Raw genomic sequence first — 288,358 nt, forward strand, 5'->3', positions numbered from 1 at the left:
AAAGTGGTAAGATTTTGTGACAAATAACCTGCTTTATCTGCCTATTGTTAGCATTTTATAGCAGTGGGGAATATGCCAGCAGAGAGAGTCTGCAGTAATAATTTATGTGGCAGCATATCGCCACAGGAAGTAAAATAATATTCTGCTCTTTCACAGGAGCCAGATAAAAGGAAAACAAATAAAAGCATTTTTGTCAGATGTTTATCCAATAGAATTCCCCACAGAAACTCCAAGGAGAGATCTGAATGGCTCACTGTGCTTTCCATTTCCTTACCACTCAACACTCCAGACGAAAAATAGGGAAAGATTACTTCATTCTCTTAATAATTCTTAGCCTTTATGGAAGGACACAGCTGATGAGAAACAGCCATCAAAATATAAATACAGACTATGCATTACATTCCAAGATTTTTTTCACAGCATTAATTCTTAAATTCTTCCTTCCCCACAAGCATCCACTCAGGAAAAACACAAGGATCATCTGTAGCAATTGACATCACTATCGTATAACAAGTAATTAATACGTAAATGCCCACTTTTGAACTGGATCCTCCCAGTGAAAGATACAAAAAACTTCAATAGCCCTTGCAGACTGGCAGAGAAACTTAAATAGCATACAGACAAGAGTTAGGAGCGTATCTGTGTGCCTGAATTTGCAGAGAGACAGGGTCGCAGAGCTATGGCCAGCCGCGGGTCCCACTGCCACAGGGTTCTGTGCCTGCAGGGTGCCCGCGGCCACCGCGGCAGCACGATGGGGACACGGCCCTGCCCTGGCACCTCAGGGCAGCCAGGTGGTAGATGAGCTCAGCTGTGCGACGACTACCTGCGGCACGAGATCCACCATGCAGACAGTAAAATCTGTTAGTCGGCTGTTGCCTATCTTTGCAAGTTAGATGAATTTCTATTATTATGGTTTCCTAAAGCACTCTGGTAGGTATTCCGGCTCAACACTTAACTTGGCCTTCTTTTTGTTTTGCCGGGTTCATGACACCCAGTTAAAAACTCTGCAGAATTAAGCAGCTAGACCTCTACCCCCCAAATAAGTGAGCAGATACTGCTATTGCTTCATCTAATCGTACAGTGGTAGCAGAGTACTGATACAGCTTGGGCTAAGGAAATATCCCCTTGCCTCCATATAGGTTTTCCCATTTTTTGTTTTGGAGCAGTTTGTAGCTTTGGCACAGAATCACACGCGAAGTGCGGCCGGGGCAGTGACGCTGACACCAAGTGATGTGGGAATGGGGTAAGAAACGCGGCTCACACTCCGGGCAGCTGGCTGGGTGCTTTCAGCGGCCAGGCTGAGCTTGGCTGCCAGCGCCCGCGTTTACCGACTCCCCAGGATTTCTACCGGGCGGGCGGTGCCGGGTAGCACTTAAGCACAGCGCAAAGCCCCGCGCGTTGCCTGCGGCGTAAGGGCCGGTGAGTGCCCCCGCTCCGCCGCGCCCCGCCAGCCAGGCGAGCGGGCAGCGGGGCCGGGGCCGGCCGCGGGCATGCGCAGCCCGGGCCCCCCGGTGCCGGCCGCGGGAGGCGCTGCCGAGCCCCGCGGCGGCTGCGCGGTGCCGGTCCCGGCCCCGGCCGTCCCTCTGCCGGGCACCGCGGGGCGGCGGCAGCGGCGCGCCGGAAGGAGCCGTCCCCTGCGACATGGCGGCAGGTGGGGGCCGGGGGGAGGCGGCGCCGGGCTCCGGTCCCCGCAGCCAGGCCCGGCGCGCAGCGGGGCGGCTCGGGCGGGCTGCGCTGGCGCTCCCCGAGCGGGGGCGGCGGGCGCTGGGCCGGGGCCGGGGCTGGGGCCCGGAGCTCAGGCTCTGTCTGCCGAGCGGCGCCCGGCGCTGGCGCTGCCCCTGCCCCGGCTGCTCTGCGCCGCGGGTCGGGGGGAGCCGGCCGGGGGGCGCTTTGCAGCGGGCGTGGGTGCGGCGGGTGCCCTGGCAAGGGGCAGGGTGGCAGGCTGCGCTAGGCTTTGTAGGAGTTCGCAGAACTTCATAACTGAAGTGGTAAAGGTTGCCTGCTCAACGTGAAGCGTTTTCAGCCTGTGCATTTATGGTTCTGTTCAGGAGCAAGCAGATAATGGAAAAGCTAGCTTCGTCTCCCGAGGTGGCAATGCCGACACGGGAAATGGCATCAGCAGTTTTTACAAAAGGGGTATTAAGGGTATGTGAAGCTGGTGAGATGTGTGTGTGGGTGTTGTTAACTACGTCGTTGATACGATGTGTGATGGCTTGTGTGTGTGATCTAAGCTTGTCACCTCAGTTACTAAGCACCTGTTTGTTTTCAGATCTGTTGTTCATCAGTGTTTCACATGCACTTTACAAAATGGCAAGTTTTGTAGAGTATAGGGAAATAAATGTCCTCTTTATTTTTCTGTTTATAAGAGATAATTCATTTGTTTGTCCCTTCGGACAGGGAGAGAGTTCAGCCTTGGACATTAGGTAATGAGGATGATTTCAGGTTTTTATATATATTTTTTTCTGTGAAAGAATAAAGAGCACCAAAGATAGGAGGCATTAACAGCCCTGTTAGTGGAGGCATATAAAAGGAGCTGCATTTTCTTCAGGAAGGGCAGATACTCCTCATAAAAAATGTGGGGGACAAACCCTTGATCATATATTTGGTAATTGTGTCAGTTTCTGAGAAAACTCAGAGATTCCTATGAAGAATAAGGTTCCTTAAAATGGTGAAATTGAGCACACATGGCCTTTATATTTCTTGAAGACCTTGACTTAGCATTGTAAGTCTGTGCATTCATGGTAACGTGGTGGGGATTTTTAGGGGGTGGTCATGGTGGTGGTGTTTTTAACACAGGCTAATTAGTAGCTCTTCCCAAAATATGCAGTGTCTGCCAGTGAGCTGCTAGCAGTTACATATTTGATAATTCTTTGGAGCATTATAAAAGAGAGCATTGTTGCATTGCAACTTTATTGGACAGTGCCATCTCATTGTTATCCTCTAAAATATTGCTGGAGCAATGTTCAGACAGTGTCAGGATGTCACTAAAAGCTGTCTGTGTCTGGTTTTAGGTTGGATACCATGGTGCGCAACTTGCTGTCTTATTGGAGCATGCTGGAGTTTGCATGCTCACGTCTTGCCTGATTTCTTCTCAGAAACTATGTCATGAGCTTATCTTGCTGAGCAAACTGTTACTTGATGTCTGTTAATAGAAGAGTATCAAACAATTTTGTGACAGCACTGCATAGGGGACTGGTTGGGTACCTTAAATTCCTCTCACCAGCACATCATGGTAGATGTGACAGAGGAGGAGATGGATAACCCCACATTTAAAAGCGACACTGTACTTTCTGATGTTCACTTACACTGTCCAAACAAGAGACGTCTCATGGTGCGATTGAATGCAGTTGGACAACCAGGTAATGTATGTTTAGACTGATGGAGCTGTATTTTTAAGTGTGTTTATATCTTTGTAATGTGTGAATGCTGCTTTAAATGGTTGATCTAATCATTATATATTTTATTCCCATTAGAAGCAGAATTACTTCCTACTCAGTCCGTAGGAAGTGGCCTAGCTGGGTTCTCCTCATGAAATTAACTACAGAAATGAAAACTATTAATGTAGAATTTGTAGACAGCCTATCTTAAAAAAAGAAAATTTAAATTACTTTCTCAGAAGAAATAACCAAAGTAACTAACTTGCTTGCAGGTTTAATTTTATTTATTTATTAGTTCATTTAGCTATAATCTCAATAGAGCACTTTGGGAATCATGTTAAAAAGTTGGGATGTTTCTTGCATGCACACAAAAGGTGAGAAGCCAGGGGCTTTAAATTGTGTAACTTAAGTTTAAAATAAAAATAATTCATAATTAATTTATGGGTTTTTTTTAAATAAAATCTTTATGTGATGATATACCATCTCTTCCAAAGGAGCCTAACAGCTTTGTTTGGGTTTTGGTTTGTTGGGGTTTTTTTTATTTGTTGTATTTTTAAAAAATTGTCAACAAGAAAGCTCAAAATAGCAATGTTTTTTAACTGGCGTATAATTTAAGACTCAAGGCTGTAGTGGAAATGAACTGGCAAACGCCTCTGACTGATTGCCAGCTTGTAGATTTCTATAAAGTTGTCAAGGAAACTGACCTTGAAGTTTCTGGTAAAATGTTCTGTAGAAAAGTACTGTTCTTGCTGTGACAGAAGCATTAATTGTTTGGGTTTTTTTTCAAACCCAGTTGTGATATGAAAAGAACAACTTTTGCAGCTGTTCTAGCATATGACAATGTAAAAAAATTATAAACTAGGCTTGCGAAAGAAGCATATAATAATTTGGACCCTGATCGGGTCAAACCCAGGTAATTAATGTTATGATGTGTCTTCATGCTGTTCAGCATGTTTACTGTGATCTTGCTTGATTCAAAGAACATTTCAACAGGATGAAATGGCAGCATGTGCTACCTACTCTGAATGTACTTCGTCTAGGAAATTGCTTTATTTATTAAGACAATCTTAAAGCTTGAAGTTGCTTGAATTCCTAAAGACATTTAAAACAGTAAAAAAATAAAAATCCTACTTTTTACTAAACATGTTTGTTTCTTGTAAGACAGAAATTAAATTTTAACCTAAAGAAACAAATTATAATTTGTACTAATTCTTCTTTCAACTTGGTTTGACCTTGTCTCAACAGAAGATCTTTTGGGGGGTGTAAGAAACCATCCCTTCTGGCAATTGTTAAAGTAAGTGTTACTAAATCAGATGAAAATGTGCATTGTGACCGCATTGGTGCAGAGTCAGCCGGTAGACTGTGAAAGTGCTTCATTTATTTCTACTCACAGAGCTTAATAACAGAAATATTTCTTCATAGCAAATTGAACTATGTTTCAAGTTATCAGTATAATTTTGTATCCTCTAGATTTTTAATATGTGAAATGCATACCAAAATTCCATTAATGTGGAAGTTGCGCATAGATTCTGTTCTTACTTGATTTTTTTAACTTTTTTCCCTGCTCCGCATTCTTACAGTGTTCCTGTCATATTTCAAACTCCTTTGGAACACAGAAGGTTTAGCATCTGAGAAATGTGTGAGAGAATCTACAACAGAAAGAGAATACCAGTACAGAAGTGGAGATGAACTGGGTGATAAGGGCAGAAAAAAACTAAGAAAAGAAAAGGAATTAAATAGTGAAGGAGTAGAAGCTCTGCTAGACGATGATGGAGACTTGGAAGTAGTCAGAAGACCTCGAAGTGCCTCTGATGTAGAAGCAGAGGATCTTTTGAGGGATAGAGTGCATCCTGTAATTCTCATGAAAGGGAGAGAAGATGCTTTTGAAGATGAGCAAGAATGCACTTGCAGTGATATTGTTAAAATAGGTAAGTAGTAGGCTTGTAGTCAAGGAGAAATGGAATAAATGTGTTTGTGTAAACCAAAAGAAAAGTAGGTTTTCTTTAGAAATGAAACATCTGTTGTTAAATGAAAGGAGATAATAAAAAATAATACGATGATATTGTAATATTTCAAAAACTTACCATGTTTCTCCAGAAGTGATTTGGGCTATAGTACACGTTGGGAAACAGTGCTCCTTAGTTAGAGTGGGGGTTTTGGCATTATCTAGCATTATTATATAGAATTAAGAATGTTTAGTTCTATATTTGAAAGGGAAGCAGGACTTGATTTTCAGATTTGCTACTATGGAACATGGTCTGAACAATGTTTTGAGATAATTATTTCTGTTTACTTTCATTTTCACAGAACATACTATGGCAACTCCCTTAGAAGATGTCGGTAAACAAGTATGTATTCTGCCTTGTAGTATCTTGCTGTTCATCGATTGTGCTTCAGAATTTATTGTTTTGACTGCTGCTCTTATCCACAGGTCTGGCGTGCAGCCTTTCTTCTTGCTGATTACATTTTGTTCAAACGGGACACATTCAGGTGTTGCTCGGTGCTAGAGCTTGGAGGTGGCACTGGAATTACAAGCATTATCATGGGAATGGTTGCCAAGAGAGTTTATTGTACAGGTAAGGCAGTTAACGTTCAGTTAAATATTTTCATGAAACTTCATGAAGCAATGCTTTCATCCTGGCATTTTCATCCTCCTCTGTTCAGTTTTAGTTAATAACTTTTTATTAATGTGTATAAAGTTGTGTTGAAAAATAGGAAGAACTTTCTAAACAGAATGAAAAAGCCATGCTACTTGTAAGTGTAAGAGTTTAAAAGCAAGATACATTGCTGTGAAGTCAAGATAGTGTGCCTAGATTAAAATAGGTAGTGTGGGGATCTAACTGGTTTCTTCAAGAATGGTTCAGAGCTTAGTACTGAAAGATAAAAGCAAGAAGGATACTAGGGAAGCAATCATCCATGGACAGAATTGCTCTGAATTTCCTTAATCTCATCGGTTTGAGACACTTAGAGTATTAGTCTGAGAGGTCAGGGGCATGTGTGGCCCATGCAAAATATTCTAGTTTTGAATATAATTATCTCTTTTTTCCAGATGTTGGTGAAGATCTTCTGGCCATGTGTGAGCAAAATGTTGTATTAAACAAACACCTGATGGAGCTGGGAAGTAAGTGCTGTACATTGTTGATGCAATTGCCTATATATCAACTACTCTGGGATTAAACAGCACAGTCATTGACTACCGAGCATATTCATAAGTAAAAAAAAAAATAGTCTTGGTTAAAAGTGACTCATGTAAAAAGAAAGATGCAAGATAGCTGTATGTGGTCCATAATGGGACAGCTTCCTTTTCAGAAGAGCAAAATACTTACTCTTTCTCTGGTCATCATTGAAGACCAGCTGTAGTTTCTGCACAGTCATTGTGTGAGTTTCACTGAGGTACTTGGGAGGATCAGAGATAGCCAGGTGCCAGGGTCACGTAAACAGAGTGTAAATGACAGAGGTAGAACTCTGAAAAGGAAAAGTATTTTGCAAGTGAGATGTAAAAAAGAACATAGTTTGTCTTTCTGACCCTTAAGTTCATCGTGTTCTCTTGTGAGTAACTGGTTTTGTACAGTAAATTATTTGATGTTCAACTTTGTTTCATGTCTCCTTGTAATAGATCTTCATCGCTTGTTTCAGAACAGATTTTTACTCTACTTTTGCTTAGGTACTGTCTGAAAGGCCATTTGTGACTGATGCGATCTTTCTTCACCCACAGGGGGAGAAGTTAAAGTAAAAAAACTGGACTGGCTGAAAGAAGAATTCTGCACTGGTAGGTGGTTATAATGGGTCCTTTTAAATATGGTTTGGTGTTTTGATGTGAGGGTTTTTTTTTCCCTCCAGAATCATCAAGAAAAGCTTATTCTGTTGTTTATGAAGTAAAATCCTCCAGCACATACGCCTCTGGAAAAATAGTTGAAAGTACACAATTGTCTTTGGGTGCATTGTTGCCATGTGAATGAGTAAGGAAGGCTTTACTCATAGGTTGAGAATAAACAAGTGGTGTCTATCCTTTACTTAGGTCAAAATCCAAGAGGTACAAATGAGATGTGTCTGTTATGTGGTGATAATGGAATCCAGGCACAGTGACATGGATTTGGGTTACTGTAATCCAGATTTTGATATGATGGTATTGTGTGGCTTATGACTGCATGAATACAAAACTATAGAAGGTGGTGGGGAGGGTAGGTGATGATTTGAAAATGTATAAATATTTGTTCCAAATGTAGTGGTGAATTTGTTATATTTTAAATATCTGCTAAGGGAATGTGTTCTGCTGCTTTTAGCAAAAGAGAGGGAACTAACTTGAGTAACATTTAAAGTGCAACTAATGATAGTAAAGCAGATCACAAAAACTTTCTAGTGGTTGCAAGGTCAACACAAAGTGGTAGCACTAGATTATGTGAAGCCTACTTAACAGTTTATTTTTTGTATCAGTTGGATTTGAGGTAATGCTTCTAAGAAATGGAATGACTATTTAAACAAGTGGAAACATCCTTCACACATTCAAAAACCTCTCTTGGACCTCAGAACATTCTGGTTAATGAAAATATTTGATACTGCCAGTTGAAAAGGCTTTATGTTTTTTCAACTTCCAGAGAAAGTTTCTGTATTTCAACAGAGTCTAAATTTTTTAAAAGCATGAAGAAGTAGGAAGCTTAATAAAAACTTACACAAAGATGCATTTCTTTTTTTTTATTTAAAGGAGTATTTATTTTAAAGTAGTTAAATCTGCGATTTCACTACAAGATGGTAGTTGGTTGTAAATTCTAAAGTGAAAGAAAACTTGCCAGTGAGCCTTGGGAGGGCTGGACATAATGCAGAGGAAGCAAGGGACTGCAGGAAACTTCAGAGCATGAATAGAGAGAGGTTTTGGGTTACCTTCAATGGGGTGCTCCATTTATGGAGTAGCAGATGACCACAGGAGTTATGAAATTTCTTTTTTCCAGCTGTCAGTCATTTCAGACATTTAATCATGTGTACCAAAGCCATATTCTTTGTTACAGATCCTGAAGCTCTTTATAGCTGGTCTGAAGAAGAGATTGCTGATTTACATGAGCACTGTACTGTAATAATGGCAGCTGACGGTAGGAAAATATAAACACTTAAGCATTATGAGTAATAATTTAAACATACCTGGTTTGATTGTTAAAATCTAATAGGTCAGATCCTTACGTAATTTGTCAGAGCTTTCCCTTAAGTGTTCCTGCCTGTGTTTGTGGGGTTTTTTTTGGTTTTGGTGTTTTTTTTCAAAGAATTGTATTTACATTCTGAGTTAGCAATAGGAGAACTACTATATTTTATTTCCCTTTGGTGTGGTAATTACTTGTGACTAAATAAATTACTCAAAGAACATAATCACAAGTAAGTGATGAATTTGACTTTCAGAAGAGCTTTGTCATCTTCGTTATCCTACCTTTGTTTTGCATCAGATAATGTCTATGCAAATAATGGTAGATATGTGGTTAGACTAATATTCTGTAATTTGAAGAGCAGTTTCGGATGCTGTGCTTGCCCATGGAGTCTATGCCTTTGGATATCTGTGTGGGGTTTTTTTCTACTCTTTTTTTTTTTTTTTTCTTTTTTTTTCTTTTCTTGCTTAAGTGAAGGAATGAAAAATGATAGGCTAGCTTATCTGTATAGGAAACACATTGTTTCAATGTATAAATAAAGGAGGTGTGGTTTTAGTTATGATATTGGAATATGTTGCAAGGCTGCTTTCTAAGGAGATATGGTTATAATGGTATGCAAATTAGTTATTGCCTTTTTTGTATTTTTGTAAAAAGGGAGGCCCTACACATTGTGATATTCTGTCTGTCTTAGTTTTGCAGTAAGATATTTCCAGACTGATAGAAATCTTGTTAAAGTATTGTAAGTTGTCTGACAGAAGTGATTCCCATTGATACACAAGAAATCTAAAGAAAGCCTGACATAAATAGCAGCAGCAGATATTATTACGGGGTCAGTTGTTGCTATTTAACTAAATCCCAAAGTATATTTTTTATGTATAGTGACTTGATTGATTAGAATAATCAGACTTGGGCCTGTTGTTTCATACCTAAGACATAAGTAAATAATACATTTAAGTATACATACTTTATACTCTTAATCTTTTTTTTTATAGTATTCTATGATGATGGCCTGACAGATGCCTTGTTCAGAACTCTGTATAGAATCACACACAACTTGAGAAATTCTTGCACAGTTTACCTAGCATTAGAAAAGAGGTAAGTATAATCAAGAACTTCAAATAAAAAGCATTAAAAACTTCATGTGCGTCATTTATCGGGAAGAGATGTCTGATCTGATTGAAGGTCAGCTTCTGATTTTCATCGCAGATTGCAGGCTGCAGTATATTCTCAGGACATGCATTTTTTTTGTGTGTGCTTAATTTTTATCAGTTCAGAATCTGACTTCCACAAGAATTCAGGTTTTGTTGTCCTACCTGTTGTCCTACTTATCTTGCATCGTATAACCTCTGCGCAAGTAAGGATAAGTAGTCTGATGTATTTTACAATGCCTGACAATATTTGCTATATATTTTTGGGGTCACAGGGCAGAATGAAGGGGCACAGAGATAGGATAAATGTTTCCCAGCTCAAGACCACTATAACAATTTCTTTTGTGTTTTCTTTCATGGAACTGTTGAATGTTTTTAAGTAGTCTTGTGTTGCAGTCCATTCATAAACTAATATATAAGTAGGCTTTGCTTAAATCTGTGGAGATAAGCAATAGCTATTCATATGATTTGTTGCCAGTGTTTGTCCAGGAAGCCAAGCCAATGATTCTGTTGCAGCAGGTGCTTTAAAATCAATTGAAAAGATTCATCCAAGAGTTACTGTGTGTTGATGTTAACATAAGTCTTGTCTACTTTTCAAGAATAGCAGGGCAGAGGGGTTACTTTTGTTTGGCTATCAAAGTTAATCACGCTGAGAAGACCCACATTTTCTATTAGCTGAGGAAAGTTATATAGCTATTTAAGATGCCTGTATAGGAAAGACATTTTAAATTAAGTATTTTCTTCCCAGGCTGAACTTCACTTTAAGACATATGGATGTTACATGTGAAGCCTACAGTCATTTCAGAAATACTCTGAATGATTTGGAGAACCTCCAAGACAGAAAAATTAAATATACTGTAGAGCCCATTAAGGCTGATTTTTGCCAGTTTCTCATCTATGAACGAATTGAGCAGTTGGTAAGTGGCATTCATTAGAATAAATGTAATGTGTTGGGCTAACCATCTCAAATTAGTTTTCAGCTGTTTACTTAACATGAAGTATGAACAGGAGAATAAACATTACCTTTTCATTTATTTCCATTTAGCTTTTTGTCATTTTAAAATGATTCTTGTTTGTGCGTGCTTACATAATCTGTACTAGATTGACATAACGTAGCCATTTCTATCCCCAGCAGTAGAGTGGCTTAGATTCCACTCATTTCCTCAAAGGTTAAGAAACAGTCTCCATTACTTTGTAAAATACAATTTTTGCTATTGACTAGGAAATTGGACCAGTACCTCTTCTCATATATTTGCTTGTAGAAGAGCTTTAATTTCATAGTTTTAGTACTTCAAGGTTCAGGATATAATGTTGTAATACCTATGGAGAAGGCAATTAGCTGTAACCTTCTGTTACTCATAAACATGTCAAATATAATATTTGTAGTTATATAATTACCTCCCAAGCACTTACAGTTCTCTTTCTTTTTTTTCACTCCCCACCCCCCTCCAATCAACTGCTCTTTTGAATATTGTGCGGGGTGGCTAATAGCTTGCTAGCTTCTAGAACAATACAATCTAACAGATCTTTTTAGAGAACTTGCAAATCTTGCACTAGGTTGCAAGTCTGTTACCAAGAAATGATGTTCCTGTAGCCAACATACTGTTGTCGTGTCTTCTGCAGTATGTATGCTTGGTAAGGTTATGGGGGCCACAGTTACTTCATGCCATTGATTTATTTTACTTAATGCTGATACCTTCAGGCATAAAACATGCATGCAAAACTTCAAAATAATTTGTAGAAGTACATAAATATAACCTGGATTATGCCTAAATGTATAAACTCATTCCCTACCTTTTTGCAGAAAGCTATTGCTCTTTTAAATACATGCATTTTTAAAATGCCTAAGTGTTTTATCATGAAGTATATTGCCACAATTCAAGGTGTCATGGTGAAGAGCATGTTGTAGTTTGCTTAATAATCTTCTGTATAGCAGACAAAGCATATGCTAATTTATTCTTCAGAAATAAAATGGCCCATTCTTAATCTTCATTGTCAAACACATTGAGAAGGGGTGTGTGTGTTTAAGACAATCAAGGTCTCACAAATGCTTCCTCAGTAAAATGAGTATTTTTTTTCAGTTGTATTTTTACAAGCATTATTGAAAGCGTCTGTCAACACAGGCTAAAAAAAGAGCAAAATTGAGTCAAATTACTGCAGGATGTCATGCAGACCAATGATATTATTTTAAAACAAATTATTTGAATCATACTAATTATTTTATTCTAAAAGTCATGCTACAAGAATGAAGAAATCTATTCTTTTGCTCTGTCTTAAATACAATTCTGTGGTTGTTCTAGAAATTACATAGATGGACACTGTCTATAGATGGATGTATTGGGTGTCTCTTGTCTTCAAGTGGGCATGTTGAACTTCTTCATAATTGCAGCCTACTGATCTAAGAAAATACCTGTATGTTTGGTTTTTTTCCACTGCTACAGGAATTGTGGAAGATCATTGCTGAACAGCTAACATGACAGGGACATGAGAAAATAGAAGATATTTTATTTAAGGATAAAGGCTTTTTGGATGTTTTATTAAAAAAGGATATTCATCCCAAGAAAAGCATTTTCCTGGTGGAACTGTGTTCTCGGAAAATATTGCTATGCAGATTTGCTTCAGTAAGTTTTGGGTTTGGCACTTAGGACATATGGGATTTTTGATATTTCTTTTACAAAACTGAGTAATGTTAATCTTCAGAGTACGTGCTAGATGCCAAACAGTGGCATGACAAGGTGACTTGCTCTTTGGGATTGGTGACGTAGGTTTTAGAGTCTAACAAAGAGGTATTTAACCTTTTCCATGTAGCTGGTTTGAGGGTGTCGTGCATTCTCCTTTTTTGTTTTCTGAATATGGACACTGTTCTTGGTCTCATCCCAATTCCACGTTGCTTGTATTTATGGACATTTGTGAAACAGTTCTGAGCAAAACCTGTTTATCTTCCGTGAACTTCTCTTTAAACAATGTGTTCCTGAAACTTAGTCCTTAATTTTCAGTTTGTGCTTTCTAAATCATTCTAGTTTAGGGCTGCTGTCTGAACTGAAAGGAGACAAGATGCATTTTGTTTCAGCCTATAAAAGTACTCCATAGAGGTCTTGAAGCTGTGTTGTCCTGCTGGAATTTTAAGCATTTCTGTCCTTGCCAGGTTGAGGGTGGGAAGGTAACCATGTAAATTGATATGCCACTGCTCTCTTATAATGTTTGGAATTCTACCCTTAACGCATGTATACATGTGAGGCTGAGGAGAAGGAGGTGACCAAGAATGTCTTGCCCATACAGAACGAGGCCTTCAGTGTTTTAGCTTTTGGATTAAAGTACAACATACTGATCACATCTCTTCTGTGTTGTTAATGAAACCAAAATCTATTTGTACTTTTTATAACTTCTCTGTGTACTGTTATGTTTATATCACTTGCCATATGTACGCTGTCAAGAAGTTCTTGTGCCTGCTGGATTCTTTAGCATTATGAGAGTATTGGTGATGAAGCTGCTCCTGCCTGTGACTCGTGGGAGGCTGCATACATTACATTAGACGCATCTGGTTGACTTCTTGAAAGTCTGTTTTACGTTTGGTTTAGTTCAATTGTTTTAAGTTGGTTATTTTATAACCTGCTTATGTGTATGAAGACTTATATTTGTGTGGTCTTTAATGAGATGAAAGGTTATTAGATGATGGTGGCCTTTTCCTGTGAGCATAGTCAAAGTAAATATGTTGTGTTAGCATACATCTGCCTAGGTTAATACAGAACTTCTCTCTCAGAACCTTCATTTGAACTTCAAAGATACAAAACTGTATTTGAATCCAAAGATTCCCAGATGGTGTCCTTTTGGTTGGTTGCTTGGATTGTAACGTTGTTAATTTTGGTAGATTAGCTGATAACAACTGGGTTTGCATGTAGCTGTTTTTTAAGTAGTAATTTTATGAAGGCTGTAGTATGAAATTAATTTGAACTGATGTGAAATAGTGTGTGCAGTTAGAGATTTTTACTTGTGCAGAACTTCTGAAAGTCTTTGCAATTATCAACAGAAACTCATCCGAGTAGAGAGATGCTGTAGATCCTTGTAATATAATTCAGCCATTTTACCACAGCTGGCTTAGATTAACATCTGAAAAATATTTTTATGCTTGAATCTTTGGTTGAGAAAATACAAACATCATGGCTGCTTGGGAAGCAAGCTGAAGTAGAATTTCCTTCTAAAGAAACAAAGTTAATCTTTCTTTTGAAGGGAAACAATGACTTAAGGGTTCAGTGACTGAGGTCTAAAGGCCAAATTGCAAATTTGTGTATGACCCTTTTCACTGATGATAAGGGATAGTCAGCAAGAGGCAGCAATTCTAAGAACACAATGACAAAGGTCTTACAATGCCTCAGCTCTGCGATGTTAATGAGAGATCATGTAGTCTGTCTGGCCAGAGAACTGTCCGATGCCACTTACGGATATTAAGTACAGATGCTACCTTCTCAATTTGGACTTTAAGCATACTTCAAATATGCCATACACGGTAGTTGTTTTCAGAATTCATCTTGCAGAGTTACACCTTTAGTAGTGCACTGTTTATTAAGATGATTAAAAGTGGGGAATTGTTTAGTCTTGAGTATATATATTGTGATTGGAAATCAAGTTACTGCTTAAAATGATAATGCTTTGAGCACGTTATCTGTATTTATGTAATCAAGAAGGATTTTTCTCCTAATAAAGCATTATTTAAAAAATAGTATGCTCCTGTGGTGGTGTATGTAAACTTTGAAAAATTGTAACAGTTAATGTTTGTAAGGGTTTTTTGGCAGTTCTGTCTTATACCTCTTCTTTTTTGCTGTGTGTTAGGCAGAATTTATCATGATTTTTAGCCAGATGGAAAGGAGAAGAAAATATGATTGTGAGGAGGAGAAGATATTAGTATGTATGCAACAGTCCAGTGTAAATTGCGTGAGGCTTTTGATTCATACAGAAAAGTCAAATGATTCAACATCAGGTTGTATGGTGCTGGACTTGTGAGTTACTGGGAAGCAGTTTGTTTCATTGTAAACCCCTTAAGAACTCTGCTGTCCTATTCGTATGGTTCTGTCTGATCACCTCATAGCTAGTAGGGAAAAAAGGGGAATTAGTAAATGTTTCTAGTCAGTATTGCCTATTCCTGCAAGTTCTTTGTTTTTGTGAAGGGGAAGGAAGAGAAGGTAGGTGCTTAGTGTAAAAATTATTAATGTTTCTACTCTCCTGTGGAGTTGAGGTTGGAAAGATTTCATTTGGAAAACTGACTTTCTCCTCTGCTAAATAAAGTCATTCTGCACTTTGGGAGCACTTCTGAATCTGGTTGGCAAGTCCAGTGGGTCAGCCAGATGGATTGTTTTGGGGAGGCGGAAATGCAGAGGAGATGGAGGGGAACCCATGCAACTCTTGCAGTGCATTTCTGATAAAGGAGAGGAGTGTCACAATTTTCTTGGAAGTGTGTTAATGGGTGGACAGACGTGTGATCTTCTACGAGGAATCTTGTTTGAAACAAATTAATCTTTACTTTTGTCACTGGTGTTGGTGCAATAACACATGTCCTTCCTTAGTCCCCACACTTCAGATGAAGATGGCAGGCAGCCCTGTCCTGCTGCTGTCTCCTCTTAGAGGAACACAGATGGCATTGGAGATACTGGTCAAAAGAAGAGCTTGAACATTTATGTGACATTTGAATGAGCATTGCAAGCTGATCACATTGATTTCTTTTCAATCTTTGTTGATGTGAAACTTGGGAGAGCTGCTTTATTGTGAAATTTTGTTCACAAAAGTGAACTTGTGTGTAGAAAGTATTTTGCAGTAGAAAGAAAAGTTATTTAAGATAATCACTTGATGGGATACATTATGTATGTTTATTATCTCTGTGTTCTCATGTGTAGGTGGCTATTCATAGACCATGCTTGTAGCTCCATCTGCTGTACAACGCTTTGAGTCAAAACATTTTACAGTTTGTTAAACACCCTGTTCTTTTCTGGTTTAACAACATTGTATGTTGGAGTAACAGTTTAGGTTGAATATGTAGTTCTGTATTTCTCACCTAGACTTGCAGATGTGTGTATTAGAGATGAAGTTGCCATGGAAATGATCTTGGAAAAAAATGATGTTAAATTACCTACTTTTTAACAGTAGCTTTAGGAGGCTGCCTCCAGCAGTTTGGGATTTTCAGGAAACTTCCTAGGGAGAAGTGGATGTAACTTTGTGTGTGTAGCAAGGACTTCTCATTCATTAGAAGATCAGGAATTAAATTTGATCTCAAAGTTTTATAGCCAATAAATCTCATGAGATTGTCTGTTCATTGACTCAACTGTTCTCATGAACTTCTACATACAGCACTATCTCCCGTCCTTTTCTATTCTCACCCAAGTTAAGGGCTTTGTCCCTGGCAGTTGCATTGCTGGGTGTTGTTTGTTTTGTTCTGTTTTTTCATTCTGGTGAACACCCTGAAACTTGCAAAAAAAAATTTGCGTGTGTCCAAAACTTCTGCTGTCTTTCATGTCAGGATTAATAAGCCAATGTACTCCAGCGTATTTCTTTAAGGAATCAGGACAATACTTGCCTGTCTGTAGTGGCATAGCACAGTGTGCTTAAAGGAAGTTATGAAATTGATTCTTTTGCAACAATAAAAGTGACTAAAATGAATTTTTGAAAGACTTAAATGCACTTTATCAATGACCTTGCAGTTTTATACGATCTTATGAACATTTCTTACATTGTTTGTGAAGCACAGACCCACATCTTGCTAGAGGCCTTAAATAGCATGGGGGGGGTGGGGGGAGAAGCAGAGACAATTACTGTACTTTTGCTGCTGCTATAGAAGCAAATAATGTTAATTACAAAATAGAAAAGGGAGAAATCCAGATAGAAAATGAGATTCCCTAAAAATAGTGGGGATGGGGTGAGCAAACCGTAGTGGTCCTAGAAAGTAGCATGAGGAATTCCTGGAAAGGAGGGATTTGGAGGGGCAGGGGGATTCCTACAAAACTGGAGCCAATCCTAGAAAGTAATGTTGGCATTTTCCTGGAAAGCCAGGAGTTGTGGGGAGGTGCAGTCCTACAGGGCATTGTGAGGGCTGTCAGGAAGCAGCACAGGAAACTCCAATAAAGTAATGGGAGGGTGGGGTTGGTTCTTAGGAAGTAATTTGGGGACTCTTGGAAAGCAGCAGGGGAAACTGAGGAGCCTGAATGTCTAGATGATGCATACAAGTAAGCTTGATCATGGTGTATTTAGTATTTTTTTTCTTTAATATTCTTTTATGTAGAGGTACTGGCCGGTCAAAAGATGAAGATGCAAGTTGTTATGCTCATGGAAAAATAAAAGGGTAGATTCTCGCAGACAGAATGAGGAGGCACGTCCTCAGTTCTATTACATCTGCACAGTTGCCTTATTTCTTGCACTGAGCAATGTATTTTCAGGAGCAGCCTTTTATGTGGTCTGAGTTTTGGCTGCCCATCCTTGAAGAGCCCTGCAAGTCTGAGTCAAGTTAATGGCTTACAGTGCTGTAGCTGAGTCATTCTGTCCCTCTGAACTGTTAGCAGTGAAGCATATATAATACGTTTTTCTCTGTGGGCTACAGGTAAAGGGTATCAATTTGCACTATGCTTTATTTTGATAAAAGAATAGGTAGTTGCTGGAGAAGCAGTCCTGCTTTCAACCCTTTGTGCTTATATTATATTCTAGTGGTATGTTTTCCTCTTCCATAGTAGTGTTGGTTATAGCAATTTTGCAATCTGAGTCAGATTTTTTTGATTCCAAGGAAATCTAATTGCAAGGATATTTTTCTATTGAATCAGTGAGATCGCATCCATCTGCCTCCTGTGATCCAATAGAAGGCAATTGGTAGAGTTTTGTTGCTGGGGGTATAGAGAGCAGACCAGTTCTTTTGATGGCAATGGGTAGTTGGGTCCACTTTGGGGTTATATGAAGCTGTACTCTTAACATGTGGCAGTGCATGTCATTTTAGCAAGCTGATTTATCTCGGTCACGTGCCTGAGAGCATGATTACCTGTAGTCAGATTGCCACAAGTGTTAAGGCCAAATGCTGCTGTTGGTTTTAAAGGCAGTTGTTGGTGCAAAGTGTTGGGTACAGAAAACTGAAGGCTGCTTCTGAAAAGTGGATGCTGAATTTCTGTGTATCTGCTGCTTGTGAAATGTCAAGGATAGCTGCCTGCCTCATAAACTTGTAGAGATATTTCAACCTGGAAGTGACTTGAGAATTATTCACTTGATGTTTAGCAGCATATCTTTTAAAATGCATTTCACCTTCTGAGTGTGGTTATGGTGTTCGTAACGTGAAGAATACAGTTGGCAGAAAAGAGCTTTCCTGTAGATCAGTCCCAAAGGTTAGGGACTGAAAATTTTGTTAAGATCCATGTGACAAGAAATAGAAAACAGGGAAGAAACAGCATTAGAGAGTAAGTAGTAATTCTTTGTTTCTTCCTGCATTCTGAAGCTTGTTTTCATTCATTTGAAGGCATTGTCAGAGAGGAACTAATTATTGTTAAAAAACAATCAGGTTCTCGTCTTGAATGGGATCTGCCACAGCTGCTGGAAAGAAGCAGTTTCTTTTCAGATTCTTGTGTGTCTAGTTAGAAAACTTGGCCCTTCTTCACTTTCCCCTACCCTGTATCAGAGAAGATTATGCAGTGTTTTTCATAGGGCAAAGTGTAATTATTGATTAATGTGCTGTTACCTAGAGAGTTACACCGAACCGACCAGGTAAGCACGGTGTGATGGGTGTAGCTAAAAGAAAGCAACGGAAGGAGACAAAAAGTCTTTGGTGGGTCAAGTCAAGTAGCAAGATTTGAAAATGAGCTACTACTTGCTGCTGGGCTGTCATATGCTTTGTCAGGTGACATAGATCCAAAGGCTTGTATTTTCTTACAGAATTCTTCCTGCTTTTGTTTCACTCATCCTGACCCTGACTTTCTGTGTGTCCTGTATGTCTGTGCTGAAAGTGGGTGCCTTAACAGGGCAAAGGTTCATCTTGAAAAATCGGGCTGCCAACGGTGCAGTCAGATCTGTGGGTTGCCTCAGACAAGGTTTCTTCCAGCAGATGGCACATGGAGTTTCTTTTAACAGTACCGGCACCCAAATGAAGTAACATAACGTCTACGTATACATCTGTGTGTTTTGCAGATTGCTTGCCTAAGCCAGCCCCAGTGATGTCGGGGAGAGGAGGTGCAAAGGAACATCTCTAGCTTCTTCAGCAAGGTGAGCATATTCTCTAAGATCCTGCTTCCTTTATGTGAGGGATTTTCTTTTGTAATGGGGTAGTGACAGCAAATCGTACTCTTTACAAGTTCTCTTTATTTGGTGGATTTTGTTCTCTCCTATAACTAATAATGATTCTGAAAGAACAGGAGTCTTGTTTTATACTCCAGGGACTTGAGCTGATCAGGCAATGAAAATAATACACTAGCAGCAACTATAATGAAAATAAGTTATTTCGGAGGAAGATGACCATTTATTGTGGGAATACATGATCCAAAAATGACTTTCCAGTCTCTGAGTGCAGTTTGATGCTAGCACAAGTGACTGTAATCCCTGGGGAACCTGTCAGGTTGGACCATCTCCATTCCTCAAGAAATGCTAATTTTCCCTTTTGAATACTGGGTATACTTGATAGTGGATCAGATAGTGACAAATAAGATGTTTATTAATAATAATTTAAAAGTTACATTAGCTCCTGCCTCAGAGATGAGGAAAAATACATGAATTAGGCAAGAAGGTTGACGGTGAGTTGGACAGCAGATACCATGAGAAAAGTAAAGTTTACTGCTCTGTAATGGACCAACTCTGTTCCTGCTCAGTGGGATATCAGTAGCAGTTGTAGATTGATCAGAAGGGACACCAAGAAATCATCTGCTCTGTTTTCCTCTCAAAGCAGAACCATACTCATCTGAGAATCCTGATGAGTGTTTGTCTTGCTTCTCGTTAAAGGCTGTTATAATAGAGATCCTGTATTTCTCCCAGTAATCTATTTCAGTGTTTTCTTATCCATTCCAATACAAAACTTTTTGCAATGGCTAAACTGCCACCTTTCTTACAATTTTGGACCATTAAATCTTTCTTATTGTAATAGACTGTGACAGGTATAGGAGTTCTACCCAGGATAAGTGGAAATGAAGAGCTGTAAGTGGCCCAGCCTTGAGTGATACGTGTAGGAACAGCAGGGTCCTGTAATACCATCTGCAAATCAGTGGTGTTTGCAACAAAAAGAACAGCTTTGGCAGCTCAAAGCCTGCAGGTCTCATGCCTTGCATGTGTCCGACTCGGCTGTCCCGTCGCCTCCAGCTACTCTGCCATGGAATTTGCTCCAGGATGCTCCTTGGAGCCTTCAGTGGAGGTGCTTGAGGGCTGAGCAGGGTCTGACAGCTGCTCTCTCTTGTGACTAAGTGTGCATCTGTTAAGATTCCCAGTGTGAGTTCTCCTGTGAAGTCACCTGAAAGGGAAGAAGGTGTCTCTGTGTTGGTCACAGGAGAGGAGAGGGAGGCGTACATTTCAGAACCTTCTGTTGGCCTTTTGCTAGCCAGGTCTTGGGTTTTGAAGAAAACCAAGACCGTGAATGAGACATAGAATTCTGCAAGATGGAAGTCCAGGTAGGATTCAAGATGCTTGGAATAGCTTCTGTTGCAGAGGAGATACATCATAATATTTACAACATATAATAATAATATGACAGCAATCTGAGTGGTGTGGTTGACACACTAGAGGGAAGAGATGCCATCCAGCAGGACCCTGACAGGCTTGACAGCCCACCCTGACAGGTGGGCCCTTGCGAACCTCATAAAGTTGAACAAGGCCAAGTGCAAGGTCCTGCACCTGGTTCAGGGCAACCCCCAGTATCGATACAGGCTGGGCAGAAAATGTTTTGAGAGCAGCCTTGAGGAGGAGGACTTGAGGATGTAGGTTGATGTGTGGCTCAGTGTGGCCCGGCAGTGTTCATTTGCAGCCCAGAAAGCCAACTGTATCCTGGGATGCACCAAAAGCAGCGTGGCCAGCAGGTTGAAGGAGGTGATTCTCCCTCTCTACTCTGCCCTTGTGAGACCCCACCTGCAGCGCTGTGTTCAGCTCTGGGGCCCCAGCATAAGGACATGGGCCTGTCAGAGCCAGTCTAGAGGAGGCCATGAAGGTGATCAGAGGCTGGAGCAGCTCTCCTGTGAAGGCAGGCTGAGAGGTGGGGTGGTTCAGCCTGGAGAAGGCTCTGGGAGACCTTATAGCAGCCTTCTAGCACCTACAAGAAAACTGGAGAGGGACTTTTTACAAGGGCACTTAGTGATAGAACAAGGGGAATGGCTTTAAACTGAAAGAGGGTAGATTTAGGTGAGATACAAGGAGGAAATTCTTCCCTGTGAGGGTGCTGAGGCGCCGGCACAGGCTGCCCAGAGCAGCTGTGGGTGCCCCATCCCCGGCATGTCCAAGGCCAGGCTGGACGGGGCTGGGAGCCACCTGGGCGGGTGGGAGGTGTCCCTGCCCGTGGCAGGGGGCTGGGACTGGGTGATCTTTAAGGTCCCTTCCAACCCAAGCCAGTCTGTGATTCTATGATTTATTATTGGGTGGGGGTTTCAAGGGTAGTTTTGTGTCTGTAAATAGTACGTTGCTGTAGATGAGTCAAATCAACTGATCCCAGAAGTTATGCTGGAGTCTCCCCTAACTTCTTCCCTCCTTTGTTTACTTTTTGTACTTCATAGTACAATTGCATACTCATTATCAAACATAGGATTAGTTAAAAGTTTCTCGCTTCTAATGCAAATTAGTATGCATCCTTAGATAGCATTACTGAAGCTTCATACTAATGTTATTTATATATATTCCCCAAGCGGGGTTTTGCCGTCTTTCTGGGGGGTCTGTTTGAGTTGGAGGTCACAGTCTCCCACTACCACAATTACCTTTGTGCTACTTTGAATTAATTTTCTGTTGATGTCTGTGGATTGCAACACCCTGGCAGCTTATCTCCTCTTGCAGCCAGAGCTTTTCCTCACTTGAAGGCTTCTTTCTGCGTAACTTAGATAAGTGTTCTTTTCACCATCCATTCTTTGTTTCCTGTCCTTCCCAAGGCTGACTCCCTTGATTAGAAGTAACAACTGTAGAGCCCCCTTTTGGATTTATTTCAGTCCATGACCAATTAATTTTCTTTATATTTAGGTGGAGCTTGAGTGACGCTAGTCATCCATATTTTTGTTACTGATTGGTATCACATGCCCAGTGAGGTACCTTGGAGATGGGTAACTAGAGAATGGAGGTGCACATTGATCCTACAGTGAGATTATTTCATCTGAGGGGAGTAATTTCACCACAATGGTTGGCTCAGCAGCAGACGTCTTTTCATATATTCTTCATTTGACAGCTCCTATGCAGCTTAATCAGCTGGGTGGTACCATCAAGCTCACATTCTTGCATGGAGTGTTGTACACGGAGCCTGGCCATGGTGTCTGTGCTCAGCTCACCCCGTTACTGCTGTCAGCATGTGTGGAGGTGGCAGGGGGTGCTGCTTGGGGAGCCACGGTAGATTCCATGCATGCCAACCATCCTGAAAGCAGCAACTGTACTTTACTGTAAAAAGCTTTCTGTGATACTACACTCCTGTTAGGTCCCTGTTTTCTCTGCTTTTCCCACACCAGGCTATAAACTTACTGATGCATCAGCTGTGCTACCGATTTAATCGCACCTGAACTCGGGCCTGTGTCAGTGGTAGGGGCACGTGTGCCGTGGGGTGGGAGGATTCATGTGCCATCTGCGTGTCATTTGCATTGCATCTAGCTGCCTCGATCCACTCCTGTCTAGAAGAAAAAGGTGTGTTTCTTCTAGGTTAGGCTTAAATATTAGTGAAGATTTGCAGTTTAAATTCGGAGTTTAACGTCGATACTAGGTTTAATTTGAATTTCTAATCCGAGTTAAAAGCCCACATGACTTTCCCTGTTGCTGTGTGTGCGAAATTAAGTATGTCCCAAGTGACGGCAGGTAAATATTAGCAATTAATGAGAGGCCAGGGGCTCCGTGCAGCTGCCGGAGCGCGGCCCCAGCCTCCCGGCCCGGCTGGCCCCCGGGCTGCCCTGCCCCCGGCTGAGGTGCGCGGCGGCCCGCGGGGTGGCGGCGCCGGAGGGCTGGCAGCGCCCTGCCCAGGGAAGCCGGCTGCCAGCGCCGGGGCTGCGCATCCCCGCGCCCAGCCAGGCGCGGCCGGCCGCCGGCGGGGCCCTCTCCGCTGGGGCGGCAGCAGGCCCTGCGTGCCCGCGGGCGGCGGGGCCCAGCGCACCCCCCGGCGCAGGCCGCGCCCCCTCCCCCGGGCCGGCCGGGCCGCCCCCGCCGGGCCCCGCGCCGCCATTGGTTGCCGAGCCGGGCGGCGGGCGGCGGGGCCGCGCAGGCAGCGAGCGCGGGGCCGGCCTAGCCCAGCGCGGCGGCCGGAGGAGACGCAGCCCCGCACCTCCCGGTGAGCGGGGCGGGGGGCGGGGTGGGTGGCTGCGCCCCGGCGCTCCCCTCGGCCGGGCCCGCTGCTGCGCGGCCAGCGGGACCCCCCCGCCGGGTTCGGAGCCCGCGGGCTGCCGGGCGGCGGCCCCGCATCGTCCTGCCTGTGGGGAAGGGGCGCAGGCGGCCGTGGCCCTGTGCGCCCCTGGGGCAGCCCTGCAGCGGGGGCGGGGGGCGCCGACCGTGGCCCCTCTCGCCGGGCCAGCGCTTACGCGTGGGCTAAGCGGCGGCGGTGCCGAGGGGCTGCCGGTGCGCTCCCGGAATGCCGCCCCTTCCCCCCGGGGAGGCCTGTTTCTGCGGCCCCGGGGGGTCCGGGGCACCATCCCGAGCAGGAGCCTTTGCTGCCGCCCCGGAGTTGGGCCGCAGCGGGCGGCGTGTGCCGTGCTCGGTGTCCCGGCCGTGCTCGGTGTCCCGGCCGCCGCGCTCCCGCCGCCTGGCGCTCCTGCCCGGCAGGCAGGCGGACCTGACACGGACCTGCGGGAAGGGGAAAGGGGAAAGCGGGGGCACGGAACCCGTGAGGAAATGCTTGTGTGCCGTGGGGGAACGCGGCTGGCTTTGTATATAGCTCTGCCCTTCCGAGTGTGTTGCGGCTGGCTGAGCGGAAAGCTTCAGGAATGGTGTTGAGGAGGCCTGCTGCTGCGCTGCCGACTGAGATTCCCCAGTTCTTCCCAGTTTCCTGCACTCCGGCTAATGCTTGTGATGCAGAACCCAATCCACTACCTCAGGCTTCTGAGACCTCCCCGGCTTACTTGCCTTCCGTAGCGTGTGGCTGTTTTGACAGAGCTTTTGCCTGCCTTGGCTTTTGCCTCTGTGACTCCTTCTCTGTTCAAAAAAATACAGCAAAGGGAGCGACATGCAAAGAAACTGAACTACTGCGGGAGATTTCAAAGTAGTTTTGTAATTAGTAACGAACGTTCAGGTTTACAAAAATTGGATTTTGCCCTGCAGTTCAAAGGCATGGCTAATGGGTGTGGGCTTTTATGAGAGTCTTTGCTCCTATAGTTTGATGCAAGGAATTCAGTAAAGGAGAAAACCCAACTGGTATAAACAGAGGGTACTGGTAGGGTTACCTTCTGGAAGCTCTATAGTGAAGAAATTGCTTATTGAATCCTGTTATAGTCCAGTGGTTATAGATTGAATTTAGGATCTTTTTTGCATCTCTTGTTGCATTGTGGTTTCTTTTTAGTTTTTTTGGTGGTTTTTTTACTGTAATTGGTCTTTCTGTGTACTTGAGTAGTGTGAATGTTGGGCAAATTGTGTCTGGGGGTCAGTTTGTCTTCTCTGGCTGCAGTTACGTATGCAGGCTTGGAGGTCAGTGATTCAAATGCTGGATCATAGCTCACAATACTAAAGCCAACATGTGTGAAGAAAGATAATATCTGGATGTCATAGTGTTTCTCATCCTTAGCATTTAAAGCACTAAATGTGATAAGCATCACTGAACTGGCTGTACAGATGGGGAAAATGAGATAGATGCAGGGAAAGAAAGCTGTTATTGCAAGTAACCCACTGGGTAGCCTTTTGGGCTTGGGATCGGTGTTCAGGGCATCTGTGCCTGCAGTCAGTGCTCTGCCATTAGTCTGTGTTGTGCCTTTTGCACAAGCTGGAGTGTGAAAGACTGTGATGCAGACATCCCCGGTTAATGGAGACCTGAATCTGCAAGTGTACAGTGTTACTAGACAAGCTGACCACTTGTAAAATACATAGGGGGGTGGGAAATGCAATAGAACTGCTTTCTCCAAAGCCCAGTCCATTAGTCTTCTGAGGAATAAAAGGCTTAGAGGCATACTGTATGGTGAAGTGTCTTGTGCATTCAGATACGAAGTAAATTGAAATAAGTGAATAAAATGGGATATATATGCCCAGGAGGCAGTAAGCAAGCACAGCATGCAAGTAAACACCAAGCAAATCAGTAGGTATCCTGCTGACAGCTTGCTGTCATTGGAGAAGGAAAATGTCGTGATCTGGATTCTTTCGGAAGCAGAGAGGAATTAAGGTGCTCACAGGCCACGTATATACATCCAAACTAGTTCTTGCTGCACCTGCCAGCAGTGTAGAGGTCTCCAGGTGGTTCCCTTTGCCCTCTCTGGTTGGTTTTGTGCTTAACACGTGAAGCTTCAGAGCAGTTTCTGCAATGCCTGGTATACCCTACAGCTGTATTCATCGGCAGTCAATAGCTGCCTGTGTGTTTAGGTACAGCTGCACAGATCTCAGCCCTGCTGGGTGTGCTGACGGGGATGACTCCTGCCCTCGAAGGTGTAACATTAACTGCAGAGTGTTCCTTCTGGTTTGTGCTCTGATCGCTGGACCTGAATTAAAGCAGCTCAGACTACCTCATATCATATACCTCTACTACTGCTTAACTTCATACTTCCATGATTATAATGTCAGGGTTCACAGAATTAGGAAGATATTGCAGCTGGGCTAAGACAAATTGGATCTGGTTCCTGGCTTCCCAGCTCCGTTTTATAACTTACAGGGTTGAGAGTCCATTCCAGAAACACTTGTAAAAATTTTTAACTGTTTCAAGTACAAATCAAGATTCCCTTCCTTTCTTATCCAAAAGAAAACAGCTTGCGGAAGCGTCTCAGGAAAAAGGGCTGTTTAGCAGCAGTATGTGTATGTACTGTATGAACAGTATAGCACTCGTGGTTGTATCCCTGTTGTTCAGATACAAGCCTGTTGGATCTTAAAATCTTACTGTATTGGCTGTATAGTAGAAAGTTTTTTTAATCAAGTGGTGACTCTTTGAATTTGGATGAATCCCCTTTGCTCTTGGCTTTACCTTTGCGAGAGGGAGCAGGGAGAAGAAAGGAATACATCTCAGTGGGGTAATTCTCAAGTTTGTTTTCAAAGACCATTTGATTCCTTCTTGCACGTTGTACGTTGTCAATCTGTGCGCCATTTTGGTTCAAGCAGACTTTTCTACTGGTGTCTACTCTTTTACAGTTCTTTATAAGCTTTTAAAGAGTTTTTCAGGCATAATGATAATTCTGAATCAAATAGGAAGTTACTTAAACCCATTTGAAAGAGTAATGGAAAAGAACTGGATTGCATCAGAAGGAGAGCAGCTAGTTCTGATGTGTAGGAAGCTGTGAAAGTACAGGTAACTAATGCAACAATGACACATGAGGGGCACTGCAGCGTAAAGACCACAAATATACTACATAGATAATTATCAATGTGGGCCTATTGCCTATGGAAGGATGGATGTGCTTTAAAACTTACATAACAGATTTATCTTTCAGGAGCCTGAAACACCCTATTCTTGTTTGACTGAGGTGCTTTCAGATTCCTTTTCTTTATGAACAGAAGAGGTTGCCTTAGCGGTCAGAGCTGCTACCAGCTTGAAGTAGATAATTCCACCAGCCACCACTGCTCTGTGGCTTGAAAGCTATACATCTCTGTCCCCTCTTTGTTTCTGAATTTTGTGATCTGTTTTATCAGATCACGGTCCGGTTTCCTGAAATGACGGCTATGGGCCAGGAAAACAGAGAATGGTATTTTCTTAGCCATATGGTGTTTGTGCAAAAATAACAGTATTCTGGGGGGTTTCCAAAGCATGCAAAGTGTATGAAACAGAGAATATTGTCCTAAACTGTTTCTGTGGCTTTCACACTCTTTTCTGATCTGTGGGAGTAGGGTTCTGTACTGCATCCTTGTATTAGAGTGTTTGTCTTTCCTTTTGCAAAATATTTTACTGTTCATTTCCTATCTCTTAGTTAGCCAGATACTAGAAATTCAGCAAAAGAATCAGGTAGGAACCTTGGTTATGTGTTGTTGCAGTTCTTGGTTATATGGAAGAAGGTTGTCTCTCTTGCTGTGCCGTGGGGGTATGTCTATTTGCAGCAGAGAGAATATCTTCAGAGAGTATGATATTCTTTTGAAAAGAAATCCCACTTTTTGCAGCATGAAGTTTTTGTTCTTCCATGCTAGTTTGTAGGTCTGGAGAATTTTTGGGTTTTGCGCATGGTAGTTTCTACAGTTGTACGTTCTGTTGAGGAACTGGATACATGCTGTAGCTCAGGCTGGATAGTTACTGCACCAGCTAGCAGCTGATTGCACTAGCTGGCTTTGTGAAGGTATATTGCAGTCGCTTCTGAAGTTGCACTTCTGAAAGCTTGACACCTGCAGTGTCAAGGACACAGGTCTGCCCTAGAGATGAACTTACTTTTTAAAAAATAGTAAAGCTGCGCTGTGCTGGTTGATGTGGGAAAGCACTAAAACCACTCAACTAAAAGTACTGCCTTTAGTAAGCGAACGCTGCCAGCTTGAAGAAAAGGGCCAGGAACGTGAGCTTAGTGACTCAGACTTAAGTGATTCCCCTTTATATTGCCCACTGCAATTATTTCAGTGAATCTCTCTGTTTTAATGCAGGAAAAAAGCATTTGTGTAGATGAGTGCTTATATTGTACTGTATCAAACTCTCATTTTGGACTATGGCTGAAAGGCAGTGTGCTATATAACTCTGTGGAAGGCTGTAAGGCACTTTAAAGGCAATAAAGCTTCAGAGTTGGTGAGTTTCCTATTTAGATTTCAAGGTTTCACCAAAACACAGCTTGGCATTGGCAGGGAGCAGTTCTCTAAGAAGTGTTTATCTTCTTGTGACTCTTGTGAAACTCAGTAGTTTAAAAATTAAAATCTAATTCCGATGGTGTTTCTGGGGGCCGTTTATAGTAATGCAGCTTGCTAAAGATTTCATATAAAAAGTCAGTATGTCTCAAGTACACTCTGGGTGATGGGATAAAGTGCCAGACTACTGGTTTAGCTGTAATTCTGAGAGTAAAACAACTTCTAAACCTGTCTCCAGCTTTCCTTATCACAAACACTTCAAAGTATTCCTTATTCCAGGTTTGAATTTCCTTGCCATCCCCAAGCAAAATTCAGTTTTAATTTTACAAGTGAAAATACATCACTTTAGAACTGTTTGTACCATATATAATCCTGTTTTACGTAGGAATTTTTTAGCAATGTCCTCAAAATCCCTGAAGTTTGAAACCTGGCGTAGTTCAAGTAATTTATCTTGGGTTGTTTTTTTTTTAATACATTCCTAGCTAAATCTGGAGAAAACTGGCTGGGTAACAGAAAGAGACCAGGTAATTACTCTGAGCAATTCTTACCTGGTATCTAAAATATACTAGTAGAATCCAGTTTAGCCATGACCTGTTTGGGATATGACAACGTGCCTCTTGTCAGCGCAGCTTGGCAGGCGTGGGTGGCTGCTGGGAGCCTCTGCACAAGGGTGGTGGTGCTGGGAGGGCATCACTGAGATGTGGTCTTCCCAAGCAGAAAGCTGTTCCGTAGCCACAGGAGGAGACTGCTGTTGAGGAAGAAACCTGCACATTTACAGCATGTTTGTATTTTGTGCTGACTCCCTTATGATGCTTCTCACTGAGTCAGCTGAGACATTTGGATTCAGGTTCTTGTGTCAAAGTCTGCTCTGCGTTCCCTGCTGACAGTGCCACTTTCACAGCTGTATTGGCTGAGTTTGTGAGCATGGATTCTGGCATCGGGTTCAGCGCATCTTTCTCACGTTTCCTTTCATCTCCTCGGCCACCTGCACATCATGAGCACCAAGTTTTCTTTCCTGAAGCCTTTTAGCCTGCCCACAGTGTCAGCATGATGTACTCCCTATTTCTACTGCTCTTCCCACATAGCTTTGCAGCCCTTGTGTTCGCTGTCTCTCGAATCTGTTTTAGAGGGTTCTTAGTCCTACCTGTTGGCTCTAAAAACAAATGCTTTTTACTGGAAGACCATTGTAGCTCTGTAGGAGGTATAGCTGAACATAGGCTAGCCTGCTGGGTAAAAGACCTGCTTGTGTGGAAAGGGAAGCTGGAAGGGTGGACAGAGTAAATGAAGAAAAACTGAGGAGAGGTTTCACACTGCCAGCAATGTTAGTGGGTGTGTCAGCCTGGAGGACACGGGTTACTTGTGGGTCAGTTGGATGGCTAGAAAGCACTGTGATACATCTATGGGAGTGGAAGAGTTGTTACCAAAGAGTGTGGATTTCCAGCACCAGGTGTTCTTTCTAGTTGTTTGTTGCGTTTGGTTTGGGTGCTATTTTTGAGGGCTTTGCCTTCCCTTGTAACCTTGGTTTCATCACTGATTTCTTACAGAGCAAAAAACAGTGGGTGTTGGGAGAAGATATGAATTAGTGATGATGTTTTCATGATGTCCTATTTTTGATGTTTGGCTCAATTTTAAAGTATCCAGCTACCATCTGTAAGCCTTGTACCAGGCAAAACACAAGGCAGCAAACTCTTCATGGAAATCTGTACACTAGTGCTGGATGATTTCGTGCTAGCTTTCTTCCCTGTAATCTTGGTATTAAATCACCTCTTCTGCTTCTTCCTACCAGCAAATGAACAACCCTACAGATTTTTGTCACAAGAGATGTCACCCCTTGCCCTTCCAGCACTCTTCCTTTTTGAATGAGTAATGCAAGAATATAGGCTTGCAGAAGCCACTGAGGAAAACAGGAAACAAAAAGAAAAAAAGTAGTTTGCAGGGAAGGGAAAGAATAATATCCCTCATTTGTATTTGTATTGCAGCAGGCTCAGTCTTGATTAAAGACTTTGAACATCACAACAGCATGCCAATTTTGGCTTCCTCTTTTAGCAAAGGATATAGTGAGTGGAGGTTCTTGGCAGCATCCCTTGACAGTAAACACAACTGAAATCAACTTGTATGTTCTAAATTGGTCTGGCAATAATACAAAATTGTGAATAAGTAATGTAAATAACATAAAAATTAAGTATTTTAAATAAGCTTGGTGTAACTTATTAGCAGTCATATTTTTTGTTTGTATTATTTCCTCCAAATCTGGCTGTCAGGCTTTCTTCACGTTAGATGCCAAGTAACAGGAACCAGCCATCTTGTTGTTCTCTGTCACCTGTCTTTCCACATCTGGCATGAATAACATATTTTTTGCCAGGTGCTTGCTTGATACTCATGGTGTGTTGTACACCAAAAACAATTAGGAGGACACTGGGAGTAGGATGGAGGGAGTAAGTTTCTACTGAAGCATTTTTAATAGCTCACTGTATAAATCTGCCGATATAAATGATTGCCTTAGTGGGAATTAGAGAATATGGCAGGTTAAAAAGCTGTTTAGAAACCAAAACAAACTGCTCTAGCATGACAGGACAGATTTTAGACATAAGATGCTTCCTGGCAATAGGCCAGAGCATAATCCTACCACACAGTGCTGCGGACAGGCTAGAGGCCGTGACTTCTGAATCCTTACTGATTTCATCATTTCAGGCAAAGCACGCTGCTGAGCGTACTGACAGCAACGGTCCCCAGACAGCAAGCGTGAGGGATGTGTTTTACCTCTATGGATCATACTGCCATCCACCTCAATGTTCTCTCATCCCAGCTCCAGTTAAAAGCAAACCTTGTTTTTTGCTCCACAGCTACTGCTGCAATGCAGCTTCCTGGAGAGGGACATAGGATTACACAATCAGAGTGTGCTGGTGGAGGTAGGAAAGCAGAGGATGAGCTTGGCTCAGATGAATTCCACACTCCTTGTTTGCAGTGCAGTTTTCATCAGGTAATGGAGTTACAGGGGTGAAAAATCTTCAGTTTGTTCCATGGTTTGGGCAGTGGGTATTGTAAGGGGCTGGCATAACTGCTGTAACATGATGCTTCTGCCTTGGCTGTTGTAAAAAGCAGCTGAAGAAAAACAATAGAAGGGCTAGCTTGTGTTGCTAAGAGAGGGAGTAGAGGCAAATGGAGGTAATGACAAGCAGTGCCAGGGATTCATGACGTTATGGGGCCTTTGTCTGAGAAGAACTTTCATGATACCAGCAACCATCTGTGCATTGCAGTAACTATAGCTAACAAATCTTGTGCTGCTTTTTGTCAAATTATGAAATCCAAAATGCCGGTTCTTTCGGAAATGCCTTTTAGCAATTGCAGGAGATCAGTGACTACTTGCTTAAATTCTCATCAGTAATCTTTATTTTTCCTTGGCCAAGAAGGTGGTTGGAAAATATGTCTTATGATGCAACCTGTAAGATTCCTGGTGTTAATTTATTCATAAAAACTGGACCATTATGTGATCATGAATTATTTCAGAGTTTGTTCTTGTGCTTCTCTGTAGGTTTTGGTGTAGCAGAACTTTGCTCAGTCAAAATGGTAGGACTGATGATGAACGTGGGTTCATGGGTAGGGGATGTTTCAACAGTAGGAATCTCTCTGGTGAGGATGGAAGACTGAGCCATGCAGGTGACAGGGGAGCTAGATGAAAGTGGAGTTCTTCAGAAAAGAGGCTAAGATGATGCTACTACCTTTGCTTACCCAAGGTTGGTTGGGTGACACTATACATCATTTCTAGGTGCAACACTTGCATAAAGTGTATTTTTTTTTTTTTTTTTTGCAGAAAATACATCAGGAAAATTGTGTTCCAGGATGATCTGATAAAGGATGGGAAACAGCTCGCAGGTCCAGTTTTATTGTTCTGAATGGAAAAGGGAGGAGAAAGGGACTGTTGCATCTGGTCAAAATCCATATGCAGCCTTGCATAACTGGTGCTCTGCTCTGGCTGATAAGCAAGCTTTGCAGCCACATTCCTCTCATCTGTTGGGAAACTTCAATCTCTTGGTTATCTCTTTCAGCTACTGTCACTAGTTAACAGCAGAAAGGGAAAGGGGCAGCTTGAGATAATACTGACACAGTGCTTCTGAAGAGTAACAAAGCATGTGATTTTGTAACTTTTATGAAGAATTACCTGATTACTGATAAATCCTGTAGTTGCATCCATAATTTTGTGAAGGAGCAGAAAAATTTGCCTTTTTTTTTTCTTCTTTTTATGAGCTACTAGAACAGTGCTCTGTTGGGGCCTCTTGAGAGGAAGAGGTTAAGTACCACTGAAGGAGGATGGAGGACAGTGCTCTGAAGGGAAGCACTCTGCTGTCCCACTGTGCTAGCACTGCTTACTTTCATAAGCTATCCTTAGAAAGATAAACATTTCCTTTAATAGATTTTTGTTAAATAAATAAACAAGCCATTTAACCTAACTTACTAGCTCCTTGTTCTGTACTGACTGTGTTCGTCCTGGAATAACTTGGGGGAGCTGCTTAAAATTACACTGGCTTATCTTACGCAAGACTTACCTTGATCTCTTTTTGATATGGCAGTCATTCCTAGTATTTGTTAGTGCCTTTGTGGCAATACTGTAGTTACAGAGGCAGGCTTGCCTGACAGTGCTAAAAGGGAGGATAGCTGCTGCCCCACGCCACTGGACAGTTCAGGTTCAGGTGCCTTTCTTTGCCCTTGTTACAGCATTTTTGTGGTATTTGACAGAAAGCCCCATCTTCTATCTGTCCCAGCATGCTAAGGCTAGTGGTATTGCCAGCTTATTTGTTACTTAGTATTCGTCATTACAAGCTGTATTTGCAGAATGTTTCCTTGCAGCACCTGTGGATGTTCCTTAGGGGATATTGGCAGAGCTGCAGGACGTCCAGTGGCACTCTTGGTTGCTGGAAATGGGTAGAGCCAGCACAGAGCTGCTCTGAAATGGTTTGTGTGGGAGGTGAAGTGTGCGGCACTGACACTGGCTGGCGATGGCGTGGACACTGGCTTTGCGTGCTTCTTGCAGGGCTTCAAAACATGCTTGGAGTGTGGATATTCCAGATACTTTCCATTCCTGCTTTTAGTTTGTCTGTAATTCCAGTCCAATGGGCCTTCTCCTTTATGAAATGGAAGTAGTGGGTATCATCTGTGATTCCAGAAGCAGCTAACATAATACCATGGGTTTGTGTTCCCATTCCCAACTTGTGCAGTCTCTCTGAGCATCACAGTTACATGAGAATTCCTTCAACAGTTTCTTGATTCCAGGTCCCTCTTTTTCTGACCCCAGCAACTATGCTGGACTTGCTCAACCCGTAATAGAAATATTTGTAGCAGCCTTCCCAAATCTGCCCAACACTTTTTAACTATCTAGATGTGACATATGGAATCTTCACATTCATGTGATTCGTAGCTTGTGTGTACCACCCCGAAAAAACAGCACTCAGTCTCTTATGTGGGTGTCAGTGTTACCATGAGAGTAGAGTGTGGAATATGGATGTACCTTGATGAGACTTTACCAGTGAGTTTAGCCATTAGCACACTTAATAAGGCCTAATTCACCTCCTCAAATTTGTGACCAGGTATTTAGTACTTGTGTGAAATGTTGTAATGCAGCAGCTTCATAATTTTTGTCAAATAAGTAAAATATAAGGAGTGAATAAGCACAGTTTATGCAGTAGCCATGTGTTGGTAACACTCAGGTTTTGATACCCTTCAGTGAGTCTTCCAGCTACAAGTTTTTCTACCTTGCTTGTAATTCAACAGGGTGCTTTGGCTCATGTACAGCTACAGTTTTGTGAATGGGCCTAGTGAAGTAAAAGGGACCGCTTGAGAAATACGTATCTTGCTGAATCATGCTGGCACTAGTTTCTTTGTCCATCTGTAGCCCAAAAGTAATTTTCAAGACATAATAGGGAATTTAGCCACAGAGTCTATTGATTAACACTGTGTATGCATCTGTGTTCCCTTAACTGTTCTGAAAACTGCCCAGCTGCTGTTCTTTTTAACCTATTGCCTGAAGAAACGGGCGAAATAATAGGACTTTTGAACAGTAGAAATTTATAGTAATTGTACTTAATTCCTATATCCCTCTCCTTCTGAATGTGAAGTGCTCCTATTTAATGTGAATTGAAGTAGTTGGCATCTGAAGAACAGACGGGGGTGATCTCACTCTCCCTGTATCGGTGTAAGTTACTGATTTGTAAGTAATGCACATGCAGTTCACATGTGCCCATGCACACATGCAACCTCTGACTTTTTAAGCTGAGTGTCTGCCCACCAAAAGAAATCCCTTGGTGTTAGTAGCATTGATTGTGGTGAATTCCACCCTGTTCATGAGGCTTTTTACTTCTTCCAGAGAAGAAAAACTACCTCTCTACACTTAGTGTAATGTTACTGAATGCGCTAGGGTAGGAAGCAGTCTTTTGACGAGCCGTAGATGGGAAAAGCTGCAATGTGTTGGGGTTCCTGCAAAGAAGTACTTTCCATCCAAGATAATTTTGTTTAATAAGTTTAGCCTCACCTCATGTAGGCTAAGGTTGCACTCAGCAGAGGCACAAGAATTTGCCCTTTAGGAGTCATAATCCTGATTACTCGCTGAATAAGTATAGTAATAAATCGCCAGTACAAGGCATTGTCTTTGTATCCGATGTTTTATATGTGGTGAATGTAAATACCTACAACTTTTCTCAGTCCTTTCCCCTCTACTTTGTGATGTGTCCCTGTGCTAACCATCTGAAGAACAGGATTATTGCACTTTCTGTGATATATTAGCAGTTAACAAGTTCAATATAGAGTCAGCAGTTTGTTTTACTGTCTGGCAACCAGTACAGGCCAGTTTAAATATGTCATTTACAGTCTGTGTATGTAACTAATAACAGATTTTAAATTATGAAGAAGGTGAGGGATCAGCTTCAGTCTTTAATTTGGATCAAATCAACAGCTTGGTACTTAGGAGTAGTATGGTATCTGTCTTATAAATGACTGCAGTCTGGGTGCCTTTCTTGACAGCCGCTAGTACTCACGTGGGATCCCAGGCAAAGGAGAAGGGAACCGAAACAGGGTTAGCCACATCTGATTCCCTTCCTTGTTGGTGTTAATGGCATTTTTGTGAGCAGTTTGGATGGTGATCAGTTGTCCATTTTGTGTAGAAGGCTCTGGAGAACAACATGGTGACTTTAAACCTTGTACTCCTGCAGTGGATACAAATCGGTTGTGTGGATGCTGACATTGCATCTGTTGGTGCGTAAATTATTTGTGTCAGCATAATGTTACAATGGAGAGATACTGCAGGTGTGTTTGGTCTACCTGAATGACTTTCTGTCCCTCATCATTCCTGTATTAGCACAGTAATCATCACAGCATCCTCCTCAAACAAATAAATACTGCTGCTGTTGCTGCACTGAGAAGGTGGAAGAAGGCACAGTGCTGTAATGGCAGCATAAACTGGAGTTACTGAATTGCGAGGGACCTTTGCTGCTTCCTATAAGCACCGTGTCTTCTCTCTTTGTTGCTTGCTTCTGGTATCACTCCTTCCTCTGTCTGTGGTAGACCCTTCCTTGCACTTTGCTGTGCTTGTGCTGAGCCAAGGCAGCACAAGTCTCAGGCTCGCTCTGGTTCCCAGGGACCAGGCTGCTGCCCCGTCTCCCCCCTTGCAGCCCGTGGTAGCAGGCTCTGTGGTCGCAGCCCCTGGGGCCTTAGGCAAGCACCCTGCCACAGCGTCGTGTCCCTTGCTGGAGCCCACATGCTGGAGCCCACAGGAGGCAGAGCGTGAAGCAGGTCCCGCAGCTGGGGTCCGGCCCTGGCTCCCTGCTGCAGTGCAGCCCAGCACCCTCTCCTCTGCTCGAGTCGTTTGAATGCCCTGATTACTGAAGTGGGTAAGTCACCACCCTGCTTGTAATAATTACAGATTTCCTCTGTGATTTTTCACTCCTCTGTTGCCACAGCAACCATGCAGTGGCTCAGCCGAAATGCTGTTACAGGGATTTAAATGTGAAGCAGCTCAGCCTTTTTCTGCGCTCTGGCACATCTTCCCTTTTGCCCCCTGGCACCATGGCAACCTGGCGATGGCATCCCTGCCTCAGCGATGGCACCCTGGCCTTTCCCTGCATCCACGGGCCTGAAGGGATGCTGCTGTTATTCTCTGTGCATGTCTGGGTCTCCCCCGTTCCCCGTCTCATCCCCTGTGTCAAGCGGCGCATGGCAGGAGGTGGCGTTAGGATGTGTGCTGGCTGTTGTACTGCCTGCGCCTGTGCGCAACCTGAAGGAGCTGAACTGATCCAAGGTCATTTTATAACAGTTGTGTGCCCAGGTGTCACTCTCGGGATATTTGCAAGCCAGAGTAAAATTAAGGGGTTTAAAGGCAAAACCTGTTCTTCAGCTTCTAATGTACCTTTTCAGACATTAATACAGTCTGGCTCTGCATCTCAAGGATTTGTTTTCTGAAACCTGCGGAGAACACGTTCAGGTGAATTCAGACTCCCAGGGGTGTGAGCTGATGGGCTGCCTCCACATGCCAGAGGTACTGGAGTAGCAAGGAGCAGAGCCAGGGGATCACAGTTTGAGGCAGGTTGGGTATTACTCTCCACTGGGTTTGACTGAGCACAGGGTATAGCTTGCAGGAGCTGGTTTCATTAACCTTCATTAACTGGGGCATCCCCCCCAGCTAAGCTGCAGGGTCACGGCTCGGGGTTTCCTCTGGGTAATGCCTGTTCTCGCTGCTGGCAGTCGCGAGCGGCTGCTGGAGGGAGCGGACAGCAATGGCATTTCTCATGAGCACAGCCGACAGCAGCCTACTCTAAAGTGAAGGAGAGAGCGGCATTTTCAACCAGCAAGCTGGCTGCGAGGAGTTCTCATCCAGGTCGTGTAAGTGCCTTTGGCTTGTCCCGGCATGGGGGGTGGGGGGGAGGTTAGCACAGGCTTCAGCCGAGCTTGCAAGGGCTGTGCGTTCGTGCTTTCTGTTCAGAGGTGGATGCGTGTCGTATGTAGGTGCAGGCATGTGTGATGTTAAAACGTCCCTGTCATGGCTATGCATGATTAGCTGTTGCCTGGTTTGTTTGCTGGACCCCTTGTAATAGAAATCTCCTCCATGCGTCTGCTTTTCTGTGTCCTCGGCTGGAATGGGGGTCACCTTGAGAAACCGGAGTACTCACTCCCATTTAAGATGCTTCCCTTGGTTTGGTGCAGGCTGCCTCCAAGTGAGCTATTTTATGACTTCAGGAAGCAGAAGAATAAATTGTGCTTTTACAGTACATTTTATTTGATGCTATTTATCTATCTATTTTCATGACCTCTGAGAAGGCAGTGGTAGGATGCTGAGAAATAAAATCTTACAAGGAATATAACTCAATTTCCTTGGCTGAAGCTCCACTTGAGGGTATTTTGCAATACTTTAATTTTTCCAAAGCTACAGAACACTTGTGGAGCAACTAATGTGAAAAGCAGGCTGTATCATCGTCTAAGCTGTTTAACCCGATGAGAGCTGGACTGTTTTGATGTGGGAAGCGTGTGGAAATTAACAGGCATGGTTTGGATATGTTGCTGCCATCTGCATTTAAAATAATGAATTCAAAATATGCAGGCTTGAAGAGAGGTTCTTATGCATAGCTTACTAGTAAAGTTCACTGAAATATCAAAGTGCAATTTCTTTCAGTGGGAACTATTAAGGAATGACAAACTAAAATAAAATCTTAAAATTTTCATCTGCCATTAGTTTAGCTGTGTTTGGTTTTTACCAACACTTACATACAGTTATGCCATTCATGTAGGTATTTTTAGCTGTGGATCTAGAACTGGCCCAATTTCTAACAGATGCTTTTTTGACCCCGTTTTTTCTTTTCCTGAGACAATGTATTTCTTTCACAGGCAAAGTGTAGGCACATCTCATCCTAGCTTACCTGTTCAAATAGTTCTTGAATCAAAAATGAGCAACTCAAAAAGTTCCATAGGTCACCTGAATCCTAATGTGCTATAATCACAATGTTCCCACCTGTATTCATTGGATTATGGATCAGGAATCTTTTCTTCGTCCAATATTTGTTGGAGAGGGGGTAAACAGAGACCAGGGCTGAAGGATTTTTGTATTAAAAAAAAAAAAAAAAAAAAAAAAAGTATTCATATCCAACCACCAAACCCTGTTTAGAGGATATCTAAGGAGGAGAACCTGGACACATGAGTGTAATGACATTTCTGACTGTAGGTGAGTTTTAAAACTTGATGGAAGGACTGAAGGTTTCTGTTCTAGCTTTGCTGCTGGTTCAGCTCTGACCTGGTTGTTGGTCTCATGTAGGTATCTCAGGCAGGTGTTGCCATGTCACGATGGATACTGTACAGTACTTCAGTACTTCCAAGCCACAGCTGTGAGGTTTTTGTCCCGTGTGTTGCATCTTGCTTGGGGCTTTTGCTGCATTTTTCAGAACAGACTGACTTGAATGCCAGCTGAAGGTGGAGTGAGAGAAGGCAGCTGTGCAAAAAGCCAGTTTATTAGGGAAGACTTACACTGTCGTGTGCAATATTTACTGTTTTGTCGAGACTTAAAGGATGAAACCAGTCTCCCCTTTTCTGTTTTTCTGAACAGTAGTGGGAGTATTTGATCCTGTTGGTGTCAATAAATAAATAAGCAACCATGAATAACAGACACTTGAGTTTTACTTGTAACTATGACAACTGTGTCCTTGACAACTTAAGTACAATCATGGAGTTTCCAATTACATCCTGTTCTACACAAAGCCATTATGGTTATTAGATATTAGAGACATAAACAGCAAAAGCAACTGTCAGCTTGTGTTTTCTGGCAAAATCCATTTTGGTGGTGGGTACACGTTTCCATTTGCAGACTGCTGTTTCTGGTTTTGTTGTCAGTGTTGCTTAGCGGGAAATGCCTTGGCGAGCTGCACACTCCCAAGGGCAAGCAAACCTGCCGTTCATTGGTGACAGTCACATTTTGCACTGACTTTTTCAGCTGCTGCCTCTGAAATTGCGCCAGAAAAGTGCTCGAGGGTCTCCTCCTGATGTGTGGGTTGTCCCGTAGACCCAGCAGACTTACACAGAATGTCTTGGTCACTGTAGTGATCCCGATATGTGGCCTTGATGCTGTGGGGTGCTTGTAACCACCTTGGCTTTTGATGTATGAGGCTGTGGCCTTTGGTTGACCAAGTTGGTTGAAGAGCAGCTTGTCTCTTTTCTGTGCCATCCCATGAGGATGGTGCTAGGTACTGTTCTTCCTGAAGTCAAGGGTTTTGCCTTTGTTTTGTGCTGAGTTTGTAGAGGTGCTGGATGGAAATTTTAATGCCAGCCTTATATGAACACTACAGGCAAATTTTCTGACAAGTCCCACTTGACAGGACTTTCCTATTCCCGTGATGATTTAAGATAGTCTTAGTCTAGCCATCACAAGGAATTCTTGATGTTACTCTAACAAACTTCTCTTGCAAATGATGTTGTAAGAGAATTAAAAAAATTTCAGAACTATACCTTTGAAAAAAAAACACCCTGTTGAATTAAAAGGACCCGCTGTATTTCATTGGGTGCACTCAGGCTTTCATAACTACATAGTCTATATTGAACTCTTAACTCTGCTTCTGGGACCAAGTGAATTGCAGTTAAATACATCATCAACATGCTGGCAGGCTTCTTTCTTTACTTTGCTGTTTGGCACATTTAAGTGGCTAAAGCAGTAAGTCAGGATTTCTAATGTCACCCTTCGCTCCATCAATAACAGCTGGTTAAGTCATGCAATTTTTTCCTGCTTTGATCTATTCGATGTGAACATTCCCTGTCTCCCCAAAGGAGAGTGTGGTGGTACTTAAGCAGTGCATTTTGGAACAGCAAGTGCTGTATATGTTGAATCTTTTTATGTAAATACCATGATGACATTAGGTTGCCTTGTTCTTTTGCAAATGCAGACTAAGGAAGGGCTCGATTATAGTTAAAGGATGACAGACTCTACTGTCTTCCACCTCACCCATGCTTCTATTTCTTTGTGAAATTGTGCAGATATTCTGGACTCTGGGATCTCCTTGAGCTGTTTTTAGAAGTAAAATACTTGAGCTGCACCACCAAAGTCATGAAAGATGCTTGTTCATGAACTCTGCAAACCAGGAGACTTGCCCCCTTTTAACAACAGCCTTGGATTCATTCATTTATTTATGTATTTATTTTAAAGACAAGGCCCTTCAACTCTGTTTTGTGGGCCCCAGACACAGAACGCTATCTGCCAGAAGTTCATGAAGATGATAAAAAATGAGTAACAGGACTCCCAGGAGTTTATGGGGTGTAGAATGTAGGACTGGTTAAGATTTTTCCTTCTAACTTGTCGTGTTGTTGCAGAAGAAGAGATGACAGGACTTGGGCAGCGTAAATGAGGCTGGAAAGCTTGTCCCTGTTGAGCTCAGAAGCTGCAGTTCCATCCGGCTGTGGTTTTGGCAGCTTTTTTATCTTTCATCTCTTTCAGAATTGCTTATCGCAACTCTGACTTGGTGTACAGCAGTCACTGCTTATGTGACGGGAGCTGTGATTCATTCTTCTTGGTGCCCGTGTCCTGGCCCCGCTATCCAAACTCTTTCCAGCTTGCCTCTGATATATTCCAGTCTGATTCTCTTCCAGAAAAGCTCTTTGAAGAGCCCTGATGTGCAGGTATGTGAGCATTGTGGAGGTTAGAAAAGGAGAAGCAAGAGCTCGTGGGAGATAAAGTCTTAGTGGTCCAGTTTTTTGTGTTATCACGTTGTGGGTCTTTGAAACAGTAGCTGGACTCACTGTCCTGTGAAGCCAAGGAAACTAACTGTTAATTCCAAAAGAAACTCAGCTTTGCAGTGTTTTCCCGCTTCCATCCAGCATGGCTACCTGAGTACTGCCAGGCTTTTCAATATTGCTCTTTTGTTCTAGTCACAGGAACTGTAGCTGACTCAGTCAATTTGCAGTTTCTTCCACTGTTAAAAAAAACCCAAACCAAACAGATGCAGAAAACGCAGTGTCAAAGCATGCTGAGCTGTGAACTGAAGAGCCTTCTCGCCTCTTTGAGAAACACCCTATCTATACCAGCTCACCTCCAGGATGCGAGGGAAGGCTGGAGTGTGGGAAGGGTGGGTTTGCTTCCAGGCGTAAAGCTGGGGCTGCCTGTGGGCTCCCCACGGAGAAGGGAAGTGTCCACGGCAGTCTGCAGGGTGGCAGAGCGCCAGGGCCTGGGGCTGCTGCCCCTGTGCCCGCCAGCAGACCCTGCACAGCTCGCAAAATGGGTAAGCCTTGCAGTGTTTACACATCGAGATGGATCCAAGCAAACAGGACTAAAAGATGGTTTGAGATGTTTTAAATTTCACCATTAACACATAGCATGACAATACCCTTGTTGCTGTGCATCACAGAAAAGTCAAGCAAAGGAGAACATCAAAAAAAGGAATGAATTCGCCTTTACCTCCCTGCTCCCCAAATACATACTGTGAAGGCTTGTGGAGTAATTGCCCTGTGCAGCTTGTGCTGCTGTTTCTAAGTCGCTTAATTGTTCCTGGTTAAATGGGTTTGGAGCAGCTGAGGGACAGATGAATGTGCCCTCGTGAATTTAAAACAGGCTTCTGTGTCTTTGGCATGAGTTGCAAGATGGAGATGCAAATCTGCAGTGCTAACTTTGCATCCATGTCCTGCAGTGTCTCTGTTTCACCTCTTACCTTTGCATCTGTCCCAAGGATGCTTTGAGGGAGGTTTTTACAAGCTGCAGTCTGAAACACGGATGTCACGCTGCATTAGTTTCCCTGCTAGCAAGCTAGAATTTAACACAAACTGCTAGTTCCTATATTTTCACTCTTGTATCTGGATCAAGCCCTCCTGAATATTGGGGTCCCCCTCATTTGTTTTTATGTTTTCCAGGGGTTCCTCCTAAGAAACATTATCTTACAGATTACACGCTCATGGAAACAATGCATCTTTATATGTTCACAATACCCTGCTGCTGCTGAATGGCTGTTGTCGTTCCTAGTAACTAATTTTGCCTGTCAGAAATAATCACTCAGTATGGGATTTTAAGAGTTGCTTGTTTTTTTAAAAAAAATGCATCCAGTTTCGCAGTGTGCATTTTAAAAAATTCACATATCCTTATGTTTCATGTGCTTAATAAACTGTACTGAGCTTCCTCTTTGAAAATAATTTTTCTTACTGAAAGAATGTGACTGAGTTACACTATATTTGCCAATGCATGTGTTTTATGTAATGCAGTTACATACAAAAATATATGCAAGTATATCTGAAAATTAATGTATTGAACATTCACTTCAGAATAGTTGTTTTGTACGGTCATCTGTAATAATGGTCTTCTCCGACTCGGTTGCCGTTAGAGGAAAAATGTTTAGGTAAGACACTTTTATGAATCTCTTTTTCTGGAAGAGTCATTTCTTTAAGGTCTAAGGTAACTAGCATTTAATCACATATTTACTCCAAACATTATCCTTCAAATCCCCTATGCAGTCTGATATCTGAAATCAGTGGCTGTATTTTGCCTTGATTTTAAAGATCTGAAACTGTGTGCAGTTGCTCTGAAGCAGCAGTGGTGATGAGCGAGGCTTTGCTGTTGTTTTGGTGTGTGCATGAGAGCAGAGTTCTGCTGGCTTGCAAACTGCCGCTGCTGCTTGCAGTGCTTGAAGAAGATGGGCCAGTGGGAATTGATCAAGAGATGGATTATGGAGGCAAAATTCAATTGGTTATTATAATAACCAAATAATACGTTCTTAGACAAATATACCAATCACATCAGCTGATCTCCTGTGAGAATTTGTGTGTGTAATGAAGATGGAAAAGAAGTTGGTTTTAGTTATACTCACATGTGATATTGCATGATTTATTCTGACTCTGGACTAGAAAACGATAAAACTTTTTATATAACCTGTCAAGGAAAATTAGGGCTATGCTACTTTGGTTTTAAACCTCTTACAACTTTTTTTTTTTTTCCTACGAGTATTTCAGAAAGCCAATACCATTTCCAAATGTATTTTTGAGCCTTTTATGAATACTGTATTTTGACCATTAAAGGACTTAAACAGTAAAGGATAAAATAACATTCTGGGAGCAAACACATAGGAGTGGTTCACCTAGGGAAGGAAGAGTAGGTACCACTGGAGGGACCCCTGGATGCTAGTGGGTACAACCATGTAGTGTGACTGGAAGGGATGTTTGATTTATATTTAAAGAGGCATCTTATCATTGTGGGGAAGGCAGATTAGACAGTTGGTAGCAGAGCACCCACGGGAGATGCCTGAAGGGGATGAGAATGATGAAGCGAACCTCGGTGGGCTGTTTCAGCCTTCTGTCATTGGGTATGTTTGCACTGCTCCATTTGTTAGCTCCTGCAAAGCTGTGTTCACGTAAGCTTTTAATAGGCTTCTGGAGATTTCTAAAAAGTAATACTTTGCAGAGCAAACTTAAGGAGGGAATTGTAGATTGCAGAAGTACAGATAAATAACTCTGAGCAGAGGGCATCAATCAAGGTGGTTAATCATTGTGAGAGATGCTGAGGGGATTCACCCTTTAACAGCTTTTTTCCGTAGTGGTAGTGTTACTGACTGACTTGCTTTTGTTTTTTGCTAGAGGATGGTCATGAGATAAGAAATTTATGATATTGGGATATTTTTTATGCATTGATTATGCAAAAGTTAGCACAACTAAAGAAGCGGAGAGTGAAAAAAAAATAATTAAATTAATCTTGTCTTATAAATGAAGTTACCCTTTTCTGAAAAAAAATAACTGGTTCCCCCTACACTTCTGACCCAAAACCTTATGAAGCTCGTCTAGCTTTTTCCAGCATGTGCACAAATGTTGTGCAAGTGTTTGCTCACCTTGGCAGATTTCAAAATACCTGGAATTTTGAATTGAACTCAGAGCAAACTAAGTAAAACGAAGTGCTGTGTCAATTGTCTGGGAAGGCACAGGGAATTTTCTTTGTACCTGGGTGTTAATAGGTTCATGATTTAATAGATCTCTGTAGACAAGGAGGGTTTTGTTTTCTTTTGCCCATTTCGTAAAAGCTCAAGTGTGGTGGAAAGCAAATGGTATCTTGGCTGAAGACAATACAGAAATTAAATTTCTGCTATATTAGCATTAGGTAAAAAATACTTCCTATCACGGTATCGATAGATCAATGCTTCCCTGCATTGGTCATCAATATTGATGCATCTAGTCATCAATATCTGTTTGCATATTTTATTGATGGCATAGAAACGATGTAAGCAGTAAGCTGTGATCTCTTTTCACTGGAAGGTCAGATTCATTCTCAGAGCGTATTTGTTAAATAGAGTTCTTTCCAGGAGGTTTACAGGTAATGGTGACAAATCTGGGCTGCAAGCCTCAGTCCATTGCTACTAGATGGTCTACACCCACTGGGGGTGGGGAGAGATCCAGCAGGCGCAAAACGCCAGCTTAGTCTGTACAGGCAAAGGTGGCCCCTAGTGTCCTGCATAGGACACAGGGTACCACACTTCTGCGTGTAAAGTCTGAATTTAACCTGTGTCCTGGATAATAATTCAATGACCTGTTTCGTCTATTTATGACTTCCAGCCAGGCTTTTTGCATGGGTGATCCAGAGTGAAAGACGAGTTGTATTATCGTTCATGCTACTTGACTCTGTGTCATTTATATTTAACTGACTGAGCTGGAATCACAGAGTGGTTGAGGTTGAAAGTGTCCTCTGGAGGTCATCTGGTCCAACCTTCTGCTCAAGCAGTATCACCTAAAGCAGGCTGCTCGGGACCGTGTCCAGCTGGGTTTTGAATATCTCTAAGCATGGTGACTCCACATCCTCTCTAGGCAACCTGTCCAGGGCTTTTCTCGGTTTCGGTGGAGCTTACTGTATTTCAGTTTGTGCCCACTGCTCCTTATCCAGACTCTGGACACTATTGAGAAGACCCAGGCCCCTGTACTTCCTCCCTTCACATTGACGGGATGCAACCAGAGCTGCCTTCAGGCGGAATGTTGCGGTTTAACCCCGGCTGGCAACCCAGCCCCACGCAGCCGCTCGCTCACTCCCACCCAGAGGGATGGGAAGGAGTATCGGAAAGGCATGTAAAACTCAAGGGTTGAGATGAGAACAATTTCATAGGTAAAGCAAAAGCCACGCACACAAGCAAAGCAAAGCAAGGAATTCATTCCCCACGTCCCACGGGCAGGTGCGTGTTCAGCCATCCCCAAGGGCAGCAGGGCTCTGTCATGTGTAACGGTTACTCGGGAAGACAGATACTGAATGTTCCTCCCTTCCTTCTTCTTCCCCCAGTTTATATACTCACCGTGACACCGTATGGTATGGAATACCTCTTTGGCTAGCTTGGGTCACCTGTCCTAGCCGTGTCCCCTCCCAGTTTCCCGTGTCCCTCCAGCCCTCTGGCTGGCAGGGCCCAAGAAACCGAAAAGCCCTTGACTTGGTATAAATATTACCCAGCGACAACTAAAAACATCAGTGTGCTATCAACATTGTTCTCACATGAGAGCACTCTACAAAGAGGAAAATTAACTATCCCAGCTCCCACAGTCTGTCTTAATAGAGATGTGGTTAATTGGTAGAAACTTTTTTCAGGGGATTGATTTTCTTTTGTTTCCTAATGCTTGTCCTGCTGTCTTTTTATATTAGATGAGATTTTTCTCATAAACTTAGGTTGAATTGAAATAATAGATTGGCTTGAGAGACTAACTTGGAAACAGTTTTTTTAAAGCTCAATGTAGTCCACGTATACAGAGAAAGTAGAGAAGAGCAGCAAGGGAAAATAGGTAATGATCTTTACCTCCTGGCCCCGCTAAAGCTGGGAGATAGCAATTTGGCCTAGAAGTTATTTGCCTCAACAAGACCTATCATCAGACTTGAGTCTCAACCCTGAGACTGCTTTGAACATCAGCATTAATCCATCAAAGCATGCATTCCGTTTCTTTGGATTTAAATTAGTGAAAGGGGAAATTGAAACGAATGGCACAGTAATAGTGGCTGCATCCATAGGGATGTGAATAAATGTTTGCATTTCTTTTTTTCAGAACGTCAGCTGGAAAGAAATCTCTCCTGATTGAGTCTTTTTAAGTAAAGAAAAGATAAAATGGCGTCCATGTTGCTTAGTCGACAGCTGACCTGTTGCCTGCAGCAAAACTCCAGGCTGCTTGTATTTGGTAAGTGTTTTTTTGTATTTTCTTGCTTTGTATTTGGTAAGTGTTCACTTTACACTAGTGGACAATATTCCAGTTTGAATGTCCTGGGGTTTGTCCAGTGGTGTTTATCTTTCAAAAACTGAAGAATGTGATGTTCTGCATCTTAGCTAATGATGCAGTTGTAGTCAGAATTGGCCCACAAAGGTGCTGTGGGTTGTTTTTAGTTTTTTCTGCAAACAAGAACTCATTTACTTGATAATTTGTTTTGTAAACACACTAACTGAAACAAAGCTCTTCATCCCTTGGAACTCTGCTCTTACTTCCTGATGCTACCTGGTGCAGAGAACAATCATCCATCAAAATCAGGTGTTTTTTGTCTTTGTGCTATGTGTGTGACCCTGCCCATCTTCCCTTGTGGAGAGGTTTTGTGTGAGTGACTTGAAGGCCCTTACTGGGGATGTGTGTTTCTGCAAGGAGTTAGCTGTTGTGTGAAATAAAAACCTACTGCACTGCATCAAACTACTTTCTCTACTTTATGTAATTTCACTACTTCTTTTTCTACTGTTTTCTTCTTTCTCTCTACATGTATAATGGCACGTTCTTACTTGGCCCCAGCTGGTAATTTAGCATGTCTGTGTGAATATTAAACCTGCAATCTCTGTGAAATAGAAAAACTAAATTTCTGTTGGCTTTGTTGGACAAAGCAGTGCAGAATCTAAGAACTAGCATCCATTTTGCGTGTTGTTATACTGAACACAGTATGGTTGAATGGCTTTTTCTGTGACTGAGTAAATGCCGAATGTTTCTTCTCCAGCCCTTCTTCTGCAGTGCCACTATGCTGCTTCTGCTCCTGCCAGGCAAACAGTCCATTTGCTCAGAAACTTAAACATGATTGATTTCCTGTTAAATAATACACTTTGGGGAGCAACTGACCTTTGACTAAAGAACACAAAGTCTGGTCTTGTAACTATTGCAAAAGTATTAGGTCAGTGTTTCAGCCTAGGATGCGCTTCTATTTATGGGAGTGACGCACTGATTATCTGCGCTGTGCAAGAGCAGTGATCGTTTGGTCGATAGTGGACAATGGAAACTGCTTGCAGCAAGCAGGCCTTCGTTAGTTGTCAGTCCTTTGAGCTCATCTGTCATCTCAGCATCACTTAATGCTCCCTGTCCCTCCCCATGTCTTGCCGCTTCCGAACTATAAAGACAAATACAGCTGTGTGAGATATTGAGGTCACTGGAGGGCCGATGCACTAACTCACTCTTCTCACCATTGCAGTGAGGGGGCTGTAGATCTTCAGTGAGAAAGGAAAGCAACTCTGCGCTCCATTAATCCATCCTCATTTTCAGAAAACTTGGGAAAGTGGGAAAGCCTGCCAAAATGTAGAAGCAAACAGGGGGCCTTGGCTGCTGGTTGTAGAACAGACCTGCGGCCTTTGGGAGTGAATGGTTTGTGTGTGTGTTGTCCAGAGATTAGAAAAGGTGGAGCAAGAGGAAAGCCCCTCGCCAGAAGACACAGTATCCCGTCCGTTTTTTAGGCTGCAGTATTCTTGACTGACAGAATAGGCAGGAGGCTCTGATGCTTGTAGCAAAAATTGGAGCTTGAGGCGGTTTTCGTGGTGAGCCCCACCTAAGGTTGCAGTGCTGTTGGTCTCTGCTGGCTTTTAGGGGAATGCAGAGGACAGCGGCCGGGAGCTCCCTGCTCCACAGTGCTCTCCTCCAAGGTATTTTTGAGCACTGAAGTTCAGAGCTTTACAGACTAAAAAAGAGACTTGTGCATTACTCCCACAAAAATCCTGCGGTGCCATTTGGTCTGCTAACTTTTTTTCTGTGGTACTGGAATGACAGGGTTTGCAAAGGGGAGGTGGAGGTGGAGAGCAGGAGAAAATACATTGCCTCTTGGTAGAAATCTCTGTCTGTGGGCTGTCGTGCTTCAGTTGTTTGTGTGCATTAAGCACAATAATCTTGAATCTGCCATAAATTTATTTACAAAAGGAGATTTTCTTCATCCTTGATTGTTTCTGATTTTTAAAGCAAATGTGGGAGTTGGCATTGTGCTGGCCCCTCGCATGAAAGAAGCTGGTAACTGACAAAAAAGGGGCATGTGAAAAGGAAGGATGGTGGCAAGTTTGCTTTCACTGCAGTGAAGAAACAGTGAAACTGTTGTAAAACACGTGGGGCCAAAGGTGACTAAGCTTTATACAGATCAGAATATTTTTAGGAAATTTTCTCTTAGTTGTACATGGGGGATAGTGTTTAATTCTAATTAATATGGATTTCAAGGCCTCAATCTTATAAGGAATATGGGATAACAGATAAGCATCTGGTTGGAGAATGTTTTAACTTAACCATTGCTTGTAGTGTTCTCATTACTAGCACAGTACTAGCCCACGGCAAGCTAAGTAGAGAGGGACAATAATGAAAATCATTTAAGTTGGTCAAAATGCAAAAGCTAGGCAAAACATATGAAAGTAATGTGCAACTTAAATATTCCCCAAAAATATGAAGCCCAAGTATTTAGAGTCCTTAACACCTTGCTTAGAAGTGTCTTTATCAGATATGTGTTTATTTTCCTTATGTATTTGACATACTTGATAGTTTGGCCACAAAGATAAAGTTCACTAGAATTTGAAGGGTGACAGAAGAACGGCAGTAGGCTGAGTAGCTAGCCTTATCTTTTTTTACAAAGACTCCTGCATAGTGCTGTAGTATGGTAACAGCTGGGAAATCTGGGAGAGGTGGCTGATGTTGGGGAAATGACAACGTACCTCGGCATTACGCCTTACCTGAAGTGAGTTCTGTTGCTGCTGTCAGCCTGGTGTGCTGCCAGGTGATCACAGCTGATCATCTGAATGTAAATTGTTATTCCACTGTGTGCCAGCTCTGGCTTTATCGGCTGTGGCACTGTGGTGGGAGAGCTGTTTCATTTCCATGCCTTGAAGGCAGGTGGAGATGCAGTTGGTTGTTAGCTGGCAGGGTGCTGTAATTATGAGGACAGTCTGGGACTCCAAAGATCTTAGGTTCAGCTTCTGACTGATAACTTTAAGGGGCTGAATTAGTCTTTGAATCCTGAACTGAAAAGCATGCCAAAAGGTCGGTCTTCTGGTAGCCTTAAGGTAGCATCCATTTGCATCAGTGCGTGCCAGTGCTCTTCTAGGATGCTGACCTGTTCCTAAAGGCCTCCAGCAGTACAGCTTCTGCAGCCTCCCCAGGCAATCCGCGGTATCAGTGAACTGACCTTACCTTCAAAACTTTTTTCTAATATTTAACCTAAGTTTAAAAACAGGAAAAAAAGCAAATCCTTACTATTTTTACTGTCCTCAAAGGACCTGGAAGCTGGAATGTTTATTTTTTCTTTGCAGCAGCCTCTTACACCTTTGAAACCTATTACCTCCCCTAAGAATTCATAATTTTTTCTCAACTGGTCTCACTACTATTTCAGGCTCTCCTTGCAGGTCCAGTTTTTCTCCTCCAGACTCTGCACTTTTATTGCAGTGCCCAAAATGGACTAACTCTGGCTGAGGCTGTACCTCACCGATCTCAAAGTTTCCTGTCTCTCCACAGAGAGTTTTATCTCACAGGTGTGCTGCAGTGAAATCTGAGAGATGTTCATATTGATTATTGACTTGTCCCCATTACAGTTACTAGAAAGAGGTTAGAAAGCTGTGAGATACACTCTCAGTTCTACTTTTGTCTTCAGTATTAATCTAAGTCTTGCTAAGACTTTTAACTTTTCTTATTCGGTTTGTACGTTAGGAGCTTCCCTAGGAAAGCAGAGAGAGCAACCTGGATACGTGTGAGGCATGTGCGGTGTAAGCAAGGATCAGTTCCCTTCTCTGGATTGTAGAGAACATGGGCTTGAGGTCAGCTTCAGCTGGTGCCCTGGGAACTGGCCATTGGTGGCTCTGGAGTGCAACCTCTCCCTCTGGACTGAGGAAACTTTACTCTTTTGTCTGATCAGACGTTCCCAGAAAAAGCTGAGATACATGAAAATGTTCATATAAACCTCATTTGTTGGAAGGAGGCGCTGCTGCAAGGCTAAGTTTGGACTTCAGCTCTCAGTGTGTTGAGTGAATGTAAGGCCTGTGCTCCGATCTAATTTTCTTGTTCTTCCTGTGCCACAAAGGGTGGCTGTGGCAGTGCTGGCTGTGTTTTCCCACCTGGGTGTTCCTTGTGGCTGTTCATCCTAAAAGATGTCCTGATGAGCTCTGTAGCTGATAGTGTGGTCTGTTGTGCTGCAAATGGTGAAGGATGTTCTGGCTGATTCAGACCATAAGAACTACAAGAAAAGCAGCAGTTGGATGCTCCTGTAACTCTGCTGAAGAGCTGATTTGGGATTATGCTGTGATGGGGAGGGGGAACTGTTCTTGTTCTTTCTTACAGGAGCTTCCACTTCTGTACAGCCTGTTTGGTACTGGATTTTTATTTCGTCTTTGGAGAATCCTGTTCCAATAAAATCTCCAGTGTGTATGTGGGAGTACTGAAACGCAGACAATCTCATGTGGAAGAGCTTCTGATCTTAGAGCGTAACCACTCTGTAAATAGCAATCTCAGTTTTCACAATATTATGCAATAGCGATGTTCGTTTTCCAAACATCTCTAGCTAGCCTGGCCTTTTGCCATTCTGTTTCAAGATCTGTTAGTAACAGATTCTACTTGCAACACCTAAAAGAGGACTTGGGGGAAATCGCAGTCCTCCTACTTTTGGCTGTCAGGGCCTCCACACTCCAAAAATTCTGTCTGGAAAGCGGCTTGATAGACACTGTGGAGTGGAAGTTAAAGGCATGCAAGGGAGACTGCCTTGCTGCACTTGCACAGGGCAGCAGTCCTATGGCTCGTGTAAGTGCCTCTGTGGGGACCAGAGAGCTTTCACTCTGCACTCCTTCCCAGTGAAACGCTTGCATTTCAGAGATCTGGTATGCCAGCAATTACTTTCACCTATCTTCTTTTTTTTTTTTTTTTTTCCCCTTGGGGTAGTTCCTTCTCTTTAATTAGTACATCAATGTAATTTCAGTGCCTCCACTGGAGTTTCTTCCAGGTAATATCCAGTTGTTGTACACTCAGGAGCTGTGTTTATATGAGTGTTATTTGTGGTTAAGCATATCAGAGATTTCTTTCTAGCCCTGTGTTGAACCCAGCTCTTGTTAGCAGAGATTAATTAACTTAGCACGGAGACCTGCTAACAGTAGTGCTCTTTGTAACTACCAACATCACAAAATGTTAAAGGGTGTACTTATATTAATTATGTTGCCATAGCAATGTGGTACTTTCTTAAAAATTGCTGAGACACCTGGTGAGTCATGAGGGTAGCATAGAAGACAAGTTGGAAAATGAGCTTTTCTCTCTGCTAGCAAATTATGACATCCCATTTGATGAAGAGGAAGGATGTAGTAGTTTGCTTATGTTACTCAAATGTTTAGAAAGATTATGGGTGTTGCATAGAGCTTTGAGAAGTCCACAAGAATCTAGAAAAGTAGAATTTAAATTATTGTACGCACCTTCTTTAAATGGGATGGATAGAAAATTCTCTGCAAATTGTTCAGACAATGTGCTCTCTGATAATTAGGTTCATTACTAGTACAGACATTTGTTTTTTGACTTCTGTCATGACGTGAAGAGCCAGCTTTGTTTACCAGGGAGAAGAGGGTACTGTTCTTAGTCATACCAGCTAAATGTAATTTAAGAGCTTTCCTAATGGTTCTTCAGAGGCAGACACTCTGCTGTAGCCCATTACCTGTACACACTTTTAAGATGAGAGCTGAGGTCATGGCATTTGGTCCTGTTCATAAGTTAATGTAACACAAGAAACCCTTTTTCTATTGCAGTCTGACCATAGACCTCAGCAGAAGGTCAGTGGATTGGCTTGGTCCGTTGGCTTAAGAGTGTAACTTCAGTTAAAAGTCTAGGTACTGATTTACATACAGGTTATAGTGTAATATGAATTGAAGAATATTAATTTAAAATTATATTGTTTTTTAAAAAAGATCTGTGAGGATATTTAGGCCAGTAATATATCTTTATTGAGATTCCATCTTTTCAAGAAATTCTAAAATAAAAAAGCTGTACAGCCATCAGGCGTTTTGCATGGTGGAGTCAGAGCAGTACGGGTACATCGGTATCACCAGTGACAGGTTATCATGTGCACATGCTGTCAGTCCATCAGTGACAAAATCATAATAAACATACACACTGTGGAGGTTTGTTGGAGAGTTTCAGCATTTGGGGAAATCTGGGTCTCACTTGACTTTGTGGCATTTTCTGTATTCTAGCTCTGTTATTACAAAAGTAGTGCTGTTACTTCACTGAAGGACCAGCCACCAGGGATTCCTAATTCTTGAAAATACATTGCTTGGACATAATATGAATCTCAGTTTTTATCTGTCCTGTTCTCTACTGTCTTTTGGAGAGGCTAAAGTGCAGTGTTCAAAACCTAGACCTGATGTGCAAACGTCTAAACTCTTAAGTATCAAATTGGAGTAGCCTGAGTTACAGGGTGACTTCAAGGTTCCTATTGCAGGGTAAGTTGATATTAAAAAGTCAAACAGGAATAATTTTGGCTGTGTTGTAAAGTATATTGAGTACCTTCAAGACAAAAATGCCAGTTGAGCAGAGTATGCTGCAGTTTACTAGGGGGTGAAACACTACAGTGAGTGATCTGATTTACTTGCATCGTTAAGAGAATGAGATACTAATACCATGGGTGGGGGGGAAGCAAGAGAGACCAGAGCATGGCCTCTGGGCTGAAATCCTCCTCGAGGCAAAATAAAGCAGACATTGGTGCGGCCATCCGTCACGGTGTCCAAGTGCTTGGAAAAGCCTTTGCGGGAGAGCGCGCTGCCTCCCAGCTCTGTGCTCTGCATGCGGGGCCTTGGGCACCTGAAAGCAAGAGGCAGCGCCCGTGCCCTGCGGTTATTTGTGGACTGGAGGGCAGAGTGCTGCAGAGTATCCAGAGCAAGGGATGCCAAAAAGCTGGTGAGTCTTCATGCAGGGGTGGCCAGACCATCGTTCACCAGGGCTCTGATGTCGGTGCCTTTTGAGAGCGGTCTGAGCTCCAAGTTTTGCCTGTACAATAAGGGCCGCCTGTGAGACTAACGAAACGGGCTGTCTGAAGGGGAGTGGTGCTGTGGCAATAACCCCCTGTTCCTTAAACTCTGCAGCGTTAAGCTGAGCGGGAGTCCTTGGCTGGTAAAAGCTGCGTTGCTTCCTTTCGTCTCATTTCCACGAGCATTTGGACAGGTCCCTGAGCACTGCGGTGGCATTAGGCTTCAAAAGTCTTCAGCCATGTCGCAGCAAGACAGTTCGTGTTCTTGCTGTGAAGATGCTCTTTGATGAGGGGAGCTCTTCACGTGTGAGTGCCAGTGACTTGCACAACCTGCGTGTGCCAATGCAAGTCACGTGGAGACTGAGCTCTTTGCAGGAGCTGGCCATTTAGAGTGTCATTAACTTTTCTGATCAGTGTCACGATTTACTGGAATAAGTGTAAGGGAAGAAAAAGAAGAGTTAAAAGGGGGGGAAGCAGGGGAGCCATGTTTTTGTGTTCTAAAATTCGGGTTCTTTGGTTTATTTTTAACCAACCCTGTGAACAAGTATACATATCTGATGAGTAGTGAAGTGGGCTATTTGGAATAAATCTGTTGACCTTTCTAGAAACGTGTGAGTTTGTGCCAATCATTTATGTTATACTCTCAAAGGGAGAAGAACGTCATTAAAAAATAAAAACTTTGAGGATTAACTCCACTTTGGTTTTAGCTTTTTCTATCAAAGACTTTGTTAGTATGTTGAGGTTTTGGTTTTTTGCAGGTTTTGTTCTAGCCTGTATTCTTCATTCTCTACCTGAGGGGAAGAAAAACAACCCCTACTTTTCAAAATCCCTTGATCTGGTAACGCAAGGTATTTTTATTTTATTTATGGCAAACTGCTCTGGCAAATTCAAACCATAGTGTTTGTCTGAGCTAGGAGGCAGAATGGCTGCTTGGCAAGTGTAAGGATCAATAAATCGGTGTAGCTGCTGTTATGCCAGCATTAATAAAATGAGATACTCTGTGGGCTCCTGAAAACAAGTATATCAAATTAAATTTGTATTCATGAATCGGCCTAGAAATCATTTTCTAGTAGAGCCTGATGATGTGTAGCCTCCTTTAGGAGATAACAAGTAAATGAAGGGAACCCTGTCACTTGTGTTGCTCATTTTTTAGATGGCCCTGGTTTGCAGGCTTGAAAATGATTGTGGTTTGGATAAGCTGATCTTGAAGCTATTGTTTTAAAAAATGTCTCACAAATTAGCCAACATTACTAATTTGATAAAAATGGCCTTTAAATCAACTGTTCTTCTGGGGAGACCTGTATGTTTTAGTTTTGCTTGGTCAGGCTTTGCTGTGTATGAAAACGTGGCTGTTGATAGCTTCCTGGCTGTCAATAGAGACAAGCTATGCCAATGTGCGTTAGCACAGCACTGCACAGCAAAGTACTGTGTGTTTGTAACTGCTCACGTGTGGCCTTGGCAAGTACCTAGTTCAACGTACCTATGCAAAAGAGGCTGTGGCATGAGCAAAAAGATAATGAAGATGACGATCTACAAAGCAGGCTGACCGGTTTTGGTCTGTCTTTGTCACATAGCCTGGCTGATGGAAGCAACCTCTTGTGGTGATAAACAAGTTAGGACAACAGCAAAATAGTCTCCAAATTAATTTGCGGTTGCACAGCTCTGTAAATATTTGTCATTTTGTAGGGGAGGCTGTGCCCTTTGCAATATCCACAACAGAGCTTTCTTAGAGAAGCATTTATATTTGCGTAACTTAGAATCCTCATCTGTTAAAATATTTCAGATTGTCCTTTAAGGAAGTGGAAGAGGGAGAATGTCATCCATGCCTCACAGGTGATGGCCAGGAAATCTTTGACTGTTAAGTCTCGGGTTTAGAGCCTGGCAGTCGGGCATCTTGCACTTTTGCAGGGCAGGGGTGGCTTGCTTGTTAACAGAAGAGGAGATATTTAATCAGTGTCCAAACCAGTGCATTTTTATGAGAACTGAGCTGAAAAGCCTGAGGAAGGCAGTGCGCCTGTGTAAGCTGCTGCCGCGGCTGGGAGGACCCTGGTGTATGGCTGGAGGGGGCACGGCAGCACGGGGCCTGGGGCAGCAGAGCACCGGGCAGGGTGGGGGGGAGGAAGTGAGGAGGACCACGCCTGTGGGTTATAGTTCACCTGTCTTAAATTCACAGCCGTGTCAAACAATTCCAGGTGTCTGCTGGATTTCCCTGTCTTTCCTGTTACTGCTGACTGCCAAAATGTCCGATGTACTCTGTGCCTTGCCGCTCTTGGGCTCTTGGTGCTTTCCCCTTTATCACAGCAAGTAGCACCCAGAGCCCGGGGCGATGGAGCGAACAGGACATGGAGGAGGAGAACTGTTTGCAGCTGGTTTGCTGTGATCTCCATCAGGGAAGGAGCAGGGTGCACAAAGGGGTAGTCTGGTCTCTTTTCCCCTTTTAGACTTCATAGTGTGTCTGCTAAATCTGCAGCTTTATTGGCTATGAATTGTGTAGCTTTTGATCTTTTATACGCAGTAGCTTTTTCCCCCCCCAGTGGAGCAGTTGCCATGTGGTCTCCAATTTACATGAACGCTAAACAGAATGACACAAAAATGAAGTGGTGTTGCTGTAACAAAACCTATTAATAGCTTTGCAGAGAGGCACTGACGCATCTCAGATACAAGGACTTGGAATTAAAGCTGAGGAGAAGGATCATCTTTGCAGACTAAGTTTTCTGCAAATGAGCAGTGAATTTAAGTGCTCGGTTAGAGATGCTTTCAAAGAGCTGTGATTTTTCAGATAAAGTTCCTCAAAATCAGGCTTGCTTGAGACATCTCGGGATGACACAAACTAAGGCAAACATGTCTCATCACTGTTGGAAATTTTGGTGGAATGGCTGTATTCAAAACAGTGCTATGCAGTATCACAGTATACCTTCTGTTTTCCTTGATACATTTATTTATCAAAGAGGACCTTGATAAATGGTTCTCCTTGTAAATACATCTATTTATCAAGGATGTATAATTTATTTACATTTTTGTTTTATTTGACATCTATTGTTTCCAAACAAAAACCATTTTTAGTATGTTTCACAAACAAAACCCTGGCAGGGAGAGGTGGTTTTGGGTGGGAGCACAGCGGGGCCAGCGCTGCACCCTGGTGCTTTTCCCGTGCGTGGGTGCTGGCCCGCCTCCCCGCGTGCCCCCGTGCTGGGCTCCTGCTGGACCGGGCTGCGCTGTGTCCCTTTAGCATCTGGCAGTGCTGCGCTGGTGCAGCGGGATGCTGGTGGATGGTGACTTCAGGCTGTGCTGCTGCGTGGCTCTGAACCCCCAGGCAAGGGCTGGTGTCCCCTGGCTCCCAGGCATGAGCCAAGCACTCTGAACGCGGCTCGACTTTCTGCTGATGAGGAGAGCTAAGGATCTTCGTTTTGGGCTATCCAAATTGCACCATCTTAAAAATGCTTATCCCAGACGAAAAGAAGTTATGCCCTCATCTTTCGGGTGTTGATCTAGTCCAAGTGTGGTACCCCTAAATTAAGCGTAAGACAAAAATGTAATTAAGAGTGTTAGTTCAATTCAACAGTTAACCACAGAGTATAGAGCAAGTTCCTAGTCTCTTGCTGGTCACGTTGGTGTCGGGCTCTGGAGGCTGTGCTTCCTCTGTTGCAGATGTGCAACTCCCATGCCATCCTGTAAATGCCCCTAATGGAACAGGTCCGTACCTGGAATATGTGCTGAACAGAACTGTCTCTGTAATATGAAGTATGCCCAAACCCTGTAGTTTGAGACAGTTACTTCAGAAATGGAAGCAAAGCCTGTTGTTGATGAAGCACAGGAGATTTTTGCCTTTTGGTTTCATTAAGGTGTCACAGTTATTATGATTCCTCAGTCACACACGTGGGTAAAGAACAGCAAGGTCAGAGGCAGGATCAGAGGGAAAACTGTCACTGTTGTTGACCCAGATGTCAGAGCTGCACTGCAAGATGCTGGATTCGTGTGATATTTTGAATTTATTTTAAACACAACCACTTGCCTTTCTAAGACAAATCTTTCCCAAATGGTGTTCTTCAAGCTACTGCAGAACATCACAATGGTTTTTACCTGTGGACTCCATCAGGCTTTTCAGTTATTACTGATAGCAGGTGAAACCGTCACTTCATAGGAGTGGGGAATTGACAGCAAATATGCGCAAGGCGTAATGGACAGGCTCAACAACAGAGATGGAAGCAGATATGCTCTTAGTCCTCCTGTCCTTTACAGTAGGATTTGTCTCTTTCTCTAGGGGTGCCTGGTCATCTCACTTATTATTTTTTTAACTTTTTTTAAAGCCATCTCACTGGTATTAGTTTTATCTTAACGCTTGTCAGAGATGAGATACTTAGTTCACTTTGGACAGTTCAATGTAATTGGTCTTGTCTGTCAAGTGGTCTGTCAGGTAAGGTATGGATATTTATTCTTGAGAGGAGAGCACAGAAAATATGGTCTGTACTCAGGCTTTCATTATTTCTTACAGGACACAGATATATCAGTCAAGCTGCTGCTAAAATTGATGTTGATTTTGATTATGACGGACCTCTAATGAAGACAGAAGTTCCTGGACCACGATCTAGAGTAAGTTCCCAAAGTATAGTAGCTTGTGGGGATTTTTTTCTTTAGCTGTGTTTAACTTGCTAGAAAACAACTTTCATTCCAAACCTTAAATGTGATATGAATAATCATAATTTCACAATAGTCTATGCCCACTTTTATCAAGATGCTGAGAATGAAAAGCTCATGAATAAAATGCCCCTCTCTGAGAGAGAGCTCTCAATCTCAGCTGCTACTTCGCATGTGAAGTAACTGAAAGCAAAAGAGCATCACCTTGATGAAAGGTCTCATCAGGCTTGATTACCTGTGCTCCTGCTGAAAGAGAAACTTAGTTGGTTTTTTTATGATGTGAAGTAATGCTTCAATTTTGAAATGAAGCAAGAGTTTCAGTTTGGACATTGTTTTGCTCCGGCAGAGTCAGTGTTTGTGTGTGCCCTTGTTGTTGTTGTGCTTTTGGTTTTCCGTTTGGTTCTTGTTGTTGTTATTTTTTTTTAAAAAAGGAGCTGTCTTTCTAGAACCAGTGTGCCAGTATCCGTTCTGTGTGTCTCTGGCTTCTCTTCTTTTCTGATTTCTCTCTTGTTTTCTGAGTTCAGTTGATCAATATAAAGAGGCAGCTTTCCCTTTTTTTGAGATTTACAATTAAACTGTGTTTGCAGCCCATGTGGCTCTGTATGACACAGTTAATGGTTTTGACTGTAATATTTGCAAGGTGTACTATGGATGTTCATGTGGCAAGTAGAGTTGCCTGGTAAGCACATAGGACTGCGAGTTTTGCACATGATTTATGTGATCATAAAAAAGAAACATACATTATTATTCAGTATTTGGTAATTACATACCTGAGAATCTTTGATGTTTTCTTTTTCTACAGGAATTAATGAAGCAGCTGAATGGCATTCAGGTAATTTGTCAAGTTTTCTGAGTTTTGGGGGGTGTTAATACTGTGGTTTCAGAACTTGTTTTAAAATCCTGGGTTTTTATGTTTGATTTCATACCAAAAAAAAGATGAAACACTGACTCTGGGTTTCCGTGCTGAGAATATTATGTATGGTGTATATGTGCATTTGAATAAAAACTTCTTTAGCGTATTTTGAATACTACAGAATTATTTTGCTAGGATCAGTGATTTTTCTTTAAATGCTGTATGTGCCTTGCAAGTTGTTACGAACCGGCCAGCAAACACATAGGTATATTTGAGCTTGAGCTTAAAAGTATGTCAACCTAAGTGCATATTGCCTTCCCAAAATGAGCAGTTCCTCAAAGTCTGTGCTTTGTTTCTGTAGAAAAAGTGCATACTTGCCCTTTTAGGGCTATTTCTATAAAGAGGGACTGTTACAGTTAATTCACATGCAGTGAATATAATGTGTCTTTGTATGTTATTATTAGATATTTTTATCATATTGTGCTGTATAACCATCAGTTGTGCCTTTGTACATATACTGCTACTTTTTAAAGCATTGCTTGTTTTTTCCTTTAAGAATGCAGAAGCTGTACACTTTTTTTGCAATTATGAAGAGAGCAGAGGGAACTACCTGGTAGATGTAGATGGCAATCGCATGCTGGATCTCTACTCTCAGATTTCATCCATTCCAATAGGTAGGAGACAGTCATACCAAAACTTTTTGCTTTGTCCTCAAGCTGTTGTTTTCTTATCTCAGCAGCTTCCAGAGAAGTTGGTTGGTTAACTAAAAACACTGAAGCTGACATAATGTACGCCTTGTTGCAGGTACACCTTACTGCTGTATATTGTGTAGTAGGGTTTTTGCATAGCTGAAGAAACTACAAATTGAATACTTACAGCTCCCTTGAAGTACATAGTGGTACCTGGAAGAAGCTCTAGTATTAATCTTATATAGAATATTCAGGTTCCACAGTTTAGGTTGCCTTTGCTTGGATTTGTGTACTTTGTGATTCTGTAATGGTATGTTACGGTTATAAACATTAGCAAACATAACTTAAATATTGTAATGTTAAATTATATGCTTTAGTTAACATTTCTGTCTCAAAAGAACTGAAAAAAAAAATTGTCTGTGTGGACTCCAGTAGGATGAAACGGGACCAAACACTGAAGTGTGGTACTGAGTGAAAGCAAAGGTGGCACGTCACTTGGGCTGAGGGACCAAACAGTGGACTTACCAAGTGCTTGGGAAAGTCGGTTGATTTTTTTGTGAAGCATTTCAAGAAGGAAAAGCAGCAAGGCAGAGATGTAGGCTCCAACTGCAAGTAATATAGGTTTCGGTCGGTGTTCAGTTTGTTTGATCTCCATCCCTGGTTCCTCTCAGTTGCTTTAAAATATATTTCTGCAGAAGCAAAAAGAGCAGAAGCGCTGGGGTAATTAAAAAGGTAGTCGATGCGCTATGTATAGAAAGCATGATGACTCAACAACATCCCTATAGGCCTCCTTTATTGGCAAACACACGCTAGCAATCTCCAGGTTGTTACCAAATTTTTGGCATCTAAAGGCTTGTAACTGCAATGGGTTTTCAGCTATCCCAGTCTTCTTTGCAAACGGTTAATATTTGTGCTGTCATGTAGCACCTCAGGGGTAAGACAAAGGAGTGCAATGCTTGTATGCCAGTGCTCATCTAACTTAAATGGGATTGGTTTTTCGGTTTCTGGGAAAGGAGGTGCATTTAGTGTTCAAGACCTCCCATTCTTCACACAAGAAATGCTCATTTGGTGGAACTAGTGCATGGTCGTGTAGTCAAAGGGTAGTCAGTGCGTACTCCAGAAGATTGAAATTAAGGTTTTAAGACAGTGCACTGAGGCTTTCTGACCTTCTAGTGCTTGATGGTGCAAGCACACCCCTCTTAATATAGCTTTATGTATAAAATATTTAAGTATTAGGGGGAAAATATTTTCTTAATGGGCAGAAAGGGGTAGGGGCTTCTGCAGTTTACTTTTTCTGGTTGATTGAAACTGGCGACATAGATACAGGACTCCACTACCTCTAATTAATCCTTAGCTAAGCCTCCTTCATGTACAGCAATGCCTTCTTGAGGATAAGCTGGATTTTTTTGTCCTAGAGGACATGTTCCTCAGTCGCAAAGGAACTATAGTACAGTGCTTCATACACCTTCTTGATAATGGCTCTATGATATGTAGCAACAGTAGTAAATGGAAATTTAATACTTACAGGCTGACCTAAATATAATTGAACATACAGCATTAATTTATTTTCATTAAGTTCTGCTGAATGGCAAGACCGACTATCTGAGGTTGCTAATAACGTCCCTTTTGGTGACAGAGTTAGGTTGTAGACTGGGACACCACAACAAGATCACAAGGTGCTTGCTAGTCATCTGTGCTTATCCCTCTACAAGTAAATCCAATAAAACCTTTTATGAATCTGTCAGGACTCCCCAAGATTTAATAATGATCTGCTACACTAGAATATATTTATCAGCAGAGGTTGAGAGGCAGTAAATGCCTGTGCAGAGAGATAAGAATTATAAAGTATAAAAAAACCCTCTAGGCAAAGATGTTCTGGACTGTTTCTTGCTGAAAAACAAAAATTAAACCAGTCTTTTACCACATGGTTTTTGGGAAGTGGTAGCACAACATACTCCTTTCAACCTGTATCGATTCAGTCTAATAGAGTTAGAAACCCCGTGAAGGCAAACACAAGAGGGGATTCTATTGATGTGTTTACTAGCAAACATCCTGGAATAGCAAATGAAACAATCTGCTTTTCAGTGCTGGGAAGGTCTGTTTTTATTTGGGCAGATGCAGAGAAGTAGTTTGGTGTTATTGACAGCAGCTTGCTGCTCGGTTCAAGTGTATTCTTTGGGCTTTCTCCATCTCATTATTTTAGCAGCGTCCAGGTTTTTTCGTTTTGCAGACAGGCACGTTCATGAGCCTGGAGGACATGTACTTTCCTGTCACATTGATCTCGGTACAGAGCAAGAGTGATGAAGCAGGTGCCCTTCTCTTAAGAGCCAGCTCTGACACTTCTTAAAGGAATGTGTTTGAGAGTGGATTCGTAAAGCTACAAACCCTTGCACTGGTCATGGCAATGAAACAAGTTACTGCCTGTTTTCCATCTCAGCCTAGAGCTTTTTTACTTTGTTTACCACATTGTATAACAGATATGTAACCACTTAGTTATTCTGGTGTTAGTTTTACGACTGTGAACCCATGTACCAGTTCAGCATCTTTCTACACGCAGACCTACTCTTTCAGACACAGTCGGGCTTTAAGGATCCGCTCTGCTTTTACTGGGGCCTGTCTGAGGATGCGCCAGAGGAATAGGGAGCGTTAGGAGGAAGGCTGGGCCACTCAGCCTGAAGAAAATGGGAGAGACATCTTGTGTGGGTGGGAAGGGGTAAGTTACGGGCAATAGAAGCCTTGAATATATGTTACGTAAGAGGAGTTGCAAAGATCTCTGCATTCTTCATGCACCTTAGCGCTGGCAATGGAGTTGCATCTTTTTACAGGCAATACCAGAGTTAATTGTTAAGCTTCCTAAGCAATGGTAGCTGTTTATTACAAACTTTTGTAAGGTTTAGTTTGGAGATTTCTGAAACGCTAGATATACTCTTAAAGGTGCTCTCAGCAGCAGCCACAGCTACAGCTCTCAGTGACACAGCTTTCAACTGTGTCGTTCCCTCTAGCCTAACAACAATTCCTCCCATGACAGATGCAATGCAGATTTAGTTGTCAGTGTCCCAAATAGCCACGTGTGTTATCTGCATAATAATTTTAACAGATTCTTTGCAGCATGACACACAGTTAAAACAAGCTGAATATTTCCTTGTTTTGAACTGAAATATTCAAAATGGAATTTACAATTGATTTGTTAATGCAGTAGCCTAATGCTCCGTTGCTAAGACAGTATAATCAGGGCTATTGTCATTCAACTAGAATGAGGAGTTCAGAGGCACGATAAGCTTTCGGAATAAAATTAGTGGTCTGACTTCTTGAGCAGTAGGGAAGATGAGGTTTCCAACTGTTCCTACAAGGGAATATAAAAGATGATGTTTATCTCTCGCTTTGGCATTTCATACATTAGAAATCAGGCTTAAAATGAAATTTTCTTGGCTTCTTCAAAGATTTTTAAAAAATTGTTCGTTTTTTTTAGTAAGATATGTTGGTTTACCTGTAAGCAAGCAGGTTAGAACATCAATGGGTATAAATTAAGCACCTTTATTGTGTTAAACGTTAAAATCCTTAGTATCTTGATGTTTCTGGGTAAAAAGGACAAATTGTTGCATCTTTTTCCAAATAAAAATTTGTCCAAGTAAGGAAAATGAGAAGAAAAACAAAAAGGTGGTCATGAGAGAAAGTGAGAAGTGCAGAATCTCCTTTAATACAAGACAGCGCTTTGTCAAACACGTGTGTTTTACGGTGGTGCACAGCTGAGGTATGTAAATCTGTGACTTAGGAGGAGAGATTTCCAGACAGGTGTCTTGGAATAACTGATGGGATGCGGCAGGTTAGAGACTTGGATGCTCATTAGCCCGTGAGTTTTCGGCGTATGGCTGTCAGTGTAGGCAGCCTCTTCCTTCTGGTAGGATTGTTAGTGATCGTGCATGGATGTCTGCAGCGTGCGGGGGTGGAATGTGAGTCTTCATGCGTACAAATAAGTGTGAGTGTGTATGTGTGTGAAAGCCTAGGTGATGTGAAGGCCAGTACATGCACATCTCGAAACCAAGTTTGGCAGCACCTTGCGCAGAGAGAGTGTTCGGATAGCATTGTAGAGGGTAGGGGCGATGAATGCCATCCAACTGCGGCAGACGTCACGGAGCACTGTCAGGCCATTGGCAAAATTCTGCTGGAGTGCCAGGGCTTATCCCTGCTGGGTCTGCCATAACGTGTGCTCATTGCACGCATCAGCAATGAAAAACTGTCTCCGAGAAAAACACTGCTGTGCTAGTTAAAGTTACCCAGCACCACCCGGCTATGTCTGCTGAGGGACAAAGAGCCCTTGCTGGTATGTCGTTAGTACCTTATAATGCACTGAAATTACAATTGCTAAATGAGCTTTCTTTGGAAAATTGGTAAATATGTGGATTTTTGCTTGTCTGTTTCTTATGGTCAGCTGCCAAAGACTGGGGAACTGCATGGAAGAAAAGCATAAAGGGAGGAATATATGTTTCTAAGGTATTCTCCAATCGAGAAAAATCCAGTCAGTTAAAAAGCACAGTGAGGGGGGGAAAAGCTCTGTTATTGTGCTGGGAATACTCAGTCTGATATTCACGTGGGGTAAGAACAGCTATGAGACTAGAAATGGAGCACCAGCTACTGTGGATGGACACAGCTGCATGGGAGCTTCCCGCCGCAGAGCAGAGCGACAGAAGCACGTCGGGTGGTCAGTGCTAGTGAGAGCCACCGGGTCGAGCAGAGCAGGTTATGGGGAGCGGGACCGGCAAACAGCCTGCTTCAAGGGGGAGAAACTGGAGACACTTCCCTTACCACAGCTAAAAGGTGACGAAGAGAAACAATGGCTTGTGGGCTGCATTGGCAGAAAGTGATCTCTGTTCTTAATTGAGGAAGAGGAGAGGTTCACATGTTGTAGAGAAACCAAATACATGTGGGAAACCTAGAAAGGAGAGTGAGCAAGCATTTAATAATGTTGGTCCCACAATACTTGGAAGAAACTGTGATGCTGCAATCAGGCCCTACCAGGCAAAAGATCTGTGTCATGTTCATTTAATAATATATAATAAAATATATTAAAAAATATAATAATAAAAAAATAATAATTTGTGTTCAATTTTTAGCTTTCAGTATGAAAAGATGTTTTGCTATTGCCTGGCATAAAATTTGTACCAAAGTTCCAGATAATATATTCTGTAAAAGAAGAGAGGTTTGTCCTCCTTTTGAAATAAATTCTATTATTAGTAGTTACATACACAAGCTACACCGAAACAGTCAAGCATTAACTTAAGGTTATTCGCTAGGTTACACTTCACATTAGTTTATTGAAACCAGACAGAAATAACTGTTTTCTTTCTTTGTTCTTTTTAATTAGGTTACAGCCATCCCTCTCTGATAAAGCTTCTACAGCAGCCACAGAACTTGGTAAGTGAATTAAAACACTAGGTACTTGAAGGAGTCCTCTCCCTCCTTGTGGCGGTCTTCCTGATAATGAATGCTTAATGAATCAATTTAAAATACGATAAGATCTTGCTTGCTTTATTTCTCGCTAGATGAGAAGAGCTTCATAGTGTTTAAGAATAGACGTCAAAACCTCTGTGACACTTCACAAGAAGTAAACATTGGGTGATGCAAGTACTTGATGTGTCTGCAGCCAGTTTTAAATCACAGTTCAAGCATAGTGTTTCCAATTAACCCTTTTAGCAGTATTCTTGCATGAAGATTTTTGAGCTTGAAAGCAAGCATAAGTCCTTGAGAAAGAGTATATACTTTGAGTATGAAAATAGTGCCCTAAATCTGGAATGCTGTGGGTGATTTGGGTTTGGGTTTTGTTTTCTCTGGGGGGGTGGGCGGGAGGAGGGGGTAGTGGCTCATTCCCATCTCCTAAGTACTGAGTTGACTAAACCCCTGACATGTCCTTGAAATACTAAAATCTTTAGAGCAACAGGATTATTTCAGAACAGAGTAGTCTGCCTATTTCCCCTAACAGTATACTGGTAGTGATTGGAAATAACCTGGATTAAATTACAGTTGTTGTTGAAAGCTGCATTCTATTTCAAGCTTCCTTTTTTCACTGCTTGGACAGAAGTTTTGGATTTTGTGCGTTTTTTAAAATTTGTAACTCTTTTTGGCACAATAACTTACGCATATAGCACATGGATAAACTGAGCTCGCTGGCTTTTGACTGCACATCAGCAGGCATTTGTTGGTTGTACTGTCTTTCATGACTTGGGCCACTGTTTCTGCAAACCAGTAACAGGTGGCTACACTGCCTGCAAGGCTGTGGGCCAGTTGCCTCTCATACCTGCATTCCCCTTCTCAAAAGAGCCTGCTGGCTCACTCAGCAGCGTGTAAATCCTGAGCCAGCATGTCAAAGTGCAGACGTTTGAGTTCCCTGAGCTGATTTGCTTCATGGAGTGCTCATTTCTTCAGAATGAGAAATCCTGCCTTCCCCAGAACTAAAATACTTCAAGGTTTTTTTTTAAAATAAGTAAAACACCAGGGCTAGAAATGCTGGAGTTATCAAAGGCAGGTCTGGATATTACAGAAGCACTAATATTTCTAATACTTACAGTAACTTGTCATCTCCTCAGAAATAATTTTTACAATACCTTCATTATAATGCAGCAGTAGGCAAAGTCGGATGTTAAACAAACAAAAAACCCCAAAAAAAACCCAAAACCACCACCACACCAAACAAAACCTCCAAACTAAAAATCCTATTGTCTGGTGACAGTTGCTAATTTGTCCATGGGAAAAGAGAAGTTAAGAGGCTGTCAGCTAGAAGCCAGCAGTAACAGGAGCTGCCTCCACAGTCAGTGGTGCCAGCAGGACCCCTCTCTCCCACATGTGACCATGGGAGACGTTACTGGTCTGTACCCTGTGCCAGTTTCTGCAATCTGCGCTATCTCGGTGGAGAGGGTGGCACGAAACCTCCCGATCCGTGCTGCCCGCGCCTCAGCTGCCGGGCAGGTTTGCGGGGCGCTAAGCATGGGCAGGGGGTCACTCTGGCAGTGCCGAGCCCAGCGCTCCTGCAGACAGGAGTGTCTGCTGGGGTCTGACTGCAGGTAAAGTGCCAGCTTTATTGTGAAGGTACGTTTTTTGAGTAATACACTGAGGTGGGGCCCTTGTTTAATGTTTATGATGGGATCGGTGTTTTCTTGTAGGGATTTTTTGTTCGGTGTGTTTGTAATGCTCCATGTACCCTCTTTACAGCCAGCTATAAAGAACAGAATATGCATCTGTTCGTTTCAGACCACAGCAGCCTGATGTCGATGTGCTGTTTTTTCTCAGTACTGAGTATCTCATTAACAAAGAAAGAAATATGCACTTTTCTCCCTAATGGCAAATATTGTCAATTGACTGTGACAGCCCATAATCAAATTCACAACAAATGTATGGTCTCGTATCTCTTAACTTTATGTGAAAATGTACTTCAAAACTGAGATAAAAAGTCATGTAAGATTTCTCATACATACTGAACAAAAATTTTGTGTTAGTCTGTGAGTAACATCCTGGCTTGTGATTTGGGTTTTTTAAGCTTCAGTCTGTTGAAACAATGTTTTCGAATCCATTTGAAGAAGTTAGAGAGTCTTAGCTCATACTCTGCTGTATCTTGTGTGATGTTTGGTCTTCCCTAAGAATTCTGATGAAGTATTCTTACGGGTATGGTGTGACCGCTCACACCTCTTGCTGTGGTCCACACACCTGAATAAATGAGTACTTGTATTGAGGAGAAAGATTGAAAGATGCTGAGAAATGTGCAAGCTTGAGATACATTGAAAATACAAATGTTTTGGGGGAGGCAGTCTGTCCCCTCTGGAGACCCATAAAGACTTAGGTCATCAAAGCTCAGCGTTTAATTTCAGTGATGACTTATTACAACAAGGAAAACAACCAACCAACCAACCAAAAGGGCAAATAATGCTGCTTTGCAGTTGGGAAATTTATTGAGCTTGTCCTTTTCTGAGCAAACTTAATTTAAAATAAAAAGTAGCACATTGTGAATCAAGTAAGATTACCTACAAAGACTAAAAGCAATGATGAATCAATTTTAATCTGTGACGCTTAATTTAAATTAATTGCATAAACATGACAGTCATCTCCATGAGTGGACTGGGAGGACTGCAGGGGGTTTTCCAGAGCTGCTCTTCAGAAAAACCTGCCTGGGCAGCAGGCTCAGCTTTCCCCCAGCTGCTGCTCACTGCCACCAAAAATACCTTTCTCAGAGGTGTGACTCCCGGTTCATAGGACCAATGGGACAACTGACATTGGAAGGGACCTCAGGTGGTCTCTTGCCCAACCTCCTGCTGAAGGAGGGTCAGCTGGGAGATCAGAGCAGGTTGCTCAGGGCTTTATCTGGGGTCTTGAAAACCCCCAAGGAGGGAGACTGCACAGCCTCTTTGGGCCACCTGTTCCACTGCTTCACTGTTTCCTGATGAAGCAGCTCTTCCTTATACCCAAGTCAGTGCCTCTTGTGTTTGACTTCTCGTCGCTTCTCATCTTCCCACTGAAGACCCTGGAGCCTGGCTCCATCTTCTCAGTAACCTCCACGTAGGTATGGGAAGGCTGTATTCCTGTCATTGCTTCTGTGATTACCGAGGCCCTTGCAGCGACACAGATTCAGTTCTGTTGGCAGACGGAGAAAGGGAATGGTTGGAGAAAAAAAATCTGGGAAGCAGACACGAGTTCAACCAGGTAGTTTCCTGGTTGGCTATGGAATTCCACTGTTAGGAGAGATTGCATTGCATCCATGAATACTACTTCAGTGGCTCCTGGTCCGTGTCAGACGTCAATCAGGAAATGGTAAGGAGAAAACTGGGAAGCCAGGAATCTGCTGTTGTAATGCACGATAGAGGATGTACCTGTAATTCAGGCTGTGCGCTGGGAAGGGTGCTGTGCAGACTGCGGGCTCTAGAATGGGAAGTCCTTACTGGCAAATCGACAGCCTTCATGAAAACAGTACAGCTGGAAAGGAGTGTCACCGGTGTGTCTGGATATATCATAGCCAATGTTCTTGAGCTTGAATAAGCATGTGTTGCTCAGCAGTGAAGTAACCTACAGAGTAGCTTCTCACCATAGTGCCCGTTGCTGTGCATGCCAGAGGAGCCTAGGAGGGAGACAGCATGCCGGTGTGCACACGTTCTTTGTCAGGAATGTATTTTATTATAGTGATACGTTGCTGAACCCTGCATGTTATCTTTCTCAGATGTAGCCCCTATCCTTTAAGTTTACCTTTGCCTTGTTCTTTCAAATCCCGTTGTAATAGTACGTGGAGGATGTTTAGAACCACAGCATTCTGAAATGGTCTGTCTTGGAGCTTGGTAAGGAAGAAAATGCTGCTATCCTAACTGAATTTAGATCTAGCTATTCAAACTGAAGGCAAGTAATTAAGATTTTAAAGTGTATTTCCTGTGCATAAGGAAAGTTAAGATTGAGCAACTAAAATGGCAATACTGAAGAGGCACTGTCGGTATCAGTTAGCATGCACCTTTTCTAAGGTGTCCTGCAAGAATAAAGTATTAAGGATTAGACAAACGTATTCCAAGACATGAATATTATTACCTGGTTTTAAAACTCCTTGTGCTGTGACTACAAATTTCTGGCTGCCTTGATATCAACATGATATTTTTCACATTGTCATAAAACCTAACAATTTCTCTTCCTTGATCTTTTTAGAGCACTTTTATCAACAGACCTGCTCTAGGGATTTTACCTCCAGAGAACTTTGCAGAAAGACTGAAGGAATCTTTGCTATCAGTAAGTTTGAGATAGCAGTGATGAGTTACTAAGTTTTGTGTTTAGGGACACAGGCATGTCAAGGGATGCTATGGATTTTACTAGGGAACATTACAGATTAGCTGTTTGCCCACCTGCCTTCCCAGTACATGTAATGAGATCAAACCTTTTTCCCTGACTTGCCAGCTGAATGTGGGGGTGACATATCTGCTCTGCACAGATACTGCCTCTTTCATTCTGGATTCAAGAACTGATGAGAAAAAATGTTTTCACTAATTTCTGTTCCCTGTGCTTCCATAAGAGACAGTGGAATAAGTGGCTTCTGTCTTGATTTAAATTTGAAGGTTCTTGGGACAGAAGCTGAGTCAAGCCCTCTCAGCTGCAGCTGAAACTGCCTTTCTTCATCATAGGCATGGCTGGTCCCCCATTGCACCGCAGCTCAGGACCTTAAGGACTGATCAGTATTACCATCGCTTTGCACTATACTTGTGCTTAATATTGTGGAGTCATTTTCTGTCTTCATTGACAGGTGGCTCCTAAGGGCCTGCCACAGGTGATCACCATGTCTTGCGGATCCTGCTCCAATGAAAATGCCTTTAAAGCAATATTTATGTGGTACAGAGTGAGTAAAATACCAAGATTTTTTTTTTTGTAGGTTTAGATGTAGATATGAGAACTTATTCATAATCAGAACTGTTACTGTAAAACAAAGTAAGCCTTGGAGGGTTGCCTTGGTCATGATGTTATTTATATTCAACCTAGTATGAAATCTTTATTAAAAAGTGTTCTTCTAAGCTTTCACTTATTTTTCACAACTTTAGAAATTATAAAGAAAAGGAAATAAAAGAAAGTGCAGATTGCAGTCAGTATGTAAGAGCCACAGTCAGTCTCATCTTTGGTTCTATTTAAAATTTGAAATACCAGCGTTACTCATTTGTGGTGCAGCCATAAATGCCTTAGTTACAACTACAGGAAAACTATCTGTTGGGTGGTTGTTTATTTTTTTTATTATTTTTTTTTCCAGAACAAGGAGAGGGGCCATACTAATGTCACAAAAGAGGAACTGGAATCTTGCATGATTAACCAGGTAACATTTGTTCTTTACCACACCTACAGATGCGCCACTGGCTTGGATTTATAAGGGAAGATTGGGAGGAAAAATTGGCATTACTGTCTCCGAAGTGGAATCTCAGTTTTTTAAATTTAGGAAATGGCGAATTACAAACCGCTTTCAACAAATATCAAGACCTGTTGCTTGTATTCTTTTGCATCCTTCCCAGTTGTGAATCTTGGGAAGATCTCCCTTTTTCCATGACATATAATATGCTAGAGAGGGGCCCAGGTGACGGATGGTTCCATGGAGACCAGATCATTAATATATGGACAAGTTTACAAATAACAGACTTTCTTCCCACCCACCCCCCACCCCAAAGTTGTGATTTTGATAGCTTAAAACTGATCAAGGGGTTGATTAAAATTTGACTGACTAACCATAGGCAGGATGAGGAAATTGAGATGCTGCTGATAAAACTCTGAAGTCCTATTCACCTTCAAGCAAGGTGGTCTTGTTCTTGCCAGTCACAAATCTTATCATGCAACAATAGCAGAAAAGAGAGTATTGAATCTCTTCTTTGAGATAATCATGTTAGAAATGAATGACCTGCTGGTTTCAGCCTGATCTTTGGCACTTCTGTAGCGATAAGCAATTAATTTCATTCCCATGGGATTGGGGAGCTCATTTGGCTTTAAAAAGGAGAAGGGTTCTTAAAGGGTTTTTTGCTTTTTTTGTCTTCAGAATTATTTTTTAAGTCCTGTGATGTTGCTTATGGCATGGTCAGACAGATGGCTGTGCCAACACAGATAAGAGGATGGCACATCATGACCCAAAGGAACAGGAATTTTCTAAGATGCCCAAAGACTTGTAAAACTAATGATCGCCTTTGTCCAAGTTTAGCTGTCTAGACGTTAGGATTCCTCTTTGAGCTAATTGTCTGAGTTCTCTTTACAGTTGGGGGAGGGGATGGATTTGAGAGGGCAGCTCCAGCCCTTGTTTCAGAGGGGATCTCCAGAATCCAGTTACAAATACCGAAGCCTTGACCCGGTAGCTGAGTGTGGGGTACAAGACTAAAGGTGTACATGGAGTGTGTTAAGTGGTGACAATCCTCTCACTCGCAGGATACAAGAGAGGTATAAAGAGAATTTGTATTTTTAGAGGAGTTGGGGGACTAGGCCCAGTGGATCCGTTTATTAAATTCCAGATAGTGTACAGTTTGCATGTCCTTTGTCATGGTTCCTTCTCATTCTTGGTACAGCGAGTCACCAGGAATGCATGGGGTGTCCAGCACAGGGCAGCCCCAGTTCTCCCCGCAGAGCACCCGGTGCCACAGCTGGGCACAGCCACCCCGTACGCACGTGCTTGAAGTTCGTTCAAACCAGGCTGATTGCGCTGAACGTTCAGCCTTTGTGTGATCTGTATGTTAAGTGATATTATGATATGGTATCAATTGCCAAGTATTCGTTAACGATTAATTTTAAGAGGTCAGGTAGGGGATGACAAATGCATTTGTTTAAATGGGTAAATGTAACAATTTGTGGTGCCTGATGATTGGAGAGGAAGCTGATTGGCATGCTGTGAGCGGCAGCAGCTTGGCTCCAGCTATCCTGCTGTGCTCTGGCCATGGGCTTGTGTCTGGGTTGCGCCAGGCAGCTGCGCGGGCGGCAGGGCCACCTGCCCCGGCACCGCCTGCTGACCGCCGGCCTGTCTGCTCTGCTTGCAGCCCCCCGGCTGCCCCGACTACGCCATGCTCTCCTTCATGGGCGGCTTCCACGGAAGGACCCTGGGTAAGAAGCACTGCTGGCCACACCGCCCCTGCCCTTGCCTCCTCTCGGCTGCGCAGTAAGCTGTCACCTCGCTGTAGTTCCTGAGAAGTCGTTTTTCTCCTTAGATCGTTCCAGTGGAGAAACTGTAGGTTTATTAGTTTGCCTTGGAAGCTCCCCCCAGTACTGAAACAAAATATTTGAATGAAAGTGGGAATAAATTTTACTTTTTTTTAAAAAACAGGTTTTCAGAAGGTCTCTCATTTTCATTCTGAATCCAAGGTTTCCTGTCTATACTGCTAAAAATTTAACTCTGGGGGTAAAAGCACCACAACAGACAAACAGTATGTCACTAATTTTTACCATTTTGTATCAGCTCAATCCCTGTTCTAAACATGTTACCCCAGAGCGCTGTAATTCTGGGCTTTGCGAGCAGTTGTCTTTGGGCAGGTGAAACCCATCTCATCTGAGCAACCTGTTCAGGGGAACAAGAGGTTCTCCTGTTCTTCTGAAACAGCGCATGTGGAAACTGATGCTTGAACGCTAGAGCAATCCACTTAAGCTTGACTAAATCCAGTTACCCAGTTTTTCAGAAAATAAAGTGAAAACATAGAGCAATTAAAAGAATTCTACAGTCCTGGTGTTGGGCAGTTGTTTACCTCTTGGTAGCTTTTTTCCTGTATTTTTCCTAGACAGGTATTATTTCAATTGTTGCTTTTCTGGGTTTAGGTTGCTTAGCTACAACTCACTCTAAAGCCATTCATAAGTTGGACATTCCATCGCTGGACTGGCCTATTGCTCCATTTCCAAGGCTGAAGTATCCTCTGGAAGACTTTGTGAAAGAGAATCAACAGGAAGAAGCCCGTTGTTTAGAGGAGGTAAAAAATTCACTGGCAGCTTTCTCTTGGTTTTGTTTTGAAATAATGAATAGTCAGTAGGATTAGCTGCTTTTCACTAAAAGAATGTTTTCAGGGATTGGAACAACATGTGATTAAAACAGCATTCACGGTTGTTTACGGTCCGAGGTTTGTCCCTGCCTTTCAGAAGAACAGCCAGCTCACTGCAAACTAGGGCTCTACATGGATCGTGCCACAGTGCAATTTCACACGCAGGGCAAGTTCATTGTATCACAGTGAACTTGGCTGCCAAGGGAGAGCGCGGGTGTACAACCCTCTGCAGAGATCCTGTAACAGGATTTCGAGTTTTTCAGCTTTTTTGTGGTAGCTGCCTGGCATAGCAAGCTACAGCGGTTTCCACCAGACTTTCAGCTGAAATGTGCTAGAGCTTTCACACCATTGTAGATAAACGTGCAACTAGGTACAGTGTGGTTAGGATACAACTTAAACTGAGGCATTTTTCAGGAAGAAGAGGGCAGTGTTAAATGCTGGAGGAACTGCTTGTTAATTCCTTGTGCTTCCTGACACCTTTTAGCCAGAGATGTCTTTGAAAAGCTGAAGTTCTGTTGCTAAGATGTAATCTTTCTGGGAGTAAATTTGTGAATGGTCTGAAAGGAGAATGTACCATAAATGTGTGATTTCCAGGTGGAAGACCTGATTGTAAAGTACAGGAAAAAGAAGAAGATTGTGGCTGGAATCATTGTAGAACCCATCCAGTCAGAGGGAGGGGACAACCACGCTTCAGATGACTTCTTCAGAAAGCTACGAGATATTGCCAGAAAGGTAGTAAAATATTTCAGTGTTTGCTCAGTGGTAGCTAAACATGCAAATACTTCTTCCTGTCTGCAGGGGCCAGCCGCCCTGCCCAGGCACTCTGGGAGCTTCCCAGGCCTCCTCACTAGGAGCTGGGGTAGTTACATACTTGTGTTCAGATACAAGCAGCCCTCGTCCGCGCAGTTTTCTCTTCCATTCGATGCACACCTAGTGGTTTCCTCAGTCTGGTAAATTTTCTTCTACTGTCTGAGAGAGAAATTACTTGTAATTCGTTAACTATGGATTTTGCAGTAGTGTTCTTTAAATGATGATTTAAATTTGTTGAGGGGGTTCAAACAATTTCAGAAGAGGCGGGTTTGGAAAAGGGTCATTTTTTGTTGACATGCTTGGTTTTAGTTGCAAAAAAAAGCTGAAATACAAATTGAGTCCAGCCATAGCGCTGATGTTCCAATAAAAGAATGAAAAGAACAGATGTCTTGATACTTGGGAGTGTGAAGTTACCTGTTTAGAAGCACTCCCCTCAATAATACCTACTCTGAGCTTTTTTAACCCTCAAAACATTTGTGTGCTGACAGAGAAGAGCATGGGTGACATTTGGAAAATTCTGTTCTGCCATGAGAAGCAGCAGCTTCTCCTATTGTTAACAGCTGCTCGTGCCAGGGTGATAAGAGTAAATACAGTGAAATGAAAAGGTTTGCCCTGGCTAACGTGAGATGCTGCAAAAAGTATTTACCAATTGTTTTTAATTACAATATCATATGGCCTGATCTCCCTGTCCCAAAGTTTCAACAAAATACTCCTTCACATTACAAAAGCCCACATTGCCACATAAAGTGAGTAGCTCTTCCAGCAGGCTGGTCTGAAAAGGCAGCTCTTCCAGGATCATTTTAGGGCCCTAGACAGAAGGGTATTGGTATTGCCTTTGTGCCACACAAAATGTCACCCAGACTCCTCCCAGATGTTTTCAGGTATCCTCTAGTTAAGACTATATAAAAACATGTGCTTTGTGAATTTAGGTAGAAAATAAGTTTCTAGTGTCTTTCTGAAAAAATAGCTGAATTTGTAATTGTGAAATCTAAGGCACAGTGAGTGGTGTTGGTACGGGGCTTGAGGAGGGGAGATTTGGAGCGGTGGAGGGTGAGGGAGCAGGGATCTTGCATGTAACAGGCTTGTATTTATCTATTCGCTACGGGAGGTATTTTTGATTCAGAAGTGAGGACTCACATTCCCTGCTCTTCACATCTATCCCCGCAGCATGGCTGTGCGTTCTTGGTGGATGAGGTGCAGACGGGAGGCGGCTGCACAGGAAAATTCTGGGCACATGAACACTGGGGCCTGGATGACCCAGCTGATGTGGTAACGTTCAGTAAGAAGATGATGACAGGAGGATTTTTCCACAAAGAGGAGTTCAGGCCAAACGCTGTAAGATTTTCAATGAAACTTGAACTCTGTGCTAGTTGGTGACACGTTCATGGGTAACCATAATGTCCATGGAAGAGACAGGCCTGCCTTCAGTAACGCAGGCTCAGCTCGATGGAGCTGCTGTTTCACAGATACTTGCTTTGTGCTTGCACAAAAGTTGTTGCTGCTTCACTTTTATTCCAGTTGCTGTCAGCCACAAGGGTCGTAAAGCTGATGGGAGGGACAGAGAACTGGTTTAGCCTGATGAACTAACCCTCAGTACAAAATCCAACCACAAACCAATGTCTTTTTCTCTAGGACACCTTGGGTATCCTCAGAGCTTGTGTGTCAGCATTATGGATTTTGTCAGCAAGATTTCTTCTCATTAATGACATTTAGATGTAATAAATGGGAAAAAAAATAATTAAGGGGGAGAACCTAAAGCTTGAATGTAAAACCTGTATGGATGATACTTGTCTGCGTGTCATCTCTAGCCATGTTTCAGTGAAATGGCAGAGCAGCAAGACAGATTGCACTACATTTGTAGCGTAAAGTAGTTGCCCTTTGTTTCTGAAAAAAAAAAGGGGGCGTTATGAGATTAGTGAGATTTTTTTCATACACCAGATGAGATTTTTCATACAGCAGATATTTGCGCTACCAGTTTGATGACTTGCTTTTCTTTATGGTAGTGATTTGCCTGTTGACATGTTCCACAACTCTTTCCACCCTTTCCCAAGCCCTATCGAATTTTTAACACCTGGCTTGGAGATCCATCCAAGAACCTCATGCTTGCTGAAGTCATTAAGGTTATAAAGAGAGAAGACCTTCTAAACAATGCAACCCACGCCGGGAAAGCTCTGCTGACTGGGCTGCTGGATTTACAGGTAAGCACCTGGAAGGAGGGGTTTGCTGGTCGGGTAGGATCTGACCTCATCCAATTTAAACACTTGGGCTGAGGAACTCCAGCTGGGGACCAGACCATAACCGTAACTTGCCAGTTTATACCAGGGGTCCTCAAACTTTTTAAACAGGGGGCCGGCGCGCGGATGAAGTGGCGGGAGGTCATCTGCGGCTGCTTCGTTTCCCCTCCCAACCCCTAGCGGGGGGTTGGGGGTGGTGGTGTCTGTAAATACCGGGGGCCGGATTGAGGACCGTGGGGGGTCATATCCAGCCCGCGGGCCGTAGTTTGAGGGCCCCTGGTTTAGATACTTCAGTGCAAGCCCGTGTAGCTGTCCCATTTGGAATTGACATAAACTTACTGGCTTAAGAATGCTGGGTTTGTACAGCTTAACCCAAGAGAGTGACCCCCTAAATATCTGAAGGTGTGAGCTGCAGCTAGTTATGTTGTTTTGCTGGAAGGCTCTGGCAGCACAAGCAGCTACCATTTCCTTGTCCTGAAAGTTCCTTTTAAAGGAAAGTGCTTTTGTATTTTGTTATGATGCTGTTGGGCTGTTGACACAAGAAAACTGTAGCTCTCCCTCCCTTGACTAGTGGAAATTCCTCACAGCTTTAACTGTGGAGCCCTACGTGAGAGGGAAAATCACAGGCATTTAAGGGTACGCTCGCAGCTGCTCACCTCCCAGAAGGGGTCTTTTGCAGGACAAAACCAAATAGTGTCTCTGCTCCCTCCACAGCTTCAAGCCGTAGCAGGCAGAACAGAGACAATTACAATCTTCATACTTTGGAGGGCCAGAGTACAACTAGCACCATCCAAAAAAGGTTATTCTTATACAAGATGAGGATTGCAACTGATAGTAAGTGAAGCAGCTAATACTAGCAAGCACCTTAGCACAGCCTAAGAACGAGCTGGCCTCTAGCCCCATTCCGGATTATTTATGCTCAGGTTTTCTGAAGCGCACATTAGATGCAAGGTGCTCTACACTTGCTTCGGGAGTCTCAAAAAGGGGCGTAAATTGATTCTCGTTTCCTGCTTTGTGAGGAGAGCACCTGCCTGCTGTGGGCTCTGCAGCCTGTGGCTGTTCGGACCTGTGTCAGGAAGGGGAGCGGGACACAAGTTTATGTGAGAAACGAGCCTGTGCCACAGCTCCGCTCCACCAGGCCGGAGGCGGCAGGTCTGCAGGTGGCAGAGCCTGGCAGTGCTGCGCTTGCTGCCGGGTGCCCTCTGCTGCAGCAGCTGCCATGCATACCTGCTCGCCTCTCTTTGCAGGCTCGTTATCCCCATCTCATCAGCAGAGTGAGAGGAAGAGGAACATTCTGTTCGTTTGACACTCCAAATGATGCAACTAGAAACAAGTTGATTACAATAGCCAGAAACAAAGGTAAGAAAGTTTGTGTGCGTGTGTATTAACTTCAAATGCCAAAGGGCACACACGTAATGCTTTACGTTTTCCTTTTTTGTATGGCATACGTGTACTACAATAGCAGAGGACAAGAGTGAAATTATGATCAAAGCTGTATTTAGACTTTTCTGGCAAGACTTGCGTTTTCAGAGACATCAGACCAGACCGTTGCGTGGTGTGAACGTTGACTGTTCTCTATAGGTCTGACATTACTGAAGAGATCTACGCAGGGCATGAGTTTTTGCAACAACACTTTCCTATTCCTCTGCAGTGAATTGAAGTGCACCCAGGCATGGCTTATTTCTAGACACAGCTGAGGAAAATTAGAAGTTAATATAACTGTCACTCAGGAAAACACAGAGCTGTGAATTCTATGGGATACCTAATAATGAAATAACGAGTTGCCAAAAAAGGGCACAGACCTACAGCTACATCCCTCTCTTACTCCAGAATCCTCACCCAGCTGTAGACAAGCGCAGGTATTGGGAGGGGAGCCTTGTGATCTGAAGCCTACCTAACATTCTTGTTGAATCTAACTGCATGTAGGCCCTGGGTTTGCTGCTGTTGCTCATACCTCTTGAAAGAAGCAGGCATGATGCTTGTGAACTATTTTGAAACCAAAATTTTACAGTGTAAGAGACACTGATATTTTTTGTTCTTGGAAACTAAGTCAGCAGGGAGAGAAGGCAAGTGGTTTGTTTCATGGTAAACCAAGGCTATGCGTAGAGGCAAGGTAAGCTCAGCTCAATGGTATGGATTTTTATTGCCCACAGCTATTTCAAAGAATTAAGTTTTTAAGATTTGGGGGTGAAAAAACCTAACAAAACTATGCATTTAAAGTACTGCAGGAAGAAGTTTGCCAGCACTGAGATATTTTTAACTTTTTGTAATGAAAACCAAAGTAGTTTAAAAACAAAATTGCAAAGAAACGTGCTGTGTCTTGCTCGTTCTGGCGGTGAGGTACTTAACCATCAGGGTATTGCAGCTCTGAAGCCTCAGACGCTGTCCGAGCTCTCCGCTGGATGGAGTCCTTGCACCGCTGCTGGGATTAGTCCCAGCACTCCACCTGTTTTACAGAACAGCCACAGGCACCCCCAGTGTTCTAAGTTGCTGTGAAGCTTGAGGCCCCTTTGCAGCAATGACTACGTGCTGTAGCATCTTGTGGTTGGCAGTGGCTGGGGGAGCATCTGTTGGGCCTCTGCAGTGAGCTGAACCTTGTCGGGAGGGCTGTGTTTTCTGGGTATTTGGCAAAAATGGAAATGACCAGAGGACCCGTTCTGCTCTTGGTTTAGGTGTGGTGCTGGGAGGCTGTGGCGACAGATCGATTCGTTTCCGTCCAACGCTGATCTTCAAAGATCACCATGCGCACCTCTTCCTGAACATTTTCAGTGATATCTTAGCAAACTTCAAGTAAAAAGCAGCTCCCTCACACAGAACAGCTGATTATGAAATTAGTTTCCATTAATTCATGTCTTCTCTACTTACAAGATAAGTGTAAAGTCATAAACTAAGGTTTGTGTTCTGTCTGTAATCCTGCCCAAGGCAAGCTGCTCCACACAGACTGGACCCAGGCAGAGCATTGGTACTGGTCACCAGCAGGTACATGCCGCTGTCCCACACTGTGCATTTGTAGAAGCTGTGGCCCTCCGTCTTCTGGCTTGGGTCGTATTAACTGCAGAGTCCTCTCTACGTTCATGGCCCTGATTATTTGATTGTCTAAATATGACCTGGCAGAGTCTGTTTTCGCAGGTGACCCCAGGTTTACCCCCGTGCCCAGAGGCAGCAAGTATGGCACAACACAGCCACGTGCCTGCCGTGCAGAAAACGCCATTCTCTAGTGGTAGCTGGAATGAAATTGGTGTTTTGAGGAAAGCTCTGCTTTCCACCACTGCCAAGTACAGTATTTGACAGAGTAATTTCCAGCTTTATTCCCTTGCATACAGACGCCTGCCACAGCAGCGGGATCAGGACGCCATCAGCTACGCTGTGCCCAGCCTTCAGCCTACACGTACCGCTGCAGCGGCACTGACGCGCTCAGCCACACGGGCGGCGCTCTTAAGTGGGACTGAAGAACTTTTTTCCTCATCCTGGATTTTAAAACGTCTGATTTCTCTTACAATCAGAGTTGTACAGAGAAAACTATAACCTGAAGTATGTAATTTGACAAAGCTTAGAGAATCATGCAAAGCATGTCACTTCCACCTCTGTCAGCAATCTTGAATGATTTGAGATTATTTTACTGTTTGGCCATAACACACAATAGCCATTAATTTATCTACTACAAGTTCTGCTTGAGCTGTTTTTTTAAACTACAGCAGAACTGCTTGATCTTAGCCCTTACTTGACATCAGAGCCACTACAGTGAAGGCCAAGTCCCAACTGCACATTTATAATGCAAAGTAATCCTTTTCTTGTTTTAATAGTTTATGCTAAGTCCTTGGTATTTCAGAGATCTAGAAAGCCCCAGGATCCAAAGAAGTGTCAACAGTCGACAGAATTTGTTTCTCCTCAGAGAACTGTTTTGGATGTCCCTTTACTTAAGGCTGACTTGAACTAGGTCTTGTACCTCTTTTTTCCAGTCTCTTGGCTAGCAAGCATCTGGATTTTGCTTGCCAAGTTTAACTACGTTTGCACCAAAAAGCAGGGACCACAGTGGACGTTACGGTCACCCTATTAGGATCTGACCACAATTTTCAAGTACATAATAAGAGACAGAGCAGTTAAAAGATTTACGTGTTTAATACAGTTACCAAAATGTGGAAGTTTCTTAGCTGCTTGGAGAAGTGTTAATTGTGGTTTCCCCATTTAATTTTTTTGAGTGCTGGTTCAGGGAAACTCAAGTACACTCACTTCCGCTAGCTTAAAAGTAAGGGGATTTCTGTAAACCTCTCTGCAGAAACCAGAATCCTGGTACCAGCTGGTCAGAACCTGAGCAGGTTTTTGAACAGCAGTTGTAGAAATCTGGAGGAAAGACTGGTAAATTGGTGTTCAACAAAACCTCATTGTCATTGCTGTCCTCATAAGCGTATTATCAGCAAGAAGAAAGTCAAACTGAGAACTGTATTTGACAGCATTTTGGGAATTAGTTTGCTCAACATATCAGTGCAGTAGTTTTAGTAAATGTCTCTAGCGAGTCTTGTACTTTTACAGAAGCAAAGGTCCAGTAATCTGAATTCTTACCACATCTTCACTTTTATTATGAATACTCTAGGTGTTTTTATAATTTTTACTGACACTCAGTAACTGTATACTTGTGTAAAACATGTTGATGAAATCATGTTAGAGAATACATAAAGCACTGCAGCTGAAGCATATAAAGTTAATATTGTTTACAGCATCCTGTGGACAGTGCCAAATAAATGTTTAAACAAATACTTAACTACACTTCATGGTGTAAGTAGTAACTGTACACAGATTCATAACAAATGACATCTCATGTGTAATCAATATTCTTAAATAAAATATTTATAATTGAACTTCTCCAGGGCTTTTCATTTTACACTTAGTACATGCCTAAGTGAATCATTTAAAACATTAAATGAACAGTTAATCAGGGTTAGCAGTGGCAGTTTTACTTACTTGCATCTGCTGATCCATCAAGCGACAGAGGTGTCGATACACGTGAGGAAGAACCAGGGAAAGGAATGCTCCCAAGTTCCCGTGTTGGTGAGGGCCAGTTTATTTGCCAGTTTCAGGTGAGGTAACAGCTAGAAGAGCAGTGTAAGGCATTAACTTGCTTTTGACAATTCCTAAAAAGTTGTATGTGTTGCAAGTGATCAGGTTTGATTCTTTCTCGGGTTTAAATCCTCCTCCTTATTTCTACTGAGGTTTTGGAAAAGGAGAATTTACACTAACACCACATAGTAAGACCACTGTCCTTCATAGACATGGGTGCTGAGGTGATCAACCCTGCAAGTTCAACAGAACACAAAGTACACATATTTTCAGACTTAATCCAACACAGACTGTAGGTGTCTTTCCTTTTTTTGTTTCATTTTAGGTAAACCCAGACTGGGGCAGTAGGGAGTAGAAAGGGTATTTGGCAACAGAACTGTTGATGTTCGGATAACGCCCAAATGGGTAAACACATCAAGGGATACAGATGACTTGTTTCCCAGGTTATGTGGTAATCTTCACAGAATACTGCTTAATTCACATAATCCAAGGTAGTTCTGGTAACATTTACTGAAGTTCTTGCAACTCAAGTGTTACAGCATTGACTAAGTGTCATTTATACATACAAAAGCAGCACAAACATGAATAGATGCAAAGAAGGACAAGTAGTTCCAAATTGTCAAGATGATCACTAGGATCCAAACGGAACAAGGGATCACAGGCTGTCCCTGTAATTCACAGCACCACAGTTTAGGAGTGTTCTTCCTTGATTCCAGTGGGAAAGCAGTTTCTATGAGAGGCTCCTGGAATGCTGTCCCAGTCTTTAACTTACCCTCACAGCCAAATGATGTGTCTTGCAACATGCACCTTTGTTTTGCCTAGTTATGTTCACATCCTGGAAGACCTTGCCAAGAGAGCCCCCCCTTCCCCCTACAGCATTAGATATCACTCTTCCTAGCTCGCGCAGTATCATGAATGCACGAGTATGTATGCGTGAGACAAGTTTTAATTTCAAGAGGCTTCCCAGTCAACCTAAAATTCACTAAAAAAACCAATTAATTTAAAGTGAAGAAGCTCTGGCAGAGTTACTGCATTTCACTTCAAGAGTTTTTCCTGTTTCAAACCCACCCAAGGGGCAGCTGAAACAGGGTCAGGATCGGTAATTCGGCCGCCTCCCGCACATTCCAGGCAGGGCAGTTTAGACTCAGAGCTGCTGGCAACAGCGCACCGCACACATCACTATCCAACACCAAGAGATGCTGCCCACACCATAAACCAGTTGCAAAGATATTTAATCTGGGGATTTTTTTTTACCATTGCTACTTCCTACACCAAGTGCACTTACCAGCAGGGTTTGCATAGGAAAATGACAGAAGTATGTTGGTTTGGCAAACTAACTGAACTTTTGCAGAAGAATAAGCACAACATGCAACAAGGAAAATCACTGGAAACTACCTGCTGTATCACTTAAGTTCTCCAAATATCTGAGTAAACTTCTGTCTGTCTACAATCTGGCCAAACTTAATTGTAAAGTATAAAATATCTGTACTATTATACCGTTTGAACTGAAGAAGTAGCTCCCCCTTGCTATCTCCAACTTCATCCAAAGTCATCACCGTCTCTATGGGACAGTAAATGTCATTCCGCCTTCCCCAAAATGTCAAGTGGGCCACTCTGACAGTATGGCCAGTTTCATTTAAGTAGATCAATCCAATAATTCGTCTGAAAAAGTAGCTCATACCATACAACATTGCACCAGCAAAGAATGCAATGCCAGTTGTATATAAGAGGATATTCAGAGAAACCTGGTCTTGCAGATAGAGGTAGCAGATGGGAGGCAGAGTGACCATGGTGGTGGCAGTCTGTAACAGCTTCAGTCTGGACAGCACCTTGCAGTATTTAATCCATGGAAACCTGTAGACCAGCTTGAACTCTTCTGCCTTCTTATCCATAGCCTTTTGTTGGACCATGGCAGCAGGGGCCAAGTGGCACAGACGCACAGGTGGCTCTCGCTGTCTCCCCAGGTAATTACTAACACCATGAAATCGCTGTTTTTGCGAGTGCAAACATTCCCATGTACCAAAAAGGCAGGGTGGGCGAGCATCTTCCTTCCTCCATGACCTTGTCCAGAGCTTGTTTTGTAGACATCTCCCAAACAACGGTGCCATGCAGACTTCAGTCCTAATGCTGCAGAGCCTAGCCTGTAAAGGAATATTCCCACAGGTCATCACTTGAGTCTTCTTTATAACTGAATCATTTAGCTCAGAATCTGTTCCTTCGGCACCTAATGACAGTAAGCATAAGCCCCAGCTCACTGTAACCTTGTATTTGAAAACTAGCATTATGTCAGGAAACTGCTGCTCACGCTTGCATGGCTCCCTGCAGCTGAAGAGGGAAAACACTTTTGGCAATACGGCCGGTACCAAAGTTAGCTTCCCGAAGGCAAGCTTACAGCAACCCCTGCCTCTCTTCTTTTGACCAACACCAAAGTGAAAGCACCAGCACTACGGGTTGCTTCTACGCCAAGAGGGTAAGAGAGTCTGGGGCTGCTGGCCAGTGAAATCGGTGAAACGTTAAATAACCCGCCTAAACAGCAACGTCGGGGAACAAAGCGGACTATGCACAGCAAAGAGGCGCAGAGCATGAGCAGCACCGAAACAGGGACCGCGCGTTAGGAACCTGCGCAAGAGACGAAAGGGACCTCCTGCGCTGCCGAGCCGGCCTGTGCGGGGAGGCGCCACGGGGCCGACCGCCACGGTGACGGGCGCGGGGCAGGGGCCGCCATCACTCGAGGGCCCGGGCCGCGGGGGCCACAGCAGGCGGGCGGCCCAGCGCGGCGGGTAGAGACGCTGCTGCCCCGGTGCCCGCCTAGCCGGCCCCGGTCCGCCCCTGGCCCCGGTTCCCCCCGCATCCCTCCGGCCGGTCCCCAGCCCCGGCCCCCCCCCGCCTCCCCCCCCGGCCCGTCCGCCCGCGCCCACTCCTGAGGCGCCGCGCGCCGCCCTCCCTCAGCTGCCCTGAGACGGCCGCGGCCTCAGCCGCGCTGCCTGCGCCTCACGGGCGGCCCCGCTCCGCTCCGCCGCGCCCGCCCGGGGAAGGGCCGCAGCGCCGGGCCGGTCGCAGGTCCCCCGGCAGCAGAGACCCCCGAGCCGCCGCCCGCCCCGCTTACCGCCGCCATGGCCGCGCCGACCCGTTCCCCCACCGCGCGGCAGGGTGGGAGGGGGCGGCACCCCCTGTTTCCCGGCGGCCCCCGCGGTCCCGCTCCCGCCGCCCGGCCGGGCGCAATGGCGCCGCCGCAGCCCGCTGCGCTATGCCTCTTCGACGTGGACGGCACCCTCACGGCCCCGCGCCAGGCGAGTCCCGTGGGGCCGGGGCGCTGTGGCACGGCACGGCGCGGTGCCGGGCCCCGCCGGGGTGTTGGGGCGCGGGGAGCAGTTACGGGCCGTGGGCGCTGAGGGGCCGTGGGAGAGTGGGCCGCTGAGGGGTCGGGGGAGGGGGGCGCTGAGGGGTCGGGGGAGGGGGGCGCTGAGGGCCGCGGGGGTGCTGAGGGGCGGCGAGGGGGCGCTGAGGGCCGCGGCCCCCTGGCAGCACAGAGCAGGGGACGCGGCCGCCCCGGGCCCTGCTGCGGGACTGGCCGGCTGGCTTCGCCGCTTAAGGCCAAAAACCCCTAAATCCTCCCTTTTTCTTAAGGTTCCGCACGGCATTGCTGGGGTTTAATAATTCTTGCGCAGTGGAGGTGTTGGTCTCTTGATGAGCATGCTGACGAATCTAATTAATTTATTCTGAACCTAGAAGATCACGGCGGAGATGGCGTCGTTTTTGCAGGAGCTGCGCCAGAAGGTGAAGGTCGGCGTGGTGGGCGGCTCGGATTTTGAAAAGCTGAAGGAGCAGCTGGGCGACGATGGTAAGGGCTGCCAGGGGCAACCCCTCGTGCTCAGTTGCTTACAAGGAAGTTGTGAAGGTTAAGTGTAGGTTAAACCCGATCTCTTTTCCTCCTTCCTGCCTTTTAACTTTTTTCCTGGTGGTGCTGCATTGTGCTCTGCCTGTGACAGCTGCTCACAAACGGCCCCCAGGTTTGCATGTTAGTGGCACCCCGATGTGTCGACGGTGAAACCCAGCTCGGTGCTGTACTGTAGCAGGACGTTTCAGCGTTGCCGTTCCTGGCATTACGTAGATGACATATGCCTGTGCAGGCTGCTCAGCTGGCTGTGGGGTTAGGATGCAGAGATGGACTCTTGCTCTAGTCCTTTGGGAGACATTTCCTTTCCTATCTCAAAGACTTATCTTCAGTGCTCTTTACTTCATTGATGCCACTGATAGCTGCCTGTTGTGCCCAGATAGCTCAGAATTTGCCTGGCTTACAAGTGGTCTCCAGTAAGCAGTATCATCCTGCATTGTAGTGAGATTCTCACAATCCTCCAACATCTACTATAGGTTAGTAACACAGAGAAAACAAACCTGAAATGGTTGTATTTGATGTGCTCTCTAGCCCAGCTGCATGCCAGACTTCTGTAATATTTGAGGTCACTTCCCCACATTTAATGCAGAGAGGCATATTTGCAGGAGAGAAGGAGCCTTTAAGCAGACATACAGGTAACAACTGAAAGGCTTCACATAATCCGAGATGTGTGTTAATCTTGGAAGAGAAATAAGAGCAGCTTTGATCTTGTGCTCGATGTTGTGCTGCTGAATCTTTCATGCTTTATGATCTAATGTTTCACCTGTTTAATGTGTAAGACAATTCTGCATTAAGCATACAGGGGAAATCGTAAGTTATGGTCTTTTTGTTTGGTTGTAGTGGTTGAAAAATTTGACTACGTTTTTCCAGAAAATGGTCTTGTAGCATACAAAGACGGGAAATTCCTGAGCAAGCAGGTAAGTGTGAAATTTCCAGTAACACAAAAGAGAAATTACCTACAAAAGTTTTTGCTTTGTTGCTCCGGTGCAGTCTTCTGTAATCACCCTTCTAACTAAGGCCAGAATTGCTGCTATTTTCATGTGTTCCTTCTGTAACAGATCATTCATTTGGTGCTCTGATTCATGCAATGACCATCTGCACCTTAAACTTTATTCTTTGGGGTATTCTCCGAAACAAAAGCTATTCAAGTCTGGAGTGTTTGACCGAATAAGAACAGTGAAAATCCTGGAACAGCCTTTCCCTCAGCTTATCCATAGGAAATGGGGCCAAGCCCACTGCTCCTGGAGGTCCTATGGAATATGGCATTTTATAGCTGATGTCTGCTGGCCTTTGGGTTCAGAAAGTTTCTTCTAGATTCCTTGTAGCTGCTTTTTAGTATTAATTCAGAGTGCACATTGTGATATGTTGCATAAGGTAGAAGGTAAATACTCTAAATCAATATAAAAGTACATCTGATTCTAGATGCCCTAATCACCTTCATTGGTTCAACATAGTAATGGAGATTAAAAATTTAAAAGAGATCCTGGCTGAAATTGAGCAGTGGTTGCCAATTTACTGCAGTAACCATCTCCCATTTCTTCACACTTGGCTACAGTAGATATTAACTGCAACTTTTTGTTTAGGCCACACTGTTTCCTCCTAAAGCAGGTACCAGTAGGGAGCATATTAAATCAGATTTTGTTTTATGGTTTAAAAAAAAGTAAACAGTAAGAAAAATGCGTGCCTCTCATTATTACCAAAACATTGTTATTACCATGTGTGCATGGACTGAGGGTTGCTTATTGAAGGAATGTTTCTCTGTGGCGTTAACCATGCATGATTATCCAATGTCTGTGTTTTCCATGTGACTTGGTTTTAGAATATCAAATTCTGAACCCTTGGTTGAATGGTGTTTATTTTGTTAGAACATTCAGGGTTACCTGGGCGAGGACATACTTCAAGATCTGATCAACTACTGCCTGAGTTATATTGCGAAGATTAAACTGCCAAAGAAAAGGTATATGCACACATGCATCTCGGTGTCACCATGATCTCCATGTTGCAGTGTTGAGTGTCAATATGTAAAGCAGGCTGCTCAGCAAAAAATGAGTAACTTGTGTTTTAGGAACACCGTGTACGTGAAACAGAGCTCAATCCATGCATACAAAGACAAGCTCGCAGCTGGTGCACAGGATTTAAATAAAAATGCAGAATCAGTATTTCAAGAGCAAAAGAAGTTCAGGTTTGAAGTAGGAGTATTTCCTGGACATGGTTGGAATTCAGCAGCATGTTTTCCAGAGATTAGAAGCATGCAGTAAGATCAGTTCTATGTGATATGTGAGGGTGCAGCTGCTCAAGACATTTAATACACACCGTATGTGAGGCTAGCCAGAAACACTGCCAAGATTGCTCTGAATTTTGCCCCTTCACCCCAAAGCTGACAGACTGGCCTGTCAGGGTCTTGAGAACCGGGTTCACAGGATGTTCCAATCATACTTCTAAAAGTCATTAAGGATGATGTTGAGGTTGCCAGATTCAAATAAAAGTCCCAAAGCCTCCTTGATGCCAGAGGTTCCTACATGTTTGGTATTTTATGCATACAGTGAGAGGCTGAAGGAGACATCTGATTCCCATTGTCTTCGGAATGAAACAAAATCTTATTGTGATACTCATTGTGATATTTTGAGCAATTTTTCATCTATTGTCAATTCTTTTTCAGGGGCACTTTTATCGAGTTCCGCAACGGGATGTTAAATGTGTCCCCCATTGGAAGAAGCTGCAGCCAGGAAGAACGAATTGAGTTCTATGAACTTGATAAAGTGAGTTACAGCTCTTAAAAAAATACCCAGCTGTTCTGGCAGAGGCAGTTAGGGCCAGGTTATGATTTTGAAAAAGCTTTTGTACTTTCTACAATTTTTTTCATTTTAATCCTTTCCATGTGGTTTTACTAACTTCTTCCTTGGACTTCAGGAAATACACAATAGGGGTTTTGTTGCAATAGTTGACAGTGATTACTTGCAGAAGGCATGGGTTTGGCTCATGTTTCTTTTAACCCTGTATCCAGAGTACCAAACATCCTACCTCTGCACACAGTGTTCCTGAAAAACCCTGTCACAGATAGAACCATACTTCCTTGGAGTGCTCTATAGCATACCAGTCTACATCCATTTAAATCAATAAAACTGCTGAGCCACAGGATCTGTTCCCTGCTACACCGTAACAACTGTTTCTGATCTGATACAAAAACTGAAATCTGGTTCCTCAAAAGCAGTCTGCCTGTGACTGGATTAAGGGATGCTGAAAGCTATCTGAGCCTGAGGTGTTCTGACATTACCTTTCTTGCAGCGTATGGTATCAGATTGGTACCAGTTTTGAGACTCTCCCTATGCCTCAGTCTCCTTATTTGTAAAACTGAATTTTACTGGGAGTCAAAGCATACTGCCTTAGTGTTCTGAGATTTTCAGATAGAAAATCACTGCATGCATAGAAAATCACCGCATGCATGTGAAGTTTTCTCTCATTTTTTACAAGTTGCTAACATTAAAGTGGCAATAATCCCAGCATGCTTTCTGTGATAGTAAAATGTAACTGTATCACGCTAGTTTGGGTACTCAGACCTTTGGATATTTTTGGGGTGGTTTTTTGGGTTATCTTTTTATTGGTGACTTTTAGCACAGCATGTAACTGATGTTTGGTTTTGTTTCTTCTTTTTTTTAACAGAAAGAAGGTATAAGAGAGAAATTTGTAGCTGATCTACGAAGAGAATTTGCAGGGAAAGGCCTCACATTTTCTATAGGTATCACATTAGAAGATTGTAATTTAAAACATCCTTTGATTTAAATTTCACTTAAGTCATAGCCTCTTATGGCTATGACATTCCCTATCTCGTTTGTGTGACAGTTACCTATCGGGGTGGTTGCAGGCATTACGTGTGAGACTAAGCCTCTTTTTCCTCTTAGGCTTTCATTTGATATATTTTAATTGAAATCCATCAACAAAGAGAACTTCATTGCTTGTCATCAGTTCATTGTCTTTTAATGTCAGTTGTGTGACTGATTCTGCTCATTTTGAAACATTACATGCTTCTGATTGGATTTGTTTCTGCAAATCAGTTTTGATCAGAAATACTGTATCAGTACTGTTCCAGTAGCCCTTGGTTCTTAGTTCTGCAGCTGCATTGTGTGGGAGGAAGGAAAAAAATCCAAAAGGCAGTGCAAGCTTAAAGAGAAAAGTGGTAATAAGGGGGAATTAATTTTAAATTTTTTTTTTCTTTTTTTCTTTTTTTCCCCTCTCCTTCAACATGTTACCACATTCTTGCCTCTTACTATTTTTTAGAATTATTAAAAAAAAAAAAAATATATGGTTACCATTAGTGCTGTGGTATTGAAACAGTAAGGCAGAAATCAACTGCAATATAGCTTTCCTAAAGTATGTTGTAAATACCTTTGTGACACCCGCTTCGACCGGCAATGACACTGTTATGTCTTGGTAAAGTCCAAGGATTTGGGACTGAACAGTTAGTGTCCTGTTAGGCTGTGTTAGCACGGCTGATTTCTTCCCGTTTCTGTTCTGAAAGCTTTAGATTTGCCTAAGACTTCATGGCTGTACATGTACATGTACCAGTGGCTCTGTTCATTCGTGTAGTTTCTTTCTAAAAGTAAAAAGATTAAAGGTAGTTTTTAAAAAAAGGTTCAGTTTGAGAAAATGCTAAGACATTTGTATTTGTTTAATGGGTAAATAATAATCTGTAAGTCACAAGTGTAGTAAGTGATACCCTATAGAACACTCTTTGTACTTGTAAGACTTAACTCCAGGGTCTTACGTTTCTGTGACTTCTGCAAAACTCCCTCTAATAAAACCCTCTCACTTATGCTCCCCTCAGAAATGTGTTCTTATCCTAAACCAAGGTTTCCTTGGTTCCTGTCTATCCTAGGAGGCCAGATAAGCTTCGATGTGTTCCCGGATGGCTGGGATAAGAGGTACTGCTTAGGAATCGTTGCCAATGATGGATTCAAGACTATTTATTTCTTTGGAGATAAGACTATGCCAGTGAGTATTTTATTTTGTATATACATTTTAGAGCTGCTGTTTTAACCACAGACACTGTAGGTTCTAACCAATTGCCTTATGCCTGACAAGAATTGAGGTCAGAATAGAAATCTGTCCGTGTTTAACTGACCGCGCGTTACTGGTCAGCATAGTGCTGGGGGTAGCTGTGAGCATAGATTTTTCTTCTTCTGTTTCCTGAAGTGAACAGTGTTCTGTGTTTTTAAATTGAATTTCTGTAATTATGTTAAAAACCTAGGTGACATGACTATGTAAAACTGATTATCCTGTTTGGTTATTGTAGATTGATGCTGCTTGTTGGCTGGTGTTTATTAAACATATTTATTATCCATTGAATTTAATACTGTTCCTTTGCTAACCACGCTGTCTGTCTCTGCATTGAGGAACTGAAATTACATGTAATCCCTGTCCCTCGTCATCGGGCAGAGCTAAGTGACTCTGCAGGGTGATTCAGAGGCTTTTGAAAATACCGAGCAGAGACCTGAGCAGAGCTATCAAGGGCAACAGAAAGCACAAGGACTTGGATGAAATTAAAGCTGTCTGAACATGGCCAAGGACAGTGTCAGGCAAAGTTTTACAAGAAAAGGCTTAGTTGTGTAAGAACTTAGAGTTTTAGAACTATAATTACAAAGAACTTTGTAGCTTTGTAAACTTAAAAAGGCCAAGTTTTATAAGAAAAAGACAAGCTTTAAATTAAAGGGTTTATTCTCCCTTGACACTGGTTATAAAAGTAATTACCTGTCCTTTGCACAGAGTTCATGGACAGTTGATTTTAAACCCTGTAATCGGCAGTGCAGCATTTTCATTGTTTTGCAGTAGCAAGAGTTGCTGCTGACTCACTGGCAAGCAGTGTGGCGAACAACGTACCAGCACTGGGTAACTGCTTCCTGTAGTGCACAGAGCCATGGCTGCCGGGCAGCTTTCTCGTGCAGGTGGCAGTGCCTTTGTTCGCTGAGCCAGCTGTGGAAAGATCTTTCATCACTCTTCTGTGATTAGAAACCAGTTACAAAGGTCACAGCAGACCAGTAGCTGGCAAGGCCACAACACTAACACAATAGCGAAGGATCAATGATTTAACCAACAGGAAAGGAAACCGAGCTGGAAGGAAGAGGGTAATGCAGAGAAGTTACAAATCCCGTGTGCTGGTGTAGTGTTCTGTAACAAGCTTTATACCCTATTAACAAGTAAATAATTTTAAAAGGTTGATACTGGGTCACTATACAAAACTAAAACCAGCTAAACTTACACTGAGAGTCCTGCTGTTCCATTACAGATGCTAATGTGCAGGTCAGGAAGTTCTTATGCAAGTGTTTGAGTTGGTCAGCAGGAGTTTCAGTACAGGTGTGCCATAAATGCGTTACGTGGAATCTCAAAATGGTGGTTTACAGGTTTTTAGCTTTCTGGAAGACTTCTTAGACGTGACTGTTATCACAGACTGGTTTGGGTTGGAAGGGACCTTAAAGATCACCCAGTCCCAGCCCCCTGCCACGGGCAGGGACACCTCCCACCCGCCCAGGCGGCTCCCAGCCCCGTCCAGCCTGGCCTTGGACATGCCGGGGATGGGGCACCCACAGCTGCTCTGGGCAGCCTGGGCCAGCGCCTCAGCACCCTCACAGGGAAGAATTTCTTCCTTGTATCGCATCTAATTCTACCCTTGTTCAGTTTAAAGCCACCCCCCAGCCCTTGTCCTATCACCACACCCCTTTGTAAAACATCCCTTCCTTCCATGATTTCCTTTATGCGTCCCTTTTCCACTGCAAGACTGTAACTATACATTAAGTTACATAAAATTAAATCCTCTTCCGCTTTTTTCCTCTTCTGTTTTCAGGGAGGGAATGACTACGAAATTTTCACAGACTCCAGAACAGAAGGCCACAGCGTCACATCCCCCCAGGATACAAGAAGAATCTGTGAAGAACTATTTTTTTAGATAAGAGTTTTAGAATTCACACTTGCAGAACGGTTAAGACACCTTAATAACTCAGAACCTCTTCATTCTGTATTGGGTTTTGTAATTGGCCATGAATAGCAAGCGCTTCCAAGGTCAGTCAGTACTGAAGGGAACGTTGCTGACCAGCGCAGTACAGCAGAGCTCCTTAGCACCGTCCTTCCACTGCTGCCATTCACACACGTACCTGGTTTTCTTTTGGGGCTGGTTGTGTGTTTTGGTGGTTGGTGGATTTTTTTGGGGGGGGTTGTTTTTTGGGGTTTTTTAATGAGTTTTAAGTCATGAGTAAACTTCCTTAGCTAATTAATTACACTTTGGGGGCTGGGGAACGGATAATCTGCCTATAATTGATTTATGGACTCAAAAGTGGCCTGCAAGGCTTTATCCCTAGTTTTTATTTTGAAGCTGCTTTTTAAATGAACATTTTAGAGTTGGTTGGGTTGGGTTTTTTTACAATACTACCTTGTGGTATAAAGACGTGTATTATATGACAGCTGAGATCTTGTTTAAAACTGGAAGATGAGTAAAAAAGACAGGTTTTATTTTTTTCTGGAGGGTGGGAAGATAAAACTGAGCCAGAAGTCCCTGACCTCACCTCTGTTCCAGTGCAGGGTCAGAAGGTCCATCAAGTTTACCGCCACCAGGAAGGCTGGACCAACTGGTGCTAGTTACCTCCTCAGTATGGTTGTGGTGCCAATGCAGTACAGTCCATGGTACCTATGCTTCTTGCGGACTGTTTTTAAATCTAAAACCCAAATAATCTACAAAAATTAAAGACCACTTGAGCAGAGTAGCAAAATGTATTTCTGTCACTTATTACATTTCTAATTTTCTTGGTAAGACATTAAGGGTAGATGAGATTTTAGTACTAAGAAAAATTACCTAAACTATGTTTCTATTAAAATCAAGCTGAAGCATGACAATCAGTGTAACTGTTATTATAACTATTCTCATCTTGCCTTAGGAAAGTAATCTTGTGTATGAACGGTTTAATCAGTAAAGGAGAACAAAATCTCATTTTATCATGAAAAATTACTGTTGCAGTTTGTCATTTTGGCAAATAAAACACAAAGCAGAACCTGTTGTATGCTGCCTGTCTGTACAAAGAAACGTTTGACTTGACTCTTAGCAATTCCAAGTGTATCATACACAGTAGAACAGTAAAAAAGGAGAGAATACAATCTGTACAAACCACAATCCCCAAGAGGGCTTACAAAAAGGAGGGGGAGCGGTGATGCCTTCACACATCAGAACTACCTGGTCTTCTAACACCCTTCCCATGTGTCAGCCTCAGCCGGGGCAAGGGGAGCAGACCCTGGACCAGCACCAGCTGCAGCGCAGGGAGGCTCTGCGGACAGCTGGGTTGCTGCTCTGCGCAGCCACCTGTGCCAGAGCTGGTCGGAGCTACCGTGGCTGCTCCCTGTATTTGCAGGAAGCTGCTATGCAAAGTGTCCTATGCAGGACCAAACCCAGAGCTGTTTTCAGCCCCAGGCGCAGGCAGCTGCAGGCACGTACCCGAGGCTCGGATCCGAAAGCCTTGCTCTGCACTTGCACAGCCACTGCCAGTAGCCAAGGTTTGTCTTCCGCCTGTCCTGCCAGCAGATGAGAGGCAAGCGTTCTGTCTCTGAGGGAAAGGAAAAACAAAACAGATGGAAGCAGCCCACGACGCCCAGTCCCTTGCTCCCGGCCTTACTTTCTCTAGCGTGAGTTTAACTGAACAGGGCACGTTCAGCCTTCAGCAGCCCCGGCTCGGCCGTTCCCTGAGGCCTGGCTAAAGCCTTGCGGCGACATTTCTGAATAGTCCTGGGAGCCCCTTCTGATATGTTCTGCCCTCCTCCCGCCTCCCCCAGGTTTCAGCTGCAATGACCAGGCTATACCTCCCTGCTGTACGTTAATACAAAGAATATTTAATATTATATAATGAAAATAAATGTATTTATAGAAGTAGTAGCATGTATTATACAGTAACCTATTAAACAGCCAGAAAACTTGCTCAATTACTCCCTAATCTTTCTGGAAATGCTAGTCAGTTGATACTACAATGCTTTTTAAAACACTTTTAAATATCATCATACAGGTGTGCATATGCAGGCACCTGCATTCTCCTCTGACTTCAATGCTCATCATCTTCAACACCACCTACACAGACAGCAGCCTGAAGACTTACGTTAAAGCATTATAATGGTCACATTTATTGCAAAGGAAGCAGCGTGTGATATTCCAACAATCTGGATAGTGTTAAATCCACCACTACTAAGTCCTACAGTTAGTAAAACACAAAACTTCACTACAGGCTGGTCGTTACCGTACACTACAGCGTAATACGGGTGCAGCTAAGGTAGAACAAGCCATCAGAGCAGTTACTAACCTCCACAGAGCTGGGCTCTCCCCAGGTCAGACATCAAACAGACCATCTGCTGCAAACAGGCAAAGGAAGTTACACTGTTTCACACAACTAACAGAAGAGTATCACGCCATGTTTTTTTATTTTTTTTTATTATTATTTGCAAAGTCAATAAAAATCCACTGTTAGAAACACAATAGAGAAAAATGCTTCATTTGAAAAAGAGATGTGGAAGGCAAAGAGGAACAGAACTAATTTAGCTGCACTACAACTACACGAAATCTTGCAGGCAGAGAAGAGTCTGGGCAAGGGTGACCATATCACATCCTACCAAGCAAGTTTTCCAGGGAAACATCTGCAGAATCTACTTCACCAAGACAGCTGAGCCTGTTAAGTAACTCACACAGCATCTTACAGACAGTCATCTGAACAGCACGTAACTTGATTTTCAGGAGTACAGTTATCCTGCCTGCCCAGTGGAATACCATGGCAGACATTCAACTACATGCAGCCAAGAAGGTCATCTTCAGCTTTGTCTAAATTCACACACAGTCAGAGGCTGTGAAGTATCCACTACTCTACAGCTTTCTACCACTTACCTTGAAGCAATTTTTTGGGGTTAGTTTTGTTTGTCTGTTGTTGGTTTTTTAATACTGGCCTTTAAAATCTGTTGCTAATCACCCATCAAGGCACCTAAGTAAATTCACAAACAATGCAGGCATTAAAACTACAATATTCCACACATACGCAGATGTGCCATTTGCAAACGGTGCACCTGAAGGGCACCCAGCCATGGTCATTGGAGCGTAACCACCAGATGGAGATTTTCCACCCTGCGGCAGCTGCTCTGTTTGTGAACTTCCTTCCATGAGGCAAACAAATCACAGCAACGAGCACCCCTCCATCTCTCCAGCCAAGGCATTCAGGAACTGTTATTAGCAGTAAGTGTACTCCAGCCCTTACAGACGAGCATCTCAAGGGCCCACAGTGCTCACACACCTCCAGGGCCTCGGATCATGCCTCTGCTCCAGCAGCCCACATTAGAAGAGCTCTCCTTCAAACCTCTCCCAATTCCCCTGGGCATCTCCTGGAATCAGTTCACAAGATAAAAGAAAAAACAAACCTTCCCTCCTCCACCAAGCACACAAACTAGGTCTCTTTAAAATACACTTTTTGTAAACACACTGTGCTAGATTTTTTTCATTAGCATTTGAATTGCCCCCCTCCCCCCCCCTTTTTTTTTTTCCCAGGCCAGCTGTAAAATTGGGAAATTTGGCCTGCTTCTGCTTTATTGACAATGCAGCATCTCCTCCCACACAATACGTAGAATATTCTTCGGGCAGGTCCCCTGCAGGCAGCCGAGCAGTGACCGTGCAGGCAGCAGCCACATCGCTCTGGGATGCCTCAGGAGCTGACAACGTGCCCCGACCAGGTCTCGTGCTTGGTTCCAGGAGCGAGGTGGGTGATCACCACCTCCACTGCCTGAAGCTTCTCGTTCTTTGGAGGGATGGTACACATCTTGTAGGTGACCTCATCGCCTGCCACAGGAACATACTCGCCTTCGATACTGTGGAGGGGAAGCTTCAGTTAATCACAAATCACATAAACACTTTTACTTCTTTTGCAGCATATTTAAGTTTTTATCATAAGGATTATCTTAGGTGCTCAAGATACTTCAGGTGGTTTCTTTTAATTGAGCCCATCATCCACCAAAGCCTGAAGTTGATCTTGGTTGTCTTGTAGCAAATCCCATACAAACACCATAAAGAGCACCACCCTAAAAAAAAAACAACACCAAACCAACTAACAAAAAAACCCCCAAAACAACTACAAAACCACCCATACTTAAATATGCCTTAAAGAAAAAGGTGAGCCCAGCCTTGGACATCGCTGTGAACCAGGTAACAACCTCTTACTCGCCGGCAGCACTAGAGGGCAGGGCTGACACTGCTTGGCACTTGGTTTGGGGGTTTGTTGTTTTAAACTGGAACTTAGATTATTTTACGGTTTTTCCTCCTTTCATCTAAGCTTTTTGAGCTTGAGATGGGTGTTTTGTTTTTGTGTTCTTTTTTTAAAGAAAATGCCAGTCATTGATTTTACCTTTAGGTTATTCCACCATAACACAGTTTGTCTGTGGTATGGGGGCAGGGGAGGGGGGGAAGCCCAAATAAGACATGGAATCAAATATTTCAAAATTACTTGATGTGCAAAAAAAAGAGTTCTGCCACCCTGACATGTTACATTACAAGTCTCCTCCAGCACTTTGGAAGATTTCCAGGAGTCGCTCACTCCTACTTAGCCTTTACTTACCAGTGTGATGACGTGGGATGCTGGAGGACTCCCACCACACATTTGTTACTGCTTGTGAGGCCTTATCCATAACCAGTGGGAAATGGTAAAAGAGCTGTCACCTTCTGTTCAGAACAATGCACTGATGAAACAGAGAACTGCAAAGGGTAACAGCCTTCCTCACCTCTACCACTGTGCTCAAGATCAGAGCTTTTTAATAAAGATCCCAGCATGCGCCCACGACAGGCAGAGACAACTTCCAACCTGCATTACCAGGGTCTGACAGCAGAAAGGATGCTACTGCACCTTCCTCTAAAAACACCTACACGATGCCATGCTCAGGTTCCCCTTCTCTGACAACCTAGGTTTTAGATGTCTTGTTGTTTGACCTTTTTTTCAGTGTTTCTTAGCTGCATTTGTATTTGTTAAAAAATACAACACTAATTAATTCTACTGGATGCCTAATTGCTTGTGTACTCATATTACACTGTGGGTTAAGATTTGGGTCCAGGGAAACAAAAAAGAAAAAAAGTCTTCTAGGTCAGAAATTTGGCATGCGCCGTTGAGTTTGTTAGTTGCCTTCACTGAGAACATACTCACACCACCCAAGAATCTTACCCCACAAATGTTTCTGTTAATTGTAGGGATCTAAGATTTTAGCAGCGCCCTTCATATCCACTCTTGTCCTGCGACCTGTTATTGTTACAGCTTTTCTATTGCAGGAAAGACTGGCAGGACTGATAGAGGTAAACAAATTGGCCCTTACTGCCAGTTGTAACTTCACATCAGATTTTGCTTCTCCCTGCAATTCTGCAAAACTTCAGCTTCATCTCCTACACTGCCTCTCCGCCAGCCTTCCCCCTTTAAGGGCTGCCTCAGCTCCTGCTCCCCTCCAACTTGTGCATCCGACGGCTGCTCAGGAAGCTGGTGCGTCGGGCTGTGGCTGAGCAGAAGCAGCTTGTACTCAGGGATGAGACATGGTAAGCAGGCATGTACAGGGGAAGCTAAAGCTGACCCATAAATTTCAATTTCTCCCATGGGAAATTCAAAAGAAAAGTCATTGTTTGCTAACTGATTGTATCAACGTGATATTGAAAGTGCTCCTCTATCTAAGTATGGATCTAAAACCTGCTACAAGGAGTTAAAAGCACTGCCAAGGCCTGTGACTTGAAATGCATGTCCTCCAGACTTTACTTCCCTGGGCTACACCCCTACTCCAGGAATCAGTCCCAAGGGAGCATGTACTAAGCTGAACTCCTCGGCGCAGTGCCTGAGGAAATGGCAGTAAATTGAAGCCAGAAAAAATATCTTCGGAGAAGTTAAGATAAAGCCCCCTTCATCAGACCTGACAGCCCTTCCCTCCCCACGCAGGCTCATCTGACTGCCCTTTATTTACCACCAGACTCCCCAGGGCCATGCCAGCCCAGCCTCAGCCCCCGCACACCAGGCAGACTCCCAAACCCAGGTCTCACTGTGGCTGTCCTCTGCAGTCACTGCCTTCATTTATGTCCCACTCACCCCACCGCTAAAGGTTTAAGATTTCTTCAGGAGTGAAGGGGTTGCACACACAATACTTACTGTCCTTCGAGAAGCAGAGATTAGTTTACCTTTTTTACTGCCAAAGAAATTTGCCACCAAATTCTCTGCAGTTTACCAATTTCAAGCAAGGATGATAAGATGCTACCCGTACTGTCTTAAAGCCTGACAAGTGGACATGAAGCCATAAGAAGACACACAGAAGAGGGTCAAACCATGGGTGAAAATAGGAATGCCATGAAAAAAAAATGGCATCATCTTTCTCTCTTGAATGATCCTTTGTCGCCAAAAAAATGTGTTGCTATTGAGCTAAAACCACGCTGCCACCCACGCAGAACATCAGTTCTACCTGAGCAAGACAGCACCTCTCAGTGGCAGGCAATACAGCACAGACCTTTCATCCGTAGAAAGGAACATGGGACTAGCAAAACACAGCAAGCAGAGACATTTCTCACATCACATGTGATTAACACAGGGAATACAAGCTGAAGCAGAAAATCTGCACTGACTCAAGTACAACTAAGCCACTGGAACAAGTCATAATGTAACAGAGAGCTGTGGCTGGAGCTCAGGGGAACAAGGAGAGTTTAGCACCTCTGGAAGAAGGGGCAGGCAGCTCTGGAGGACTATAAGGATGTCATGAGGTTATGCAGGGCAAAGATTAGAGAGGAGAAGCCCAGCTAGAACTCACACTGGCCACTGCTATAAAAGATAACAAAAACTGGTTTTACAAATAAATTAGAAACAAAAGGATGGCCAAGGCTAATCTGCATCCTTTATTGGATGCAGCTGGGAACATTGCCACAAAGGATGAGGAAAAGGCTGAGGTACTTAATACTTTCTTTGCCTCAGTCTTTAGCAGTCAGACCAGTTACCCTTGGGGTGCTCAGCCCCCTGAGCTGGAAGACGGGGACAAGGAGCAGAACAAAGTCCCCACACCCACAGTCCAGGAGGAAACAACCGGTGACTGGCTGCTCCCCTTGGACAGGCACAAGTGTTCCCCAGGGCTCGGTGCTGGGGCCAGCCCTGGGTAACGTCTGTACCGACAGGCTGGGCGAGGGGATCGAGTGCCCCCTCAGTCAGGCTGCAGGTGACCCCCAGCTGGGGGGTGCTGGGGGGCAGGGGGCTCTGCGGGGGGGTCTGGGCAGGCCGGGCCGAGCGGCCGAGGCCACTGAGTGAGGTTCAACAGGGCTCAGTGCCGGGCCCTGCCCGTGGGTCACACCAGCCCCGGCAGCGCCACAGGCTGGGGCAGGGGGCTGGGAAGGTGCCCGGTGGGAAAGGGCCTGGGGGGGCTGCTCAGCAGCCGGCTGGGCGTGAGCCCCCAGTGTGCCCAGGTGGCCAAGGCGGCCGGCAGCACCCTGGCTGGTACCCGGAACAGCGTGGCCAGCAGGGCCGGGGCAGTGCCCGTCCCCCTGCGCTGGGCACTGGTGAGGCTGCACCTCGGACCCTGGGGTCAGTGTCGGGCCCCTCACGGCAGGAGGGACGCAGAGGGGCTGGAGCGTGTCCAGAGCTGGGCAGGGTGCTGGGGAATGGGCTGCGGCACCAGTCTTGACGTTACAGCTGCCCACTCCACAGCTCTAGGCATTTCCTTTGATTCCTGCATGGAGGATGAACATGCACAGCAAGCGGTGAGCTCGGTCACCGCTTTGCAGGCATCAAATGAAACGGATGCCCTTCCCAGGAAGGGATCGCACGCTTGGCTGAAAGGGTTTTTTAATTAACAGGAACCTTACATGTTCTCTAAAAGCTCCTGTAAAACAGGATAAGATGCAGTTAGCGAAATAAACATCTGAAATCTGCAAAAGATTTCAGTAGGTATGGTTAATGCCAAGGGAAGTGGATTTACACCATCTCCTGAAGTACCAAAGAGGTGCCAGTACACAAATGTTGGGGTTTAAGCTCCTGAAAAACAGAGGTAAATTAGCTATCACTTGAATCTTCAAGTTCAAGTGAAGAAGTACAGCTTCAGTGCTAAAAAAAAGAAAGATTAGTGTTTTGTTGGGGCGAGTTAAACTGAACTATGAATATATACCAGGATAGGTTCTGGTAAAAAAGGGGTGTAGGTGTACTGAAAACCAAAGTGGTCCTGTTTTTCTAAGAAATTAAGAACAAACAAATCAGTACACACACAGAAACAGTTGCCTAACATATGACAAGTTGCAGTCAGGGAGAGGAAAAGTAAAGGGACCAGCCCAGACTGGAGGACACTCAGCTATCACCGAAAGCCACTGCACTCCTCAGCATTCGTTAGACAACTGTTCAGGGTACTGTCTACAGCCACTGGTCTGCCAAACCAAAACCCAAAAGAAACCCCACACCAAATACCAAAATCAAAAACCCAAACGTTTGCTGACCCAGACTTCTTATGCTTGGATCCTGAGGTTAATTACTCCTGTCCTTTCTACTAAAAAGATCACAGCAGCCCCAGAGCCAGCTCAGCTGTAAGCATTACGCAGAAAGGTACGCTTCCCCACATTAGAATGCACTTCTTAGAAGGCCGAGCATTATGCTGACAGCACCAGATCCTTTCTTGGTTTCTTTCCTTACCCAAACTGACACTACCAGAGACTAAAGCTTGTGATAAAACCTGATTCAACCCCAACACGGCTTCTTCTCATCCCCTAGCTTGTCTTACTTCTTTCCTTGCTGTTGAGTTGACCTTACCTCATGAAGACAAGGCCTGTCCTTTGCACAGCTGTGCAAAAAGTTTGTGGCCACACAAATGGCTGAAATTTAATTTTCTGCTTTTGGCCTTTAAAACATTCTCCCACAGATCAGACATTCTTTTCTGTCCTACAGCTTTCTGATTACCAGTTATACTTGGTGCCTACTGAACACGAGATTATTAACTCATTGTCCCCAGCGCACATGAAAAGCAAGAGGGCAAAGGTCTTAGTTTGCAGCCTGAGGAAACTTGTTTGTGAACAATGTTTCCAGCACATTGTTTGCCCACCAAATGCTGCTTCTGGGACAGATGCAGACTTACTCCAGCATTGGTACCGCTATGTGTTGCTTATAAGCAGGAACAAACAACATCCAGACTGTGCAGTACTTTTGGCGGTGTCAAGAAAGAACAATGAAATGGCACGTGAAAGGTGATGAGATGGTATGGCACTGGAGGCAGAGCCCTGCAGAAAGCTGCGGGAAGATCCTCCATCAGAAAGCAATTGCCGTAAGGGCTGGGAGGGAAATGAACTGGAAAAGATCAGAGAAAGTAAACAGAGATCTTGGAACAGATTCAGCCTACAACAGCCACTTTATATACAATATAAATTACCTGAATAATTTGATAGAGAAAGTTAAACATGGACTTTTTGATGTTATATATTAATTAAATATTTTTAGATCTGTATTTTTTACTTTTACCCTAACTATACAATAAAGGTTCATCTATTCAATGTTCATCTAGAGATGGAGAGTTTCACTACTATTTAAGAGATTGGTATGCAAATTTTATTCAAAATAATGGATATCTACATATCCAGGAACTTTAAGACACTTCAATAAATCAAGCTAAAAATAGGAAATGTTTTCCTGATGTTAGTGTCAGTAGAGACACAATAGAGTGAGTTTTAGATTATCCAGCAACTCCCATTTCCCAGCTCAGCGCCAGTCTGGTATGGCGGAGAATTTTATCCTGCACTATTTTTAGGGAACTGGGAGGTTATTAGGAAATTACCTAAATAAGGAATGTTCTAGTTCTTCCTTCTCACAGCTGCTATCCATATTCCAGGGCTCTATTTAAACCTCTTGGGACAAAGACAAAGTTACATGGAAACATTTTTGAACAAGAGTTTTCAGTGAATTCAGAGCCTTGCTAGTCAACAAGCTGCCATGGATCACACCATATAGCCACATGGATCAATGGGCTGCATTATCTCATGGGCTTCTTAAAGCTCATTTCACAGCTCCACACACCTCCCAGGAAACCTGTATTTTCATTAAACAGCAGGACATGACAGAGTGGTGAACTGTTCTGAGTTACTAATCCCGAATGCCCTGCCATGCAGCCCCAGGGTAAGAGGACAGCACTCCAGCATTCATCAGCAAAGCCAGCGATGACCTTATCAAGCCAGCTGGTAGGCAAAGCAGGAGCAGGGCTGCCTCACCCACCAGTCACATAACTGGGACAGAAAATGTAAAAGAGGTCCAGACTCTGAAGAATCCCAGCTGTTAATATTCAAGGTCTCTGGCACTGGATTGCCGTGGCCTTTGTGCCATTGCAGAGAGATCGTCCCAGGAGCTGCCCTGTCTAGGACAGAAGCTGCACTTTCCTCCCAGTACAGTGGATACCTCATGTTCTTGCCCAGTTCTCTACTGACATCTCTAGTCATCGGAGTTGAATCCACATTCAGGGGTAGTTATGGCTCTATCTACTTCCAGCAGCTAGTTCAACACTAGGTAGCACACCACACTCCATGAGGAAGAAACTGGTGATGACAAGAGGAAGAACTCTCCAAGGATGCCTATGTTTACTCAGTCAGAGGTACAGAAAAAATGCCTGTTCCTGCAAGCATGGAACTTGGATCCTGTCCCAATAACAGCTATTGTTTGCATCTGGAAACCAACTCCAGGGCAGTTATGTTCCGTGCTCACTAACCACAAAGGACTTCCATCCTCGGGTGGCCACAGCCGTCCTCAATGCCCGCTTCCTGGCTTGCAGACAGAGCCTGAGTCGTGGCTTTTGACCTAGTACAGTTTGTATCACTTAGGCGAAGATCCTGGGAAGGTTTTGCAACAGTAACAACCACAGCAAGCTGGCTCTCCTGCACACACTAGTGCAAGGTGAGTTTTCTGAGCCAGCTGGGGGGGTGCGGGGAACCCTTAGGAAAAGGTGCAAAAAAGCCAAACCCCTCAAGTAAAATCTGGTAATCTGCTGCCTCCCCTCCCCGTCCCAGATAATCTACTAATTTCAGACACTTCAACAGATGCAGCAAGGCACCAGAAAGCACATCAGGAAGCTTGCAGCCCAAAGCAGGTAAGTCATTAAGTGCTTTAAGTACTTTGAAGGAAATCAGAAAGCTCAGATTTGGCTTCCCACAGCCCCACAGCAGTCGGTTGCAGCCAGCAGAAACTGTTTTGCTGCTAGTTCACAGAAAAGGCAGAGAGGCTGGAAAGGTTTGTTCTCTCAGCTCAAATTCAGCTCTCAGTTTGTTTATAATTATCAGTTAAATTTCCAGCCCATATTGTTATACTCCACCAGAAGAACAGCATCACAGAAGAGCCAGAAGAGATTTAATGCTTTCCATTAAACATAATGATCCGGTAGAAAATCAGAGGAAAGAAAGGAGCATGAAAAGATGATCTCTCCATGGACATGAAAAGCTCAAAGCCAGCTCCTCAATGCAGCAGGACAGCAGCAGATACCCAGCTGGGTCCCTTCCTGCAGGAAGATGCGGCTGATAGTACATCTCCAGCACAGCCAGTAACTGGCAGAACAGCAGAACGGGCCCATATCTCCACTTGGGAGCTCACCAAGACACCATTTCTGGTCAGTACTCCTGAGTTACAGGCACTATAAACATAATCTCCTGAGATCACAACACAACACACAAGCAAAGCACAGCAAACTCAGGATCTCTCCAGAGACCCAGGAGTGCTGTGTGTCAGTGTCCCAGGGGAAGTAAAGCGTCAGTTCTCCAAAGCCATCACTAAGCATGGGGTCAGGAACCGCACCTGAAGGACAGCCTGAAGGCCTCTGCAATGCAGCATTTTCCCCTTCAGAGCCAAGTACTAGCAAACTGCAGAAAACCCACAAGCACTGCACGTGTTTTTTCTGTTCCATTAAATCAGCTGCTTTTGCAAAATAAAATCTCTAAAAAAACCAAGAGTGCAGTCATTCATTTGTCACTGCTCCCTGGTGAACTACCTCCTTGACTTGCCCTTGCAGGTACACAGGCTTCAGGCCAAATCCCAGTAAAACTCAAAAGCCCAGAGAGTAAACGAGTATCCATCATGTGCCCACTCCCAAATACACTGGGAAAGCAGAAGAGTGGGATTCTTATGTAGTGCTCTAAAGCACATCATTGAATCTGTGCTACAGACACCCCCACCCCACCGCCCCTGCCCCCCCTTGGACATGCCCTCAGGCCCCTGACTGGGGAGCTGAGCTGATAGGAACCCACCTGTGCGGCCACCCCCAGCACAAGGCAGGGGACCTCTGCAGCCACCACTGCAAGGGTTCCCCATCTGCTCTCCAGAAACATGCCACCTCTACAGGAAGATGGCAAGAGAGTGAAATTGAAGCCACCAGAGCCGTTACATTTCAGTAACAACCAAAATGGCTCCTGTTTGTGAGAGCTGACAGAACACTACAGAACAACAGCGGGAGAGGTAAGACACCAGGGAGGAAACGGTTCTCAGCACTGATGCCACAATAACACCATCCATTTGGTGAGAGTGGATCATGATACAGGCTGGTGGAAATGAAAGCATTAACAGTACATGTCACTATTAAAAGCATAATTACGGGCTTTTTAGAAGTTTCACTCCAGGCAAATGAATTTGCCTTTGCTTCCAGCTTTCCAGAGACATTATCTGGAATTACCATCTCCGCAACTCCTCCATCCCTGTGCTTGCCAGCTGGGGTTTGACACTCACTACTAGCAAGCACATTTTGTTTTCTGTTCTGGAGAAGGGCAAAGTATGAAACCAAGAAAAACAAAATGTCACCACACTCAACGAGCCGTAACATTTTCCTAGTACAATTGTTTATACCAACTTGAGAACTATTTTCAACAAACACAAGGAAGCAGGACCTGCTGCGTGTGCAGTGCAGAAAGCAGCAGTGAGCCTGTGACTGGCACCTTTGGCTGGTGGCAGGGCTGCGACGGCTTCCTCACTGCTTCAGGCCATGCATCTGCAGGCAGGAACGGTCACTCAGGTTGGTGTGCATGAGCTGCCTCTAATCTGCCCGTCTCAAGCACCAGCAGTGCTGCAGTTGTGGTACACTGTTTCAATCCCAGATGCTCTACCCACAGACCGATCCAAGAAGGTGACACGAGCACTGCCGGGAAGCTGCCACCACCTGCAGTGGCTGTCACTAGAGCTGCCACCATGCCTCTACCTGCTACAGAAGGACGGCTCAAAAGGAAAAGCTACCACCTACTAGTGTCAGCATTTGAAGATAACTCCAAGGCTGCCCTGGTTAACTGTACAGTTTTGTACATTTGTACCTAATGAGTTAAAAAGAAGAACTGGCTCCACACGAGTATTACCAAAATCCAAAACAAATTTTCTCCAGTCTTCAGGGCTACTTGTTAAAACAGACAAAGGCACACAGATGAAAAAGACCTTTAAAACCTGTATTTCAAACTGACATTTTGTATAGTGTGGATCTACCCACACTTGACAACTCCAGCTTCACAGTAACACCACTTTGCTGCAAGTTCCACTCCCAAAACATGTCCACATGCACCTTAAACGATTGCAAAGATCATAGAATCATTGAATGGTGTCTGGGTTGAGAAGGATCTGCCCTGGGCAGGGACATCATACTGAAATACGTATTGAAATAGAAAATTTTGCGGATGCCAAGTGAAGAAGCTTTTGAATGCCACATGTATTTGACCTTATTTTTAGGCTAATGCTCATTTATGGAAATGGACATACCATGTAAGAGTTATTACCTTACAAAAATAACATGAAAGCTATAGGAAACAGACATTCCATTTTACAGAGGATGCTTTCACTGAAGTGTAACCCTACAGCTCCCCAAAGCTTAGGGAAGAAAAAGTTTAATTCCTCAAATTAAATTTTTATGTTTCAAATTATATTAATCTGCAAGACAGGCAGCTGGTCCCAATACTCAAAACCTTCACTAATCCTCACAGCTTAGTGGTGAACACAGAGGAAGTGTCTATCTTGCCAAATCCAGACTGGCGTACCATTTTATCCATGTTCCTGAAATCCTAGCTTTCAGGAAGAACTGATTCAGGAGAAACAATCCTCTTTCATTTTACAAGTAGATGCCTATAGCACACTGAGACAGTGCACAGATTGATGTCTCTCGTGCATTCAGGTTTAACTGAGTAAAATAGATAGAAAAGAATTGCATGATTAACATAAGCAGTATCTCAAAACTCACACTACACAAACCAGAGTCATTGGAGTCCCTTGAGCCACAGTGATGGCTACAGAATGCTGTTGCAATAAACAATTCCCATTACTAAAGAGTAAAGTTTCTAATTCACTGTGAAGCAAACTGAAATGAAAGGCATTATTAATTCACCTTTCCAGTGCTGCTTTGCATCAGAATTAAGACAGTGATACCACCACCCTCTAGCACTAAAAGCTGTTTCCAACAATTCAAATATGCTCAGAGTCATTAAAGAACACAATGTGCTGAAAACTTTGGTACTTTAATAATAGCACTTTTGACTAACAGGTTGAGGCAGCAACATCAGCTATTTTTTAATTTAAGTTCTGAGATGGGACTGACATAAGAAACATTTAAAACAGTGTCCCAGTCCTGGTTCAACAGAAAAAAAAACCAACTTGCTGACATCAAAGGAGCAGAATTGAGCCTAGAGAAGTTCCATAAAGCACATCCTTCAGTCCTACAAAATTCAAATGAACTAACCTTGCTAAAAATGTTTCTGAAAAGAGCAAAGAAAACAGTCTTTGAACACATAAATGATAGGCTTAAAGATTAAAGGTGTCATTTACTTGGTGTGGAGATGGAAGAAGTGAAGGGCCATACTGAAAGCAAAGGAGATGTCAAACATCAGAAACAACTAAGACCCAGGTCTGTTGATTACAGGAAGAGATCGCCCAGGGAGGCGGTGGATCCCCAGCACTCAAATTGTTGAGTGGGTAGGGTAAAGCATCTGCCAGAAAGGCACAGGCACCTTCAGCAGCAGATGGGATCGAGGAGGTCCCTCCAATCTTCTCATCTACAGTAAGCTTAAGAGATCTGCTGTAGCAGAGGAAGGCTGCAGCGTACTGCAGCATGGCATAAGGAGAGAGCTCCCAGCAGGCGAGCATTAGACTGAAATGAAGCAACTAGAAATGAAGAGAAGCAGCCTGGCCCAGCGGGCAGGGCACCAAGTTGAGACCAGGGAAGCTGGAGGTTGTACCCGAGGGGGCCAGAGCCCGTCACCCCCTGCCCAGACAGTGGCTCTCCCCCTCTCATCCTTTATCTGCTTCAGCTTTCCCATGCAGGGGTGGCCTGAGGGCACAGCTGGGTGACAGCAGCAGAGAACTTGAGACACATCAGCAAAATAAACATGCTGAAAATACCTCAAGAAGTGTGGCTGACCATGAACATCTACAACCTTGGTGACTTGTTCAATAGCGTTTTAGGATAGATTGAGCGGGTGGAAGAAAGGGGAGAGTGGCACGCCACATTCTGGGCACAATTACTCAAATATAGCTTGCTGACGGCTCACAATCAAAGTTTTGAAAGCATGCGGGATCAAAACACTAAATAGCACAGCCCATGGGATCAAAACGCCAACTAGCACAGCCCACGAGAGGGGACCCCTCTCACAGACCACCAAACGTCACAGCAGACAACAAATTATTTTCATGGTGTCACACAGGATTTCAGCATAGGAGACACATGGGAGTCTTCAACAGCCAAACAGAAAAACATCACCACTGGAGTTTCTAAGAATTATAGCAGATTGGAAGAGCACTGAGGTGAGGAGCAGTTAGTGTACCAGAATCAAGTACTGCATTTTGGGCCCAGAGAGAAAGATGTGTTGGACCATAGGATAGGAACTGGGAACGCCTGAAAGATTAGTTCACATTTTGTATAGACAAACAGAAGGGCAGCCTCGATCAAAAGGTTATCTTTAGGGTTATAAAAGGGTTAATTTCTCATAACTGAAGAGAATTTTACCAAATTAATTGGAAGACAAAACGTAGATAAAAAACCCAGGACTGAAAATATGTAGTTCTTTAAAAAGAAATCATTATAAGGCTGAGAATTCATGTTTCTGTGAGAGGCCTGTTTTAACTAAAACCTTGCTGATCAGTAACTGTATAGGTCAGACTAGAGGTTCACGGTTCACAGTGACATTTTTAGATTGTGATACAAGAAATGTTATTTTTAAGTTATTCAGGAAATAAGGAGAAAGTGCATTTGTATCATATGAAAGAAAAAGAAGATATTAAATAACATGTCCTTGGGTTGAACACATACATCAGACCACTCAGCCCATTTGCACCCATGAGTCCTAAAAACCTTTGGCTTGCCAACACCCATCACGAAGTAACATTTCAAAAAACTGGAAGGCGGCCAATGGGCTCCTTCATCAAGGACATGTGCTACATGCACAAGCAGGAAAGCTAGCAGAGGCAGCATGAGCAACTGTGGTAAGGCTTTTGTTGACTTGCCACTGGATAACCACTCCAAACAACAAATGAGGATTATACAGCTTCAACACTGTAAGCAATAGGTAGACTAAAAATTGGTGATAGATCTAAAAGAGGTCATCGGAAAACAATTGAGCAATCTTAGTACCTGCTCTCAGGGACCAGTTTCAGCCCAACGCTGGTTGACATCTCAATCCAAAAACAAATACAAAATTGTCTATAAAACCTTGTAGATTAGCCAAGCAGTCAAGGACAGATCAGTCACCGAGTATGATCTGGATCCCTTGGCAGTCAGGGCCTATCCAAGTAAGATGTGCAACCAAATATGAAGTCATACATCTAAGAACAAGGAATGCAAACACTGCAGCCAGGGATGCCAGACTGTATCCAAGACTGCACCAAACTCTGACGCTGCAAAGGATGCTAACTAAGGTCAGAGCAGATAAGCAACTCAGCAAAAGACTAGGGATGAAAGGGCTAATGAGATTATGGGATGTATAGAAAGAAAAACAGAGCAGAAGTCTGGACAAGATTTTATCTCCATATACTGAAAGTATGTGTACAGTGTATTGTTTTGAAACTAGACTTAAATTCTACAGCACACTTAGAAAAGAGACTGGAAAGACTGTGCTAGATGGGAGAAAAAGGAGAAAGAGGGACTTGAAACGCTTAATCTGTTTAGTTTATCCAAAGGCAGATTCAGAGGTGTGTTCAAGGCAAAAAAGTGGAGATAGTAATGAACCCTTTAACAGAGAAAGCTTTAGCTATAAACTGCTCAAAATTGAAGCTAGATAAATTCAAGGAAGTAATGAAGTATGACTTTTCTTAACAGTAGTTAACCTTTATTTTAATAACGGTACAAGCAATGCAAAGTAAAAGTAGTGAATTTTCAGTGCTATAAATCTTTAAATTAAAACCGAGTACTGCATAGATGATTGGCTTCAGGTAAATGCAAGTTTTTGGGTCTGGGTGAAACTGCACGGCTCATTCTAAGGGATTTGACAGGATTGTCTTCTAGTTTTTAACTAAACAGATTTATAGCAATACAGGAAAAGAACAGCATAATTATCACTGCCAGTAACATCTGCATAACTCCTCTATGCTGAGGTAAGGGTGACAGATCATAAACCATACCTGCATCTGAAATGTCAAGAGCATTTAGTAATAAAGGCAAACCAAAGCTCCAGCCTTCCTCGACCACCCAAGTGACTTACTCAGAGATGTGCACAAAGATGTCGGGCCCCCCATCTGCTGGGGTAATGAAGCCATGGCCTTTTGAGCGACAGAAGCATTTACAGATGCCTTTGTAGATGGGACCCTCCGATGCCCTGACAGTTCTGCAAAAGAAAGCACAAAAAGAGCAGTTCACTGATGAGCATGGATGCACCAGCTTCCAGGTGTGTCAGCCAGAGCCCACTAAGCAAATGAGTACAACAGTCCAAATACTTAACCTCAGTGAGTATACTCCTCTGTAGCAGCTGCTTAATACTCAGTTTCATACACTGCACACGTTCTGCCTGTAGCCTTTTAAAGAGAGATAAGGATGATGAAGGTGTTTGCTAGCATTATATATCAGTTATTATTCATCAGTTGCCATCTTGAATCCATCTGCTGTACCTCGCTGCCAAATATTCTTTTAGACACTATGCTAAATGTAAGCATCTTATACTTTTCATGAGTTCAGGAGTACCAACGTACACCTAGGTGTTGTACGTGCTTTCACAAACTTAACAGAAAGTGTGTGCACATAGTATTGAGAGAACACAGCGCATAAAGACATGTATAAATGTGTACACATGTATGACATACACACACATGCCTTCTGCATACATGTCTGTCATCATCCTGCCAGACTGGGATCCAGTGAAGTCATTATTTCACCTGCAAGTGACTCCAGTAGGCTACGAAGCCTAACTGGTATGCATAACACCAAGACTCAAGGTTCATGTCCTCCCCCACTGTCATGGGACCTGTATTTTAACATGAGACAGATTTGAAGACAAACTTTTAGAATAACTTGCTGCCATCAAGAAAGACAACTTGAATGAACTATGACCCATCCTGAAAACTGCATAATTAAATCCTTTTCCCCAACAAATATGCTGAGTTGAATCTCCAGGGATCCAACTCACTCAAATACTTTCATTTATGAAGCCAACCATTTTGGCCATCTTAGGGGGTTTACACAGAGGAGTTACTAGATCAGGGCCTTCTCATGCCACGACTATCCACTAGGTTGCTTCTGTGTTAGAAAAGGGTTTTGGTGTGATTCGTCAAACTCAGTAAGTGATTGTGTTGCTATATGGTTACATGCATCATGGCAATTTTGACATCGCTTTCCCAAAAGTTTTCTGAAGGCTAAATAAAACAATTAAAAGATGTGGTAACAGCTCTGTTACATAAGTCAACCAAACACTAAAGAAATACAGTTAGAAGTGTTAAAGAAAAAGAAATCTCCAGCTCTATAAAGCTGACAACACACCCTGACCCCACAAGTGCTTGCTACACAGAAAACCACTCACTGCCCTAAATAAGCCATTCAAGTTCAATTGCATCTTTCAAGGAGATAAAGCTCTGTGGGGGATAAGGCCCCACACTTGAAATGAACCAAAATCAAACAATCTCACTGAATAACAAACCACTGCCTGTCACATTCATCTTTTCTATACAACTGCGCAGCCAGAGCTCACCTAGATCTCTCCTTGTTTAAAGAGGACATTAAAAATAAATAACAAAAATTTAGAGCTATTTTGATTTTCAGGGCAAATGAATACAGCAAGATTCCTACACTAATTAATAATTAAAAGAACTGCGAAGCCAAATAACAAATTCTTCAGTTTTGTAAGAACCAGATTAGGATTAACAGTTGAGAAGAATTACAAAGAGTTCATTATTAACACAGCACTGAGGCAAGCTAGCTTGGAATTGCTTTTCAAGGGCAACCCCAATTATCAAGTCAATTATGTTCCTTTTAGCAATCTACTTTCATTACAAAGTTTAGGGCATTTGAAGGCTTTTGGAACTGACAACGTCCAAGTTTTTCTTCTTCTGCTGCTGTTCTTTTTTCCCTCATTTTGAATACAGAAATTTTAATACGAAGCATTGTTGAGACTGATGCTATTTAAATCTGCATGGATAACTCTTGAAGAGCTGCTTCTTGCACAGCAAGAAGCAAAAGGAAAAAGCATGCCAACTAGATTAAGCAACATAAAATAGGCTAGCTGCGGGTTTGAAATCTTGCTTCCACAGCGTTCCACTCAGCACTGCCAGACCTCCCTCACACAGAAGTAATTGCAAGACTGTGACACAGAAGTGCACAGCCTCCCTTTATACCCTCACACCCTGATTCAAGGGCCACTGAGATTAACAAAGAAGCCCACATTGCCTTCTGCAGATTAGCACCCCACTGGGAGGCCCATCGTAGGCACTGGGAATTTTTTGCAATGGCCAAACCTTGCAACACCATCTTCTGCTGCTGCAGTGCAGGGAAGTCCCCTTCAGACAGCAGGCTCCCAGGAGCCTGCCTGGCACCGCAGGGCCACAGGAAAGCTCAGGGAAAGCCAGCTTTGCTGTAGGATCACTACCTCAAACAACTACAAATAGCAACAAACCTCATGACATTTCACAGAAAACCTCATATAATCTCAGAGAACCAAAGAGATCAGGGTCCATACCTTGAAAATCAGTGTTTTACAGGTCTATTTGAACAATCTTAAGATAGAGATGTGAAAGCTGAATAGGAAAAGGAAAAAAAGCCCTCTGAAAAGTGACCAGGTCATGGACCATCCCTAAAATGTAACCTGGCTGATGGTAGCACATATGTCAGGAGTAAAAAAACCTAAAATATCCAGTAAAGTCTGGTCCAGTGTTTCAGGGGTGGTGAGAAGAGAGGTCATGCCAAAAAAGGAGGTGGAGCTGATGAAGAAACTCCAGCAGGAACTAGTCCCAAGAGCCACAACTGTGTCATAAGTGAAGCAAAGCTTTAGACAAGGAACTCTGTTTAGAAAAATCAAAGTGTATTTTCCCCTTCCTGCAAAACTCTGGTCTTAAAAGAGTGGAAAAGACTCTGAACACCCTTTGCACAAAAAGAGCATTGAAAAACTACAGGATATTTGACTAAGAATCTAGTGGTATCAGAATGTATTGGAGAAGAGATAACAGTAAAATACCAAAGCATCTTCCAGATACAACCCTCCTCCCCCAACTCCCTTCCCCTTGGCAGGGGGGCGATCATTCTGCCCAAAGACAATAGTTTGGTTGTGTCTATGAAACACGGGTTAACCAGTACTCACGCTGAAAATGTCCTGGTCCGTCGGGTGGGTAGTGGACTGGGAATGAGGTATCCTCTCATGGGTGACGGGGAGCGATCTCTCACCCTGCGGTTTTCAGGCAGATGGAGAGAACTGGGTGAGGGTGGAGAGGTGGGGGACTGCTGCGAGGCAGATGAAGTGGGCTCAGAAGACATTCCTGATACCTGAGAAAAGCCTAGAGAGAGGAAGAGATCTGACTTAGCCCAAAATGGGAATTGTCATAGAAGTCACAAATTCTTCAGCTGATTATTTTGTAAGAATATGACTCACTTTTTGCAGACATACACACGGACACAGTTGCACCAATAACTCCTGCTCTGTGTCAAGCTGGTTTTTTTAAGTTTACTTATTGTTAAATCTCACAGCTTTTGTAAGCTGTACTAGGATGCTCCACTGAAAAGAGATTACTCTAACACTAACACTTACTTATTTGCTTACTCCTGCCTCACTCGCAGGCAACGGCTCCTGAAGCAGAGCTCAGCCCCAACACTCGGTATCAGTGTGCCCCACACAGCTCCCAGACAGATGGGGTTTGAACACCCACAGTGCAGAGGAGCCTCCTGTATCTGCACACAAACACACATTACAAGAAAGAAACACTAGAAGGAGAAATGCTGAAGTAAAGGCTGCACCTCCACTACTGGAGGTTAGTCTGGCAATACAATCACCAATGCTAACTCCATTGCTGCTGGTCAGATATTAGTGCAGATAATTAGACATTCTGTCAGAGCTCAGCTTGACTGCAAGAAGAAAATCATACGAGTGCTCCTTAATTCACTTCGGACTGAGGCAGGCAGTTAATTTACTCTGCCGAGGACAGGAACACGGACAAAGCTGAGAGGCAGTAGCTGACTGCAGGGAAGTAACTCTTCCAGCCTGTAGAGATCTGGAGGTCTGTGTCTGCTGCAATCTTCCAGGAACTGGGAAGCCAACAGTCCATGTTTACCATCAGACCCCCAGCAGCCCAAGCCGCATTTGCTCTTACTCACATCCTACAGCAGAGAAGGGAGAAGGCCCCTTTCTCAGCACACCAACAGCAATATCCACCTCATCACACAACAAGCTTAACTCACAGAATCCATGGAAAGAGAAGGACTGATAAGAAACAGCAGCACTTCTACACACACCAATGCATGGCTTACAGGCACAGCAGTGACAGAAGAAAAATCAATCAGCACTGCTCTGGTATTACTGTGCAACTCCCCATCTGCATTGGAAGGGGAATAAACTGTACAAAAATAACCAATAACTCACCACACTCTTACTTAAGAAAATCTAAAAATATCTGGATATCTGGATGATTTAGCAAAAAGTGTGGCGATCTGGGTCAAGAGAATGCCATACAGGTAAGAAAAGCTGCCTTTAAGACTAATAGTTTCATTGAACTGAAATCTCTTACATCCATTATGCACCCTCCTTTTGACACCCACACTCCCTAGCCCATGAATTATGGAGTGGATCCTTCACATGACATTTGAGAGATGCAGCATTCTCGTCAATGACAAATTCCCATTATTTCTTCCTGAAACTAAGGACTAAAATTAAAAAGGCCTCTTAAGAATGTAGTCACCAGGGAACAAAGGCTTTTGTGTTTAATTGCTCAGGGTGCTGAGAAGGTAGAAGTAGATAGTCATGTTCCCTTGTGTACCAGCTTGAGATTTCCACACTGTTCTCAAGAGCAACATCTCAGCTGAAAACAAAACCACAGCTTTACAGATGGCATTTCAAATACAGATGGCGTTTGCTACCCATCAGCTAATGACCTGCCCAGCATCATGGAACAGTGTTCAGCTAAGACAGAGATGGTAACACCAGAGGAACAGGATTTTCCAAACTTTCTCTTCCTCCAAAGAGCCCTGCTGTGCTGACCAGTACTGAGGAAGTGTCCTCAGATTTTGAAAGAACTCTCCTTTGGGTGCCTTGCTTTCAAGGAATGCATGTTTCACATAGCAGGACTATAATAAGTCACAGGAAAAATAAGAGGAAACAATTAAAAACTCATTCTGATAACTCAGCACACACAGTCTAGCCTTTGCAGAAGGGAAAACACAGCTTTCAGAATCGCACTTTCTCTCCTATTCTAAATATAAACCAGCTTGTCAGGTGACGAGCAAAATGAAGAGCTATTCACCCATCCACAGCAATTCAGTAGAGCCAACTACAATGTACTGCCCAGCCCCTTCCTCAAACAAGGGTAGAGAGGCAGGAGAATTTTCCCTCCTTTCTTCAAAACACAGACGAAGCACAAAAATATTTACAAATAAAGGCAGCTAAATAGAGTCAGAAGTGTGCTAACGTATGTTATTGTTCCCATTTATGTTATTTTTGTGCCCTCTGCTCTGTAAACATAAAATAAAACAGTGATGTAGAACATTCAGTGCCATTTCACTATACAAATACCCTTTTTGTTCTCTGCCCACGGCCAAAGTAGATGAATGGCCTTGACTCTCATAATTTCTATTACACAAGTCCTAAACCATGATAGAGCTCGGTGAGAGCTAATACACAAATGCACACAGCTGGAGGCAGCCAGGAGCAGCTACGCTCGACTTCACACCCACTGCAGCAAGCGAGTACAGCTCAGAAGAGGAGGGGATGCAAACAAGCAGCAATAGGAAGCCTGTGGCTACACTACAGCTCAGCAATACTCTATATCGGCATGTATGTTCTATCACTGCTCATGCAAGTGCACCAGCACATCTGTTTGCCTCTTGGGCTTCTCCAACAATTGTAAAAATCAGACACAATGACAAGGATTGCACACTGAATTACCAAGTTATACACTGCACTGCGTACAGTGGGATAATAGCAGTTCCTGCCTCCTGAGACCCTCCGCTCAGCTTGCTCGGTGCAGAAGATCACTTCATCTGAACCTTTCCAAAGACTAAGGTGGAGTTTAGGTATTTCAGCTTGTTCTGGTTCAGCCACTGTCTTGACATTGTTCACAGAGGGATTAACTCATTTCCATTGGTAGCACTCTTGAAGGAGCAAAAACACTATCGTGACCCAGACGGGCAGCTGGAGGCACTCCGAGGCTGCGCAGTGGTTATGCAGGGAGCCCACAGCAAACACTCAAACTGAAACCCCACACCCCCAGCCTTCCCCTTCACACAAGTTTTGCCTTCCAAATGCAGTTACTGGCAGCCTTCAAAGATGCTTTTCGGATATTAGTCTGTGTTCTGAACTGACCTTCTGCAAATCAACAGTCACCCTTAAGACTCAGACAGCTGCCTACCAGCCCTTCCTCAGCAACCACGAATACTGTCCCCTCTGTGACTAGCTGAACAAACCTACTTTCTTACATCTCTCACAAGCCCACCACCTCCCAGCCTGTTTCCATTAGTCTTCCCCTGTCCCTCCAGCCCAGCCACCACTCTCCACTTCCTCACGGCAAGGAAGGCATCGCATGAGCCCCAACCAGCGCTAATGGAGCACCCTGCCCCGAGCTCCCCATGAGCATCCCGCTTGCTGTGCCTTGTGAAGGCAGCCAGTACTTCATAGCAGCAAATCATAGCTACAAAAAGCCCAGCAGCGTGAGATTCCAGCTACAACAGAGATGAGGGACAATACAGACAGTATCTCCCTTCTGCCTGAGCCAGCAAAATATTTGCCTTCAGGTAAAGGCATGCTACATTTACAGAATGAATGTAACATGACGCAAGGTGGTAATACTTCAGGCTCTTTAGGAAACTCCAACCATGTGCCACCTTAGCCTTAACTCTGCATTCGACATGCATCATTTATCTTTCACCAATGTGATTTTTTAATATTTTATTTAGACTGTACATATGCACCAAACTAAAATATAAATAAAATAAACCACAGAAGCATTAGGGAAACAATAGACTAATTTAACATTTCAAAGCAAAACCATTTTTTTTACCATACTTTTTTCAGAACGATTGGCCAATGTGTACACAAAGTGATCCCAAAATGTCATCTGTAACAGGTGATCTACAAAGCACAGAATGCAACACATGCAGGAGAAATTTCTGAAATTCTTCATAAAATGCTACCCAAAATAAGTATTGAAGTAATGAAGGTTTAGGGTAAGTGCCACCTTCATTTCTCCATGTATCTATACATTCTTTTGCTATTCTTCTTTAAGTCTATCCCATACCTTTAAAAATAGCAGTTTTGAGGGAGTAATCCATTCTGACCAGCATAACTCTTATCACAGAAAACTAGTCTCAATTTTAACTAAAGGAAATGCCTGGGAAAAAATTCAAAATGGATACAGCAGGGTGACAGACCCCAGAATACTTCTCAGTCTATGAACAGTTTCTTTTTCACATGGCAGACACTGTAACACATCCAGGTAGCAGGCAGAGAGCTCATCCCCAGGAAACACTGCTCTGCATGCTTCAGTGCTCCAGCACAGAGAAAAAGCTCTTTCTAGCCCCCTTAGCCTGGTTTTCAGAAGGTACCATGATGGTCTACAAACTGGCTAACACTGGCCACACAGGCCTGGAAAACCAGGCCTTTCCTCAAAGGCAGCACCATGTTTCTGAAGCTCAAGAGCAGCCCCTTTCAGCTAGGTTTTGCTGGAAGTTAGCTCTTTCATTTCAACCTCAAAGTAGAATATGGACATCTGAAAATTTGTTTTCTGGGTTTTCCTTGAATTTAGGAACAATGTCAAGAATGTTTTTTAAGTGACTCACTTTCAAATGTCCTGGTTTCCAAATTTATTCTACACAGCTGCATTTCTTTCCTTCTCTAAGGAAGCTGTGCAGATAAACCCCTGAGCTTTGCCGGCTCTTCTGCTGACAGCTACAAGCTCTTCTCGGCAAGAGAAAAAACTCAGCTTGCTGGTACACGGTGAGCACTACAGAGACTGATTACTCTGCTCCAAAGTGCCCTTTTCCAACAGCATGTCCGCTCCCTGCTTTCATCTACTGAAAAAGTGAAGGCACTGGGACCCTCTCCTCCCTGCATTACCTTGCCCTGAGGGAGGAGAGGAACCAGGGGTGCCTGGGTCTCAAGGGTGACCCCAGTTCTTCTAAAGCAGCTCCCAGCTCCCTGGCACCTTTTTGAGGCACCCCAGCACCCACTCACCCTGAGCGCCAGGCCACAGGACTGCTCTCAACCTGCAGTTTCTTTACAAAGCACTTTCTGGCACTCAGACCCCAGTGTACGCAAGGACCCCAGTGCTGCAGAGCATCACAGCACCCTTTCCTGCGTCACGGCGTTAAGCGCTTACAAAACACACACAATTACAAAACAGCTGGTTCAAAAAGCTTCCCCTTCCAGCTTAGTTTGCATGAGTAACTTTCCACAATTTATACTGGTATTTCAATTAACACTGAAAGAGGTGTTGCAACATGCATGTGACATGTCAACACAAAGGATTATGGTACAAACATTACGCTCTTAAGAGGCTGCAGAGGAGTGCCCACATACCGTAGTGACTTAGCAGTTAATGGAGACCAGGACATTGCCCAACCATCCCTATGTCCAGTTAAGGCCTAATTACAAGGTCAACAAAACACAAGGAAATTCCCTAGTACTTGTCTGTGCATATAAATTCAGTTGGATTAAAACAGGGTTGAGTTTAAGCAGCAACAGCTATTGCCAAGCAGCCTCAGCAGTGACCATCTTTTCCCCAAACACAGTGGCTGCCCTTCTACTCCTCTAGCGAGCAGTTTGCTGTGTCTGAAAGCAATGCTGCCCACGCAGCACAAACCAGCCCTGCACAGCAGAGACCACAGAAGGGCATGAGAGGGGAACTGTCAGCAGCAGCCTATATAGTACATCGATGAAGACTTCTTACATCCTGTGTTTTCCACTGTTTGTGTAAGCTGCCAGATACACTTAAAAATGCATTTAGGTTAAGGACCAGAGCAGACAGTTAGATTAGGTACATATTTCAACTGGTTTATGGTTATACTGAAGGATATATAGCAATACCCTGTGGCTCATTCTTTCAAAAATACAGAGGAATATAGAACCTCTCTGGCTGGAAATCCAGTATTCACCATGATTCACGCCACACTTCTTGCTCCCAATTGCCCAGAACAGAATTAACCGGGGTCCTTTGCTTGTAAGCAAACACAGGAGGTCATAACCAGCTGTAGTGGGTCAGATGCCACAGGTGACAGCACTCACTAGCATTTGCCTAAAGAAAGAGTGTGCACAACAACATGAGGAGGACCGTACTTCACCCTACATCTTGTCAAAAAGTGTTTCAGTGGGAGCAAAACACAACAGCACCCAGTGGTAAGGTAACTTGCCCAGGGCAATGCTGGGCAGCAGTCACGGAGTTGGGAGCGGCACAGAGCTGTCCTGAGACCAGCACCTCTCCCCTCATACTCTCTCACAGTCTGCTTACAAAAACTCACTTATTCAACTCTTTTTGTTTAAAGAGCAGATTAAAAGAAATCAAAAACTCTTCCCTGCTCATGGTGAACATGGACAAGCAATGACATGTCCCAGACATGCATTCTCCTCTGGGAGCTCTTCCCAAGCAAGGATGAAATCAATGTTTGAAGGTGATGGTAATAATTAGTGTATGCTAATTGGGTGCAAGTGTTGCCCAGTGACTTAAGTTCCTGTTCACATGTATTATTGGCTAATGTGATCAAGTATTTAAAAGACCATCATCTGCAACGCTTTGCTTTGGTTATCTCCAGTATAAACCAAAAAGTCCACAACAGGGCAGGGAGGGCAGGAAGAGGGGGGATTTTCATGGGCACCCACCATGCCCACACTACCACAGCTGCAGGTACAAGGCCACGAGAACAGTATGAGAAGGGCATGGAAACAGCACAGGAAAAGTGCTGTCATAGCAGCTCTGGGAAACTCTGCCTTATCAGCAGGGGGAAAAGCCTGCAGTGCTGTGAAGAATGGGCCCATAGCATTACCAAGGCTAAAGGCTGGAAGGGCCTGAGCTGAGCCCTGCACCAGAGCTACCATCAGCTTGGCATTAGCCTGTCCTGTGCACTGGGACAGGCTGGTGGGGCGAGTGTGAGCACCTCCAGCACCGGGACACACTGTATAGTGGAGAGGTAACCTTACCCGACATGTAAGCCCACGGTGAGTCTAAGGATTGTGCACACCACTTCATTTCCTTGCCGATCCACATCCACAGGGTGCAGAGCACCATGCCTGAATGAAGTCTGGGAGACAGACCTGCACAGCAGCCCCTGCTGACTGCCTGTACCTGGACAGGACACAGCAGCCTCTCACCAAACACACATGGTGGGACCAGGTGGGAGCCATCACAGTGGGGACAAGCTGTCGCACCCACCCAGGTGCTGCTGGGGCAGCTAACCACCCAGACCTGAGCAAGTCCAAGGCACAGCTGCGGGCAGATCATGAATCATCACTCCAGGACTAGCAAGATCACAATGCTGAGCGTGCAAAGGCCTCTAGTGCAGTGCCCGGCATCTTGCCTTGCTTTCAGTCTGCCAACTGCTTTCTGCATGAACTGCCAATATAGAGACTCGGCTGTTTCTGTAGCAGCACAGTGACACTATGTCGCAGCACTGCTCAGCTGCTTGCAAAATCACTGCCAGCAACATCAGCACTGCCAGACCCAGGGGCAAAGGCACATAGGCCAGCTCCCAAAGCCCTGCTCCAAGCACTCTTTCCCTGGAGCCAAGTACATAGCACATCACCTACAGCAGCAAGTGTTAGGTTTCCCCAGATATGTTAGTCTTCATATGTCTCAGGCAGGCTGTAACAAAGGGACAGGGAACTGTGAAGGAAGACCACAAAAGGACTTCTGCAGTGAAATGGGTGAACATCAGGATGACTTTACTCAGTCTGACTCTGGTAGCCAAGTGTGGCTTGCTAGGTCAGAGTTAAGTATAAGGTGAGTGAGTACACAGTGGTGCTTACTCTCAACATCTTTACAGCATCCTGGATGTATGGTTTGCATAGACACCAAACCAAAGGTTGCATAGTGGTGTTTAACAACCTCCTAGGAGTTTTTTAAAACTCCTCCTGAGCTCATACAGTCTCTTAGCACCCACAGTATCTTGTGGCAAGGAGTCTCACCGCTTAACTGTCTGTGAAAAAAAAAAACCCCAAAAACTCCTTTTAGTGGGCAGTGAGTGGCCCTTTTTATGGAGACATTAAGAGAGGACAGTGAGATCAAACGATGGAGCATAGCAAATAAGGTAAGAAAAGGAAAGGGAAGGAAGGGCATAACATGCAAGGGACCAAATGGGAAAGAAGCATTAGCTCAGAGGAGCACACCGGGAAGGGTGCAGGCTCACTGGTAAATCAAACCTTAATTTTTCCACCAGAAGTGGCATAAATGGGAAAAAGAGCAAGAGGAGCTACAAGCTTCTTTCTGGTGTTCCCTCCCCCTTTTAAATTTCTAAGTACAAAAGAAAAACCTATGCCTTTTTAAAAACACATTTTAGTATTTCTAAATCACTCCCCTGATTTGTCACTTGAATGGCTGGCATTACTCTTTCTTAGACAATAAACCCTATTAGTATCAAATACTTCTAAAGATTTAGCTTGTCAACAAGTTAGCTGGTTTTGGCCAGAAACCAGATATTAGCTATTCAATGTTTTATGGTCTCCAGCACAGAACCATTGTACTGATCACCCTAGACTCCTGCTCCCTTCACTATGCCTCCATTAGCCCAGGCTGGGAACTCTGTTCTTGGATAGCAGAGGCAACATAATACATCTCATCCTATTCTTGCTACACATGCCCAATGACAATAAGCTTATGTATTTTCCAAATGAAGTACGATATAAATCTGAACAGGGGACAAGCTGTCTCTTCCAGTAGTCGCTCTCAAGCTCCACAACTCAGGGGCTCCTTCAGTGCTTTTGCAGGTCTGAAGCTCACCCTCTGCCATTACTTCTGTGCTGGTACATCCCATGTGAATTTATTCCAGGATGTATTTCATTTTGGTGGAAAATATTTATACCAAAACACGAGAAATATCTCGTGTCTAAGCATCTTAGGTCTCATCTACAAGGCAAATGGGCTTATACAGTGTAATACTACTATAAAGAGTAGTTATACATATGTAAATTCCTAGGCACTTTTGAGAAGTTCTCCCCTTTTCAGCCTCCTCTCACATCACAAAACTTCAGCCACGATTATGGGTAAGTTTGTTCATGTGCATCCTTGAGCCTTTTAAGGCTACTAAAATCCCCTGAAATATTTGTGTGGCTCAAGTGTTACTCAGAACAATTAGTTCACTGTGTTTCCTCCCTAATCAACATTTTCAATAGGGGAAAACAGTTCACATTACAGAGATCTATAACCATGGAAATTTACGAGGCATACAAGTATTGGCAAAGGAAAAAAAACAATCCTCTGAGGATATTACATCTGCCAGCATTACAGCAAGATACAGATGGCAGGATGCAGTCAGAAACCACTCACAAACAATGTGATTCTCACACCAGTACTATGAGGCACATACAGACCCCCGGACTCCTTTTTGCCAGGCCTGGCTCTGTTTTCCAGCTATCCCAATGCACAGGCCATCTCCCAGTCTCACTGCCTGACACCTCTACACATATTTTTAAGCATCCTAGTCTAATAACCTGAGTATATTGCAGTTAGATCTCTCAGAAATCAATTAAACAACAGGTTTATGACTGAGACATCATTGGGAACCTGCATCAATATCAATTAATGACCAACAGACATATGATTTACTGAAATAGGAAACAGACAATCCTCTGTATCTGACACAAGAGTGAAGAAAATTCTCTCTTTCTGTTGAGCAACAAAGAAATGCACTTGATTTCAACTAAAGCCACCTCCTGTCCTATCCTGTCCCTCACCTTCCTACCTGCAACCTAGTTCCCAGGCTCCAGCGGCACAACTGCTCCCTATGCAAGCAGCTGCACCTACAATGGGTTCTTCTACCACAGCAAAGTTTTAAAACTACATTCCACCTGCATGAAAGTTAGTGACTGGCTTCATCACTCCAACGACTGCTTGATGAAACACATATTTAGCCTGTGCTAATTGACAGAGCACTCAGAAGTGTAGATACACATATTCCATTAAAATTAACCAAAGCGAATGTTTTCATACACACACACTTAAACACAGAAGGTGGGATGGCAGACCTAAATTGTAATGGAGAAAGTTCATATATATGTACATGTATGTATGCTTATAGATCACTGGCCCATTTAACAATTGCATTTCTATTTTTCTTCGTCCCTCCACCGTATTTCTCAACCCAATTTACATTATATCTCACCATGCCGTATGCAAGCTGTGCTTGTGGCCCTGAGACACCCCCCCCAGCATCCTCATTTCCTCAGCTGTAAAGCAAAGATAACCACCTCCTTTGCAGCAGCCTAGTGAGGACCAGCAATGGCTGTACCTCGTACCTTTGGATAGAAAACCCTGGCTGAGCTGCAGAGGTTCCTGAGGCTGATGACAGCCAGCCTCGGTTCCCTGCTCAAATCCAGAGGCAGTCTCAGTCTAGTCTGGATCATTCCACTGAGGACCTGAAAAGAGGCTTCGTGCACATCAGCTTAACAAGGGGAGGTAACACTCCCTCACTCTTCTCTGCCACTGGGCTGTGCCGTGCCTCCTCAGCCTGCATCTCGACTGCTGAGCCAGTCCTAGCACATGCCTGTGTCCCACAGCAGCACACGGGACGCAGCACACCCACTGCCAAGGTGCCTGTCCCAAGACCAAAAAACCCTCCCTGCAGCAAGTCCCATTCTGCTTTTGGTGAAAAGGAGACTGAGGCAAAGGATCTTCAAGCTCTGCATTTGTTAATTTCTCTCACAAGTAAAAGTCATACTCACCTGCCACTGGGAGGCAAGCACTTCATGAACACTATAAAACTAATCGGTTTTGACTCTCAAGCTGAAATAGTCTTATTTGTTTAACTAAAGTCTATAGGACAAGCACTACATAAATACACACATTGCACAGATCTGTTTCTTCTTACGTAGCCAAACTACTTGCAAAACAGAGAATACATAAGCAAACACATGCAACCAAACTACTTGTAAAACAGAAAACATTGCCCCTTTACCTTATGCCTTGTTAGACCTCTCCTCAGCTCAGTCTGGGCAGCAGAGCTATCCCCACTGTGAGCTGCTGCTTTAAACAGATCCGTGTGGCCTCCTGCACTGACAAACAGGTAGTCCCTATATGGTGTAATCAAATCTGTGATTGCGTGAATAGTAATAGAGCCAAAGCACACACCCACAGCTCACAGCCTCCAGAACTGCTTCAGGGACGGACAGCAGCCACTCCAATAAACACTCTGAACCCTTTGGAAACTACACGTTATACAAATCCTCCATCACATCCGCTGGGATAGCGGTTTGGAAAACATCACTAACGCTACACTTCAGACTTCTAGGAAAAGAATTCTTTTAGTCTCAAAAATGGCTTACAATACCAGTAGTCCAGCAAGTCTACTGTAGTCAACGCATCGTTCTTGGCCAACTAATGAGAAAATGGACCTACAGGGAGTTTGATCGCTTTCCCTGATTACTGTGTGTGCACAAACTAGTCTTTCTTGCTCAGCATATCCACTCTGTGTTCAGAGCCAGTTAAATGGCAAAAGGAGCTGTATTGTGTTTTACTGCCTGCAAAACCACCGCGCCAGCACAGGCACATGTGCGAGGCTGGATTTCGTGCCTACTTACACATCAACAAAACTATTTAGCACGCTGTGATTTCGAGAGCCACAGCTCCAGTGATATGCTGGAAGTGTACGGAACAGGACAGAGCTGTCCAGAATCACAGATACTGTTGCTGTTATTTAGGTCTACTGTGTTAACACTCAAAAGCCAACACAGAACAAAGCAAGGGAACAAGCACTCAGACTCTTCAGGGAAGGTAAAAATCAATTGCCAGAGTTGAAAAAAGCAGATGAATCTTGAGGCATGTTATGTTCTTCAGGTATAAAACTGAAAATCAATATAGAAGCACGTTTAATAGAAAACTGTACTAAGCATTGTGTTACAGCAGTTGCTACCCCAAAGAGTATCTACTTCAACCGCAAACACAGAGGGAATGGGACACACAAGCAGAGCAAACACTGTGTGCAGCAATGGTGGTGAGTGCCTTTATGAAAGATTACTTTGATTCAATTTATCTGTTTGGCCATGTGCTAACAGTTACGTGACTTTAAGATGTTAACATTTTCCAGATTTGCTCACTGGGAGCTGACAGCAGCCTCCCACACGCACACAGCAACACACCAGCACCACAACAGGGTACCCAGACCTACCAGCTAGCACCAGGGGCTACAGAAGTACCGAGCCTGGTGGAAGGAGCCAAGATGGGCAAACCTAGAAAACCATATGTACTGAATGCAGGGTGCAGGCAAGCAGAGGGGCACTGACAGCCAGCCCTGACAGGGACAGATGAAACCCAAAACCATCAAGCAAGATGGGTTTCTGCCTGCCACACACACCTGGAGCACAAGGCAGGCAGCCCAACTGGGAACAAGCCCCACACACATACCACAGGACACACCAAGGATGGAGATGCACCTTCCACACACCCTCTCACACAGGGCTCTCTGGAGAAGCGTTTTCATATGTCCAAGATCCACAGCCCAACACTGTACCCTGCAAGCTGGGACTCAAGTCTCTCCTGCCAAATGCAGGCAAGACTCATGCTTGCAGCCAGGAGAAAAGGGCTGCTGGGGTGCTCTTTCCTACAGCCCCAGGGGTGCAGTTCTTCCCACAAGGGTTTAACACAACACACAAAGGGCCTGTACAGAAGTGACACGAAGCTGGAACAAATCCACAACCAAGAGAGATTAGAGATCAGCAAGGAAACGAAGGCTGGGAAATAGGTAACAATGCCTTCGTTATTTTTATCTAGACCAATGTTTTGCACGAAACCTAGTGCTACACATCTAAGAAACCTCAGGTAAGCTTGCATATCTGCCTGCCTCAGAAACAAGCCACAAATGCAGAGTAAGTTGTGCCACAGCACCAGGAAAGCAGGTGCATGCACGTCTGGTGGGTTCACCCTGGTCTTCATGGCCAGGAGATCCCAAGCTGCCTGGCTCCACATGAGTGGGGTACCAGAGAGAGAGTTCAGCCTCAGGATCTGTGCCAGGGAAGAGGCAGCACTGCAGCCCAGCCACAATGAAGTGTTTTAAATTTGATTAGGATTCCAGACTCCAATTATACCAGCCTAGTGAGTGTCCAGCAAAAACACTTTTCTCCCCACAGGGATGTGATAAATGCCAAGACAGCTGTGCACACTATCTTTGTTTCTTATTTTACTCCTCTGGGAGGATTTTCAGGAGAGGTTTTTCTACATGAGTAGTCTGAGGGTGGGAAAGGTCATTGCGTGAAAAACAGGCAGTGTAGGCAGCACTATGACGATACTGTGACCCTGGGATGCTGTCGGCAGTGCTTTGCAAGATTCAGCCTGGCCTGGTTCCAGCAGTGAGTTTCTTTCCTGAAGTCCCTGCTGCTGTGGGTAAAAGACATTGCAGTGCATCTCGTATCCCCAGGGACAGAGATACGTCTTGCCTAAACCTGGTACTGGGGAAAAGTAAAAATAGTTTTTTAAAAAAATAATGTATCAGAAGACAGTGGAGCTGCACAAACATATATAAAGATACATTTCCTCCTCTAGAACCTGTGCTCCAAACATCAGTGAAAATAATTTTTAGGCCTCTGTCAGAATTCCTGGCACAGGGAAAAGCAGCCTTTCTGCATGGAAACAAAGCACATGTTTATTCAGGAACTGAGACTTGTGTAAGATCACTTTTCAGACACACTTTCCCTAACACCACAAAGCAGAAGGTGAATACAAATATTCACTCTATTTACTCTCTCCCCTACCAGTAGTAAAATGAAAAAAACACCACATGAAATACTTTGAAGTACTTTAAGAACTCCTCCTACCAGTCTCCATCACAAAGAGGTTCTATGAAAAGACTGTCATCAAATTTCATAATCCCCATTGCTAGATTTTCTCCAAATATTGGAAGAAATAGAGCTGAGTAAGTTCTCCCTTTCCTGGCTGCTGTCAGCAGAGCTCCTGGTCTGGACGTGCCACCACACAGACAGGCACTGCCCTTGCTGAGCTGGGTGAAAAAATCCAAACCATTTTTTTTACACCTCAGTAACAGGTGTAAATTTTGTAAACAGGAAATTCTTTTATGTTGCTTTTTGGCAGTTTAATTTACCCTTTTAAGTAATTGTCAAGAAGTGGCAATCATGACTGTGGTTTACTTTAATCAAATAACTGATGTAACTGAAAACAAGCAAATGCCTTTTACCAGCCTTCTAAAATCATACCACCAAACAACAATCACTGAGAAGGCAGGAGCTCAGAAAACAATATAGTCTATATCGCTAGAGTGCCTTAGTCAATTTGACCAGCCGTGCAACGTAAACAAACCAAACACTAAACAAGTACTAACATAAAACAAAAATTCCTCCCCAACTGGACAGGCAAGATTAAATGTTTATTTCCTGGACACAGAATAATACTCTTTGTCTTGGCAGTCTCTTAAATAGCAAATGGCAAAGAATTTGAAAGCTTGGGAAAAGCAGCACTCCTGGAAAAGTTTCAGGATGCAGAGTTGTGCCTGAAGGAAAACAGCGCAACTCCCCATGGCAGAGGTGCCACGACTGAAACCATCCCTCACCCTGCCCAAAACCAGCACTGAGAAGGCAAGGTGAACATCAGATGCTGGGCTGGCTACAAAACTTACTCCTTATCCCAACAGCCAACTACATAAACAGCCTTTTGGAAGGTTCACACTTTTGGAGTGGTTCACACTCCCAATTCTCAGTTTTTTTGGTTGTTTTTTTTTTAATGTTAGTCATCCAAAAGCTGCAATTGCAGCAGCCAGCTGTGCCTCCACACCAACTGGCTGCCTGTCCTCCACCATGGGACAAATACACCACTGCCAATGTGACGTGCAGCATGCTACGCGCTGCTGAGCGGGACAGTAACCCATTGCCACAGGCTCCTACAGCACTGCAGGGGAACGCCCATGACGCCAGCCATGCTCCGCTGCAGCACCATCAACACTCGACCCAGTTTGGCCAACCACCCCAGTTTTGCAGCAGTCCCTAGCACATCAGCTCTCAAGCTCCCACTCAAAGTAGCACCAACTCATACTTTGATTTCCTTCTCAGGATCAGCCTTAGCTTTTAATGCTCTGCCACTTCTGGAGCCATGCACTGCTCATGAGGCATGGAAAAGGACCAGCATGGTTTAATATTCAAGATAAACTATCAGGTCAAGTTCTCCCTTTTCCTTTGTCCTGCACAAAGCAATCTGTGATCAGATCAGGCACAGAGCCATGGGGGTCAGGAACATGGCTGTGCATCACAGTACACACAGGCTTACTTGCTTTTTCCAGAAAACTGTAACAGAGACCTTCCCTGCAGCGATGCTCTCAGTGGAAAACCATCCCAGGATTTAACTGCCGGTTATTTTGCTATTTCTGTGCCTTCATCCCTCCACTATCTGGTCACCTTTCAAAGGGAGGCTGCAGCTCAACCCCAGTTTACGTCCCCAGAACCCATTGCTAGGTGAAATGTGTGGTCACAGGGCACCAAGCAGAATTACTGCCCAAACAGCCTGGCAAGAACTCAATGGCCAAATGCAAATTTGCTGTCCTTGAAACACCCCAGTATTTAAACATCTGTTGAGACCTTCACCCTACCTCCAGCTCCTCCCTGGAGAAATGCAGAATTAAAGGCAAGTGTCAGATGAGCCTGCAGAGCCTAACACTCACACCATGGATAACGGGTCAAAAATTTAATGTTTGTTTCCTTTAGGCTACTATTCAGTTTCCAAATTGCATTAATAATGCAGCAACCTCTTAATGCTTGTGCCATTACCCCCAAGATACTTAATCATTATTTTAAAAGTATTTCTTAGGTTACTTCATTATTTACCTATATTTTAAATTGACCTAATGAAAAAAAGCAGCTGTGCAAGAGCCCTAAACCAACAGCAAATAAAGAACCAGTAAACTTCTGAAATCAGTAAGATCGGAGGAGCCACAAATGAAACTTGATTTAACTGAGGCGGGAGGGTGTTTCCCAGGCTGGTGAAGCCCTGTCCATTAGCACAAGGTCAGGCTCCCAGGGCAGAACCCACCCCTATTTACCCGTAAGCCCTACGGCCAAGCCTGAGAAGATGTGACTTGACTCGCATGGTATTTTATGGTGTCCCTGAGGGACAGCAAACAACAGAAGCACCACTTTAATGTACTCCACAGGCCCCTGAAATGGCAGAAACAAAAGCTAAGTAAGTGTCCTTCTGCACCACACAGAGACAGAGAAAGCGTCAGTTCGTTCCTCTCCTGGCCCAGATGCACTTCATAGCCGTCACCAAAGCAGGGACGGTGCTCTGAGGTGTCACCTCATGACAGAGTGGTTCCCATCTCTGCATCTTCTGTTCCTTAATGTGTTTTTTTTTTCCTTAGTAACTAGCTGGGGGGGGGGGGGGGGGGAAGCATTATCTTCCACTAAAGCGATCTTGCTCATGCCTGTTTACAAACAAAAACATAGAGGCAGCTGTTCTATTCTCAGAAAGGGGAGACTGTGCAAAAAGCAAAGCTGCAAGAGGGAGAGTTCAACACCGTGTACGCAGCACTGCCTTTGTTAGCTGCGTGCACACCGTTCACCGCCTCATCCAGCGCCTTCCTGATAACATGGGTTATATCACACCAGCAATATCCACAAGCATGTCATGAAAAAGGAGAACAGGCACAAAGAAAGATCCTGAATCTGCCACCTAGCTAGCAAAGGTCGGCTCAGAGGAACAAAATTACAGAACTGAAAGAGCAGAGAGCAGCGCAAGACTATGGCTACCTCACCCAGGCGCCGAGTTACCCCTGCAGCCCCCAGAGAGCATCCAGCCAGGCAGCGATGAACAGAAACAAGCAGAGATCAGCACAGGAGGCAGAGGAAATAAAGATTACTGATCTGTCCAGGGGGCTGCCTGGGACGTGAGGAAAAGACAAGATTAGACTGAGATAGGAGGAAGTGAAACAACTGCCTCTACCCTGCCCTGAGAGAAAAGAGAAAGCAGTTAGTCAGATGAATGCTTTCTATTTTTCATTTTATCTGAACTATGCTGGGGAGTGACACATCACACAAACCCGAATCACCACTCTGCTTCTCTACGCAGCATTTCAGCCATTTCTTTTTTGCTTGGTTCTCCACATCAACCTGTTGCAAAAAGCAGGATTTGAGGTTTGTGTTTTAAAAACTGTTGTGCAGAAAAAACACCCAAACATGCCATTTCATTCCTTTTTTCCTCCTCAGAGACTGCCACCCCCCTGCTGCACACAGCACTGTTCCCAGCCCACTGCCCACCAGCCCCCAGGAGAAGGCAGCTCCCAGCCCCGGGGAAGAGATGTGATCCCCACTCGCACTGACTCACTCCTCTCCCCTGCTCCAAGGCAGAAGTTGGGGGTTACACTTTTCAGACTCAATTCCTCTCTTTAATCTGCCAGAAACCTTCCACACAAGGGGCAGATTAACTACCAACTCTCACGACCAACATCCAGAATATTTATCAACACAGACTCGAACAGTTACAATCTCATTAAATTTTGCTAATGATGATCCTCAACAGTTTCAAGCAGGTACTATCAATCCCTGTTGAGTCTACCCCATGAGCAGTGATCAAAAAGTGGTTCCTGATAGAAACTTGAGACAAAAATAGATGAAAAGGTGAAATCGGTAACAGTTTTCTCCCTGAAGCCACTCCAGGCACAACCAGCAGGCCCCCACTGCTTCTGCACCCCACAGCCCCGCAGTGAAATGGAAGTAGAGGAAGAATTTTACTTTTGCCACAGCCAGGCTTAGCACCAAGAACAACCGTGGCCATCTGCTGCTGGTCCTATCACCCAGAAATAACCCCCCACACCACACTGCAAGTAGTGCAACACCAACAAAGTCTGGCAATTTGCTGTAAGGGAGCTTTACTAGCAGTAGATATGTTTATATTCATGGTGCATTTAGTTCTTAAGTGCATATAAAGACTGGATTCACCAAAAGTACACCACTACCCAAAGAACAACAGTCAGAACACCAAAGTCAGCATTGCCTGGCTACTTTCAAATTACCTGTATTGCAAATATTTCTGCGCTCACATGCATGCAAGTAAAAGAGGGAACGATACTGGTCAAAATATTTACAACCATGGGCAAACCACAGTGACAGCTCAGGGCAGCGGCAACAGTAGTTGTAGCCAGAAGCAGGTGCTCAAGACACGGGGGCACAGAGAGGCAGAACAATCACACGGTTGGTCATGTCACACGTGGGTGTCATGACACGCAGGGCTGCAGGATGAGCTCCAGCCTCAGCTCTACCCGTGCAGAGGGCCACTCACAAGAAACATGTTTTCTCTCCTTTTACACCCCCACGTAGCATGTGAAAATATACTCATTGCCAGAGAATAGTCACATCTTTCCCATGTTTTCTTTGGCGTGCACAATTTTTTTCTGTAAATACACAGACTTCATGTATGCACACTTTAAAAAAAAACCTTACTACATATTAGTTAAGCCTCTTTAGATTTAACAAGATACTAAGCTGCATTTGTGAAAGTGCAAGCTGTTTGCAGCTACATTCACGGGCCTTGCTATCTTTCATTATTAATAATCAACAGAAGGAAAGAAAACACGCTCGCCAAACATAATATAATAACCAGACAATGAAGATTAAGCACAGCACTCAAAAAACCCCATTCTCAACCTTACAGAAAATAACGATCAGAAGGGTCATGTCAAAGCAGCCTTAACATTTTCTCAGGCTCTCCAAGAAATCAAATTTGGCACCACTAAAGGTTTTGCAAACATTTCCCAGAAGTAGCTCTACAATTCCAGCAAAAACAGTGTCAGAAAGGAACTTCAAATCCCCTCCTTAGAAACCAAATTCACAGGCAGAGATCCAAAAATTAAGCTCGGAGGCTTCTCTATAGGGGCAAGAAGCAACATGCATACACATCCAACATGCAAAGAGAACACGAAATAAGGGGTGTTTTCCCCAGCCCTAACGAACAGAGGTGCTGACTGTAAGAGCAAACCGTTCGTGCCGCGGCAACACTCTCTAGCAAGGCTCCAAGTTCTGAAGCATCCCTCTAAGAAACCAGTGCCGTTACACCTTCACCTCCCTAGCGCAAGCTCTTATTTAGCATGCTTTGTCTTTCTCATGCTTTATAAAAAAAGCAGTTCTGAGCGCAACAGTGACACTGCCCCAGTTCCTAAGTGCAACAAAACCTCACAAGGAAGTGTTAAAAAGAGAGAGAGAGAGAGAGAGAAAAGAAAGAAAGAAAGAAAGCAAATTAGCCCAAATATCTTCAGCGAAATCATCCACCGCAGTGGAGGGGGCGAGTAGATCAGGACACGCCCCGCCCCGGCTGTGGAGCCCCGGGAAGGGCAGCCCGGGCCGGTCCCGCCGCACTCCCGGCGCTGCGCGACAGGCCCCTCCGCCCTCGCCCCGGCTCGGGAGCGCGGCGCGCAGGGAGCGCGGCGCGCAGGGAGCGCGGCGCGCAGGGAGCGCGGCGCGCAGGGAGCGCGGCGCGCAGGGAGCGCGGCGCGCAGGGAGCGCGGCGCGCAGGGAGCGCGGCGCGCAGGGAGCGCGGCGCGCAGGGAGCGCGGCGCGCAGGGAGCGCGGCGCGCAGGGAGCGGCCGGCCCCGCTCACCTCGGGCGCAGGGGCGCAGGGCCGCGGCGGGCCGGGTGGCGGGCGGCGCTGGCGGGGCTGCGGCGCGCCCCGCGCTATAAGGCGGGTGGGCCGGGCCCCCGCCCCGCTCCGCCCCGCCCCGCCCTCGGCCCCGCCGCCCCGGCCCCCTGCCTCGGGCACGGGCCCCGCAGAGGTTCGCTTTCGCCGCCAGCCTCGCCGCGGGCCGGGCCCAGGGCTCCCCGCCCGGTGCCGGCCGCCTAGGTCCCCGCACCCGGCCCCCGGCCAGTTCGCCAGGGAACCGCGTTACAACAGCCAAGTGGAAGTGCTGCTACAGAAGGGATGCCATGGCCGGAGAGCTCAGCGAAACCGACTGAAGTTACAGAAGAAGAATCCCGGTAAATTTTCGTGACTTTGCAAAGAGGAAGGGTGAGGTGATGAGGAAGCCCACGCGTGTGCTCCATGGTCCGTCAGCTGCATGTGTGCAGCACCTCCTGCACAGCCAGAGCTGCCACAGCCGGGCCTGGAGGGGAAGCTGCAGCAGGACAACTGATGAGACGGTACAGGACAGAGATGAGGACAAACAGTTCATTGTCACAGACTTACCAGCAACACAAGAATCACTGAAGGACTTTCCGGCAGAGAGAGCTGTCCTCACCCAGCATCCAGTCACCAGAGTTCTAGTGATGTTTTCATTTGTGTGCAACTGGCCTAGCTGATAATAAAACACAGCATTTTAGAACGTGGTTTTAAAAAGATAGCTTAGGCACTGAATTCTTTCTGGTTCTTTTTCACTTACAGGTAAGAGACAAAGCACTTCCTCGTCTCATTACAAAGGTAAGATTTATAGCTGATGAAAGTACACACTCTTTCAGCCAACCATAATCACGTAAGAAACAGCAGCATGCAACTTCTGGTAAAACTGCCACAAACAGGTTTTAGCAGGGCTCTTTTTCAAGAGGAAAAATAAACAGAAGTCCTGTAACATGCAGTGTTTGATCTGAGACAGCGGATCTGCAAGAGGTTGCACAATATGAAGTAACCAGCTTCCTGTGTCCACCACATGGTCATCTTCCCAAATATCTTACCTCTGCCCAGTTCTGTTCTGCACAAGATCTTACCCCTTTGTAAGATACCTAGTAATAGGACTGATGACTTCTCTTGCTTAAAACATGAGGTTTATTCCTGGATATCTTTTCTGGTTTGCTTTGTGTGGCAAAACTGACTGATTTTTTTGAGGTGGAGGAGGATAAAGGGAAATCACTACATAAGTAAGCACTGTTCAGAGCTATCTCCCCAGTCATATGGTCTGGGATTACAGCTGTGCTTTCCTCAAAAGCTCAGCAGTCGTGAGTCATCCCTCTTGCTCTCCCCTCTCCCTCCCCTCCTCTTTACAGACAGACATGCACAGCCTGTGGGAGATACACGTCCACAGCCATGAGGTTGGTTTTCAGCACTGGATTGTGGGCTTGGAGGATGCTCCACGTGAGTGTGTGTGTATGCCCAGCTATCACAGTTAGGAAATGTGATTTAGCCTGGTGCTTTTTTCATCAGCTGCTGGAAACAAGAGATGTTCCTGCTTCCCCCAAACTCCAAGTTGTCTCCCTCCCCTTCTCCTTTCCCTCGGTACAATTACTACCAGTTAATCATCTTCAGCACACGTGCCTACCTTGCTCTTCCTGTCCCTGGTGTGGGGTGACTGGCAGCAGGGCGGCGTCAGCTCTTTCCCAGGACAAAGGCAGGGCTGGGAATCTTCCCCAAGGCCACCGCTGTTGGGCCAGGCCAGCAAGGGGCACCTCACAGTTAGGAGCAGGACAGGAGGAGGTCCAGAGCTGTGGGGCTTCCTGCCTCTCTCCTTGCCTGTTGGCTGGTCTGTTGCTTGCTCAGACACAGCTCTGGGCTGTTGCAGGGACTGAGCACTTCCCTCAGCAGTCCTGACAGGGAAAAAACAGAAGGATTTCTTGATAGCATAGCATCATTGTACCGCTTTTCATTCATTTAAAGTATTCAAAGTGCAATTACTCCACAATTTGAGTCAAAGATATGAGTGTGTAGGGGGGAAATGTGTCAGCTAATGTGATTCATTACTAACGGTGGGTGATACACATCCCTGCGCAGCAGCAAGCATGAGGTGGCTTGAGCAGCTCTTAAATGATTATATGGGTGCTGGTACTCAACATAGGGTGAATACTGTCCACATCTATTAGAAAGGTATGAATTAGTCTAGAATAGCCTTACACATTGCAAAGACAATCCTGATTTCCAGTTCCAACTTCTGGACTAGTTTTTGGAACTGTCTAAAAGATGTGGTTGGCACAAGCACAAAGAGTGTAGGCTGGACATGAATGAACTGTGCCTGGAAATTAGAAGCAGGCTCTTAATGATTGGAGCAAATAGATTGTAGCAGAGAATAATAGGAGGAAAAATACCCTTAACTCCTTGAATGTGTGCCACATTAAGTATACATCAGTCCAGAGTACTCCATTGCACTGTATGTTCTCATGTCCAGTCGCAATGCTGGCTGGAAATAGAGCAATGCCACACCAATGTGCCAAACTCAAAGCATGAGATCCATCTTTCACTTAAAGCTGTTACTATACAACAGGATAAAGTAATTCCATTTTACAAGATCAATTTTTTCGTAACGGGTATCTGACAAGTTATTGTGTGCTCTCACTATCTTAATCATCTGTAATTCTGAATCATGCTTCAGATGAGTTCTGTTCAGTTTGCAAAGCGTAGGAATTGAGAACATCTTTGCTGTTCTCAGATAAATCATAGTAGCAAGACCAGGCAAAAAAAAAAATGGTCATGTAGTAACAAATCTCCCTCTGTGGTTAGGCTTTAGAATTCAGGTTGTAATCACCTCCCATTTTGTACTCTTGGAAGGTGTACCGAAACTGTACTGCACAAGTGTTGCTTAACTTGGCCAGTTGGCTAGTGAAATAGTGAGAGCCGGCATGAGCTGGCCTTTAGCAGACTTACCTAGTTATGCTCATTCTTTCTTTTCTTATACTGAAACAGTTCCAGGTTCTTCCTCCCATGGTTTGCATGTAGGTGAAGTTTAGTTGGCTTTATTAGGAAGCAAGGGACTTCATACCAGTGCAGGAGCCATCAGTGAACAAACAGTTTGGCAGGAGGCATAATCCATCTATTTGCTGCAGATCATTTTTTCTCATAGCTATCAAGTCTTCAGGTTCCATTCCTTCTAAGGAAAGATTATGTTTATCATGAGCAGAGGAATCTTTTCATACGTGAAATCAAACAGAAGCTGCACAGCTACCAAATATTTTAGGGTCAGAAGGGTTGTCTGCCCATTGGTCCTGAGGCAGTCACCTAATAATGCAGCTCTCAAACCTGTTCTTTCAGATCACTTGTCTTCACACTCAAAAGGATAGTTTTTTACTTCAGGAAAAATAATATATATGAATTGTGCTAAAGTAGAAACACAGAAAAGCTGAGCTTTTCAGCAAGGTAAGCTCTAGGGAAATTGTGGTGTTTTAAGACCAGTATGTCTTGTCTTCCCTGTGTATTTTACAAGCAATAGGTGTCCTTAAAATAACCCAAACCTCATTCTAGCAGGAAAACAAGGCCTTAAGGAACTGTTGACTCTGCCATTTGCTTTTTGTTTTATACATACTGACTACCTGTCAGAAATAAAATATTCTGCCCTGCTTCCTCTTCAGTTAGTATCTTCTATCCCTTACTCCTGTTGTTTATATTTACTCTCAATCATTATCATAAGTTGCCTAGCTGGCCACTCTGCCTGCTGTGCTGCTCCATGGAGACTCACATCCTCAAGCCGCCTCAGGCTCTGCCCTCCCTGAAAGCTTCACCTATACCTCCAGCTGATGCTGTAGCAGACTCAGCATTGCATTCATCATCAGGCCTCTTTGCTATGAACTTGCCACAAGAAGTCAAGAAGCCAGCTTGATTTCTGTTCTTTACAGGGATCCAAATGTGAGCTTCTGCCAGGTTTTGCATTATGCATGCTGGAGGGTCAGGTCAGGAACTGATAAGCAAAGGGCATTAACATTTGAAGACAAGATGCAGCATCCCAGCTGAAGTTTCCTTTCTAAGGTACAGTGTATTAAGCAGTTAATCCACAAGAGTGATGAAGGGCACAAAGCAATCATTAAGCACTAAATAGTGGTGATCCTTCTGAGTATACAAACTACAGTATGTCACTAGGGACACTAACATTTATGCCTCAATAGTATATAGCATTGAATTAGGAAACTACTTTTTGGAACACAAAATATAAAAGCAGCTTTTATATAAAAAACAAACACATTACTATTGTTTTTATACAGATTTCCAATTTTAAACTGGAACAGAGATCAAACTGACTCATATTTTAGTAGTTCTGACAGATGTCACAATCAAAAGATGGCTGCTAGTTAACCAGTCACACTATTAAGCCAGTTTTTGAAAAATGTAGCATATATATCATGTTATCTGCAGTCATTTAAATACATTTGTTTTACCACACACTGAATGATAATATTTGTAATTCAGAACGATGAATAATGATTATAATGATCACATAATTCTTAATGATGACATGCTGATAATTATAGAAAAAAAACCCAAAACAACCCAAAATGGAAGCTATGCTCTGTCCAAATGAACACATAGCAAAATCTTCATCGTGAAAAAGAGTCTCAGAACAGTCCTATGACACAGGTCAGCTGGGTTGTTTTTATGACCTGCATTGATAGATGGTAACTGCCTGGAGGAAAACCACAAACACAAAGTGTGTAAATAGCAGCATCACTTGAACATAGGATACCTGCAGCTGTTAGGGCTGAAACACAAAGGCTGGCAATTTTCACGGACAGCTTATGGCAAGATGTTTCTCATTCCCTCAATATCTGGCCATGTTCAGAATATGCATGATTCTCTTTCCCCAGTTCGCCTGTTCTGTTTAGATCCCAAATTGCACACAGCGGTCATGTCTGTCCTTAAACTTTACAGCCTGCAAAGAGCTCTGTATTATCAGTTGATTCTTTGTGACAGCAGTGATTAAACTGGTATAAATATCTTTACACCAGTGCGATAGTTGTGATTAAACTGGTGTAAATATCTTTACATCCGTAGGGCCAAGACTAATCTCTCTTTTGGAAAAAGACTGGCTCTTACTAGCAGTATTAATTGACTGGACAGCCAAATTCTTCCAAAACACCTGTAAATGCAACATCCTGCGCAACAAGGAAAAACTGTCAAGTGGCATTTTTTTCTTGAAAAAAGGATTAGATAAAACTTCCCATAGTGCTAGAATTGTTAACTGAAAGAAAATAGAGATGGTAAAGAATACGATGGAGAGATATCAGTACAAGACTCGAATGTCCTAGCATCTAGAGGATTCTCTGTACTGCATCGAGAAGTTGTGGCAGAAACTGCATTCACAGTCCATGTAACGAGACTGTTATTTCCTGTGTTTGCAGTCAAGGTGATATATGGGTTAGAATATTTGTGTTTGTTTCATTTTGGGCATTGATCCCATCAGCATTTTCACTCCCACGCCAGGAAGAGAAAAAAGCATTCTCCCAGATACATTTCTTAATGTATCTTAACATCTTCCAATCTACAAGACACAATTAAAGGCACAGTCCTTGTCTGCATCTCTGTCCTCATTTTTTCTTAAAAACATTGGATACAAAATCTCACATACACATTACCTTAAGTCTTCTGAAAACTAACAGTGGCAAGTTAGATCTGACAAAACAAGATTGTTTTCAGAGGTTAGCAAGCCTGCCACTCTTGAAAGCCTGCCAGGTTTAAATATTTAATGATCAGACATGGCATTCATCTTCCTAATCAATTCTTTTTTTTAGATACAAGCCTGAAGAGTCTCAGAAAGTGCTATCAGGCAGTACTGAGACCTGCAGAGGCTTCTCACACCAAAAAGTCAATAGCTACACTTGCTGGGAAATGAATAGGGGAGGCAGAATTCTCTGCCCTGTTCCATTAGAGGGACATTCAAGCCATAAAAGGGGTAGACTACCTTGAAATAAATTGGCTTTTATAAAGCATTTTCTTTATATCTTTCATGTTGGTGGCATTTTTTTCACTTAGAATTAAATGAAATTGAAACTTTTACAAAGTTGAAATAGGCAAAATCCTTTCTTGGAATGCAGTAGACAGGTATAAGTTCTACACGTGCAGAAGAACATCTAATAGATGTCTGCTTACAGACCTGGCATGTACAAACCGTGCACTGGGTGCATGTAACAGTAGGCAAGGGGGCTGGGTTTGGCCAGACAGTAGGTTACACCATTTGTTTTAGAACCACATGGAGTATGCGTGGGCATAAAGTGTGTCACATAAAGTGACAGAAAGTCAGAAAAGTATGTCTGAAGTCACTTTTTGAAAAGAACTTAAGTACTTTCAGCCAAATGCTCCTCCTTCTCTGATTGGAGTTCCTAATCCTCCCTCCCTTCAGGAGCCAAATATTTATCTGATTCCTCTCTGCAAAACAATAGCCACTGGAGGGTTGGTGCTTTTCCCCTTATATAGTAGCTGAAGGGACAGGACACTCAAGCCAAACTTGGGAACCTCTGACTAAGGTGAGTCCCAGGGGAGAGAAGACTGTTCTTCAGTGTCTCTCAACTGGTTTCTGTTGGCCCAAATAGACTGTACAAGGCATCTAAAGGGGGTCTTGAGTACTGGACTCTTCTCATCCAGAAGATTCCCCTCATCAATAGGTGATACTATAATTCCTTCACAACTGGATTAATAAAAATTGGATTTTTCTTACCAAAGAAAAAATTTCTTACCTTTCTCCAAAAGGAACTGCATGAACGAAGAGCTGCAAGACTGAAGACCACATAGATCCATAAGAGATACACATGTGAAATGTAGACTCAAATCCATTCAGACAGAAGAATGGACTAAATTCCATCTCTGCCATATCTTTCGGTGAAGTGTTGAGTTTTATGACATCTTTTATTGCAGAGAATAGTTCCTAGGAAATTATTTTGCTCTCACTGAAGCCAATAATGAAATTTCCATTGTCTCCCAATGAGATCTGAGCAAGGCTCATAATGCATTCAACAGCTAGAGAAAAAAATCATGAGGATGGCAACGTTAACACAGAATAGTGCTCTCTATCCTTGCATTTCTCTTATGAGCCCCATGGATATAAGTTGAACTGTGATAGCTCATTAGCACAGCTTTGCTTTGGGCCCAGCGTTTTATACTCTGCATTTGACACTTAGGTCATGATGCAAATACTCATGCCTAAACAATAGAAGGGATTCATTCCATGATGACTCAAAGGACATAAAAAATTGGTTTCAAAGAGATTCAGCAAGAATTCTGGTTTGCAGAAAGAGGGGAATGACATATAAAAGGATAAAACCCTCTCCTTACAGAGCAACAGGATTGATCTGGCTTATTATACCTACCCAATAAATAGTGGTGCTGTTGTTTTTTTAACTTCAGCTTGTCCTTATGAAAGAAGATTGTTTATGCTTTCCACAGTGTTAACAGGTTCTTTTTATGGCACTTCATAATTCTCTGCTGCACAACAGAATGAGACTAGGAAAAAAAACATAGCTGTGCTTTATTTCAAAGTGCTATACAATAAAGACTATTGTACAGACCTTTGGGTCAAGTCCAGGATAATGACAAACTGATGTCATCTTCTTGCAAGGAGATGAATAGGATGAGTTAATAAAGGTGAACATGCTTAAATATGATTGTACAGTTCTCAGAGAGTGCTTTTATAGATCAGGTGCCTGATAAGAAAATAGATATTAGTTTATTGGGATGGAAAATGCATGGGGCCATTAGCAGTCATGTTCTTGTATAACTGCATACTTCTCCATTTAAACTGTCGCTGTATCCACCTTGGAGAAAACCCTCCCAATCATTTATAAAGAGGGTCCCAATACAACAAACCATGTAAGCTTGTAAGTTAGTTGAATCCATGGGAGTACTACACTGCACAGGTACTGCGCTGGGTGGATAGGGATATGCTCATTTTCTGTGCTTTATATCAGCAGAAACATTCACATAGGGTACAAAAAATGTAAACAATCCTTGATGCAAAGAATCAATGTACTTTCTGCAAGTCTGTGTACAAGATAAGACCAAATGCTGACAAAGAACTCAACAAGTAGAAAATGGAATAAAAAGCACTCACCTAATTTTGAATCTTCATCAGGAGATCAAATATTGGAAAAACTGCTCAAAAATGGGAGGGTGGGAGGTGCATCAAGGACAAGTCAAAATCTCCTGTGCAAATCTGAAGGAGAAAGGGAGTAAATGTTGCATTAAGTAAATAAATAAGATGTAAAATTTTCAGGCAGTGCAATCTCCATTAGATGGAATGTGTATTGAGAGTGCTCCGTGGTCATTAGTGGGGGAAGGATCTAGAACAACTGTGAGTGTGCTATAGCTCATCCAGGAAACTAATCAGTTACTTGAATTGGTGCCTGCTACAGTCAGTACTTGCTAAGTTTCACTGTGTTATTGTGACCTTGTTTCTGCAGAAGCTATTACAGCAGCAATAAGGTACTAGAGTATTTTGCAGCAGAGCAGGCTGGTTACAGTTATTCTCGGCTCTGATTAGCCAGAAAGGCCCTTGCAGTGATGTTTAACATAGCACATTTCCCAACAATGACCATGATCTCAATATCAAGAGGAAATAATTTCCAACCCTTTTGTTTCCAACAGAAAAAGCAAACAGGAAATACTCAGCTACCTTGCTCCCAGTCCTTTCCCATCCACTTCACCGCTTCCTGCCTATGTCTATTTTGGGAGAGAACAGTGTAAAGAAAAGGCTTCTTCAAAAGTTCACACAGGCAGCTTGAGCCTTCAGTATCTCACTCACTTCTCCCTCCTCCTACCATCATGGTGGAGGAAAGGGCAGGAGCAAAAGGAGGATTAAAACAGGAGTGTTAACAACATCTGCTTCTTTTACTGATCGCCTTTCCTTTCTTTTAACTAAGGGCAATTTTTCATGGCACCAAGAAATAGTTCATGAATATTCTCTCTGTAGCGACAGCCTGGGATCCTTTGACAGTGGGAACTGGGCATGCATGGGCAGGCATCACAGTATTAGTTTTTTATACTCTTTAAACTGACAATTCCAGGTGTCTGATTTCATTAATTATTTGACAAGAGTTAACACATGGCTCTGTATTTAAAAAAAAAAACAAACAAAACAAAACCAAAACCAAACAAACAAAAAACCCAAAAAACCCAACAAAGAATTTAATGTGTCAAATAATTTCCTATTGTTTGCCGAAAATTTGGAAGCATTAACACAACATTAAAAAAAAAAAAGATTAATTCCTGTTTGTATGATAAATGTAAGGATAGAAGGATTTCCTGTTTGTATCACACTGGTGTATGAAACAGGAGTAGAAAAGAATGGGAGCATAAAAAAGATATTTGCACAGAGATGGTAGCCTAAAAATGGTTGTGGCTTCTGTTCATGATGAGCTTCAGGGAGCTGGAAACTGTAGTGCAGAAACATCACATCTTTGTTATTTTCTTAGGGAGTATTGCAATTTTTTTAATGCCAACATCATGGCAGCTGACTTGGAAAAGGCCACGATAAGGATGCCCTGATCAGCAAATTTTCTGTACTGAACTCCTTCCACCTGTCTTATTCCTTCAGGGAAGGGGGCAGGGGAACAAAGCAGTGGGAAAGTATAAGAAAATCTCATATATGTTGTTTGAATTAAAATATATTTTTAAAAGGAAATAAATTGAACACTTCCTACCAGTTTATCAGGTCAGTTTCCACTTCAGCCATCTCTCTCACTTTACACCCACATAGCTGTCTTCACCAAAGGTGTTTAATTCCTTTCCATTAATCTCTAAATATCTCTTGACTCTGGAAAAGATTTCATAGTAAGTCTATAGATAGCCACTCCTGTACGATAACATTCCAGAACAATAACCCCATAGGCATACATAGTTAGTTTTATATGTATTGACACAGACAGCCTTGAGAGTTGTTTTTCATCCTTAAGACTTTTGAAAACAGAAAATACACATGAAACACAAACACTTACCAGCTATGATTTTTTCAGAATGACACTGTATTCAGTTCAATTATGGATTAAGATGATCCCAGGACCTGAACTCCAGTTTCAGCTGAAGTAAACAGGAGTGTTCTCACCAGAAGAATCTATGTCACACATAACATGCACAGTACTCCTCTTTGCGTCTTTTTAACATTTTCTCCTGTTAAGGGCAGTAGCCTTGTGTTTTTCCATTAATCCTCCACCTGCAGCCTCAAATTCCAGACTGATGCACTAGAATTTGCTGTATGAATGATGTTTTTATTAATCACATAAATCTTTGTATGTGGTGCAATACTTGGCCCAGACACATAAATGTTTCAGTGGGCAAGAGAGAAATAAAATCTTAAGGCTGACACAGAAAGAAGTGCTCACTGAAGTCATTACAGTGAGCAATGAGGTGATTCCCCACTCTGACGTTAAATCTGCTGCAATTCCACCAATGCTATCCTTCAACAGCCTCTGGCAAATATCACCGCAATAATAGGTTTAGACAGCTTAGTTTCATTATTATTTTTAGTTTGTGAATGTCTTAAATTCTGCATCATGGCAAAGATGCTTTATGCCAAAATACAATATTTCATCTGATGCAAACTATTTTTTCAATTCAGTTCATGTTTCATTTTGAGCTGATCCAAAGTGAAATTGTTTTCAATTTTTCACTTTGGCCATGCAACCACTGTGTTGCCAGGTTCCAAATTGTTCAGTGATGACTTAGAGATTCAGTTATTCTTTTAAAGAAATTGGCCAGGCTCAGACCTCACTCTTGTTTGAAGTTTTTCACAATCTATTAATGTCAAAAAAAACCCCAAAAAAAACAACCAGTTATTAATTACATTTTCAAGTTCACAATGATTTACTCAGGTGCTTTCATTAAAAAGGAAAATTACTGACTTGCAAATTGACTTGCAAATAAAGATATTTACACTTGACAGTGTTTAGATACCCCAGCAACACCTGTTCTTTAAAACTAGGAGTCAATAGAAACATTGCACAGTTATAGGTTGCAGCATTTGCTCTCCTATTTTCCTTAATTCAGTAAAGACATTCGGTCTGTATCCCAGCTTTTCAGACCGTCATGTGGGAGAACTCAGAACAAAGATCTTTCAACTTAAATAGCAGAAGGGTTTGAATCGGCCAGCTCACAGCTCATTACTGAGGAACAGCCATGCTGAACATACAAGATGACTCCCTCTCCTCGCGTCACAGGCAACAGACTGATGCAGTTTTTCCATCTCCTCAAACTACACACATTTCTCTGCTCTTTAAGTACTACGCTGTCTCTCAGGCAGAAGATCTGGTGGCAGTCAGTTGTTTGGCACAGAGAGTAAAAGAATTGGTACATTTTCTGTGGAGTAAAAGAAAAGCTAGAGAGCACACAGGAGTAATGTCCCTTTGACAAGGCAGCTTCACATCTTTGATGTTTCCTGTCTCTCCTTTTCTCTTTTTAATTCACTACATAGCTACTCTTTCCACAGAGCATGAAAAATGCTCTTATGCTGGAGCAGCCTTGGCTTCTTATGTTGCTGTGTAAGTCCAGTCTATACCGGTGTTCTTCAGTCTGTGGTCTGCAGAGGTACTGCAGAGGTACTGCAGACTATTTTTTTAGTTTGGGATATTGGAATATGGAATATTTGGGATACCACGGACTATTTCATAGGGTAACAGAAAAGTAAGATAGTGTCAGGTTGTGCAAATTCACTGTCCCAAGTCCAAGAGCTGAGTGATTTCCCAGCTACAAGAACTGGGAAGCTGCCAGCCAGGATATCTCCATTTCTGCCCATGCTGTGCACTATCATCAGGCCTTTTGTAGTCAGCATCACCGTAACAGATAAACATTTACTCTGCAACTATCACACACCATGTTCCCACCTTCTGAAAGATTTAAAAGCTCACTAACAGATGGTGAATTTTATTTAAACAACACACCTATCTTGTGGCTCCATTCTTGACTGAGAAACTGCTTATATTGGTTTTCCCTCAAGGGCTCCACTTACAGTAAACACAATTAAGGCTAAACACATTATCTGCTGTATATCATCATTAGAAATTGCCTTTTGCTTTTAGCTTAGTCTTTGGGTGTAGTCTGTTCTAGACATAAGCCATCCCTCAGTGACTAAGATGCTGCAGCTCTACACCTTAAAACCCTTTTTAAGTTCAAGTGGTAGACAAGATTAGATGCTGCAGACTCTAAATCACAGTAAAATGACATCAGTAAAAAAATACTCCAAAGGATTTAAAATCCTATTGCAAAATTAAGCTGGAAAGGCTGTACTACTAGTAGCTGGCATACCAAGCTGGCTCAGAAAAGGGCCAGGATGGTGGCACAGGGTTCCCAGCAATGTAGAAACCCATCATGTCATTTTCCTTCTGCATTAGCCTTGTTTCTGTGGTCATGATGAGTGACTTTGTCAGGGGTACCTGTAAAAGGTCTAAATCAACATTACAACGATTACATTACAATGTTTGAGTATGTGCTGGTTTAGGTTCACTACTTCCTCTGCAAAAGGCACGTTGTGGAGGTGGACATATGCTATGAATACACCTCCTTCCAACAGATCTTGTTACAGTCTCTCCTTATGAGAGAATGAGAGGTAGGATCCAAACCTGGCTGTCTCCTCCCTCACAGAACTATTGAAATACCCAGCAGTACCTTCCGAAACTGTAAAAAGGGAGATCTGACAGTAGGTGGTTTGGATCTGTAAAGCTATTCTTCATTTTCTCAGTCTCTCTTCCTGCCCTCTACACTCTGCTTTACCCTAGCAAAGCCTCACACTACAACCCAGTGCAAGAACACTGTTTAAGAGCAGAGCAGCAAGCTGATGAGATCAGGCAGTATGTGGCTGATCAGCCCATGAAAACATTGATGCGGTAACATCTGGGTCTTTCTCTGCTGTCAGTCATGTAATTTGGGTTTTGTTGATTCTGCTGATTAATGCTGTTACAATAATCCAGAGACAGGTTGCAAGGGCAGATGGGAAAGTGCCACAGCTGACAGATGGGAAAAATAAAAGTAGTATTTCTGAGCTTCTCAACACAGTGGCCTGTTTGACTGCTACAGAAAACTATTAGTCATTTCACCATAAACCACTGAGAACAGCACTCAAACAACAGCAGAGCAAGAGAAATATTTTTATTTGCTCTCCAGAAACAACTCTGTATTTCACAACAATGCCACTGGGTGATCTATTAATCATTCATTTGACCATTTCCTCAGGGAAAAAGACTAGGTTCAGCAACTAAAGGTTTTAACAAAGACATTATGCAAGAAATGAGGATGATATGTTCCTAATTGTACAAGCACCAGGAAACAGATGCATTGTAACATATTGCTCTGAACAGTGTTTTTGCCAGAGTTAATGAGAGAGCAATGTAAAGCATTTCCAGAGGTACGTAATCCAATTTACTCTTGTTTAATTATTATTTTTTGAGAAGAAACACTCCCCCTTCAAGCAGAGCTGCTTGAGGGAAGCATGCTGTGTTCAAATTAACCTGCTCTCTGATCTGTCACTTGCATGAATTCCTCATGCTCCAAAAGTTAAACCATTTGGTTAGGAGCACCACTGTATCTTTTGATCTTTCAGTACATAATCACTGGGTATCTTGTCTGTCTGAAATATCTGAGAAGCAAATAAAGCACCTCATGTACAGCAGTGAAATCCTCCTAAAAACAGTGCCTAGTAAAAGACAGGGAAGATCTGGGAACGAATGAGGCTGGCTGTGCTCTGGTAATAATGATGTGCTTGGTGCCACAGTGTCACGGTAATAGTACTGTGACTGAGTGCTTGTGATTTCAGTCCCTGCAGGAAGGACTGCGCGAGTCTGCAGCAGGTTGTCTTTGATGAAGGGCAAACAAATGATGAACCTCTTTTACCAGGGACAGATTTTGCCGCTTTTCTGCTCGCAATCCTTATTTGCCCGTAGATGCAAGGCAGGCAGCAGAGACATTCTTGATTCGTTTTCTACATAGAAAATCCTGCTCTGGAATGATCTTCAAGTAAAAATATATTGAAGTGATGATTTAGTACCTACTTCAAAGTTAAAGTAGGAGGCAGGTGTGTGTATACTGGGACCATCACATAAGCATTTCCATTTTACCTGAAGAGGACTGAAGACAGGTGTTGGGAATGGGACTGGGCTGCTCAGCAGTGACTCAAAGCCAAGAAGCCCTTCTCAGGACTCTACTTCAACTGAAATCACTCCTCACTGAGTAACAGCTTCAACCTCTGGCATAGCACAACTTGCTGCAGCTGACTTTTGTCAGAGTTTCATCCTGAAACAGTTCCCTGTATCTTCTTTTTTCAGCCTAATGTAACTCAAAACCACTTAAAAATTTAAAATAGCATTACAGAGCTTCAGAGACTTCAAAATGAAGCTAAACTGCATAAATGGAACTCAGCTTCTGTTTGAGATACTCTATGCTGGCACAAAGATATTTTCATCTCTCTGATAGTGCCTCCTAACACCACTCACGCAAACCAATTAGTTTTGGTTGTGCTACGCTGGCTTTATCTCCATCTGCTGGGGTCAACATTTGAAGGACCTTCCAGGAAAAGAATAAAGAGTTTAGAGCACAATGAGTTTTCCTTTGGCTTACTTTTGGTCTTCTCTTTTCCTTTCTGTATGAATGCATACACTCAGACAGCCAGCACAATTCCCAGTTCCTGCACTTAATGGACTAACTAGCCTAGTCAATTCTTAAGGGTCTTCTGGTCTGCAGGTGGTGATTTTCAATAATTTTACTGTTGCCAAAGGGATGTTTAATGGCTCTCTCAGTAAGACAGTTTACTGTCCAAGTGAATGACATGGTAGCCCAGCCAGCTCGTTACCAACAATGGTACACCATGCATGGACAGAATACTTGTCTCTTCATGCCATAAAAGAAAGTGGATCAGTCTGGTTTTCACTTGACCATAGTGATCACAGCTAGCAACCTCTCCAGGGTATGTGACTGCTTTTTCATGACACAGTGCCTGCAGAATAAGGACTGCATTAAAAAGGATAGAATTTCAGCAGTTAAAGAGGATTGAAACCCAAAATAGCAGAAAATTGCTTTAAACTATTCTACCGAGCACAAATGACTTGTAAATTCAGAAGGGACATACACCACTGTAAGGATGTGTTTTCATGGCCTGACAGGAGAGCGTTAAGCAAGTTATACAGTACAGTAAGTACCTTAACAACCAACCTACTTACAGCTGATTTCAGGATAATGCCCTCTCTGATCTCCTGTACTACTTTTGCACACCTTTAACTCCCTGCAAGTCCCTCTTGGCATAGTTCCAGATACGGACTGATAAACATTTGAACATTGCTGGACAACAGTTTCAGGGACTTGTTTCAGGCAGAGGACTTTAACTTCCTCTACAGTAACCTATAGTGTCTTTTGTTTCCATCAGGAAAAGCACTGCATATAAAGTAGATGGGATCATTTTAATTAGCAAGGACTTGATACCTCAGCTGCTGCTCAAGGCTCAACAGTGTGATGTGAGAGGGCTCCGGGAACAAGTCCAAAAATAACTTTAAAGGTATCTAAATTATAAGGAACAGGACTATGGAGGATCGTAGGTTCTGGCTCCAACTTCAGCCACAGAAGAAACCCAACCCTCATCCTGTCCCTACATAGATCTTTGAATGGTCTATTTTGAACTCAGCAATGGAAAGGATTCATAGCTTTTAAATGGTAGTCTTCACCTAACACAGCAAGAAGAGATCCTGGATTAAAGACTGTGAGTGACCATTAACAGGAAATCCTGTTTCTTCCTGTATTTTTGATGACACGAATGGTAAAAGGTCTAACTAGATGGCTCTAGGTTTTTTTGGTTATTTTTGAGTTTTGTTTGGTTTTGTAATTCTGTAATTTTGATGATTATTCTGTAAAATCACTTTAGAGCAGTTATTTCAAGATAGCAAGTAGAAACACATTTAAATTTGAGGCTTCTAAAGTGAGAAAGAGACCTGTCAGATTTGTATTTGTCTTGTCAGTGACTGTATGGGAGAGACCTGGACCGCTGCAGACTGCAGGTGGCAGCATCCAGCAACCCAGCTGCAGGGTGAGCTGAGCCCAGACCAGTCAGTACGGGGCTTGTTGGGTTTGAATCCACGTCCTGTACTGCAAGTGCTTTGGTATCAGTACAGTTTCAGTCTGACTTTTCCGTTTTAATACAATAGTGATTCTACTAATTAATGTACCATTAACGTGTATTTCAGTTTTTGACCTTTATGATTTTGCTTTCTACAGATTATTGTCCCATTCTCGTATAACTGTAGTTGTATACTTCACAGGTAACTTGCATAAATCACTCTTTGACCAAGGCCATCTTCATCAACACACCAGCCACACAGAAAGGTGTTTTGCCCTTCCTGCCAAGTACAGAGGCACAGGGAATGCTGTCCTCCCTAAGTGGAACCTCTTTTCTGGTAGATTTTTAAGTGCTCTGGAAGCTCAGTCAAGGGAAAGGGCTAAAAAGACACGATCATCTACTGTAGAAAGGGAATATATGTTCTCTTGTACAATATCATTCTCTACTTACCGAGCAGCTGAAGTACTCTTCCAAGAAAATCTCAGCATAGGAATTTCAAGAATGCTTAGCATTTCCATGAGTTAACTGGTCAGGATTTGTATCTTTATCTCAGTAGTTCAGCCACAAACCCACCAGAACTAATAGCAGCTGTGCTGACCTCTCTCCATCTTTTCTCTTTCCGATATGATACTCTAACATACTGGTTCTTTTAAGTTAAAAAAAATGATGGAAGATCCAGGAGTTCAAGATTTAAAGTTATATTTTTCTCTTGAAAGAAAAAACAAAAATTAGTTTCAGATATTTTCATTTACTTCCCGAAGCTGAAACCATTAGCATTGTAGAATATCTCAAGTTGGAAGGTACCCGTAATGCTAGGATCATATAATCATTTATGTTGGAAAAGACCTTTGAGATCATCAAGTCCAACTGTTAACCCAGCACTGCCAAGTCCACCACTACAACATCTCCCTATGTGCCACATCTGCATGTCTTTTAAACACCTCCGGGGATGGTGATTCCACTACCTCCCTGACCACATCACCTCATCTGACCATATACTCTTTCTTACATTTGAAACAACTCTGGCTTGCAAGCCAGCTCGAATAATTCGGCTCTTTCCAGCATCTCAGCCCTTACCACTGAAGTTAATTACTTGGCTGTGGATAATGAACTTTCCAAAATGACCCTGAGAGCTAATGGTGCAGTTCTTTACCTTCTGAGATCAGTATGATGATCTATAAGGTGGTTTTGTCATATGCATCACGTAGATGGACATCCTGTTGATTCCCATCATCTAGAAAAGTCAGAAAGCAGAAAATTTTACAATTCGTGGACATGTTGAACACAACCCAACTGTATAATCACCAGTGTCAGCACCACAATCATGCCAGCAGAACAGGCTTTTTCCTCTCTGCCTGACATTTCTCAGTTCTGTGGTTTTTCCCAGTCGGAGTCTGCTCCTTCATGATTCTGGCTCTAGCAGTTGTGAAGGTGTGATAACAACCAGTAGATGCAATTTCATTCTTATAGCAGGATTTCTCTGTTGTAGTGTTTCATGGTATGGTCTGTTACTCCAAGGCATGAAGGGCTCAGCAGTAACCTCGCAGCTCCCAGCTGACTTCCTGGAGCCTTGCCTGCCTTGTCCAAGCCAAACTATGTGGTGCCAGGTTGGAAGCACAAATATTACTGTTGGTACCAGGAATGTATTTGCATGAAAGTAGAATTTGCTGTGAATGTGAGGACTTGACTTCTCAGCTAGCAGGACAGTGTTTCCCCTTGGAAACCATTAACAGCCAAGCTGGTCAAAAAGAGCAAAAGCTAAACATACTTTAAGTAACTTCTCCAGCAATTTTGAAGGATTGTCAGTGACTTTTTCCATGTACTGTTTCAAAAATACTATTTTCAAACACCAAGTTAAGACTGTGGGTATTTTTCAACAACCAAAATAAAAAAAGAAAACAATAAAGCACTTTTCATAAAGGTATTCCTTGCAAACCAAAGCAAATATTCACTAATTTTCCTTTGATTCGGTGATTAATTTTGAATTAAACTGTTAAGCTTTTTCTGCTTAACATCATTAGTGAGAGACATTATGTGAATGCAACAGCATCTTTCTGACACCAGGCTCAGAGCTTTTAGAACTGCTATACTAAATGGAAAGAAAAAAAAAAAAAAAAAAAGAATAAAAGGGAGGAAAACCATTACTTTTGTGCTACTAACAAAACTATGTAGTGGTCTCCACTGTGGCTAGGCACACAATCCAGCTATAGCAGGTTGGGGTTTCAGATCAGATTAGTTGCAGCACATACAGTGACTTTTCAGATTCCTGCATGACATGTGGCTGGTTCTCTTTTCTACATATTATTTCAATAGGCAAATTACAAGAAAAAGCCTATGTATAATTTCTCATATTGGAGATAATTTTTCATTTGGAAACCGCTGTGTATAAGGGCTTTCTGCTTTCTTTTGAGCTATGTGCCACATGTCACTCAAATATTTACTTTGCATATTAAAGCAGCTCATCTCTAGATCTTATCTGAAAAGAAAGATGTTTCAGATTTGAGTAACCCCTATTCTTTTTGTGTAATCAGTGTTCTAAGAAACATGTTGCATTCAGATACCAAACAGGACAGGCAAGTTCCCAGTCAATACTGACATTTTAATTGGGAGAGGAATTTTTTCTACCTGCACTGTATTTATGGTAGACAATAGGAGGGGATATTCACAGACACTGAGATTTCTTGAATTACAAAACACTTCCAGCTCCAGATACCATTGACTGCAAATACCTGCTGGTGTGAACAGGAGGGGAATTGTGTGCACAAGGTCTCCACTTTTTATAACTGGAAATATGGCTCATATTTTTCTCCAAGTTTTATTAGGAAAGGACCTTTATTCATTGTTAGCTTTCCAGTAGCAGATAAACTATATCAAAATATGGGTTATCTGTAATAAGGTCTTAATTCAAGTGCATTTTTGTCATGCTTTATCGAAGGTTTCAATCAACTGGGCTAGACCCTAAACACAAAACAGCAAGCAAGAAACAATCATGCTTCAAAGAACATAAGTATTTACAAGGAAGCAAAGGGAAGAACATACCTCACAGTTTCATCCACCTCCAAGCTAGGAGCGCAGCTTTAGCCAGTTGGCTGAGGCCCCCCTAAAGGCAACGGAGAGATACAGAAAACTCCACTGTGCTCCATTCCACCCTCATACATAGCATGAACAAGGCCTGGCCAAAGAGCTAAGGGGCTTTGCTGCGCTGCTGTGTGCTCTGTCCTGTGTGCATCCTCAGGATGCTCTTAGTCCTGGGCCAAGCTCCAAACCTCCTGGAGCTTTCACTGGAGCAGCTTCCCCATAATAGTGCCTTACCTATGGTCCTGTGTAGGGCTCAATATCCAGAAGTGCTCTGGCTCCACCAGCAGCTATGCAGAAATTCTCAGGTGAGGTTTTACAGCCTTTATCATACACAGTGATCCTTCTGACCTTTACTCCATGGTTACAACATCCACAGTCAGAACTAGAGCTATCAACTAGCCACGGGGCAGGGGCCGGGGGGGAATCTTGAATCCAGTTGTCTCATCATATGACAGACTGCAAGCAAAAATAGGAGAGAAGCCCCAAATAATTGCTGAAGTAGCTCCTACATGCAACAGGAGGCTATCTTTTGTATGATAGGAAAAGCAATCAGCTCTTGATGGTCTCATTTATAATGATTATTATTATACCCTTGTCTGTCTCTGATAGCATACATGATATTCAAGGGTTGATATAATGATTCAAGGTGACTGATAAAATCTTCCTCTTTGCTAAATATCACACTGTTCCTCTTAGAGCAAACACTGTAATTAAGATTGCAAAAGAAAGCCAGTGATGTGCATGTAAGCAGAAGTTTAAAATCACTCGCTTCCCCCACAGGCTGAAGAATCACGGTGAAGCTGGTGGGTGACCACAGCAGGGAGAAAAGCTTGTATGGCAGGAGACAAGAGGATCTTTGCATCCTGTCATCTCATCTACAATAAAGGCTGAAGATGTGAGATCATGTGCATGCCCAGTGCCACTTGAAACAGGCGAAACAGAGCTGGCTCTCCAGCAATTCCTGCCTCCTGTACACCTGTAAATAGCCCTAAGACCTTAAAACAGCTTCAGGTTCTTTCATGAGCGTCAGCTTGGGACTACGTCAAGTATATTAAAGCTGTTCTAAATATTGAAGCACTTAAGCCACCTTACACCACAGTAAGAATTTCTCACGCACGAGCACTTTTGGATGCACTCATGGTTTCATCACTATTTTTCCCTTTACCTTTCAGGAAAAAAAACCCAAAACTGATGCCCCTCCCCAAAGAAATGGGCCCTTTCACCCATAGATTCATTTCCTGCTTAATGGTAGTGTCTCTGATTGCAGTGTTACAGTACTGAAAAGCAAGGAGTGAAAGATTTCAGGGCTAGTGATTACCATCTTCACAACATAAACAAGAATATACTAATTACTAAATTAACATTTTTATATGTCATGGAAGAGGGTAATTGTGGCTGAGTTTAAACTCTGTGCCCTCCAGAACACCTGGCATATGTTCAGAAAGAAAGTATTTCAGAAAAATGTATTTCATAAAACATATATAGTCTCACAGTATCGTGCCACGAAGAAATACTAATTTGTTATACAACTACAGGCATCTTAAAATATATCTTTAACCTACCTTATCAAATGCTTCCATGAACAAAAGGAAATCCAGTCTGTATCCATCTGGTTCCCCATATAGCTGGCCACAAGCAGGAAGAGGAGCGATGCAATCCTGCGGAGATAGCCCCTGCAGCTCACGTCTTGGCAGCCATTCCTCTTCCCCACTCTCGCATGCTATGGACACTTGGAACACAGAGAGAAACATATGCACTTTTTGGTACCTGTGGCTTTTTTCCCCCATAGACATATACATGCTCACAAACTGTTGCTGAAGTTCAGATCACAGGGGACTATCTCACAAGCATCATTTAACTGATATTTAGCTAGTAGAAGTATAAATAAATAATATAAATTAAAAGGGATCATCTTTGACTCCATTTTGTTCTACAGATGTACTGTTTTAACACTTCTCTCTCTCCTTCCTTCAACACAGAGTGTTTTCACTAGACTTTAAAACACCTCTTCAAGGAATGTGATGTTGCAGTATGAACATGCAGTGACTAAACCTGATCCAGCTCCTGTCTATACTGACAGTAAGTTCTACTATGAAATCCCTAAAAAAGTTAAGAGAACATTGTGTGCTTCTCTAGTGCCAGCAGGGCATTCACCAGCATAGATATACACAGAGACATATTCTGACATATATACTCTACATTCTGTTATGTTCTGTAGTTTCCTCTGAGTTCCGGGTTCATTCACACTATGTCAGCCTCAGAAGGCTCACTACCCTTTTCATTTTCATTCATTGTTTTACTCTATTTATCAACACCATTCCGTCATTCTTGATTTTCAACAGTGCAAAGCATGTCACGAGTGAACACAGATGAGATGTTTGTAAGATTTTCTTGGAAAAAACTCGAATGTGCTAGCAGAGGGTCAGATCTTTATAGGTGGGGGTGTTGTTGAAGAATTTGAGGCAACTGTTCACTAAAACACTTATGATGGTGTTTGTAACCATGAGTTGTTAATGACTGCATCTGCAAGGAACAGAATGAGTAAAGACACATATGGAGTGGGAGTTTGTGGTGGGTTAACCTTTGCTAAAAGCCCAACTCCCACCCAGCCACTCACCCACTGTAGGACAGGGAGAGAAAGCAGGAGCAACAGGAACAAGAAAGCTCATGGGTCAAGATAAAGATGGGGGATCACTTATCAATTACCGTCATGGGTAAACCAAACTCTACATGGGGAAAACTAGCTTAATTTACTGCCAGTTAAAATAAATAAGTTCAAGTAGTGGGAAACAAAAAGACAAACATTAACACAACACCTTTCCTCCCCACTCTCCCAGGCTCTAATTCACTCCTTCGCTCCTGACTCCTCTTCCTACCCTTGGTGGTGCAGGGAAACGGGGGCTGTGGTCAGTCCATAGCAGCTGCTCTCTGTCGCTCCTTCTTCCTCACACTGCCCAGTACAGTCATTTCTTTCTCTTATCCCATATTTCAGCCTCTTCAACACCCTCTTACTACCTGTTGTACTTATACATTATAGCTATACCTCTTGACTTTTAACCTCATCAAATACTCTCAATGCCCTACCATATTTAGCCATACATGTGGGAGTGATCTTCATTCTCCCTCATCAGAAATGACCAGCGAACCCTGAGAAATAAAACCTTTTCCTGAGAAACACTGACAAAATTATCTCCCCAAATCATTTCAGTTTCAACAAAGCAGCATTTTAGCATCTCTATTAAAATTGTGTAGTAATATTATGATGAATCTATGATGAATCTATTATCCCTGTTACACAGAGAGAACACAGAGGAGTGAATAACTTGCCCAATATCACACAGGAAACCTGTGAAAGAGCGAAGATTTGAAATGCAAAAATAGGAACAGTGACACTGTCAGCCACCCTTTCATATTTTTAGTTTAGCCTGGAGATGTGGCTCTTGTCAGAGGAGTCAGCAACTACTTTGATGGTGGTTGAATATAAATGATAGTGTGTGTATAATGTACAAAGTGCTGAGCCTCCAGCCTTGCCAGTGAGGCAAATCTGAGCAAGTGCTCTGCACTTGGTCCTTCAAGTCCAGCTGAGAGGCAAGGGACAAGCTTTCACCATTTACACCATCCATTAACACCAAAACATCCATTAACAACAGAAGTCTCTGTTCCATTTCCAAATTGTGGTGACAAAAGGCACGAAAACTTGGGAGTGCTCAACTGTTCACTCTCTTCTTCCTTTACCCATTGGCAGTTTCTCACCTGTACCTTACTATTTTGCTAATCATTGTGCAATCCTGATCTCTCAAGGTCAGGGGCTTCCTTCACTGCTGCAGCCCTTTCTTGAGTAAGACTTTGTTTACCCAGGAGCCAAGCAAACAGCATGTTTTGGACTGGTGATGTGAGTCCCCCAGGAAAACTGATGCATCGTGCTCTGTCCTTGTTGCGAGCACTGCAGGTGGGCTCCTGTTGTGCAGAACAGTCCTTGCAAGAAACAGTTTTGCAGTGGGTTTGGATGAAGAGAGAATGATCCTTACTAAGAAGTTCACGTGGCTGCTGTTATACTTGCAGATGCATCTGGGGGAGGTGGCTTTGTCTTTGTTTCTCACCATCCAAATATATCTTAATTGGCAAAAATTCAATTAATTTTCTCCAAGTCAAGCCTGTTTTGCCTGTGATGGTATTGGTAAGCGATGTCCCTGTCTTTATATTGACTGAAGAACATTTCCATCTTATTTTCACCCCCTGTCCTTTTGAGGAGAGTAAGAGCGTCTGGGTGGGCATCTGGTAGCTGGCCAAGGTCAACGCACCACAGAGACAAAGCATCTATTTAATAAAAAGTCCATTTCAGCCACAAGTCTAGTTACCAAGAAGATCCCAGCTATTATGTCAATGGTTACCACCCTGCACAGATATCTCTGCTGATCTAAGCACAAACAATCAGTCAGAAAGTTGAAGTGATCATTGGCTTCCATAACAAAATATCGGAGCCCCATATACAACTGTACCTATGGCTTTTCATCATTCTCGGTGATGGTCTGTATAGAAGCACAATGAATTAGGATATACACTTCGCTCACCATTGTCCTCAAGTTATTCCTGTGCTGCTTCTGATTGTCTTTATCTAGCTTTCAGGTTAAGATGAAGTAGAATTTCTGGGATATTAGAATGAAAAAAAAACCTCTGGTGCAAGCCTGTCACACAACATTCCTTTTGCTGCAGAGCAGGTGTGAGCAGTAGGCAGGGACTACGGGCAAACTGGGGTAATTATAGACTGTCTACTAACCTGACTTGCTTGCATCTTCAACTGGATACGCTACTGAGGCATGACAGCAGGTCATGTCACTGGTCATGTGTGCTGCTTTCTTTCCTAGACACAGCTGCACTGCAAAGACATGGATTAAGTGATCAACTTCTGAGGTGGTTTTGCTCCCCAGATTTGCCAGAGCTACCTAAAGGTAAGAGCTTTCAAATTACTTGGGATCAATACTATGTTTGCTCCTTAAGAAGCAGAGAAAGGGAGGTGGCGAGGACTAAAACAGTGCGCTTGAGGAGTATGGCAGCTGTGGCTCTTTGTTGTAAAAGTTAACTCTTTATGATTAAATTGTCAAGGTTTCAGAATCTGAAAGCGCTTTCTCATATTCCTAAAATCTGGAGGCAAATTTTTTTCTCAGGATATTTTAACTTTCTCCTAGAACAGATCAGAGAGAGAAATGAGGAAAACGAACTTTCTGATAAGGTGAAGATGAGAACAGTAATAAGAATGGAAAGTCAAAGTAATGCTCCATAGGAAAGGTGGGGCACATAAAAGCAGAATGCACACCTGCTTTCTTCAAACAAATGTTTATTTATAATATCTTTGTAAGAGTTGCTAAACCAGGTACAGATGCTATGTGACACGTTACTTGAGTTGTTCTATCAGTTTTCAAGTGAAAGACAAGTTATGGACATTATTTTTACATGGGTATAAACAAAATGCTGGCTACCTCCTGGTATGATTCAATGCTGTCGGTAAGGGAACGTTAATCCATAAAAGAATTAAGCGAAAAGACAGCCAACATCAAATTTTAAGGTAATGATGAAGTGCTGGAAAGAGTTGTGTAAGGCTGCCCTCAATTTCAACAGCTAGAAGGGAACATGAAAGACAAAATTGTGTCAATAGAGGACAAAAGCTGAATCTAAACTCTGCATTTCCTATCTTCTGTTGTTTGCTCAAGTTTTAAGACAAGCTACAGCAGGTGTGGACCATGTCACTGGAGAATGGTCACAGTGTCTCCCCAGTACAGTGTTTCCATATACAGAGCTAAGACAAACCAAGACTAACCAATTTGCTCGTCATCACTACTGCAGAACAGGAACTGAGCCCATCTTTTTTTTTCTCCCCAGTCCAGGTTAATCCACAAACCACTGGACAATACTTCCTTTTAGTGGTTAGTACTCTATTTTTGGAATGGTAATTAGGGACAGGTTTTAGCACAATCCCAGGGCCCAGTTGTGCTCATCCTTCAGAATAAGGGCTCTTTAAATGTGAGTGAAGTTGGTCATCTGAACAAAGCAAGGGATTATACCTCAAACAGTAAATTAAGGAACAAGATTTAAGAGATAACCTTTGATGCAACCAGATGTAATGCAGAAATCAGTGATGGATCTTATTCAATTAATTAATAACCTTGACAGAAATATGAGTGGCTAATAAAAATGTATGAATGAAGAAACAAGTTATAGAAGTAGAAAATCTATTACACAGATGAGAAAACCTAGAGAACTGCTGCAACAGAATTCATATGTATTATAATGCTACAAAGCAGTGCATTTAGAAAATTACATCAGGAATTTCAGCTACAAGCTGGGAGTTCATTAGTACAAAATTACACTGGAGGAGAAAGACCTACTTGCTGGCTAATGACAGCATAAATACAAACCATCAGCACGATGTGGTGTGGAAAAGAAAAAGGGGATACCGGATTATTCTAAAGACAGCGTTGCCATTAAATATAAGATGGCATTCATACCATTATATAGGCTGAGGACAGAGCTCATTGGACACTCATGGACAAGAAGGATGAATCCACTGTACAGACACAAGGAGGACTCAAAAGCTTGCTCAGCCCTGTGAAGGAAAGGCTGCAGAGAGACAGGAATGTTCTCTGAGCTGTCTTGAGGGGAGAAGGTTTTTCTATAAAAGCATGATGCTGGCACAATAACAAACAGGAATAAACTACCATGAATAATTTTAGGCTAGGAGGTTTATGAAAGTTTACAATATATTGAATTGCTTTAAGGTGAGAGTAACAGGAGCAGTAAATGTATTGAATTATAGACTGGAGCTCCCTTCATGAAGGGATAACCTAACATAAACGTCTGACCTGTGACAGGACTGGAAAATCCAGGGAGTCCCTGCCTATCCAGCAGCCTTGTGAGTTCACACAGTCAGGGCCAGGCTGCCGATCTGCATGCACAAGTGCTGCTGCTGCCTGCGCAAGCCCAGTAACCCAGCGACCAGCCCTCCAGGCACACATTGCAGCAAAGGAACACTGGGTTGCACTTTTAAAACAAAACCAAACCCCAAAACCTTCTAAATCTCTTTGCAACTGTTTCACCATTTACAATACCACAAGCAAGAAAAGGTTTTCTCCAAAATTGAAAAAGCAAAGAGCTCTTTCTTTCTCAGCAGAGCTTAGTTCTCCAGCATTTCACTCTGCAGTGTATGCTTCCTCCTGATTCTGTGAACAACAGTTATGTTTATTTTACTCTAAATTTCCATGTAAGATGTGGAGACTTGGATTACACATAAATATCTCCCTTTCCACCTGAGAGGAGAAGCGGTACCTACGCAGTGACATTGTGGGTTCTGCCCAGCTCCATGGCTCGATGACAAAAACATCCTGGTGATTTCAACAGATGAGTAACCAACTTCTTCCACTGATCACTTCATCAAGCAGTGACCTTACATATTGGCTAGTGAGTCGATGCAGTCAACAGACAAGCCAAGAGAACCAGGTGAAAAATTTGCAACATGAAATATGGTTCATATTCAGTTGAATCCCCCATAGCTACATCCTGTCTCTTTGAGAAAGGAAGCTGGTAGCCTGATACAGGCTTAAAAGCCAGAATAACTGCAGAATTAAAAATTAAATTTGGGAGCAAAGAACAGGGAATTGGCAGAGCGTCCTTTGTCTCATTGAAAAGGTTGTCTACTTCAGACATCCTGAATACTTTTTAATGTCCAACTTCTATTTTGCTACCAGCAGTCATCTCTTTTAGCTTCTATTTTAAGAAAAAGAATAAACAAATACCTGAACGCTGCTCCCCAACTTTTTGTTTATATGTAGCTGGAAATATTCCTTCCATAACACCTGAAAAGCCTCAGCACATTGTGAATGTTACCATAAATGACCAACTTAAGGCTAAAGGGAAAAGATCTCTCCACTGAGGAATTCAATGTTTCATTGCTCGCCAAAAACTAGAATTAACTGTTTCAATAAAGTAAAACAGAGGCACTCAATATTGTTCAAGCCACAAATGCAACTGCATGCCAGCAGCAATGGCATTTTATGGTCACTCTTTAAAATAGCAGAAATTGAAATTGTCTCATAAACACAGCTGGAAAGGGCCAAGAAAACATGAAACTAGTGATGAAAGGAGAACAAGAACACATTTAGAGCAAACTGAAAGCCTCTGGACTAGTACCCTACAAGCCAACAGATCACTGGTGAAAACTGCTATACCTCCCCAGGTCCATGAAATCTGAAGATCACTTACGATAATACTTTAACATTAATCTTCCAAAATACACTTTTGAATGTATTACCCTGTCCTCTTCAAATACATGAATCACTTGATGTTTCCTCCCAGATTCCATGTTCTTTTTTTTCCATTTCTGAACCTACTCTTAGTGAAGTCAATGGCAAATCCCACACAGACATTAGCTGGAGCTGGAACGGAGAGTAACCACTGCTTCCTGTTCTGCCTAAGATTCTGGAGCTGCCCTGGTACATGATGTGATAGCCAAATATGATAGCCTCCTGCCAGATGACATGATAGTGATCCAGCCCTCATCGCCAGCTCTAATACAGACAGGGCACCAAGAAAGCCCTTTGCAACTTTAGTCCCTCTCTCACATATCCAAGTTTTTCCTACATTTTCTCCTCCGATCCCAGAATAACTAGGTATTTTGTGCTGTTACATCCATGTCTGGGTCCAGGGAGCAGCTCCACTGCTTCAACTGGAATAGAGGTAGGCTAGCACCAAGCACTTTTGAAAAGTTTTGAGAAACTTCATTTGCAGTCTGCAGTACGAGACCAACAATTAATCCTCTTGCTAAAACAAGCCTCAGTTACATTTACAAAAAAAAAAAAAAAAAAGTAAATTTTGATCAGCTTTCACAGAAGTGCCACATGCCACATCGATTTTTTTTAACTAGGTCAATCTACTTGTGAAGAAGAACTGCAACAGAACAGAATACCGAGGTAAGGGAAATAGGGAAATGTTACCTGAAGTCTGATACACATGCACCTGCCAAATCCCATCTGCCTCCTCTCCTTTTCAGACTATAATTTTGGGATGTGAACGGCGAAGAATTAGTACTGCAGTGAACTTCAATTTTCAAATGAAATCATAAATACTTCATTGGCACAGGCTCATAAGACTAGAAGAAAAATGCATCAGCACTCAAGTAATGAGATTCCTGAAATGACTGTTGAGTAGCTCCTAGTTTGTGTTCTGCTGAGCTGCACCTAGGTCAACAAGGAGACGAATCCCATGGGACTCTCCAGGCTCATGAACACTTTGATTTCAAAATACCACAATGTCACCTTTGAAGAAGTGTTTGTGGGAAAATCATATTTCCAACAAACTTGAAATAAACTGGAAAAAGTATTTCTGAAAGGCAAAAAGTGATTGGCATAGATCTGCCTCTTTGCCCACCACTGCAAACACGCAGCACCCAAAAAACCTTTCTGAAAAATACCAGAGGGGAGGAAAACCATTGTTTTCTTGGCAACTATTTGAACCGTACATGGGAGGCCAACTGACAACTCTGTCAGGACTCCTGAAAAGATCATCCTCCATGTGTCTCAGTTTCCCCTTCACAAAGCACAAATGACAGCACCTGTGCCTCTTTGCAGGCGCATTTCGAACTATTCTCACCTGTGGGATTATTTAGCCATCAGGGACATTCAGGAGAGAATGTGCAGAGGTGCGGGTGCGAGCCAGAGAGTGAGGCCCTGCCACAGGATTTCGCAGCTCAGCAACTTTGTTTGGCTGCATGACAACTGCTCTTCACACCAGAACACAAGTGCCTGGAGCAGATCCAGAGGTAGATGATGGAAACTGCCGTTGCCCATTCTCCCCTAGGATATGTCATTCCTGGAACATAAAGGCTTTGTCATTTCCACTTTACTTTCCCCGAATTGGTTCTTTGTGTATACACCTCACAGTCTGATTTGCTTTTTGCCTTTTTTTTTTTTTTTTAATGTTAACCTCCACAGGACTTAAAGTGAGCTTTCTGTTCCAGTGCAAACCAATTATACCCATATGTAGAAGAGACTGAGACTTCAGAAGAGAGAAGGCACAGGTTTGTTTGTGTCCTTGGGACTACACATTTCTGCCTGCAAATCAAGCAGTTTGCAGATGCTTGAGTCAACCTTGAGTGCTTCAGATAAACCAAGCCCCCACTTCAGGAGTGCACAAGAGTCTGTTCTGCCCTTGCAGAGAGCTCTGTTCAGTGTGACTGCAGAGGAGACAACTTACATCACCTCCTTAGCTATTAAACGTGGCCCTCCTAGATGTTACTGGTTTCTGGAGGGGAGTTTATAGGACATCTTTCTACGTTTCAGGAACTGCTGCTGGATATTTCTCCTTAGGACTTTTTCCTACGAGGCTAACAACACTGTCCATTCTCTCCTAAATCTTCCTCTCCAGCAGATGATCACATCTGAGACAGGAAAGTCTCTAGCTCTATCTATAGCAATAACACCTAAAGGTTTGGGGCTGAGAAAGAGCTCTCAGGCATCACAGGCATGGTTGCAATCAAGAACTGAGAGTAACCACTTATACACTGAATGAAAGGGTCTGTTGAGTTGCACAAAATGTCCTAGAGGATCCTTTCCTGGGCCTCTGAACTTGCAGCATTCAGGTCCAGAGAGTATCTAAACCCCTGGTACTTTCTCCCGGGTAGGCTGAAGAAGCTCCCGCAGAAGCTGAGATCCAGCTACCCATACAGTACTCCCAGCTCACATGCTCTGGGGCAGGTCCTCCATTGCAACACACAGAGCTACTGGCTGCACTGTTAGAAGCACGTAACAAGAGACTGAAGGCGAGCAAATTCAAGGCACCAACTCTGTCAGCAGCCCACAGCTGCTGTGCTTGATGGCTCTAGTAGATCACACGCAAACCTGGCATCCAGTGGGACTCCCACACTATTCTTGGCTCTCCTGCATCTCTTGTCCTATACATTTAACCAGTGACATTATAATACCTTACTGGGTGGAGCAAGGATTAATAAGTGTTTGCCTGCATTCAACAGTTAACTTGCAACACTCTCACTATGTTATCCATTATTATTCCCTCCTACGCTGTGCCTCATGACAGGCCTTTTGCTTGGGCTTTTTAGTCACTGGATGAAATTCAAAAGCCCTTTCCTCTTTTCTTGTTTCACAGCGAGATGAATTCAGCAGAAATGTCACCCAAACTGACACCACCCATTATTTAGTGTATACTGTTTAAGTATTGAGATAGCAATAAGCGAAAAACTTGGTGACTCCCTATAATTTTGCCCACTGATACTTGTCCCAGGAAGACAGCCCTTGGTCAACACTGGCTCAAGCGATATTGTCTATCATCACCCTCCTGAACCCACAGTTACTACTGACACACTGTCTTTCTTCTCTGTAGATTCTTACTCTCCCTTGGCTCTCCTAGCTTGATCTTACTCAAGTTCTCTTGATTCTCAACTTTTCATTTTTTCTTCTCAGTGGGATCCTCATGAAGCTTATTAATACCTCACACATTCCCCATCACCTGTTTTAGCTTCCTTATAACAAGGATACTGAGATGCACCTTTCCCCATTGCTCCTCTCCAATCCATAATTAGCAGGTTTCTCCAGCAACTTTGGCCTTACATGGCCAATGCTGTATTTCTGATTTTTCTCCACACCATGCTATGTATTCTCTTTATTATTCATCTCTGCCATTTTTCATTCACTTCCCATTCATCCAGATTTGTGAAAATTGCATCACTTCTTCCCTAGTGATATTTTCAAATTCCTCCTTTTCTTCCTCCCTAAAAGGATGGATGCTTTACCTCAGCACTACTAGTGCCCCCTTCTTCTGGCCTCCCCCACACTTATTGCCCTCCAACACACCTTCGAAACAGACCTGTTGAGACCATCTTGTCTTGTTCAGCAATTTCTATCCTACTCCAGTTTGACCTCACAATATTCAGGCAGCTTGTGCTGACTTGCCAAATGTTACATTTCTCAGTCTCTATTTGCTTATCCAAGGGTCTCTTCACAATATAACCCCTCACTTTTGCATCACCGGTGAGTAGGTGAGACAGGCACAGTCCTGATCCAAACCAGGGAAGATGTCTGCACAGCAACACAGGACATCTAGGCTGGACTGTAAAGAGCTATGTGCAGTTACCTGAGCAGCTGGTAAACCAACACCAGATGCATTTAGCAGCTCCTCACAAATGTCTTTCTTCTTGTCCCTCCAAAGCTGCCCTTTTCTGCTGACTTGTGCAAAAGGCTGTAACTTTCTTCTGCAAAGGATTCCTACAGTTAACATTAGTAAGAAATCAACCAGTTAACACTGGCTCAAAGGACAGCTAGGAATAATTAACACCATTCCATTTACAGTAATACAAGCATACATCTCCAGCTGTGCCCTCTTCCTCCCACTCTATTGCAAGGAACAGTTCCTGCTACACCTGCAAAACACACATATTTTGTGGCCTGATCTTGTTCAGAGCCTCAGGCAGTGCAGTCATATTTAATAATGATCTTGCCCAATAAAAGCCTGTCACACTAGTGATGAGACAATAGTTTCACAGTACAAAACTGGTCATGGTAGTGATGATGATGATAAGGTTGCACAATAACCCAACGCAAGACAGATCCTAATTGCCACTGGTTGCATTGTTGCAGGCTCTGACTTAATGACACATGAAGGTTTTTCACAGGTGCTCTGAGGTGGTGCTCTTCCCCTCCTTGATTATTTTGACAATCCATAGAAAAAAAATTAGGTCCAATTTTCTGCAAAGGTAACACTTTCAGTCACGAGTTTACACACTTTGAATAGCGTGTTTTCTGGGGAGACATTTTTAGCTTTCCAGCGCAAAGAAATATGTAAAGATGTTTTTTTCTGCTTTCCCTTCCCATCTTCCTCATCATAAAGTGTAACAGGAACTGACTGCACTTCAGTCTATAAAAAAGCCAGAATATGAGAACTGATAATTTTCCTCTAAGTAGAATGTGTGAGAACTAGGAATTACAGAAGCAGGCATTGACAAATACAGGGCACTGAAAGCCACTTACAGTAGATTTTATTTTGCATTGCTTTTGGCAGGTGGACCGCAGAGATGCCTAGTGAGAAGGGACGTGTGGAAATTCCTATGATTATGTATGAACCGCACCATGAACCCTACAGGCAAGAACCCTCTGCACCACCGTACTGCAGCCAAGGGGGTAAGCAGGCTTCACCAGGAGGATTTCGGAAAAAGCACCTTCTTAGTGGTTGGGTGGCAAACACTGATGGTTGGTTTCCAAAGTGTAACTAAGCCAGCTCATAAGGGGCCTAGCTTTGCGGGAACATGATGGGTTTAGAAAGTGCCTGTGCTAGCACATAGACCCCAGGGCTGGGGTAGGCAAGCTGGTAGGATCTCCCAGCAGAAACATCACTTACAGTGGCAAAAAATATTTCTGTTGGTTTAGTTAACAATTTTTCAAACACCACATGCTTTGTCAAAAAAGGAATTGCGGTTGTATCTCTACAATAATTTCATGATCCTGATGAACAAACGTTCAGCCAGGAAACTTTGTACGTGGACAGGCTGTCTTGCTTAATTTGTAATCTAGTTTTCCAGAGAACCGACCTTTTCCCAAACACCCCTGGTGCCCAGAGCTGCCGTCCCTAGATGAGTCAGCTCTGCAGCCAGGTCCTACAGGGATGAACAACCCCTCCTCCCTGCTGTCTCATGGGGAAACATCATGACTGGGTGCTGACAATTCAGCTCAACTGCAAGAGGTCACTGACAGCTGCAGCTCTGCTGGGCTGGCTTTTCCCTCTGAAACTAGGCATTGCTCTCACACCTACACAAGTGTCTCACAACACTCCTTTTGTCTCCTGCCTGTTCAAGCTCACACTTATTGAAAGGCACACTGTGCTATCAGTGATTTTACCTTTGTTACCTTCCTGCTATTGAGGAAACTGCCGTTCAACAGACAGCACTGGAGCAAAAAAACCACAAAGGAATGTCAGAAGGTGACTAATGAGGCTAGATGTGTCAGTGCTAAGCCTCTAAACTTGACTCATTTTCAGGGCATTTTACTCTGATCAGCTCTCCCTGTAAATATTTTTGTCTTCAAAGACCTCTCTGGCCTCTTTCTAAACTCAGAAATACTTGCAAGAGGTTGGGGGAGAAAAAGTCTCACTTGTGAGCTACTCAACCAAGGGACAGACACTCAATACATTGAGTTGCAGTGTTCTTGTTCTTGCACTGGAAGCAGGTCCTTCAGAAAAACACATCCAGTGATAGCTCACTTCTGCCAAGGACATTCCTCCTCTAGATCAGAGGGAAACAGTTTACTTTTAATTCTTTACAAATTTTTTTTTCCACAGAAAACCTTCCATCTAAAAAAATAACCAAACCAAAACAACCAAAACAACTAAAACCAAAAACTAAACACCTCACCACCACCATTAAACCCAAATGCCATTGCAAATCTCTACCACTTCTGGCAAGCCATTCAAGGAAACACGGCTATTTTCAACTTTGTCACTGTATTCTGTCTCATTCTGGAAAATTCCAGTTTTGTATCCCAGTGGGCTTATTCCCCAGCTGGACTCACATTGTTTCCAAAAGGCTCAGGGGCACAGGCTGGATTTGCAGGTCGGGGCTGCTCTGCTTGGGGGTGAGGGCTTCTCCAACACTGCCTGGGCTTAGCCAAACAGGCTTCTCATAGGGACTGTCCAGCTGCAGACCAGTCTGGTAGTTTGATACTACATCCATGCTAGCTGGCTGTAAAGTTTTATACATTAATGTATTTTGGATACATTCATGAATGTCTTTTTTTTTATACATTCATTTATTTCACACTCAGGTAGGCTGATTGCATTCTTAATTTGTAAGATTAGTAAAAGAACTAAAGTAGCATGAGGTGTCTTAGTCACCAGCTTCCCTTCTCCCTTATCTACAACAAAAGGGTAAAGATCTTTAACTTCTTTCTAGAACAAAGGGCATGATGAAATTACTTGGCTGGTAGCTGAGGGCAGACAAAAATCGAACTAGAAAAAAGACTCTAAATACTAACAGTAAGGGTAGTAATCACTGAAACTATTTAGAGGTACTGTGGATCCTTTTTCAATGGAGTCCTCAAATTAAAAACAGGTATCACCCCAATGTTATGCTGGATGCAGTTACTGCCTTTGTACTGAAAAAACTATTTAATTTCTTGTCTTATATTGTAAATGGAGACTAGCTAGTCAGTGCAGGCTATTTTGGCTTTAAAAATCCATGAATCAATTCAGCAGCATTTTTTTCCCTGTCCTGTACTTCACTGAGCCATGTCAGGCCTCCCTTGTGAGGCACCTCCCCATGCAGCTTCTTGTCAGAGTCCAAACAGGGCTTTGGGATGCATAAGCTGTATGCATTTTTATGTTTTGCCTTGTTTTTCTTTGCACAGGGGGCTATGAGTATCCTTCTCCCCCACCTTACTCCTGTCAAGAAACAGCCACCCTTGAGCAACCGGGTAAGTGCCAGACTGTGCTTCTGTCAGTGTTCATGGTTCTACACGCTAGCAGAAGTGAAATGTTTTTCATTTTAAAACCAACAGGAAAGACAGTCTTCTGACCCAATCACAGTCTAAGAGGCTGGAAAATTTCCCTAGAAATGTTGGAAGATAAACTAAAATGAGAGACCAGACTTGTTTTTCCAGCATTAGCTAATCTACAGAAGCACCCATTGTTTTAAAACTGGCTAGCAGCTAGGACTGTCAGAACAAACCCTGTTAAGGCCAGTGCATTTCACTGTTCCTGTTCTAGTCACCTTTACGGAAGAGATGAAGCTTAAAGGAGACACTGGGGAAAGGCTTCAAAGAACAGCCAAATAACTTCTCTTACAGGAAGAGAGAAACATACATTTTTAAAAATCCCTAAGCCCAGAAGGCAATTAAACTCAGATATGCTCTATCTTATATATCTAATAGACAGCACCTTTCTACTCCTGAAGTTTTACTTCAGGCTACAGTATGAACATACCTTAAACTTGGTTTAGGATTCTTATAATGCTATTTTTCACTGAAAACATTTCTGAAAAAATAACCTTCATGTACCTAGAAGGAGTGTGCCCCTCAAGGAGTACGAGAGTCAAGCCCAGGCTGAAAAAACATGAGGGAAGCTACAGACTTTACTAACTGGGGACAGCACCAGCATCTGACTGATGAGATTCGTATGTTAGAATAACTACTTTGATGAATTTCTTGCTGAAAAGTTGATCCAGAAGCTCCTCTATATCCTTCAAATCTCTTCTTCAGGGAGAACATGCATTTTCATATTGTTTTAAATATCAGAAGATAAATTCCCCGTGTCAGAGTATATCTGTCAGTGGGTGGTAGAGACTGCCTGCCTAAGGGGATTATCCCACAGACAATTCTCTGTATATGTCCTTATCCGAGTAAATACTGGCTGCTGGTAGAAGCAATGCATTGGGATACACAGGACAAGCAGTACAGTGGTTCTTATGAATATAGTTGAAATCAATAATAGTAACGTAGGAGCCTCTAGATCAGCCATGCTAAGAACCTACATTCTCCAATTAAGACTTTACAGCTTGTAAAAGATTTCCTGTGCTTCTAATTTTACTGCTTCTCATTTCCTCTGGAACTCAGTTTACTTGGTGTCTCAGCCTCCGATCATCGTAGCAGGAATCTTCTCAAGCAAACCAACATCCACAATATGCCCTTCCTGCCGCCAGCACATCACCACACAGGTCACCTACAGACTGGGCAGACTGTCCTACCTTCTGTGCACCAGCTTGTGTATGGTTGGGTAAGCTTTCATGTATACTTCAAAGATTGTTCATAGCAGAAGGTTAAAAAAAAAAAAAAGAGTAATTAAAAAATAAAAATTCTAGCTGGTCCTTATACAGACAGTTTGCCCTTCTACACTTGATGAGAAGTCATTCTGTCCATTCTAGATACAGTCATCATGGCTACAGGGGATACAAACTCGCTAGATTTAACCATGAATGTTATTACTTTGCATAAGGCAAAGAAAAACTAGTACCATGTTGTCCGCTTCCTTACTGTAATGTAGAATCAGGCTGAGATTCAGCCTAATGCATAAGATATTAGCCACAGAAATAATTATTTTTTGGAAGATTCTTTAAACTTAATTTAAGAGACTTGGGAAAGAAGTGGATTCATACAGTAAAAAGGCAGACAGAATAAGGCAGAGAAAAAGCACAGACATACCCAGCAGAAAGAAAAGTCAATAAATCATTCCATACATGTCCATCTCCTCTTTCGCCATAGGTGCTGTTTTGGATGCTGCTTCGTACCTTTCTTCGTGAGGATCTTCAAGGACGCAGACCATTACTGCCCATGCTGTCACTTTCATATTTATAGATACAAAAGACTCTAGAAACAAAGTTTATGCAACCAGATGAAGTCAAGCCTCTGCTTCCTAACGGCATCAGATTCTACACATAAAGCTACTTGCTAGGAAACATGTAGGAGTAGGCTCAGGTTCTGCAACTCGCTTGCTGGTGGATCCATCTGAAGTTTACCATCATGTGGTTGTACTGACTTTAAAAACAAAAAGCCTTGAAGACTAATTTACAGTGTCACTTGAATTTATGCTCGATTTGATTCACTGTCCTGAGCTGTGAAGTGACCAGCTAGTGAGTGCTTCAGCACTACTACTGCTCCTCTCAAATCTCCAACCCAGCTGAGACACAGGCTCTTCTGGACTTTCCAACCCACCAGTAACCGAGAGGCACATTTTAAAGAAGCACTTACCTTCTATGCACTGGAACTGACTGGTCAGGATTTCATTTCTCTCTGCTCTTCTTCATGAGACCTACCCCTGCAGGGTTGTGGGTGGTACAGTGTAGCTGATTATTTATTAATGAAACACTAAGTTATTAGACTATCTTAACTGCGTTATGTAAGATGTAAGAAAGTAAAGCTGTGCTTGTTAACAATACTGGCAAAACATTTCTTGTCTGCATTGCTTCCACGACCTGTTGCATCCAGAGCAGAGATGCAGGTCAGACTGGGACACCCCATTCACATTAACAAACCAAGAACCAAACCCAAACATATAAGGAAAAAAAATCAGCAAGCACAGCTTGAAAAAAAAGTCACCAAAGGCGCAACACAAGGCCCTCATTTTACCTTTCCACCTTCCCACCGCAGCACATCATGTCCCAGAAAAGGGCTTTCCAGACTTCACAGAGAGCTTTCATAGCTCTTACCCAAACCGCTCATCTTGTAAAATCAAACCTCCGTGGTTACTTGCCCAGAAGGCACCCAGGCCCTTCACAGTATAGCAGCAGCTGCTGCTGTTCATTGCTGGCTAGAGGGATACACAGAAAAATAGAAGAAAACCCTATAGTTCAGTATTGTGATACCCTCAGTATATTATATATAACACCGCTTTGCCGCAGCTGAGGCACCCTGCCTGCACTCTGTCGGGTCGGTAGGTACCACCTACTTAAAAGAACTGTGAAACTTCCCACTTGGCCTGGCGCTTTGATCCAGAGGAGCGTGTCTCTCAGTCGCTATCGAGAAGCTCCCTCGGAAGGCTGGCGGTGCTCTGCAGGCTTTGCCGGCTCCCTGCACCGCTACCGCGCACCGGGGCCCTCCGCACCCGGCCCCCGGGGGCACCGCAGGCCCCACCAGCTGCAGGGCCCGGCCCGGCCCCGCTGCTGCGGGCAGGGACCCGCGGCTGGCCGCAGCGCGCAGCCGGTGCTAGTGCCTCCGAAGCGGCACACAACACCCGCCCGCACCCTCTCCCCCGGTTCTGACACCAGCCCGCGAGTGACCGAGGCTTTCAGCAGCGACGCGCACCGGCGCCCGCCTCAGCCCCCGCCTCAGCCGCCGGCGACCGACCGGCCGCCCAGGGGCGCGCGCCCGCCGCCCTTCCCGCCCCGCGGCCGCCCCCTGGCGGGAAACAGGCGCTGCCCGCGGGGTCCCGCCGCTCCGGGGGGGCAGGGCCCAGCCAGCCCCCAGCGCCTGCAGCCGGCCCGCGCCGCACGCCAGCGGCCTCTGGCGAGGGGCTCCGGGGGCCTCGCCAGAGCGGGCGGCTGGCGGCTTCAACTCCGAGAACCGCAGCCTTCACGCCGCAGGCGCTGCAGCCTGACCGCGCGACTTGCGAAAGCCACAGGCCCCCTGCACCAGGGCCCGCAGCGCCGCCCGAGCGGCCGCTTTCCGGCAGCGCGGAGCGGGCTCGGGCACCGCAGGCTGGCGGGCACCCCCGGCGGGCAAGCGCTGCCGCCCCGCCGCGGGAAGCGAACCGCGCGGCCCGGGGTGCCGCAGCCAGCGTGGCTGGCGCCCAGCGGCAGCGGGGCAGAGCGAGGGCAGGGTGATGCAGCGTGCCCAGGGCCAGGCGGCTGCCGGGCGCCGCCGGGCGCGGAACGGGACTGGGCGCCAGCAGGACCCCGCGACCCCCCTCCCACCGGCCCTCCCAGCGCCCCCGCAAACAAGCAGCCCTTCAGCCGCGTTTGCACTGTTTTTATGTTACACATTTAGAAACTCACAGCCCCAGGAGTGCAAGCTCCGCCGTGCCATTTCTGGAGCGACGCGCCCCTCCGCCCCGGGCGGAGCCCAGCGGCCCCCCCCCGCCGCCACCCGCACCAGGGTCTGGACCGAACATACCCTGACCTGAGGAGAAATAACACCACAACGGTGACAGCCACCAGCAGCCGTGGAGATGTCAGCCCAACGGGTTCCGTACCGTTTCACACATTTTTTTTAAACGTCAAGATTTTTCTCCGTTTTCAAATCCAGCTGTGAAACGGCAAGCTTTGCTGTTAAGTAGCGGCAAATAATGCATCAAGCCAGTAACATTTAGCAGGAAAGGTGCAAACCTCAAAAACACATGAATATAAAATGTAACAAATTACATATATGATTTAAAAAGTGCAGGAGACATTTAACAGAAGTAGTAGAACATTTTTACACCAATTCGTAGAGGCACAATAGTTTACCCAAGTATTTCATAAAATTAAAAATAAAGGCTTCCAGCTATAGCCCGGTAGCTAGCAAATTTAATTTCCTGTTGTGGTTGGTACACAGCTAACTTCAACATCACCTGGAATAGAAATTAAGCTGAGCACAGATGTGAAGCCAGGTTTGGGCATACCACATGTGAACATTTTTCCCCTTTTTCTGACCCTGAAAGACCAGGCTGGTTTAAAAGGCAATAGCAAGTGACACCACACTGCTCACACACCACACCCCAACACTCTACACCTCAATATCCAAATGCTTCTTTAGTTTCTCTGAGAAAAACCAAGAGTTCAAAGCCTGGAAAATGCCACAGAAGTGAGCAGTTGCCTTCTGGCCAGCTCACCATATGCTATGAATATCATTCTTGACACGCCATTTGGCCGAATTTTGCAAAATCTCTCACCGATCTACCCAAAAATCACCCTGACTTCTGAGTTATCCATTAGCTTTCACTCCTGATGTTTTCCAAAATGAACAGACAAAACACCAATCCAGTGTTTATCCTAGTTGATTTTATTTACAATATATACAGTTCCTACAGAAAACGATTTCTCACAAAGAATATTCAAATAGCAAAACCACGGCGTAGCTTAGATCTGGGCACCGAGACCCGCAGCCAGCACAGAGCCCACAGGACAGGCCTGGTCCAAGCTCCAGTGGGATGCCAGGGCGGGATGCTGGCGTGCCAGCTCGAGGGGCAGCATCTGAGGTAGATCCAGTACGTGGGAGGCACTGCACGCTCTGCACGTCCCGTGGTACGCCATCGGCCCGATCCCTCTGACGTGTCATGCGGCAGTACAGATTTGTCCTGGTGTTGCTAAGCAAGCCTTCTCGTATACAGGGTGGTTTTGTTGGCTGTCACTCTAGTCAGCAACTATGTCACTGGTGTGATTTGCTTAGATTTCACAGAATACTTTGGACTCCTTTAGGATAAAAGGCACTACGTAAATCTACAGGAACAACGCTTGCTATTTTCATAGGGAGAATTCAGATGGGCCATTAACATATTAACATCATGTTGCTCTGATGCTGTGTACCATGAAATTACATCCTTATTGCTTAACACTTATATTATCATTAACTTAATTTAATGCATTCACCGTCTATAATCCAGATAATTCCAAAATCTGAATAAGGAATGGAAAGCATGGTAATTTTGAGGACTGTATTCTTGTAAATTTCTCAGAATGAACTAAACAAACATACTGCACCTGAGAAAACCTCCTGTCTCCCTCTTCTTTTCATAGGTGTGTGTTTCCATATTTGAATAACAGGTTACTTGTGCTCCCCCCAAAAATAAAATTCCTAAAAATCTTCAAAACTAAAAAGTTATTAAAAACTGCACACAGAATGCCTCAACATATCATCTTTTCAGTACTAGTGTGGGAATAGCACAAATACTGAAGCACTTAAAAACTAGTCATCTAAAAATCAAAAGACACAGAAAATTTACTTTGTTAAATGATATTTTCTTCCGAAATAAGGAAGTAGTGTGATTTCTTAAGATATTCCCTAAAAGCTGCCAACATCCCATAAATTAATGTGAAAACTTAGTGACATTCAGATACAAGCTCAAGTTTATATCAGCCTACCATAACATTAAATTCACAGAATATAATTAGGGCTTACTACTGCTGACCAGAGTCTCTGATTTTACAGAAGTATTTTGAATACAAATCCTGACATTTACCGAAATCCTGTAGAGACAATCCAAGTACTGGTAACTACACCACTTGGATGGTGGGGTAATTCTCATCCATTTGATGCAAATACAAATAAAAGGAAAACTTTATCCACTTAAGGCATGCCATTTAAACACTTCCCTCTACCTGTAACCTATCCACTAGATGAAAAAAAAAAAAGAAACCAACCAAAACAACCAAAAAACATAAAACCAAACAACCTCCACCCCACCCTACTAAAAAAAAAAACACAGAAAGAAAAAGAAACAAACAAAAAACCACAACACCCCCCCCCCCCCCCCAAACCAAAAAGAAAAGCCCATAAAGCAGTAAACAACTAGTTTGCCTTGACAGGAAATGAGACAGTTAAAAGCACTGCAAGATATAAATTAAAAATAAATCCAAACATACCTAAAACTTGAGCAATTAATTAATTTTAAAGCTAAAAGAAAGAAATAAAACTTAAAAATACTTGCTGGTGTTTTCACTAATCACCAGAATCCATCTCAAAAAAAATATAAAGGCCATCACATGTACACAACCCTACTAAATTTTTATTGATAGGTCTGAGAAAGGGAAGCTTCTAAGCACTTTCTGTTTTGGTTACGAATACAAAGAACACATTAGGTTGGGAATCTATCACTCTATTAAGAGAGCTTACCTTTAGAGACTCCAGATTTCACTTTACACCATTTATAATATTAGACTTGAGAATCTGGACCACAAGATTTTGTACAGCCAGGCAGAGTCAAGTCTACCACGAAGACTCTACTACAAGTTTTACAAACAAACTAGTAAAATAATTTTTCCATTTGTCCTATTTGTACATGGCTCCTTCCTGGAAAACCTTTTATTTGTTAAGCTCAAATATGACTAGTTAGGAGGTAAAAACCAAAAACCACAAAACCCTTCTAAAACCCAAAACAACTGAAACAGAAAAAACCTAAAAATCTTCCCCAAAACAACCAATATAAGGGTTATACAATTGTCAACACTTCAGAAAAAAGCCCCATACCTTTAGCAAAACCTCACAGATGAAAACATTTCCCAAAACTCTGTTTCCAAGGGGAGGAGAAATCTTCTTCAATGTCCATGTCATCACTCACCGAAAAAAATTTTATAGAAAATTTTATTCAACATACAACATTTTCCAGCAAAAAAAGGCAATATACAGGAAGAGTTGTTGTACACTGCGGCTACAGAGACAAAATAAAATACTGGAAAAGAATGTAAAATTAAGTGTGAATTGCTGATTCTATCTTTACTGCACTCAAAACTAGACACGCAGCTGGCATTAGCTCCAAAATAAAAGGAAGCAGTCTGGGGACTGAAATAAAACTACACACAATGAATATCAACATCAGTGAAATTCACTTGCAGACTCACCCAATAAAATTAACCTCCAAGTGTTAAATTGTACATGTTCATTAAATATACAATTTAATTTTTTCTTTTTTTCTTTTTTTTCTTTTTTTTTTTCCTCCTTTTTATACAAAGTCAACAGCTTACTAAACACTAGTGAGCATGCCCTCTGTGCTAAAAGGCTATTTCTTGTGTTTTCCCCATCTCTTCACATGTTAACTAAATTAATGATATTTATAATCTTTTCACTTGCTTTTGCCAACTTTTGAGTGTCATTCTATTTGCCAGAAGATGGCATGATAAATTGCAACGGTATTTATCAATGGTTGAAAATTTAATAAAAAGACCCAAATATCTCTTTTTAGGACTCGGGGCATCCACTTGGCAAAACGGGATGCAAAATAGTGACTAAATTAAATGAAAACTAGTTTATTAAAAAAGTTCCTATGCAGCTGGAGGAGACAAAAATCCCGAATAAGTGCCAACAATGTACACAATGAAGTAGAGATTTCTATTTATTGATGATGTGAGTTTTTTGCATTTACAAATGCACAAAAATGTCATTTAAAGTATAACTGAAGGAAATAAATCTGATGTGAGTCTAAACATAAGACTTACTAGCTGCAGTGATGGTGAACACCATACCAGGAAGGGCAGCCAGCCAGCTTATGCCATCTATAAACGTACTACAGACAAATATTTTGCCAATGTCAACTGTTCTACTAAACTCTTCCCTCATTATGCTGACAATTGCCTTGCATTACGTTTACCATAAAATAACTCTCATTGGCATCCAAGCTTTATAAAAACACCTTCATTTTGCTCAAAAAGGGCAGTCAATAGATACAGAGAAGCCAAACTGAACAGCCTCAACAAAATAAAATTAACATCAGCAGCAAATCCTCTTGCTGAAGACTTCAGATATAGTGCACGTGTACCAAAGTTCTACAGTTGTTAAAAAGGTGCACACACACACTTATTTTTGTCCCTTGCCTTGACAATCTGGTTAATTAAGTCAGTTATGGATTTTAATAGCTTTTTCAAGGTAAGTGTAGCGACTTCTCTTTGGGGCTTTATTGAAATGGTCAAGCCCTAGCCATGGCCTTGGATGAGACATGTTGCCTGGAAAAGAAAAGAGAGAAAAACACAATGAAGTTTTAAGACTAAATTGGAAAGTTTCCTTTACACGCACTCCTGTGTGCCCTGTTCACAGTTTGTTAGGAATCGCAAGGGACGGAAGAGGACTCCACAACAGTCCTAGAGGCCACAGCCAACAGGGCGGCTTTCCTGACTGCTGCTTTGCTTTCCTTCCAGTAATACATTCTACAGCTGTTTCTGGATCAGGTAGCTGGCTTTTCTCCTCTTCAGTCACTTACAGGAGGTTTACAGCACTGTGTGCTAAAGCAAGAAAACTCCTGTTATAATTCACGGCCACAGGCACATCAAAGTACCAGTGTTCACCAAAGCACTGAGCCTGTTTGAAACAGGGAGGCATCCATCATCTAAATATGACAACCTATAGTACTTGCCATATTATAAGTTATCTCTGCTGTATTAACTTATTCTTATCACCTGGTTCAAGTGGGAATATTTGTTAAATTCATGTAAAATGCAAATAATCATTTTATTAAGAAATCATGTAACTGACCTCTTTATTTTCTGAGGAAAAGAAAAAAATTACTCGTATTTAGATTGTAAACAAAACATACAGATTGTTTTCATTTGTTCAATCCAATATGGTTTTATCTAACACTAGTTTTCATGAAAAAACAGTCTGCGTACTTCTTGCAAATGGGAGAAATTCTCTTTTAAGATGTCCTCAATGCAGAGCATCAAATGTTCTTTGAAGTGAAATGATAAAGGCAGAAACAAAATACCCCCCCAGCAAGAAAAGCACACTCCTCCATTCAAAGCCATCAACCATGCAACCACTAAAGCATAAAACACTTGACCTTTTTGGTTGCCTGCATCTGCATTTTTGGCTATATTTTCTTCAATCAAATTTATTTGTCTTTTTGTTTGACATAATGGTCAATGTCAAACATAAAGGAGAACTGCCAATCTCACTGAGATCATTTGAATGTCTTTTAAAGAAGGAAGTGAAGTCCTACACTGTTAGTGCCAGCACAATCATTGCTAGAGCACACCTCTGTAAAAGCAGAGGGAAACTATTGACACCAGCTATGTCAATCAAGTTAGAGCATCCCAAAGCTTTAGTTCAATCAGTCCAGCATGTTTTAAAATGTGGTATTTGTAGAAACGTGTGAGCCCCATATCTTGACATACTACTTAAATAAGAAGGCATTAGAGCATCATATTAACACCCCATAGGAGAATTTCAGGGGGTGGAATGAATTCTATCAAAGTGGATTATATCATGGGAGCAACTTCCCGTGAAGTCTCAAATGAAAACCCTTTAATCTCACATTCCTACAACTCCTACAAACAGTTCAAGTTCCCCCTTTTCCAAGTTTGCTATGTTCTGTATTTTTGACCTAGTTACCTGGTTAGTCTTTCACACTGTTTTGGCAATTTGCTTTGCTCAGAAAGTCCGACAGTTTGTTTCAGACTCCTGCCTTCCCCTTCCCACCCCCAGAAAGATGACTCACAGACTCTGCCTGCTCTAAGCACACAAGAGAGAGTTTATCTGTCCATGGAGAAACGTCTGCCTCCGAGTTCATTATCCAGAGACCCCTCACAACTAGTGCAGAAAGAGGTCCCACCAGTGACACACTACTCATGGGTGACTTGTGCAGATGCAGGCATCCAAAGTTTTGGCAAGTCCCCTCATATTCACAGCCATGGGCCATAAACCTGTCTGTGCAACATACCACAACGACAGGACTTTTTGCTAGGTCTAACCCTCTGTGAGTTTTGAAATAAATGGACAGTTACAGGATTTCTTTACAACTGCTACACAAATCCAAAACACAGCTTGGAAAAAAAAAAAATAAATAAAAATCAGAGAAAGTCTGGCCCTAGCACAACCTGCCAACAAAAAACAGAGCCCATAATTGTCAGAAAAACAGAACTGCAGAGAGCAAGTTGTCCTCAATCTTGTTTCTACCAAACAGAGCAGCTCACAAAAAGGAACAGCCTGCTAAGTTAAGGGGAAAAACCTCAACGAATTCAAGGCTTTCAACAGAGCGCTGACTGCAGATTCAAAGGTGCCGTTCCCAACTGGAACTCTCAAAAAATTACTATGGTGGAAGTCCTGAAGGATTAACCTGGTTTCTCCTCTGTGTAAATTCCTCAAAGAATAGAGCTTTAAGTACCAGTGAAGTAAAAACCAAGATGGCAGACCATCCACAGACAATTGCAGAACAGAGCTGCATTTGTAGCTTGGTGAATCACCTCTTAGGAAAAGAAAATCCAAACAGGAGCCTATTCAGAAATGTAATAGTCTTGTTAGATTCTTCAGATTCATTGAAGATACCAAGAACAAACAAGAAGTATCTTCAATTAATATGATAAGATTCTTATTTTAAGTGTACTGCAAATTATGAGAATGCACCTTAATATTTTTTAGGAATAACATGAACCCATACTCCAATAACAATATGAGAATCACACATACAAGGGAGCACACAGACAATACAGGCAAGGTGCAACTGATGTCATCACCCTCTTCTGTAAACCATGTTATACTGATATTTGACCCATTTGGTTACTCAAATACAAGCTTTTAACTCTAAAGGAAACAGATTCTTTAGTTACTTCTATACCTATACATATTCTCAGACTAAGATACACACTTAACACTGTTAAGTGTGCACATAAGTGTATATAAGTACTCGCTTAGTTACTACATACAATGTATTTCATGTACAAAGAAACTCCTGCATCCTGAGTTAAGGATGATCACATTATAGCAACTGTCAGAGCAACTTCAGCAGTTCAAAAGAATAGTCAAGTTGTCTAAACTCACCAGGTTGGGGCTCAAAATCTTTCAAGTTCACTTCATACTCATCTTCATTGAGATACTGGTGTCGGCCCATCATTACAATTGCAAATTTAAACTAGGGAAGGAAAAAAACCCCAAACAAAACAAACCCTGGTAAGACACTGCATTAAAATAAAGCCTTCAAGTCTAATTTCATAGTCAAACTTGCAGCTGGTTGTAAGTAGTATTCTTCAGGGTTTGATAAAGGCCAATCCTATTTCAAATCTTCATCAACAACCTGGATAATGGGATAAATGAATGCTCAGGAAATTGTGAGCCTGCATCTGGAGTACTGTGTTCAGGTTCAGGCCCTCCAGGGAAACAGAGATGGCAACAAACTCCAGCAAGTCCAGCAACAGTCCAGTAAGACAGCGAGGGGACTGGAGCCCATGGCATACAAGAAGCTAAGGACAATGGGTTTGTTTAGCCCAAAGAAAAGGTTAACAGGGGCATCCAGTCTTCCACCAACTGAAGGGTGTTACACAGAAAGAGACTCTTCCCAAAGGGCTGCACAGTAGAAGCACAAGAGGCAATCATAACAAGTTGCAAAATGAAAAAATCTCATTACATGTAAGGGGAAATAACTGCCACTAAAGATAGGGGCAACACTCCAAAATACCGTGCTCAGAACACGGCAGAATTCCCATCCTTGGGAGTTCAAATTGCAACTAGGTAAAACCCTGAGCAACCTGACTTAACTTTAAGCTAGTTCCAAGCAGGAACATGAAGTGGGTGGCCTCTAGAGGTCCTGCGCCATCTAAACTTTTCTAGGTTACTTAATGTTTTGCTGGGTATCTCTTGACGCAGGACAGAAATACTACTCCTACACATCCTACCTAATTATTCTCAGAAAAAGCATTAAGTCCAGCATTTGTTCTGTTGATCAAAATCTACACTGATCCCAAACCTTTGGTGTTCAGACATCTTAAAGTAAACTCATTTAGGGCCTACACTCAGCAATACTCTTCCAACTTGCCATTACCTTTTCAAATTCTTTTTCTTGTATGTCCAGCATTGTCTGAATCCGCTTCATAACCTCTCTGAAGTGTTCACCCTAATAATTATAACAAGATTTTTAGTCAAAAAAAAAAGTCTAGGAAAAAGATGGATACTATTAATATTTCCTGCTTCAAGCTTTATCAAAATACAATGCCTTAAATGTCTGTTATTTACAAAATTACACAAGTGTCAACATCATCTGCTACAATATGGAATAACAACATAAACCTTTCTATAAATTCAGCAACTTTAAGTACTATTGATTCATCATTAGGCAAACTGTCCCACAAACTGAACAAGTACTGCTAGTGATACATGCAAGTCAGGTTAAAGTTAAGAAATAATAGTTAGAAATTTAGCAGCAAAATAGGAATTTGGAAAAAAAAATTACATATCCTTTCTAAGCATATTACTTTTTAAAACCTCTACACCTGTAACGCTCCCCATCAGTCACTAACTTTTAGTGGTACGTTTCTGCATGCTATGTAAACTGCCCCAAAAGTGATGGATGCCATCAACTTAAAGATCAGCAACACACATCGGTTGTCACAGACAGGGAAATGCAGTGCAAATGGTTTCCACCAGAAATCAACACATAGGTTTTACTCTATGATGATCAAAAATATGGAAATAAAGAGTAAAATTTTATGGGATGCAGAGACGTGGACATATTTCTCATTCCAAGTGTTTCAGGCAGGTAATTTTCATACAGACTAACATACACGAACCAGACAAAGTTTAGAAGCTAAGTGCTAACCGCCCCCAGAAATACAGTTTGATATTAAAAGAATCAGTGTGACATTCAGCTGGAGCCGTATAACATAAAAACTTAAGAATTTAAATTAAGCTTTCAAAATTAGCTTTCACTTTTGTAGTCCAGCCCTAGAAGAAAAAGCACATTAAATTACAGAAGGTATGAAATGAGAAGTCACCTTAGAAAACATTGAAGAAAGCAAACTCATTTTTCATGATCGCCTGTCTCAGTAAGAAGCCAACCAACCACAGCCTAGCCACTTTCGCCAACAAGTTTGCATCGCGATTGCTAAAGTGTTATTAAAAGTAGGACTCTAGCTTTGGTGGGGGTGGGGGTGGGGTGGGTGTTCTGCAGGGGTTTGGGGGGAGGGGTAGTATTGCTTTGATAGCATTTCAACTCCTTGGCTGAGGCTGAATGCCTACTTTCTAGATACTGCACAGGCTCACTGAAACACTAACCACCTTTATATGCAAAAGAGAACCAAGATGGTAAATGATGTAACTGTAAAAATGCATATTGGGGCAGAACCTTTTATACAAGAGCAGTATTTTTCTGTATACTCTTTAAACTAATCAATTCCTTTGACAGTACTTTACGAAAACATCATCAATATAATCCCATGGGGAGAAAAAAGGAGACATACTGTACCTGGTGTATCCTCAGCAAGAATGGAATTCCAAATGTCCCAAAAACCTCTTTGTGGAAATGTGCCACTGTGATTAGCATCTCGTTTTCTTTATCTATATCTACCTGGTCCAGAGGAATTTCCTAGATCCAGACAAAAAATTATTTAGCAATCAGCTAAAACATCCCCGAAAAGTTACTTATTAAGTAACTAAAAGCATAATTGATATGCTGTTACTGATATCAAACAAGTCTATTTAAAAACAATTAAAACAACCATGCTGTTTGACAGAATCTTTTTACAGGAGTCACTCATCCCTGGCATGACAGCATTTCAGCTTCCTCTACTCAGTAAATACTCTCCTGGCTTTCCCAAATGTTTGTTTGGGGTTTTTTTGGCATGAAATCTATCAGCTGTAGTAGTAGCTGATAGCAATCTCACAGACTACTTCTTGTCTCCTCGTTAGAGTTTACACAGGAAACAGTTTTAATTTTTAAATTTCTGATCTTTGAGACAAGTTAACAGATTTGAATGATGGAATATGTAAAAAAAATCACATTATCAAGTACTACAACTTGGCTCAAGAAGCTCAAATTTAACAGAAAAGAAAACAGAGTCTTCTAGAAAACATAAGTTTAGAGTAAGAAAGTGGGTTCTAAGCATTTATATCATGAGACCTCAAACAAACCTTGAAATTGTTGCTAAGGCAGCAAATGTCCTATGGACAAGCCCTTGCCTTCATGTATTGTTATAATAAACACACATAAAAAAATTAAAGAATGAAATCATTACAGGGAAGCAGATGGAACAAAGGAAAAATTTTAGAAGTATTATGTTTAAAAATACATTTATATTATCAAGTAATCTAGCTTGCTGCAAGTATCACAGTACTGAAAAATCAGAAGACACAAAGAGACTCAACACCTGAGAGAGTTTCTTCTCTCAAAGTCAAGTTTTAGAGTTTCTTCAAGGCAGTAATATTTACCTCTATTCGAAACGTTCGACTTGTTGCAGGTGACAAACACTCTAACAGCTCATCTTCCTGATGGACACCGATTATTTTGTAACTTACAATTTCTAGCAGCCTTAAAAATAAACAAACAGGAAAAGCATTTGAAACATTGAATCAAAAAAAATAATAATAAAAAAAATCAATGCAACATTTCCTTTTCAGACCTTGAGAGGTATTACTGTAGTCAGGTCGTAAACAGATGCTACTACTGTGTTTGTAGAACTCTGAAGTCAGTCTTTAGTTAAAATTAAGTTGTAAAGTTACAAAAAGTTAAATTAATTCTAGCTTATGGCAAAAAAGCCTGTACATGCAATTAGAAGACAAAGGTTTTTAATTTAGATTATTTTTTAAAATCCCTTTAAATGACTTCACTTTTAGCTCTTGAGAAGTTAACAGTATGAAATGCTTTCATTGGAAACAGTTACGAAACTGGGAGGTAACAAATGCAATTGATGAAACCTATGCATCTCAAGGATGTAACTATGAAATACAAAATAAATATTTATACAAAATGCATAGTCATAGTTAATAAGAACACTCTTAAAAATCAAAAGCTTCCAGATTAGCTTTAAAAGAGTATCAAACTGCATTTGTTAATTACAGTTTCCAGAGAATTTAAAATTCTATGGATACTTTTCTGCGTAAAATCCATGTGATCACATAAAAGAAACCCAAATCTTCCAGCTTTACCTTAATTTCCCTGAACCTTTCTCAGAGAGTTCTACAACTTTTTTACATTCTTCTAACAGGTCCCGCACACACCCATGCTTATCTGGATATACTGTTATTTCCTATAAAATTTGAAACAGAGAAATCGTTAGAAAACCTGAAAACGGGAACTATCATATTAAAGCACAGTATACACTGGATTCTTCATCAAAAACCCATCTTTAAAAGACAACAATTACTAAAGTGAAGAACCATGTTTTCTTCAATTTTTTTTTTGTTAAGAACTGACACAACTTTTTTTAGATTTATTTTTTATGGGACTTTGGTGGCCTGGGTTTTGGGTTTTTTTCTTATTTGGTTGGTTTTTTTACATAAGGTACAGCTTTGTTCTAATTTTGGGTTACTCGGGGACAACAGAGTGTACGAACCATAGTCACAGCCGTGCCAGCTTTGACACAGAAACAGCAGCAGGAGTGTGACAGCCAGACTCAATCACTCACCTCTTCCCTAAACTGGCTATTTAGCCATATGCATTTAAAACTTCTTCTGTTTTCAAAATCAGTTATTTTCATTTTGAGCTTAAGGAAGAAAAGAAAAATACTTTAGGCATACTTTGTAAAGGGCAGAATTATATTTTTTTTTAATTTGCACCAATACAAACAAAAGACTCCTACCTGTTGATAGTAAAGTTTTTTAGGCTGCCTAGGCTTGAAGAACTGCAGAAGATCTCTTAAAGTACCTTCATAATTATGTCTAAGAGGATTACCAGGGCCATCCCTATAACTACACAGGAAAAAAGAAAAACACTAGTATCTCTTTACAATCCATCACTGCTCAATAAATCAAACTATCAAGTACAAATATTTTTATTCCTGGCTTCCAGTTTCACAAAACTGCTAGCACAGCCTAAGCAGCAGCATATTCAGTGCTTAAGTGATGTTAAATACAGGTGAGCCTATGGGAAAGAAATACCGTTCCTGTGCGTGGTGACTCTAGGGGCTGTTTACAAGCTCACCTTTAACACTGCGGGGTGGCAGACCTACATTCCTCTGAAACTACTAGTACAGCAGCACATGCTTTATAGATTGTGAAAAGTTAATTTGTGGAGCCATATGACACAGCAGATTCCAGAGTGACCACAGCACTGTAAACTATAAAGAGCTATTCACATTATGACAGTCTCACTGATGATGACGGGAGATACCTATAAGTTAATAAAGAGCAATCTATGCTTACACGAATACAAAAAGATGATATAATTTTTGCACGCACATTAATCCTGCAGCAGATACATATAACTACTAATATGCTGTTTTCTGCTATAGTTCTATACAGACTCAAACCCAGTTTTACACAACTGTGCCTGAGAGCACCATTTTAACCAGAAATGTCCCTTTTAGCAGCTGTGAACTTGTTAGATCATCGTCATCTTCATGAAAACTCATTTACAGCCTGGGGAGGGGGGCATGCGGGGCAATCAGTTAACTAATTCCTGCATTTAAACATGTAAAATTGGCAGAAATCCTGCTTTTATGTGCACTTGTTTCTGCTCTCCTCCATTCTACAAATCTACATTAACTGAAACAGCACTTGCACTAGCTCAGTAATTTGTCCCATACAAGTAAGGCTTTGAAGTAAGTAATGATTTTAGAAATTTAAACAACAGTCCTTTGAAATGCATCTTTTTTCAATGACACTTTCTGGAACTCTTCTAAAATGTGCAATTCTTTGAGGCTATAGAGCTAGCCACCGCAATACTTAAAAACTGTCTACGCAACTTGCTGTGCATGCCAGAATCCTAACATTTTACTGGTAAAAAGTTAACAACCTGAAAACAAGCTACAAAGTAACTGCTACCGATCTGTATTTGGGCTAAGTATTTTAAAGAATAGTTTAGATACAGAACATTAAGGAAATTCATCTTACCCTTGTGATTTGAAAAACTGTAATAGCATTGGATCCGTATTAAGTCTTTGCGCAACTGTCTTTGCAACCTGCAAATAATTTTTTTGTAAGTTCTGAATTATTTCAGACAGTTATGAGATCGCTTTACAATGATACAGTCGTTCACTACATGTCAAGAACATTATGTTACTGTAATTCTGAGAGACCCACTACGTCTACCTACTTCCCCAAGGCAAACTAAACTAGTCTATTTAGCTTCTGAACAGTTGACACAAAGCAAAATGTACTAGAAAAAGATAAAAAAAAATTAAAAAGGGGGGGGGAAAGGTAACTGTTTTATTACAATAAATCACTGTCACTATAAGGCCACAAAATCCACAATAGCTCTACTCCTCTTTTGGGCTTTTTTTGTTTGTATTTGTTGTGTGTTTTTTGTTGGATTTTGTTTGGTTGGTTTTTTTAATTATAGTATTATCGGGGAAATCAGTTAAGACTTGGTGTTTGAAAATTCCTACTGTTCTTTAATTCACTCTAAGGAAGTTAGCTTGCTGGGCAATATCACCACATCATTGCCATCAGTATATTTCATGTCACTGCCTCACAAAAAGCATGGAGATTCTCTCAGTTTTTCCCTTACCACAAAAAAACTATAAAGAATTTACGCTTCAAGTGAAAATGAAATAAGAGAAAGAGAGTTGCCAAAAAGCAGATGATGAGAACAGGATAGCCATCATGCCTGACTTCCACTGTGTATGCAGGTGCTCAAAGTTCCTGCCTTTGGTGACAGAAAATACAACTGCCTGGGTTTAAGTGATCTTTTTGATGCTGACAACAGCAACTGCCGGAGAACTGTAGGGAGCCAAATCTACTCAGGCTCTGAATAGATCAGATCAACTTTAGTTTTCGTTGTCCAGTTTTCCTCTTCTAAACACCCCCAGTCACCCTTCATGAATAACAGGTTTGATCTGTTTGTGCCACTGAGCATTAAACAGCATTGTGTGAATAAAGCAATACAGTTTGGTCTACAAAATAAATATTATTGGTGATACTACAAGCAGAAAATAGGCATCACTAGATCCCCAAGGTATTTTCCTTTTAACAGCTAAGTTGAGTAAGTTTTACATGTCACTTAGAAAGCAAATGCATAATTTGATTAGAATATAAATTTCCCTGACAAGAGCAGAATGGCATATCAAGAAAGAATCCTATTGTCAGATTAACTCATCATTAATAAGACTGGGAGTTCTCAGAGCAATTTTTTCTCACAAGCAGTAGTGCTTCCTTAAATTTGTCATTATCACAATGCAAAAAGTGCACAAGAATATATCTACTCTTTTCTAAAAGTACGTATAATGCACTTGTGAACTAGTGCAAAAGTTACTTTCAGTACAAGGAAACAAAAGCAGAGAAACACATGGGACACATACCTGAAAGTAATTCATCCTATTGGATAAAGTAACAACAAAGCCTGGGTCATTGGGGATGGTTTTATCACAGAAAATGACATCCACACGATGATAGAGGTCTCGGAAGTATTCTTTAGCTGTTGGTAGCTCACTGTTATCATTTTCTGGGTCATCCCTACAAAAGCAAACAAACGATAATACCATTACATACCACGTTGTTACACATACAAGCAGTCAGGGCTTTTTAAAATGTTCTACAGTAAGTCAGCAACAGTTGAGAGAAACAGAAATAAAGTTCAGAAACCTTTTTAAAGAGCCATCACTTGTACACAGTAGAACTACAGAGTCAGTAGTGACCCACACCCCCGAGTATTTCTGTGCAGCGCAAGGGCAAATGCGCTCACCCCCTGCGCTCGCTCACTCGGTAATCTGGCAATATTCTGAATCCAGCTGTTTCACAGCAGCATTCCAGCAGTAGTCATCCCTCCCTCCCACCCCATTACTGCACGACTGTATTAACGCTGCCACAGCTTTCCATATACTCCTGTATCAATTGCTTTGCAGAGAGGCCAGATGTACAACAGCACTCCTTGAACCACAGAAGCAAAACAGTTGGCACAGACGCTGGTCTGGGTCACTACTGCCTGGTACCCCTAACTTCTCAGCAGAGAAATAGCACCAGGGTACAAGCTGTGCACTTACCCAGGAGTCAGCAGCCAGCCAAAGGTGCATAACACCAACTGGGTCAACAGGGAATGCGAGTTCCAAGGCATGACATGAGAAATACATTCATCTCACATAATCTGGGGTAAGAGTGCTGAAGATAGACTAGCTGGCTTCCACCCACTGTCAGCCCATGGAGAGAAACAGAGCAACACAGTTGGGTGTGACCATCAGGAGTGAGAGCATAGAAATGCTGATTTATAGCCCTGACAAGCTTATGAAAGATCCCTTTAATGGATACAAGATGCAGGAGTTCTCCTTTTGCCTTGGAGAAAACTCCAGTTGAAGCACCAGTACACCTATGAGTTGCGTATGCTCAGGCAAACCGAGAGCATCTCATCACCACAGACCAAATAAGAAACATACTGTGAGCATGAGTAAAAGGGAAAAAAAAAAAGAGAAAAAAAAGGAAGGCAGTTTAATTCTAGGCTGAAAGGAGCTCCACGCCAAGAGCCTTGTACAGTGGTAATGGCACAGAGCTCAAGATGTGAAATGTTGGTAGGCTCTTCAGAGTGAGTTACAGTGGCTCCAGGTAAAAAGCTGCAGAACTCAGATGCATTGCTGAACCACACCCTTTGATAATATTAAGACCTATTTTAGGTTATTAGTTTTCTCAACTAGGGTGAAACCTTCTTGTCCTTAAATAATGTGGCATGTGATAATTAAAACGCTAACAGAATTTTTTCATTTCCCCTTTGAATAAACAAATGAGAACTGCTGAGGAACATGCCTACTGTTGGAAAATTATACTTTGCTCTTGTTAAAATGCTTAATTAAAGGAAGTTCTGCATTCAAAGTGAATCAGGTGATTTAATTGCAAAGATAAGCTGTGCCCTTTAAAATACATACTTCTGAAACACTATGATGTCGCCATCCATGAGTTCATCAAGAGCTTTATCAAGAGATACATCATAGTCTTGAATCCTTTCTGTTAAATTGGGTTTAACTTCCTGCAATAAAGAACAAAAAATTGTTGATCACAGAATAACAAAAGACAAAAATAAAGGTCATGATAGTGAAGAAATCATCAGGTAAGGTAACTTCTATCTTCAACTGAAACAAATGGTAGATAGGCAAATTAAATGTATTGTTAGCTAAGGCCCAGATACATCTAATTGCTATTGATAAAGCTGGCTGCTCATTTTTACCATTGAAATCTCACTCAAGTTATCTTCATTTTCAAAAGTATTTCAGCATTCAGCATTATCTTGTTAGCATATAAAGTTTTTCAAAATTCAGAGATTAATGTTCTACTGATAGAGCTTCCAAGGAAGGTGGGAGAACACCGATTCACTCGCTTATTTTAATAGTGCAGAACTTTTGTACAGCAATTTACTTGTCTTTTTTAATAAAAAAACCCCACTAAACAAACACCAAAACCCTATTCAAAATGCATATATTGTAAAATATCTATATGCATGTTACGTATTCATAGTTGAAGGTTGACCTCTTGGGATAAAAGCACCTGTCTAAACAAACTGGAATCAAACTGCAACCCTGACCTGCAGAGTACAGTACCTGGTGGTTCTGCTCTTTAGGATGCAAGTGTGCGCGCTCCCCTGCAAGCACCAGAGAGAGCAGCATGACTGCTAACAAAAATCATAATAAAAAACGCAATTCCTTGCTCTTACTATAGCAAAGACTTTGCCTTGGCAAGATCTGCATCTTCAGCACTCAATAAACACAGCAGTTATAAAGATTCACAGTTGCTGTATTTGGGCAGAAACAGGTTAGCAGAAAAAGTATTTTATTTGCTGACTTCTAACTTATGGAAGGAAGGAGAAGATGCAACATTTTCTCAACTCTGCTGTTCAAGAAGGACACTGAAAATACAATGGCCAATAATATCAGCATCATTAGTTCCTTTAATGCTGTGGGCTCAGAGGACATGCACAGATCTAGCAGAGTAGAGCTGCCCATGTAGGACTTCATGTAGAGATATTTTGTATTTAAAGCCTCACACTTCTAGCTGTATGATTTAAAACTATCTGCTGCTACTCTCTTGTGGCACTGCAGACTTCAGAACTACAGGTTACAGAGCGCTTATGATTTATAAATTTAAAATTCATCAGTTACCATTGTTATGAGCAACCTTTTTTTAACCAATAAAGCTTATTTTTCTTTAGTTGTAACACATAAAAGAAAAAAATGTTACAAAAAGTCTATCAATGCAAACCTCATAGAGGATAAGGTTAGTTTCTTGTGGAAATCCTGCTCTCTCACACATAACTGGAAGCAAGTCACCTATTGGAAAAGAAAAGGAACATGAAACATGTTGCAATTTAACTGCTCGTGAGACCTCCTGCAAGAAGGAGAGAACCTATTTTTCTATCTTGGATAAAGAGTTTTTAAATGCCTAAGAAAGACAGCCTTTCAGGTTTAAGCTTCCCTTATTGACACAGAGAGACAGACTTTTAAGATTTCCTTCCACTTCATCTGAACAAAACCAACAAAAGTAAGTGCCAGGCCATCCAAGATCAGAGTGATTGATGAAATAACACTGTTCCTTCCCCAGAGAAAAAAATTCACCTCTTTAAAAAACAAACAAACAAACACACACACAAACACAGCTAAAATACAAAATTAGAAAGCATGTACGAGTCAACAAAATGAGAAATCTAGGTATTTTTACTCAGTGGACATTTGATGAATTCTTTAAATGGACCCATATGAAAACCAAAGCTCACGCCCAATTCAGTCCGAGCAGATGCTCTCAGGCTACCATAGTGAAAAGGTGTAGAGAAGTTATTTTAAAAGCTATAGCAAAAGCACACTCCACGAAAAACAACTTGAAATAGAAGGAAAAAACCAAACTGGAGAGCAATATCAAATCACAAAGCTTTACAGCAAGTCTAAAACAGCTGTTTATGTGCAGCAACACCTGGTGAATACAGCAAACCTGTAGCAGAAAAAAAACCCTGACAGCCAACAGTGTATTAAGACAATACTCTCAGCCTTGCAGAGTTTTACTGACACAACATGGGGAAGAAAGCTAACAAGTGTTGGAAGAAATGAGAATTTCCTCCTGTGGCCTACACCTTTGATTTCACTGATAAAACTAATACAAAAAAAAAGCAATCTATTGTCTTTTAAAAAAAAATAATTATAACAATGAAATCTAATTTTAGAACTCACGTATTTTACAGGATATAGGTGTATAGATATGTCCACAATAATTCAAACTCCGAGTCTTCGGATCATACATCTTCAGAAACAACATTACATCATCTATGAATCAAGAAACAAGATTTATTTTTAATTAAGGTTTATTTGAGTATGTTGGGGGTAGGGGGGGTCACCTAGCCATTTTTCTTTAAACAGTAACAATGACGTGTCTGATTTATTATTTTCATTACTGCCTTTAAAATTCTTAAATGCTGAATTTTTGTAAATCTTTCTATAAAAAAAAAATGTTCAGTGATTCTAAAAACACATGAAACCTCTTACACTTGAAGAGGAGAAATGAGGGGGGGAATGCATTAGAAAACCTAATTTCAGCACTGCAGTTTGATGGGTACATCAATGTCATCATTGAAAAAAGGACTGCACAATATTTTCTGAGATATATCCAAAGTAAAAGTATTTTGTGTTCCCTCAAGTTTTAGCAAATATGCTTACGATCTTTATCGAACTTGGGTAATGTTGCTCCAGTAGCAGCCATCTCTGGATCTACTGTTTCCAAAAATATTGTCCATGGATTTTCATTGTCACTGAGCTCAATCATCTATGTAGAAAGATGTGGAAGAAGAAAAAAAAGTCTCTGGAGAATATAATATAACTTGATATCTGCATTTTCATCGGATATAAGAACTTCATGACATTCTATGAGTGGGAGAATTAATTTTTTAATTGCATTAACAAGAAATTTAATAAAATTTATTAAGAGAAAAATGACAGATATAAAAACATCAAAAAGGTTTTAATGAAGCACAAATTACAGTTTTTATTTTAAAAAAGACCTATTTATTTTTCATTTCAAAAAATACACCTACCTTTATTATGGCAAGAAAATCACTTTAGAAGTAACACGACAGTGAAACCAATCAGTTCTCTGTGGTATTTAAGACACAATGTTTTGCATTTTACACAATTGAATCCAGAGTTTCTATCCAAATATTGGAGGACTCAGAGAGACATTTCTGTTTGAAATCTAACATAAAAATCATGATCATGCTTTTTTTCATGGAAGAAAAAACATGTACCACACTCCTACCTCCTATCCAAATCAATCCACTCAATTTCAAGTTCTCAAGTATCAAACTTTACCAGATAGAGGTTAAACTAAAACCCTGAAAGATCTGATGTCCAAAACTTATAGAATCTTAAGAAAGAACTAAAAATTATGGGTGACATACAGAAATAATGTCATCTATCAATTAATATTTACCGTTTTATTGCCATCTGCTTCATTATCTAGCATTGCAGGTCTTTTTGTTCCATTACTTCTAGCTTGCATTGGCCATAATCTGATTTGATCCTGGGGAAATCCCTAAAATAAATAAAATTCATGAGACGAAACAAACAAAAGGATGGCTAGATACTTCTATTAAACCCAAACAGATCTTCTATTTTAAAAGGTCTAAATTATGACTGTTGCTGACACCTGGAGAAAATAAAACTATGAAGCAACCATATGTCATCAAATAAACACATACAGATACTCTCAGCTACAGAAAACTTACCATCGTTTGAGAGAGATTTTGAACAAATTCTGTAAGCGTGGAGTTTTTTAATACTTTGAAAACAGTATACTTCACTTTTTCTTCATCATACATATCATTGCCTTGGTGTCCACAGAACTGATCCTCTGCCACTATCTGAAAAATTACATTTAAATGTTACTATTCATATTAACTCAGCTGCACAATGTAATACCTTCTCACGATGCTTTACGATGCGACATACTGGCTCTCTGGATAGTGGCACACTGCTAACTATTCGTGTTCTCATGAAGAAAATTTGCAAGTGTACAGATTATAATGAAATTTTTAAATTGTGATTGATAGGCAAATCAGTGTGAGTAATTAAAACACACTAATTCTTACAAATCCCGCACAATTACAAACCAGTTGTGCTTAGATCCCAATCTTGGTAACATGTCCCCTAACAATCTTGGCACTTAGAAAACAGGCTAATAATTATTTTACCGGTGTAATGCAAGGAGGCTGGCCTAAAATGTCTCCTGTACCTCCCACTGCTCCCATGCATTCTTTGGTGACAGAACGACAAATGGTGCAACTCTGCCGTCTCTCCACTGAGAACAGCTCTACTGTAAATGCAATGGAGAACAAGCTAAACCTCACCGACATCTCTACTTATGAGCACCAGAAAGAAGATGCAAGGAAACGTGAAGGAAAGTGGAAAATGGGTTCCATCTTCTTGTGCCAGATGGGCTCTGGAAAGAGCCATAAACAGGGTTCCTTAAGGCAATTCATAACAATCTAGTCCATCTGGCTTTTCCAAAAAGATAATTGCAAATATAAGCACTCTCTCCTTCTGCTTCTACTTGACGAGCTCAGTTTGGCAGTAGTCCAGGCTTGCAGCCTATGTCTAGATATATCCTAATTCTAGAAAATAATTCCTGAAGGAGGTAAAAGTGTGGTGACAGGGCAGCCATTTAAAATAACCTGGTCCTTTTCCTTCCACCTGAACTATTTTTACTTGCAAGCATATAACTTCTAGAGAAAACAGAAGTGTCTACAACATACAGTACTGCTTGTTTCATTAGGATGCATTGCATGCGTAAAGATACTTCCAAGCACTAAAATAGTAATTTCACTTCAAACACTACTTCTGAACACAAATTTTTTTAAAAATAATAAATTAAATCAAGGTTTGTCTTGGGTGGCTCAACATTCTGAATTTTTAATAAGGTAGTTGCAACTTGATCAGTTTCAAATGCTGACCTGCACTTGCATATAGAGGTGAGCTTCCTGCCTCTCCTTCCTCTTCTGAGCTTCTATCCTTTTCTCTTCTTGTAGCCTTTCTACAAGTTGTTGAGGGATATCGTGGTCCGTGACAGGCTGCAAAACTTCACCTGCAAAGCAGATTTTGTGATGCCACTTCAAGATTTACATCAAACAGGGTTTTCTTCATACACACTTTAATTTCCTCTGATTTGAAGTCAAACCCAGCCTTTTTTATCTTTTAATTAAAAACACGGTTTGATATCATCACATTCTGGCAAAAGAGGCATTTTCTATCCCAAGCCAAAATGCACTACTTCCATGAAATATGTATCATAGACTTCTGAATTAAATATTCCTTTCAAGATTAAAAAAAATAATATTTACCACCACTGAACATTTTTTTAGTATACATATATCTACACACTCATAATCAATGGGATTTAGTTTCCACCACTGAAATTAGTTCACCGATTTCTCCATGCTATAAAACAATCGAGGTTGAAGCTCTTTGCAGATACAGTCTTGCTTTACTGTGCTAAGACAACGCTAGACCAGCACGTACTTTCCAAAAGTGAGAGAAAGGCTGGCTGATCACACATAATCTATAAATTCCAACTACTACTAACAAAGCCCCTTTGTATAGGAAGACTGCCAATGCCAAAGGTCGGATATAAACTATAGCCCTAAATCCCTGTATGTAATCTACTTCAGAACGCACGCACAGTATACATACTTAATTTCGATTCCCTGATGTAAACCAACATGTACGCATTCGTACAGTGCCGCACAGATAAGTCGTCATCATGACCTCCATAGTTGTGTTCAATCGCTTCCTCCTTTGTACATCTTGATACAACGTCGTCATCAAATTTACACCACTAGAGAGAAAATTTTATATAAATATAATTTTACACATAAAAACATGTTCTTGAATTATAAATTAATCCTATTTCTGGTACGTCTTTCAGTTCTTTCAAGTAACTAAAATTGCTCTTTCAGCAGCACAAGTTTAAAACAAATAATTTAGTTCAGTATAATTTCTGCTGCCTGCTGCTTGCACTCAGCATAAGGAAGGCCACAAATACCAAACCTTTACTGAAATATTTGAACATTTCACACTGCATTTCAAAAACTCAATAATTATTCAGAGAACTTTCTTAAGACTGTTGTTCCAATAGCTAACATTTGAGTCAGAAAATTTACTTTATTTGTTGTAAAATAAAAGAAAAAGCAGTGATGCACAAGATATCTAGTCATTATTTGTACATTTAATTTACAGCAAATTTTTAATTAAAACAATAAAGCCAAATAGCAACACATTCACAGCAAAATCTGACTTCTACTTTTACTGTGGAGAGTCATGTATACACAAAACTGATCGACTCCAGGGAAGAGGCACCTGACCTACAAACGTCTGATCTGATCAAGTCACCTAAACCTCTAACAGTGGGACGAGTGCAAAGATACTGAACTTCTGAGTTACAGAAACATTTGAAATGTTCTTATTTGTTTCAGCATAAAGTCAGCCTAAAAAAAATGCTGAATAAAATCTGATTGTAGTCAAACTTCAACACATACATACACACAACTGAAAGGATTCCCTTAGTTAAAAAGTCTTTTGCCGAAAGCCAATAGCAAAGATGAAGCTGCTCCTCTTAAAGTGACTAATGCTTCCAAAGGCATGCTCCTCCCTGCAGAACAAAACCTAACACAATGGGTGCAGGTTTTTCTTTCTGTAAATACACAGTAAGTTTCCCAAATACATCAGAATAGGCACAAAATGAAAGCCTATCAAGCTAAAAACTACATGGAGATGTCAAATCCCTGTGTGATGAATTAAGTGTGCCAGCAAGCTCTTCTGTTAGAGAACAAAAATTGCAAAGATTTGCCCATTATGAAAACTGCAAGTATATATTTGCAAAACAGAAATATGTTTAGCTGCTTTTCAATACTCACTTTGCCATCCCCCTTTGGATTTAAGTAAACAACATAATGTCCACCATGGTTATCTCCACTGTGTACTAGAACTGCATGAAGAATGTAATTCGCAGGATCTTTAGGATCTGTTTTTTGCAAAAATTCATCTAGTGGCAACTGTTCAGGAAACTCAAACCTAGTTTTGAAAAGAGTTAAGACAGTTGTATTTGTAGTTAAGACAGACACAGGGTATTATGCAGGTCATCAGTACTTACTCCTAAAGCATGTTACAAAAATTGAACACGAGACTGTTACAACGCCTTTTCTAGCCAGGATATACTGCATACAGTGGCAGGTTTTATACTGTTTTAATACAGAATAAAGATAATATACATAAGCACCTCTGAAAAAGTATGCCCTCAGTAACAAGGGGAAGGGCACTTTAACTGAAATAGTGCTATTCTGGATTCACTGTCAGGGGGAATGCTCAAAACCTGTTATTTTCTAGTACATAAATACAGCTTTTCTAGCACAGGTATCACTGCACTGGAACATCATTTTGAAACGTCTTTCACTGATGCAGTCTCACCTTCTGGGTAAGACTAAAATTGTTTCAATACAGATTTCATTTTCAACCAACAAAGTATCACCTAGAGAAATTATCAGCCTCTACTTACAGTGAGTGGGCATGGAAATAGATGGAGGGAAAGCAGAGGACTACTTACTCATGCTGCTTACTCTTGTGACAGCCTATGGGAATATACCAACTTTCCACCCATGGCACAAAATGTTCCACAAAGTCTTGAAAGACACATTCACTTGTTTCGTATTCAGAACAACAGCTACAAATGCCTATTTACGTATTTGATTTGTCATTCAGAAGCCTAACACTCAATTAGTGCACCTTTTGGGGACCTCCACCGTATGTGGATGTGCACACATCTTCCTCTTGGAATTGAGTCAAAAATAATAATAAAAAAATTTTTTTGTAAAATATGTCCATAGATCCACATTCTACAATTCAAAAAAAAAAACCAAACCACAAACAGAACAAACCCCCAAAAAACCAACCATCACCAAAAAACTTACCTATCATTTATCTTGATGTTTTGGTCAGTCTGAGGATCATACATAAATCTCATGAGCTGTAGGTGTAATACTGGTGGCAATGTTAGGAACTTCACACCTTTCTCTGCCTCCTAGACATTTTAAAGGAAATAAAGGGTTGAAATTGCAAGATTTTTAACAGCTCAAAATACTCTTCCTATGGACTTTCATTTTATAGGCTTGACAATACAATGGGCATCAAAGAATGGTTCAAAACTTGGGTGGAACTTAATCTTCATGCTGCACCAACCTTCCCATAAGCTACTCCAATAACACACTTCATTTAAATTTAGGCCATTCATACAAGCCCAAGTGAACACCTCACTGCTTTAAGAGCAAGTTACCTGTATAAGTAAAATCAAAAGAAAATACAGAGGCAAAAACTTGTTTCAGATCAAGTAAGAATTTCATGTTCATTGTATCCTGCCAACAAGTATTTGGCTTCTATGCCCTATATTCCTAAAAACAGCTAAAGAATATACAGAACATTACTAACAGAACCTGGTATATGGAAGCTGCAGAAGCAAGCTGTAGTAAACCAACATTTTTTTATAAACTACTCCAGCTTCCTACGGTGGGTGCAGCAAAGTGCAGCTGAGAAGCTCAGAAAAAATGTACACACACATAAATGTTTAAAATTCCATGGGTTCACTTGGTGTTCTTGTTGATGATACAAAAATGACCTAAAGTTACTTTTAGAGCTATGCCACTTTTTTACTAGACATATAGAAGAACAGACTACTCCTGGAGGAAGAACTTCTCAGTCTTGAGAAGTGGACAAGTTAACCATTCCAGTCACTAAAACACTTACAGGTATAAAAGTAAAACTCAGTGCCCCTTAGATTGTTTTAAAATCCAAGCTCCATCTTAAAAGAGACCTAGCAGCAATTAAGAGGAGCTATGTAAAAAGCTTGTCTGAGGAGAAAAATCACCAAAATCAGCTGATATAACCTGGAATGGGGTTTGCAACATTTTCTGACTACTACGGCTTAAAGGTTTTTTATCGAGGACACAGAAATAAAATTTAAAAGCCAATTATAAAAAGAAAAATACCTGCAAGCCATGTTCTCCTGCATCGTACTTGTTATCACCATCCAACTGTTCCACTGCAACGTAGTCAATGAAGGACTCAAAAACTAAATTAAAAAAAGATTTGGGATTTGTAGGGAAGGAGGAAGAAAAAAAATGTAAGTTTACTCTAGGCCTGGGGGCTTAAAAATGTATTAATCAAATAGCATATTAAGACATGAGAGTAGGAGAGTTTGCGTTTAAATATCTCTGCCTTTATTTTAAAGTTTTATATTGCTTAAGAACGTCAAGAAATCCACCAAATTGAGGCACACATAGAAATATCAACAGATTTTAAAATCCCATAGTTAACAACTGTCTGCCAAACCTCCTATTCTCACTTTGCAACTTTTAAGTATCAAGCTAGATGATTCTGTTTGCCCGACTGTTACAATCCCTCTTTTGTGTCTTGTATGCCAAGTACTTGGTAAACTGATGACAAGGGACCACTGTTGCGCTGCTGTATTTAGATCATTCTTTTTAGTTGCTTATTACTGGGGTCAAGTCTAACTAAGAATCTGTTTCCTCCAAGTTCATCTGCAGATATAAATATAACCTACTGTCACAACACTATTGTTATCACCAAGGCACAGCATGCACTATTACAACACCAGAAAAGTTCCTAAAATTCATAGAACTTTACAAAAAGATAGCAGTGAGAGAATTAGGGACGAAGGAGTAGGGAAGGGAAAACAGATAATGTAACCGAAAACATTTTCTGCAGAAAATGTTTTCAATCAGGTGTCTTAAAGCAAGGATATTTCAAAGCGCTGTGCAGCAACAAACCCATGTGCAATCAACAGGCACTGAAGTTGCCCTACACACTGATGTATTTGACTGGTGTATATCACAATGTATCACTTACTGTTTTTCTTTCCCTTTATGCTTAGCTGGATGTCATAATAGTCTTCTATTCGTTCAGATCGATAATCTACGTGTTTGCATTGGATATAAGACTGTCAACAGAAACCAAAACACAGAATTTCAATGTATAAAAGTAACAGTTTAATTAAATTATTAAAAAAAAAAGCCAACCAACAAACAAACAAACAGATGAAATACATACCACCATTTTCCCTCTGAACAGTTTAGGAATAGTGCCTTCTACACATGTGCCTTTCATTTTATTTTCCACATTATCAAGCAGCTGAAAGAAAATATAGTTTTTACACAGGGTAAACTTGCAGGTTTTTAATTTATTCATCACACAGATGACTACTTCACTGACTAAATCCTAAATCACTTGCATAAAAACAAACTGTTAGTCTATTGATATTGGCATCTTCTTTCTAGTCCTTTAAACCCTCCTCTTCCCCCTAAAAACTGCACTGAGGACTACTCCAGCTACATTCCTCCGAGTCTGCAAAACCTCATAAATGTAACAATGCATTTGCATCTTCAAAACTGCATTTCTCTCCATGGCTATATAAGGACCACTAGCATACATTCCATCTATTTTCAACCTCCTCTATCCTTTAGAAATTCCTCACCCGCAAAAGGGCACAAACAATGCCATTCTTAAAAAAAGAGAAATACACCAAGCCAAAAACTGTCTTAGAGACCTAATTCAAATTAATTAGTACACCAATATTACTACGACTGTTACTGAATTTTATTATATTTACACCACATCAAGAGACGACATTATGCATCAGAGATCAGTAAAAAATAGTAAATACATACCACTCGACACAATTCCTGGACATCATGTTGCATGAAGCTGTCTAAAGTTTCCCACCTTTAAATGCAAATTAATATAAAAATCACTGTCGTATGAAGAAAACTTACAGCTTAAAAGACATTTTTGTGATTTCTTTGCAGATCAAGAATTTAATACCTAACAAGATGTAAAGACTTGAGATTTAGTACTGGCTGATGCACAGGTTTTTTCAGTTCTGTAGCATTTACTTAGCAGGAAGAAGGGACAGTGAACTTGTGGGACATCTTGGCAGCCGTTCTGTGCCCACCTGCCTTCTCTCTTTGTGGATCTGGGTGTGGGGACTGGGAAGGCAGCCGGAGAGGCCAGGGCCAGGCTGTGGCTAGCAGACGAAATCTTCCAGTCTACAACCTAGTCTCAGTTCATGTCAAAAAAAAAAAAAAACCACAAAAAAACCCCAACAAAAACAAAAACACAAAACCACCAAACCCCATCCCCCTATAAAAAGCTCTTAAGAAAAAAGCCCTGGGAGCAATTCAGTGCTGTCAGAATCGTTTCCGCAGTATGCTTCTAGCTGCCTCTTCTGAGGGCCCTTCAGGTGCAGTCAAGTAGCGATCGGGGATTTCAGCACATGAAAGGAAGTAAATGGATTTATAGGAAATACTGGCTCCTTTGTGCTCATCTAAATAGTTAATCCTGGACACACAGAAACTCCAAGGATCCATCCAGCTTCCTGAACTGCCCATGTATAAACACACTCATGTGAAGGAGGGGTGAGAGCAAGTCTCTAAATGCCTCGTGCCAATGTGGCACACTGCAACAAGGGTGTTCAGCACTACTGCCTTCAATAAAAAAAGCAGCATAAAGTGCTTTTAGTTTTGGCATGAACTACTTCCTTCTATGAACTCTACCTTAAACTCAAGAATGCTTTTTAAGTCTCTGACAACTCTTTTTCTAACAGCCATCTCTCGCAGCTGTATGAAATAAGCTGCATTTACTGTAGGCTGTAGCTTCAGCATGAGGTTCAACCCTGGCCCTTGAAGCCACAAGGGGTGATCAGAAGCAATGACAACCTTATCTTCTCCTCCCACTCCTCTCAGGGACTCACTGCCACTGTCACACGGGCAGCATACTACTCCCAACAGTGTGCCAAAACAACTGGGGGGGGGGGGGGGGGGGGGGTCCCACACTTAAACAAGCTGCACGAAGTGACCTGTTGGATAATTAAGAATGCAAAGTAACCTCCTGACTCCCTAGGCTTTAAACACTAGCCAGCTTAAAGGACAAAATCAAGGAAAAAGGTTACATACTAATATTAAGATAAAAAAGGGCTCCCTAACAGTAGCATCACTTTACACTGAAAGAAGCCAAACTTCGAAACTCACAATACCCAGTAAAAAGCTACACTCTACACAGCATCTAAGCAGGTCTCACAGGGTCAGAAACCCCCCTCTAATTTTGGAAGGGGGGGCGAGGAATCTTCAAACACATTCAAAAATTCCTTCCCAAGAACGAAGGCAGGCATGAACACATTCTTAAAACCTTGCTCTCGGACACAAAATTAAGCATCTGCGACACCCTCGGGAAAGGTCTCTCCATGCTACGAAAGATGACACAGCTGGGATCTTAACTCAGGATGAAATATTTATGGTATCAGCAAGTCTTTCCAGTGTGACAGGATAGCAGGAGCACTGATAAACTAAATATACAGCGTGCTAGTAGAAAGAGGGTATGACCAGATAAACATACAACACTGAGGTTACCGATTTCATTTTAAAATTCCCCAAAAGGTTACAAAGACCAAGTTTACAAAGAGTCTTATCAGGACAGAGCACTACTAGAGGCTTTAGCAGAAGATGTGGGATGGACACTAGGACAGCTATGTGAAAAAGATGATACAAACTTCTTAATCTGTTTTTAAATTAAAAAATGCCTTGCCAATATTACTACATAAGACTAGTTTATAAATACTTTGTCACACTGTAATGCAAAACAAAATGTTTTAGGACAGTTTTTGCTAAAATCTTTCTCCATGCTTTCAGGACATGCAAAAAGGAGGCTTGTAAAGGTGAAGCTAACCTTAATCTTCTGTCCTAACTTGTGCGCAACCGAAATATCAAGCTAGTAAAAAAACCCAAAGAAACAAAAAACCCAAACCAAACAAACAATCCCCCCAAAAAACATCAACACCCTAAATTGAGCTATATTGTATAATTCCATGTCTAGATATTCCCAATTTAAAGTTACACCTTGAAACACCATCTCACAAGAAGTACCACCAGACTGGAAAAAAACCCAAGCAGTGAACTGGATACCGGGCAAAAATGAAAATAAAAAGCAAGCCTTTTTGTAGATGTTTTATGGAGGAAAAGATGGTGCTAGAATGAGGAAGATGCAAATTATTACTTTACGTATGTGCTCCAACACCTTTAACGCATGCAACAGATAACTCCTCTTAAGCTTTAAATCATGAAACAGCATACAGCATTAAATGCTTCTAAATTCTGCATAGGCAAAAATACATGCATCTTTGATATGCCATGAGAAAATGTTGTTAAGTCATCAATGCAGAACTAACAATATGGAAATGCCAATTACTGCTATTCCTCTACATTTAAAACAGATTTAAATTTTTAAAAATACATTAACAATACATGAACTGCAATGTTTCAACAACATATTTTGTCCTGAATTTTACTTAAGTGAAATACATCACACAACTTTCAGGTAACAAGTAAATTATATACTGCTACTAACAGCTGTGCTTGACTGCATACCACTTCCCACCCAACCCCCACCCCCCAAAAAATCTGACTTAAGGATCAGCCATCTTTAGTACTGACAACAAATAAAAATCTGTCCAAGTAAACTAAGAAAATTTAGCAATTAACATAATGCTGTATTAACACTTCTCTGCACCTCTCCAAAGAAAGCCTGACTTAAATAAAACTTTTTTAAAAGCTTTACGGAACTTGTAACAGCCTGATAAATAGTCCAAATTTCTGAAACTTACCCAAAAGATTTTGTTAACTTCTTAGTTCCAACTGGTTTGTCACTATGTTGCAGCTCATAAAACACTCTTTGCAATGCTAAAGGAACACTTTTGGATGAATCATCTCCTTCTGTGGGCATCATGTAAACAGCCTAGAAAGGCATTTAGTTCAATTAGTATCTAAGGAAAAGTTTATTGCTCATATTGTTTAATGCATTCTTTCCTCTTCAGTGACTTCCTTCATATAATTCCATTTAATCATCATTCCAAAAGAGTCTGAAGAAAAAAAAAGATCTCATACTGTACTGTAAAAACATTAATTGTCTGGAACGACTCTTTAGCACAGTGGTTAGAAAGATGTGAACAGATTCAGTTCATGGTTATTTTATCTAAACAGTTCCCTTATTCCACCTTAGAAAAGTAAACACATTATTAAAGCACTCAACACCTTCGAACAACATATCACACCTGGCATGTCTAGACAATCGTCACAGTAGGACCTGATACACTGATCAATACCATAGGCTTTTGAAAATAACTTCAGGTTTGTGCTGTAGCTTGGCTATCTGTGAATATTGCCACCTACAGTGGAGGAAAAAACCAAACCACCACCACATGAAGCCATAAAGGGCAACAAGTGCAAGAAAACAGAAACTGTCCACACGGAGGACAAGGATGTCAGAGGAAGCCGAGATTCCCCAATACATTCATTCCTACCTAACATCATTGCTCTCCAGCAAATAAACAGCTTACAATTCAATTCACCGATTATACTCATCTGGGAAGGATTGAGAACAAAGAAATTACACAAATAGACCAAACAGGGATTAGGAGAGTGCAATAGGCACTGAAATGAGATTCACTTCTTTAAAAGTGTACACCAATATATCTAGGGAAAAGCAACAGCCAAGTAAAGGTATTTACAGGGAGATGCTCATTTAGAAAGCATAAACATAAAAAGGAAAAAGACAACTCCAGAAGGAGATTAGGTAACAACACGTGAAAAACTGAAGACTCCAATATTAAGTAGCATATGAAAAAACCTGTTAAGAAACAGAAAAATTGCCACCTGAATTTTTGCCTGTAAAACAACAGGGGATGATACATTTCTGCAAGTGAAGCACTGAACTGGATCTCAGTAGTTCTCACTCAGTTTCTGCATCAGCCTAGACCTCAGAGGTGTCCAGCACCTCTAACTTAGCCTGTACTACAGTTCCCTCCATACAGGACAAGGTTAGTACTTCCAGTACTTAGCTGAATTCTTGGGGAAACATATTTATTGCTACCTGAAAGCTCAGTCCAGATATGATGGGAACCAGTTGAGACAGACATTAGATAAAGACACAGCTGATAGAAAAAGAACACAAGGGAATGACAAAAAAGAAAGGAAGGGGGGGAAAAAAGGCAAAAAAAAAAGTTGTTAAGTTGGCAGGCCAGTTTCCTATTCCAATTCTGAATAGCCACAATATTTTTCAAATGTACAGCAACATAAATACTTTGAAGAATAATACAATAAGCAACTATCTGCAGAATAGCTACAGTAATAAGATGAAATAAAAGAAAATTTGTTACTGAAATATCAATCGGTTTCATAAAGGAAGCAAATCCCTTACATTCAGACAGAAAAATACTAGTTACGTATGCAACTGTAAAGCAATATGACAGTTCACATAACTATCTTTTAGATTTTAAATTTAATTTCCCAAATTTAACAATAAAAAGAGATAATCTAAAGCAGAATCGTGACTGAACACTAGTAACCTCCAAATGTTATGTTGCTACTTAGTTCCAAGCTACATCGTTATACAGTAGTACTTTTGCATATAAAAAGGAAAACGCGGCCACAAATTAGCTGGAATTTATCATCAACTTTTTGTTGAACAACAGCCACAGAACTCTTATTTCATTGGGGTAATTTTAAAAACAACAGTCCAGCCTCACCCTAACGGTAACAAAAACTTGGCTTTAATTTCAAAATTTGCTTAAACTGCTTTTTTTCAATTTCATAAATAGAAGAAAATGGCATCTTCAATTTTATCATCAGCAACAAGTTTTAACTTTTGAAACTCAATAATTGTTCATGCCATTGTTTTTGCCAATCCAGCAGGGTAACTACCTGGCTAGCCTGGAAAAATTAAGAAAACAAAATATAGCATTTTCTCCTGTAGTTGCATCAGCAGCTTTTCTAATGAGCTAAGCATTGCTTTAGGAGTTTAGCATTTATAGTGATTTAGCCTGAAGAGAACTCTGTAGGTTCTGAGCTCTGCTCCTGCTCACAAAGGTACCAAGTTCCATGCTGGGTCCAGTTGCTCAGGGTCATGTCCAGCTGGCTTCTGAGCATGTTCAGGAATGGAGCCCACAACTTCCCCACACATCCTATTGTAAAGCTGGACCACCCTGATTATGAGAATTCATTTCCCAAGATCGGAACATACAATTTCAAAACAATTCTAATAAGCTGACAAATCTATTTTCAATTGCTTCTCTATTTTTATTATCCAAATGCAGAGTTACAGTTAACCATGCTGATCTGGGCAAACTCCAAATCAAATATGAATAGCTAAAAATATATCTTTGGTTGTACAAGCCAAAGTTATTTTTTGCTTTAAGATATGAACAGTATAGGATCACAGAATGGTTTGGGTTGGAAGAGACCTTAAAGATCCCCTAGTCCCAAATCCCCTGCCATGGACAGGGAGACCTCCCACTAGAGCACGATGCTCAAAATATCAAAACAAGCCAGCATCTCGCAGAGTAAACTTAACCTCTCCCTGGTTTATGAACCCTTTTAAAAGCTGGTCTTCACTGGCTAAAGGTAGAAACAGGCAACGATTGAATGACCATGCCTCAGATCCTCCAAATCTCTCAGCCACTATTAATTGTTTTTGACATCTTATGCTTTTTAAAAACCAAATATATAGTAAAGTACTTGCTATTTGTTTAAACAAATAAGATACAAAGATAATTAAAAAATACAAATATACACAGTGCTGACACTTTCACAAAATAAATACTGAAATGCTAAATGTTCTTCGTAACAAACCAAGATGATACTATAGCAGGTCAACCTAGTCAACCTAGTGGTTGACTCTTCCATCAAAAAAGTATAAATTGAGCTCAAAATACTGAAATAATCACAATCAGATCCTTTGCATTTAGTTCCTATTTGGTTTCCTCATACACCATCTGAACAATTAATTCTTTTCCTGTATCTCTCAAGTAATATTAAAATAATCATTTACAATTTATTTATAATTACTACATTCCAGCTGCCATTGAATAAAAACACCAGTTTTGTTTCTTCTGGAATTCTAAATGTGTTCCTACAAACTAAACATTTCACACATAGTCATTCTTTGGTTCTTCATTCTTTTTACGTATCCAAGTATTATCAAAACCCGTTTCTCAAAGCTTACGTGTTTCTCTAAGCTAAAACAAATCACTTTTCAAATACAATCCTCTACAAACCTGTATCTTTATGCCCTACCATTCCAAACTCTGAAAGCTGGACCTCAGGATCAAGGAGTGAGGATATATTTTTTTTTGATCCATTTGGAAAAAGCAGAATCTCTAATTTAACACTTGAGAAATTCCCTCAGGAAACAAACACAGAAGAGTGATAGGGACATGTATAGGCAATGGCTATAAGCAAAAGACAAAGAGATATGAGAAAAAAAATCAAGATATTTACATCATAAAAGAATGCTACAGATAAGCCTGAACACACTGCTGAAAGTAAGAAGGAAAGAAAATACTGTGTATGAAATTCCAAGGTAAGGTAAAATACATTGGATAACACGAGGAGAGCCAGATCGAAATGTACTGGACCAGTATTTCTGGTTTTAGTATAGTTCTATACACATTCTGCAATGTTGTCATGAATTGTGGGGAATTTTTCAAGGGAGGTGACGAAAGTTTCAAGATGGGCTGCGTGCAGACACAAGTACTGCCTGGCTGGCAGCGCTAATGACCATGTAACATGGTCCAAGGTCAAACCTGGACCCCATTTGGGAAGCTACTGTCCCTTGCCTGGGCGGACTATATTTAAGCATGCATTTAGCAGTCACAGACAAATAAAGACATGCTCTGAAGAGAAAGTTCCTTTGCTTTATTCCCTACCGCTGAAGCCACCTGGGCTGCTAATAAACGGAGGTCTCATTTCAAATACCCAAGAACCTCCCATCTGTCATCTGGAAACAGAGCTGAGAATGATGGACCTCTCCATCAGTCCTCACGCTCACCAGAGTCTGACTTTCCATAGCTATGTGCTTGCCTTTGCTGTTGTTCCTGGCTTTCCCAGCTCTACTCCCAACAGCAACTTCCCTGTTAACAAAGCTCTGAACAACAAAAGAAATCATTCTTTCTTCTAAGGAAGGAGGACTAACAGAAAGAATGGTGATGAGCAAATTGAGAATACTACATATTTCATTTTCGTAGGTTTTAAGAGGAACATGTTTGCTGAAAGTGAAAACAAAAACGTTGTTGAAATTCATACTTTCAGACCAGAAAACTACCAATTCATCCCTATCCGTAATAATGGCAAATGAGTATTAAAACTGTTTAAAACTACTGCTGTAGTCAGTTGTGTTTGTAGGGCTCTGAAAACCTGAAGAATGAGCAAAGAATTAGGCATTTCAGCTGACGTCCAGTAACATTTCTATAAAGGAAGCTGCAGTTACCAGCTTGTAAATCAAGCTTCCCCATATGGTCACTATCCAGATAATAACACTCCCTAAAAGCCAATATTTATTTGGGGGCTGGGGGAGAAATGCAGGGGAATGCCTGAAAAGATTCGTTCAGTTGAAACAAATCTGTATCACAAAAAGAATTTCTTCTTCACAGAAGAAGATTACTTCATGGTACATATTGATTTACTGACTACAAGACAGTCTTGAAAGGAACTACTCAATTGGATTAGATGGAGCTATTATAAAAACGCATTTTTCTTTCAAGAGCAAAGTGAAGTTTGTCCAGAAAGATAAAGTGCAGCAACATTATGAGTGCTGAGCAAAACGGCATTATAACAAATCATAAACTGAATAAGTAATTTATACCTCTTGCAAAAAAGAAACAGGTGCATCATGGAAAACAAGTCAAGTATTTATTTCTTGTATGTGGCACTGCTACAGTCTGCTGGAGTTTGATGTGTTACTTTCTGCAGTGCTTCAGAGTAAGCAGCATGTTGCAAAAGAGAAAAAAAAAGAAATCCCAACTGGGACACTTAAGAGGCCACAGAGATAGAAATACTGGTAAGATGGTGGAAAAACTAAGACAGTGGAAAGCAGCTACATTAAAAAGAGATGTTTTGTAGAAAAGAAAGCTTAATGGAAATGTAACAACTAGCATACAAAAGCGAAAGCATAAGTCAGAACAGTACATTTTCACTAGGAGACACACAATAAGGACAGGAATGCATGAAAGGATGAATTAGAATCAAAGGACACGCCAATAAACTAAACAGTGCTAAGTTACAATTTTTCCCAAGTATATCCCCCCCTTCCAGATAGCCACCTCCAATATCAAGTCATCGTTTCTGTTTTATCCTATCATTAAGGCGACTGCACTCTTTTAAAATGGTATCTAAATGGATCTAGCGTTTTTCATCCTGGGTTTGGATGAGGTATTTATTAAGCTGATACTTAAAGCAGTTCTTCCTTCCATCAAAGAAATAACATCTACAGTAAATAAAAAACATGAATGAAGCAAATATAAGATTGTTTAAACTACTGAAATTATAATGCTTTCCATCACTACAAAGATGCTAATCATAATAACAGCAGCAATTCACCTGTGTAATAAAAGTTAAAAGATGGAACAAATGAATTACAAAGGTCATACAAGTTTATCCTTTTACAGTCTAAGAAACACCCTTTACGCTTAGGTCTTCAGCAGGTACTCTGCTTTCACAAAAACCCGAAAGCTTATGTTCAACAAGCCCTAAAAGGAAGCCTCCTGCACATAGCCTAAAGAAGGATGCACATCACCACGTAACTTACAACTTCTCTGAAAGGATGAAGGAAGCAAAACAAACACACAGCTCTGTTTTGAAGCATTTATAAATACAACACGTTGGATATTTCAAATAGCAATCTGATTTTATTTCCTATATTAATTACCTTTCGTAGCTGATTTGTGAAAAATAAAGTCTGTAACAAACTGTTCATGTAACAAGTTGCTCCCTGGTTCTTTAAGCCAACATATCCTGTGTGCTTCTTTGAATCCCACCTAGAAAACAGTTAGTTGTTAAAACCAAGATAGTTCTGTATTAAGTATAATAAAGAGTATTTATTTTAAGGCAGCGCTGCTGGTAGATATCAGCTACTCTTCAGTGTTACTTAAGGTTTAAATAAACTACACTTCACTACTGCCTGCCTGTAAGAACAGTCTTCGCAATTAAATGCTTTGTGATTCTGTTATGTTTTCATTTTGAAGATGTTCTATATGGCAGAAAAATTATGTATTATGAAAGTGCACTGGAAGCCAGGTCTGCACTTCTAAGGACAAGTCTGCACTTCATACAACTGCTTTGTTTACAAGTGACATGAAGTAGAATGACTCTGATAAGGCAGTTTTAAAACAACTGTAAACCAAGGCAAGCTACATAGGTTTCAGACACAGTCAGGCGGCTCTGCTATCAGCTGTAAGATCAGAAACGAGGTTAGGTTAGATTTGCAGAGGTGTTAAATCACTAATCAATTCATATAGAAATTAAAAGTTCCACAACATTATGCTGACTAATGCAAATGGAAATTTAACCTATACAAAAATCTGACTAATGAAAAATACCGCCACCTCAGAATCCATCAATTAAAAGTGACAAAGTGAGAATGTCTAATGAGAGCTACAAATGTTAACACAAAATACTTTGACAATCTCAGTCAACATTAAAATTATTAATTCGAATTATTTTTTTTTTTAAAACAGATACTTACGCCACTCCATGTGGAGCATCTGCTTGAACATAGACTTCAAAAGTAACTTTGTCCTCTTCTATAAAGCCTTTTTCAGGATCAGTAACTTCCTGTACAACAGGAATGACATGAACATGAAAACTGGAGCTTGCAACAAGAAGCATCCAGTTAGGCATCACTTTCTTATTTCCAAGTTAGAGAGAGCTCCAGCTGAGCTATCAGTAATAATTAAACTGAAGAACACCAACAAAGCTGTTTTTCAGCCTAATACACTTTATTTTTTTTCCTCATGTCTCAATACAGGAAACTTGTTCTTGGCTTTTAAGATTTTGCAGTACTAATTCAATTTTTGGTGGATAGTAAGAGTCGGTAATGAAAGGCTCTGCTTCTTCTAGACAATATTTCAGACAGATGAAAAATTAAGGGCCCAACTTTTGAAAATACTTCAAAAGCTGTCTCAATTCAAAAGAAGCCTTAGTAGTATTATTAGTACATTAAATATCTCTACACATATACAAAGAACACATAGAAATGCAAGAAAATCTATTTCCTTCAGAATTACATTGACTATCACGCAGTGAAAACAATAAGCAAACATTCAGATATGCAGAAAATAATATGTGAATATCTGGATCACAATGCAAGTAAATGCAATCTACAATAATTAAGTACAGGACTTTATAAGAAATTGAAGAAGAATCTACAGCAATGACAGAAAAAACAGCTTGGAAAATAACCCTTTTCTATAGGTATCTCGCTATTCCAGAGTGCCAGTTCAAACCCGCTCCTCTTTAGTAACAGATTAATAAATGTCCAATTACTTACACTCCAGGCCATGAAGTTGGAAAAGCCCCAGTCATTTTCCTTATGAAAGAATAAGTGACTAATACGACGACTGAATGATTTTTCATCATCCTTGTAGTTTATTATCTTGAGAACTGCTTGTGCGTGACAAGACCATGATCTATAAATATAGAAGAAACATTCAAAATTCATTCAAAATGAAGGTTTTTATACTCATTAAAATAAATTTTTTGTTAGGGATTTTTGGTACATTACTTTCATGTAAAGGATCTTTTTTTTTTTTTTCCCCCTTATTAGGTGTTAATATTTGGTTAATTGCTATTGAGGGCATGAATCCTCAGGGCCTTCTGAAGCCACATTATGACTGTGAAGCTGGAATGGAGATTTTCTTAGGGCAACAGTGTTGTGAAGAAAGTACTGTCAAGCAATTACAGCTAACTTATTTAAGAAGCTAACCACTGCTCTCCGAGGCAAACTGTTTCTATCTACTTCAATGCAGATGGACAGGCAAACTCAAAAGGTAGCCTTGGTGGCTGGAGTGGCACCTCAGCCTTCGGCTAGAGAAAGGAGGCAGCAGTTCTACCCTCCCTCCCACAAGATAAACTCTCCAACCCTGGTTTTCTCAGCAGCACTTCTTTATGACCATTCATGTTCAGATTCATCCCACTTGTGCAAGACTATCAAACTGAGTATCAGTTCAGACAAGGTCTTGTCATTCCTCATGCAGGGTCATTGCTGCTTGCTTAGCTCCACCAGCTGCACCTTGGTTGATGCTTTTGAAGATCATGTTACCCTTTTTCTGAGACTACCTGCATGTGAATCACTTCTCCTGTGACTAGTTAACAAGCTTGCAACTTTCTTCTTTACCTTTGCACTAATCACTTGCCTTTTAGGTTACAAAAATAATGGAGAAGAGCAACTTCCTACAACTAGAAGTTGTGTGACATGTGGTGCAAGTGTGGAGTTACCCTACTGGAAAGGATACCTATGATGGGTCTGCACTCTAGTTGGATAAGGTGCAGTAATGCCCCAGAAATTTGTATTTATCTTTTTTAATTTCTGTATTGTTTACAGAAATGGTCAAAGACAGCCAATTTCCATTTGCACGCAGGACTCCAAGAGCATGTACATGTTGGTATCTCGCTTGATGAATGATGAATTCCACTTAAGCAGACGACTGCCTTGTACACCGCTTTGCCCCAGCTGGTAGCAGATACCTGCTCACATGCTTTACAGGGCAGGATTTTAGAGGGCAGAGTTAGAGAAGATCCAGCACTGCTTCCATTTGAAATAAATCCAAAACCTTTCCCATGCCAAGAAAAACATCAGTCGAAGACCTCCCCCCAGCAATCAAACAGAAATATAGATATCTAAATTCTACTACAAACTTGTAGCTACATAAGCTACTTTTAGCTTGTCCTAAGGAGAGGATTATTCTTATGCTTTGGGATTTAGAGAAGTGGTGGGGAAAGGGGGACTCAAACTCTTGCAAGATTTTTTTCCTCTTGCAGAAAAAGCTAGGTAAAATAATTTTTTTAGATGTTTGTACTTTGTGCGATACAGAATAACTAGTATCAAATAAGGACTTGTACAATAATTAGAAGGGTCTTACGTGGAATCAGATTCAGCATTGCACTGAAGGAAGAATCCTACGCTTTTTTGGTGTGGTCTGTCTGGGTAGAGTCGTGGCATAACCATGATCTTCCATGGCAAATTCCGTACAAAGCAGGGAGGACTGAGAACTGACTCGCTCAATCTGTTGAAGCGTTCAACTGTAAACTGAAATGTTGCTTCTGACCGCCAACTTGTATCTGTAACACATACACACAAAATTATTTGAAAAACCTCATGTCCCTAACTCCAAAACATCATCTTCAAAAATCATGCAACGTGAGCATGTTTTATGTAGTGGGATACTGGAAGCAACAAAAAGAACCCCAAACCCTGAGAGGCACTGAACTCCTTAGCAACTGAAGTTTCAATTTTTTCAACTTTCAAAAACACTGCAACACCATCCAGGAAAACAGAGCACTGAAAGATGCATTCCTTTTGTACATTATTTTCTTTTTAGCAATAGAATTTGCTACCACTCAAGTTTCCTCTAAAGCAGCAGGTACAGCAAGACAGAGACATCAATTTACAGCATAAAACACAACCCACTCTAACTCCTCTTGTTGTGTAGTGTCTTCACAGCCCAGTTTAAGTCAGCTCCTTGCATGAACCAAGACGTGCAAAGATTTCAACAATCTTTTCAACTGTCCTATTGATACCAAGTCACCGTTCAGTTGTTTTCTGCTTGCAACAATATCTTTTCAAAACAGACGAACCCCACTGGTCAGATAGTGCGTTTTTTTTAAAATCTCATACCAGTTTGCTGAATAATAGCTCATGAGAAGGGTCTTGCATTTTTTGTGGTATGTGACAATTTTAAAGATTTTTAGTGATCTAAAACAAAGTTAAATGAGATACTTCTTGGGGTTTTTTTATAATAACTTATTTTGATACACACAATTAAACTAATTTTGCCTTCTTCCCACATACCCAGTTCTTCATATACCACAATCTGTTCTGCTTCTGTTGCACAAAGCTATATCAGGGTGCCGAAGACTGACAGCCTCAGGAAGGCACAAGGCTGGGCTCTCTCTATTGTGACATGCCTCATGTTGCATACAGGGAGGAAAAACCTGCAACTTATCCCAATAATTTTACAGGGTGGGGATGAAGTACAGAGCGCGAGCAAGACACTCCTCTCCTTTTCCATGGTTCCAGCTTAACACCTGTCTAACATGGACAGATTTGCTACTGGGTGTAAGGAGGTTCGAGGAGCACACAGGGCAGCACCCACGGTCAGACCGCTGTTCTCATAGCGCTCAGGGGCGATGCAGAACCAAAGCAGGTATGTCACATGTGCAGCGACAGCTGAAACCAAAAGCACTGGGGTACACCACCACCAAGCCAGAAACTGGATCATGAAATTATGTGACAAGGTGCACAGTATACAACAAATGTATTATTTGCATGTATACATGCAAAGCAGTCATTCACTCAGAAAGCTTTTAACGGCAGAGACAGTGTTGAATGTTTTTATTTGTTTTAGAAACAGGTGAGCCCTGATTGCTACCTTACTTAAAAAAATGAAACTCTCTGGTCTACAACACGCAACAGTGTAAAGATACAGAAAATTAACAAGTCTTGTCCACAACTGCCAGGGAGCTTTGACAGATTTCATTCTCCCTTGCAAAACAGCTTTCTTTTCAAGCAGTCGTCCTACTTCTGATCTTGATTTTGGCAACACAGTTGATCTTATTTGTGTATGGCCTGACAGGCCTAAGCATTCCCAATTATCTCTTGAAAGTAATAGTCCTACAGCAGTTACCAGCTTCCCCTCTCCTCTACAACTGCAATGACCTTCGTGTTACCCTGTGCTGTCAGCTTCCACGGTAATGGAAGAGTTCAAAGGATTTTTTTCTCCTCTTTTTCCCTACAGGTAAGTATAGCTAACCAGTAGTCTATAATGTAGGTAAAAACTGTTCCCTATTCATTTTAGTTACTCACTGCCTGTTGACAAAGTAGAGAGCTGGTCTTCTATGACTAAGAGTCAGACAGGTTGCAGCCAAAGGAGCTGTACGCTCTCAAAATTGATTTGCAGCCAGAATCAAAATAAATCCATAACACCGGTAACAATTTAATATCAGCCTTGCATCACGCGTATCTCAAAGCAGCTCCAGAGCGCCTCCCTACTCACCATCACAAACCGAGCCCGTGGGCTTAGTCTAAGCCTACAAAAAATGAGCCGACCACGTTTGCTTTCTGCTTCCTTTGATGCAGTTTCAGAGCACTTCAGTGAAAGGATGCAGCAGCGCTGCTACCATGTCAGCTAAAAAAGGCAGCCCACGCAGCATCTGCAGATGCTTCAGAGAAAGTTTCCCTGTATTTCTTGATTTCTTTTCAGGAAAGCCTGTGCATGAGAGCTCACCAGGGAAGGGTACTCTTCTCAGTAAAATATTTGAGCAATCACTAGTAACTATTCCATAAAAATGCAACCTCATAACAGAGGTCAACCCTAAAATAGAATTTTCTTTAAAAATGCAAAACACAACCCCTCAAAATAACAACCTTCCTTTCACTCCAGAAAGCCCATATTTTTAGTAAGTGTAATTGATCAAAACATGAATTATATTAAACAACGAAGTTTAAATAGCAAGTGCGATGAGTATTCTTCCAGAGCACAAAGAAATAATATCTTTTTTCACCATCACCAACATGTCCACTATTTTCCAATAAAAGACTGCAGTTGGCAGCCCAGTGATTTAGTAGTGACTTGCAGGTAAGACTTCTACAAATCCCTGAACTACAGATACATGATCCTGAGCACGATCCTGAACAGAAGATAGAAAGACCCCAGACCCAGCTGACAATGCCTGGTGAAATTACATACAATGACTTATGCTTGCTACATGGCAAAGATTTTTTCACTGGTAAGTTGAATGTCACATCTAGCACCTTGATACAGCAAAGATCCTTCAAATCAGAGATCCAAATACAGAACATGATCCATTTTAAGAACTGAAATACATATTTAAGTGTTTATACCTTTGGGAAAAGCAGATTTCTTTATTTTCTTAGTAAATGTTGCTACCTTTAAAGTACCCTGATGTTATTAAAATATTCTGAACCTGAATTATTAATGGAGAAACTGGCTGAATAGTCCATGAATATTTTAATAATGATCCAAATACAGCATGCAATACTAGTATATGGCTAAGACTGGTGCTTCTGAAAGCCTCCTAGCCTCTGCAGTTCTTCACAGAAATGAGACTTCAGTAGGTAATTGCAAAGCTGTGAGTTTATCTTTAGCTAGGGATCTTCTGTTTGAAATTTAACTTCTAGGAGAATTTGTTCTACGTGCCGTTTCAAATACTGATGAACTTGCAAATAAAATTTGATCAGAACCTTGGTTTTATTATTTTTTATTTGCAGAAGCTGCTACTCCAGCTCACAAAGCCTAATTCATTAAGTCATTCTCTGAATATTAAGTCATAGCCTATTCCTTCAGCTGGTTCTTTTTAATTGCTAAGGCATCATACAAAGCAATAACAGGTTCTAGTCAAACCACTTGAGAGAACACAGCCTTATCTTAAAGTCCTGTTGGTGGTCCACTGCTGCCCCCATAATGTGTTCTTCAAAATGCCTGTGGTTAGTTGCCTAGCAAAGGCGATGAGACCTGCACTTTTTTCCAATCTTATCAGTCATTGCTTTTTCTGCTAAACAAGAGGAACAAAATCACCTCAAAGGTTTCCCCAACTCAAAAATTCACCAGAAAGCTGGTTTCTATGATCCAGCTGGATGCATCAACCTTTTATCCTACTCTTCACCTCTTCTGCAGGAACACTAAACTCATTAAGATCTTCACTGAAGAGATACCTAAATTCTCTTCATGCATTCTTTATCAGTTCAGATTGATTCCACTCTCTATGAATAACAGCAAGGGAAAACAGAGCATGTGTATCAAAGAGACCAATGCCTCCTTCCATCTTTTCCTATCTTGTGAATCTCCAAGCTGTCCATTATACATGTACATCAAGCTGCAAACCAGGATAGCAAGAGAATAAACAGCAAGACAGCAATTGCACTGGTATGTAAATAATGCAACAGCAAGCAGCTAATCTGATTTACAAGACTTGGAAAAGAGGCATCATCCGCTTACATGATGCAAGTCTTCAGGAATGTTTTTGCAATTACAACATTTTGCAATAACACTATTTTCTATCCATGGCAATGCAGAGCTATAACAGCACCAAAATGCAGCCAGACACTCCTTATTCAAATATGATAATAAGGAACTATTAAGAGTATTGCTTAATAATCAAACTTAACCCCCAACAGCAGAGCTCTTGACTATCCTGAAAGTCCACAAAGACATGAGTGCCACCACAAATGCAGTAGCTTTCACAAGCCCTTTGCCAAATACCTTCAGGGACTACTTCTCCCTACCGCGACACTTTCATATCCAGTTCTCTGAGAGGAACTGAATATTTAGTAAATGAAAGAAAGTGTCTGACAATAGCTTTTGAGTTAAAAAAATCCATCTTTTTCTGAATGAAGAGATGTACACCCGATTATTGCCTTCCTTGATACTGGCTGTGTTTCATCAGTTGCTTCTGCAGCTTAAGTCCCTTTTGCTCGTACAACATCTGGACAATTTTTTGTACTAACTGACCAATGTGTTTTCTACTGGCTGTATTGACAGCAAACCCTACCAGGCTTTCTACCTATAAACCTCATTACCGCCGAGAAGTTCAACAGAGCTGTCCTTGCCGGTCAGTGTCAACCCACATGATCTTCTCTTGCCACCCTGCAAATACCATGGCCTGACAAAGATATTTAACATCTTTTATAACAGGTGACTTGATTTGGATAAAACCAGTGTTCCCTATTTCAGTCTCAGCTAGTTACTCTGAGCAAGGAATTGAAGCCCTCCGAGTAAGAGCAGGCAATCAGACAAAAAAAAAACCCATAGGCTAACCAGACCTTATTTTTACTTTATTGCAAGAATCTGACCATGGGAAACTTTATCTTTGCCAATGATACAGAGGAAATCCAACCATGAAATGCTTCTGACCTGAACTTAAACCATATTCTCTTTGTGTAACATTATCACTCTATCAGTATTCTATTTTATTTCAATACATGAAGGTAAGCACTTTTTTGACCTTTAACCTCAAACTCTGCCTTCTCTCAAACAAAACGGGGGGGGGGGGGGGGGGGTGTGTGTGTGTGGAATCGCTCAATATTTTGGACAAGTCTGAAAAAAAAAAAAAAATGTTTAAGCCTAGTCCCAAATGTACTCTCACAAAATAGCATGAAATAAGGAATCAGAGAGGAATGAATCCCAACCATATTTTTTCTTCCTTCTCCCAATTCAATTTTATTTAATGCTTCAAAATAAGAACAGTTCCCCTCCCATATCCTCTCCTAAGAAAAGAAGTATCATTGTATATTTTCCTCACTAAGCATAATAACAGACTTATGTGAATTACAGACTCATTATCTTTCTTTAAATAAGCCCAGGAACATCTATTTAAAAATTATTTGATCTTCTGTAACAGAAAAAACTGTGCAACCTTATTTTCATTTAATAGGCCAACAGAAGGATTACAAAAACCCATGTCCCCTTTTATTAACAGGACATCAATACATACTTCTTCCTTTGCATTTGCAAGTAAAAGGGCAGAGTTGGGGCAAAAAAACATTCCTCAACAGAACAGTTGCCACTGACTTACCATACAAAGACAAAATCTGATCACAGCTGCCACCTGACAAGAGAGCAGGACAGATAAGGATTCTAAAAGTCCTGAAGGAATTGCATAACTGACAAAATTACTATTCAGCAAAGCACCAGTTACAGCACATTTAAAGGGATGTATCACAAAATATAACAATGGGCAGTATCACTTTCAGCAATTTTTAATGAATACCTAGAAAGAGTAAGATAAAAAAAATCCAGGCCCTCAGATGCCTAATCCTATTGTACAGCTATGTTAAAAGGATGCCTATACAGAAAACCAGCAGCCATAACTACAGAGGGTTTCATTTTTTAAATGAGCTGCAGTTCAGAGGACACAGGTAAGACATGGCCTATTTTGTCCTCAAAAATACTAAAAATAATGAAGCCAACAAACCACGCTTTTATTAAATATTTACTTACCATCTTCCATGTCTTCTTCAGTGTTGTTATGCCCGTCAGCCATTGCTACATTACCATTAATGACAGGATTTTGAGTAATTCTTGGAGGATCGTCTGTATCTCCAGCTAACAGGGAAAAAAAAAAAATAAATCAGCTGTATTAACATTTCTGTCTCAGGTAGTGCTTACAAGACACACAAAGGGCACACTTTTGGGCAAAACAGTTTCTCCTTAAACTATAGCACAACAAATCTACTTGTATGGTATATAAACTGTAAAATTCCTCAAACAGATGAATACTTATGGATGAAGCAAAAAGTCCACATTGATGCAGAATAGAAATACAAAGAACATAAGCTGATTCTTAAGTTTCCAAATGGCCTTACAGTCAGCAACTCATAATCAAGTCTCCTTAAACAAAAACTTTAAAGTTACTTTTTCTGGTGTTCCACATTTTTATACAGATATAAGTTTCTAATAGAAGACTTTCTAAATTAACAAGTTGACTTCTTCAGTGTCACTGCTTTTTAAAAAAAAAAAAAAACCAACCAAAACTAAACATCTAACCAGTGTAACAGTAAGATGTAAATCTTTTGTGGGAAAAATTGGAGAGGAAATCCTTTACTACCTCATGCAACAATTTCCAGGTTCTGGCCATCACTGCTCTTATGTTTTGCTACAGTAACCGTTTGAGAGACACGTAAAAACCACTAGAAAAATAGAAATGAAACAATACCATGAACTAAAGCCCCGCTATTTTAAAGATGCGTTGCTTTGACTGCACAAGCATCTTCCTGACCTATCCAACCACCACCAACCTTCCTCCATTGCTTGCACATCAGAAGCCGATCGATCATTTGAGCATGATTATAGGAAGCAGATACATTCTTGAATAAACTGTTTTCTCACCAAACTGTAAAACCCCTTGCAACCAGTTGAAGGCAAGCACCACTTAACACTGAAGGCTCTGGTAAGTTCCTCTTTGCTATACCTGTCCTGCTGTTGTGTGTTCATTCCCACGACACCCCAAACCCCCGAGGTCACCGAGAGCAGCCCTCACCCCCCCCACCCCGGCAGCGCGGGCGGGCAGGGCGCGGGTAGGCGGCCCCTCTCAGCACCCTGGACAGCGCCCCGCTCCCGGGGCCGGGCGGGGGGGCTGCACGCACCCGCGGTACAACAGGGACAGGGGCCGCCGTGGGGACAGTCACCGCGGTCCCCGCAAGCGGGGGGGGGGGGAGGGGACAGCTCGGTAAGCCACGCGAGCAGGGAAGCTGTGGGTTCGCGTGGCAAGGGCGTGCTCCAGGGGCTGCAGGGGCGGCCTCGGCCAGAAGCTGCTAGAAGCTCTGTCCAACAGAGCCCAGGCCAGCCGACTCACAAGGCCGAGACCTCCGGGATCAAATATTTCAGAAGGGGGGCAGCAGGGTGGGGGAAACCTGCGCAACAGCAGCTGCAGCTGGAGAGAGGCGGGGGGCTGTGAGAGCAGCAGCCCTGCAGCCCCCCAGGGCAGGGCAGGAGGGGGCCGGGGGGCTCCAGGCACCACAGCAGAGGTTCCCCAGCAGCCCAGAGAGGCCCACGGTGAGGCAGGATGTGTCCCCCTCTGCCCATGGAGGTCCATGAGGGAGCAGACACCCCCCCCAGCCCGGGCAGGACCCCACGCCGGGGCAGGGGGTGCCCGCAGGAGCCGTGACCCGCGGGCAGCGGCGCTGGGGCAGCTCCTGGCAGGGCCTGTGACCCCACGGGGGACCCCGGCTGGAGCCGGCTGTTCCTGAGGGGCTGCACCCTGTGGCGCACACACGCTGGAGCCGTGCATGAAGAACTGCAGCCCATGGGGCGGCCCCACGCTGGGGAAGTGCAGGGAGAACTGTCACCTGCGGGAGGGCCCCCACGGTGGAGCAGGGAGCAGCAGAGACAATGGGTGATGAAGTGACCGTAACCCCAGTTCCCCAGTCCCCTGCACTGCTCAGGGGCAGGAACTAGAGAAATCAGGAGTGAAGCTGAGCCCGAGAAAAAGGGAGGGCTGGGAAAAAGGTGTTTTTCCGATTTGAATGGCAATAAGTTGAACTAATTTCCCCATGTTGAGTCTGTTTTGCCCGTGACTGTAATCGCTAAGTGATCTCCCTGTCCTTCTCTCAACCCAGGAGCCTTTTGCTGTATGTTCTCTCCCTTGCCCAGTTGAGGAGGGCAGGGAGAGCGGCTTTGGTGTGCACCTGGCACCCAGCCTGGGTCAACCCACTGCACTCGATCACCAGTTGCTTCACAGTCCTTCCTCTCCTCCGCCACGCAGAGGTGTGCACCTCACGCTCCTGCAGCCTCATTCCAATTCACAGTACACAAGAAAAGATACTTTCACAACCGACACTCCTATTCAGACTATTTACTCTCCTAGTAAATCCACCGAGCTAATAACCTCTGCCCCAAGCATGAACAGAAACAGATCAGGTTAGAGACTTACTTCTGGATTAGAGCTACAAAATATCATAAACTTTGCGCTCAAACACAGCTTTCGGAAGCTTACTAGGACACAGCAGATCTCACTGAGGCAGGAGTGAAACACATACACTGCAACATACAGTATGTGGCATCCACAATAAAGTGTGCACCCTTCTCATTATTAATAAGAAAGCAAAATCAAATATGACTTAAAGTTTTGATTTTATTAGAAAAAGGTTTGCAGAAGACTGGCACCTGAGCAGTACAGCTGCAGAAGTCCCCACTAACAGCTCTCTGCATTGGCAACACTGCAGTGCAGTAGAACAGCAAGTTAAAATGAACATAACTCAAAATACAACAGAATTAAAGGTAGGGGGGACAGGTCTGAACTGCTGCAATTCAAGAACAGGAAAAGTAAGAAAAAAACACCCTAAGTTTATTTCCACAGCTTGCTTGCCTTTTTTTTTTTTTCCCCCTCCTTTCTTTCTTTTTAATCTTTTAACAGCATGGTTATAATCTAACAAGGAAGCTGTCTTCTGGTTCACTTCTATCTGGAAGCCTACAGCATCCCCACAGCAACGCAACAATTGCTTACACTAAATTAATACCAGGGGTTTACTATTCTTAAATAAATGCTTATTTAATATATGTTATAAACTTTTATTTATTACAAAATATTTATGTTTTTGAAGTTATCATCAAGGCAACTTAGTATCTAGAAACAAACGGAAGTAAACACCTGAGGGGTAGTGAAGATCTTCACTAAAAGCTCATCCAAAATATTCTTTTAACAGAGTATTTAATATTCTTTTAACAGAGTATTTAAGCGTTGATACTGTGTTTTATGGGGAAAGAACTGTCCTTAACTAAGAAAAAGAGCTTTCTGTGAGACACCGCTCTACATTCCCCAAAAGTATGAATGGTTAGCAGAGAGAAGGGAGAAAATGCAGAATAGATCATAGCAAAAGCAATCAAGATAAACAGAGGCAGCTTCTGAGAGACAGTATTTAGTGATAAGAGAAAGTCAATGACGATATATAACACTGCTGCTTTTTCTGACATATTGACACACATTTTGTAATACAGCTCTCTGATATGGAACCCAGATAACACTAGCAAATGTTTTTGGCTTCTGTGAATAAAGGAAAATTTTAACTACTAAAAATTAAACTTTGCAGTAAATACTTTGCACAAACAAAACACAGTCCTTTTTCAACAGATTTACTAGCAAGAAGTATGACAAAAATCTATTTTCAACTATAGCACTGAAAACCAGTAATTTATGTTTTCCTCTGTTGTCCTTAAGAGCTCATAGGAAAGAACTGTCAAATCACACCAAGATTTAATTAAGAAATGTTTTTTCCTTCACTTCAAGCAGAACGATGCCAAAGAATTATTCAAATTATACAATACAGGACTAAGAAAAAGTACCTGTCCACACTGGCCAGGAGAACTTTCCTATTAAACATACTGCTTAATACATTGCTGTCTTTAATGCAGCTTAAACCACAGTGTGTCAACATCACCCCAGTCACATCATCTGTCAGTTTCTAGACCAGAATACCCGGTTTAATCGTATCCCTGGAATAAATTAAAGATGCAGTCCATTAATCAACCAAAAGTTAACACAAACCACATAAATTAAGGAAGTACTACAACAGAGCATTAAGTGACCTTATGAATAAGGAATAGGTTTAACTCTTTAAATACTAACTTGCTGCAAATATTAAACTGCAATAATTTTTTGCAGTACTGCAAAATATTAAACAAACACAACTTTCAATACAAACATTTTAGACACTATTAGACTGATGAAGGGCACTTAAGTTGTTTCCTACCTACCCAAAACGCAACACCTACAACTTTGTAGATATTCTTTCATTACAAAAAGGAATGCAAGGCAACATGAAGCATAGTGACAATTTCTTCTGAAACATTCAAGGTTATATACAGTTTTCTATCTACTCATGCCACTGCGCTACAAACAATACAGCCCGAAGTGTTAAAAGGGGGTCTCTGCAGTTTGGAGGTTAAGGCACCTTCCAAGAAGAGGTATTTCAGACATTACTGAGTCTGATCATGAATGCTGAAAAGAAATCAGGTCTAAAATCTGATATATACAACTGGAACAAAACTGGACCATGACAAAATAGTTTGGGAAGTTAGTAAGAAGCATCAGTCACCTTAGACAAATCACTGGATCATATATAAATGACTGCAGGTGCACACTTTCATTGCTCATTAACTAACTGTCACTGAAGTGTTGAGATGAAAGCCTGAAAGCAAAATGGTTATTGCAAGTGATACTAATGGCAGGGGGGAGAAACTACAATCTTGCCACGGGATGCCAGACTTTACAGAAAGTATTAAAAAAAAAAAGGAGAAAAAAAAAATCTCCTTCTTACTGACTATAACCTCAGCATTATCATACTCAAATACTCACACTGTTAAGTAATCAGAACAAAAATAGCATCAATGATTAAAAGACACTACTCAAAAAAAGCTGTTCAGGTGGATTCAGCTGGTTTAGTAAGATGAACTCTGTCACTGAAAGATATATTGCTCTATTGTTCTACTGTTCACAATAACCTAAATCTACAGGGAAGGAACCTCCAAAGTTTGCTGTATTTTTCTCCTATCAATGAGACAGCAGAAAAGATTTTGTCAAGATCACATGGCTGGTGGCACAACATAAGCTCTGTTACAAGACCAGAGCACTGTAGAATTTCATCTCTCTCCAAGATGCAAGATATGTTGCTCAGCAGTAAACATGCTTGCAGTCACATGTGGACAAAAGCTACAGAATGACTCCACTATCACAGCAATTAAATTACAGCAGAACATTGCTACTACTTCTACGATACTGTCAACAGGCTACTAACTTCACAGGTTTCAGTCATGACTCATACCACACCAAATATTCAACTTTTGAAAGATTATCGATAATGCTTGTCATTAGCTTTTGGATCTGGCAGCCACAGAGGAGAAACCGAAGCAGTCTCCCTGGCAGGTTATGAAACATTTATGTTTCCTTTTGAGGTTAAAGAGACCACAATGGAGGAGTAAGTGACATGAAAAACTGCTTACGATTATCATGTACGACCGCCTCACCATGGAAATGACTAGTATTGGGGATGTTAGCGTGTCACTAGAGACTGTTCGTGTAGACCTCCATGCAGAACTGCCACAGCTATCCCAGAAACAACAAGGAAGTTGCACTAACTGTAGCATTAGCAGGCTGAGAAGTAGTCAGACAGTCATTCACTGCTGGCAGCAGTCTTGAAGACTTTGATGAACCATACTTCATATCCAGGGTTCTGCCTTTACAGGGGGAAAGCTGAAAACACATGACTTTCTCCTCTGCTGCCGGACTAGACAGACATTCCAGAATCAAAGCCTTCCTAACAGTATGTACTGATTAAAGTGGGGGTACGTGTGGGTGTGAATCCCAGTGGATGAGTGAAGCTGCAGTCAACACTAAGAAAACTGACTTACTGAGCACAAAATATAAGGTGGTAGGAGGTAAGAATAAAGTCAGACAACTTAAACCTCACTGAAAAATGAACAAAGTCAGTCTTGAAGCAGTCAAATTACATCAGCATCAAATGATATCAGTTGCATGCTGAACATGCAGTCCAGGTCCAGCTTTGTACCTCAGTGTCAGAACCCACTGGACCACCTGAAAGCAGAGGAACCTGTAACGACCCCCTGGGGCAGCCCTGCTGAGCTACTGATCCTTCAGCACTCACTGCCTAACTCCCCTTCAACTGTGGAAGATACTATAACCCTTTCAAAGAGTTTTTTAAAAAGTATTATTTTAAAATACAAAAATATTTTAAATATGTCAAACTTATAAAAGTTTACTTCTTCAGTGCATAATTCAGAATGCCAGTCTCACATGGATAATAGCACACAAGGAAAAAAAAAAATTAAAATCACCATTGCTAGAAATTATAATGAAAAAAACATTCAGTGATTTCAAGTGCTATATTAAATACCTCTTTTACCACCAAACTGACCTTTGATATTATAACTACTGGGCAGCATATCAAAATACATATTTGAAAAATTCATCAAGCAAGCAGTAAATGCAGTGCTTCTGAAGCAGTTACTGAACTATGGTGGTGCAAAGAAGACACTGACAAAACACATTCAGAAAACCTTAAAGCAAGAGCATTACTTCCTGAAAGCAAATACGAAACTTAGATGCATGTGAGGAAGGTAAAGTATACCTGCCTTTAACTAGAAAAAAACCATGCAAACGCATTACTTCACAACTCTCTGTAGGCAAAGCCTCCAAACCATGCCTGTAAGCAGGCTGCAGGTAGTGTACTGCACGAGTGGAACTGGTTTTTATGTGACTATACTAGCAGCTCACAAGAAAACCTGTGGGCTCCAGCCACTTGCCCCTCCAGAAGTCTGGAAGCCACTGCTACAAAAGCCAGCAGAAGCCAGATTAATAGGCATTACTCCCAGGAGGGGTTGGGGTTGGGGGGGGACGGGACACGGGGGGACGGGGGACAGGGACACCAAAAAAACCCACCACACAACCCAAAAAACCAAAACAAAACCCAAAACACTAACAACACACAACAAGATTAGCCAAATAAGTTCCCAACTCTACTATCTCCATGGGATTAATTTACAATAATCAATCTTTAAACGACTAGAAGCAAAATTTCCCCTTGCTTGCTCTGGAAGAACTCTGCCTTTCAGAAGAGAAACTATTTGGCCTCTAATCCCTACCTGTAGGTAGAATACAAACACCACTTACTGCACAAAAGGGACTCAGGAGAAAAGGAATTAAATTAAAAGTGTTCTACAGAGTTCTGTTTTTTCAAGACAGTCCTAGGTTGCTGCAATGAAAATCCGAAAAGGTATCAACCAATTTCTGTAGTGTGGCAGCCTTTCAAAAGGCATTTAAAAAAAAAAAAAAAAAGGCAATCCACCTAAAGCATTTTTAAAGGATGAAACAATAACGGAGACAAAAATTAACTTGGCCAGTAGAATGGGAGGAGGGGAAAGGGAAGTATATAAATCCCCAAGACCCTACAGACTGATGTCAAGGTGTAGATAACTGCTGCCACAGATGTTTCCATGACTTGTAAAAATCATGTCATTTACCTTTACAGCTAGAAGGTAATTCTCACATTAGCAAAATAGTGGGTAGTTTGCTTTTGTTTCATTTACTATTTTTTCTTCCTTCACAGTTCATTACTTTCTCAATACTTGATCCACTGTCAAAAGGCATATCTAGCAATGTAAACCTCTAAACAAGAAAGGTATGATCAAAGACAATGTCTTAAGAAGAAAAGGCTTTCTAGAAAAGTATCAGGAGACAAGAGGCAAGCTTACAGATAAAAGGAGAAAGGTGTCAGGAGTGTAGGAAGTGAGATGACTTGTAGCTAGGGAGACAAGGTTTAAAGGTCTTCGATGCTTCCAAAATTTGCCTTAGCAAATTCAGAAAGAAAGCAAGCAAGTAGAAAGGACATTTATTTACTAAAGAGCAAGTAGCCAACATTAGATCTTAAAAAAACCTAGAAATAGTATTATATGGAAGTCTCTTGCCCTCTAATTGCCATCTGAAACAAATAATTATTGCATTATTGACTGTGAACTGCAAATCACCAACAGAAGGATATGATGCTGCACAAGACAGTAATGAAGAAGGAAACATTACTGGGATGGGACAGCTTCCTGGAAGCAGACTCACCATCTCTGCCATGCCTACAAAATATTTAGCAGCAATTAGACACACAGTCAGGCTGCAACCACCACTTAACTACACCGATCAATCATTATATTGCTGTTGCCTTGTATTCCTATCATTATGTCTGCCTGTCCAAAGAGAACATCTTGACAAAACACAGGACAGCAAAACTGGTTTTAAATTGCGCCAATGTACCTAATGGGGGGGGGGGGGGGGGGGGGGGGGAGAAGAGTCAGATTAATAGGTTACATGACTATTCTATTCTGAGATAAAACAAAGAAGTTGATTACACTAAGAAGCTCCTGAACACTAAACAACATGCATGAAAGATACCAGTCTGTAAGGTAAATAGTGCCTGAAACTTCATCCTACTGAGAAAGTTATCTTAATGTGAAAATAGAAGAGGTACAATGTAACACTGTGCCTAGAAAAATAGCCGAGAACAAATAGCATACACAGAACATGCTCTATAAACTAGACTGAGTTGCTGCAGCAACTCATTTATCCACTTATATTTGAAGAGGAAAGCTGTCTGATGGCACTTTACAAAACAAAATTTTAAGTCTTAAAAATATGATTAACTTCTTATAGATGTGTATAAAGCATTTAGGGTTTTATCAATGCAATTACTCAGCAGACCAAAAGCTGCCATTTAAGAAGTCACCCCAAAAAATTTACTAAAACAAACAGTGACTACATTACTGCCTGGTTTCAGCTGTTCAACTCTCTGCTTTATGAATAATTTAGCATTAAATGAAAGGCTGCATGAACCAGGGTTCAGTCTGGACACTAACAACACACCCATAATTACCCAACATATTTACAACTTCATACTTTTGCTGAAGAGTTTGTACAGCCAGCCTTCTCATTTGAAGAAACTTTTCATACACTTTAAGCTCCAGGTGTTTAATAACTTGGGGTAGATAGCAACACCAGCACAAGTTTTTTCTTCAGTACAATGATGTTATTTGATGTTGTATGTTATGATATTATATGACCTGCCTGTGTCACTAACCTGGCTTTACTCATTCTACAGTGTCACAACCCCTTGGCGGTCATCAGGGCAAGAAGTCTGCTGAAAAATCTTTCATAGCTCCTTCTCTTAGTCTGATGAGCCTTCTTAGCATAGGTTACACTTCTATAAAACTATCAGATCAGGAAGGCAGCAAGACTGCTTCTGGCTCCCATGTAATACTCAAAAATCAGTGACTAGAACAGCTGACAAATTATTTTCTTCCACATTAAGGAAAGGCTGAAACATCAGAAGTGTCATGAGCTATTACAACAATTACTGGACTTGCACTACCTTCTCTTTGCTGTATCTAGAGCAGCAAGGCCATAGAAGCAACTACCTTAACTCGTCACGTCTTGCCCCTGCACATTCCAGAGATGGTAGTATGATTACATCTTCGCTGAAGACAAGGCACTCGGTCCCAACCTACTGAACACACCCTAAACAATGTGTTTTTCAAGTATCACACCCCTCTTTATGTTTTACTGCTTTACTGAGTAATGGACTTACTGCAGCAACAAACGCTAAGCTCTCTGGCACTCATGACTAGAAAGGCTGAAAAACCACTCAAAGAAAAATGAACTTCTGACACAGAGAAGAAAAGGATACAAACTCAGGTGGAGCCAGGGCAGTCCAAGCATCACAGAGCATTTATGTGTACACATGACACTAGACTCAGCATGCTATAAACGATGTGATCACAATCTTGGCATTTTAAAAAAGACAATTAAATAGCAATTAAAATTAGTTTATTTGGATAATAATATGAGCATGTTAAAGGATTGGTGATTATGCTCCCATTGGCACCTCCCTCTTTTCCTGTCAAAGTATAGGAAAGCACACACCTTCACCATCCGGACCAGCACAAATCTTAGTAGTCAACTAGATAAGTTTTCAAACACACTTCTGTATCATTTTGGATGAGTACAGTCCACAGTCTCAAAGTTTTGGGGTGCACCTACTGAAGTCAATACTACAACCGAACGCTTGTTATATACTTAAGCAGCAAAAAGGGTTTGCACGTTTAACAGTAATATAAAACATTGCCTTACACGGGTTAGTGTGATGACATATACCACTGAAGGTAGACTGATTCGGTGTAGGCACTTTGTTACAAAGTCAAAATATTATTTGCCATTATTTCAGATTCTGAAATTCTGTTTGAGAATGGATTCACAGGTACAGCAAATGCTAACTGTACTGCTCAGTCCTGAAGCGTGCTGAACTTTGCTCAGACTAGCAGTAGCATGGAAAGGTAGCATGAATATATTAAATCTTTTTTTTCTATTACTGACACGATTTCTTTTAACTGTTGAAACACTGTTGGATCTGTCCGTATTGGAGTTTAAGTGCAAAATCATTTCCTAGCAAATAACCAAAGTGGATAATAATACAGATTTTGCACTGCAATTGATTTTACAGACACTAGGAGGAGAAAAAAATTACTTTTAGGCTCGTACCTTAATTTACCTTTAAACAGGACAGATCACTCCAAGCTAGAGAAGCTGTGCAAAGTGCACATCAGAGACCTCACACCTAGGACCTGATGCCTTCAGCATTTCTTCCTGTTATTTTCAGCATTGCTTTTAAAGGTTTTCCTCTATCACTGGAGATTTGCTAATGTTGATCTTGTTTCACCTCTTCTGTCTTATGTTTTCTGCTGTGCAGAGAAATGGACAGACATGTAAAGCAGGTTCACAGGAATCCGACTTAGTGGTTACAGGTAGCTAGTAATTCCAAGACCAGGCTTTTGTGAGAAGAGGGAAAGGCAAACAAATCGGCATCAGGATAGTAACTTTAAAAACTGAGATACAATTGTGAAGAAGAGAGCAAGCAGAGTTAATGACATTTCCTGCTCATTGGACAACACATGCTTAAATCTGGGCTTCTTTGCCAAATAGTACAGGAGTCTAAATCAAACATGCTCACAAGAAATTACTCCTTTTAGGCTAACAATGCAACTACTAAACCTGCGTTAAAGGTGGCTATTATAGCAAAGCAGCATGAAATCACACACCAAATCACCTACAAACTTGATCTGGTAGTCCAATGGTGAATATAGAAAAATGCAAAAATATTCTTGGGTACACAGACAGTGGTGATTTGCCCCATGATGCACATACTGCTCAGCTGGCATGCACAACTGGAAGACCTAGGGAATTCCTAAGCAGAGTATCTGACCATATACTGTTCTTGAAGCAGTATATCTATAAAGAAGAACTACTACAGGCTCTAATTAGCACAGTGCACTGAATACTACAACCATCTGAATGATAATACAGAAGCAGAAAGATACTGTTTATAAGGGGAACCATAAATAAAGCTTGATCTGTGTGCTGGTTTAACTTCTTCATATAACACGTCAACAGGTTAAGAATGAGGACAAAGAATACTAACTGGATATATTCTCTTCAGAGAAAAAGTGACTAAAGGGGGCTATAGGGCATGTCAGACAAGTATCCTGAATAGCAGGGGGTTGAACAACCCCCAAACAAAAAACCACCACCGGAGAACAATTATTTTCTACTAGTTACAACACAAGGGGCTTTACATTAAATTACCAGAATGAGAGTTTAAAGGAAACAAAACCCTTTTTCACGCTGTATGTGAAACTTCTGAAGGCTCTGAAACATTCTGTAAAAGATGCTGCGGAGGCCAAGTCGCACCCCCAGCTCCCTCTGGCTCCAAGGCAGTGTCACAAAGCACAGCACGCAGGTTCGACTGGTCAAAAAAGGGAGCCAGGGTAGGCTGCAGGGAACAGGCATGGGGAGGGACACTGCTGTAGAGCACCTTCCCAGGGCTCCATCTCATGGCTCTGGGACTTCCTGACCTGAGGATGGTGCCTCTGCATTTCAAAATGCCCTACGATCATGTACCCCCACTTTCCAAACCAGCAGACATTAGCCGTATTTACAACACTCCAGCAATCAGTGTCACAGTTTAGGTGTTGTACAAAGTAACTCGTTCTTTTTGTTTTCAGTCCCTCCTTTGATGTTACATTCTGTGTTCTGGGGGTCTTACATTGCTTCTGTTTCACCTTGTCCTGCCACTCTGCTTTCCAGACTTCTAGCACACCTTTCCTCAGTTACCCACGACACTGGGGGCAGAGGGACACTTCCTAGTCTACTTAGCCATTACTGCTACAGCAGCCATTTGATACCTTTTATGATCTTTATTCTCCTTGTTGTAGCTTCTTAACTTCTCCTATACCTTTTTAAGATGGAGGAAGTAAGCAAGGCCGTTAACCAGGTTGCACTCAGTGTTCAAGATGCAGCAGCACAGTGAACTTATACAAAGCATATATTATTTCCCACTCACTTCCGAAGGCAAAGCAATGAACGGAAGAAGAATCCATCAGGAGCCGTGAAAAGGCACAGAGGCAGCCTGGACAGGCTCAGACACCCTTGGGGTGAGCACAGCAGGTAACTTGCCATACCTCCCCTGCCCTAACATCTAACACAAGCATCTGCTACTGACAGACCTCAAGACATCAGGTTAAACAATTTTTACTCAATCCAGGGAGGCTAATCTTATGCAAATATGCAGGGTTCCATAAGAAGCTTTTGAACATTCATACTAAAAAACATGTTACCAGCCTACAGGTTTTTTTTTAAAAAAATATATATATACACACACAAGACTCCTGACTGAGAACACAGTTTTGCACCGTCTATAAACTTTACTGGGGTGGGGGAGGAGGGGAATCTATTGCAGAAGTGTTTAGCACTTTGCATTCAAATAAGAGCGCACCCAAGTCACGCTTCTCTTCCACTTCAAGAAAAACAATCCCAGTTGCCGAGAAGCATCCACATGGCGCAGGGCAGGGAGCAGGATCAGCCCCGGGCTCCCCACCCAGCCCTGCACCCACGGGTGATGGCTTTGCCTCCCAGCCCAGCGCCGGTGCTTCTGAGGGTTTCCTCCTGTTTGAGTGTGCCGCACCAGGAACTGCACCGCAGATTAGCCACTGCCGTAGTCAAGCACGGAGCTGAACCGGCTGGCATGGGTCTGCCCAATACTGATAAATCCTAACCTCATATCAGGGTTGCTTTTACAAGTCTAGATTAACCATGGGGAAAATGACAACAACAATTAAACCATTCAAGGTTTGTTGTTGGGTTTGTTTTTTTTTGTTAAGCCCTTTATGTGAACTGATAGACACACGTGCATGGCCTGGTAACCAAGGGATATTTACCGTTTCCTCCCAACGATATAAGAAACACCACTGGCAAAACCATCAGTTTCTATTGAAATTCAGATTTTGCTGTGTTTAACAACACACACACTTCAAGCACAATGGTAAACTATGATTTTAAGAGATTCCTACTACAAAAAAAAAAATCTATACTTTGGGTTAATTTTATCATTTGTTTTCACTGCAATTGACATGAAGTTTATTCTAAATCTAAAATTAACAACTGCAGAGCGAGCAAAACAAAACACATTCCTTTTTCAAATAGGATGCTTTACAATGAGCTGGACAAGCTGCTTTTTTGTTCTCCATGACACAGATTTCAGCATTTTCTATTCTCCACCAGTTGCCCAAATTCCTGAAAGACAGTTCCCAGGAGTTTTTGAGGTTGTTACTTAATAAGCTCAACTTTCCAACCTCATTTGTTAGCACTGTTCCATGTTCTACAAAAATCTTCACTGAACCAGAGGCCAGGCAGAGAACGGCTGTAGGCAGGGGAGTGCGCAGCTGGGACAGTGGACTTGGTGATGTCCCTGGCTTCAGACAGGCAAAAAGCTCAGGGCTGGTGCCCCAGGGGGCAGGGGCTGGCGGGGGTCACCCCATCCTGCTCCCCTTTAGTACAGAAGTCCCCTTCTGGACATCAGAAGTGTCCCCATTTTGACTGGAGTCTCCACAAAGATTTTGGGGTCTGGACACTCCTCCCAAGAGATCACAGCCATTAAATTTCTGGCCAGCCTTAATTTACTGATCATCTGCCGGGTGCCTTCTCCTGCTTTGTAGCATGAACACCTACCAGAGAACTGAACCAAGAGTCTTCCTCAGCCTTTACACACAACCATGAGGTCCCAAAGCAGTTTGGGCTTCCTTCAGCATTGACTTTTATTTTCTCTTTCCATTCTGGCAGCAACCTTTCTACCCTCAAGTGTTAATGCAGGGAGATAATTATTTGGGCTTCAAGAAAGAGCTGATTATTGTTGTTAAATGTTCTAAAGATCAGCTCCTCTTAACTGCTTTGGAGAGGTAAGCTACTGTACTGAAAACATCCAAATGTTAGCAGATGCCAAAATTAACACTAAACCCTGCTAATTATTTAATACTGTCTACATGAAGAACAGCTTTCTTCAAACAAATACCACAGTTGAAAAACTGTTTTATATGGAAAACACATGGAATCTTGGGTATTAGCTTCCATTTTTTACCAAGGAATTCTTAAAAGAATGCAGAACAGGAATTCTATAATCCTCAGTTAAGCACTCCACTGACAATTTTATCACTTTTTTGTCAGCAATTTTGTTGTAGGTTTTGGGTTTGTTTTGTTTGGGGTTTTTTGTTGGGTTTTTTTTTTTTTCATGAAAACAAAAGTAAACTTTTAAAAAGTGACAAAGAAAAGCTTCTCCTGTTTAACTCTTCAGTGTTAAATAGCCAACCAGCTGTTCTGGTGCCAAAAAGGCTGCCATGGGACCACATAGCCAAGTCCGTGTACTAGTTAAGCAAACACAAACACAAATGAAGTTATACTTAGCGTTCTATAGAAAACAATATACATATTAAAAAAAGGCACAACCATACACACATTTTGAGGATTGCTTCCTTTTTCAAATCCTAATACAAATGCCCCAAGATCAATGAGGCAAAGAAACTACTGTGTACTCCACACCCACATTCACCAAGACTAGCTAAATTCAGCTCTCCAAAATCAAGCTACCTGAAATACAAACAAGAATTTAAAAAAAAAAAAACAAAAACAAAAACAAAAACAAATATCTACTGATAAACACTGGAGCACCTGTAAACCTGCCATCATTTTTAAAACTATATCACAGGCAGAGCTTCTTCAACCATGTACATCACACAGTAACATTTGCAGCTGCAAACTTCAAAACTACGTGGTTTATGCAAATCGTGCAAACAACTATTTTAGAAACAGAAATTTAAGAGACACATTCAAGAAATGAGACCTTGCACCTCTGTAATGTAGATTTCATCTTGCAGTGTAACCAAGTAGATGAAGGGTGGAGGGATGATGCTTCGGATGGAGATTATTTTATATGCTGCAGCTCTTGTGTATTTCAGCACTCTCATTAACGCCCTGATGTGTCACCAATCCCAAATTACCACCCCAATTAGTTTTTCCCTGAAAAGGGAGATGAAACAAGTTGGTCAAAATTATTTTCCTTCTTCTTTGGAAAACCAGTTGCCTCACATGTGTCAGCCACACAGATTTGAGCAAAAATACATTCTGAAGAGGAAGTTGTACTTCACTGCTCACATGTTCGTTTTGTGTTTACTTTTGTATTTATTACATATTACTTTTTTTTTTTTTTTTTTGCTTCATACACCAAATCCTCAGACAGTATTTCAATAGCTCTCTGGTCAACTATTTTTAGAGCATAAAGGCAACAAAACAGACTTCAAAATGTGTTTTAGAACAGCTGACTACTGCGTGTCACCCCATGAATTACATCTTTCTTATACTCTGCAAAACGCCCTAATTCCACAAATACACTCCCAATCTCAATACTCTATTCTTTCTGGCAAATCTTCCCAACTACTTCTATTTTTGCTCCATTGCTAGTGCCACTCATCTGAAGCAAATTTTGAGGACTTCCAAAATTAATGACTGCTATCGTGCTTTGCCTCTGGCTAGAAGCTGGTATAAACTTCACCAAGGAATTACGCTGTATCTCAAATCCCTTATTCTATTGATGATGAATGATTCTTCCTTTGTTTCAGAAAAACCGTAAGTCCCTTAAATTTTCTCCACACCCTTTAATTTTCTCTCCAATAATGTAGTATTTGTGGCCTGTGTCATCATCAGCCACTACAAACACACACACAGCTGTGACAGAAACCCTTACTACACACACTGCTTTTGCTCTAGCTAGTCCATTTACATTTCCTGCCACAACTTTTATCTCTCAAATGTTCTCAGTGTTTTGAGTGTACCCCTGGAGCCTGCAAAGGCAGATACTTTTTTTGTCAGTCCTCCCCAATACTGTGATCCTCATCTTAATTCCTCTCTTTTTCCTGGACTACTGTTCCGTGACTGTAGGACTGCTAGCAGTTCTCCCTGGGGCGAGAGGGAGCATGGGACAGTACACGGGAGGAGAAATAAATCCAAACATAGAGGTCTAATATGTAACTTCTGGCACTTTCTCAGCTCAGGACCTTTCATACACCACACACACACACACACACAAAAAAAAAATCAATTAAGAACCCGTGTTTCCTCTTTCAAAAGCAGACAGGCCATGAGATCTTGCTTGTTTCTTAAACAGAAGTACACATAAAAAAACGTGTCTGCAACTAGTGTGCAGTATTTGAAGGTTTCTCATCTAAAAGTCACTATTTTTTTAATACCTCATACTGACAGAATTAACACAGAGCACTCCAATGTAAACTTCATTAGTCAGGTCTGACCCAAACCTGAAACAAACTCCACATGTTACTGGTCAAAGTCAGAATAAGACCAGGATTTAAGAACTATTAAAGACAGTAATAATTTAACTGCAACTGTTATCCATGCAGGAATACCTTTCCCTTTCCGAAAGAGGAAACCTGGAAGGAAAAAAAAAAAAAAAAGAAAAAAAAAAAACAAACACAAGAGTGACATGTCAAGCCGTGCCTTTGCAATAAAGAGTAAGAAGAGATATAAAAACCAAGAAAAACAAAGGCAAAATAGACTGGGACTGAAAAGAGAATGGTTATTTTGCTGGAGGTTATCAAGGAAGAGAAGCTGCACTCGGGGACACAGCACTCGGACCAGCAAAAGAACAAAACCAACCCTTTGATACAATATTCAGTTATTTCACCTACAAAGAGCAGGTGCCTACAAGTAAGTGGCAATATGTTGTGTTTATCAGGGTGGTAACACAACACTGGCATACTTCTAACAGTTAAGCTACACAACAGGAAATTTAGCTGCGCACATCTAACAGGAGCGTCTTTTATCTGTTGAAGCTTGTTCACAAACCCCATCAGACACAATACATTGTCTAGATTTTTACCTAGCCGATCATTTGACCATAAAAATGCTAAAAGAAAGAAAAAGACATTCACACACGTTTTGATTTGCTCACATTCATATGGTCACATTCAGGTATTTCAATGTCCCTGTGGATGTGTTACTACTGATGCACTTTCAGCCCACTTTTTAAGAGCAAAGAAACCCTACAAGACCAGAAAAGAGACACACACACAGACAAGGGATAGGGTGAGTAGATGTCTGTCTCACTGGCTTGGACAGTCTGGGTAAGCAAGAGACTTCACTGAACATCCAGATTATAATCTGTGGGATACTAGAGATCTCCAGGATTTTATTAGAGAATTTCTACCAAGGTGTAGGATCCCCCCATACTTCCCTTCTCAAAGCAAGGCCCTGGGACTTAACCCACATGCAGCTGTATGGCAGGAGAGAGAAAATCCATCACAAGGACCAGATTGCACACACAGGAGAAATATCACACCCACTACTGTTGGGTTGCACAATCACAGATTTAAAAAAAAACAAAACAAAACACGTTCCTTCTTTGTACAAACCACTGCAAATGCAACCCTCTGTTCCTTGAAAATAAAATATTTGCTTCAAAATGTTGACACGGAATAAATGACCCCAGAACAAAGAAATGCCTTTCAACATATCTTACAGGCACCTGGGTTTACCTCTTACTATTGCTTCTGCCATCATACCTGCCTAACAGATGTAGTGTACACAGCCAAATTTGTTTTTAAAGTCGCAGGACCAAGGTGGAGAGGGATTTTTAATTTTTTCATTCATTTCTGCGAATTATATTAGCAACCAACTCCATGAATTTCACAAGCAAAGGCTGGACTTCAACAATGCCAACAGTGCTTATTCCCTATCACTTAATACAAAACAGCATTCTTGAAGTCCAAGCACGCTTCAAATTCCTGCAACCTTCCTTCCCAGGCACATGGATTCTGAACTCACCCTGCTGAGCTGTCCAGGGAACACCCACTTGAATGTTGAGCTCCAGCTACTGGGGAAAAGGAAAGGATAAATGCACCCCACATCTATCTGCACAACATGCAAACTAAACCTCAAGACACTGGTGTCCAAAGTCCTCCGGCAGAATTTGGCATCCCTCTACAGTTAAGTTAAGAAGCTGCACTAAGTGACAAACTCCTGCTACAGGACAGCATGGCCTGTGCTGCATTAACTCTGTGTAACAACTGCTGTTCTAGGGGTAGTTTTATACCTTATTTTCCCTTTTTTTTTTTTTTTTAATGTACAAATATGAAGTATTTTAGAGGAATGGCGTTTTGAACATAAAAAAGCCTGCTGGACAGGCACAATATCCATGCGATTTCTGTTGTCAATTTTAACAAGCATGCAAACAGGCAAAAGACAGGATCAAACAAGATAGAGCTTTCTCACTTTCCATTCTACAAGGAATAAAATCAGAAATTACAGTATTGGTATTATTTGCAGTATTTAATATTATTTTATTATTACTGATATTATTGTAATAGTTTACATGAATATTTTATCTTGGATCAAAGAAATGACCCCTACACTTTAATTCATACACTAGTGTACTTGGTTTGGCCAGATCTCAGACCAAGATCTATCCAGCAACAATCCAAGTGCCAGCCATACAGTTTCTCAACACCCAACAGTCAGAATCTCTGCTTATGCAGGTTCATAACCCTCAAGATGCTTTATCTTAAGGTAGAAACAGAAACAGCAGGCAAAAGCATGAGTTCCAGGTCATTAAGGATTTTCAAGACTAAACTGCATTTTTCAGTTTTGTTTAGAAATGCAAAGGATCCGTGGAAACCACGGCACACACACGATGTACACAGAAGAGCAGTTACTGCCAGGCTGGGTACTGCCGTCTGCACTAGTGCTTCTTTAACTTTTTACAACAGTAACATGCATTTCAGTACAGCTTCAACAACTTGACTCTAGTCCTTATATTTGATTATCGTTGCTTAAAAGGAGAAGGTACTTCTCACCACTACAAGTGGCATAGTTACAGCAAATTGTATTTTCTCCTAAATCTTACAATACAGCAAGTCGTTAAACAATCTGGGTAGGCAATAAACCACATTATTCAGGTATGTCCAGGTACTGAGCTACCATTAAAATAGCATCTTAAAATAGCTTTTGCTGCTGATGAGTATCACAGGGACAATCCCAAATTTCTCTGTAAATCCAGGAGGCAGCTGCATACATTCAACCAAGACACATGACCTATGGTTACACACCTGAGTGAATTTACACAGGAGAGAAATATAGTAGGGTGAGGAAAGTGTTCTAGCTCCCAGAAAATGCACGCCCACCTCAACGTAATCAAGTATACAAGCTATGTTTTGAATGTAAGCTGAACTTCTGAAGTTAATGTGTACCACTAGAAATTCTGAGCACTGGCACTGCTCCTTGCCTGGCAGGCAGTTAACATACCATCTTCTCAGTGGCAGCAGGGGAAAAGGAGCAGATACCACTCCAGTCTCTCCTCTACTCAGGTCCATCTAGACAAGGCTGCAACCAAGAACAAGGCACTCAGCTGCCCGCTTCTCCAGGTGCTCTTCTGAACTGGAACAGTAGCTATGGCAATATTATTCTTTTGTAAATACTGACCTATTTTCAAAGTTTGTTCTCCCAAGGCACCTTTTCCTCTGCCTTTGGTGCACCCTCACCTAGGAAACACAGGGGCATAAAGTAGGCTTCTGCCATCCCTGCAACAGGTCACCCAGCTGGGAGATTGCTCCCAAGAAAATCGTGCTGCCAGTAACAGGCCAGTGGCCAGATTTACTGGCCTGGCACACCACACGGCTATGGGGGTGCGATGCATCCCCGCTGGAGAAGCAAGTTACCAAATTAACAACGCCTCCCCAAATTTCTGAGCATTATGTGGAAACAAAAGTGCAACACTAAGACCAAGAATGGGTTTGTAACACTGAGAGTTTAACTGGCCTTTTGTAGTATGCAACTGTCTGTACTTAGGGTAGAAATGACCTATAAATTACTCAACAATTTCACTCACTTAAAAAAATTCTTACTTTACAAACACAAGTATCTATTTACAAAGCTGCATCCTGCCAAAAATTCAAATACTTTGTCTGTACACCTATCCTTTGATTTAACAAAGCATGCATTTGAGGTGGTTAATATGCATTTCAGGGTATATTAAAAATGAAAGATCATAAATTAACATTAGCCCAGTTAATCTCTGCCAGTATTTCGCTCCAGCTACACTAACTAGACCCTGTCTAGCATTAAGCCAGTCGGTACTAAGTTTTGTATTCTTAAGTCTAACCTGTGGACATGATGCTAATAGCAATGGGTATACTTCAAGCTGAATTTAAAATGACTGAAATTTCAGGTATCTTCTGTAAACTTCCCAGATTAGGAAGCAGATTAACTCTGAAATTTCTTTTACAGACCTGCTAAAAACTTGTACAATCCAACTACATTCCAGAAACCAGTGGCTCCTGTTTAAATTAGGACCATTACACTCGCCAGAGAGCTCGGCTGATCGAACAGCTGCAGTAAGCACCAGCTCCAGGTCTGAATGTGCACTGGAAATATTCATCACTGTACTGAAAATATCAGAAGAAAAGCTAGTTTGGACAGGAGGTTAAACCCCCCCCCCCCAAATACATTTAGATTATGATTCAAGGTAACTGTTGGGAGATTTTAATAGGTACTTAAATCAGAAAATAGTAACCCACTACTAGTATAGGTGAGAAAGCTGAAGATCCTTCAGATGTATCTTCAAGTTCAAAAATGCAGGACTATTTTTAGCTACAAGGAATACCCTTGTGGAAAAAAAAAAAAAGAAAAAAAACCAAAAACACAAACACCCAACCAAGTGAAAACATTCAGAAGCAGACCTGCAATGGGAACAGTTTCACCCCCACAAATGGTTTGCATTTGAGCAACATTCAATTTCTGTAATTGTAAAACCATGTGTCTGGTACTAAGAGCTCCATAAGGCTGGATCTGACACTCACTCTTGGAACTTTGCTACAGCCCTGTCCCCTAATGCATGTCCTGGGGGAGACAGGCCCAGGTTTCAAACAAAGGGTCTTGGGAAAGTTTAAAAATCCCAAAAGTTATAGAAGTTATTAACAGCTTAAGAGTTCTCTCTCCCTCCTGCCTCCTCAGTCTAGCTGACCCACCTGTTTGAGGGGTCAAACAGTAAAGGAGAATGTGAACTAAGCTAGGTTAAAAATAAACCCAAAATAAGGAAGTTATTTTAAATTCAGATCCCTTCATTCATCTTATATACCATGTGCTCTCACAGTTATGTCAGTGCAAGTGAGGAGGCAAAAGGGAGGCACAGAGGTCTAAAAACCCCAAACAGCCAGCTCTAGAAGATAACTCTTCTCTTCTCTGTAGCAGTGTTGTTAAGAGTGAACTAGACACAAACTCTTCTGGTTCCCAGCAGCATATAGAAGTGATCCGCTATAATGAAGTACGGTACCCAGACCAAAATCCAGGACCTTCCGTGCAGCGTGTGCTCAGTTTTTGGTTAGACTCCTCTTTCTTGCGGGCACTACCCTCAGCTGCACGGCTGCACAGCACAGCCCCCCCCTCACACTGTACCAGTTCAGAGACACTTCTTGGATGTGGGCAATGTTTGATGCCTCTGATGCCAGAGAGGTCTAGCACACACACCTGCTAACTGCGAGTGGGCTTTCACTGTACTAATTTAAGAAAAGCTAGGTAACAACAATAATATTCTTGAATAAAAGGAGCCTTGAAGATGTGTTCCGTGTTGATTCAGTGCTACCAGAATAACTTTACTAGCAAAAGTGTATGTTTACACACTTGGACACATGAGGCACTAAGAAGGCTCCCATGGCTCACGTTCAGACCTTGACTATGCTGCACTTGAAGCAACCGATTACTTTTCTTGGATCTGACTTCAGTTTTGCTCTTCAAAGGTGCCACAAAGTACCTAAATTTTGATTAATCTTCCTTATTAGTTTGCAATATGGATTTACACAAACACTTGTGGGGCATGCATAATTTTTAAGGCAACCAACAGATAAACGTACTGAAAAGAACCGCTTGAGCCATGGTCTCTCACTGCATTAATGTTAACACCTCTCAGTTCATTATACTGAAGGCTACTGAAAGGTCTTAAATAATTAGTTAGAATGTTTTCTTAATCCAGCAAGAGAGGTCACTGACCAATAAAGCTGAAGTGGTTTTATCCCAAGTTTAAAAGTCTGAAGACAGATGTTGCGGTTCCACACACACTCCTTCAGTGGCAACACCAACATGCCCAGTCCCCAGGCTCACTCCCAGCCCTACACCCCGTCCTTCGCCAGAGCCAGCTCAGCTCTTCCTGCAGCTGCAGGGGCTGCAGAACCCACCGGTTTCACTACGTATCTCCAGCAAAGCAGAGGGGACAGAACAAAGTCACGGTGAATGGGGCTGCTTGTGAAAGACAACTGACACAAGTGAAACGAGATTCATTTTTGTGCAACTTTCTAATTATTTTTCCCCTTAATCTGTGCTATTATCAAGATGAAGATAGGGCTTCCCCAGCAGAGCTCCGCTGGGGTAAGCAAAGGAGCGGCATAGCTTTCCCTCCTTCAGGAGGAAACACCAAGAATCCTTTCCAGTAAGGACCCCTTATCCCTCCCACACCAACCCTCTCCTACTTTGAAGCACACACTTCAGGGCACAGGTTGCAAACCAAAGCACGAGTCTCCTGAACAAAACAGGTTAAAAAAATAAGACAAATCTGCTGAGAACAAGAAAATATCTTAAAATCAATATGTAACTGAAGCCATACATTTGAAGAAACCAGGATTAGGTAATAATTGTTATACTTTTAGAATAAACTATTTAAAATTATTAATAAGTTTCCATTTCTAGCACAGTTTAATTTGATTTTACTGCTGCTTAATTTTAATTCCTCAATTGTAAGGATACTTTGAGAAAGGGGAACCCCCCCCCCCCCCCCCAAAAAAAAAAAAACCCTCCAAACTTACGGCTACTACCTTTGTGGCATGGCAGAAATATTGCAAAGCATTATACTACTTTTCAAGGGGACTGTTTTTTTGGTGCAGGGTTGAAGTCCAAGAAGTATCTGAAACAGACTGAAACAGCGGAGACAAAAACCACACAGGAAGAATGAGAAGAGGGAAAGGAAAGCAGAAGAAAATTGTGAAACATCTCTACTATAAATTGCTACTAGCAAGGAAGGTTTTGTGCATGGCTTCTGACCCACTATTTAATTCATATAATTTACATAATTTATAGACACATTTCAGTAATCTCTGTGTTCAAACTTCTACTAGTATCTACTGTTCTTCAAAAATTAGGTTCACCCCTCAATACTATTAAGCGACTAACATTTAACCAGGTGAAAAATTCTTTAGAACAGGTCACTTCCTCACTGCTCCCAATGAAGAAGGAAATCTAACTGCCTTTAGTCTGATTTAATGAACAATAAAAAAAGGGTTCAATGCAGCCTCTGCTTAAGCAGATTTCCTTTAAAGAAAAGTATATCTCATCCTGTCTTAGCACTTGAAGCCCGTAAACCCATGCAACAGCATCCGGGTTGCTAGTCTAGTCAGCTCTAACATCTATAACAGAAGTAAACCAAGCATTTATCTAAACAGAATAATTAAGACAGGCTGTGAACGCAAACTTGTGCCTAAACATTGTTACCTGATTATGGTTACCAGAAATATTCTGGTCATAGGTAACTGAGGCATATTTCATGACTACTGAACAGCAACAGCAGAGTGTCAGCTGCATCACAAGAGCTGCCCAGCTTTACAAGCAGAAAGGGGAATGCTAAGGTCTTCCCCACCACCAAGTGAAGTGACCTCTGTTCTTGAAAAAACACCAAAGATGATGCAGAAGCCACCATACCCCACCACTAGGATTGCCAACTCCTCCTTGACTGTCTAAAACAAAATGTAATTTTAGATGGAGGGGGAAGGAAAAAAAAAGAAGAAAAAAAAACAAGAAAAAAGAAACTGACCACTCCCCAAACACTTTTCAAACACTTTTTAATCTCTTGATTCTTTTCCAGTAATCAGAGACTATCAAGACATAAAAATGCAACAAGTTACTGTCCAAAAACTGTATTGCTAAGTAAGTGCAATTCAACAGAGACACTCCTCAAGTCACACAGGGGCCGGGGCAGCCTAGGGAGACCACATCAGTATCGGTCCCCATCACAGCTGATGAATAAAGCAGTAAAATATGAGAACAGGATCCCAGACGCAGGGTGGCCAACCTTTCTGATCTTAAGACCTGCAAACCAGAATGTTTGTATCACTACAAGCCACAACCCCCCGCTGCTGCCACCACCACGTCGAGCACAGCAGAAAAACTGCGGAACAACTGCAAGTTAAAAATGCCTACCTGAAAGCCATCCCCTACCTACCCTCCCACACCTACCTTCTCCTACTCTGGATGACCCATTTCACCATGAGGGCCAAATCACACAGGTGAGCAACAGCAGGGGGTGGCCCTCCTGCCCCAGCGCTGGAGGGGCAGCTTCTTCCTCAGCTGGGGTGCAGATTGCCCCCCAGCCTGCAGAGCACCCCAAGCCACTGCCGGAGCCCGAGGGACCGTGGGCATGGGCAGCCACATGCAAGGTGCTCCAGAGTGCAGCCCATCACATGGCCTGGGCTTCAAACTGTAGTCCACAATTTATCCAGTACTTTCACAGCTCAGAAGCAAGTTTTACACTGAAAATTTCCTACCTAGTCACAGAATAATGTGCTGATCTTATGCTGGGAAGTCTGTTTCTTTAATTTTCCTTCGCTTAAATAATGTTTATATATATCAACTCATTTATTAACTTAATTACAACAGATGTAAAGTCTCAATGTTTTTCATTCACAAATTAACCATTTTAAGAAACAAATTTACACAACTAATCCCTCATCTATGTAACAGTAAGAATATTAATCTACTGAAATGGATTTGGAATGTAAAACCTTCACCAAGTTCAAATAGGTGTTTGCACCCTCATACTTTTATCGAAATCACCATCAAAGTTCTGCTGAAATGTATCAGTGATATTAGAAAATAACTCACTGAAACATATGGGAAGGAAACTCTCCTGTTGTGGAAACACATAACTATTCCTTTTTGTAAACACAGCTCAACAGGAATTCACCCAATTGTTGTGTAACATCACATTCAGAGCCATAAACCAAAATTTTCCTTAAATCTTTACAAAAACACACATGCACAACTGGAGATGCCAATTTTTAAGAACATCCATACAGTAGCACCTTGTGAAATCACCAGATGATCAAGCTTAGAGCTATGGTGAACACCCATAATACTCCTACACATCCTTTCCTATTTACGCTAGGAAAAGGGAAGTTATGAAACATTACCTGAAGAATTTTCACAGATTTCTGCATTTAAATCAAGTTTATTGCAGTGCATTCAATCCCTTAACATACAAAATAGAAAGCTCCCCCAAGTCCTGTTTTCCAGCACTTCTACAATGTTTAATGTCAAAGAGGTGTGACTGTATTAAAACTCACCTCCTCTCCTGGGCTGCAAAACAGTGTGGTACTGCTAACAAAACAAATCTATTTTGAACTTTCTCTCATAGGACATTCCAGCTCACTATCCAACATCATCTTCCTCTGGCTTGTAATATGATTTGGAGTGCTCTAGTCGAGGCTCTAGTTTCAATGCAGGAAACCCCAAGATGTTCAGGATGCCTCAAAGACCATCTATCTCCACGTACCAGCATACACACAAGAATAAGGTACTAGTGTTTTCTCTTCCCCAATTTAAACAGGATGTTCTTGGCACATCATCTCTGAGTGGCATCACTCTGGAGCTCGCTTTACAGCTGCAGCTAGGGAGAACTCCAGGTTTGCAGACGCTGAATGTCCTGTTCTCCTAAGATGTTTCATGGTACAAAGCATGATGGTTTTGTTCAAATCCTCGCTATTAAATGGGTCAGGAATGACTTATTTTGGTGATGTTTAAACCAGCTGCCAAACAGCAATTAAAAACACAAACCGAGACACACTATACTGATTACATCACGGAATTTTAGTTTTATCCAAATTTACCTTTTAGTCTTAATCTCCATATTTTTAAGAGATTTTGCTTTACAAATACCCGTGCTGTTACACTGAACAATCAAGCTGTGTTATTCTAGATGCATATTAAGTCCAATATAAAACAGTCTTCAAACATGTTTTTCTATTCTGAAGAGAATCTCTAAGATTCCTAGACACCACAGTAAAAGACTAACACTGTCTTCCGCAAACTGCAAATATTCAGTAGTTTCAGTATTTTCAAAAATCTGTCTACTAATTTCCAGAAACTTTATTATTTCTAGTTAACAAAATCTCAATCTTCTAAGGAAACTATGCAAATACAAGTCAGAATATTATTTCCAAGCTGACCATTCTTCATTTTGCTGAAAAGTCGAACTCCATTCAGTGTTTCTGAGCCTACAGAGCTTATTTTACTACAATCAGGAAGCCAAGCCGGGGACAAAAAAAAAAAAGTTTAGCAGAAATATTAAAATGTGTTAAAAGTCTACACCTGCAACAATATGCAGAGATACATTACGCTACAGCTGTTGCCACTGATTAGGTGCACTTTTACTCTTTTTGTTAGTGTATCAAATTAAAATGCTAAAACCATGGGAGCACAATACATTATCTTAAGTGACCAATAAAAAAAATGTTTAAGAAAATAACACTGCATCTATAACAACTTGACAAGTAAGATAGCCAGTCTCCAGCCTCCATTCTACTTGCCAAGACACTTTACACTGATTACCAATGTCAAAGTAGCACAGAAGAGATTTTATATATATTAATATACATACGTATCTGAGGGGCAAAAGGACACTAGTGCCTTGTATTGCAGGCCACCCAATACTTTACTCCTTCACAATCAACGTTCTACAGCCACAAGATAGGAAGCTAAACTAAAGCAAATGATCTGAAACACCTCAAAGCACAAACTAATGCAAACAATTAAATTTATTCTCATTTAAGAAAAATTCGATGCTTCAGAAGCTCTAAACCAGTTCATTTTCACCCTTACCCCAAATATCAAATGATGTCATGCAAGATGTACTGGCTAAACTGGTTTAACTGCTACAAACTGGATGCACTGTTCAGATTTTCTTGTGATAAATTATTCTGCAGCAATGAAACCAATTCAATTAGTCTCAAACAACTATCTCCATCTGCTTTTTTAAAGTTTGGGATTATGTTACTTTAACACATAAAACAATACTTTACTTAGCATAGGTACCTAGTAATGACAGGTAGCAGATTTTACCTCTAAATTCAGTCAATAGCACAGAACAACTGAAGTGGAGTAATGAAGTCTGATATATACATAGTTCAACCTGAAGAGCGTACTATGTACACTTCCCTCTTAATTTTACACACATTTTCCACTATTTCCACTTCTCCTTCACAGAAAATTTACTAGAACTGACAACCTATTGAGCACCCACTTCATGAAGAATGCGCAGAAGAAACGCCAGACATAGTCAGCACTCTTCAAAAGTCACCGATGCTCAGTTGCCATGAAGCAACAATCTCAGAAAGATGCAACCCACACCTTTTCCCAAGGCCAAGCATGCTGTTTCCAGAGGTACTAAATGTTATCATTACTGGGATAAGAGACCAGGCCTGGTTCTTCACTCTAGGTATAACCTCACAGCATTAACTTAATTTTGCTTGTTGTCTGCTGCATCAGCGTTTTTCTCTCCCCTCACTTGAGCATCATCTATTTCATAGAAAAATGTCAAGGCTGGAGAGAGGAAGGGGCAGAGTCGTGTGATGAATTTAGTCTGCATATTCTCCTCTCAAACACACAGCCTCACCTTATCACCACCTGCCTAGAAGTAATATAAAAGACAGTGAAGGTGCTCAGGGAAAAAGAGGGATATGGGCCTTCAGAAGAAAGGTATGGAAGCAGGCAAAAAAAAATTAATGCTGTGTTATGTATGCAAATTATAGTATTCTTAAGTCCTGGCAAATTAATAACGAGGACAAAACAGAAGTGGGAAGTAAGCACTCAGAAGACAAGCAAAAAAATGTTATGTACTTGACACCAGCATCACACAGTGGGTCAGAAATCTAGTAAATTCCATCAGCAGTCAGCAAAACAGGAAAGAACAGCAAGCCACAAACTTTCAATTGCATGGAAACTACAGGAAAGTGCAATTGTAAACTTCTCACATACATACATACACAGGCAGGTTATTGTTTTTTCTTCCTGTTCTTCGTAAATATCTTGCATCATTTCACCTGCAATTCAAATCTCAACTTTAAACTGCAACAATAAGGGAAAAACTTAAAAGACAGCATTGCCTGAGAGGCTGCAGAGCTGACACAAGGAGAACTCAAGTTCTGAACTACCAGTCACCACTCTTCACAGACTGTGACACTGTCTTAGTAAGCTTGTGCTGGCTACTTCAGAAAAGAAACTTCCATAATGCAAAGCACACATATGTGTGTAACTATGGGCAGAGGCTGAACCTACAAAAAAGCAGATTCAAACTATAAACAAGAGAAACTTACAGTTACTAAGCTGCAAATGAGGCTTTCCATGAAAGAGCTTTATGAAATACCTAGATTTGTATTAAACCAAGTTCTTTGAAGTGCAAACACCTTTGTGGAAAGACGTTACAGAGGAAACGTACATAAAGTATCAGGAATTGGATTCAATTACACTTTTTAGAGCAACTCACTAGCAACTAAACAGCAGTAATTCTTTGCCTGATAAAGCAACCTACATACCCTACTCACACAGTACGGAAAAACTACTATTTATTCCTTCCACTAAATTTATTTAGCATACAAATAAACTCTTCAGAATTTCTACAGGATAATTTACTAATCATCACCCCGAACTGTTAATTTATCTAAAACTCGGGCACCAACAGCTTATCCGCACACTCCCACTCTGTTTTGGCCCAAAGGCAGCCACGGCAGCAGCCAGAATCACATGCTTTTATGTGGCAATGGATGAGGGGTGCACACAAAATCCACAGCTAGTGACAGAATTTGGCCAGATAACCGCCAGCATCTGTGCCACCTCAGGCAGCCCTTCTTGTTCCTTCCCACCCCAATGCCAAACCTCCACCACATTCATACAACACTAAATCAGGCTGCATGGTGAACCAAATTAAAAACCTAAACTACATTTTAAAACCCCACTTTTTGTTTTTAATTTCAAGTACTTCATAGTCACAGGGAGTGCACTAGCCCAACCTCTGGCATGGCGCACGAGATGAACATGAGCAGCAGCCAACACCATGTTTGTCCAAGTGCACCCTCAGCTAGGGAAGAGGCTGCCTTCAGTCCAGGGGATGCAACCTCTGCAACAGTTCTCATAAATTTAAGTTTCCCTGTCCACATATCACTACTGCAAAGCCTCAGTAAGGCTAAAGCTGACTACAAACAACATCCACAGGTAACAGAAGACTAAGTACACAAAGAGGTGATTTGTAACACCACAGCATTCTAGCTAAGTACTGCAAGTAGGTGAGCCTGCATCACACCTGGTCCCACTAAGTGGGTACCTACCCCTTATCGAGGCTGTCGTTGTTTCTTCGTGATGCAGAGATTAATTTTTCTTTTCAAAGGGAATGTCTTCCTCCCGCCTGAAGTCTGAGAGCCTTGTCTAGCACTACTTTCGTTTACACAGTCTCCATAAGGTCATCAAGGAAGAGTAAATTAGTCATAAGAGAAGGGAAAAAACCAGGGACATGAGAGCAGACACTCAAAATACCACATCTGATTTAATCCTAGTGTAATTCCACACTTTCATTACTACATCTGAAATGGTTATTTCACTCAAACATTGTTCATCTAGTACAGCTGTACACAGAATAAGCAAACCTTCACATGATTCGAAATCAAGATGTGCAATTTTCCACTGCATTCTTCACATACCTCCTAAATCTAACATGATCACTCACAGAAGAATGGCACCCGACAATGTTCTGTCCATGTTAAAATTAAGCTAAGTACATGTTATTAAGTATTTTCAATACTGCATGAAAGCATCTCAAGAAAGCTCAAACACCCATACATTAAGAGGGTGAACACTGTTTTATACACTAAGTGAATATATACACGTCAACTTTTATTAAAAGTTAGCAATAATCTGATCTCTGCGATCTTGTAAACTTGAAACATTTCTCAAGAAAAATCAAGTATTGCAAAAAAACCTGCAAAAGCTGAACTTTTTTGGGGTTGTTTTTGCATAAGTGGACAGTTCTATAAACTCTCACAAATTAGCAAGTTTGTAGTATGACCCAGAATCAGCTGCATGCAGCCTAACAGATCTGAGAGAGGTTTCTGAGATAGCGCTCTATTCTCTGTGTCACCATGTTGATATACACAGACTTTTTCCTCACCCCTCCAATGGAGGTAGCCCACCAGTGCAAGATTTCCACAACCATCAAAGGGACTTCTACATGGATTTCTGAATGCCTGTATCCCCACTGACAGAGGGGATGCAGTCCAGAGAAGTTCAGAACAACTTTAAACTGCATAAAAATGTTCAGCATTTCACAGCGTTCCCAGCATGGTAGAGCATCAAGCTCATAAAAATCAAAACAAGAACGTTAAATACAATCAATATTCTAAAGGACTTGAAAAGGATATTGCAAAAAAGCAGATTTCTACAGGCTATCAAACAAACTGCTGGAAAATATAATCCACAAGATGTTAGTATTTGTACACATACAAGTTAAGAGGTATATTTTAAATCGGCTCCTTTTATGTATTTGTCCCACAGTGTATATTAACACCACATCGGAGATTTTTCTAAAAACTAAAACGAGTCACTCCAATAGTAAACAAGTTTTAGCTATTATCTGACGAAATGGAGATTTACGTTTAAGAAAGCAAGGCTTTATGTAATGACCTTCTAATCTTGAAGTGTAATCTCACAGCCGCTGTGACAAACTTCCACTAAAACACCTTTGCTCCTCCCGATTCCAATGGCCATTATTTAGCTGAAAGGTGCATTTGCTAAGTCGATTGCCACGTTTCCGAGCAAAATCTCTCGTGGTGGTGAATATTTATGTCACTGCTGATTAAAACGGCAGTAACAAAATCGGCATCCTCACGGCCAGGCATTTTCAATGATATTCGGGTAGTTGTTGGTTTTGACCTCCAAGTCAAATACCATCGGTACGAGCAGCAGAGTGTGGCTGCCCTTCCTCAGGGAACAAAATCCCGCCGTACACTCGCCCAAAATAATTTTCCATCGCTGAAATCGGGCGGGAGGCGTTGTTCACAGGGGGTGGGGGGGAGGATGCGTAAAAATAACAACACAATGCCAAAAAAAAAAAAAAAAAAACAACAAACCACCAAAAAAAAGCTAAAGGCACCGCCAGAGACTGCACCGGACGGGAGCGGGGAACAAGCCTGAAATGTAGTGCCTCCTTTACGAAAGCAGCGCAACTGCATGACGGTGCAGGATCCGGGCCGCGGGCTGTGCAGGCGCTACACATGGCCAGCGCTGCCCGCCGACCCCGCGCTAGGCCCGGCCGGCAGCGGGTTCTGTAAATAACCCTCGGAGGAGGGTTAATTAAAAATGGCGAGCAGCGTGGCTGCCTGCATACAATGCGCGGCCGGGCCGAGCCGCCGCGCCGCCCCGCACGGCCCCGGGCAGGGCAGGGCTGCAGCCCACCGCCCACCCCGCCGCAGCAGCGGGGCACACCGGGCCGGGCCGGGCCCGGCCCCACCGCCCCCGGGCAGCCCCCGCGCCGACCGCGTCCCCCCTCCCCGCGGCAGAGCTGAAGCCCTCCCCCCCGAACCACAACTACTTTCGGGCGGACCCCATCCCCCCAGGCCGAGCGGCCCCCCTCGGGGCGCGGCCCCGACGCCCCCCCCGGCTCCTCTCCCGGCGGCCCCCACCAGGCCGAGGGTGCGGGGCGCTCGGCCGCACGCCGCGCCCCGGGGAGCGGGGCTGCTTTTGTAGCAGCGCGTCCCCCGCACCCTCCCCCTCCCGCGACATAAATCCCCGCAGAGCCCCCCCCGGGGCCGCCTCCCCCGACCCCACACCGCCCCAACTTTCCCCGGTGTCCCCCCGCTGCCGCCCGGCGCTGCTCCCCGCGCCCTGGGAGGGGGGACGGTGGCTGCGGCGGCCGGGCACGGGACGGGGAGCGGCGGCCGGCCCTGGCCCTGCCCGCCGGGAGGGAGGGCCGGGCGCGTTCACCGCGGCGGGAGGACAGGCGCTCCCCGAGGGGGACGCGGCGCCGGTGGATCCCCGGGAGCCGGCAGCACGGCGGAGGGGCGATGGAGGGTGGTGGGGGAAACTCCTCAGAGTTGAGGGCGCGGGGGCCTGCCCCGGCCCTGGCCTTACCTTCCATCTCCATGTCCTCGGGCTCGCTCAGCTGCTGCTCCCCGGGCTTCTGGTGCTGCTGCTGCTGCTGATGGTGGTTCATGTCGGGCTGGGGCTGGGTCTCGGCGGCGGCGGCGGCCTGGGCCTTTCCCGCTGGGGGCTGCAGGCCTGTGTCGGGAGGGGAAGGGGCGGAGGAGCGCCGGGGCCTTGGCAGCGGCCGGGACTGGGCGCCCGCCTCGGGGGGCTGCGGCTGGGCTCCGGCGGGCAGGGAGCGGGTAGCCGGCGGAGGCAGCGAGACGCGCACGTATTTGCTCGCTATTCGCCCAATCTCGGCGGCGGCACCCGGTCGGGGGAAGGGGGTGGGGAGTAGGAACCGGCCGGGGGTGGCGGCTTCCCCGGGGGCCGGAGGGGAGGGGACCGGGAGGAGGGGAGGGGGGGACGGGAGACCAGGAGTCAGGGCCCGGCGGCGGCGCCTGGCGCTTCCCGCTCCCCCGGCGAGGTGTCCCCGGCGCTGCGAAGTCGGGGAGGCGCCGCGGGGCCCCTCCTCTGCCCTCCCGCCCCCCCCAGCGCCCCGGCAGAGCCGCTGGCCGACGCCCGGCTCGCTGCTCCCGGCCCGAGGGCCGCCCCCGTTGCCTGTGCCCCGGCGCGCTGGTGCCGCTCCGCTGCCGCCAGCGCTCTCTGTCTCAAAATGGCGGCTGCGGTAAACGCCGTGAAATGTCACATCCGCATGAGGGGCAGCCCAGCGAGCCGGGGAGGGGGAGGCAGCGCCGCGGCCGCCCCGGGAACAGCAGCCGCCGCCGCCGCCGCCACAGGAGGCCGAAGGGGCGGGGCCACAGGGGCCGGGCCCGGGCGCTGCCGCCGCGGCCTCCCCGCAGGCCGCCGCCACCTGCGCGCAGCCCGGGGAGCGCCGCCGCCGCCGGTCCGCGCCCGGCCGCAGTTGCCCGCTCCTGCTGTCGGCCCAGCGCCGAGGCCCCGGCCGCCGCCTGACGGGAGCCCCGCGCCCGGCCGCGCCTCAGCGGGGAGCGCCGCGCCGCGCAGGCCCCTCGTCGTGCCCCACAGCGGGGCCTGGCCCCGGGTCCCCGGGCCCCACAGGGCACCGGCCGGGCTCCGGCTGGGCCCCGGGGGCCTCCGCACCCGCTGCGGGCACGATCCTGGCCGGGCGGCGAGGCCAGCGCGTGTGCGCCCGGGCACGGGGCTCATGGCGGGGCCTTCCCGGCGCCCGGACACACGCCCGGCCCGCCCGAGGTGGGCCCTGCCCGTGGCTCGCCCCGGCCTCTGCCCGGGCACCGGCAGGCAGATAAAGGGCCAGCTGGTCGGGCGTGTGGAAAGAGGCGAGAGAAACCTGCTGCGAACCAGGCTGCCCCTCGCCTGGGTGCCGCCGCCGCTGCTGAGGAGCCCGGCATGGGGACGCAGCCCCTCCTGGGGAAAGGCTTCCCGGTTCCCCGCGGTGGAAGGAGAAGGCAGGGCTGCGGGGGCATACATAGCGCCCGGCTGGTCCGGTCTGGGCTTGGAGCGAGGAAGGAAACGACTTTGCTTAGGGATGAGAGCACGGTTGGAAGGCTGTGCAGGGGCACGTTAAACCATCCCGTATTTACGTCCCGGTCCTGGGCGATGGGCAGTGGGATGGTCTCTGGCGGGAAAGGCTCCGGGCGCCCAGACCTGGGCCTCTCGAGGGGACTGAAAATGTACCCGAGCAGACAGTGCTGGCCTGGCTGCAAGTGGATAAGTGACTTAAAGGTTTATTTATTTTTCTCGTTTATAAAATGAGCAAGTCGAAACAGATCTGGGGGACAAGACCAGCCTGTCTGGGCTCCAGCTGGCCCCTTCTTAGCAACACGGGAGTCAGCGGGAGAGGAAAATAATTCTGCAGGGCTAGAAAGAAGGAAAATAAGGAAAGTTGAGGATATTAGTGGGAAGGTTGGTTTTTAAAACACTTAGTCTGATGGTTTCCTTTCCAAAAATACATTTTGACTTTCCCCGTTGTTCCTCTGAGTTTTCAAAAGCTGTTTGAAGAAAAATTATTTACAAACCTGGACATGGTTTGTTGCTCTTGACCCAGGCAAAAACATGACAAATCTGCTAAATCTGGGTTTACAATATCCCTGGGCAAAAGAGGGAGGCTAGGAGAGAGCTTCAGACAGAGACTGATGCACGTATCTTCAGTTTCTTAATGAATTAAACGTTGAATTCCCCACCGCCAATCTTTCCCTATAATTACCTCCCAGAACAATTGCTCTTTCCTAACAGCTTCCATTCCAACCTCCTAAATCATACACAGGTTTAAACTCATCCCTCCATCCTCTCTCCACAAGTGATCCCCAATACAGGACGAACCAGTGTGTCTCAAGAAGGTGGCTACGGGTTATTATGCGAGTCTTCAGCCACGGACACTGGGTTTGTGTGCAAGGAATGGCTAAGGAAAACAATTTCACTACTGCAGAGAACAAGTCCTAAAGTTAACCATAAGCCAATGTTATTGTACGGGTTAAAAACGTTCTTTTATCTACAGAAACTTCTCTGAGCTTCAGTTAATGTTAAGGTAGCTAATTTTCCAAAAGTGTGCACCTACTGTTCTAGAGGAGCAGAAGACATGCAAAATGCATCAGTATGATGCATCCTTTGCTGTAGAAAGGGTGGTATGGAAGAGAGAGGCAGTTTTCCTGTCTGTAACTGAACACAGGAACAATGTATCATTAGTTTGTGAAGAGGGCATATCACAATCAGGTGCTTGATTGTATATTGCTAATTTAAGTGAACTTTATCTTTTCAGAGTCCAGCTACAATGTGGACTAAAGTACCTTATAATGTTTTGAAAAGACGTGAAAATGTGTCGTTTATATTGTGTGAAAATAGCTGTGAGTAAAGAAAAAAATCCACTGAGAATTGATTCAGGTACTTATATTTAAGAGGGAATAAATTTTAAGTATGTGTATATAAAAATCTCAAATGCATTTCTGAAATAATTAAATAGTAGGTATTTTATACTATCAGCCAGTGGTTGTAGCATTGTGATATGATTGTTTCTAGACAGGAAACAGAAATCTTATTAATTGCCAAGCCTAAGGTGAAGTCCAGACCTCAACATGTGCTAACATTTTATTTCAACTACATAAAGAATACTTCTGCTGAATATTTCTGGCCCATTGCCACTCCCTCCTAAAACTTTCTGCAGTTCACCTTTCTCTAGTACAAGGCACAAAAGCTCTGTCCTTTGACAGAAAGGACGGCCACCTTTTGTACAACCACCTGGCCACATCATTGCTGCTGGCATTTCACTCAGCCTCTACTCCAACACTGATACCCCATCACTTACCTATGCAGCTGTTCCATAAATTTATTATTTTCTTAATAAATCTGTTCCTGTGCTGCACACCCCATCCTCAACAGCCATATCCCTCTACAAGTGATTCCCATCTACTGCAGTTCTGACAGCAATTTCCTCATGCAGAAGAGTTGGGTAAATCCCTGGCAAGGGTTACTGATACTTAAAACAAATAACAAAGAAAAAAGAACATGAGCAGGGACATGATGAATACAGGCTATGTATCTGTTCCTATTGCTTTTATTCTTGCCCTTCCTTTTCCACTCATTCCTTTCATTTCCTACACCCACTTAACTGAATCTCGTCTAAATTTAGGTTTCTATCCTGTCAACTAATCCAGTCCCTCTTGGCCCTTGTGCCCACACAAGCACTGGGGAATCTGGGAAGCTGCACCTGAGCAAAGGATTTCATCCTCCAGGTCTAGATTAGTAGGCAAAGGAGATCCCTTACTGTGTGCTCCTCAGGGTCAACAGGGTTGTCGGACTTGCTGCAGCCTCCCGGCATTCTCTCCACATTAGTCATCGTAACGAGAGATGAAGTTAAAGAGGTGCTATCATCTTTAAAAATGCCATTGAAGAAATGGGCTTCGTTTTGTGAGGCTGACCTGCTCCCGACCCTCCCTGAAATTTAAAAATAAATCCAACTCAGGCTGTTTATTTTTAAAACACTCGCAAGCCAGTGTTCATCTGCCTGTGTGCCAGGCCGAGCCTTTAGGCACCGGGACGAGCCCTGCCTCTCGGCTGTGTTTCTGCCCTCCAGGTGAGGTCCTGACCTTGGTAGAGCTGGGGAGGCTCACCCTGCTGCTGCCCCTCACTGGGACCCCCCAGCTCCAGCAGTGCCTGATGGACACTGCAGGGAAAACTGTAGGAGGGAACCGCAGAAAACTGGGCGGAAGGAGCGGAGGAGGACGCTTAGCCCTTCCTCTGCCCCATGGCCGAATCAGCTAGACCAGGGCTGCCTCTGCCTCTGCTTGTTCCCTCCCTGCCCCTCAGCTGCTTCAGGAAATCTTGCTTCTCGCTTGGCTCTATTCGCTGCCCTGGATTCAGCTTCCAAGATGTCCTCTCCTGGCCAGTCTCTACACTTCCAGCACCACTTATGGTGCTCCATAACACGTGCAAGTGGCCGTGTCTATAATTAAGAAAATTTATAGCCATTTAATGACAGAAGAGCAATTACACCAGCACACACCCTTGATGTAGATGCGCTAAACCAGCAAAACTGGGGTTGCTGCTTGTGCAGCTTAATCTGCTGTGCTTCTGGATGAATATACATTAATGCAAACGTGCTTCAGTGCCAGCACCATGCTTTCTCAAGACGTCGTGTTTGCACTCGTGGGATCATACCCACAGTTATACCAGGCTGCTTTCCCCACTCAGGCAGCCTCTTCTGGTCTCTCTCAGTTTTTCTGCTTTGTCCTCATACCCATGATGAGAGATGCTTGTTACCACAGTGATAAAAGTAGTTAAAATGTTCTCATTGTTGCCAGAAGCTCTCTGTTCCCTTGTTCACGATCCACCTGATGCTTCACCCCATTGCTAGTGCTGCCTGGCTTGCTTTGTACCTAAAGGAGTGAAAGGTGAATCCCAGGAGACCTATCTAGGGAGCCAAAGAATTGGATCTGTTGTCCCAAGCACTCTAGATTCATGCGATCACAAATCAGAGACCTCCCAGCTGAACCAGGTGATCAGTAGCTACTGTGAACACCTTTAAGCTGAGTGTGGGGAAGAAAATAATTGTGAGCCTCCTGCAGCCCGTGAGACAAGCAGGCAACAGGCAAAAGACAGAAAATGTTGTTAAAGGCACAAAATTAGATGGAAAAAATAGATAATTTGTTTGGCTGCAATGTATGTATTTAGCTGTAACAACTTGTTGCACAAGTAGTGGTTTGGATGGAGTTTCATGTCCTGTAAATGTATTTTCCACATTTTCTAACCCCCAACATCCTGCAAAAAACAGACTTTCATGGCTTTTCTTGCCACAAGGTGACAAATAGTTCCGAATAACCCCAATCTTTCTCTGAGCAGGGGCTGGACCCAGTCACCTCTGAAAGCCCCTCCCAACTGAAGTAATTCTATGGTTCTTTAATCAGCCAGCAATCACCACAACGTTTGCAGGTATTTATTAGTTCAGTCTTCTACTCCTTTATTGTTTTTTTTGTTAAGAGTGACAGACAAGCAGACAGTGCAGCAACCTAAGGTCTGTTTCCTCAGGAAAGTAGGGTATAATACAAAATTATAAAATGTTCAGGGGTATTTTCAGTTCAGAGATCTTTGGTTTGATGGTTTGTCTTTAATTGAACAAACGTTTTCTTTTAAGGAGAGCTACAAATCATCATTCCTTAATAATACAAGGTGGTAAACACATTACAACAGAATGCACCCCATAGTTCAAGGCTTTACATGATTTAAAGGATATTTTTGAGCAATTTTCCAAAGCCACATCTTTCATATGACTTTCACAGAGAGTCAAGTCATCTAATGTCATAGCTATCAAAAGAATTGATTAATTTTCATGATAAAACCAAGCCTGTTTTGCTAAAAGGTTTTACGTTTACATCTGAGCTGCTAGGTGGTGGCTCAGTCTCTGTTTACCATCTTTGAAAAGTCCAATGATTCCTTTTTCTCATCAAGTTTTGTTGGACACAGTAAACTACAAAGTCAAGTGTTACAGTGATATACATGTAAAGTAAAAAGGGAATGGAAGGTGCTTTACTGGCCCATCTTTTGCTATACAACTGTAACCAATCAACTAAGGGAAGCTGTAAAAGTGGTGTCTCACTCTGAGTAGAAAGCAGGAGGTGAAGCTGAAAAGTATCTATGCAATTATGTATACTTGCAACAGCCCTTTTTAAAGAAAATGTCTTTTTAGTGGAATATAAGGATTGCCAGTAAGAAAACCGATGCCTCCCGTGCAGCATGCGCTGTTCTGCCAAAGTGCTTTGACCTGCAGAGGTTCTCAAAATATCTGTAATGTGGTGTTTGAATAATCTGTACATCTCCTCCTTTGTAGGGGAGGTGAGGTGTTTGAGATCACCATATTTACAAACAGGCAACAAAAGATGGAGTGACTTGTCATGCACCACAGGTCATACAGCAGCTAACTCACTGTCAGCACCAGCATGTGAGCTGTGTATATATTAAAGAAGTGAGTTATGTGGTCTTTTTTAAAAAAGATGATGGTTTGTGTGTTCTGGCCATCCCTGTATCACACATCCAAGGAAAGGTGGCACAGAGTAGTGGGATGAAAATTAGGTGCATTCATCAGATGTGGCATAGCTATGGATCACCCTGCTGCAAATTTTCTATTGTTTTAAGTTTCTTGACTTTTGACATCAAAAGCAAGTATCACCTGTAATGGCATTTGGCCACTTGTCTATCCAACTGTGGAGGATACCAGAGAATTTCTGTGCCCTTTGCCCCGAGAGTTCTTGAGGACAACAAGGACAGAAACCTTCCAGTTAAGGTACCAGGCTGAGATGGGTAGGTGGGACTGAGATTAGGGGGTGGACTTCTTGGCTTTGTTACAGTCCTCCTCTGTGACACCTCCTCTGCAAAGCGCCAGATGGCTGATCCAGAAGACTGCAACACACATCTAAGTTGGGTCTTGCTAACTAGAGGAGTTAGTTGTGTAGCCACAAATGTAGTTCCCTGCTTGTCTGTTCACAGGAAAGGGTCACAGAGATGGGCAGGTGCTGTCTCTGCTAAATAACATGTTTCCTGATGTTGACTAGGTCTGCCAGGTGCTAGTGCAGCTAAGCAAACAAACAAACTGCTATGCAAATTATTGTGTTCAAGTCAACATAAATATAGAATGTAACATGAAAAATTTGAGTACTTCAACATTTGAGATGTTTCTCCTCCCTAAGGTCACCTCCTTTTGCCTGGCTGCAAATCAAATCCCCATCCCTCGACACCGAGTTCAGCTTTTGTGTACCATGAAGCTGGTGGCAGCCCAGGCATCAGCCTGAGACCTGCAGTGGCATCCATCCACTGCAATTTCCTTATCTCCCTCCTCTACCTTCTTCCTCAGGAGACAAACCTGCCTCCACAAATCCTTTCCTTCTTTCAAGAGTTCATACAAGATTACCTCTTCTCTGCCACTGATTCTTCTCCGCCCTGGTCTTCACTTTATCCTGACAATTTAACAAGCCATGCAAATGGGGCAGAGGCAGCATAAGCATAGTGATGCTACGGCTACACTGAATCTTCATCTATCATATTAGAATGACCTGTCTTATATTAAGGGGTAGATTTGATTTCTTTTCAATGTGTTATTTACAATCTGGCAGAGTTCAGTACAAATGTAGGAACTGATCCTGCAATTTGATCAGCTCAGGTAAACCCAATGAAGTCAGTGGAGTCTGCACAGATGGATCGGATTCCAGTATTGGAGATTATTCTTGTAAACTGTCCAACATGCAAACCTCACAAATTCTGTAGTCATAAAGTGACCAAATAAAACAAGGCAACTGAGACCTGCAGTTGGTATTTTTACTTAAAATGAATTTTACAGCATTGGCTGAATTAATCCATTTGTTTTAAGTGGCAGAGAAAATATCCTGGAGAGGGAATAAATTAAAAGAAGTGAAACTAATAAAGAAACTTTTGAAAGATAAGCTTTGGAAGATACACCTTTTGCTTTGAAGTGAATAAAAATAGGTCCTAGAAGACCTGACTCTAGCACTTTCAAATGAGAGCCCTGATCCTGCAGGGAGCTCTGTGCAGGCAGATCCAAGAACCAATGCAGTGTCTTGAGTTTTGATTTCAGGTCAGAAATACCCCGTAAAATGAACAAAAGTATTTTTCCCCTTTTGTGTGTGTGAAAGGAATATCAGAATTGTGAAGCTTCATTTTTCCTATGAGAAACTGCTGAAGTGAAACCCCTTTGGCTTTTAATAAAGATGTGACTGCTGAATCTTTCCCAGAGTAAGTTGTCTCCTAAGCATTATTAGGAATTTAAGCTCAGTAGGAGGAAGAAGTAGTTTAACGGGAAATGCCTGCCCTCTGGTTGTTCAGATGTCAGCCCTGTGGTCATTGTCATCCTCCTGGTTCACCTGTGCTATCTGCCTGCTAGCAAAGCTGGACAGGTCCAAGTACAAGAAAGCCAAAACCCCAAGACAGAATAAAAAAATACATCTTCAGCCTTTTCTCCTAAAAGCCATAAGAAGAAAATAAGATGCTTTTTTTTTCTTCTCCTTTTTAACATAATTTTCAGAGGCATATGTGAGCAGGAATGATTGCTACAGATACTTGAGCAGACAGAATTAATTGCTAGAAAACTGCTCCTATATGTGGGGTCTGAGGAGGAGGAGTTTGTCACCACAGCATGCCAGAATTGTGCAGAATGTTGCAGAGGGGAGGAAGATACCAATTAGACTAATGGAAGGAGCAGGGCTGGGAGGCAGAGATAAACATCTGGAAGGCTCCCTGGGGCCATTGCATTTGCAGACTTTAAAATAGGAAGGATGACTTTAACTGGGATCCTGAAATGGAACTGAAACTGGTGGAGTTGTTTGCCGGTGGAATCACATAATTGCACTTCTTCCTATTAGCAGCGGTAGTTTACATTCAGAGGAGTTTAGGAAGCTGGACTTTTAAAGAACATAGAAGGAGAACTGGCAATAAAGTGTGGGAGGCCAGATGAGAGCATGAATTAACATTTCCACAGGGGTGGAGCCAAAGCCAAATGAGGCATCTGACCACCTTTATTTGTTCTCAATATTTAGCAATGAATATGAATTATATTTAATACAAGCTGTTCTGTTATTTGAATATGAAACTTACTTAAACACTCAGTTGGTGCTAACATTACAGCTTAAAGCAGGCTGTCATTATTTCAGCATGCTTTGCTTTCTAGGCAAGCCTTCCTATGTCCACTGTAGTGGAAGTGGCCTTTCACCCAGGGTACATTTTGGCTGAGCTTGGTTTTTAGCAAGAATAAACCATTTAATTCCTTTGAGAAAACTGGGGGGGGGGGGGGGAGATATTTTGGGCAGTTTTAGGTATATTGTATTTTAAATACTTCTGATGCATGGTGTGTTCAGTAGTAGTAGGGCATGGGGATTAAAGAGAATTATCAGTTTGATTTTTCAGACATGCTATGCATGGAAAGCCCTTGAACTGCTCAGTCATAAAGATAACCTCTGGTCAGAATTCACTTCTTAGTCCGCAAACCTTAGGATACGGTAATTTTCAATAACTTTTTGCTTTGATCCTTGATGTCTGCAGTTGCTGCATTAAGCAAAAAGCAGGATTCCTATGGTCATCATTTACCCTTTCCACAAAGTACATGTCTATGTATAGTTAATATCCTCCATCATTTCTTCCTGACTGTACCTGACAAAGGAAGTCCTTGCAGAATCATCACTGCCTTGCCAGTGTTGAAGGCTGTTGCCTGGAGTGAACTGATGCATGTAGGAACCCACTCTGACACTTGGTTTCCCTGGCTTCTCTGGAGGCTACTTCAGCGTTTTGGCAGACTGCTGCTGCTGGTACCCATCATACTTCTTGCCTCAGTGTTCAAGGTCCATTGATACTTTCAAGAAGTTTTTCTTTAATAGCTTGACATGCAGTATCTTCTACAAAAGCATTAATTTGGTGCTTCCACACACTCAAGGGGATGGCTTTTTCATATTTCTATCCATAGGCCCAATAAACTATCGCCATCAAAATGGAGGACTCTGCCACAAGTTAGCTCTTGGACTCATCTGAATGCTTCGGTCACGGCAAGGGAGAGGGATTCTTCTTTATTAATAGTATTTCATGCTTCTGAGTAGCTTTAAGGAAATCCGTCCCAGAGGTCCTCCATAACAGAAGCTGAAGGAGCAAAAGCCATCTTTCAACACAGCTCCAGCCCCAGGAGGTTGGAATATTTAAAGATATTGTCAGGAGCTTTCTAACAAAGGTAAATCTTTTACCTCTGGCCTTAGATCAGAACAAGCAGAAGATTTTGAATGATGTTCAGCTGGGTTTCAAATTTGGGAAGAACTGTATCTGTAAGTGAAGAAGAACTGACACTTTTATTTCATAATTCTTCGGTGATTTAGTCAGTCAGAACCCAAAGCTTAAAGCACTGACCTTCCCCAATACACATGGGAAGCAGTACATCCAAGTAGTCAGGCTCCTTGACGTAAAAACGCCAACAAGTTTTACCTAAACTGAATTACTCCAAGGTAGACCCTTAAGACTTCGTTACGAGTTCATACAGCAAAGGGTATTTTTGAAACCTCCTACAAAAGCTTTTTTTGTAGGTCTTTTTGGGGTCTGCCATTGCTGACTTCCTTGGAACCACTCATTGTCTGGATTCTTAAACACCTTCTTGGTGACATCGAGTGAGTTTCATGCATCAATCATTCATCTTCTCTTAGATTTCATATGGTAGAATGCTACAGAGAGCTCATCTGAGAGTTGCTGCAAAGAGGAGACTTCAGCTACTTTGCTGTTTCTACTCTGCATCTTATAGTGAAGCCCTGTTCTAAATTTTTGATAGAAACCAGTTGTAAAGTGCTACTTCAGCAAACTAATTCCCTTGGAAGGCCTATCTAATTTATTGTCTCACTTGGTATCAACACAACTGGCAACTCTGTTACCAATACCTTGTCTAACGGTTAAGCTACTCAAGCACATTTTGGTTTCATAACCTACCTGGCCTGAAGCTTTAAATTATGTCAGACTGCATTTGCAGTATCTGCTGTTTGTCTCAGGGATATTTCTATCAGAGGTAATCAAAGGCAACTGCAAGCTAGCTATGTGGACCTTCTCCATGCATTTACAAAACCGGTGATTTAGATTTGGTCTACAGCAAGAAAACCTATTTTAGTCATCCTGTGCTGTGGAAATTGTTTCCGATATTATAGGGATCAAGCTGTTCAACCCAGTAGAAACTTCATCTGTTGCAGGATAACATTACATTCTTTTGCTGTTGTCTCACGTGCATCTTTCAGAGTATGCAATGCTGTGCTGGAGATTGCTCCAAGTTGCCTTACCTTTTGTTTAAAATATGGCTTGGCTTCTGTATCCACCTCTTTCTCCTACCAAGTCCATCTACATGGCTTTTCTCATTGTTGTAGCTTCTTTTTTGTTACCTTTTGACACTCCAGGGGGTAAGAATCCAGACAGACCTCTGAAGAGGGCCAGCCACTCACTAGAACTGACTTTGCTGAAGAGACTGTTCTCTGTCCTATTGTTGGAGAGTCTCTGATAATATACTGATTTTGTAACTTCTGTATTGCTCTGTCAGATTTTCTTCCCATTCCCATCCTCTTTTATTTTTTGCCCTTCTTGACTGATTTATTTCTCTGGTAAAACATTAACTCCTGCTCAAACTGGGAGCTGCACAGAGCAGCTGATCCAGCTGTGGAGACCACCAGTTTGTGCTTGGCACTAGTACCAAGCCACTGCTGTATGGACCCAAACCTCTCAGGGTTATAAAGGCTTGCATTTATCTCATTCTGAGTAGTCAAGATGTAAGATAGAATCTTCACTGAAATGAGAATTTGAATGTTCTCATCAAACACAAAAATTATAGGTCAGTAATTTTTTTTTAGGCAGTTGATATTTCACAATCTATACTGTTTGGGGTGTTACTAGTATAGCATAAGATCTCATTAAGCATTCACAGCATTAAAGCTTAACCAAAACTAGAGAACAAACCAACAACTAGGCAAAACCATGCATACATTCATGCAGAAATTATTTTATGCGGTATTTCAGATTTACACAGGTACAAAGAAAAAGAGCCATTATTTGTTCTGGGAATTTGAGTAAAGGTAAGAGAGAAGAGAGAATATTTTTCAATAACTTTAGGCTGAGTATGTGAAAAATGTCTTATTAGTGCTACTTTGTGGGCATACCTTTCAAGGAAATAGGTGGAAGCCTGTCCCTTAAGGGGTTTAAAGGAGTAGGAAACAATCCTACATTAGCAGGTAGGATGGACTGAAGTACTGGTTACACAGGCACTTAGGACTGGAGGAAGGCAATAATTGCCTTAGCCAGCGCAGCTACAGCTGGAAGAGGATGAGTCATGACACCTGCAGGCTCACACACAGCTTTTCAATGGGGATACTCCTATGCATAACTTGACACAAACACATTTGCAGACCTGCAAATCTAATGCAATTGATTTCTTCCTCTCTGTATCCTATAATTTGAGAGCTGAAAAAAATTTATAGTAGAGGGAGTGTTGTTTAAACATGAGAAAAACCTGATGTTCAAATAGGTTGTTTTTGAAGGATACTTCCAACTTGTTACTGATTTTCTCAATACAACAGCCAGGTACAACACTACCTACAAGGAAGTAAGAAACTTTTTCCAATCCAGTCCAATGTCCTCATTTCCTATGTTCTTGAATAATAATGTATAGCAATGTCACACCGTCCCAGAAATATGATGTTGCAAAGGTCAGCATGCTTAAAGCTGTCACTACTGTTAGTCACCTCTCCCATCTTCTTGCTGGGTGTCACTGCCCTCAAAAGCAGGGACAACTTTCTGTGAATTAGTGCAGGGACCACTGCAGTTCTGTATTCGGGCCGACCCAGGCCAGAGCTATTTCCCTTCAGCGCATTGGCCTGAGAGTGGCAACCTAGGACCTGATTCCCCAGAGGATGAGATGTCTCTGCCTAAGAGGGGAGTAAGGCTGAAGGCAGCATAACCTCAGACTGCTGATTTTAATCTGCTGTCCCAGCTGTGCTGGAGCTTGGTTAAGCATCAGATAGCAGCAGTGATGGAGAGGTTCTGGGCTACGTGACAGGTACTAGAGGCCAGGAATATTGTTGGTCTGATTTTGCTGGCTGTGGAGAGCTTGGACGTACTGATAAGCTATTTTTGAATTCTGCCAGCTTGAGGACTGGCTACTAGAAATTCATGGGACATCCTCAGTCGTTTTCTGCCCCAATGGAGGAGACAGAAAAGTGAAGCAGTTATCCTACACACACGGCAGCAGGACAGCAGGGAAACATGGGGGGCTCCCAGCTGGAAGGACCCTAGTTGACTTTTAAGGACAGCCACTGATTTTGGGAATTGATGGCTGAGCGGAGGGAGCTACAGCTGAGTGTGCTGGTGGGAGGAAGCGGCAGTGGAAGCCCAGGCTTACCTGCTGCCTGAAGGGAAGGGAATTTCCAAGAGTGGGCAGAAGTCCTGGCCAGGAGGGGTGAAATACCACAGGTGGGGGCTCCTGAGAGCGGGGAAGCTGAGGCATGCACCCAGATCCCATGACAGCATGCAGCTGAAGAGGGACACGGTCATTTGCCACACACGCCATTCTGCAGTACGACAGTGCATACCTGCTCGTGGGTTTGTGCCCGAGAGCCGCTGCGGGCGGAAGCACTGCAAGGACACTGCTGTTCCTGAGGGAGACCTGTGCAGGCACACACTCCCTCTGCAACGCTTATGCTCCCACACTCACCCTCTCTTCTTTCTTTGTCACATACAGCTCAGGTTCATTACTTTTCCTTCCCCGTTATTTGGGAAAAAAATAACTGGTATTTGGGGAAAAAAATAAAGTCATTTTATAATTGTCAGGGAGTAGAGCACTTTGAAAATTCCCACCAGAAAACATCATATGAGGAAACTGGAGGGAGCCAGGGCTGGTTCAGGAGACATTTCTTGGGACAGAAGACTTTGAGGAAGTCAAAACAGCAGCAAGCTGGGTGAAGGAGAAAGGCCTGTGGTCCCTCATGGGGTTGTTCTTCCTGTTCTTCTGGCTCCCTCAGCTCCCTGCTGGCTCCTGCCCTCAGCAGCTTCCTCCTTCTTCCCCTGCTACTTCTGAATCCACCCCTTCCATTTCCAGAAGACAGAGCAGAATGTAAAGCGGATCAATCAACGAAATACCAAATCCTGTGTTTCCTAACGCTAGCAAAGGCTCCCCGAGCCCTGGCCGCCCCCAGGGCAGCGGGTGGCTGGGGGCAGCAGGAGGCAGACAGGCCCAGCAGCAGCAAGGCCGGTGGGCCACGGCCTCTTGTTTCTTATGACTAAGGGAACTAAGTCTTTTTACAAATCTTTATGTAGAAAATTGTAATTTTGTTTGTTTTCCTAGGCTGATGGTGTGTGATTCTTCCTGCTTTATTTATGGAGAGATTATTTGGCCACATGATTAACTAACACAACAACCAATTACATGCGTATTGTAGTAATTGGGAGTTTGTGTACAGAAAAATTACCATAGAAATTATATGAAATGGGCTCATCTCAGTGAAACAGAGGAAGACAGAGGAAGACCGGCTATTAGAGCAGGAAGAGGGTAGACCATGTCTGCCCGTATAGATCTGCATTAGCAGACAGAGATTCTTTTCCAACAAACACTTTTTGTGACATTTTAAAAAAATTCCCAGTTTACTAGATGCTCAGGTATGGCATTCATTGTATCAGACAAGGGCATGAACAAACTCCTTGTGGCCTGTATTTGTTGCTAAATGTTTTTGCTATGCAAAAGACACGTGAATGTTACATATGGAAGGGGATTGTGTGGTGTTTGGCAGCCAGCAGCCTGGTGTTGCCTCTGCTGCTTGGGACAGTTCCTTAACCCTTAGCACTGGAAAAAAAATAATAAATGTTTAGCTACTGCAGAGGTCCTGTAGGAACTTCTCCCAAGAAACAAGAGGCTTCAAATATCAATGGCTTCCCTGTCAGGAAAATTGAATCTTTCCTTGAAGGACTGGATAGCCTTACTGATTGAATTCAGGAAGCAGAAAAATAGGTTAAGTGAAAGAAGCACAAGACGATAAAAGTAACCTGCAGGCAACCTCAGTTTGTCCCAGAGGAATTTTGTAACAGAAAGGCAAAATGGTTCTGCAATATATCTGGCATTAAAAATTCACAAATTCAGGCTACCTACTCCCACTCCCAAAATAATTTGCGGTAAGGTTTATCGCCATCTTGGCACATTGATAATAAGCTGGAAGAAATGTCAGCAAATTCAACAACAGAGGGGACTGGGCAGCAAGGTAAAGAAAATTAACAGTTTGTGATTTGTATCCCACTCTAATGAAGAAGGTCAGCACCAAAGTAACAATTCTAAGTCTAATTTTTGTTTATGGATTTAAAGTCATTGTTTTATACCAACTAGGACAATACACCTGTATAGCTACACTGTTACTGTCAGCAATCTTAAGAGAGAGAAGGAAAGGCAGTCGTTATAGTCACCAAAAGTATAAATATAAAGTTAAAGTTCAGTGAAGAAACTGAAAACTGATAAAGGGAACGGAAGAAATTACTTGAGGGTGTCCTCTGAATGTACTGGTCTTTCACGGAGAGTGTAGCCTGGAACAGCTCCCCAAAAAGAAGCACACATCAGCTCATTGCCAACAGCAGCTCATCCTGCAGGGAGAGCACAGGACAGCAATGGGTGAACACGCACCCCCTCCCAGGCAGCTACAGGATAGTCCGATAACAACACTGCAAAGATAATGTAGTTAACATGCTGTGGGCTTTGCAAGCTAATTCCTCAACTGCTGTAAAACTGAACAGTTCAATGCAGTCAATACATGTGTGGCAGTTCAGTCCACGGGAGGAGTGGGGCTGTACGCACTGTGCAGTATGCATCTTGCAAATCTCAGGTGGCACCGTGTTCCTGGAGAAGCATAATAAAGGGGAAAACAATGTGCCATAAACCACGGTTGTGTTAAGCCACCAGCATCCCGTGACTTTCCACATAGTCTTTACGACAGCCATAAACCAGGCCCGCATCGCCCGCCCATGCCGTGCGCTCAGAAGGAACACAGACGTCTTTACTGCACAGGAAGCCCTGGCCACCCGTATTTTCATTACATTTCATATACTCACAAATGATCTGTTCATTGAGAGCTTTAAAAGGACAAGTTATGCTAGGGCTGATGGAGACCCAACCATTGGTGATATTATTTTGGTGATTTGAGAACAGGGGCTGCCAGTGTGTGCAGTGCTTGGGACGAGCCAGGAGTGCCAGGGAGGGCTCTCCACCTTCTCCAGCTAGCCACACATGCTCTGCATGGCTGCACAAAGGCCATAGCATTAGGAAAAAAGATCATCATTTACCTTATAAAAGCAAAGATGATCCCCGAGTCAGGCACATGGTGTTGCTTGTGATAGCCTGGGACAAAGCCCAGGCATGCCAACTTGCTTTTAACAGCGAGGAAGTGCCCTCTGCGCTGGTCCCTGGCATGTCTGTGTTGGGGTCAGGCTGTGCCCTACACATTTTTCACAAGAGAAACAAGGAGATTGTCTCCCAAATGAATGAATCTAGAGTGCTCCCTGTGTCACTCTAATAATGTGTTGCACAGGGGAGAAACCCATCAGGTATAAAAGCTGCAAGGAGAGCACAACTGCTATCAGACATCAAAGAATCTGTATGGGACAACGTGCAGAAATTGCCTCATTATTTCTGCTATTTGTAGACCATTGTTTATAAGCAACATTTCTCCCTTTTGTAGGGTCCTTAGCCCTAATTGACTATATTTTAACAAGATTCTTCTCTGTCTTCCCTTATTTCTCAATGGATTGCCATGCTGAGAGAGCAAAGGAAGCAGCTTCCTCCATTCCCTTCCCTCCTTCTCCCCTGGGGATTGCTCCCTCCCCAAATTGCAGGCAGATTGAGACGTCTGGCATCCAGAGAAGTGGGAAAACAAACAACTCTCTCACAGCCCCAAATCCACTTTTTGCCTCCTCTGAGACCAGCTTGGCTGAGTATGCTGGCTGCCAGTACATAGGCAGCGAGCTGTTGCACTGCTGGGCTGGGATATGCAGGGCCATCACTTCAGCGTGCCACAGTGAATTTTGTCCCTGGGCTGGTTTGGAGAGACATGTGCCTTTGCACTCTCCCTCTGGCCCATGTGAGAGAGGTTAGACTGCTGAAAAAATGTCTGCTGTAACTTTATCATATGTAATTTCCCCCTATTCTACAGGCTGCAACACAGTGAATTAAACATCCAGAAAAAAAGGCTGCCAACATTTTTTGCAGATTTCAATGCTTCAGATCAGGCGAGCAATCAAAGGGCAAGGCAGAGGCATGCCTTTTCATTGCCTGCTATAAACAATCAAACTCAGACTTTGCACCATGTAGAAGGCTGCCTTACAAACAAGCACGGCTGCTATCATGTTACCATCCTGAGGCTGATTTATATAAACTGCCTTCTGAGCTCTGATTAGACTCAAAAAACATATGCTGTATAGGCAGACCAGATTGCTGGAATAAAATTTTCAAAACCACTTCTAATTATTCAGGTGCCTACTAGTGGGAGATTTCTGTCTCAGGGAAGTTGCATGCAGTTTCTTAAGTGGTTCACAGGAAGGTAGTTAAGCAAATGAAGACGGACTGCTTTTTATCTTTGAAGAGGTATCTCTATTCTATACATGCTGTATATTCAGGAGCAGTAACTTCAGTTCAGTAAATTGCTGGAGGGAAAAATAAATGTAATGTTAAGGTAGCGTGCAAGCAGCTGCATTGGGTCTTTTTAATTTATTCTGTGGAAGGAATATTTATGGCTAGTAAAATCCAAAGAGTTTTCAGGAATATGTTCAAAGATCATGATCAGGGCTACTTTAAGTGAACCTGCACGGCTCATACTTCACTATAAAAAGACTTTCTATCAAAGCATATCATAAAAAGAGCACTATTTCTTCCACTCAACAATTCAGAAATCACACAAGCCCTTGATTATAGACTCATGTTCTGCCCCCATGATATAAACTCCTCCTTCCACAAAGATTTTTGAGGCAAAGACTCCCTCCATATTCATGTGCAGAGCCAGCCATACCTATGGCTGAGAATATATTACCTCGTGCCTGTTCAAATGGCAGTGCAACAAGGCTGGGGACACAAGAACGAAACATCCTAGCGGAGGCTTAGCTGCTTAGAAAAATGCTGCAAGCAAGTAGGAAACAGCTGCCCAGAAATAAACTCCAAAAGATGCAACTTAGGACAGCAGTTCAAGCCCTGCATTGCTAGAAAAGTAGTACAAATGTGCTAACCTTTATCAGCCAGAAGTCCCTGCTGTCCTGGATTCCCGTGCAATTGAAAGCAGTCATCTGCAACAATGGGAGCTTTATTTATCCTGCACAATTGCTGCCAAAGCAGTCCTGGGACTTCCATGAGACTGCTATGAATATGTTTGGAGCGGGATGAATCTGGCAGAGCGCTGTGAAACTGCTGTATCACCAGTCTCAGGTCTGCCGGCTGGCTGCACTGACCGGCACTTTTGGTGCAGGGTTGCAAAGGAAATTTGAAAGCTTTTCGGAGACTGAAATGGCACTGTTCAACCTGCCCGCCCTGTTAGAGACTCATGATTGCTCTACCCTCTAGAGGCAGTGGAGAGGATATAATTGCTGTTGTTATGACAGCTGATGGAAATTTAGAGCAGGGACTACAGTCTGTGCCCAGCCCGGCATCCTGCACATACTCACAGCTCCCGCTCTGATGGTGTGAATCTCAAAGATTAAAGAACAGAGATGTATCAAGAGTAAAATGGGAATCATTTTACATCGCCTTTCCAATGGCTCCCTGGATCCTGTTATGAGACTGTCCATTATTTCTTTATTCAAAGTAGAAGTAGATGTGTACACAAGGTACAAGAATTTAAGTCTTTCCGTTGTCAAGGAGGTTCAGCACTCTCAGATGTGCTGCATGGTGCTTGTCAGCTGCAGCACGGGAGACATCTGTGGCCTTCTGAGTGTCCTACCGAGCAGGTCATAGTCCTGATAGCCTCCCCAATATGGCATACTTCTTCCCAGGACTAAGAGTCATCCTGCTTCCGTATGAGGCGATAATGAAACTAAACCTGCTTTCCAGCAGGTAGGACTCCTGAAAGAAGAATCATTTGCTGACAAGTCTGGACTTGATACTAGAGAGGCAGCAAGACTGATAAGTTTCCACCGGAGAGCAGGCTCAGTAGGTTAGAAGACTTTTCACTGGACATTTCTTACCAAGCTTGTACGGCTTAGGGACAGGTGAGAAATAGGAGGCATCAAACTGATATCGTACCTGGAAAGCTCACTGATAGCATCCCTGAAGATGGAGCCATCACAGGAGAAGGACTCAAGCACTCTACGTCCTATGAGAGCTTGGCATCCTTATGAGATGTGAAAATACTTCATTGCCTCACAGCCAGGGAAAGCTCTGGGTCTTTCTTGTAGGGAGAATTTTCAAGTCTTTACTGAAAATAAAGTAACAGTAAGAATTTTAAGGAGAATAACCTTTCCTGTTTTGTGAATGTGGCTTTTTGTTTATTCAGTCTTCTTGGCTCCTCGCTACATTGACCCTCCAGTCATGAGGGCTGAATCAAAGTTGAGACTACATTAGGGTTGCTTTTGGTGAACACAAAGAAACAGGAGACAGCAAAACAGCATGGAAGGTACGCGCTGCGGTGATTCTGACCTTATTTCCTAATGGGCTGCAAAGAGATAGGCTGGAAGCAAATGTAAGATAAAAGGAACTTTAGTATTAACTACTTAGCCGAACTCCTGCCAGAGTGAAGGTGAGAACCTTCTTGACAGCCAGCTTCCAGGCATCTGCGGTTCTGCTCTTGGGTAGACGTTAACGATGCCTCGTGGAAAAGCCACTCAATTCTACAGCTTGAATTTGATTAATTAAAGGATTCTGGGTGCGTATTTCTTAACATATGACCCTTCGCATCAGAGGAATACACTCAGAAACTCTGGTACACCAGAGCAAATGTGGATGCCAGGTAAAGGCCAAACCTGAGAACCAGAGTCTCCAATGCATTACCTTGTTCCTTGAGAAAAAGGCTTCTGTCCTGCTTCCAATATTAAATTTGTGCTTTTTTTTAAGATGCATATCAAAGTGGGGAGATGTTGGTGAATGTTTCCCAGCAGGAGTCATACTAGACTACCATTAGTATTGGCTTGCAGAGGCCAGAAAGAGCAGCAAGGGTGAACCTGTACTGAGGGATTCTCATGTGTCAGATTTTAACTTGCCTTTGAAGATATAAGTTGGTCTTAATGATTGTCTGCAAGGTAGGTTCTCCCATGTGGTCTCCATCGTTAAGCGCACCACACTACAAGTCAGGAGCAAGGTGGGGAATGTAAAGTCAAGCTCAGAGATGTGCTGTCCAGGGCAAAAAAACTTGTCATAGATCCAGAATTGGAGCCCAGTGTAAAGCCCAGAGTATCGTGGTGGCAAGTGCCTAACATGCTAACTGTCACAAACTTCTAAGCAATGCACATAAATGTAGCCAAAGTTTCTGTGCAACATTCAGTTGTTATTTCTATCTTGAGATATATTGCAGGAAGGACATTATCACAGCTTGCAAGGCCACCAATGTGAGGTATGCCGTGCATGCGAGGCCACATAAGAGAAGGATTCTCCCTGGTTATCAGGTGCCTGAGAAAATCTGTGTCATTCTGATACTAAGAATAATAAAGTGGTAAGTCAATGGAAAGCAAAACCTGTAGGTTGACAGTGGCTCAAAAAACATTTGGCAGTTCCAAAAGTGCTCATTTCCCCTCCTATCATCACCTCCAGTTTGCTTAATGTTGTTAGGGTTTTCATTTTGGTTGAAACCTCCATTAGCTGTGGCATAGTATCAGAGTGTGAGGCCTTCAAGAACAACTGGCTTACCTCCTGCCTCAACTCCTAAATCACAAAGCCTAAGACAGCTTTCAGGGGAAAGAGCAAAATGCACTGCCCTGCTTTATTAAAGGACTTTCAGGATCTACAGTGGTCTAGTGAAAAAGTAAGAGGCAAAGCTCCGCAGCGGGGGGTTAAAGGGCTTGCAGGAGGCTGTAGGAAGTCTCTATAGCAAGGAGCCCGACTTTCACCTCCTCTCTGCAGTTTTAGCCCTATCACTCTCTAAACGTGGTTGCAGTCTTTGTCCCAAGAAGCTCACCGTTCATGTTACAGGCAGCTATAATACAATACTCAAATGTTAAGGTGGTTGGTTGGCAGTGATAATGTGGCTCAGCCTTGGCAGGCTGTCAGTGGAGAGATGGATATTTGGAGCACAGTGGTAGGAAAGATAAAAGGTTGCGAATGCTGAAGTAGAAATGTCGCTATTAGTATACAAAAGCATATAAAAAATCTGTTAGTATAAAACCGTGATAAAATAATGGAATTGTTGTTGAGCAAAGTAACACAAGGACCTACTGGAAACATCTCTTCAGTCCTCCCAAATTCAGAAGTATTAGATAAGTAATTTTATTTCCCTGTCACAGCTCATTATGAAAGGACATGGCTCTGCATCCTCTCTAAGACTGGCATTTACCACATAATGTTCTGTATGTGAAAATAACCTGTTCTTTGGTCAACATTAGACCTCTCCAAATAAAGTTACAGTAATCTCACTGGATATTATCTCCAGAGAAGGCAGGATTAGGAAAAAAAGATCAATTTAAAGTGCATTGACAGCACTGGATGCTGAGCTGTCTGAGGAGTACTCCAGACAAGAGCCATGCACAGTTTCAGTGCCATATTTCAGCTTGTCCTGCTCTGGGTGGTGCAATAGTATAAAGGATGACATGAAAGTAGTCCTTCAATTTGCTACTAATCAGATTACAAGTGGGATAAAAAGCTTGAAAGAAACATTGACTCATCAAGTTGAAGCTGATTGCTTTTTGCCCAAAACTTTCTTGAAAAACAAAAACTGCTCCAAGAGTCCCCAAATCTTTAATAATATGGTCCAATGTAAGAAAGAGTACAGCCCAGAGATGCAGGCTTTTCTATGGCAGGATTTCTTGTGTGTCTATCATTGCTGCTCAGCAGCCACACATGGATCTGGTCCTCCAGTGCCAGCCCTTGTGCTGACTCTCCCGTCCTCCTCTGAATAACATGATGCTGCACAGTGCCTCAGATGATGCTGTCAGGGACCATGGTGTGAGATAAGCATGATGACTCACTCCTTCAGTTTGTTAAAAAAGGACATAAACATTATACAGCTTGTCTCAATTCTAAAAGAAAAGGTTTTAGAGTTTCTGGGCACAGTACATGGCAGAGCCAGAAGCAGACTGCATTACATTCCTGTGAACTAGCAGTTACTCTTTTTTTACAGGAGATATTTTTCATTCCTTTCACCAAGACAGGGGAAAGCCATCTTCCTGTCTGCCTCCCATTCTGCCTCTCACAAAAATATTTCATTAGAACTTTTCTGATAGTGCCAAAACCTGATATATAGCACATAAAATACAGCACTATCAAAATTTGAATGAGTCACAAAGCACCTCACTCCTGGTGAGGTGACACAGGTTAAAAACCAGACTGGGGAACTCCTGACGGATTTTCTGAAGAGTCTCAGCCTCCCAACCTCTTTTACTGTTATGCATAAAACAAAGAACATTTTTATTTGTGGAACGTATTAACTTGCCTAAAACAATACAAGCAAATGAAAACACAGCCCTGCCTCCTTTTTTTAGTAAGTTTGAAAACCAGCGTGGTCTAACCATTCGTCCAGGAAAATTCAGCGGAATTTGACACTCATTCCCTTGGCAGCAGTACGGAGGACTGAATTAAATGGGAAAGCCAGCTCTTGACAGCAGAGAAGTCCCTTTCCTAGGTGGTATCAGGCATACAGGTTCACATCCTCAGCTGTTAAAATGGAAAATTATACTACAGCTTTCTTAGAGTGACTCCAATAGGGAAGATGAAAGGGCAAAACATTAAGGAGGAACCAAGATATTAAAGAAGTTAATATTTATAGCACTGACCTATGACTGATTTGGACAAATAAACCCCTGTCATCAACAGTTTCGTTATCTGAAGGTGCCATGTGGCAATGAAAGACCACTGGCATTGGACATTGCAGTTTAGTTACTACACTCAGTTTGCCTCAGGCAGTATATTTTGTCTATTTATATCCTTGCAAAGGAGAAATAAATACAGGTAGATGACACGAGAAAGCACCCTGAACCAAGCAGAAAGCTTTAGCGATAGTGGTTTTATCATATCTATCCCAGAAGATGCTTTCATACTGGAGAAAATGGTAGAACAGAAATGAGAAGAAATGAAAACAATTTGTATCTTTATGGATGAACTGTAAACCATGACACCAGGGCAGTTCTGTCCTGAAGAAGAAAAGCCACCCCCCTAACTGGTTTCTGTTACACTCTAGTTAAATACTGATGATGGTGGGTAAATTTTACCTCTGGCCAGAATACAGCATGCCCCAGCTGCACCAGAGTTTATTTTCCCGTCTCTATGTGCACAGCATGCTCTCCATGTAATGAAGGATAATTATGCCAGTACATAATTAGAGATAAAAAAGAGGCCGAGTGAGATGCCAGTGATGAGATCAGTATGACAGTCCTTCTAAAGAGATAGATATCTACTTGCCACATGGTTTGAGGCTGGATCTGGGACTAGGGTCAAGAACCTACTTTGCTAGCTAGACAGCTGCATCACCCTCAGGAGAGTTTAACTTTGCTTTGTCCTGTTTCCCATGTGGTGCAAACTAAAGATAATTGTTCAGATGAATCTCACCTCTCTGCACCTCTCTGCCCATGAAAAATTAGGGCAATATTTGAGTCATTTAAAGGCTTTTTCCAAAATGGACTGTAACAAAGTTTACAGAGTAGCCCAAAGGTTGGAAGACTTACAGTAAGAGTTTAAAGGGCTCATTTATGAATTAGCTAAGCATTGATTAATGGACCATGTACAGAGGCATCCAGGAGGCATGTCTACTATTTTTACACTGTAAAAGTGCAGAAACATCATAAACAATAATCAAAATAATAAAAAGAAGCAAACTATCAGCAGGCCATCCAGCAGCTCCACCAGTCATCCCAGTGCTTGCCATTTCCCTGCACCAGCCTTCAACATGACATTTTGGAGATACACCTCCCAGACAGTGGCAATGGCTGCTGAGCTGAGAGCAGTGCAACTTGGAGGCTTAGTATCTGTAGGAAAGGGAGCTTGTTTTCCACCTCAAAATCCACCACTTTGAATTCTTTCTAACACACGGTCAGCAACAGATTTGTAGTGACAAGTGTGAACAGGGGTGTCTAACATACACCACAAGCCATAATCAGGACTGTAATCAAGAATTAGCTGAAAACTTTGAGATTTATCATTAGACATCATTAAATAAAAAAAGAAATCACAAACAAAACAACAAACAAAACCCCAAAGAAGTTACCACTTACTGTTTTTGGCAGGGATTTTGTTCTTATTTTAAGAATATTTGGAAAGATGGGACTTTCAACCTGTCTGCTCAGGACAGGACTTGGGAGACCTCAGACCTGCTCATGAGAGGACTCCAGCTGAAAACAGCCTCAGCAGCTGCTTCAAGGGCAGACTTCTATCCATAAGCCCGTCCAGGGCTTGCCCATGCAAACCCTGTCCTCCCTCCTTGGGTCAGTCTCTGAACACATTGTCCTTTCTTGAGATGCAGAGGCAACATCTCTCCTGCTCAGTAGCTGATGGGTGAGGAAGAGGAGGGAATGGGCCATGGTGAAGGCATCAATTATACTCTTGCAGGTCCAGCAATTGACACAATTGGGATGAGTCTAAGCTATGCTGTAAATTGTGGTACTGAACATGATCTTATTTTAGAGGCACAGTGGAAGGGGTTAAGGTGGGGAGAGAGATATGGGAAGAAAAGGGGTTTGCAAAAGAGGGTAAGGTGAGGCAAAGAGGGATTGTGGATGGGGAAAGGTGCCAGGAAGGGTCAGACAGCAGGATCAGAGTTGGGAGAGGCTCTCCCTAGACATCAAGGATGGTGGAAACCTGTTCAGCCATGCCTAAGAGGTGGTGGGACCCCAGCAGTGAGACCTGAGCATGGCTGGGATGCTCCCTCCATGACTGAAGCAAGTGTTAAACATTTGAGCTGGGCAGCACCTGGAAAAACAGGGCTGGGACTACACCCCCACATACTGTTGGAAATGTGCCCCCGAGTGGAATCATTAGTCTTAGAGCCCCGGATGAAGAGCCGTTTTCAGAGTGCAAGTGGCCTCATGGCTAGTGACATCAAGAAGAGGGGACCGAGGAAGAGGTTCATCACGCCGTGATGTGAGCAGAACCGCACTAATTTGCAAGGGAGCGTGCTCAGCTGTGCAGCTGATCGCAGAGAAAACCAGGCCATTGTTAGAAACCATTCCTTCGCGGGACATTCCTTTGTGTTTACTTCTCCACAACACTTTTAAAGGCCATTCATATAATGCTGGAACAAGAATGGGAAACGTCTTGTCTCAGGCTTCCTGTTGTCAAAAAATAATCCAACCTCCTCCCGCACAGGGGCTGGCATGGCCCCAAAACGCACTTTGTGACAGCGTGGGGGGCTCTGGCCAGAGCCAGGCCGGGGGGCGGCACAGGGGGCTGGGAGCACTCCCTCTGCCGATGGGCATCCTGCCGGCTCCACCAGGTCATATTTTATTTTTAATTTAGCTAGTCAGAAGGACGGAGAGAGAAAGAGGCGGGTGCTGCCCTGGGTTGAAGTCCAAAGAGCATTGTTTTCTCATTATGAGCATTGTGTTGCCATCATGGATAATTATAATCTTACATCTCAATGCATATTTTTTTAAAAAACCACACAAAGGCACTGAAGCCAGAGACTCCTTGGTGACAACCCAGGAGATGTCTGTTGTTCTTCCTGACTGTGTATTTTATCTTATGGGGATTCTAGGGTATTGCTGTGGAAATGCCAGATATTAAAACCTCATTATACTTCTGTTTGCAAAACAGATCTCTATCGCTCGCCATCCGAGACAATTACCCTGGCAGGCAAATTCTGGAAAAATTAACAGCCAGAAAGGATGAAAAATCTTTTCTTTTGCTTGGTTGAGGCAGGAAAATCTGCATGCAAATTCACTTAGTCAGCCAAAATACCCTGCTAACACAACCCTGTTCCCAAGGAGGCACTTTTCCAATTTTCTTAAGTGAAGCTACTTGTGTCTCCGATAGCTATAGCATGAAGTTAAATGTTTTTCTGCTGCCTGTACCAGCATATAGAGCTTTGACACAAGGCAGGAGGCACACGCCATCCTTGCCCTCAGTCGCCTTTCCTGTATAAATCAGATGTGAACTGGGAAGTGCAAAGACCCGCTGGTCCCCAGTGGTCAACACTCAAGATTCAGTGCAAAAACATCTCGATATTAAGAATCAACAAGGGAACACTGACAATTTCTGATATCTTATCCAACAGAAAAAAATTCTCATGCACTTTGGCTGGAGCTACTGAGTCATTCTCACTTCCAAAACTGATAGTGTTAATGTAGCAGGACCGCAATGGAATTACTGCAGAAAACTACTGATGCCTAATAAAATCATCTCGGTTTCATGGGGATCCTGGTCCTGGTGGTATCACTGTTATTTCTGTCATGAACCTGAATTCCTTGGGGACTCTGTTACCCCTTGGGGTCTCCATTACATCAGTCACAGGTCTCCTAATTGTCAGTCAGGTCTGTGCTTCAAGCAAAACACCTCCCGAGGTTCAGCAAGTATCGCTTCCATGGCAGTTATTTGACTAAATGACGAATATGATTGGAACATTTGCTTGCCTCTGGGATGATTAATTTCTTTCGCTGTTTCCCTTCCCATGGAGGGTAGTCATTCTGGACTCTGGAGAACTGACTTCTCAAAAGCCAGAATGAGACAGTCCACGCGCTGCAGCTCCCAGGCAGTGCTTGGGCACTGGGTAACTCCTGAGGTTCGCCAGGGTGCCTGGCCGGGTCACCTCACCCCACATCTCCGGAAGGCCGTCCGTGGCTGGTACTGGGCAAGGCACGCGCTCCGGGATGGCCAACTGTGCCCCTAAGTGCCCAGCTGGGCCCCTGCTGCTGCCTGCCCACAGCCCACCACCCAGGGACTTCTGTTGCCTCCCCAGCAGCCCCCCGCCCCCTCTGGGGTCTGCCACAGTGCTCCCGGGGGAGCCCCCTCTGCTCTTCCCAAGTATTCATCCAAGGGGGAAGCTTACAGATGGGGTGCTCACCCCCCCTCAGCCACCCAAGGGGAGGCACCCCACGCCCCCGTGCCCCCACCCCACCTGGGTGGTAGTCTTCTGCAACAGCTTAGGAGTTCATCCCAGGGGGAAGCTTACAGATGGGGTGCTCACCCCCCCCAGCTACCCGAGGGGAGGCACCCAATGCCCTCGTGCCCCCACCCCACCTAGGTGGTGGGCTTCTGCAAAAGGTTAGGGGCATCTGATGCAGCATGTGAAATACCTGAAAAGGAAGGGTACAGGACCCCTGGAGGTCCCTGAGATGTAGTGGGTATAAGTGACTCGTGTTGGTTTAGTGGTATTTTTGTGTTGTATTTTAAGCCTTGTGACGGGGTGACGCGCAGGACGGCGGTGCCGTTCCCTGTAAGCTGGCTTCTCACCTGGCCAGCCCGGCCGTTCAGCGCGGCGCTGACTTCCACGAATTAGGAAATTGATGAGAGATGCTACTTTCCCGTGGCGGCTGTAATTTTCTATAAATGCCAACAAAAGATCCATGTCCATTGCGAGCTGCTCCACGTCACGTCTCGTGTCTCCGCTCCCGGTGACCCAGGGGTGTTCCCTTACTCCGTTGGTGAAGGCTCAGCACCTGAACGGGCAGCTGAGCGGGGCGCTGGGTGGGTGTGCTGCGGCCCCGGGGGAGCCCGGGGAGCGCGGTCCTGGCCGGGGGGAGCCTCTGCTGGGCAGGGGGAGCTCGGCAGCCCGGCCTCGGGCGGGGGTCGGACCGTTCGGGGGAGGGGAGCCCGGCGCGGCTCGGGTGTCTTCCGAGTCCATCTGTGACCCCCGCGCTGTGCTCCCGGCGGCAGTTCAATGATAATCTGACTTAATGGCCCTGATCGCCCCGGCACTCAGCGTTCTGTGCATACCTTTTCAGCCTCTTTTCTGCCTTAACCACACACGCTGCGCTTTACATTCGTTCCCCCGGCTACTGATGGCACGGTCCCTGCAGCGGTGCGGGAGGGCAGGCTGTGTTCGGGGGGGAGGCCGGGCTGGGGCACTGCAAGGAGCAGCAGACAGCCCGGCTCAGCCCCGGTGCCCGGTGCCCGGTGCCCGGTGGAGGGGCGCAGCGGAGGGCAGCCCCCGCCTCGGGGGGCTGGGGGTGGTCTCTGCCCGCGCGCGCCGCGCGGTGCCGGAACCGCTGTTCACGGATGAAACGCGGAGTTTTACCGTGTGACAAGACTCTGTAATTCGTTTCAGCCTAAGGGTACGGGAGATCAGCGGGTTAAGTGTAATTGAAATGGATGTAATGGGAAAAAATTGCGTGTAATTGAAAGAGATTCTGCTCCCTCCAAGTAGAGTACGGTTTTATACGAAAGATCAGCATTAAGGTCTGTGAAAATTATTTCTTCCCAGAAAGCATAACTCATCCACTGGTTATCCCAGGAACATCTGCTTCAGAAGCCTTTTCGGTGGCATTAGTCATTCCGGATCACAGCTTGGTTTTCTTATTTCATTAGAAAGATATAGTTGTAAACGAAGTAAAATAAATTAATTAAAAACGATCGATCCCAATTTAAGAACATAAGCTGCTTCACTTGGCTTTTGACTATAGCTCTAGATACGCTGTGTCAGGATGAGGCACTAAGATCCTGAGCCAAGGATTGCACATCACCTAAAGGCTCACAAACTGGAGAGAAACATTTCTGGTGAGGAAGTGCCCATTGTGGAGACCTTTCAGATTTCTTTAAAGGACAAGGGATATTGTCTGTTGTAACCACCCAGCCCTGTGCTTGGCCTCGCCCAGGCTGCCTGTGCAGCTCCTGCTGCAGCTCCCGGTGCAGCTGGCAGAGGAGCCGTGCAGCCCACTGCAGCAGCTGTCCCTGGGACAGACCTGGTTCTCCACTGCCCGCCATGGTCTGCCACTCATGTACCTCGTTGACACCCAACATCACTGGTGCAAAGGGATTTTCTGGGGTGCTGTGACCATGAGGAAACAGTTTTCATCAAAACATCACAATAACTCTGTTACCTTAAACCTGCTCTTAATTAATGCTGGGCAACAGCATAGTGGTATGATGATGGATAGCCTCTGCACTCCCCTGCTCCCACAAAGCACACGGCATACGGGATACAGCCACCTTAACATGGTTTGGTCCCCAATGCCAGTCTGCTGCTCTCTTCCCCTTCATTTGACAGGTCTGGGAGAGGACCAGCTCCCTCCTGCCCTCCAAAGTGATGCTAGTGCTGGCTGCCATGGCCACGCTCCTCAGATCCCCCCTAGCTGAATCGCTATCTGAAAGCCTTTAACTCCGCACAAGGTTTTCCCAAGGTGAGACCAGTGATGCAGGAAGGGGGACATCCTCAGAGCTGCTGAATTCATCTTAAATTTGCCAAACCCGCTTTGATGTTAAACAGAGCCAGGCTTTGTAAGGGCCATCTCTGCTCCCACTTCTGGAGAGAAGAAAGTTTCATTGTTTTGGCCACAGGCGATGGCACCAATACAAACGTCTAGTGTGCACAATGACAAATACTGTGCATCTTAGCACACTCACACTTCAAGAATCACCAAGAGCAATTTAAACACATCTGAGTGCTCAGCAGGAACTGAGAAGGACAGAAGATTGTGTTGAAACCTTTGCAGTCTTGTCTTAACAAGAATTGCTGGCAATTAAAAAAGTCAGCCTGCAAGGAGCCTGTACCAGGTATTGTATATTATATAGCAGGGCAAGAAGCCCGTACCAGCGAGTCCCTTTTGCTACACAAGAATTCCAGCCAAAAAAAGGTTGCTTTATGTCAAGTGAGTGAATGTTGCCAGTGGGAGCAGGAGGTGGCAGGACGCTGCACTCTGCGGCCAGGCACAAGGACATCAACCTCAGGGGCAAAGTGAACCATGGTCCGTCTTTGCAGAAGCTAAAAGTAGTGCATGTTGGGATCTGCAGAGCTGAAGCAGTAAATAAGCCTTATGTCGGAAGGGGAGCTCCTGTAATGAAAAGGTGACTCTGTGGTGCCCCTGATGGGGGAGGTAGCCGGGGGGAGTGGGCAGCCCGGGAGCAGGGATGGGCAGGAGATGTCTGTTTAACAGCCCGCATTCCTGGGCTCAGCCAGCTCCCCCTTATCTCCCCATCTCAATGGCAGTAACAACCAGCCATTTGTACCTGAGGGGGCTGGCGCCCTTCAGGTGCACAAGCTCCCGCAGTGCAGCCAATCCTTAATTACCCTGGGAGGCCTGTCACGATATTTTGTGTGCTTGGGGGGGGGGTGTGTGCATGTGTTGATTTTTTTATTACTTATTTTAAGCACCACATGCTGAAATTTTGTCAATATGTGAGAATTTCAGGCCAGATTTCGCATCGTTGTTTTTCTCACCCGCAGCTTGCTCTCCCAGAGGAGGGGAAGGTGACTTGAGGCAGCACTGCAGCCAAAGCCCTGCTCATGGTGGGCTCAGCTGGGGAGCTGCTCTCAGGGTGAGCACACCAGCCCAGGGAAGCTGAGGGATAGATGAAGCGGACATACACAGCACAGCACCATGTTTGAAAGCAGGAAAATGAATCTGCTGCTCCCCTTGCAAAGCGGTGTGCTGGGGAGGCTGAGCTGGGGAAGGACCGCTCCAGCTGCGCGGAGCCAGCATCCATGTGCACAGGCATCCCAGGGGAACTTCAGGGATAGATCTGCCCATCCAGAAGCTTCCGTACACTGCACGCCTCTCGTTTCAAACGCAGCAGCCACTTCGCACAACAGCAGCCAACCATAGAGTCTGGTCCAGCAACAAACCTCTCACTGTTTCTTTGGGGTTTTGTATTCCCTCTCCCTGGAGGCGTTCCTGGGCAGATGTGGGCCTGCCACCCCTGGTGCCAGTGGCGTGGGCTCGCCACCCCGCACACTGTGGCCCTCAGCAGCCCCACCGCTGCCACGGCTCGGCTGGAAGGAGGTTGGGAATCTGGTGCTGTGTGCCAGGGTCTGGGCAAACTCCTCTGCAGGGACCTGCCTGCAGGGACCTGCCCGGGGCTCCTGGGCCAGGCAGAGCCCTCCCAAGCAAACCTCTCCCGAAAGGTTGGCAGTGGGAGGCCAGTCCATTTCATCACGTTGAGAATGACTGTGATGGTAAGAGGTATTTGGGTATTTGGGAAAACTGTTGTCCTTTGGCACCATCTCACAGAAAGGGCACTGCCATCACATCTGAATGAGCCAGTGTCCCGATGAGTGGAGTGTTAGAAATCGAGAAGCAGAAGCTGCAGTTTGAAACAAGATGCAAAATAAATGCGGGCTACAACCTGTGCTAAGGATTTGTTGGCAGCTGCAAGTGCCAGGCAGTAGGCGAGCTTTGTCCCTCTGTGGTAACTGCCACATCAGGAAGGGACATTTCCCTCTGCCTCACCGGACACAAGCCCTAGTGATGCTAATCCGGCACTAGCATGCAGCCCATCGCATCCCGTGTCCCACACAAAAGCCCTTGACCCCTCATTAACAGCGATAAGTAGGGGCGGGATGGCCCTTCAAGTGACCTGGAGCAGCAGTGCACAAACTGATCGATATTTCAGGATTTCTCTCTTTGGTATTCCTCTAATTCACTCCTTACAGAACTCGTGTGATTTTTAGCTCCAAAAGCCTTTTCTGTCATGGAAACAAACACGCAAACACTCTTAAACAGATTGCCGAAGTTAGGGTTACGTTAGTGTTTTAAAATCTCTTAGGGTAAATTGAAATTTCCCACTTAAAACAGCAGGTAGAATTTAAATTGATGATTTCTGCTAGAGGAAAGTGTCCCTTATGAAATTTTGCCGGTGTGTACAGTGTAGTTAGTGCTCAAGTCACATTTATGGTTAATTATTAATTTTCTTACTTTGAAGTGCCTGGGGCGATGGTGTAATAACCCACACAGCACTAGGCAGAATTTGTTTTTGAGGAAGAGTTATTTGTTGGAATTTCTAAATACATTTTGAGACAACTTAAAAATAATAAAAAACCAGCAGGTCAGTACATGGAAGCCTGAAGGGAAGCACGACCACTCTTCTCCTTCCCTATGGTGAGTATTAAGCTAAAGAAATGAGGAAGCCTGCCTTAGCCTCAAGTTACAAGAAATCATTTCAAAATCACCAGAGAAATACTCTTTGCACACGTGGCGCTTGGCTCCAGGGATGCAGCCACGTGTGCGCCGGCCTGGTACCCGGGGAGCCCCACAGCGGGCAGGGCAGGGCAGCAGGGGCAGGGGAGGGCAGGGCAGGGCAGGGGAGGGCAGCAGGGGCAGGGGAAGGCAGCAGGGGCAGGGGAGGGCAGCAGGGGCAGGGGAGGGCAGGGGAGGGCAGCCGGGGACAGCAGCAGCGGGCAGAGCGGGCAGCAGGTGGCGGCAGCGGGGTGCGGTGGCGGGCAGCCGTGGGCAGCAGCGGGGACGGGGGAGGGCAGCAGCGAGCGGGAGCAGGCAGCAGCCGTGGGCAGCAGGGGAGGGCAGGAGGGGCAGGGGAGGGCGGCAGGGGAGGGCAGGAGGGGCAGGGGAGGGCGGCAGGGGAGGGCGGCAGGGGAGGGCAGGAGGGCAGGGGAGGGCAGGAGGGCAGGGGAGGGCAGCCGGGGCAGGAGAGGGCAACAGGGGAGGGCAGGAGGGGCAGGAGAGAGCGGCAGGGGAGGGCAGGAGGGGCAGGGGAGGGCAGGAGGGGTAGGGGAGGGCAGCAGGGGAGGGCAGCAGGGGCAGGAGAGAGCGGCAGGGGAGGGCAGCAGGGGAGGGCGGCAGGGGCAGGGGAGGGCAGGAGGGGAGGGCAGGAGGGGCAGGAGAGAGCGGCAGGGGAGGGCAGGAGGGGCAGGGGAGGGCGGCAGGGGAGGGCAGGAGGGGCAGGGGAGGGCGGCAGGGGAGGGCAGGAGGGGCAGGAGAGAGCAGCAGGGGAGGGCAGCAGGGGAGGGCGGCAGGGGCAGGGGAGGGCAGGAGGGGCAGGGGAGGGTGGCAGGGGAGGGCAGGAGGGGCAGGAGAGAGCAGCAGGGGAGGGCAGCAGGGGAGGGCAGGAGGGGCAGGGGAGGGCAGGAGGGGCAGGGGAGGGTGGCAGGGGAGAGCAGGAGGGGCAGGAGGGGCAGGGGAGGGCAGGAGAGGGCAGCAGGGGAGGGCAGGAGGGGCAGGGGAGGGCAGCAGGGGAGGGCAGGAGGGGTAGGGGAGGGCAGGAGGGGCAGGGGAGGGCAGCAGGGGCAGGGGAGTGCAGCAGGGGTAGGGGAGTGCACCGGGGCAGCCGCAGGCAGCTGCGGGCTCCAGCCTGTGTGGGGGAGCTCAGGCCCCCGTGGGTGCTGCCCGCCTGCCCCCAGCCTGCAGGCCTGGGTGCAATCTGGGTGCAGCTTCTCCTGGGCCAGGCGGAACAGAGGTGCTCTGGAAATGCTTCCAGAGGATTCCATGGCAGCAGGGAGCATGTGGGGGCTGGTGCAACGCATGAGGGCAAGGACCAGTGGTGGCACTGAGCATCCCCAGTGCGGGCGTAAGGAATCCCAGCTGGGAATTTTCCCACTAAATTGCAAGTGACATACAGAGAGATAAGTCAAGGAAGGGTAGGCATCTACATTTGTAAAGGATAAACAAAATACTCTCTGAAAGCCGCTGGCTTGGCTGCTGCAGGCAGGGCCAGGGCAGGGCAGGGCAGGGGGGAGCCCGCGGTGCCCCTCCGCTGTGTCCCGGCAGCATGGGCCGGTGCCGCTGCCTGCTCCCCGGTGCCCTGACGAGACGCTGTTTCCCTTGACTTCGCAAAGCAGCACTGGCTGGATGAAAAAGCATTAAAGGCAGCCTTGCAGAACTCTTCACCATGTACATGTGCTTAAAAACACTTGCACCATGGGACCCCGAGAGCTGAATACCGGCTGTGTTATGGGACATACGTGGCTGGCCTAAAGCCTACATGCATCTCTTCCTAGAGTCTAGCTCTGCTAGTAACCACAAGCACAACAAGCAGATCTAAACTTTCTTCTGAAGCTTAGATACTCCAGATTTTTTTCCTTGGAGTATTGTTAGTTCTAGGTCTCCTGCAGACCCCAAGGGGCTCATCCAAAGGCTTCTTAAACCCCAGATGCAGTTCAGAGACTGCAGCTGCCACCACCACCACCAGCAAATAGAGCCCATCTGTAGGTCTGCAATACCTGAGCTTAAGCTAAGTCTGGGTTCTAGGAATCACCTTCTTACCCATGGCTGTGGCCACATGTCTCTCCAGGTCTTCGTGAAGTTTCCAGTGTGATTTTGATTCAGCCGCAAAGGGAAAGCCCTGTAAACTATTGCAACATAGATTTTATATTCAATCCCATGTCCAGGGGGTTTAACAAAAGCATTACAGATGTGCAAGCTATGAAAATGCTGTTTATCAACCTGGGGTTTTTTTTCAGTATCAAATTTCAAGTCTTGCAGTTAAAAATCTTAATAACATACAACACTTTCAAGAGATGCAACATTTCAGCTCTTTTATAAAGACAATTCTTGGGGAAAATAGGAAAGTGTATGCATTATGAAGTGCATGAATTAGGAAGGTGCTTTGTGCATTACATGCAAAGAAAACAGCAGCCTTGGAAGCAAGATTTCCCCTGTCCATGAAGAATGTCAGAGCACAGATTAAGCCAATTTCTTGAAATCAGGAACCAGCAGCACAGAACCTGCTCAGGCCAGGTCATTATACTTGGGGATGACTTTTCCACAGCTACCAAACAAAATTCCTCAGAGCATAGGTAGAGATTGCATTGCTTTGGGATACACCGAGCAAACTCCTGTGTCACAGCTACAGCAGCTGGTGAAACATCGAGTCCTCAAGGCAGCAGCACATCTGTGCCTGTGTGAGCAGAAAGTGTCTCTGCTCTGGTGATGAAGATTTGCTGACAAAAGTACAAGATAAAGTTCATCTCCTGTATTGGCTCGGTCAAGTCTTCTGCTAGCATGGCTGTCTGGAGGAGAAAAGGCAATGAGAGCTGCGTGTGAGCGGTGCAGGACCAGTTCAGCTGCTGCCCTCTCCTGCTGGCAGGCTGGTGAAGAATGGTGGGCACGCAGCCTGATTGCTTACACATGTGCCCACCGCCCGCCTTCAGAGCAAACCGGAAAAATAACTTGGTTATAAAGCTTTGTGCCTGGTGCTGGTAAATATTCCCAGCTTGGGATTGTGAATGTTCTGGAAAAGAGTGAATTGAAACAGTTTTTGCAAAGAAGAGGCTTGGTGGAGGCTGTGGGACTGTCAGCTGTGAATGTGGCGCTGGAGGAAGCGTAGCAGCTATGGCTCCATCTGTCACCCCACCGGTATTTCATCTCCCCCATGAAACATCTCTCGTGTTGTGACATGCTATCTGCTTATTTTAATATGTGGATTTTTTCCCCAAAGGATCTGCTCTTCCCAGGAAATTACTTGGGAGACAGTTTGGTTTAAGGCTGGACTCAGTTCTCCATTATTAAACCAAGGTTATTGTGTGAAAACATTGCTTCATAGTGTAACACCGCCACTTCAGAAGTGGTACCCAGCGTGGTGCTGGTGTAGAGGAGGCTGAACACTGTGCCTCTTTCTAGGACCACACTGGCTGTGTGAGTGGGGGAAGCTCGTGTGAACTGTCCGTGCTGCTCTCAATATCTCTGAAATGGACTGGAAATATGCTTTGAGATCTTCCAATAGAAGACAATGGTATTGTCCTGGTATTGTATCTGAAAGTCTGAAAAGGGATTTAAGGTATACTGTAGAGTAATTATAGTGGAATGAAGGCAAGTTAATTAAATTGGTAATATACAGCTCTGGGCTGGCTTTAGCTGCAGCGGCAGTGGGCTGGCTGATGTGGATAAGGTGCAGCTGTGGCTGGTTCCTGCAAAGTAGTTACATAGCTGTAAGGGGTAAGGAAGAGAGGCCTGGAGGTAGTAGAGGGAGGTGAGAGAGTGCCCTGGAGGTAGGAGAGACAAGGAGAAGGATGCAGTGGAGGCAAGAAGCAGGGTGGACTGGCCTGAGGAGTATGAAGAAACAGCATGAACAGTAGGTGAACTGTTGAAACCTTGTGGGGGATTGGTGGCTGTGCCGGGGCAAGGCACAGGAGCTACTTAACTGAAGTTAACCTGGGATGGTAAAAGCCTTGTTGCAGTTTGATAGTTTTGATAGTGCTGTGACAGTATAGTTACTTAAGAAAATCTTTGACTTCTTAAATTCTACAAATGGGCAATTTAATTCAAATTACTTGTGCCAAAACCAATTTGAGGCAGCAATGATTTATCTGTTATTAGATCTCTGAGGCAACACTGGTTTTAGCAGAGTAGCTGTCACAACTTGCAGCCCAAAGCAAACCAGCCCTGCTGGTGCCTAAGCCAGGGTTGGTGAGGCTGGCTGGGTGGGCTATTCCTCCCATGGAAGCGGCTGGGGTGCCCCATCCACTGAAAGGGAGCATCTGCAAGGCGGACCTGGCAGGCAGCCCTCTCTTCACACGACCAACAAGCTTGCGATGTTCCTATCAAACACCAGGTAAGATCTTAATCCAAAGGGAAGAATGTATCAATGATCTATTTTAGCAAAAAAACACTCCAAACCACAACCTAAACTGTGTGATTCCTGATGCTCCTTCCCAGGGGAACCACTTGCTCCATACTTTGGGGACCTGGCAAGGAGACAGCACCCACCGAGCACGCACAGGCAAACCACAGTTCATTGAGCCAGAGCAGCCCCAGCTGCCCTGCTCCTGCAGATCCCAGCTAGCGAGCTGGAGGGACATTTTGGTACCTTATATTGCACATCTATTTTAATTCAGGCACTTCAGCAGTCATTTGAATAGTCACTTTGCTGAACGGTGTTTTTCTCTGGGTGCAAATCACTGAGCACAGCTCTTCTGTTTCAGAACACTTAAAATAACAACTGTGTGCTGGTATCCAGGGGTTTTGCCCAAGCACAGCATGTTTCACACCTAGCCTGGCAAATCACACTTTTTATGGCCATACCAGGAAAGGCAGAGTTTATACTGGACTTAACACCCCACAGAGCAGTCCAGAGCCACCAGGGCTGTGAGCCGGCACACTGCGAGCACCATGATTCCAGCAATCCAAACGCACTGCTGCTGTAAGAGCTGGGGCCTCCTGCTCCTTGCAGCAGGTAACACCCAGCTCAGTAACAGCCACAGGGAATATACATTGCATTGCCTGCTCACAGTCCCCTGTAATTCAGCTTTACAGCACAAGCATGCATGTGATCAGCAGAATTGTTTTCTTTACATCAGTTGTGTGTGCAACACTATTTGCATCGTTTCCACACCTCTGTTCCCATGAAGCAGCTGGAGTGCTCCGGGACCTGGAGAGAGCTCAGCTCTTGCATGCTTTTATCCATCCAGAAAACTGCCTCTGAAGACTGAAGAGCAATCGGCAATTTTTAAGTTGTTGGAATAATTCTTTACTGTTTATTCTATCAGTGTGCTCAGGAGCATGGTCTGAGCCAGCAACATGTCATAGCTATACTGTTGCTAATCCAATTGGGCATGCTCAGGTGGTGCCAATACACTACACCCTGTAGCCACATGTGTTTCTTGGTAAGCATCAGTCAAACATGACATTAACGATGTACCTGGGGCTAAGCCTGCTCTGGCTTCACAACAACCTCCTGTAGAGCAGAAGGTGTCTGTATCTCGAGATTTTTTTTAATTCAAGCTAGTGATTCCCGGTGGCCCGCTGGGAATGTTCATCTTCAAGAAGCCTGGCTTTGTACAAGCATCCAGGTGTGCCAGCTGTGCTTGTGAAGCGTGGCCGGCTGATTTCTACCAGTGCAAGGGTGGCTGGCAGAGCTGTGCGGCAAGTCCCAAGCGCTGCCAGCAGAGCCTGTGTGCCAGTCTGCAGGCAAACAGCAGCAGTGAGCCTCTACCCATCACCCCACCCTGGGGCTGTCACTGGGGGGGGGGGGCGCTCAGTGACTTTTATATAGGTCAAGTAATCTTTGAACATAGTGTCTCACATCAGACCTTCCTGTGCAGAAGATTTTATTTATAGATATAGGCACAGATACAGGGATACAGACTTCAGCTTTTGTGGGGGAGTGGTTTTTCCTCATTAGACCCCTTGGACACAATTTCATTTGGGATGTGTCATCTTAAAGCATTTCTAGAGACTGCTGTACTGTATCCAGACAGAAGGTGACAAGCACTATATAACCAAATCATACAATGAATCAAGTCATTTGATATTTGAAAGAAAAAAATGCTCTGCTTTTCCCAGAGCTCATCATTTATTAAAACCTGAAATCAAGAGCTGAATATTTATAGTTTACTTTGTTCTTCTTTCTGGAGCTTTCTAGACAGACGTTTTGTTCTGTTGGCCTAAAAAATTAGATCTGCATTCATAAAGAAGAAATCTGCAATGCTTTCCCAGGTTTCTTCCTTCTTGGAAAATATGAAGAGCTTTGCCCATCTCAGTGCATGATTTCCCCCAGGTAATAAGCTTTCTGGCCTTCAGCAGCTGTGGCTTTGCCTCACATGGTACCACATGGTGACATGGAGGACCTGCGACTGGGGATGCTCAGTGAGCCCCATCCCTGGGGCTGCCGTGCCTCAGTCCAGGGCTTCTTGATCACAAACACATGTGCACAAACTGCCCGGGAGCCTGGTCCCACAGAGCCCTGGCCATGCCTTGTGGCATCAGAGCAGCTTCCAGCTGGGCCGTTTCAGAGGATGTGTTTGAACCCTGGTGCTGGATCTAGCACAAGCAGGGAACCACCACTCTCACTCCTGGAAGAGTCAGGGCTCAGGTCAGCCCACGGCCTTGTGTAGTCCAGAGTCTTCGTGTCTGCCAGGTTTTCCTCCAAGTCTCAGCTCTGTCAGCTGCAAAGCCCATCAAATTCACCCGAGGATTAGAACATCGGGCTTTTGCTGGGCTGTCACTGAGCCTACCAGGCGGATTGCAAGCTGCCTGAGGCGCATGTTTACTCACCGAAGAAATCAAAGACTTGATTTTTGCCAACACACTGTCTAAAGCACAGCTCAACCTGTCACGCTGCAGCCATGGCTGTTTTAAACTGCGGTGGCACAAAGAATAGTTCTTTAAAGATTATCACCTACATTGGCATGTCCTAAGGAGCTGGCCTAATTGTTTAAAAATCTCTTTCAGGATCTTTTTCCCAAATCATGTAGAATAATTCAACATACATTACAGAAACAGATCACCTACAATCATAAGCACATCTGGGCTTATTATCAAAGACTGTTTATAAAATTAAGCTCATGAGTACTTCCTTAAAGAAAACAGACTGAAATTAAATTTGAGATGGCTACAGCAATTCAAACTTCTTGTATTTGTGCTGTCTTAAAGCTTAAACGTTAGCAAATTCTCTCCAAAATCAGCTTCTGTCCAGGGGTGGGCAGCAGTTTTATTCCTTCCACCCTAGTGAAATCCCCACTGTGGAATGGGGCAGGTTATGTTGCATCCATGGACTTTATATTCACATTCAAAATTAATGGGCATATATGTTCATGTGGAACAAAATGAATGGCACGCTAGTTTTTAAAAAGTGTTTTTAAACTGCAGGTTGAGGGGTGTTTGTATGGTG

General features: G+C 43.0%; 6 protein-coding genes across 13 annotated transcripts; 3 read left to right on the forward strand and 3 right to left on the reverse strand.

Annotated features, from left to right (window-relative positions):
* Positions 1-1,557: 1,557 nt before the first annotated feature.
* On the forward strand, positions 1,558-14,371 carry METTL22 (methyltransferase like 22). 3 transcript variants are annotated; one of them, XM_037385882.1, is made up of 11 exons: positions 1,558-1,651; positions 3,012-3,359; positions 4,958-5,305; positions 5,685-5,725; positions 5,809-5,953; positions 6,427-6,498; positions 7,093-7,146; positions 8,381-8,461; positions 9,499-9,601; positions 10,403-10,571; positions 12,096-14,371. In XM_037385882.1, the coding sequence occupies exons 2-11, from the start codon at positions 3,230-3,232 to the stop codon at positions 12,129-12,131; spliced, it is 1,179 nt and encodes a 392-aa protein (XP_037241779.1). In that variant the 5' UTR covers positions 1,558-1,651; positions 3,012-3,229; the 3' UTR covers positions 12,132-14,371. The 3 variants fall into 3 exon arrangements, with proteins under 3 accessions (XP_037241779.1, XP_037241780.1, XP_037241781.1); XM_037385883.1 differs by lacking the exon at positions 1,558-1,651 and adding an exon at positions 1,898-2,145; XM_037385884.1 differs by lacking the exon at positions 1,558-1,651 and adding an exon at positions 4,623-4,671 and having other exon boundaries at positions 3,273-3,359.
* Positions 14,372-22,980: 8,609 nt separating this feature from the next.
* On the forward strand, positions 22,981-80,408 carry ABAT (4-aminobutyrate aminotransferase). Of its 2 annotated transcripts, none has more exons than XM_037385741.1 (16): positions 22,981-23,086; positions 45,688-45,816; positions 57,330-57,427; positions 58,275-58,304; positions 58,882-58,999; positions 64,377-64,426; positions 68,681-68,761; positions 69,270-69,362; positions 69,765-69,827; positions 71,518-71,581; positions 72,287-72,435; positions 73,099-73,236; positions 74,482-74,649; positions 75,366-75,512; positions 76,796-76,907; positions 78,221-80,408. In XM_037385741.1, the coding sequence occupies exons 2-16, from the start codon at positions 45,747-45,749 to the stop codon at positions 78,340-78,342; spliced, it is 1,503 nt and encodes a 500-aa protein (XP_037241638.1). In that variant the 5' UTR covers positions 22,981-23,086; positions 45,688-45,746; the 3' UTR covers positions 78,343-80,408. The 2 variants fall into 2 exon arrangements, with proteins under 2 accessions (XP_037241638.1, XP_037241639.1); XM_037385742.1 differs by lacking the exon at positions 22,981-23,086 and adding an exon at positions 36,442-36,558.
* TMEM186 (transmembrane protein 186) lies at positions 79,340-83,803 on the reverse strand. Of its 2 annotated transcripts, XM_037385745.1 has the most exons (3): positions 83,710-83,803; positions 82,101-82,744; positions 79,340-80,635 (listed from the first exon to the last, which is right to left on the reverse strand). In XM_037385745.1, the coding sequence occupies exons 1-3, from the start codon at positions 83,716-83,718 to the stop codon at positions 80,620-80,622; spliced, it is 669 nt and encodes a 222-aa protein (XP_037241642.1). In that variant the 5' UTR covers positions 83,719-83,803; the 3' UTR covers positions 79,340-80,619. The 2 variants fall into 2 exon arrangements, with proteins under 2 accessions (XP_037241642.1, XP_037241641.1); XM_037385744.1 differs by lacking the exon at positions 79,340-80,635 and having other exon boundaries at positions 81,096-82,744.
* Positions 83,766-92,531, forward strand: PMM2 (phosphomannomutase 2). The gene is made up of 8 exons (XM_037385743.1): positions 83,766-83,893; positions 84,333-84,444; positions 85,339-85,415; positions 86,364-86,455; positions 87,158-87,257; positions 88,159-88,234; positions 89,372-89,487; positions 91,334-92,531. The coding sequence occupies exons 1-8, from the start codon at positions 83,825-83,827 to the stop codon at positions 91,433-91,435; spliced, it is 744 nt and encodes a 247-aa protein (XP_037241640.1). The 5' UTR covers positions 83,766-83,824; the 3' UTR covers positions 91,436-92,531.
* A 2,647-nt stretch (positions 92,532-95,178) lies between these two features.
* CARHSP1 (calcium regulated heat stable protein 1) lies at positions 95,179-131,906 on the reverse strand. 3 transcript variants are annotated; one of them, XM_037385747.1, is made up of 4 exons: positions 131,862-131,906; positions 112,235-112,427; positions 109,157-109,279; positions 95,179-95,364 (listed from the first exon to the last, which is right to left on the reverse strand). In XM_037385747.1, exons 2-4 carry the CDS (start codon positions 112,405-112,407, stop codon positions 95,202-95,204), a joined length of 459 nt encoding a protein of 152 aa, XP_037241644.1. In that variant the 5' UTR covers positions 112,408-112,427; positions 131,862-131,906; the 3' UTR covers positions 95,179-95,201. The 3 variants fall into 3 exon arrangements, with proteins under 3 accessions (XP_037241644.1, XP_037241645.1, XP_037241643.1); XM_037385748.1 differs by lacking the exon at positions 131,862-131,906 and adding an exon at positions 112,679-112,802; XM_037385746.1 differs by lacking the exon at positions 131,862-131,906 and adding an exon at positions 112,523-112,550.
* Positions 131,907-173,773: 41,867 nt separating this feature from the next.
* On the reverse strand, positions 173,774-249,448 carry USP7 (ubiquitin specific peptidase 7). 2 transcript variants are annotated; one of them, XM_037382489.1, is made up of 32 exons: positions 248,788-249,448; positions 216,135-216,239; positions 215,710-215,742; positions 210,039-210,237; positions 208,448-208,586; positions 207,644-207,732; positions 206,828-206,936; positions 200,733-200,863; positions 197,746-197,800; positions 197,129-197,209; positions 196,928-197,018; positions 196,048-196,130; positions 194,977-195,086; positions 193,927-194,083; positions 192,704-192,848; positions 191,968-192,098; positions 190,744-190,878; positions 190,449-190,550; positions 189,680-189,785; positions 189,197-189,289; positions 188,238-188,305; positions 186,911-187,011; positions 185,360-185,513; positions 183,954-184,021; positions 182,702-182,810; positions 182,528-182,605; positions 182,049-182,149; positions 181,332-181,431; positions 180,370-180,489; positions 178,951-179,022; positions 177,954-178,044; positions 173,774-175,147 (listed from the first exon to the last, which is right to left on the reverse strand). In XM_037382489.1, exons 1-32 carry the CDS (start codon positions 248,867-248,869, stop codon positions 175,041-175,043), a joined length of 3,345 nt encoding a protein of 1,114 aa, XP_037238386.1. In that variant the 5' UTR covers positions 248,870-249,448; the 3' UTR covers positions 173,774-175,040. The 2 variants fall into 2 exon arrangements, with proteins under 2 accessions (XP_037238386.1, XP_037238387.1); XM_037382490.1 differs by lacking the exon at positions 215,710-215,742 and having other exon boundaries at positions 173,775-175,147; positions 248,788-249,447.
* Between the last annotated feature and the right edge of the window lie 38,910 nt (positions 249,449-288,358).

The sequence above is a fragment of the Falco rusticolus genome, chromosome 4, assembly GCF_015220075.1.
Source record: "Falco rusticolus isolate bFalRus1 chromosome 4, bFalRus1.pri, whole genome shotgun sequence".
Taxonomy (NCBI): Eukaryota; Metazoa; Chordata; class Aves; order Falconiformes; family Falconidae; genus Falco; species Falco rusticolus.

Excerpts from the sequence above, each read along its gene's own strand:
- METTL22 (XM_037385882.1), top strand. The coding sequence starts at position 3,230 with ATGGTAGATGTGACAGAGGAGGAGATGGATAACCCCACATTTAAAAGC. Across the intron at positions 8,462-9,498 it reads TGTAATAATGGCAGCTGACG|TATTCTATGATGATGGCCTG; the intron begins GTAGGAAAATAT and ends TTTTTTTTATAG. Across the intron at positions 10,572-12,095 it reads ATGAACGAATTGAGCAGTTG|GAATTGTGGAAGATCATTGC; the intron begins GTAAGTGGCATT and ends CCACTGCTACAG.
- ABAT (XM_037385741.1), top strand. The coding sequence starts at position 45,747 with ATGGCGTCCATGTTGCTTAGTCGACAGCTGACCTGTTGCCTGCAGCAA. Across the intron at positions 45,817-57,329 it reads CTCCAGGCTGCTTGTATTTG|GACACAGATATATCAGTCAA; the intron begins GTAAGTGTTTTT and ends TATTTCTTACAG. Across the intron at positions 69,363-69,764 it reads CAATATTTATGTGGTACAGA|AACAAGGAGAGGGGCCATAC; the intron begins GTGAGTAAAATA and ends TTTTTTTTCCAG.
- PMM2 (XM_037385743.1), top strand. The coding sequence starts at position 83,825 with ATGGCGCCGCCGCAGCCCGCTGCGCTATGCCTCTTCGACGTGGACGGC. Across the intron at positions 85,416-86,363 it reads GGAAATTCCTGAGCAAGCAG|AACATTCAGGGTTACCTGGG; the intron begins GTAAGTGTGAAA and ends TTATTTTGTTAG. Across the intron at positions 88,235-89,371 it reads AGGCCTCACATTTTCTATAG|GAGGCCAGATAAGCTTCGAT; the intron begins GTATCACATTAG and ends TGTCTATCCTAG.
- CARHSP1 (XM_037385746.1), bottom strand. Across the intron at positions 109,280-112,234 it reads CGGACCAGGACATTTTCAGC|AACTGTCAGGGCATCGGAGG; the intron begins GTGAGTACTGGT and ends TTTCTTTTGCAG. Across the intron at positions 95,365-109,156 it reads ATCTTTGTGCACATCTCTGA|TATCGAAGGCGAGTATGTTC; the intron begins GTAAGTCACTTG and ends TCCCCTCCACAG.
- USP7 (XM_037382489.1), bottom strand. The coding sequence starts at position 248,869 with ATGAACCACCATCAGCAGCAGCAGCAGCACCAGAAGCCCGGGGAGCAG. Across the intron at positions 196,131-196,927 it reads CATAAAGGGAAAGAAAAACA|TTTTTGAGTCCTTCATTGAC; the intron begins GTAAGTGATACA and ends TTTTTAATTTAG. Across the intron at positions 175,148-177,953 it reads AGATTTTGAGCCCCAACCTG|GCAACATGTCTCATCCAAGG; the intron begins GTGAGTTTAGAC and ends TTTCTTTTCCAG.